This window comes from Arvicola amphibius, chromosome 5 (assembly GCF_903992535.2).
Source record: "Arvicola amphibius chromosome 5, mArvAmp1.2, whole genome shotgun sequence".
Taxonomy (NCBI): Eukaryota; Metazoa; Chordata; class Mammalia; order Rodentia; family Cricetidae; genus Arvicola; species Arvicola amphibius.
The window spans coordinates 53,178,353-53,461,311 of record NC_052051.1 but is presented as its reverse complement, the minus strand read 5'-3'; the positions used below and the strand labels follow the sequence as shown (position 1 = coordinate 53,461,311).

The 282,959-nt window shown below is 46.1% G+C and overlaps 11 protein-coding genes, 3 non-coding genes and 1 pseudogene across 20 annotated transcripts in view; 7 read left to right on the top strand and 8 right to left on the bottom strand.

Annotated features, from left to right (window-relative positions):
- Spg11 (SPG11 vesicle trafficking associated, spatacsin) overlaps nt 1-3,894 on the bottom strand; it is a 68,199-nt gene extending 64,305 nt beyond the window's left edge. Inside the window, exon 1 of the mRNA XM_038330727.1 lies at nt 3,600-3,894. Within this exon, the coding sequence (XP_038186655.1) occupies nt 3,600-3,847 (248 nt within the window). The 5' untranslated portion in view covers nt 3,848-3,894. The remainder of the gene's footprint in view (nt 1-3,599) is intronic.
- A 1,385-nt stretch (nt 3,895-5,279) lies between these two features.
- Nucleotides 5,280-23,019, bottom strand: Patl2 (PAT1 homolog 2). 6 transcript variants are annotated; one of them, XM_038331922.1, is made up of 18 exons: nt 16,862-23,019; nt 16,568-16,747; nt 15,135-15,337; nt 14,711-14,852; nt 13,841-14,052; nt 12,593-12,673; nt 11,748-11,857; nt 11,209-11,283; nt 10,841-10,982; nt 10,357-10,477; nt 10,171-10,268; nt 9,932-9,985; nt 9,699-9,832; nt 9,413-9,572; nt 8,806-8,946; nt 7,248-7,342; nt 6,643-6,792; nt 5,280-5,623 (listed from the first exon to the last, which is right to left on the bottom strand). In XM_038331922.1, exons 3-18 carry the CDS (start codon nt 15,171-15,173, stop codon nt 5,605-5,607), a joined length of 1,773 nt encoding a protein of 590 aa, XP_038187850.1. In that variant the 5' UTR covers nt 15,174-15,337; nt 16,568-16,747; nt 16,862-23,019; the 3' UTR covers nt 5,280-5,604. The 6 variants fall into 6 exon arrangements, with proteins under 6 accessions (XP_038187850.1, XP_038187851.1, XP_041911118.1 ...); XM_038331923.1 differs by having other exon boundaries at nt 16,568-16,714; nt 22,290-23,019; XM_042055184.1 differs by having other exon boundaries at nt 16,568-23,019.
- A 12,393-nt stretch (nt 23,020-35,412) lies between these two features.
- Nucleotides 35,413-41,665, top strand: B2m (beta-2-microglobulin). The gene is made up of 4 exons (XM_038331256.2): nt 35,413-35,567; nt 38,244-38,522; nt 39,001-39,029; nt 40,188-41,665. The coding sequence occupies exons 1-3, from the start codon at nt 35,501-35,503 to the stop codon at nt 39,012-39,014; spliced, it is 360 nt and encodes a 119-aa protein (XP_038187184.1). The 5' UTR covers nt 35,413-35,500; the 3' UTR covers nt 39,015-39,029; nt 40,188-41,665.
- A 24,546-nt stretch (nt 41,666-66,211) lies between these two features.
- Trim69 (tripartite motif containing 69) lies at nt 66,212-75,701 on the top strand. The gene is made up of 6 exons (XM_038331869.1): nt 66,212-66,685; nt 68,306-68,401; nt 70,820-71,053; nt 71,849-71,871; nt 71,954-72,078; nt 75,163-75,701. The coding sequence occupies exons 1-6, from the start codon at nt 66,257-66,259 to the stop codon at nt 75,699-75,701; spliced, it is 1,446 nt and encodes a 481-aa protein (XP_038187797.1). The 5' UTR covers nt 66,212-66,256.
- A 5,514-nt stretch (nt 75,702-81,215) lies between these two features.
- Terb2 (telomere repeat binding bouquet formation protein 2) lies at nt 81,216-94,590 on the top strand. The gene is made up of 7 exons (XM_038329227.1): nt 81,216-81,279; nt 81,399-81,480; nt 82,586-82,725; nt 86,096-86,157; nt 91,197-91,270; nt 91,740-91,828; nt 94,445-94,590. Exons 1-7 carry the CDS (start codon nt 81,216-81,218, stop codon nt 94,588-94,590), a joined length of 657 nt encoding a protein of 218 aa, XP_038185155.1.
- Nucleotides 94,591-119,042: 24,452 nt separating this feature from the next.
- LOC119815996 lies at nt 119,043-119,171 on the bottom strand (annotated as a pseudogene).
- A 12,252-nt stretch (nt 119,172-131,423) lies between these two features.
- Sord (sorbitol dehydrogenase) lies at nt 131,424-164,286 on the top strand. The gene is made up of 9 exons (XM_038332222.1): nt 131,424-131,577; nt 141,979-142,012; nt 146,856-147,020; nt 151,711-151,870; nt 156,171-156,289; nt 158,292-158,357; nt 159,155-159,330; nt 162,220-162,341; nt 163,140-164,286. The coding sequence occupies exons 1-9, from the start codon at nt 131,512-131,514 to the stop codon at nt 163,303-163,305; spliced, it is 1,074 nt and encodes a 357-aa protein (XP_038188150.1). The 5' UTR covers nt 131,424-131,511; the 3' UTR covers nt 163,306-164,286.
- Nucleotides 164,287-177,742: 13,456 nt separating this feature from the next.
- On the bottom strand, nt 177,743-194,299 carry Duox2 (dual oxidase 2). Its single transcript, XM_038331135.2, has 30 exons — nt 194,097-194,299; nt 193,784-193,985; nt 193,457-193,623; nt 193,069-193,129; nt 192,859-192,955; nt 192,372-192,462; nt 191,839-191,941; nt 191,152-191,315; nt 190,438-190,613; nt 190,113-190,231; nt 189,647-189,784; nt 189,298-189,411; nt 188,921-189,123; nt 188,450-188,635; nt 187,392-187,617; nt 187,216-187,309; nt 185,682-185,869; nt 185,118-185,187; nt 184,685-184,765; nt 183,865-184,043; nt 183,472-183,702; nt 183,300-183,399; nt 182,679-182,728; nt 182,414-182,541; nt 182,014-182,167; nt 180,241-180,473; nt 179,910-180,068; nt 179,458-179,613; nt 179,231-179,359; nt 177,743-178,996 (listed from the first exon to the last, which is right to left on the bottom strand). The coding sequence occupies exons 2-30, from the start codon at nt 193,836-193,838 to the stop codon at nt 178,874-178,876; spliced, it is 3,975 nt and encodes a 1,324-aa protein (XP_038187063.1). The 5' UTR covers nt 193,839-193,985; nt 194,097-194,299; the 3' UTR covers nt 177,743-178,873.
- A 1,978-nt stretch (nt 194,300-196,277) lies between these two features.
- Duoxa2 (dual oxidase maturation factor 2) lies at nt 196,278-199,688 on the top strand. Its single transcript, XM_038331127.1, has 7 exons — nt 196,278-196,343; nt 196,620-196,795; nt 197,677-197,734; nt 198,124-198,258; nt 198,503-198,716; nt 198,944-199,158; nt 199,495-199,688. Exons 2-7 carry the CDS (start codon nt 196,649-196,651, stop codon nt 199,686-199,688), a joined length of 963 nt encoding a protein of 320 aa, XP_038187055.1. The 5' UTR covers nt 196,278-196,343; nt 196,620-196,648.
- Nucleotides 199,689-200,976: 1,288 nt separating this feature from the next.
- On the bottom strand, nt 200,977-204,070 carry Duoxa1 (dual oxidase maturation factor 1). Its single transcript, XM_038331126.1, has 6 exons — nt 203,924-204,070; nt 203,555-203,612; nt 202,826-202,960; nt 202,357-202,570; nt 201,883-202,100; nt 200,977-201,230 (listed from the first exon to the last, which is right to left on the bottom strand). Exons 1-6 carry the CDS (start codon nt 204,068-204,070, stop codon nt 200,977-200,979), a joined length of 1,026 nt encoding a protein of 341 aa, XP_038187054.1.
- Nucleotides 204,071-212,250: 8,180 nt separating this feature from the next.
- On the top strand, nt 212,251-244,158 carry Duox1 (dual oxidase 1). The gene is made up of 33 exons (XM_038330641.1): nt 212,251-212,308; nt 214,433-214,516; nt 214,910-215,074; nt 215,905-216,092; nt 216,254-216,455; nt 216,603-216,769; nt 217,157-217,217; nt 217,324-217,420; nt 219,106-219,193; nt 219,906-220,008; nt 220,272-220,444; nt 222,089-222,264; nt 222,515-222,633; nt 223,288-223,425; nt 224,091-224,204; nt 224,901-225,100; nt 225,666-225,851; nt 229,611-229,836; nt 230,001-230,094; nt 230,353-230,528; nt 232,719-232,788; nt 233,173-233,298; nt 234,182-234,360; nt 234,458-234,688; nt 235,203-235,302; nt 235,495-235,544; nt 236,867-236,994; nt 240,870-241,023; nt 241,394-241,626; nt 241,838-241,996; nt 243,081-243,236; nt 243,341-243,469; nt 244,036-244,158. The coding sequence occupies exons 1-33, from the start codon at nt 212,251-212,253 to the stop codon at nt 244,156-244,158; spliced, it is 4,653 nt and encodes a 1,550-aa protein (XP_038186569.1).
- Nucleotides 244,159-245,631: 1,473 nt separating this feature from the next.
- Nucleotides 245,632-266,241, bottom strand: Shf (Src homology 2 domain containing F). 2 transcript variants are annotated; one of them, XM_038331692.1, is made up of 7 exons: nt 265,747-266,241; nt 257,313-257,454; nt 254,532-254,738; nt 252,868-253,008; nt 251,427-251,598; nt 251,179-251,298; nt 245,632-246,248 (listed from the first exon to the last, which is right to left on the bottom strand). In XM_038331692.1, exons 1-7 carry the CDS (start codon nt 266,239-266,241, stop codon nt 246,062-246,064), a joined length of 1,464 nt encoding a protein of 487 aa, XP_038187620.1. In that variant the 3' UTR covers nt 245,632-246,061. The 2 variants fall into 2 exon arrangements, with proteins under 2 accessions (XP_038187620.1, XP_038187619.1); XM_038331691.1 differs by lacking the exon at nt 252,868-253,008.
- A 10,396-nt stretch (nt 266,242-276,637) lies between these two features.
- On the bottom strand, nt 276,638-276,709 carry Trnah-gug. The gene has a single exon. It is a non-coding gene; the product is annotated as a tRNA-His (tRNA).
- Nucleotides 276,710-278,120: 1,411 nt separating this feature from the next.
- Trnah-gug lies at nt 278,121-278,192 on the bottom strand. The gene has a single exon. It is a non-coding gene; the product is annotated as a tRNA-His (tRNA).
- A 532-nt stretch (nt 278,193-278,724) lies between these two features.
- Nucleotides 278,725-278,796, top strand: Trnah-gug. Its single transcript has one exon. It is a non-coding gene; the product is annotated as a tRNA-His (tRNA).
- Nucleotides 278,797-282,959: the final 4,163 nt, after the last annotated feature.

Below are 282,959 nucleotides of genomic sequence, written 5' to 3'. Positions count from 1 at the left end.
TCTACGCCCACAATCCCACTGACTGCAATGGCAGGGATCAAAGGGCAGAACAAGAGAGTTTAGCTCACTCAACAGCACCAGTTCTGCAACCCAACCTAGGAGAATGGAAACTGCTTTAGGGTCTCTTCCTTCTCTCCACTTTTCCCTACTTTGCCCCTCTACACTGTCTAAGAGTAGGAGATGACATGACTTAGAGCAGGAAACTGCTTCCTCATCCCTTCAGCTTTCATTCATTCATTCATTCATTCATTCATTCGGTTTTTTGAGACAGGGTTTCTTTGTAGCTTTGGAGCCTGTCTTGGAAATCACTCTGTAGACCAAGTTGGCCTCGAACTCACAAAGATCTGCTTGCTTCTGCCTCCCGAGTGCTGGGATTATCCTTCAGCTTTTAAAAAAAGCCTTACTAAATCCATTTGTTCTTTCACCTTGAGCATCAACTGATATTTTTAAACAGATTGTCATCATGAAGAATAAATACCAACAATCAATCTTTTTTTTTGACACAGGGACTTTCTATGTAACCCTGGCTGTCTTGGTACTTGCTCTGTAGACCAGGCTAGCCTCAAATTCACAGAAATCTGCCTGCTTCTGCCTTCTGAGTGTTGGGATTAAAGGTGTGTGCCACCAAGCCCAGCTCTAAATTTATTACTTATAAATATATTACTTATCACAGTTAATAAAATGGGCTTATAGAGCTGGAGAGATGGCTCAGTGATTAAGAGCTCACAACTATCAGTAACTCCAATTCCAGGGAATCTGATGCCCTCCTGTGGTCTCTGCAGGCACCACCAGGCATGTGGCACACATACATGCATGAAGGCAAACACTAGACGCATAAAATAAATAAATATTTCAAAAGGGCTTTGGCTGAGTTGAATTGTTTCAGATTTTAAAGAGTGATTCTTTACATATAGTCTTTGACTACTCTGGAATGTTATGGTACAGAACAACCCTGTCCAATAGAACCTTGTGATATGGAAATGTTCTTTTCTATTTCAGTGCTGCCCAAGACAGCCACAACCAGTAGGCAGATATGGCTACAAAGCACTGCAACTGTGGGCACTGCAACCAAGGAACTGGATTTCAACGTTCATTTTAACAGCCACACATGGCTGACGACAATTATACTACATAGCACAGTCACCAGCGTAGGCTAACAAGGATGAGAAAGACCAACTGTAGTAAACTGCATTTAAAATAAACATAAGGGTTGTAGGTGGCTAAGGGGTTAAAGAGCCGGCTCCACAAGCTTGAGAATGGCAGTCTGGGTACTCAGAACCCACATAAAAGCCAGTCAGGCATGGCAGCCTGGCCACCTGTTAATACCAGCACTCAGAAGGAAGAAGCAAGGGATCCTCGGGACAAGCTAGCGGCTCAGATCAGTCTGATACGGTGAGCTCCTCTGTTCAGACACAGACTCTGCCTCCGGAAGTGAGGTGGAAGGCCAGCAATGGCTCAGCAGGGAGAGGCACCTGCACGCAAATCTGGCAACCTCAGCTGGATCCCTGAAATCCATGTGAAGGTAGACGCAGGGAACCAACTCCACAGAGCTGTTTTCTGACCTCCCCAATTTGTGCGGCGCCACGGGTTCACGAGCATGTGTGCACGCACACCCAAAAACTTATAATAAGATTTAAAAAACATTGTGGAAAGCAATCTACGAAGATATCCAATGTCAGCATCAGGCTTCCACGTATACATATGCACACATTTGCACACATGTACAAAAAAAATACAGAAAGGACCCAAGCCAGGCATAGCAACAGAAGGCTGAGGAAGGAGGGTCTCTGGAGCCCAGGAACTGGACAGCCTAAGTGACATAGCAAGACTCTATCACTAATACACATGAGCCAGATGTGGTGGCTCAACAATAATCACATTCTTCAGTGGCTGAGACAGGAAGACCAAGACTTTGAGGCCAGCCTGGGCTACAGAGAAAGACCCCCTCTCAAAAGCAGTCAATAGGCCCACTATGAAAACAATGCAGTTTGAGATGAGGCACCACTCTGAAAGTTTCGACTTCTTTAAAAGCTTTGTTTTCTACAGTAGTAAGTTTTATATTAAATGGGGTGGCTATTAGGTCCTTAGTAGAAAGACTTGCACTTCAATCCCAGCACTCGGGAGATAGAGGCAGTCAGCTCTCTGTGAGTTGGAGACCAGCCTGGTCTACAGTGTGAGTTCCAAGACAGCCAGGGTTACAAAGTGAAACACTCTTGAATCATCCCCTCTTCTCCCCCAAAAGGAAAAGACCGACAGTTCACATTTCTGCCTTTTAAATAACAGGAATTATTTCTTTATTACGAACACCTAATTTCTGTTTACACTGAAAATTTGGGAAATAACCTAAATATCAACCCTGGAAAAGGTTAAACAAAGTAAACTATTTAAAGGCACTGCACTATCCCAAAGGGAGAGCACTGTGAGACCTTATCAGACAAGGCTTCATTCAAGGGGCACGGGTAAAATACTTGCTGATTTACCAAACTTGCCTTGTGTGTACAGAGCTGTTACAGAAGTTGGAGGTTCTAAAGCAAGATACCTCTTGGCTCTACAGTCTCACACAGACTGGTCCTAGAATACTTCCCACTATTAAAAAGGTCAGTGTATAGTCGGGGCATACCTAAACGTTATGATGCCGACTGTCCACCCTGGATAGGATTTATGAAAATGGAAAGTAGTACATTATTGTAACTGTTTATCTTCTCGGTCTATGGGAGCCTTGTGCCTAAGAAACAGCAGGCATGCAGGTATGGAGACGGAGGCTGTAATCTCCCCACTAGAAAGGGTAAAGCAGGATTGTGACTTGCAAACCAGCTACTTGGAGACTGTGATCAAATCCGTTAAAAGTGGGACTGGGATAGTTCAGTGACCCCAGGGCACTTACGTGCACTGAGTGGGGCAATGTTTGCAAAAAAATATTTCCGTAACAAAAATAGATATTTAAAATGACTTAGAAATAAGCCGGATCACCTGGCACTTTTGTTTGTTTGTTTGTTTTTCAAGACAGTTTTTCTGTAGCTTTGGAGCCTGTCCCGGAACTCGCGCTATAGATCAGGCTGGCCTCGAACTCACAGAAATCCTCCTGTCTCTGCCTCCCAAGTGCTGGGATTGAACACGTGCGCCACCACCGCCCATCTCATCTGGCATCTTTTAACAAGGTCAGGTGTGGTAGTTTAGGCAGAGGCACGTGGATCTCTGTAGGTTCGGGCCCAGCCTAGTCTATGTACCAAGTTTTAGTGCTGCCTGGGCTACGTAATGAAGAGGAGGGGAAGGGGGAGAAAGACAGGCTTAGTACTCCTTTCTGTAACAATCTGTTTTAAGTTAAAGAAACAGCTCCTGGACTGGGACCCATCCAGGGTTATCCTCTGTGCCCTTCCAGAGAGTGAGTTAGGGAGATGCAACAAGGTGAGCATTTCGCCCCGGGATGGGAAAGGTTCCGAGAGGAATGGGGCTCACAGTTTTGGGGTGATTCCCCCGCTGTCACCCCTCTCCCACCAACCCCGCGCCGCGAGGAGCACGCAGGGTTCCTGCTCAGGAGCGCCGGAGCAGCTCAAGGTCCAGACGCCTCCCGCACTGCACAGCTGTCCCGCAGCACTTACTGCCCAAAGGGGCCTTGGAGGCAGCAGCTGCTTCCACCCCTGCTGCCCGGCGCCAGGGAGAGCACTCGGAGACTGCCCGCAGCCGTCAGGCTCCCCAGGGCCTCCTGCTCTCGGTGCAGCTGCGCCCGCGCTCCCAGCTGCGCCGTCTCCTCGGCAGGGAGCTGCACCAGCAGCACAGGTAGAACCCGCTCCATGGCCCCGGCACAGCCGGGGGAGGCAGCGCTTCCAGGCCCCGGTTCAGCGGCCATCCCTGCCCGAGCGCTCCTTCCGGGAGAGACGCCCGCCCGCGTGCGTCACGGGCATGCGCGGTGTTCTGTGCCTTGTGACTGTCACCTGAACTGCAAGGCGGTCCTACGCCTGTAGTCTTCTTAGCTGGGGGATGGGGGCGGACCTAAGCAGACTCCCTAAGCAGACTCCGTGAAACCACACCTGTGCTCCTCTCAGCTCAAGTCAATAAACGCCAACGCCTGTCAGTTGCTTCTGCTGTGCTTGTTACCAAAGCTTTCTGAGACTGATGCCTGCTCATTAAAACCCAGTCGCTGGCCCCTCGTCACTTTTTGTGCAATTGTTTGGAACAACAGTCATGCGGTTTTCTTGGTAGCAAGGACTCTAATAGACTAGAATTAAAGAACCCTTTCCCCTTAAAAGCAACAAAACAAAACAAAAAAACAGGGGCACAAAACAGAGCCCACCCTTCTCCCCCAGGCTTCAAGAAATCTGCTTCAAGAAATGCAAAGCTGCCATTCCCATTAGATGCCCCGGAGCCCAGAGTTTGCAAAAGCAAACCACCTAATTTATCTCCCACCAGGCAGTTTTGAAGAACATTTTTGTTTTTTTACCCAAAAAGCATTCGCCAGCCTCTGCCTACAAAAATTGCTTTTCAGATCCCACATAGTGAGTTTTTCTGTACCCCTGGATACGTAGCTCCACGGTTTGGGGTTGCCGACCTCTCAGACCAATAGACCTCCTTTGGAGGACAGTCTATTCTTTATGGTCCTCCACTGAGTTTTCTATTCCTTACAAGCATGAAGGTTAGCGTGAATATTGGAGTCAAATGATATCCTTTGAAACAGATGGATTGAGTACAGAGTGAAGCGGCTCACTCAGGACAATCCAGTATAGAAAAGAAAAGGGGAGAGCACTGAGACGTGTTGGAAAGGCGTTTAGGAGAAACTGAACAGTACCTTGCCAAGTTTTTTATTTGATAAAGGCTCCCTGGTGGCCTTGGACCCCTGAGGCTCCTTCCCTGTCCGTCTAGCTACTCAGGAATTCAGGGGTATGTCTCCATGCTTAGCCTTGGTAACGCGGCCACTTCCACAGTCTGAGGATTGACTCAACAGCAACCTGTTAAAGCACTGTCCTAGCCAATCCAATCTAAAGCCTCCTCCACTCCAGTCGCTCTTGAATCATCCTGTTTCCCAACAGAATTTACGACTGATTGATATTTTCTGTCAATTCTTGTCCAGCCTCTAAGTACATCTGAAAGTAGCAGAGACTTGTGCACCATTGTTATCCTCCTACCTGGAACCCAGCCTGGTGCATGAAAGGTTCTCCAGTGTTCCTTGATGAATGCAGGACTTCATTTGACAAAATGCAACCAAGCCAAAGAAGATGCTTACATCCAAATTTCTTAGCCTTAGCTCAACTGTTTGGTTTACATAAAGTCCGGCACACTGAAGCAACGTTCCAAATTACATTTTTATTACATATAACAAGGCCTTGCCCCTTATATTGACACACTCACAAAAATGGTCTTCATTGTAATTCTAAACTTACAAACAAGTTTCAACATATCATTTGATGTTTCTTTAATTATACCTAAAGTCATGCCTTAATTTTAGGCAAGTCACTTAGCTTTTAAGAAGGGCTATGACAATATGGCAGGGTCCTCCAACATAAGAAAGTATAGGAAATGACTTGGACTGTATCACTGTAGGAAGGTGATGTGATGTAGTTTTATTTCTGAGATTTCAGCTTCTCACACGTAAGTTCAAGAACTAATAAATCAGTAGATACAGGCAAGCCTAAAAAGAGAACGAGAGTTAACTGCAAACAATTCCATATTTACAAATATTTATGGTTTAACTCATGCTTGGCTCATTCTAACAGCTAGTAAAATTCCAAGGACAGATTATCTCTGTGTTATTCCTGATATTCTGAAATAATCTTTCAACTATTTTTTGAATGAATTATTCAACTTTTCAAATTACTGCTCTGAAACAGTACTTACAAATGACCAAACATTGGGAATAAACCAAAGGTTTGACTAAACAGTACAAAGGACCCTAATGAGTCTAGACCAGTTACTCCACAAATACATGAGGGTCTAGATTGACTTTTTAATGTTTTGCTACGTTTATATGTTTGTTCACACGCACACAAGACACACCGTCTCACACACTCACACCCACCCATACTTACACCCACCCACTGGAACCCACCCACTCACACCACCCCTCTCCCCACACTCACACACTCTCTCACACACACACACACACTCTCACATGAACACACTCTCACACTCACCCTCACACACACACCCACACACGCTCACACACTCACCCACACACACTCACCACACACACTCACCCACACACACTCACCCACACACACTCACCCACACACACCACACACACTCACCCACACACACTCACCCACACGCTCACCCTCACACACACACTCACACGCGTGCACTCACACACACACTCACACGTGTGCACTCACACACACACTCACACACACTCACACACACTAACACTCCACAGTGAACATTTGCAGGTCACAGGACAACTTTTAGGAGTCACTGCCTCCTTCCATGTGTGTCTACCTGCTCAGCCATCTCACTGGGGTCTCATATCTCACTACATAGCCCTGGCTGGCCTAAAGCTCACCTCTGACCCGAAGTGCTGGGATCAAAGGCATGTGTTACTATGCCCGGCCCATAGAACTCTGTCTAAAGCACATTACCATCCATGCTCACAGCTTCTCCGAGATTGGATCCACAGGCCCGGACGAGGCTGTGACTGTTTCTGTAAGCACTTACTCCATTCTGGCTTCCAGCTGCTGCACGAGCTGTTTGTCCATGTGATGGCAGAAGAGGGGAAGCAGGTTCCTGGGGAAGGCTAGGGGCTCTGCCAGGGATGCCGTGGGCAACTGAGATATCTCCCATGCAACTAGAATCACCAAGTCTGTCCTGAGGGAAGGAAAAGAGCTGCTGTACTGATGCAGGAAACCGCTGTCCACCAGCAGCCACTGGTCCCATCCCACACAGCAATTGAGAGGTGACATGCGTACATTTGGTACATACCTGGTAATGCGTATCTGACCTTAATAACTCTAAGGAATTAAAAGCACTACTCCCAGACAGAGAAACAGACTAAGAAGTGAAATGTTTCAAAGTTACATTGCAATAGACAGGTTTGTTTGACTCTAAAATGTATCTTTCTTAATTACTATGACCTTGTTTCCCATGGGAAACCAACATTGTAGGATACTCTGTGGGGCCAGGAGAAGATACAGTTCTGGGATGTCTTTTCTGCCCAACTTCCTCCCTTGTCCTCTAATATGCTATGCAGGATCTCTTTGGTCAGGCTCGCCCTGCACACCCAGTGATGTTGGAACGTATTGACGAGGCCTTTGCCCTCTTACCAGGCTGCACGGTCACTGCTGGATTGGAGGGAAGAATCCAGGGACACCAGCTGCTCTCCATGACTCAGCAGGGCATAAAGCAGAGATATCCCAAACTGTGAGTGATAGAATAGACAGTCTGAGACAAAAGGGGGTCACCTAGGCATTTTGGGCTTCTCTGGTTTTGCCGGCTTCCTCCTGAAGGACAGGCTTGCGTGTGCAGATGGAGACAAATGCCGCAGGAGTGGTCAGATTTACAGCTAAGAAAGAACTCACTGCCCTGAACTTTCCACAAGCCTTTGAGAGCTGACTAAATGGGGGGGGGGGGGGAAGTCAGTCAGTAGATGAGGAATGATTCCGGTAGTCTGTGGCCACACTTTCGGAAGTACCACCTTCAGCAGAGAGCCACAGAGGAGACTGCACAAGAGAATTCACTAGATACGGACACAGTCTGTCAAGTCTAAAGTGGCAATACTTACAGACTTGCTGTTGTGGACTGGGGGTGGAGTTCAATGCTATGGGAAGTGCCTAATTTGTCACTTATTTGGATGCTCAGGACAAAGAAAAGACTTTTTGTCTCTTCTTTAGAAAAAAATCCTAATGTTATAATGGGATGTCTCCATTTTTTTTTTCTAAAGGGTACACAATAGAAAGTTTTGAGACTTCTGGTGTGGAAGCGGTTGCCACCAGCAGTCACAAAGATGTGGCCACATCCTCTCCCCTCTCCCCACCACACAGAGATCAGTCCAAGCTAGCCTTGAACTCACCGTAAAGACAAAGGTGACCCTGAAACCCTGATACCCTCATTTCTATTTTCCTTTTCAAGTAAGCACTACCAGCCTCGCTTTGTGTGGTGCTAGAAACTGAAACCAGAACTTTGTGCACACCCCACAAACACTCCACCAACGGAGCCACATCCCCCCCCCCCACCCAGTCAAGATGTGTACTTTTCTTTTCTAAATGCCAGGAGGTAAGAAGTCCTGTACCACATGTCATTCCCATCCGTGGCATTCGCCACAAGTCTCACCACATTCTGAGGAGGAACGGTGGGGAAAGGAAGAGAACAGAGAGATGAAATGGGGGGAGCAGCCACCCCCACCACCACACACAGCTCCTTGTTATTCCTGGGAGTGGGACCGAGGACCTGGTACTTAATAAGCTATGTCCAGATGATCCTGTGCTCCCTGGAAGGTTTTGAGACAGGTTTAGGGTGTCCTAACCCTCGCTGTGATGCTTAAGCTGATCTTGGAACTCATAGTCCTTCTGCCTCAGCCTCCTGCATACTAGGAGTAGATCATGTCTAGTTCTCACTGGACACTGAGAAGTGCTACTGAGGATAAGATTTGTGTAGAGATGAGACTATCCTCTTTACAATTTCTAGTAGGCCATTGAGAAGTCATCTATGGGAGGACTGTCATGGTGGCACATGGCAACATAAAGGTCATGAGTTCAAGGTTATCCTCGGCTTGCTGGAGAGTTCTAGGCTAGCCTAAGCTATATGAGACCCTGTCTCAAAAAAAAAAAAATCAAATCAAACAAAAAGCCATCTATGGAAAGAACAGTGTCCCGGATATATTACCTGATTCTGAAGCACCACAGAGACTGGCCGCTCTGAGGTGCCGGGGGGCAGCAACATTAGACCTTGAAGTCCACGGAGGAGCTGATGAAAGCTCAAATAACGGATGTATTTTCCCAGAGGCTTGAATAGAATGTGTAGAGCCTACAAGAAAATCATTAAGCATCTCTCCCAACTCTACCACAGCTTCATCCCCTCATCTTTACCTCCAGTTCCTTCCCTGGCTGACGGGCTGTACACAGCTTCGTGGTCCAGGTCCTTGCCAGGCCTACCACTGCTCATGACTCTCTATTCCTAATGGAGTCCTAGAACACTGACTTATTTTACAGTGGCTTTCTATAGGACACAGACGAGACTTGCCCCTCCTCAGAGGACCCTTATCTCCTCTCACGCGCATTCACACCTGCACGGCCGCTCACCTACTTTCTTCGCTCATCATACCTGACGATGATCTGCTGTCGCTATGGTCGTTCATTCTGTAACTTCCTTATTTGAGGGGTGGGTAGCACACTACTCTTGCTGGCATCTCTATGAAGGGAGGGGAAATAGGGGAGGGAAAAGACCCCAAACCCATCGAGACCACCCTCTTTGCCACTCATTGCCATGGTACCTGGTCAGCCATGTCCCTCAGGATCAGGAAAGGCAGGTGGTAGGTGATGTACAGGAGAAGGCTAACGGCTTGATTGTGGGGCAAGAAGGGGAGCAGCCGAGCCACCAGAATTTTCCCTTTCCTCACAGACAGCACCTGCAGAAGGCTATCTGCTGTCTCTCTACAGGGGAGAGAGAAGAGTGTTTTGAGACCTGTGCCCGGGGAAGAAGGCTTCATGCCAGCAGCAAGCCCCCACAGCTGCTGAGCCTCTTCTTCTGAGGCTAAGGTGGGACTCTCTCATACTCACTCCAGGTTGTCCTGCCCCTGGGTCTTTAAGGCCTGAAAGAGCTTCTCCACCTGGTTGCTCTGTTCCCCCGAGTGGTAGAGCTGTGGAAACCCATCATTCTGGCCCTCCTCTATCTCTAGCAACTGAAGGAACATCTGGGAATTCGACAGTGGTGGGGATGGGGGAGGGGTGGTTAATAGCCCATCCTTACAATTTTAGTCAATAGCATCCGTCTTTCAGTGAGCTTATCTCACCTTCTCAATCAGGGAGAGCACTCGGAGCCTCTGACTGCTTGCTGCTCCCGTATCCTAGGCACAAGGGGTTCCTGGCCATCAGTCATACATCAGTGCGGCTGGAAAAGGCTAGACACAAAGTCTGCCTGTGCTGCTTCCTCACCCGTATGTCGTAATGTAAGAGTGTTTAAACCCCAAATGCGAATGCATTCTAGACAACAGGGGCAGGGAAAGTTCTGGGAAAAATCACACTGTCCTACCTGCTCTTGAGTTCTGTGAGATACGGCATCAATAGCTCGGCGAGGGCTAAAACATGTTGATACAGCTACCTGGCCCAGGGAACCCTCAATTCGTACCACTGCATAAGAGAGCCGGGAGAAGCATGCTTCTCTATAGGAGCACCCATGCACCCAGATACCCAGCCCAAGCCAGCAGTCTGGCCATACCTGACTCATAAACTTCTGCCTTCTGGGTGTGAGGTGTGACCAGCTTGAGAGACTCAGCCCTGTTCCTCTGCCGAAGCAGCTCTTTGTCTGCCTGTGTCTTCTCCAGCTTCTGATAGTACTCCTGAGGGTCCAGGGAGCAGGCAAAGAGTGTGAGTGTTGATAAGGCATCCTGAAGGCTCATGAAAGCGCTCAGACATGAACAGGCCCACATTTCCAGGGTAGAAACGGGAACCTCTCGAAAGGATGGAGAGACCAGCCTTGGGTATTTAGAAAAAGAGTCAATAACTCCATTTGACGACCAAAGTGTAGGAGATGAGGAGGGAAGGGGCTTGGGACACTAACTTTAGGAAGACGGGTTCTTTCGTGGAGTGACTGTGCCGGCACCTAACCAGATGTGGCCCCTCTGAGTTGGAGTGACGGTCACAAGGAGTCCTAGCTCATCTGGCCAAGGTCTAAAGGTGGGACGAGGGCGTCCAGAGCTCACCTGGTAGTAATAGTCATCCAAGCGAGGGTTCTCACTCTGCAGCTGAACCATCTGCACCTTTATCACCCAGTCCTTCTCTTTTCGGGTCATGAGGTTAGCATAGGTGTCTGGCTTCAGAGACCAAGGCTTCTTGGCTAGGAGACTTCAAGCCAGCAGAAACATCCCTTTAGGCAAGCCCTGCCACTGTGACTTCCCAAGGAGATGTGAGCAGGCAGTGGAGTGTTCTTGGAAGGACTGGAAAAGGTGCAGTGTAGGGCAACGGTGATGGAGTACCATTATGCAGTGGGGGGAAGACGGCTAGTCACAAGGAAATACCAGGTATAGTGCAGACTGCTTCCCCTCAGCCCCGCTTCTCATCTAGGTGTTACCTCACGGTTTGACTCCTCTGCTGCAGTAGGATCCTTTGGTGCTGAGGGTGGAGCTGCGTCAGATGACTGGGAAGGCTTAAAAGGAAATCAGCTGAGTGGAAAACTTCTGCCCTGCACCCCAACTGTCCGTGCATTCACCGGGTAAGCTCCAGTGAACAGCTAAGGCAGCCCTGTGCATCTACATACCTCCCCCCACAAAAAGCAGAAAACAACGCAATCCTCATGTCCCCATCCCAAGAAATGGTTCTCTGCAATCTGACTGCCGACAATCTAGGCACAATAGGCAACCTTTTGGCATGGTTGTTAGCAAGTCCTAATCTGTCGGGGTTGCCCACCTCTCTTCTTTAATTCCCTTGGGGCTCTGCTTCTTCAGCTGTGAGGAAGCAGAGACTGGACTATGCTTCCAACTTTTGTTAGTGTATCTAAGTGTTTTTCTGTGGCAACTGATAGAAGGTAACGGAGGTGGCCCTTGGTCACCATGTCTTATAACCTATAGGAGGAACTCAGCCTGTCCCCATTGCGCAGCCTGTCCCTGGTACCTGAGTTTAGGGGGGCACAGGGTCAGTGGGTTGTAGGACAGAAGAGGATCCGGTGAAGGCTGGTGAGGTCCCATGTGGTGGGCTGGAAAGCTGGCTCTTGAGAATGCAGGCTGGAAAGGAATTTGCCATAGATAGTCCAGGGCACAAGGGGGATACTCCACTGAGAGAGGAGTGAACGGTGCCCCTGCTCAGGTCGTTTCCCTCTGCCTTCTCACCTGCCTTTTCCCCTCAGTGATTTCGCCCAGGGTTTTGCAAAACCCTCAAGGCAGCTGTGGAGACCGTGCTTCCTTCCTTTGACAGTTTGCCACCTCCTAGGAGATGCCTTTTCCGTCTTTGAGGATGGGGGAGGAGGATGTGCTTTTGTGTTGTCTTCAGCTACCGAGGGCAGGCTCCTCAGCCTTTTTTTCTGCCTCATTCAAGCCCTCAGCAGAGCTCAGTTACCTTATAGCTCTCCCTATGGGGTTTCCCAGTCTTCTGTTCTCACACTACAAAGTACTTCGTGGGCAGCTGGTGTCTTTCCTGCCCCTAAGTTCAGTACTTGATCGTCTGCTGAGATATTTTATAATGTCGGAGTAGGAATCTATAGCGTGTCCCGTTTAGTCTGAGTGACAGTTGTTCCCGTAGCACTTAAGGCTGTCCTGCACCACCTGTCAGTTACCAAGCTCTTCTGCCTGGTGTGGCTGTCCACCCCATACCAATGCCTCACTTTGGGCGCGTCATCTCCAGGGCAAGGAGAAGGGTAGACTGAACATAACGAAGCAAGGGACATTCAACACTTCCAGGAATGGAAATGTTCTGGGTCACTCAGTCACCTCCTCACAGGATGGAGACTAGACTCGACTCACCTGGCACAGAAAACGCAAGGAGGCTTGTGACATCCCCAGGGTACCAAGGGCCTCGGCTCCAGAGGAACCGTGCAGGCCTCTCTGGAACAGAAAGGAAGAAATGCCAGATTTGAATGGACTCCCACACTGTCTTCTGCTTTTTGTTTTCATGGGAACAAGGCTGGGGTAGCAAAGTCAGTTATTTCAACAGCCGGGAGAGTAACAACCTGGCTTTTCCCTTCATCCTCAAGGCCAAATGGGCCAGGCTCCTTCTTCCTCCTGAGAAGATGGCTAACATTTTAGGGGTATGCTGCAGGAGGGCCAAGTCACCTGGCTTATACTGGAAGTCCTTGTTTTTCTCCACTGGTTGTGTGAATGTAAGGGATCACATACTAGGCATGGCCTGTCAAGACACAAGGCTAAAACAAAAGGGACACACCAATAGTCAGGTTGCTATCTATGGGAGACACAGGACCCTGCGGGGTTTTGCGTCCACATGAACTTGGAGGCACACATGCGTGTGTGAGACTGTGTGGTGTGGAGGGCAGAGAACCTCAGATGTTGATCTACAGGCTCCTTCTACCTTTTTCTTGAAACAGGGTCTCTCATTGGCCTGGAACTTGGCCACATAGGCTGGGCGAGCTGAGCAAGCTGGCCTTAGCTCCTAAGGTCCCTCTTGTCCCCACCTCCCATCTTGCACTGGTTAGGATTACAGGGACACACTGCTGTATAAAGGGTTTTACATGTGTTCCAAGGATCTGAACTCAGGTTCTCACATTTGCAAGGCAGGGACTGTACCAATTGAGTGGCCTCCTGCCCCAGACTTGTGGATTTTGCTTGTTTGATTTTAGGGCACATTTGTGTGTGTGTGTGTGTGTGTGTGTGTGTGTGTGTGTGTGTGTGTGTGTGTGTGTATGTACATGCACGCACGCCTGGTCTGTCTGTCTGTGCCTGGGTCTCTTTATGCAATCCAGACTGAGGACAAGTCATGATCCTTCTGTTTCTACCTCAGGAGTCTCAGTGCTAGGATTGCAGGTGTGGTATGCACCACTGCACCTGGCTTTGGACCTGATTTAAGGTAAAGGACAGCTGCAGAAGCATCAATGGGAGACAGGAGGAAAGAGAAGGAGAAAGCCCCAGCTCAGCGTCATACCTGAAATAAACCATGGTAAATAAATGGGTCTTAAAGCAGCAGAGGTGACAAGAGGATTGTTGAGTGACAGTCTGTGAAGGAACGTGGAAGTTTGGGACCGCTCTCTCTAGCCCTACCTGCCGTGGTACTTGGGTATTTTGGATGACACTCAGTATAGCTGGATCCCCGAGATCATTCCTTTCCTCCTCCACATATGGGGCCTGATCTGAACACACATCTTCCTCTTCATTCTCCTCTTCCACTTTCTCCAGGTGGAAGGCAGATACTGAGCCTTCTTCAGGAGCCAGGGGAACAAAGAACTTGCTTGGCCTCTGGTGTAAATGCAGGCCTGGGGAGGAAGATAGAGACAACTCTGCTCTAGACAAGCTGATGCTAACCAGAAGCTCCATTCAAAAGCCATCTCTAGAATCATTTTTCTTTTCTTTTCCTTTCCTTTCTTTTTTTTTTCCCCAGGGTTTCTCAGTGTATTCTTGACTATCCTGGAACTTGCTCTGTAGACCAGGCTGGCCTCAAACTCACAGAGATCCACCTGCCTCTCCCACTGGACTCTAGAACCATTTTTAAACACCATGCTGTTTTAGCTCCACCCCAGGACACTCCCAAATGAGCCCCCATTAGCATGAGCAGCACTATGCAGACACCAAACCCCTTCACTTCCCGGGGATCACTTCAATGGTGTGAATGGATACCACAGGCCTCTTTCTCCACCCATTCTTCCTAATCTAACAAGCCCTTCTGTTGCCTCTTTAAATGAGCTCATCTCAGCTGTCTTCATTCAGTGCCATTTAACCGTGTAAGCTCCCTACCTTAAACCGCACACGTACGGCACAGTCATACAGTACTGTTAGATCATTGCTGATAGTTTTTCCACATCAGCAAGGAAAACAAAAGCCCAGACAAATCTATCTCAGTAGCTAGCTAGCCACAGAAGAGCTTTCTTTCAGTCACTGTACTGCGCCCGGTTTCTTAACTAGGCTCATGTGTACCTCTTGCCTGTGGACTTCTGGACATTTTCTGTAGACACTCGGCCCACGTGGTAATACCTTCAAGACATTTCATCTCGGCAGCCTGGTGGGATTCCTTGCCAGTCGTGTCCCTCACTGATAGAGAAGCCTCTAGAAGGGAAACCTGGGACGGAGAAGAGACCCAGAGACCCTCTCTTCCTCGATAAGGATGGGCTGGCCCCTAAAACATCCATGGTCTCCTTTCAGGACGGTGGGCAGAGAATTATTGACCCAAGGCTTCAAGAAGTCAGAGTCTGATAAGTCAGATAAGCATATAAGCTCCCACCCCTCCCACCCGACCAGCTCAGCCCCAAGGAGGGACAGAAGTTAGAGATCTGGCTAGGTCCTGGAAGACGACAACCAACCACCGTCTGTGTACAGTGACATCCTGTTGCTTGACACCCACCACGTGACTGCTGCTGTCCTTCCCACGTAGGTTAGCCATGGCAGCCAGGCCCTGCTTGTTTCTTCTAGCTTTTGAAGACTCTGCCTCCTGCTCACCTGTTAAAGGGCCAGCATGCTTCACGGCTGAGGTGGTGTAGAAGTATGAGAACGCTAATAAGAAAATTCTTAGTCAGGTGTGGTAGCACAGGGCCAGTGGTCCTCACTCTTGAGAGATGGAGACAGGAGGGTTAGGAGTTTAAGGGAAGTGTTAGCCACCTAGGAAACTTTAAGCCAGACTAGACTTCACAAGACTGACCCAAACAACAACCAAATAAGAACAAACAAACAAGAAAACTCTTAACTGATTATAGGGCCCACACCTGTAATCCCAGCACTTGGGAGGCTTAGATTTAAGTTCAACCAGGGCTACATAGTAAATTCCAAGTTGGTTTTGTCTCAAAAGATAAAAAAAAAAACCAAAAACAAAAAACAAAAAAAAACAACAATAAAAGCAAAACAAACAAAATCCCTCTTGACTGGGTTGGAGAAATAAACTGTATATTTAACTGTCTAAGACTCTGAGTACAGTTGGATGGGGCTGGCTGCAATTTTGTGGGCAAATGCTTAAAAAGGTGTCCTTTAAGGAAGGTTTAGGAATTTTGTAAAGAACTTTGCTTCCATTTAGATACCTAAGTTTTACTCCAGGCTAACTAGGGAGGAAAGTTCTGGATGCATCTTGAGGAGGTTGCCGCTGGGAAGAGCATCCAAGGCTCCTCCAAGTCCACCTGAGGGTGCTTGAGCCTCACTGGGTTACAGCAACCAGCTCACTCACCCAGCTGCCAATGGTGCATGGCCCTTAAGGATGAGAACGCCTTTGCACAAGACAACACGGACATACATCGTCTTGGCTAGTTTAACAGAAAGAGCTGGGACTGTGGTATGTAGGTATGCGTTTTACTGTAGGTAAAACACAATTATATTTCCATATCATTTGCTGTTACATATGTGTTGTATGGACCATGGCTTTGTACATGCTAGCCAGGCGCCCAGCCACCTGAGCTCCATGCCCAGCACTTGGGAGGCCGAGGCAGGAAGATTGTCTCCAGTTTGCAGCCAGCTGAGGCTTTAGAGTTGGTTCAGGCCTGGGCTGCATAGTGAGACCCTGTCTCAAAGCAAACAAATGGAGGATGGAGGAGGAGAGGGGGAGGAGGGGGAAGACGTGGAAGGAGGGGAAGAGGGGGAGGGAAAGAGGAGGAGGGGAAACTAACTGTACCAAAAGACTCTGAAAGGACCGCAACCTGATGTTTTTCTCCGAGAATGCCTAACAACTGTCCAACCTAAAAATAGACTAGTGCAGGCCTTGATTGATCCCTGTAGGTAAGGCTTAGTTTTTAAGGACACGGGTAGTGACCTGTATTTTGCCTTGCCTTTGCCTCAACCTCCTTAAATACTCACATCATTGACTCTGACATGGAATCCCCATTGCAATGTTACTCCCAGATAATTCGTGGTCTCTGGAGCATTTGTTATTTAGGTTGCAGCTGCCACCCGGCTGTGTCGTCCTCCAGCCATGCCTCCCTCCATGTGGTCCCCAGAACATGGCTAAGAACATAATGATAACACCTCATCATGAAGCTTTAAGAAAAACATAAATTTCACCTCAAAAAGTGAAACAATACTGAAGATATTTATGCCAAAGTAAATTCCAGATAAGGCAAAGAATTTGAGTAAATGAATCCTTAAACATACCAAAAAATGGGAGACTGGAAAGACACTCTGTGAGTAAATGTGCTGCTGCCAAGCCTGATGGCCTGAGTTCAATCCCCGGGGTCCCACGTGGTAAAACTTGATTCCTGCAAGTTTCCCCCCATCTCTTCACACATACACCAGGGCGTGAGCATGAACACACGCGTGTGCATATACATACAACAGAAACAAATAAATGTTTAAACATTCTTTTTAAAATTCCACAAGGAGCTGGAGGTGTAGCCTGGTTGTTAGAACACTTGTCTAGCTTGAACACGGCCTGGGTTACAGAAGTCTCCAATCCAGGCATAGTGGTACACACCTCTAACCCCAGCACTTGGAAGGAGGAGGCAAGAGGATTGAGAATTCAAGGTCACTATAACTATGTAGAGAGTTGAAGACCAGTTTGGGCTACATAAGACAGTGTCAAACAAAAACCACGCAAACAACCCCTCTCCCCCAAATCTCAAAGTTCTTACCGTTTCTCTCCATATATGCTTCCGGTTACATTATGAGAAAGGTGACTATATAAATAAGAAAAGATACTTTGCTTTTCAAACATGTATTAAATACCCAGTCAAGTAATTCTCTAGTGATTTATAGCTCAACACATTAAAATTTTCATTGTGTGTGTGTGTGTGTGCGCGCGCGCGCGTTTGTGCATGCACTGTTCACATGTGTTCAGATGAATGTGCTCATGGGGAGGACAAAGGAAGATGTTGGGTGTCTTCTGTCACTCTGTCTTTTTTGAGACAAGCTCTCTCATTGAGCCTGGGGCTAGCCATTTCTGCTAGGCTGGTGGGCCATTGAGCTCATGTGAACTTCCTGTATCGACCTCCAACACTGGAGTTATAGGCACATGCAGCCACAGCCAAATTTTATTTGGAGTTGAACTCAGGTGCCCCTGTGTTCCCACACAATGCTCTTACCCACAGAGCCGGAGCTGTTTCTTCAGCCCCCACACTTTCTATTATCAATATTTAACTGCTCCATTTGTAAAAGTTCTGGGCAAGTGAATCTTTGGTTTTATGAGACAAGGTCTTGCTATGGAACTGACTTTGACCTGTAATTCCCTATGTAGCCCAGTCTGGTCTTAATCTCAGGATCCTCAGGTCTCAGCCTTCCAAATATTGAATTGTAGGTGTGCACCACCACCACCTTGGCTTGGAAGTTCGGCTTTCTGCAGCCGTGTGATAGAAATCTAGAAACCCATTTTGCTCTACCTACAAGCTGGTAACTAATCTCCAGTGAGGTTGTGGGGATCTGGCTGGTGGGAGTAATTGTCCTAGAGCACCATGGCAGAACAATACTAGTCACGGGAACAGGCCGGTTCACACTGCTCATCCTGCCAGGGGATCTCAAGCTAGAAGAGATGGGTTTGCCCAAGTTGACAGAGAACTCTCAGTCCACAGTGACTACTGTACTCAGAGCTAAAACCATAGACCATAATTCCTTCCTCAGCCTCTGCCCCTTAAAGCCTTTCTCCAAGTGTTTAATTCTAAAGAGAAACTGAATGATTAAAGTAATCTATTTATTAATTTTTAAATGTTAAGGTTTGAACCCAGGGTCTTGTGCATGTTAGACAAGTGTTCTACTACTGACCTACCCCCAACTTCATCTCTGTGACTTTTTCCTTTGGTGTGTGTACAGGTTGCAGAGGGATGGGGTGGGTACACACCCAAGTACGCATGTGTAGAGGACAGAGACTCATGTCAGGTGTCTTCCTCTATCATTCTACACCTCATTTTTGGTGACAGTCCCTCATAGAACCTGCAGCTCTCTATGTTGGCTAGCCTGCCTAGAGAGCAGGCATCCTGGATATGACTCACAGATGTTCTATGTCTGTAACCCTCCCAGCCCCGGGGTTATTGACATGCACTACAGTGTCAAGCATTGATGTAGGTGCTAGGGATCTGAACTCACTTTACCAGCTGAGCCGTCTCCCCAGCTCCCACCCTAGTTATATCTAATTCTAACAACTAGATGTATTCAGAATACTAGCCAGAGCTCACGATACCTGTTACCATAGAAGTCAAGGAGCAAAGACCGGAGAGGATTGTGCAAGTTGCTCTTTGCAGTCAGCAGCTTGAGAAGGCATCAGGTTAACATCCTAAAAACTGTTGTGGTGGTTTGAATGAGGTATTATAGTTAAGTCTTAGGCATTTCAATACTTGATGTCTGGAATACTTGATGTCTGGTTGGTGGCTAGGAGGTGTGGCCTCGCTAGAGGGAATATTTAGAGACATGAAGCCTTTGTTCTCACAGGTGTGTGCTAGACAGTGTTTCTCAACTCATAGGTTGAGACCTATGGTGGAGGGGGGTAAAGGGGTGGGGGTGATAGGGGTGGAGGTCAAGGTCAAATGACCCTTTTATAGGGGTTTCCTAGGACCATCCTGCATATCAGATATTTACATTATTATTCATAACAATAGCAAAAATAGAGTTATGAAGTAATAATGAAAGCAATGGTTGGGAGTCACCACAACATGAGGAACTGTATTAAAGGGTGGAAGGATAAGAACCTCTGCTCTAGGAGAGCCTGGAATGTTAAACACACAGGGCTGTTCCTTCAAGGGAAGGAATGCAAAAGCTGTTCTGCCAGAAGACTGGAGCAGACATGCTTATTACTCAAGTGCTTTTGCTTTATCTGTGGGGCTAGAGGTTTTCCAGCACTGGACCCTCTCTCTCCCAGGCCCTCACACATAAATTTGTTTTTCCTAGAAAATCTTCATGGACTTTACAGAGAGTTTGGATGATTTCGCGCATGATCTGTTTCTCAAGGAGATTAATGTATGCTTTGTTGTGCATGCTGCATTGAGTTAATTATCACAAGAACAGTTTTCACTAAACTGTGCTGTACTTCACTGTGCTTAAAATAAGCAATTCGAGGGCTGGAGAGATGGCTCAGAGGTTAAGAGCACTGACTGCTCTTCCAGAGGTCCTGAGTTCAATTCCCAGCAACCACATGGTGGCTCACAGCCATCTATAATGAGATCTGGTACCCTCTTCTGGCATGCAAGCATACATGGAAAGAATGTTGTATACATAATAAATAAATAAATCTTTTAAAAAAAATAAGCAATTCGAGGTCAGACTTCCAAAGCGGTAGCACGAATAATAAAAATCCATAAACAGATATTGGGTTCAACCTAAAGATCAGAAAAGCAAAGCAGCCAGCCCCTGGCTCTTCCTTCTACATCAGACGGAAAATGGGTGAGATCCGGTCTCCACGAATCCTGAAGACTCCACATCCACTCAGTTCCTGTCTCTACCCCCTTATATTCCTCTCTCCGCCCGAGTGTGGGGCACGGGTGTGTTTTTAATAGCAGCATAAACATAATGGCCTGTTCAGCTCACCAGAACATGCCTCAAGGGACTGTCCCCAGGAACTGAGGCTGCACCACCGTTCTGACAGAGCTCCCTGAAATAAACCAAACAGTACAGAAAGGGAGGCCATAGAGACCATAACCCAGGGATGGGAATGGAACAGGAAGGGCTTTTAAACCAGAGGTCAGGGGAGTCTTATCCCTGGAACCAAACTAAAAGTGCAAAGGTTTAGCTGTTCAGAAGGAAGCTGTGTCAAGTGTCAGGGAGTAGAGGAAGGAAAAGTCCTCTAGCGAAATTGTTTGCTAACTTTGCCTCTGCCTCCGGAGTGCTAGGATTAAGGGAGTGGCCCCACCCCACCCCCATTTATAACTCCAGAGGCCCCAAGTCCAGGCGCTGATCAGGACTCCATGCTAACTCAGTGACTTACTGGGGAGTCCCAGAGCCCTCCCAGTAGAGTCTCCAGAATATGCAGACTGGGGCTCATGATACCTATTATCACCGAGGCAGATCAGCAGAGGCCAGACTTGAATCTTCAAATCAGGCTCTGTTGAGAATCAGTAATCCGAGAAGGCAGTAGGCTAACAAAACCTTAAAAACTGCCTGTCTCCCATCTCCAGGCAGCAGAATCCACAGGGAGGAGGTGGGTGGGGGCACAGAGCTTGGTGTTGCCCCTGTTTGGGTGGCTAATCACATTTCTGAGACTTGGGATGCCTCTCTTGTTGTCATTCCTTCAAGCCCCTTCTCTCATTCTGGGGATGTTTGGGCCTGGGAACTTGAAAGGCCAAGTTTAGTTTGTTTCTACCTGTATTGAGGGCATCTGGTGGCGAGTGTGTGTGTGTGTGTGTGTATAACTCAGAACAAACAATTCATTAACAGTGTGTGTGTGTTAAGATACAGAGAACAAGTATGTCTTTATAATACAGAATATGAATCTACCTGTTCCACCCGGTCCCTTATCATTACAAATATTCTTTAAATAAATTCTTTTTGTGCTATATCAATTGGGAGGCAGAGGCAAGTAGGTCTCTGTGAACTTGAGGTCAGCCTGGTCTACATAGCAAGTGCTAGGCCAGCCAGGGCTACATAGTGACACCCTGCCTCAAAAACAAATAAACAAAACATTCAGCCAAATGTGGCATCCACACTTGTAACCCAGCACTTAGAACTTAAGGGCCAGAAGATCAATTCAAAGCCAGTCTGGGCTACATGACACCCTATGTCAAATTTGTGTGTGCGTGCACACACACACACACACAGACACACAGACACACACACACACACACACACACACACACACACACACACACACACACACACCAGTGTCCATTTTCAGTAGCCAGGGGTTTTGGCTAATAGTACCATAGATAGGAAATTCGCAAACAGAAATGCAAAGAGCATACATAAGCTGCCCAACAATCACCTTTTGTTGTGGAATAATCTTTTCATACACTGTGAAGAAGTGTTACTCTGATTGGTTTAGTAAAAAGCTGAATGGCCAGTAGCTAGGCAGGATTTCCAGGCACAGAGGACACTGGGAAGAAGAAAGGTGGAGATACAAGGAGACAGGAAGCAGGATGTACAGTATGTAGATGAGATATAATATGTAGGTGAGGTAAATGAGCCTGGGACAGCACATAGATTAATAGAAATGGGTTAATTTAAGTTATAAGAGCTAGCTAAAAACGAGTCTAAGCTATTGACTGAGCTTTCATAATTAATACAAATCTCTGCATCACTTTTTCTGAACTGGTGGCCCAAAGAAAAGCCCAACTACAAATGACACCCCACATGGGGTTCCAAATTAAGCATTTATCTAATTACTATTTATCAATAAAAACTCGGGAGTCAGCTACTGGGATAAGAACCTAAATGATCAGAGAAGCAGTGGAGAAGCCACCAGTGACCTCCTCTCTCTCTCTCTCTCTCTCTCTCTCTCTCTCTCTCATTATTTGAACCAAAAGGGCCAAGACCCCTCTCTACACCCTGCCCTATCTGTCCTCAGTCCTCCAAAACCTCTATGGCTAATTTTGGTCAGCTAGTAGCTACCTCCAAACAAATAATTGTTAATGCTCTGGACTCTGAATCCAGAGAACTGAGTTTGTACCTTGGCAGGACCTATTTCTTGAGGAAGAGCCCTGGTCAGTCTGTCCTCACCAACTCAGACCTTGAAACCCAATATAAACAGGCTGTCCGTGCGTGCTTGCTAGGAAGGTTTCGCTTTCGTTTCAGTAGCTAGCTCTGCCCTCTGAATCAAAACAAACTTTTACTGGCCATATTTGGAGTGTCAGAATGAGATCAAAATATCACACAACAATCTTTAAAGATTTAAAGTAAGGCCATTTTTCAGTGGCAATAACCGTCAAGGGAAGGTATAGGGAGCTAAGTAGATCTCTTGGTTTAAGGTGGGAAGTATAACTTGCTACAAAGTCTCTGGAAGACAGCTTCATGACACATAGGATGGGCTATAGTAAGGAAAAACTGGAAATACCCCAATGAAGGATTAGGTTTAAAAAAGCATGGTCTAAACTGGGTGTGGTATAGAAACTGATAATCCCAGCATTCAGGAGGCTCAAACAGAAAGACATCTGAGCATTCATGACCTTCTATAGTGAGAACCCATCTGTTAAAAAAGTATGATGTATGTATATAAGAAAGTATTATGAAAGTATAAAGACACAGTACATATCTATACTGTCAGAGAAACAGTATCCATGACATATGGTTACTTAAAAGCCAGTTTGCATAGAAATATATGCAGAAGGATTAGACTTTCGTTAACATGAGATCCATACACATATCTTTGTGTGAGCAAAGTCCAGGCATAAGCACACCAGTGTAATGCTCATGGATATCTTGGATAGACTAACATGTGATCTTATTATTTCTATACTGTCTGAAATTTTCTTATGTCTGTGTAGTTTATAATTAGAAAAAGGGGGGCTGGGTTTGTGGCTCAGTGGTAGAGCTAGCATACCTGACCCCCGAGTCTGACTCACAACACCCCCAAACAAAGAAGAAAAGTCTTAAGGACCAAGGACAGAGGGGAGGAGGTTGGGGGGGGGAGATGGGGAAACTAAACAAATAACAAACTCCGTCTTTAATCCCAGCACTTGGGAGGCAGAGGGAGGCACATTAAGTTTCAAGCCAATCAGGGCTATATAGTAAGGCCTCACTCTGCGACATAGAAATATCTAGGTCTCTATTTACATAAACATGGTTTCTATGGTTTGATAATTAGTTCCAGAAAGGCTACATCGATAAACCCTGCCTGGGTGTGGGGGGAGCAAGCCTGTCTCTGCTGGCACTGTATCACAGTCCAAAGGGCAAAGTTCGGATTCTTTCCCTTTGTGCCAAGGTCCTCTGTTGACTGCTCCCTGGAGAGTGAGTTGCTGTTCTGATATCATGATCTATCTGCAGGTCTATAAACCACAGTTCACAGAGCTCCCCTGTGCTTAGCAGGTAGCAGAAACCAGTACAGAACTGCTGAGCAACCGAATGTTTTTTGTGGGCATTGATGTGTTAGGTGGACAAGCTGGGGCAGATTGTGGAAGTTATTTGGTACAGGCTAAGAAGAAAAAAAAAGGCAAAACTGTGGACACCTCTGTCCTGTTCTAGAAGTCCCCTCTTGTAATTCTCAACCCCCTGTAACACTGTAAACCTCAAGTGGAGCCCAGGTGGTCTGGCCCATCTGGAATGTGGCATCTCTGGAATAACGTATGTAAGACACATGTCCAGGACTGGTGCCTCTCGTGCTGTGCTGAGCCCTCATTCCCAGGGCTGACCCAGCTCAGATGAAGGTGGTGAGGGAACCGGATGGTGCAAGGCTCTAACAAAAATTCCAACTCCCCTCAGTCATAAAGCCATAAAGCAGGGAACACCCAATATGAGCGTACCCCAAATGCCCTGTGAAGCCAGAACTGCTTGGCCAAAGGCAAACTAGACTTTGGAAGGGCAAACATTTATGTGGAGCTAAGTTTTTGGTAACCAGGTCCATAGCTGTATGCTTCTGGGAAAGAGGGCTGGACTGGTTTTCTGTTGCTGCTGCGATGAGTTTCTAAAAACTCACTCCCTCAAATCACTTTGTCGTCTTGTACTTCTGGATTCAAAGTCTAGCACACGTCTCCTGGAGCTAAAGCAAAGGTAGTGATGGGGCCGCAATGATCTCTGGAGACGCTAGACCCTAGAGTGTAGTGTTCTGTCTCTACAGGCTGCCTTCATTTCTTGATTCACAACCTCTTCCTTTGTCTTAACATCGCTTATTGACTGCCCCTGACTGAGCTTCTGTAACAGTATTGCCCGAATAACCATAGTCAAAAAAAATAGTTCCCCGACTAAAACAATTTAGAGTTGTTTATTTTATGTCTATGAGTGTTTTGCCTACATGTATGTATGCATACCAGGTGTGTGTCTGATGCCTGCAGAGGTCAGAAGAGGGCATCAGATCCCCTGGAACTGCTGTGTGGGTGCTGGGAATTGAGCCTGGGTCCTTTGGAAGAGCAGCTGATGCTCTTAACCACTGAGTCATCTCTCGCTGGGATCCACGCAGTTAAAATAGATTTGCTCAAAATTTCGCTAGCAATCCAATCCCAAGGTTCTCAACCTTAATTATATCAGCAACATACCTTAAAGATAACAAATTTGCAGAAAAGAAAAGAGGGTGGCTTCTGGAAATGGGGGAACATTATTCAGTCTGACAAGGTATGATGTGGAGAAAACTCTGAAATTATTGTTTATTAGGATTCAATTCTCTATATAAATGATATAGAGGTGAGCCAATGCTCCTTAAGGGTATTAGGCTGTTAAAATTACATGGTGGCCCATACTCTTAACCCCAGCACTTGGGGGGCAGAGACAGGTAGATCTCTATGAGTTTGAGGCCAGCCTGGTCTACAGGGTGATTACAGGGACAACCAAGGCTACATAGTGAGACATTGTCTTAAGAAACAAAAATAAAACAAAACCCCCACAAACCACTACCACCAACCCTCACAAAATAAAAGTGCTAATAAGCTATTTTTATTGTTTTTGCTGATGTGTATATGTGTATTTGTGTACTTTTTTTTGGCCAGAGTCTCACTATGTAGCCCTGGCCTGCATAAGAACTCATTGTGTAGATCAGGTTGACCTTGAGCTCACAAAGATCTGCCTGCCTCTGCCTCCATTGTGCTAGGATGGATTAATGGCAAGGAAGTAGTTCTTTGCTGTAAGCACTCTGATGTGTAATTTTTCTATAAAAAATTAAGATGTTGCCTGGTATATTAGGGTTCTCCAGAGGAACAGAATTTATAGAATGAATACACACACACACACACACACACACACACACACACACACACACACACATGTTAGAATGGCCTACGGACTGTGGTCCAGTTTGTTCAATAATGGCTGTTTACCAAAGGAAGATCCAAGAATCCAGTAGTTGTTCAGTCTACAAGGTGGGATGTAGCAGCTTGTCTTCAGTACACACCAGAATTCCGGAGAAGTAGTAGGCTCTAATGTTGGTAAAGGAATGGACTTGTTAGAGAGAACAAGCAGGTAGAGAGAGGGAGCTTGTGTCTTCCCTAACCTTATACAGGCTGCTGTAGGCAGAAGCCATTTGTTCGTTCCTGACTTCCCAAACCAGAAATTATCACACAGAAACTATATTATTTGGAATACTGTTTGGCCAATAACTTAAGTGTATTTCTGGCTTACTCTTATATCTTAAATTTACCCATTTCTATTATTTTATATTTTACCAGGAGGCTCATGGCCTACCAGCAAAGTCCTGGCACATCTGTCTCTGGCAGCTGCTTATGGCTTCTCCTTTACCCCACCTTATTTCTTCCAGCATTCAGTTCAGTCTTCCATGCCTAGCTCTATTCTGCCTTATCACAGGCCCAAAACAGCTTCTTTATTAACCAATGGTAATCACAGCATACAGAGGGGAATCCCACATCACCTCCGCTTTTCTGTCTAAATAAAAAGGAAGGTTTTAACTTTAACATAGTAAAATTACATATAACAAAACAGTTATCAAGCAAGAATTACAGTTAAAATATTTATATCTACTTTATCTTTTATCATAACTAAAGAAAACTATAACTATCTATTCTTCAACCATCAAAGACTCCAAAATGATATATTACCTAAGCAAACAGGAAGTACATTGTAAGCAACTTTCAAAACTTTAGAATTGACAAAGACATCTCACTGCCTAGAAAGTCACCCAAAATTCTTCTGTAATGTTGCAGGCACCCATCTTCAGCCTACAGGCTCATAGTATCCAGCAGACTTTCTTATGAAGCAGGAAATTTCAAAGACAGTTCCACCTATATTGGCAGTTTGTCAGTCACTTTCTTCTGTCTCCTGAAGAATGTCTGGCAGACTCGTTCATGAAGCAGGAACCCTGAACAGACTGTCTCACCTTCCTTAGGCAACTTCAGCAGTCATTTTTCTGTGGGTCCTGTAAGTCTAGGCAAGAAGTTCAAGCAAGAGCAGTTTCTTGCCCAAATGGCTAGCAAACTCCATGAGGAGCCTTTTTGATGCCCATCTTCCTCTTGGAGTAGATTGGTGCTGCCAGGATCAGATGTGTCTTATGTCATGAAAAGTCTTAAGTTTTAAAAATATTTTAAATGCCATATTCTGTAGGTCTTTGGGAGGTTTGAATATTATCTATCTAACTGAAATACATCTCTATATATCTAGAAAACCTAACTAACATGACTACAAGCTTGACTATTATAGATGACTATCTATTAACTATATTTCTTAATTGTACTTCACATTTCTAAATGAGCTGCACAAACAAAATACCTTAATCAAGAGTAGAACTATACATATAACGAAATTGACCTCAAATTTGTATCAATAAACCAAGATTCATACCAATGCAAAGCATTTATCTCTATAGCATATCCCCCTTTACATGTAAAGAAATATTTATAAAAATATTTGGGAATTTGGGTATAGTTCTCTTCAAACTGCTTTTCTGCTTTTTGTTGGGCAAAGTAATTTTTTGCGGGTGTTCACAGTGACCTTTCAGGGGTCCATCAAACCTCATTAGTCTGAAGGCAACCCACAGGTTCTCATCCTTTGTGGAAACAAAAGAACCTCTTTTCCAAAGTAACAAATCTTTAGACCCAAATTTTGAAGTCAATATACCTTTATGTTGGTTTGTCTTAGCAGGCCCCAGAATCAAATATCTCTCTGCAGTCAAAAAATTCAATAATATAGAAATAAAATAGAAATAAAGAAAACACAATAATATACATAATCCAGACTCTCTTTGCATATTCCATCTTTATGTAACTTATTTTCCTTTACTCCTTTTAATCTATGACTGTCTGTACTCTATTTAAAGACTTTGTTTTATTTTTTAAAAACCATTTTCTTCCTTTTATCTCTCTCCCAAGACTACATAAATTTATCCAACACTGTGACCCATTTAGAGGTCTTTTTTATCTGAATCTGTCTTTATTGTGTATTTGTAACTATTTTCTGATCAGGACCACTTCTTAAAATGCAAAGCAGCCTCATTAGGACTAAGGCTACTTTGCCTTTTGGTTCCACCCAATCCAACATGGCAAAGGCATGCTCACCACCTCTGTGAACTGTGCACACAGCCCCAATTCCAGGTATGCACCAGTTCTATGTTGCACCTTTAAGTAGTTTGTAACATGTTCACAAACCCCATTTAAATGTTTGGTCCTGAAAGAGCTAGACTTCATGCTGGCAGCATGGCCCAGGAAAGCTGCCATTCAAAAAACCACATGGCTTTTTTTTTCTGCCACTGAATCAGGATGAACTCTCTTAAAAAAAAAATCATGCCTCTTCTTGCTTCTAACAAACAGAGCCCACCCGAGAAAATGCTGCTACCAAAATGCCATGTTTAACTCTGTTCTTTTGTGTCTAGAATTCCTTTCCAAGCCCTGTCAGGTTTTATGTGGATTTAGCTAGCACACGTTGGAGCACCAGTGGGCGAAGGCCACTTGTTCATTCCTGCCTGCTCAGAACCGAAATTATCACATGAAATTATCACACAAAAACTGTATTATTTGCAATATTGTTTGGGCAATAGCTTAGGCATATTTCTGGCTTACTCTTCTATCTTAAATTAACCCATTTCTATTATTTTATATTTTATCAGGAGGTTCGTGGCCTACCAGCAAGCTTCCAACATATCTATCTCTGGCGGCAGCTCCATGGCTTCTCCTTGACTCCGCCTTCTTCCTTCCAGCATTCAGTTCAGTTTTCCCTGCCTAGCTCTGTTCTTCCCTGCTATAGGCCCAAAGCAGTTTCTTTATTAATCAATAGTAATCACAGCACACAGAGGGGAATCCCACATCAGGTTGCCAGCAGAAGGTGTGGCCCAGATTAAAGGTGTTTCTTTCCACCTCAAAAGATCCAGATTAAACCAGGCAGCGGTGGAACAACATCACCTTTATCCCAGAACTCGGGAGTGAGGGCAGGTAGATCTTTGAGTTTGAGGCCAACCTGGTCTACAGAGTCAGTTCCAGGACATTCAGGACTACACAGAAAAAGAAAATCCAGATTAAAAGTGAGTTTTCCCACTTCAAATGATTTAAATAAAGAAAAATCCCTCAGAGGTGAGTGAACCCACCCATTTGAGTTTTAGCTAATTCCAGAGATAGTCAAGTTGACAACCAAGATAGCCACCACAGCTGAAAGTTGTCATACCTCTTTCCTTTATACGTGACGTCTTGGGGCAGAAAGCTGTCCATCAAGTAGCTCGCTCACCTTCTCTCCCAGTTGGCTAACTGCCCTCAAGGTAGCCCAGCTGTTTTGGATACTTTAGAATTGTTCTGAGAACATTAAAGGGAACCCCTCTAATGACCACACCAGTCAAAGTCTGTTTAGAAGGCTTTGCTCCAGTCCTGGATGCTTCTGATAATCTATGCCAGAAAGAAGCAAGCCAGGTGATAGAAACTTTAGGAAGCTATAGGTAACATTAGCTTTTCTCATTTCAGACTGGAGTCTTAGGCAACTCAGTAAGAAGACAATGACTGGTGCAGTATGAGACCTGTGACTTCTCTCTATGTCCCTGTATGAGGGCTGTGATTGGTGGAACTGAAGACTGAGCTATGATTGGTATAAACACTATCCTTCGTTTGTAGCCACACCCCTCCTGGATATATAATTAGGCAGTTCAGTTCACTTTTTGAGGCGGCCAGGAGACATTCTCTTGTGCTGTTCCCTGGAGTTATATTATTAGGCTTAATATACAGCTTCTTCTGAATTATCTCTTTTTACTTTTGTGGGCAGAGCCAGTTGAGCTGGAAATATTGTCTTAATTAGGTTTTATATTGCTGTGATAAAGACCATGACCAAAAACAACTTGGGGAGGAAGGGGTAATTTCATCTCATACTCCCAGGTAACAGTGCATCACTGAGCAGAGTCAAGGCAGAAACTGAAGCAGAATGCATGGAGGCATGCTGCTTACCTGCTTCCTCTTTATGGTTAGCTCAACCTGCTTTCTTATATAAAAACCTGCCTTTGTGGCACCACCTCCCTGTCCCTAGGCTGCCCAACCACATCAATCATTAATCAAGAAAAAGACTTACAGACTTGCAGATAATTTGGTGTCTCATTTTCTCAATTGAGGTTCCTCTTCCCAAATAACTCCAGCTTGTGTCAAGATGACAAGAAACTAACCCAGCCAGAACCTGGAAACAACCTAAATGCCCCTCAACCAAAGAATAGATATGGAAAATGTGGTGCATTTACACAATGGAGTACTACACAGCAGAAAAAATAATGACATCTTGAAATTTGCAGGCAAATGGATGGATCTAGAAAACATCATATTGAGTGAGGTAACCCAGACCCAGAAAGACAATTATCACTCATAAGTGGTTTTTAAACATAAAGCAAAAGAGACCAGCCTATAGCCTACAAATCACAATCCCAGAGAACCTAGACAACAATGAGGACCCTAAGAGAGACATACATATAATGTATGTCTCTAATCTACATGGGAAGTAGGAAAAGAAAAGATCTCCTGAGTAAATTGGGAGAATGGGGACCATGGGAGCATATTGAAGGGGAGGAGAGAGGAAGGGAGGGGAGCAGAGAAAAATGTAGAGCTCAATAAAATCAACTAAAAAAAAAAAAAAAAGAAACCAGCCCAGACAACTATGAAGAGGAGACAGTGGTTGTGGTGGTGCAGATACAGTGAGGAGGTAGCTAAGAGTTCCTGAGAGCAACAGGCAGAGATGACAAAGGATGGAGGAAGCACACATGTGCTAGTTTGAATGTGTTTGGCCCCCATAAGCTCATAGAGAGTGGCACTATTAGGAATAAGTTGGAGGATATGTTGTCTTGTTGGAGCAGGCTGGATGATACGCACCTTTAATCTGGCCCACACCTTCTGGAGGAAATATGTCTGCTGTGGAGCAATCTTTGTACTGTAAATATTATTATTCACTTTGGTTAACAAAGAGCCGACTGGCCTATAGATGGGCAGGAGAGATTGGGCGGGAGAGACAGATTGGGAAGAAGAAGCGCAGAGTCACAGAGTCACCAAGCAGACACAGAAGAAGCAGGACATGTAAAAAATGAGCTCACAAGCCATAAGCCATGTGGTAGAATTTAGATAAGAAATTAGGTTAATTTAAGTTGTAAGAGCTAGTTAGTAATAAGCCTGAGCTATCAGATGAGCTTTTATAATTTATTTACATTTCTGTGTAAGTTATTTGGGAGCTGTTGAGTGGGAAAGAAAAGTCTGTCCACATGTGTCACTGTGGGGGCGGGCTTTGAGGTTTCATGTACTCAGGATACTGCCTAGTAACTCAATTGACTTGTTGTTTGCAAGATGTAAGGACACTTGGCTATTTCCCCAGGGCCATGCCTGCCAGCATACTCCCATGCTCTCCACCATGAGGGATTGAACCTCTGAACTGTAAGCAAGCCACTACAATTAAATGTTTCCTTGATAAGAGTTGCCATGGTCATAGTGTCTCTTCACAGCAGTGAAAACCCCAACTCAGATAACACAGAAGGTGAAAAGTTGAGATGCTGAAGATGAGGGATTGGGAGTCATGGTCATCAGAAGAGTTCTAGGCTGAAGATCCCCATATCAAAAGGTTTAGGAACGTTAACACTGGCTGCTGGTGGCTTCTGGGGCCTGCTGGGGACTGATTGACTGACTGACTGACTGACTGACTGACTGACTGATTGACTCACTGACCGCTGCTGTTGCAAACCAAGGGTTTCTTTAGGTGCTGAGTACATGAGCCTTAAGTTCCATCATGACACCCAGAGCTCTCAGCCTCAGATGTATGACTCCAGGCTCTAGAAATAAATCTCTAGTTCTCAGAGCTTGGAGGAGTATGTCTCTGACCCTGGCCAGCCCACTAGCCTTTGATAATGGAAATGACATTCCCTGCCTTTGCCTGAACAGAACAACATGGAAACTACCTACATTTTGTTAATGTGAAAACAAGCAAATTTAATGGACATACATGAAATTATCCCAATTTTGTAGAACTTCTCCCTGTATATGTGCTATCCCTGTTTCAATTTTCTTGTGTATAAATAAAAATGTCCACCTTCAAAACAGTTGTATGGTTTGGGTTAGCAGTTTCGCATTCGTAGTGTATGTATGAGTCATCTGGGATGCTGTTAAAGGGGGATTTTGCTACAGTTTGTCTGAGATGGACCCAAGAGCCAGCGTGTCTAAGTGTTCCTAGATGTTGTTGGTGCTGATGTTAGGTCATGTTTTGACTAGCAAGGGACTGAGGACAGTGTTGGAAAGATCTCAGCAAAACGCCCTATTGTTTCTAGTGGACCTGCTGTGTAGACAGACCTGTCTCAGAAAACTGCTGAGAGCGGTCCCCTCACATGAACTTAACCCATTCCTGTCTCTCACTTTGATATCTTACTTTTCTTTCTTTCCAAGCACTTTGTTTTTTTTTTTAAATCTAGCAATAAATATCTGTGCTTATCAGAGTTTGTCTTTCTTTTAAGCAGTTATTTATTTATTTATTTATTTATTTATTTATTTATTGTGTGTGTGTGTGTGTGTGTGTACACCTGTGCCTACAAAGGCCAGAGTGGGGTGTCAGATCTCAGATCTCTTGGACTTGAAGTTAACAGTGTTTGTGAGTTGCCCAGAGTGGGTGCTGGGTTGTAAATCTCATGCCCTGAAAGAGCAGTAAGTACTCTTAACCACTGGGCCATCTCCCCAGTGGCAGGGTTTACCTTTTGTAACCATAAGTAATATACCGTAAGTATATTGAAGTACATGGTGACTAGTGATTTAAGAGCACATCTGTAAAACCCCATCGAACTCTGAATAACAGTTTTCACCGTCAACACTTCCTCCTACTTCTGAGGCCCCCTCTGTACCCTGGGAACCACTCACCTGCTTTCTGTCACTACAGACTACTGTATCTTTGTAAGTTAAATAAGCAGACTCATGCAGAGTACATCCTTCTGTCTGGCTTCTTCCAGAATTATTATTTAATCCATGCTCTTGTATCGTTAGTTGATTTCTTGTCTGTTCTTGGTAGTATTCCATCGACAGAGCTACTTCACAAATTTTGTATCTGTTGGTGGTTATCTGGATTATTTCTGGTTTACAGCTTTACTTATTTACTTATTTATTTATTTTAGTTTTTCAAGACAAGGCTTCTCTGTGTAGCCCTGGCTGTCCTGGAACTCACTCTGTGGACCAGGCTGACCTTGAACTCACAGAGATCCGCCTGCCTCTGCCTTGGGGTGCTGAGATTAAGGGTGTGCACCAGCACCACCCAGTTGGTTTACAAGTTTTTTTTTCAAACAAAGCTGCTGTGAACATTCATGTACAAGTCATTGTGTAACATATGCTTTTGTTTTCTCCTTGGAAAACACCTGAGTACAGAGACTAGATCTAATGGTTCATTATATTTAATTAAAAACTTTTAAAGACTTACTTTACTTTGTTTGTATGGACATTTTATCTGCATGCGTGTATGTGTCCCGTGTACATGCCCCTTGGATCCTCTGAAACTGGGGTTACAGAGCACTGTTAGTTACCATATGGGTGCTAAGAACTGAGCCCCAATCTTCTGCAAGAGCAACAATTGCTGTTAGCCACTGACCCATCTCTCTAGCCCCAAAATGTTTTGCTTTAAATAAAATGGTTATATTGTTTTCTAAAATACTTACGGCATTTACATTGCTACCAGGAGTGCATAAAAATTCTAGTTCTTCTGAAAGAATTCTTGCCAATATTTACTATCTTGAAGTATTGATTGCAAAAATCTTTTAGGCAATCATGTAGCAAGAAAAAAAAAAGCCACCAGTTAATTAGTCTCCTGGGAGATTATACTATTAAATTGTCATGTTTATGGGTTCCCAAAGTCGGTCCTCTTAGACACACAGGGTTCTTGTCTTTTCTTTTCTATTTATTTGTTGACTGAGTGTGTGAGTGTGTAGATGTGTGTGTGTGTGTGTGTGTGTGTGTGTGTAGAGGTCGGAGGACAGCTTGCAGAACTGATTCTCTCCCAGGTGGGTCCCAGGGATTGAACTTGGTTGTCAGGCTTGATGGCAACCTCACCAGCACTCACCGTTTGAACGATAGTTTTCCTTTCCTTTCAGTCTTACCGTCGAGACGTGTCATAAATGGGAGTCTGAGAAAACACAGAAGTCCCCGCGTGCAGAAAACTGAAAATACTTCTTGATCCTCTGACTCTTCTTTGTTTGAGATAAGACCTTATAGTCCAGACTGGTCTCGAACTTCTGGTCTAAGCAATACTTCTCTCAGCTTTTCCAGGACCTGGGACTGGAATGTGTGCACCTCTCTCAGCTTCCCTCCTAAGACTTCTTTCTTTCTACTTTTAAAGTGGGTTTATGTGTGAGTAGAAAAGACTCCATCTTCAATGAACTTAAATATAGTAATTTTCTGTGATATAGTAAACTAGGAACAAAACAAAACAAAAAAAGCCCTGTAGTTTTCTAGCTTCCTAAAGCATCTTCTAGTAAATTAATTCAACACTAATGTGTTTAGTATAATTTAACATTAATAGTTCATGTCTTAAATGTACTAATAAGTTTTTTTAAAACTAGATGAAGAAAAGTATCTTAAATTATGCTTCTATGCATAACAATTATTCTTATATTTCAGACTTACAGAATGGGATGGCAAAATAACATTAATAGCTATGATCCTTAAACATTACTGGATAAAAAATACTATGTGTTGGGTCCGCACTGTAGGAGTGGGTATCTGTTTATTACCTCATTAAGGTCCATAGAGAATATTCTGTTTTCTCTAGTTTAGACACGGGCTCCACACTAGAGATTGTTAATGGTTTTAAAAACATGTCAAAGAAATCCAGAAATTATGCGCTCCTTGGGGAAGCCCAGCCCAAAGTCGCTACGGTAAATCCCAGAGACCCTATGCTCCACTTCCGCTTCCTACTGTTCGCTCACTAAAGCTGCTTCAACTTGGCTGCTTGTGGCGGCAGTGTCTCCAGCACCCAGGCGGTCACTGCTTGTCTCTGTCATGCGCGCTTCTGGCCAGGAGTTTAACTTCCTTGATGGGTCCATAGCTGATGTAATAAACATTCTGAATAAAATTGCCTTTGTCTTCCAAGCGGATAAAACAGGACCCCCAAGGAACGCCTCAGTTTTATCGCCCCCATCCGGAAAAAGAATTTATTCGTGGACTCAGGTCACTTCTTTTCCCACTCAGTTTACCACACGGTTCTAGGGCGGTACTAAGAGAACGGAAACTCAGAGCTCTAAGCCGTTGTCTTTCCCTCAAACCTACAAACAGAACTGAAATTTACCTAAATTTAGCAAAGGTACCCGAGGACGTGCTTCCAAAACTCTCAAAGGAGAAACCAGGGAGAAGCAAGCGAGATTCTCCGAGCGGCCCTTAGGGCAGGAGGGTCTTTGGCAGGGAATCCTGAAACCTCATTTGAATTCCAAGGTTTGATTGAGTTCTGCCAGCTAATGCTCTTAAGAGTCTGGCTTTACTTTTCAAGAACGAAAACTTCAGGTCCTAAGCGCTTCTCTGACTGGGATACTGTTGGCATTAGAACGAATGGAGCTGGATCAGCCAGAAATCCCTACACCAAGCTCAGAAGCACACCCCGATCGCAGGGTGCGAAGGGTCCAGCCCCGGCTATTCCAAGCATCATGGGACTTTATAAGAACATGAAACTGAAAATGGGAAAGTCCCTCTTTAACCTAGTTCAGCGTCACCAGCTAGGAGACTGGTGACGGCCTCCGGATCTGGGTCTCGATTGGCTGCGGTTGTGGGGACTATAAGAGTGTGCGCCTAGCACCGGGCGGCACCCATTCGCTCCAGACCAGCGCGCAGAATGGCTCGCTCCGTGGTCGTGGTCTTTCTGATACTTGGCTCCCTAGCCTGCTTGGATGCCATCCAGCGTGAGTGCCTCTTTCTCCTCTCCTGGAGTTAATTTTAATTTCTCCTTAGTTCTCTGTCCCAACGGAATTAGCTAGGGTTGGGTCTCTCGGGGAAGGGGTGGGAGTCCCGCCGCCCCCTTGTTGCTGCTTTGAGGCAGCCGTGTGGGTGCGGCCAGTTTGCGACTGGGTGGACGAACAGTCAGCGCTGGAGGTAGGAAAACTTTCCTGCTCTTTACTTGCCGGAACTCTCAGACTTCCTGAGCTCAGGGAGAGGGTGGGCCTGCTCCGAAGGTGTGGAATAGAAAGCCTTGAACGCCTGGAAGCCGGGACTGGGACCCCGGGAACCCGGGAATTCAGACCGCAGCCGCCCAGCTGCTTTTGCTCTTTAGGGCGCCTGGGATCCAGCTGAGCCAAAGTGCTAGAGAGATGGGCGTGGGTCCCAGCTCTACTGTTTCCAAAGCTTTCTGACCGTTAACTTACCTTGTCTCATTAATGTTTTTAAAATAATCATATAGGCTGCTAGGTATGACAGTTTATTGTTGCTGAGAACGGTGCGTGGTTTATAACTTTGAAACTGCGCCTACCATGTAAACGTTATGGTTCCTTGTTTGGGGAACCGGAGGCATCGAGATTTTAAGTAATTTATTCACACAAGGGATTAATGGCAGTCGGGATTAGGAAGTGAGGTTGATTTATGCCATCTGGGGTAAAAGTAGACCTTTTGGTTGTAACCCCCATTTGTTCCTAGAAGTGCCCCTGGCCTTCCTGGGTCATAGTCCACTAACCATGCTGGGCTGCCTTGGGCCTTTGGTCCTTCACAAAGGCGTTCCTTTTTGGCACACTGCCTGGTTCTTTCCAAGATACATAGAACATCTACTTTCAGTTTTGAAAACGGAAAGTTTATCAAAGTCAGGGAGGTTGTGAACGCTGGGGTAAAGATAATTCAGTATAGTTACCAAAGCTCTTGAGGATAAACAAATTACGAAGTCATAGAGGTAGAAAAGTGGCAGAGCCCAAATTCAAACCTGGCCCAACACTTGCCTTAGTTGTCCAAGAAGAGATCGTTGTTTCCTAGAGGTTTCCAGGCAGGATGAACCTGGCCTCTGACCTCTGTGGCATTTGTTATTCTTGTTACTAAAACCTCAAATGCAAGGAGCTTTCCTGCTTATCTTCACTCTAACTACAGGAAAATTACTCAAAGCTTCACTGAAACCTTAACTCTAGTTCTTGACAGGGCTTCTAGATACATTCAGCTGACCGCAGTTCCCAGAGGCTCCTCCTTCTTCCTGCTGCCTTCTCTATGTGGACAAACAGCTGCCCTTTAGAGACCACGTACTCTGAATATATGTGTATTTGAAAGTATATTATAAGGCAGGTGTAGTGACTCATGCCGGTAGTCCTGGGGCGGCTGAGACAAGAGCTTGAGGCCAGTCTGGAGACAGAGTAAGATTTTTTTTCTCAGAAAGATAGCTAGAGAACTAGCCGGGGGAACACAAGAGTCAGTGAAATGGCTCAGCAGCTAGAGACACTTGCCACCAAGCCTGAGTTTGATCTCAGATTCCAGTTAGCGGGTGGAAAGAACTGACTCTTAGATCCAGACAAGAGCCATGGCGCTCATACACGCACAGTCACACACACGCACGCACACACACACACACACACACACACACACAAATAACAATTAGAACGAGTTTATAGTATTTTCTTTCCATGGCCCATACTGTCATGTCTAGTTAGGGCAGCCATCTGAAAGCGCTGACCAGAAATGCGTGTTCTACTCCTGTGTCCATTGCTCCACTCAGTTCTAATGGAGTGTGTGTGTGTGTGTGTGTGTGTACACACACACATATGTAGATTTATATGTAGATATTTAAATATCGTTCGTTTTTTAGTTGATGAAATCAGAGCTTTGTTTTGTTTTAACTCTAGGCTGGAACAGAGAGATTATATCTTGGCCGGATTGGCCCCTGGACTGACTCACATAGGAACCTAAGGAGGGAGGAGATAATCCTAACCCTGGGCCTGAGGGGCAGTGCTCAGCTTTCAGCTCTGTAGCAGACAATACAGGTCAGGAAGTCTAGGGAGGGGCAATAAGCAAAAAGGAAGGCGATAAAAATGAGAAAGTGAGGGCTGGAGAGATGGCTCAGAGGTTAAGAGCATTGCCTTCCCTTCCAAAGGTCCTGAGTTCAATTCCCAGCAACCACATGGTGGCTCACAACCATCTGTAATGAGGTCTGGTGCCCTCTTCTGGCCTGCAGGCATACACGCAGACAGATTATTGTATACATAATAAATAAATATTTTTATAAAAAGGAGAAAGTGAGAGGGGCTGACACAGCAGACGAGGACGTAGGTGCGGAGGTTTGGATCCAGCAGAGGGTGTGCAGGATGAGGTATGGAATTTTAGAAAGCGCGTGCGCCATGGGATTTATTAAGGGAAGGGATGAGCGCAGTTCTTGAGAGCCTCCAATAGAAGCTTCTTAAAACTCCAGCAGTGTACCAGCCATGTGGGGAAAACCAAAGGCCTGTACAGGATTTCCACTCAAAATGTGGGTAGCCTTTAGGGGAAGCAGAAGATCACCTGCCAGAGCAGAAACGGAACCAAATGTAGCACGGGGCACAGCATAGCCTGAGATGCAGTTGGTCCCAAGGGGAGAGGCTCAGCAGGTGTCATCTGTCCTTCCCTGCGATCCTTAGGTCCCCCACAAGTGCAAGTGTACACACGGCACCCAGTAGAGAACGGGAAACAAAACTACCTGAACTGCTACGTGTCACAGTTTCACCCACCCCAAATTGAAATTGAGCTGCTGAAGAACGGGGAGAAGATGGACAAGGTTGAGCTGTCGGATCTGTCCTTCAACAAGGACTGGTCTTTCTATCTCCTGGCTCACGCTGAGTTCGTACCCAATTCAAAAGACAAATATGCCTGCAGAGTTAGACACACCACTCTGAAGGAACCCAAGGTCATCAACTGGGGTGAGTCTTCACGCTCTTCCTTAGTTTCTGGAAGCTTGGTCTGTGTTGAGTCACGGCCTAAAACAGCTTTGCTATTTCAAAAATTTGCATACTGAGATCGTTGGGGAATACCTCTAAAGCGCTGATCAGTGGAGCACTGCTGGGGTGGGGGCAGAAGCAGCACCCACTGTCAACTTCTCCCTGTGGCTTCCTCCAGTTTTCCTGGCAGTCTGGTGCACACAAAGTGCCAAAGAGCATATTGGGGAGGCACAGGCCTTGGCCTGCAATCCTGGCCCTGGTGCATCTACAATTCTGGGCTGCTCCAGTACCTTGGCTAGGTGTGGACTGAAGACAGGGGTGGATCTCTGGGTAGTCGTCAACAAGCCCTCAAGGCTAGCAACAATCTATTATTTTACCAGTCTTATTGTAATACTTTTGGATGTCTGTTAGTACTTAGCAGTATAAAAGTAAATTTTTTTCCCATTTTCTCTTTTCATAGATCCAGACATGTAATCAAGCATCATGGAGGTATGTTTCTTGGCCTTAAGAAATGGGCCTTTGGGAGGGAGGAGGTTGGGGGTATAGCACGTGCCTAGCATGCATAAGGCCTTGAGTTCTATTCCCAGCACCGCAGGAAGAGACAGGTTTGCTTTGCTCTGCTAGGAGCTGCTTGTAGGCAGCTCTGAGAACTGCCACTGTATGAAAGACGTTAATCAGGGTAGCTTGTCAGTAGCCACAGAAAAATCCTTTGGGGTTACATTACTTTATCCTGAGGGTTGGCACCAAGGAGGCATGTAACTGCAGGCTTGGCTCTGCCACCATCGCTAACCTTCTGAAGGGAGAAGAGAGACTGTTAGTGTGTGGTCAGGAGAGACCCACCAGTAGTTAGCTACACCATCTCAAGGGTTTGGTTGTTCTTTGTCTTCTCCTTGGCATTTCTGATGCCTGGGACAATGAACCACTTGCTTTCTTTATGTGGCAGAGGCCTGCTTTTCGGCCAAAAGAGCTGGGAGACTGAGTTCTGCGGATACATCACCCCTCAGCCTTCTGTCCTGTCTCACTGGGTGGGCATTAGGTTTACCTTCTAGAGGATTCCAGACCACTCTAGGAAAGACATGAACAGAGAATGTTGTAACTTCACGTAAAGGCACAATAGCGGTATCAGAAGTAGCACAAGAGAGGGGAAATCAGGCGACTGTATTTGATACAGTCTAGTGATAGAAAATAAATCACACTGTCGAGGGACCTTGAGGGCCAAAATCTCATTCAAATCTTGTATTATTTTATTTCTAGGAAAGGGGGATTGATTTGAGAGAGATAGTATTAGAGGTTGGATAACTGACCAGACAATCACCAAAGGGTGGAGCCAGGAACCACTTCCTTTAAGAAGGTGGTTGCACTCAGAACCTAGACTCATTTGGTGGTGAGATCTGTAATGCAAATAAAGTACATGCTCTACTAACTTCCTCCTTCCCTTCCCTTCCCTTCCCTTCCCTTCCCTTCCCTTCCCTTCCCTTCCTTCCCTTTCCTTCCCTTCTTCCCTTCCCTTTCCTTCTTCCCTTCCCTTTCCTTCTTCCCTTCCCTTCCCTTCTTCCCTTCCCTTCCCTCCTTTACCTTCCCTTCCCTTCCCTTGCCTTCCCTTCCCTTCCCTTCCCTTCCCTTCTTCCCTTCCCTTTTTCTTTTCAGATCTGAAGATGCTTCATTTGGACCAGTTTAATTCTAATGTATTTCTCAGTTTTTAATATGCTGTACAATGTATGCACACAGTGGGAATAATAATGACACATTATCTTTATAACTTACTTTGAACTCTGCATGTTTTCCAAAAAATTGAAAACTAACATCTTAGATATCTGAAATATAAAGCATCAATGAGTATTTTCATCAGAAATAAACCATTTTGATAATTTTAAAGAAAAATATCTGCTAGTAAATATATTTAAAAACAATAGTTGATCATATATCAAACCTTTTGTACATCTTATTAGTTGGATACAATTATTCATCCTTGGTCTATCACAACATAAATCAGTTTTTAAAAATCTAAGAAATCTGAGATGTTTTCCTTTTGATAAACACACAGACCTGACTGAAGTCTGCCGTTGTGTTTAGCCATCCTCTCCCGCAACCCCATGGGTTACTTCCTCTTTGTTATTTTTACTTCAAAATAAAGGAGAAAAAAAAAAAACTTTTGCTAGACATTGTTAGAGTATTAAGTGGAGTGGTTTCTAGGTAGCCTTAAATGTCTGCTGTGTGTATGTGGCGTTTATCACCTGGAGAGCCAGCGAGTGTCTGAAGAGGCCTCACAGAAGCAGCCTGAACTAGGGTCTAGAGGAACATAGCTAAGAAAAGACTCCAAAGCAAAGCAATAGGAGAGGTTGGTGACAGGGACTAGGAAGAAACTGAGGGGAGTAGGGATTTCAGAAGTGCTGCTCTCACAGGGAGCTCTAGAGCGAAAACCACACCTTAAAGTTTGTCTTGGCAATGTGGACTAGCCTTTGCTGGTTCTACAGGGCTATGTGATAGGACAAAAGCCCAGATGTGTTGGTGTGCAGGTACTGGCATGCAGAAACCGAAGACTGGCTCCTACTGCCGGATGTAGGCGTGGCATCAGCGGCTGCTGGTTTCCTGTGAAACTCTGTTGGCCCTTCAGCACAGTCTGAAAGTCGCACTTCCTTCACTTAGACATCACAAGACTTCAGTGGCAGCCTGGGAACTCAGCTGAAGGAAAGGAGATTGGGCTAGCACTTCCAAAGTTCAGTTTCTAAGGGCTAATGCTAAAGTGAGGCTAATCAATTTAGAACTACGTTTGAATCCTAATACAAAAGTTACTATGAAATTCTGAGACAGTTTAGCTGTATCCCCCCCCCCCCCCCCGCCCCAAAAGTCCCTTTGTGGCTGGCCCTTTAAGAGGTGGGGTCTAGTGGGAGGTCCTGTGGTGCTCCCAGAGGGCGGAGATCTTTCTGAGCTCTGAAAAGGCTGTTAGAAGGCAGCAAACCTGGCCCCCTCTGTCCCTTTGGCTGGTCTGACGTGTAATCACTTGCTCACTCCCATTTTTCCCATTGCTGTTGGTATGAAGGAGGAGGAACCTTTGGCATAGAGTCTGTACTAATCGTTTAATTTTGAAATTTCAAAACTGTAAGTTAAATAAATCTTATCAAATAGCTTGTGTCAAGTATTTTGTTATAACAATTAATTACTAGTCACCATAACCCAAAAGTGGAGTAATTATTAATAGTAAACTTATTCATTTGTTCATTCAATTGTTATTATTTCAAATTTAGAATTATTCATTTATTTTTATGAATATGATACATGTACATATATGTATATTGAAGTGTACATACATACACTTCATGCATGCTTAGTGCCCAGGAAGTTCAGAAGAGGGTGTTAGATCCCCTGGAACTAGAGTTATAGATGAATGTGAGCCACCATGTGGGTGCTAGGGACTAAACCCTGGGTCCTCTGGAAGAAGAGCCAGTACTCTTAACTGCTAAGCCTTTCAATTAATTTTTTTGTATGAATATGTTTGTGTGTGCATGCGTATATGTGTGTGTGTATGGATGCAGAGGCCAGAGGTGCTTCTTGTTGGATGTCTTCCTCAATTGCTATTATTTGCCACCTTATATTTTGAGACAGAGTCTCTGTGAACCTCAAATTTGGAGATTTAGCTGGCCAGCAGGCCTTAGGGACTGTGGTGGTTTGAAAGAAAATGGCCCCCATAGACTCATAGGAACTGGCACTATTAGGTGTGGCCTGGTTGGAGTTAGTGTGGTGTTGTTGGAGGAAGTATGTCTTCATCTCTTCCTGCTGCCTACAGATCCAGATGTACAATTCTTAGGTACTCTCCAACATCAACTATGCCTGCATGCTGCCATGCTCCTGCCATGATGATAATGGACTAAATCTTTTAACAGTAAGCCAGTACCAATGACATGTTTTCCTTCCTAAGAGTTGCCGTGGTCATGGGGTCTCTTCAAAGCAATAGAAATCATAACTAACACAGGGATCCTCAGTGTCCACCTCCCCAGCGCTGGGATGATAGGCAATATCACCACTCCCAGCTTTTACATGAGTACTGAGGGTTGCAGCCAGGCCTTAAGGCCTGAAGACTGAGGCATCTTCCACACCCCCACCAATGGCTTTTATGGGAGGTAAATGGGCCCAGAAGACAACAGTCTGGGACAGAGCTCCTCGGAGTACTAGGGATAGTGTTGGGTCCTCAGTCTCCTGTTTAATCTTGCTTGGTTACTCAAGTTTCAGTAGAACTGAAGATGGTTGTGTTACTGCTGAGCTTAAGCAGGGTAGGAGAGCTTCATGGGAAGCTCTTCCTTCACTTAGACATCACAAGACTTCAGTGGCAGCCTGGGAACTCAGCTGAAGGAAAGGAGATTGGGCTAGCACTTCCAAAGGCTGCTTCTAGCAGCCAAGAGCTCAAGAAGAACCTGGGAGAGGGACCTGGGACAAAGAACTCCAGCCTCCACCAAGAGACCTTACAAAGAAACATGATCATGGCTGTGTGTGTGTGTGTGTGTGTGTGTGTGAGGCTTCTCTGGCACACCACTTTGCCATATTGTTTGAGCCCCAGCTCTGATGCTATTGGCTCTGTGGTGCTTTTCTGAAATGGTGACAATTTAGGTAAAATTACCAAAACAAACAAAAATCCTAAACTATGCCTTTTGAGTTACCTTGTACTTATTCAGTTGTATTTGCCAGACATAGCAAGTGGTCAACACAATTTCAAGAAATAAAACAATTTAAAACATTTTTACATACAGGGAAACCCTGTCTCGAAAAACAAAAAAAAAAAAAAAAAAAAAAACCCCAAAAAAATTTTTACATGTGATTGTAAACCCAGATTATAAAGACTTGTGTGTCTGTAGGCTGTGACCTCTGACCCTCAGTTTCTGGACACTACAAGTAATGCCATCATCGGAGTGTCCAGAAGGTGTCCTATTAATTTCCCGAAGCCTCACTGGGGGACTGATTAGACAGTGGGAATGCTGATGTAATCTCTGTGGGCAGATGGGAAAGGAGAACAAGCACCCTTCCCTTTTCCTACAAAGGGCTTTGGTGAAAGAGGAAACTAGCGGGAAGTGGGTGGGGATGTCCCTTTTCTAACCAACCCGCACTTTTTGCCTGCAGTCTGGTGATGTGGCAACCCGCTCTGAGTGAGCAGTTCACAAAGCTTTTGGAGGCAGGGGCAGCAGGGATGGGGAGGAGAAGCAAGAGTGGAATTCTAGATGGAATTTACACCTTATCAACCTGCATTGTGACCTTTGCTCTGCAACCTGGGGTGTGACAGCCTTCTCCCTGGTTGTCTCCTTCTACACAGCCTAGCACGGTCCTGCCCCACCAGTGTAACACACTCAGCACACACCCCAGTTCTCCCGCCCAATAGCTACCCTGGCAGGAATTCTTGAGGTGAAAAGGACAAAGCACGTAGGTTCCAGATCGGCTGCTGGATGCTTACGTAGAGACGAGGTGATGGGCTTTGCTCTCAAGGGCTGCCCAGCCTCACTGGAAGGCCTCTCTTTTCCTGGCTGGAGAGGTAAAATGTAATCATGGCCTGTGATCATATGAGGCAGAGTGGAGAGGAGAGCCTACCAGAGTCACGTGTCTCAGTAGTGTTGCCTGGGTGACTAGGTTGGTACTTGTGATGGAGTGCCAGGCACTGCTCCCACCCCTCAGCTCCACTAATTTCCTTCTGAGGCTTCCAATTGTGAATTTCTCTTAAAAATATTTAAACTGGGAGCCCGCAACCTCAGCAAGAGCAGGTATGAGGGAGCGACCTCTGTGGGAGCAGGCCTGAGTCAGTGACCTCCGCAGGACCAGGCCCAGGCCAGCAACCTCTGTGGGAACAGGCCCAAGCAAACAACCTCCACAAGACCAGGCCCAACGACCTCAGGGAATGCCGAGTGACCTTCCGGGGTAACTGGACCACTTGACTCTGACTCTACCACGAGGGGCAAACATCTGAACCTTGGATCCATTGGCACCTGGAAGATTGATCACCAGAGACACAGTCCCAAATACACTAATTGGAGGAAAAGATGAGTAGACAAGGTAAGAATACACTCAACACCACAAAGAGCAACATGGCACCAATAAAAACAGTGGCTCTACAACACCAAGAATTGAACACCCCAATACAGATGAAGCAGAAGAAAATGATCCAAAAATAACTTTAGGAGAATGTTTGAGGCCCTTAAAGAGGAAACGAAAATTCTCTCAAAGAAATGGAGGAAACTACAAACAAAAAATTGGAAGAAATCAACAAATCCCTTAAAGAACGCCCCCCCCCCCAAAGCAATCAAAAGGTAAAAGAAACGATTCAAGACTTGAAAACCGAAAAAGAAACAATATAGAAAACACAAACAGAGGAAATTCTGGAAACAATCAGGAACCACAAAGGCAAGCATAAACAGCAGAATATAAGAGATGGAAGAGAGACTCTCAAGCGTTGAAGATACCATAGAGGAAATAGACACATCAGTCAAAGAAAATGTTAAGTGTAACAAAAGCATAACACAAAATATCCAGGAAAGGGGGCTGGAGAGATGGCTCAGTGGTTAAGAGCACTAGCTGTTCTTCCAGAGGTCCTGAGTTCAATTCCCAGCAACCACATGGTGACTCACAACCATCTGCCCTCTTCTGGCCTACAGGCATACATGCAGATAGATCACTGTATACATAATAAACATTTAAAAAATATCCAGGAAATATGGGACACCATGAAAAGACCAAACCTAAGAATAATAAGAATAGAAGAAGGAGAAAAACACAGAAAATATATTCAACAAAATAACAGAAGAAAACGTTCCCAACCTAAGGAAAGATATGCATATGAAGAGACAAGAAGCTTACAAAATACCTAATAGACTGGACCAAAAAAAAGTCCCCTCATCACATAATAATAAAAACACTAAACATACAGAGTATAAAAAGAATTTTTAGAGCTGCAAAGGAAAAAGGCCAAGTAACATGTAAAGGCAGACCTATCAGAATTACACCTGACTTCTCAATGGAAACAATGAAAGCCAGAAGGTCCTGGTCAAATGTTATGCAGACATTAAGAGACCATGGATGCCAGCCCAGAGTACTACTTTCAATCACCATAGATGGAAAAAAAAATATTCTATGACAAAACCAGATTTAGCCAATACCTAGCCACAAACCCAGCCCTACACAAAGTACTAGAAGGAAAACTCTAACTCAAGGAAGTCAGCTACATCCACAAAAACACAGACAACAGATGATCTCACAGCAGCAAATTCCAAAGAGGGGACAAACACACACAATAACATCACTAACAATGAAAGCTAAAATAACAGGAACTAGCAATCACCTATCATTAACACCCCTTAATATAAATAGACTCAACTCACCTATAAAAAAACATAGGCTAACAGATTGGATACGAAGACAGAATCCATCCTTCTGCTCTATACAAGAAACACACCCCAAAGGAAAAAAGGAAAAAAAGAAACACACCTCAACCTCAAAGACAAACATCACCTAAGAGTAAAGCATTGGAAAAAACTTGTTTTCCCAATCAAATGGACCTAAGAAACAAGCTGTGCAGCTATCCTAATATCTAACAAAATAGACTTCAAACTAAGGTCAATCAAAAGAGACAAAGAAGGACCTTTTATATTTGTTACAGGAAAAATACATCAAGAGGAAATCTTAATACCGAATATCTATGCCCCAAATACAAGGGCACCCTCATATGTAAAAGAAACACTACTAAAGCTTAAATCACACATTAAACCCCACACACTAATAGTGGAAAACTTCAAAACTCCACTCTCACCACTGGATGGTCCGCCAGACAGAAACTTAACAGAGAAATAAGGGAAGTAACAGATGTTATGACTCAAATGGACTTAACAGACCTTTATAGAATATTCCATCCAAAAGTAAAAGAATATATCTTCTTCTCAGCACCTCATGGAACCTTTTCAAGAATTGACCACATGCTAGGTAACAAAACAAATCTCAACACATACAAAAAATTGGAATAACCCCATGTATCTTATCAGATCACCATTAAAATTAGAATTCAACAGCAACATTAATTTCAGAAAGCCACAAACACATGGAAATTAAACAATGCTCACTTGAATCATCAATGGGTCAAGGAAGAAATTAAGAAACTAAAGACTTCCTAAAATTCAATGAAAATGACCACACAACATACCCAAATTTATGGGACACAATGAAAGCAGTGTTAAGAGGCAAGTTCATAGCACTAAATGCCTACATAAAAAAAAAAAATCCCACACTAGTGAGTTAACAGAACACCTGAAAACTCTAGAACAAAAAGAAGCAAACTCACCAAGGAGAACTAGATGGCAGGAAATAATTAAATTGAGAGCTGAAATCAACAAAATAGAAACAAAGAAAACAATACAAAGAATCAATGAGACAAGGAGTTGGTTCTTCGAGAAAATCAACAAAGTAAACAAACCTTTATCCAAACTAACCAAAAGGCAGAGAGAATATCCAAATTAACAAAATTAGAAATGAAAAGGGGACATAATAACAAATACAGAGGAAATCCAGAAAATCATCAGGTTGTATTTTGAAATTCTGTACTCCACAAAATTGGAAAGCTTAAAGGAGATGGACAATTTTCTGGATAAATATGACTTAGCAAAATTAAATCAAGCCAGATAAACAACTTAAATAATGGCTAAACAAATAGAAACAGTTATCAAAAGTCTCCCAACCAAAAAAAAAAAAAAAAAAAAAGCCCAGGACCAGATGGTTTCAGCACAGAATTCTACAAGACTTTCAAAGAACTAATTCTAATACCTCTCAAGTTGTTCCACACAATAGAAAAGAAGAAACATTGCCAAATTCTTTTTTTACAAGGCTACAATTATCCTGATACCCAAACCATACAAAGATATTACGAAGAAAGAATTACAGATCAATCTCACTCATGAACATTGACGTAAAAACACTCAAATATGTTGACAGAGGTTTCTGTACTGCCCAGATCCCACAGTTGTTAAGCCCCAAAGAAACACACAGGGGTCTACATTAATTATAAACTGGTTGGCCTATTAGCTCAGGCTTCTTATTAACTCATTCTATATCTTACAGTAACCCATAATTCTTGTCTGTGTTAGACATGTGTCTTGGTACCTTTATTGGTGAGGCATATTCATCTTGCTTGCTCTGTGTCTGGCTTCCTCTGTTTTGACTGCAGAAAATGGTCTGTCAGTTACTCTAGGCCTTAGCCAAAGTTGGTTGCTCCAACATTGCAAATGAGACTTTAGGTGATTGCCCAGATAGTCAATTGTCTCTGTCATTTGTTGCACATTTGGGAAGTTGCTTGATTGTATTTCCTGCTTATTCAAGTAATATTATTTCCCTTCTCGGGTCTTTGATGGGGTTGAAGACTAGATAGTTGTAATTACTTTCCTCTTATGACTTGGCAAAGTTATTTATAATACAAGACTTAAACTCCTTAGGATAGGATAATTATTGAAACATTTATCACATGTCTCTTGCTTGATATTGTTTATGCTGGTTGTAATTCTAATTTATATACCTGATATTTGTTCTTATTATATATAATTTTGTATTAGTTTTAGAACTCTCTTATTTGAACAAAAGGGAGAGGTGCTGTAGGAAATCCTACAGCCAGTAGCCTTTAAGTTACCTGCCCACTTGGGCATGGCCTCTTATTCTATAAAGACTCATGTGGCAGATAAAGAGTAAAGATAGTTTCAGATAAAAAAGCCTCTACACAGTTTACAGTGTGTATAAAAATATATGTAAGCTTGGGAGAGAAAAGAAAAAGGATAAATTCCTTAACATAAAAAGAAAGAAAGTAGTTGAATGTGGTGGTACACACCTTTAATCCCAACACTTGGGAGGCAGAGGCAGGCAGATCTCTGTGAGTTCAAGGACAACCTGGTCTACAAAGTGAGTGCCAGGACAGTCAAAGATACAAAGAGAAATCTAGTCTCAAAAAGCCAAAAATTAAAAATAAAAATAAAAGAAATAGAGTTTAAAATAAAGCCACGTAAAGATGGAAAATACACAGAGAGCCTGGATAGTGTATATCATTGTGTTGTCTTTGGAGTGTATGGCTGCTGAGGAAGGAACAAGGGCTGCTAAGAGACATTTGATTATAAATGTTGCTGAATTAATCCAACATATGTATTTTGAAAATGCCTTGACTTCAAAATTTAAGTCAACTTGGAGAAGAGGTTTTACTTTTGTTTCCACAGGAAATAAGAGGCTAAGAAAAGTCAGGTTTGATCAAGGAAGAGAGATCTCCAATAGGAGCAGATGGCCCAGATGTCTGAGTTCTACATCCGGAACAGTTTCAAGACTGCTAGTTGAGATGATCAAGCCTCACAGAATTTTCCAATCCAAACTTGACTGTAATTCTAAATTTTCTTTAGGTCCCTGTAAGATTATCAGCACCCCCAATCAGTAGGATGTAGCTTGGAAAACTATGCCCACATTCCCCCCAAAATGGATTATATAGATGCTTTTCTTTGTTTAGAGTGTTGGTTACAAGTTGTATGGATAATGATCAGGAAGAAAGCTAACCAAATCTGAGGTTTGATTCAGAGTTCTTGTTTTGAAAAGAAAGGAGTGTAGTGATGAGCAAGCAGGCCTGCTTTTCGTCCTGCCTGGCTCCCGCATGGCTAGCTTAAAACCTGAAATAACAACACACAAACTGTATTCATTTAAACACTGCCTGGCCCATTAGTTTCAGCCTCTTATTAGCTAATTCTCACATATCTTGCTTTAACCCATATCTAATAATCTATGTAGCACCACGAGGTGGTGGCTTACCGGGAAGATTCTAGCATACATCCATCTTGGGTCGGAGCTTCATCGCATCTGACCCAGAGAGGAGAGGCATGGCAATTGCCCGAGGCATCTGCCTCACTCCCTTCTTCCCAGCATTCTGTTCTGTCTACTCCACCCACCTAAATCCTGCCCTATCAAAAAGCCAAGGCAGTTTCTTTATTAACCAACGAGAGTCCTCCATCAAAGGAGGAAGTTCTGTGGGACAATGTTTTTACCCTGTAAGTATTTGTTTCTTGTATTTGTTTAATAAAATACTGATTGGCCAGTAGCTAGGCAGGAAATATAGGTGGGACAACCAGGCAGGAAGTAGAGGCTGGGCAATGAGAACAGGAGAATTCTGGGAAGAGGAAAAAGTCAGTCTGCAGTTGACACAGAGGAAGCCAGACACAGAGCAAGCAAGATAAGAATGCTTCACCCATAAAGGTTTCAAGCGTAAGCTCTCTCTTCCTGCTGCTGGATTCAGTTCCTGTTCCCTGTTCGTGCAGAGGACTGTGATCTGTGCATCTACCCCTAAATAAATAACCCTCTATTATACTCAATTATGAGCTAGTGTGGGATTTCTTTTAGCATCTATCTTCAAAATTATTGGCAAACTGAATCCAAGAACACATCAGAAAAATCATCCACCATGACCAAGTAGGATTCATCTCAAAGATACTGGAATGGTTCAACATATGAAAATCCATTAATGTAATCCACCATATAAACAAATTGAAAAATAAAAACCACATGATCATCTCATTAGATGCTGAAAAAGGCTTTGACAAAATACAACATCCCTTCATGGTAAAGCTCTTGGAGAAAGCAGGGATAAAAGGAACATACCTACACATAATAAAGGCAATATACAGCAAGCTAACGGCCAACATCAAACTAAATGGAGAGAAGCTCAAAGTGATTCCACTGGAATCAGGAACAAGACAAGGCTGTCCACTTTCTCCATTATCTATTCAATATAATACTCGAAGTTCTAGCTAGAGCAATAAGACAACAAAAGAAGATCAAGAGGATACAAATTGAAAATGAAGAAGTCAGACTCTCACTATTTGCTGATGATATTATAGTTTACATAAGGGACCCCAAAAATTCTACCAAGGAACTTCTACAACTCATAAACACCTTCAGTAATGCAGCAGGATACAAGATTAACTAAAAAAAATCAGTAGCCCTCCTTTACACAGATCATAAATGGACTGAGGAAAAAAATCAGAGAAACATCATCTTTCACAATAGCCACAAATAACATAAAATATCTTGGAGTAACTCTAACCAAACAACTGGAAGGCCTGTATGACAAGAACTTTAAATCTTTGAAGAAAGAAACTGAAGAAGACACCAGAAAATGGAAAGATCTCCCATGCTTTTGGTTAGGTAAAAAATGGCAATTTTGCCAAAAGCAATCTACAGATTCGATGCAATGCCCATCAAAATCCCAGAAAAAATATTCACAAACCTCAAAAAACCCAACATTCAACTTCATATGGAAAAGCAAAAAACCCAGGATAGTCAAAACAATTCTGTACAATCAAGGAACTTCTAGAGGCATCACAATCCTTGACTTCAAACTCTGCTACAGAGCTACAGTACTGAAAACAGCCTGGATTGGAATAAAAGCAGACAGGAGGACCAGTGGAACTGAACAAAGACCCAGATATCAATCCACATACCTATGAACACTTGATTTTTTTACAATGAAGAAAAAAATTATAAAATGGAAAAAAGAAAGCATATTCAACAAATAGTGCTGGCATAACTGGATATCAACATGTAGAAAAATACAAATAGATCCATATCTATTGCCATGCACAAAACTCAAGTCCAAATGGATCAAATACCTAAACATAAAGCCAACCACACTGAACCTCATAGAAGAGAAAGTGAAAAGTACACTTGGACGCATTGACAAAGGAGACCACTTCCTAAATATAACCCTAGTAGCACAGAAACTGGGAGAAACAATTAATTAATGGAACCTCCTGAAACTGAAAAGCTTCTGTAAAGTAAAGGACACGGTCAAAGACAAAACAGCAGCCTACAGAATGGGAAAAATCTCCACTAACCCCACATCGGACAGAGGGCTGATCTCCAAAATTCACAAAGAACTCAATAAACTTGTCATCAAAAAAACAAATAATCCAATAAAAAATAGGGTACAGACCTAAACAGAAAACTCTCAACAGAGGAACCTAAAATGGCTGAAAGACATTTAAGGAGATGCTCAACATCCTTAGCCATTAGAGAAATGCAAATCAAAACAACTCTGATAGTCTATCTTACACCTGTCAGAATGGCCAAGATCAAAAATACTGATGAAAATTTATGTTGGAGAGGATGTGGGTGAAGGGAAAACCCCTGCATTGCTGGTGGGAGTGCAAACTGGTACAGCTGCTATGGAAATCAGTATGTCGACTTCTCAAAAAATTAGGAAACAACCTATCTCAAGACCCAGTAATACTACTTTTGGATATATATCCAAAGGATGCTCAGTCATACCATAAAAATAAGGACATCTTGAAATTTGCGGGCAAATGGAAAACATTATATTGAGTGAGGTAACCCAGACCCAGAATAACAATTACCACATGTACTCACTCATAAGTGGTTTTTAAACATAAAGCAAAGAAAACCAGCCTACAAATCACAATCCCAGAGAACCTAGACAACAATGAGGACCCTAAGAGAGACAGGGATCTCATCTGCATGGGAAGTAGAAAAAGACAAGATCTCCTGAGTAAATTGGGAGCATGGGGATTATGGGAGAGAGTAAAAAAAGATGGGGGAGGAAGGGAGGGTATCAGAGAAAAAATATATAGCTCAATAAAAACAATAATAAAAAAAGAAAAATACTCAAACTGATGTGTTTGGAGAAAAAAATCAACCATCATCAGTATTGTTGTATTTACATACGCTTGGTACTTAGGACAGATAAACTGTCTGGCTGGATCTTCCACGTCATTGTATGACAACCACACTGTTAGATCTAAGGCTGTTCTAACAGTTATTTTTAAATGAACACATTGTACCCCCTCTCTTTTGAGACAGAAAATCACTATGTAGCTCTGTTGGCCTACAACTCGCTCTGTAGACCTAGATATGTTGTCCTGAATCTCACAGAGATCTGCATGCTGGTATTAAAGGTGTGTGTCCCCATACCCAGAAATACTCTCTTTTGTTAGAGTGTAACTGTCCCCTACTTAGGGGATTGTCCCCTCCACTCTCACTGCAGTCCACCTATGTGACTCTCAAGTGCCTTCCCATGAAAACTGGACAAATAATCAGGTCATGTGTGACTTACTGGAATCTTGATGAGTTAACTCACTACTCCAGGCTGAAGCTGTTCACAGGTAAAGCCAGACCCATACTCCCCAGAGTCCTGTCAGTCACCCGTCTAAGGCCATGCCGAGGACTAGCATCTTTCTTTGCATGCAGAACTCTCAGGGTTGTCTGGAATTCATTCATGGGGCTGCCAGAGTATATACATTATTGTATTTATTTGTGTTGAAATTTAATCCCTGTTGTAAAGCATAAGAGGGTGAAAACTATCTAGATATGGTGTTCAGAAGTTAATTACAGAAGGCCTTTCAGTAATTAAGAGGCTCGTGTGGTGTGGGAGGTCCTTTTGTCTATGTGTTTGTTTTATTGGTTAATGAATAAAGAAACTGGCTTGGTCTGATAGGGTGGAATAGAGTTAGATGGGAAGAACTAAACTGAATGCTGGGAGGAAGAAGGTGGAGTCAGAGAAGCCATGGAGCCGCTGGAGTCAGATGTGCTGAAACTTTGCTGGTAGGCCAGACCTCGTGGTGATGCACAGATTAAAAGAGATGGATTAAATTAACATGCAAGAGTTAGCCAATAAGAAGCTAGAGCTAGCTGGATGGTAGTGACATACACCTTTAATCCCAGCACTTGGGAGGCAGAGGCAGGAGGATCTCTGAGAGTTCGAGGCCAGCCTGGTCTACAAGAGCTAGTTCCAGAACAGGAACCAAAGCTACAGAGAAACCCTGTCTCAAAACAAAACAAAACAAAACAAACAACAACAACAACAAAGAAGCTAGAGCTAATGGGCCAAACAGTGATTTAAACAATACAGTTTCTGTGTGATTATTTCAGGGCTAAGCATCTGGTAACAAACTAGTGGCCTCCTTACTACACTCGTACCTTTAGTCTCAGCACTCGAGAGGCAGAGACAGTCAGATCTTTGTAAGTTTAAGGCCAGCCTGGTTTACAGAGGGAGTTCTGTAACAGCCATGGCTACAGAAAAATCCTGTCTCCAAAAAAAAAAAAATACTAGATATGATTAATTTCTAGTGGCTTTATAAGAGGGAGATTACACATATACACAACAGAAAATTAGTCAATAGCATTTTTTTTCTCACAGCAATTTTCAGATGGTCACCTGGGAACATTTGAGCCATAAGGATAGTCCCCAAGACATGGTGGAACAAGTAGACAAAAGGAACTTGAGAGACTGGCAACTTTATCAGTTTAATATTGTAAAATTAAGCATCAAATTTGTTTCTGTCTAGGGCACAGGAAACTTTATTTTTGTTAATGGATCAGGCAGGATGCAGTCAGCATTTCCTGCTTATAGTGGAGTGGAAGTCAGTTCTTTGTGACTACTTCTACCCGAGGACGAAGTACATGGTATACAGGCAAATACCATGACCAGTGGCTTGTGAAGCCAGCCTGCTAAGTACGATAGTAGTTTTACATTCTCTGAACTCTGACATGCCAGGTCAGGGAGGAACTACTTTACCTTGGCGGCACAGGCTGTTTGTGTTCTAACAATTGGGTCAGCTAACCAACTTCGCATGGTGCTATGAACAAACACCAGACAGGCCGGCTCTCAGACCTTGGGAAGCACATTCCTCCACAGCTTTCCTCTTCCACAGAGAATCAGATAGCTCTCACAAAGCAACCTGTATCTCAGGACGGGAGAGGAGTGACTTCGGCCACGCTCTTTCTTTTTCTCTAATGTGCAGGGGAGCACTCTTTTTTCCTTACAGTATGCATCTCCACATGGAGGCTCAGCTGTACCAGCAAGGCAGTGCCCATACCTGCACGTCTGTGTCCCATTGCATTCTGGCTGTTTTTTGTTTCTTTGAGACAGGGTCTCAATATGCCACTCAGGCTGACCACAGATTCTCTATGTATCCCTGGCTGGCCTTGAGTTAGTGGTGATTCTTCTGCTTCAGCCTTCTGAGTTTTGGGACACAGCATCTGTTATCAATGTGCTCTTTAGGATGTTGCCTGTGTCCTAGACCTTGGTTGTTTGGCTTGGTACAGGATGTGCAAGATGAATATGACATGCCCAGAAATGTTCAACCTTTTGATATTGCAACATGCCATTTGTTGCCTACAAATGTGTTGGGTCACATTCATACTTTTCTTGGGACACGGTGACCTGTGGGCTGCAATTAATCACTTAACCCCTGCTATTAAAATGTTTATACTAGAATAGTCAGAGTCTTATTAAGCAAGCTTTCAATGGCACTAGCATCCTAATGTCTCTAAGCCAGCAGTGCTCTCTCAGAGATCACAGGCAGCGGCAGCAGTGCGCACGGTCCTGGAATTTTTTCTCGAGACTTGCTCCAGCTCTCCTGGCAGCCTAACACATACTAAGTACCAAGGAGCACGTCAGAGAGGCCTTGGTCTGCATGCAATCCCTGCACTTCTGTATTACAACCCTGAACTGCTCCAGGGCTCTGGCGAGGCTTAGCTCCAAGGCTCCCAGGCTCCCAGGAAGGTAGTGGTCTCACTGGGCAGCAGGGTTTTGGTGGGGGCAGTTTATTTTGTGTATGAACATGTACGTGGAGGGAGCATGCATGTGTGGGTCAGAGGATATCCTTGGGTGTTGGTCCGTGCCTTCCACCTAGGTTGAGACAGGTTCTCTTTTCTGTAGGTTAGCTAGCCTGCAAGCTTCTGGGATCCTCCTGGCTCCACTTCCTGTCTTATAGTAGGAACACGGTGATTACAAATGAGCTGCTGCACTTGGCTCTAAGTGGGTTCTTGGGATTCCAAGTCAGGTCCTTAACCTTGTAGGGCAAGCACTCTTCATACAGAGCCACCTCCCTAGACATTTAAAACAAACAAACAATGTCTCATGTATCATATAGCTGAGGTTGGCTTTAACTCACTATGATCCTCCTGCCTCCATCTCCCAAGGATTGGGTATAGGCATGAGCCCCCAAGCCCAGTTTTTCACCGGATAGTTCTAAAAAGAGGTGTCCAATGCTGGGAGCAGCCGCCTCACTGCTAACAGTTTTGAATATTTATTAGTACATAGTTCTGTGGGTTTTAAAAAAGGATTTCTGAGACAAGGACTCACTCTGAATTCCAGGCTAGCCATGAACTGGTTGCTTTCCCTGCTTGTCACTCAAGTGCTGGTTTTACAGGTTACACGACCATGCCTAGCAGCCCACAGCATTTTCTGCCACAGAGCATAGGTTTTAAAGGTTAGCCTTGTGCATCTCCCCCGCATCTTTAGTTTCAGTGCCCCAGGACCATGCAGGTAGATTTCTGATTGGAGCAAACGTGGGGTTTTACTGTCCAGTGACACGAGACCCTCATGCTACAGAAGATGTCAATCAGGCAGTGTTTGAGAGATCATCCCTCCCCTCTTAGTTTGCAGCAGATGAAAAGTTCCCGTGGTTTACACTCCTTTCTTCTGAGGCACATAAAAGACACAAGGCCCCCGGTGTGGCTCTACCGGTCTCACTGATCCTCTACAGGGAAGACAGAGAAACTGCCAGTGTGGTGTCTCCATGCCCCTTGGCTCCCATGACAGGAGAGTGCTTTTTGTGAAAGAACCACTCTCTTCTTTTTCTGAACAAGCCAGAAGAGCAGCGTTGTTCAGCCATCCAATTGGAAAGAAGGCTGGGTTAGGGCCGTAATTAGGGTGCTTGTACAAGGTACTGACCTAATCATAGCACCAAATATAAAAACCAAACATACATGCAGGGCATTTAATCCCAGAACTTGGGAGGCAGAGGTAGGCAGATCTCCGTGAGTTCGAGGCCAATCTGGTCTACATAGTGAATTCCAAGGCAGTCAATGCTATGTAGAGAGGCCCTGCTTCTAAAACCAAAAACCAAAACCAAACCAACTAAACAACCAAACCACCTCCTCCCAAATATAATAAAACCAAACAAGCAAACAGAAAGGAGGCGGGGTTGGGGGGGAGGAGGCCATCCACAGGTGCCCCTCATTCGTTCACTCTCTCAGCCAGCGTTTATTACATACTGATAGTGTGGTAGGCCTGGGGGCCTAAGAAGATAGTCCTTCCTCTCAAGAAGCTCACAGTTTCTTGTAAGCAAGTAGGTTTTATGAAAGAAACAACAGAGTATAATCAGAGCTATGATGGAAACAGCTGTAAGGTGCGGCTACATAAAGAGCTACCTCTCTTTGACTTCTCAGTAACTCTCTTGGCAAAGAGCGCCCCCTAGCAGAAGGGACAGCCTGTGCAAAGCCAGAGGAGCAAGGCATATGGGCAGTTATGCAGACAGGCACTACCCACTGCAGACAATATATTGGGTTGGAATTACTATACACAAAACAGCAAACCTGCTGGCTCTGAGATAGTTCTTTACATGCCCTGGATGAGCATGGTCTAGTACAAATCTCTAAGCTAAAAGCACTAGAGCAAGCTGTGTGAAAGCATCTTCCCTGCCTCCGTAGGGCCCAACCTCAGGCCCTGCTACTCGCTCAGATCTGCTTCAATAGATGGCAAGAAGGTGAGAGGAAAGAGTTACCCGCTGAAGGTCCAGTGGCCTTGAGATGGCGGGCCCAGAGGGGTGAAGGTTGTTTCTAAAGTCGGGTGTATAGCTGCTGCTGCTGTTTGAGCTCTTTCTTCTAGAGCAGCCTCATTCAGAAGTGAGATCTGTAAGCCTGAAGATGACATTACCAGGGCTGGAGAGATGGCTCAGCTTTCAAGAGCATGTACTTTGCTTACAGAGGACAGAGTCTGATTGCAGCACCCACATCAGGTGGTTTTTACAACTACCTGTAACTCCAGCCCCAGGGAATTTGATCCCTCTTCTGGTCTTTGTGGGCATCTCCACACATGTGGCACACACATGCACAGGCACACACAAGATTAAATATTTAAAAATTAGATTACCACCTGAAATTTAAAAGAACCCTACTCCAAATAAACTAAAATGAAAGGGGTTGGCAGGCCATTCCAATCCAAGTTTCTTGAAAGTGACTATGACCAAGGCAACTGACAAACTGTCACGGAACCTGCCAGACCTCTCTTTGCCTTGCCTCTCTTCTCCAGCTCCTGGACTCTCCTTCCTCCTCTCATGGGCCCTGAGTCTGTCCCTAGCAAACTAACAAGCCCAGGACTACTGGTCTGCAGCCATCCTGGGCCCACTGAGCAAAGCCAAGTTGCCTGTCTCTGCCCCCTGGTGGCCTGATAATCAAGCTCCATGGAGGTAAGTTTCCAACAACCTTGCAGGCCTTCTGGATAGTGTGGAAAACAAGATCATAGGAATGGGGTACGGACTGTGGATCAAGAAAGGAAATCAAGGGCCGGGCGATGGTGGCGCACGCCTTTAATCCCAGCACTCGGGAGGCAGAGGCAGGCAGATCTCTGTGAGTTCTGTGAGTTGAGCCTGGTCTACAAGAGCTAGTTCCAGGACAGGCTCTAAAGCTGCAGAGAAACCCTGTCTCGAAAAACCAAAAAAAAAAAAAAAAGAAAAGAAAATCAAGGTAATATTTAATGTGTAGCTTTAACCTTCTATGCTCTCTCTAGGCCTTTGACAAAACAGAAATAAGAGAGGAGGGTAAGAAAGTAAGAAAGTCCACCATAACTTTTGAATAATAAAAATAAACATTATACAAAAGTTTACTCTTTATTAATAGCTTTATCTTTACATGAAAATTATTAATTATAGTTTTTCATACTATCACATTTGGTGTGTTAAGTTAAAATAGAGAAGTTAATATTTTTAAAATTAGATTTGTGTATTTTGTGTATATGTTTGGGCGTGCATGCAATAGCAAGTGTGGAGGTCAGAGGACAATTTGCAGGAATCCGTCCACTCCTTCCTCCATATGAGTCCCAGGGATTGAACTTGGGTCGTCAAGCTTGCAGGTAAGCATCTTTACCTGCTGAGCCATTTCCCCAGCCCAGATAAAGGTTTTAAATAGATTTCCTTGTTCTAAGACACCTTAAAACTAAAGGAAGTCAGACTTCTAAACTTTAGTGTTGTCAGAGAGACTAAAGAAAATGATAATTTACCAGAAGAGGGGAACCCCACTAAAGCTCATCAAGAAATCCCAACACATGAACCCTCCTCTCCTTGCTGACTTATCATTTCCTCCAAATTTTTACTTATGAAACTTACTGTTTGGTGTTCTGACTTGGTAGGTTTGAGTTTTGAGTTGAGATCTCTTTATGCAGCTTGGTCTGGAACTCAAGATCCTCCTGCTTCCACCTCGCAAATGTTGGAATTCCAGGCCCGTCCCACAACAGCACGGGGTTGAATTTGTGGCACGCAGTTCTTTGCTATGATGATCAGGCTCTAACCCCCTCTACTGTACGACTTTGAGGTCTGCTCATACTCTTCTTTGTCCTTGGCCACTGAAGCAAACTGAGCAGCAAATATTTTGTTTACATTTTCTGGAGGAGAACAACCAACTGCCATTGCCTTTTCATACTATACTCTGATCCCTTTAAAGTCAAAGTCAGGAAGACAATAACAAAATAGAAGATTGTGTGGTGGTGAACTTCCTGTTACTTCCACTATTCAGGCAGAGGCTGGAAATAGTGAAGGACATGACACCTTTGAGAAGCCAGCAAGTTTTGAGTCTTCCCTCCTCCTGTGGACAAACTCAGAAAGCAGTGTTTTTTAGTTTAGTCAGAGATGGCTCTGCCACATTGCTTGTTTCTAGATGAGTTGTGTTGTTTTTTTATTTCCAAGGTCAATTTTCTCTTTAAAACAGGGTTTCATATAGCCCTAGACTGGCTGAAGACTCGCTAGTAACTAAGGCTGCTGGTCCTCCTTTTTGGTCTCCCAAGTGCTGGGGTTACAGGTGTGTTCTATTGTGTTCAGTTTTTAAGGTCAATCCTTTGGGGGTGGATCTGAGTCAGGACGGGATTGGTGGTGTCTCAGTCAGGGTTACTATTGCTGTAATGAAACCCATGACCAAAAGAAGCTCGGGGAGGAAAGGGTTTATTTTGCTTACATGTCTGCATCACAGCTCATCACTGAAGGAAGTCAGGGCAGGAACCCAAGCAGAACAGGAACCTGGAACAGGAGCTGATGAGGTCATGGAGAAGTGCTGTTTGCTGGCTTGGTACTCATGGCTTGGCCAGCTTGCTTTCTTATAGAAAAAGGACCACCAGTTCATAAGTGGCATTACACACAATGGGCTGGACCCTCCCACCTCAATAACTATTTAAAAAGATGCCTCATGGGCTTGCCTACAGCCCAGTCTTATGGAGGATTTTTCTCAATTGGGTTCCTTCCTCTCAGATGACTCTAGCTTGTGTCAAACTGACATAAAATTAGACATCATCTTTGTAGCCCATGGTGCTTGAAACACAGGGCTATCTTCTTGCCTCAGTATTCCAAGGCAAGCCACCATGCCAGCTTAGTGTTGGTTTTCAAGGGCGGTCCTGAATTCTGAAGTACAGATTTGGGATTCACCTGTGTAGAGGCTGTACGTGAAGCCATGGACATAGTCATTTGTTAAGAGTATAGAACCAGAAGAAAGATGGAGAAGATCATAAGAATAGGAAGAAGAGGAGAAACTAGTCATAGCAGAAGAACCAGGGTGGCAGTGCGTGGAGGGCCAAAGGACAGAGTGAGCTCAGGAGACGAGGACAAAGCGTACGGTGAGAGCAGAGTCAGTCACCTCCAGCATGTTTGCTAGCCAAACCCCCCCACACAGCAAGGAACAGGTCAGGCCCAAGAATCCAGGAAGAACCAAAGGACAGCGAAGTGCTTAATGGAACGCCGCCGCTTTCTTCATTCGTTTCTCTCTAAATTGTTTCTCAAATTGTGTGTGTGTGTGTGTGTGTGTGTGTGTGTATGGTGGACAGAAGATGTGATCCTTTGGAGTTGAAATTACAGGGACTTGTGAGTTCTAGGATCTGAATTCTGGTCCTCTAATACAGCAGTAGTAAGTGCTCTTAGCCACAGAGCCATCTTTCCAGCCCTTTTCTCTGTAATGTCTTCTTATCTTTATCAATGAAATGATTTTACCTGCATCTCTCCATCTATTCTGATTTTTGTTTAAAATTTATCCACCCCTTCCCTCTCTCTGACAGGTCTCTCTGGCTGTCTTGGAATTTGCTATATGGACCAGGCTGGCCTTGAACTCAGCCTCCCAAGTGCTGGGACTAAAGGTGTGCTCCACCGTGCCTGGACAGATCCTGTTTCTTTATTTAATAATTTTCTGTGTTCCACATGGTATCTCGCAGTGGTCTTGTTGTTCCTATTGTTTGTTTTCAGATTAGAATTCATGAGAGGCTCTGGTTTGCACAGATCATCTTTTGCATTAGGTAACAATTGGGGTTGCTGGACAGACTATGAAATGGTCCAGATGCCCAGCTGTGGTCTGGGAAAGGAAGTAGAAGTCACATGGTATATATAGACCTGACCTTCAGCATGGACTGTGAGAATGGCAGTTATTTTAATAATACATTCAGTAGATGCTGAAGAGAAATCTTAGTTTAAAAAATCAGGTGTACAGAGAATAACACATAAGATTGTTTATAACATTGTTAAATATTAATTTTGAGTCTCCCTTCCTATGGGCTGCAAAGGAACTCAATTTATATTCTTTAAGAAATGGCATCCACACAGATTATGGGTGACGTTTCATTACTCATCTTGTCAAGATGGTGTGTTACATTGAAATCCATCCCTTCCCATGTGTACACACATACATATTGTTCCCTAAACATACAGAAATGTTGGAAAAATATGACAGTTTTCGAATGGTGAAATAATAAAAACTGATTCTCCCTTCTAAAGAACCCCTCATTCTTTGTAGAGCCAGAACTGTAGAGAGGGAACCGGGTGTGCTGGCATGCCTGTAATCCCTGTACTTGGAAGGGGAAAGGCAGGAAGATTTTGAGTATGAGGGAGGTCAGGCCATATACTGAGACCCTGTCCCAATCAAAAAACTCAAGGAGAATGAAAAACACAGGAAAAACAAACAAAAAACCCCAAAAGCAAAAAACCAGAAAACCTCTTTACAAAGAAGCTAGAGACATTAAGAAGCTTTGGGTACCAGACTACAGAATACAGTAAGAGCCAAACAGAGCATGTGAGAGACTAGGGATGCAAACCCTAGAGAGAGTGACATCGTTTTCCAAAGGAAGTGCTTCATCCTACTAGCCAACACCCACAGCAATGAGAAGACAAGCTGAAGCCAGAGCTCTCCTAGCTGCCCTTGTCACAGAGATTTAAGATGGAAGAGGCAGAGTCCATGTGATGGTAAGGGGGCACGGAGGAGATGGAAAGGACAGCGAGGCTCTCCAACGTCTGTCAGGAACTGTTTAGGAAAGAAAACTGTTATCAGCCACCAGGAGGCAGAGGTAGTAGGCTTGCCACTAACACACAGATAAAGTGGAGGACAGGGCAGAGCTGGCGCCGTGGGCTTATGAACAGCATCAACCCACCCACAGGGGGAGACTGAAACATCTTTGGTGGCTCTTTATCAATAATAGCATGTCTTGTATGGCATATAATATAACATTCTGCAAAGCGGAATACTGTTCGGTATAAAAATTTAGGGTCTAAAATCAAATATCTTTCATTAAAAAACTAAGATAACATTTAACACAAAATCAACTATTTAAAAATGTACCCTCCAGTAGCATTTAGTCCATTTACAATGCTGCATAACAGCTACCTCTATTTCCGAATGTTTTTGTCTTCCTTAAAGGAATCTCTTTTCCATTAAGCACTCGCTCCCCACTTTTCTTCCCCCCCATATGTCCTAGTCCTAGCACTCATCTTTCTGGCTCTTAGGGATTTACCTACGTTGAATATTTTATATTAACAAAATCATAAAAAGTGATCTTTCTGTGGACTTTATTTGTCCTGTGGTTATTTTGTAGTGTTGGCAATTTAAGCCAGTTTCTTACTAATTCTAGACAAGTACTCAAACCACTAAGCAACACTTTTCCAGCATAATGATATAGTGTGTGTGCATGTGATATATGCATGTAATACATGTGTATGTGAGTGTACATATAAGCATGTATGTGGAGGCCAGTGAGGGAAGTTTTATATCTTCCTCCATTGTTCTCTTCAGACGGGGTCTCCCACTGCTTTCTGGCTAGGCTGGTAGCCAGCAAGTCCCAGAGATATCCCTGTCTCCACCCTTGCCAACATTGAGGTTACAGGAATACATGGCATACCTGCTTTTTTATATTGGTGTAGGAAATCTGAACCCAGGTCTGTATATTTATGCAGCAAGAACTCTAACTGAGCTGTCTTTAAAGTTCATAGGTTTTTGTTTTTGTTTTTGTTTTTTTCTGAGACATGATCTCACAATATAGCTCTATATTGCTGTCTTGGAACTTACTATACAGACCAGGTTGGCCTAACTCACAGAGATCTAACTCCTGGGTGTTGGGATTAAAGGCACGTGCCACCATGCATAGCTCTATGCTCAACTTTTTGAAGCACACAGATGACTGTATTATTTTATATTCTCATTAACAATGTCCTTTAGAAAATGTGTATGGGTGCTTAGCTTTCATGTCTGAACACCTCAGGTGTGACTGGTGCCCCTGGAACCAGAAGAAGGTATCTGGAACTAGAGTTTTAGATGGTTGTAAACGGCCGTGTGGGTGCTGAGGATGAAACCCAAGTCCTCTGGAGAAGCAGCAAGTGCTCTTTATCTCGGTGACCTCTCTCCAGCCTACAACAATGTACCTTTTAAAATTATATCAATCCTAGTGTGAAATTATATCTCATTGTGAGATATGAGAGTAATGAACTCAAAATTCTCATGTGAATTTTCATAATGGCTAAAAGTATTGAACATCTCATGTGTTTGTTGACCACCTCTCTGCTTTCTTTGATGCCCATTCAAGTTCTCTATTAAAAAATGGTTGCTAAGCCAGGCGGTGGTGGCGCACGCCTTTAATCCCAGCACTCGGGAGGCAGAGGCAGGCGGATCTCTGTGAGTTCGAGACCAGCCTGGTCTATAAGAGCTAGTTCCAGGACAGGCTCCAAAGCTACAGAGAAACCCTGTCTCGAAAAACAAAAAAAAAAAAACAAACAAAAAAAAAAAAACCAAAAAACAAAAAAAAAAAAATGGTTGCTAATCTTTTTTATTTGTGTTGTAAGAGTTCTTTTATTCTGGATTCTAGACACAAGAACTAGGTTTTGTAAGTAATTTCTTCCTTTATGTAATTTGTCTTTTACTTTGTGAAAGGAGGACTAAGATAGTTTGCTTTCTTATTTATCTACTTTTAGTATCAGGAAAATGCTAACTTCATATAAAGGGTCAAAGAAGTACCACCCCATTTTCTGGGAGAATTTGAGATGGATTAATATTAATCTGTTAACTGATAAAATTAACAAGTGAAGTCATCTGGTCCTGGGTTTTACTTTGTTGAGATTTTAATTATTTTAAAAAATTTATCATGGATTTATCTATTTACTTGTTACAGGGATATTCAGTTTTTCTATTTCTTCTTGAGTCAGTTTTAATAGCTGGTGTGTTTCTAGGACCATTCCTATTTCATCTAGGTTACACATTTGTTGTCATACAATTGTGCATAATAGTCTAAGATTTTTATTTATGTGAGGCCTGTAATCAAATCTTAGTGATTTGATTCTTGTTTTTAAATATTAATTTAGCTAATCAATTTTGTAGCTTCTCCACCAACTAAAAGCCCTACTTTTATTTTAGGCCCCAGCTAGACCATGGGTGATGCTCCCACCCTAATATCCTAAATGTGAGATTGTAGATGTGCACCCTCAAGCTTAGCAAAGCTAACAAGCTGCACTTTCAATCTAACTGAGTCTGTTGTTCTCTGTTTCACTCACCTCCACTCTATGTTTCCTGCTGCTAGCTTTGGGTTTAGTTTGTTCTTTCTCCCCACCTGTTCTTTAAGGGAAATTTAGGCAATTTATTGTGAATTCATTTATGTATTTACTTACTGACTTACTCTTGGGGGTGCTGAGGGATCAAATCCAGGGTCCGGGGCATGCTGAGCACATGCTCAACTATTGATTGACTTATGTTCCCAGCCCATTTATGAGATCCTAGACATGATCCCTTCATGTTGCATAGGCTGAACTCAAATTCCCAGACTCAAGCAATCCTTCTGTCTCAGATTCCCAAGTAACTGGAAATATAGGTACATGTCAGGGCACTAACCTCTTTCCTAACATTTTAAGTTTTGTTGTTGATGTTGCTAATCCTAGGAACTGAGTCAAAGGCCTTTATGCACTAAGCAAGCATTCTAGTCCTTCCTAAGTGCCACCCCATTTTAGTTTTTCAATGTTAGTGTTTACAACTATACATTTCCCAGATAGTGCTGCTTTTTATTATACATTCTATTTATTCATTCATCTCAAAATATTACAAAATATTACTTTGCATTTTTATTCATTCATCTCAAAATATTCTCTAACTTTCTTTGACCCACCTGTTAATTAAGAGCAGACTATTTAATTTTCACATACTTGTGAATTTTCCATTTTGCTTATTATTGATTTCTAGTTCCTTTCTGTAGTATCTGAAAAAATACTTTGCCTTAGTCACTGTTCTATTGCTGTGGGGAAATGCCATTACCATAGCAATTCTTATAAAGGAAAGCATTTAATTGGCTCTTGTTTACATTCTGAGGTTTAGTCCATTATCATGTTGGGAAGCATGGCAGTACATAGGCAGACATGGTGATAGAGAGGTAGCTGAGAGTTCTACATCAGGATATGCAGACAGCAGGTGGGGGGAGGGGTGCTCAGCTTAGCTTGGGCCTTTAAAACCTCAAAGCCAACCCCATGTGACACACTTCCTCCAAAGAGGTTACACCTCCTAATCCCTATCATGTAGTCCACTTCCTAATGACCAAGCATTCAAATCTATGAGCCTAAAGTGGCCAATCTTATTCAAACCATCACACGATTCATATGACTTTAATCCTTTGAAATGTATTAAGATTTGTCTTGTGACTTAACATGGTTTTAGAGAATGTTCCATGTACATATGAAAATATTATTGTATTTTCATTCCATGTACATATAAAAATAATGTGTATTCTGACGTCAGTGGGATCATAACTGTGTGCTCAGGATGCCCCAGACACTTCATTTCTAGGTATGCGTGATCCATAGAAAATAAAAATATAATCAATGAAACAGAAACGAAATAAAAATTTCAAACCATAATTGGAGATTGGTAAAGAGAGTAATATACAACAAAATATGTATCTTTATCTTTGAAAGAGTAATTTCTTCTCCTGCTTTGGGGCTGCATTAAAGCTTGAAATAGTGCCACAAACTATGATGTTAGAAGACATTAAATTCACTGTATTGTTTTATTTTTAATTTATTTTTATTTATTTATTTTAAATTATGTGTATGTGGGTCCAAATGAGTGTCGTTCCTGTGAAGGCCAGAAAAGGTGTTGGGTTTCCAGAAACTGGAGTTATAGCCATTTTTAGTGGGTGCTGGGAACTGAACTTGGGTCCTCTGCAACAGCAGTATGTGCCCTTAACTGCCGAGTCATCTCTTCAGCTTCCATTGCATTATTTTCAGAGAAGAGATTATGATGCTTCAGGTGAATCAATTCTCAGCTCCTTTAGGAATGGAGTTCTACATCCATGTGTATTGAAACGGGCAATAAGAGAGCCTTAATTAAGCTATTCTTTCCCAAAGGTATCCTCCAGGCCCTCCTCCAACTTCGATCCCGGCAACTATGTTGAAATGACCGACACAACCATCCACACACCCTCAAAAGTGGTGATACAGGATATTACGATGGAGCTACACTGCCCACTGTGTAATGACTGGTTTCGTGATCCACTGATGCTGAGCTGTGGCCACAACTTCTGCCAAGTCTGTATTCAAAACTTCTGGAAGCTGCATGCAAAGGAAACGTTCTGTCCTGACTGTAAGATGCTATGCCAGTACAGCAACTGCACGTTCAACCTCGTGCTGGAGAAGCTGGTGGAGAAGATGAAGAAGTCCCCACTGCTCAAGGGCCATCCGCAGTGCCAAGAGCACGGAGAGAACCTCAAGCTGTTCAGTAAGCCCGAAGGGAAAATGATCTGCTTTCAATGCAAGGATGCGCGGTTGTCTATGGGGCAGTCTAAGGATTTCCTGCAGATCTCCGATGCTGTCCGTTTCTTTACGGTGTGTGAGACCTGGGCCACGAGCAATCCCTTAGGAAAACTCTTTTGGAGGGCTGCCTCTCTCTTCTGACCTCATCCCTTTATTCAAATAATGAGAAAATGTAGAGCCCTCAGAAATACAACATGCCCTGGAAAGTTCTTTCCCTAGAGATGCTCCATGTAGGAAAGGCATTATGGGGGAGCTATGGCTGACTCCTTCAGTCACACACTGGGTAAAGCTTGAACAGAAAAGAGTGTTCCTGCTATAAACGTTTCAAACTTTGATGAAGTTTCAGATGAGTATGGCAATAGAAATAGTATATGATAATTATTAGTGAAGTTTTGTCACATTTGTAATTTCTAAGTGTTTAAAATTTCTGAGAGGGTCAAGGGAGATTCAATGAAGGAAAGGTATGAGACTAGAACTGGAGAATCGTTTGGGTTTGGATGGGCAGAAGGAAGAAGGAAATGCTCCAGTGGGAACAGCGTAGGTAAAGGTGTCCAGATGCAGTTACGGTAGCCTCCTCAAATCCCTATATCCAGATAATAAGATGTCAAACTTAACTGTTTCTGTTGCTTATTACACTCAAAAATTTTGTTTTGGTGGTGCTGGGGATTGAGCCCAGGGCATAGTGTAAGCAAAACAAGTATTATGCTATTGAGCTGATCCTCAGCCTTAGTCACAATTCTCAAGAGGCAGGAATTACGGCACAGTGGAAGCATAACATGTCTTTGTTACAAAAGTTTACTTGAGTGAACACAAACTTTTTAGAAAAAAATGAGAGAGAACTCCGGAGAGTGGGAGAACTCCAAAGAAGGAACACCTCAGAGCTTATTTATTTCCTGGCACACTATGTTTTTGTAGATGTTTTTCCCACCCCCCCCCCCACAGAGAGAGAGAGAGAGAGAGACAGAGAGAGAGAGAGAGACAGAGAGAGAGAGACAGAGAGAGAGAGAGACAGAGACAGAGAGACAGAGAGAGAGAGAGAGAGAAATTTGAAGGAGTTGGTTCTTTTTCCATGATGTGTTTCTGGAGACTGAACTTGGGTTGACAAGTTGAGCAATGAGTGCCTTTACCCAGAGCCATCTCACCCATCCCAGCAATGAGCTGAGTTTAATAGTTTCTTATGTTAAAATTTCTATGTTCAAACAAATACTGGTGTGCCTTGTACACTCTGGCAGAATCTCTTCTGGAGCCAGGACTGGACTCCCCACCTTGCCTAGCCTGTCCTGTTCCACATCTGCCTCCTTGTGCTATTGGCACAGCTCTTTTCCTGTCCCACAGATGTCTCTTTGTGCTATAGGCATGTGTGTACATGCATGTGAAGGCCAGAGGAAAATTTTAGGATGTACCTCAAGGAGTTGTCTGCCTTGTTTTTTGAGGCAGGGTTTCTCACAAAGACCTGGGATTGCAGATTAGGCTAGGCTGGCTAGTCCCAGCCAGCAAGTTGCAGGGAATTTGTCTGTCTCCAGCTTCCCAGCACTGGACTTAAGTGTGTGCCACCATGCCCAGCTGTTTACTCAGGCCCCCATGTTTGTGTGGCAGGCACTTTACTAACTGAGCCATCATCTCCCCAGCACTTGCGCTTTGTTTTCTTTATTTCCCAAATTGCTGTGGGTTGATTCTATTTGGTATTTCTAGGATGAGCTTGCTACCTATCAGAGCCAACTTCAGAACACCCTCAAGGAGCTTCAGTCTCTCAGAACTATGCAGAAAGATGCTATTGCTGCTTACAAGGTGAGGGGCAAGGGAAAGGGTTTATGAAGCAGAGCTGGAATTTCCCCTTCCTGTAACTCCAGCTATATCAATATACTAAAAGGCACCTGGGTTACAGAGTTAGTGTTAGTTCATTCACTCAGGGTAGGAAGAAACATATGGTGGGAAAAGTTCCCAATATTTCATCAATTGAACAGATTAGCTTTTGTCCTAACATGCTGTCTTTTGACGGTTAAGTCACTAGCTGAACAATGCGGTATTGAGATCTGCTTGTTCTGTTCTTTCACCTATGGCAAAATAAAGACTTTATCAGTAAAACCTACCAAAGATGGCTATGTCCAAAGAAATACTTTTATTTCCTTTGAGTTTATAACCTGGTACCTCTGAACCATGGATTCTCAGATTACATCTGCCCCCATCTGATATATCTTCCTTAACTGCTCCCAAACTATGTGAAGCTGTTGCCTATACATGTCTATCCACTTTAGACTTCACAGGAGTGCTAAACAATAGTAAAGAGTCAGCAAATCGGTATCTAGGTTGGGAGCTAAATTATGTGGCAATAATCTCCACAGAAACTACAGCCAATTATAATCAGAAACTACAACCAATATTCATTCAACAAATATTTATTGAATGGGTCAAGGCATTAGAATCCCACACTAGAATCTTAGTTTGGGAGACAGGTATTAAATAATGCCAGCAATACCAAGAAATAACAATAGTGGCTAGTACAATATGATACGAAAACAGAGTAACAAAGAGAGAGCTATGTGGACACTCTAATTTAGGTGGAGGAGGACGATGCTCCGAAGAAGTCACGAGCTGGAAATGCACTCAGTTGTTGCCTAGCATGCATGAGGAAAATGAGTTAGAGAGACAATGATAAGACCATATGGTTAAAAAACTGTTGCAGGCTAGTATGCCAAGAACAATGGCACTTGACTGTGTATATATAGAGATAAACAAGAGCACATGGTGTAGGGAGGTGATTATATAGATGTGGTGATTGATTAGATAGGAGTGAATAGCGAATCTGGAGCCTAAAAGCTGGAGGAAAGCTGTCAGCATTAGATTTAAAGGTATTTAAAGTTGCCGGGGGGGGGGGGGGTATTTCCTAGAAAGCATAGAATGAGCTTAGGATAGAATACTAATCTTAATATTTAAAATGTGATTAGAGGAAGTGGAACTAATTAGACCAGGAAATCATGAGAAAGGTGAAAGGGAAACTGGAAACACATGGGTGAGAAGAACAGTTAAGACTATTTTAAGAGTGAGATAATAGTTGTCCAAGGAATCTAAGCTACATAAGACAGGCCATGAAGATAGAAGTTTATTAATAGAAACAGAGGGGTGGTCAATGATTACCAACTTATTTTGTTGTTTTCTTGAGATAGGGTCTCTTCATGTAGCCCTGAAACTCACTATGTAGACCAGGCTAGCCTCAAACTAATAGCGATCTGCTTGCCTCTGTCCCCCTGTCCCCTCCACTAAGCTCTGGGAATAGGGCCTTGAATCACCATGCCCAGGTTGGATACAAACTTTCATTGAGATTCAACAGCGCCCCAGTAGGGAACAAGTGAACTTGGAGCAAAAAGTCATTTTGGAGATGATACATTTTCTGCAAATGATAAAATTCTATGTGTGGTTGAGAATAAGAGGAAAAAGTTCTAAGTCATTAGAAATAAAGACACTGAGGAACTAGCTAAGAAGCCAGGATATACAGAGTTCACCAGGGAGGAAGTTGTGGATGGACACGGATACACACACACACACACACACACACACACACACACACACACACACCTTGCATGCACAAACTTCAAGTGTAGCGATTACCAATTTTAGCACTTTATGCATTGTTCATAACCTGTTTTTTTTTATGTTGTCCTGGCAGCAAGAGTAGATTTGGTTTTGAAAGGACAGGTTCCCCAGGTTCCTTATGGCCCTAGTTTAACAGCATCATTTGGTAGATACTGTTTTGCCAGTCTAGAAAGGTATTGTTGGTATTAATTTTAGAATGTTTAGCTGGGTGGTGGTGGTATATGCCTTTAATCCCAGCATTCTGGAGGCAGAGGTAAGTAGTGAATTCCAGGACAGTTAAGGCTACACAGAGAAATCTTGTTTCAAAACCACCCTCTCCTCAAAAACATCTTTTTAGAATGTTTGAATGACTCCACAACATTACTTAACAGAACACTGGTTATTATCCAAGCATTGAGAAAAAAAAGAAAACAAAACCTTTCCTCTTACACCACTAAACTAGTTGGGAAAGAAGGATTAAGCCTCCCATAGGGCTCTGCTTGGCAGGACTCAATGTTGATGCTAAGTAATCACTTGTATGGAATTTTCCAAGGTGCGTTGTGTAGTGTGAGCCCCTGTCTCTAAGTGCTAGCTAGTCTCAGTAGTAATCGTGGTGATGATTATGGAGGTTTCCAGGACAACAAGATACAACTGCAACAACAACTTTCCCTGGAGTTTCTGAAACTGCATCAGTTCCTGCACACCAAAGAGAAGGACATTCTAAACGAACTCCGGAACGAGGGGAAAGTCTTGACCGAGGAGATGGAGATGAATCTGAACCAGCTTCAGGAACAGTGTCTTCTCGCCAGAGACATGCTGGCGAACATTCAGACACGGATTGAACAGCAGAATCCCTTCGACTTCCTCAAAGTGAGATTCCACACCAATTTCATTATGGGTACACTTGGAGGAAAGAGGGCCTGGGGTTGAGGGGCAAGGAAAGCAATGCCTAACTAAGCTCAATTTATCTGAACCCAACCCAACCATGGCAGCGCTTTAAGATCCTCTGGTAGAAACATAGGCTGCTTTTGTCCTGAGTTCAGTGGGAAGCTGTGCTTTCATATCTCTAAAAAACATGATTACATCAATAATGCTATATGGATCAATATTTTTATTTTCCCATAAAAATCTTGAAGCTTTCTTTCTTTTTTCTTTTTTTTTTTTAAATGTCTCTGATAGCCTTTGTTGAGTTTTGGGCTTACAGAAATCATAATCTGAAATATTTAAAAATCTTTTTGTCAAACTTTGCTACCCGAAGTCTCACCTCTAAAGCAACACTGGTGATCACTTCAGTGATCACTTAGTTACCCTTGGCACTGGGATTACTTCTGATCTTATCTTGTGGGAGGATTTGGAAGTGTTCACTTTTAAAAAAGCTGACCTTAACTATGAACTTACTGGCACCTTTACTGTTTCCTATGAGAGTTGAACTACAGAAATCAGGAGGTTAGCAAGTGAGAGGTCAGTTTATCCCAGGTTAGATTGGGGTGTTGATTGGAAAAAGCCCATGGAGGATGCAAATTGTTGTTGAAGATGGGCTGAGGACCACCTGCACAGAAAGCCAGTATTGACGATTAAACCCGGATGGTGACCAGAACAACCAGACAGACTTCTAGAGATGATAAACAGGCATCTGACTGCTCTCTCTCTCCTTTTCTCTCTTAGGACATCACAAAGCTCATAGATAGGTAAGTGCTCCTCCATGGCGCTCTGTCCCTTTCCTTCTGTCCCTGAGGATGTCTAAAAATAAACTCTTTGTGTCCCTTACAGTGTGGAGAAAGGAATGAGGGCACTCACACCCAGTCAGCTTATCTCCAAAAAGCTGAGCCCAGGCCGCTTCAAAGGTCCCATCCAGTATACAACCTGGAAGGAAATGCAGTCCATTCTTAGTCCAGGTATAGTGGGAAGTAGCTACTCATTCCTATGACCCCTAATCTACATTTCATCTGTGGGGCCTCTGCTGTGGCCCCCGTTAGTTCTTTTGTTTGAGACAGGATGGAGATGGACTTGGGTGGAAGTTTTAGACTTACTTATGTATTTTATGTATACAAGTGCTCTGTCTGCATGTCTGCCTCCATGCCAGAGAGGGCATCAGATCTCATTACAGATGGTTGTGAGCCACCATGTGGTTGCTGGGAATTGAACTCAGGACCTCTGGAAGAGCAACCAGTGCTCTTAACCACCGAGCCATCTCTCCAGCTGTTGGGGTGGAGTTTAGTCAAAAAGATCTTTTCTTTTTCTTTTGCTGCTATGATCTAAGAATATGTATCTTTGAACTAACAATACATAAGAGTCTGATATTATAATTACTCCTCAGCCTATGATTTTGTTTGATCTAGAATGTGTAGAAATGGGCACAAATTCATCCTATTTTGTCACATCAGCTACACGAATCTCTGGAGTGTCTGCTCTGAAGGCATTTTCCATACACACTCCTTGTATATATTTAGAGTCCTTACAGGTCTTTCAGGGCTTGCCAGTCACAGCATAGAACACAGCATTATAAGAGAGTGTTAGAGATCATCAATGCTTCAGAAAATTTCTAATTTCAGTAGATATGACTATTGAGCACATTTTTGTATTCTTGCAAATATCAAAGGACTGAACAGGGCAAAGTAACACAAGTGTTATTTCAAGCAAAAGAAGCAACATCCTAGATATGTATAGAAATAAAATTTTCGATAGCTTTTGCAAAATTCATATAGATATTATTGTTTGTTATTAACCTAGTTAAAATCATAAATATATCCCTGTCACATTTTGCAGATGACTAACACCGAAAGAAAATGACTTCACTGAAGTATAATTAATAGAGCAGAATCTGCCAATTTTACCTAAATATACTCGGTGTGCAAGCTGATGGGTTTTAACAAACATACATATCTCTGTTATTAAAATATAGATGGATGGGGGCTGGAGAGATGGTTTAGTGGATAAAGTGCTTGCTGAACAAACACCAGGACCTGAGTTTGAATCCGCAGTACCTATGTAAAAAGTGGGGCAAACCACTGTACCCCAGCACTGGGGATGGAGCTGGAGAAAAATGTAGATCTTTAGGAGGCTTGCTGGGCAGCCAGTCTAGTTAAAGGATGAGTTCCAGATTTCAGTGAGAATCCTGTCTCAAAAAATAAGACAGAACATGATTGAGGAGGCACCCAAAGTGGACCTCTGAGCTCCACACACAAAAGTTCGTGCATGGGCATACCTGTGTACACAAACACATGTGTGCACACACACAGACATGTCTTTTTGCAGTCAGCTCTTTTTGTATAGCTCTAGCCCTCAGTGCTTGCTGGCCTGCTTTATTTCACTTTGGATGTCTTTTCATCTCGAGATTTAATGTAAATCGCATGTTACAGCACTGTTGTACTCACTGCAGCACTTCCTCTGATTCGCCTATGTAGATGCACATAGCAATAATTTGTTTAAGGGACACATCATAATATGCTTATCTATTCTTCCACTGATGAACATTTGGGTAGATTATACCTTAGGGCTGTTAAGAATAAAGTTGTGTGAATCTGTTTACAAATCTTTAAGACGGAGACCTAGTGGTGAGGTTGAAGCTTTGCACTTAATTTTATAAGAAACTGTTAACCCCTTTTCTCCCTCAACTGGAGGAATCAGTTTACATTTCCGCCTGCAATGGATGAAGATACTATTTTCCCTACATTTTTGACAAAACTTGATATTGCCAATCTTTCTAATTTTAACTATTTAACCTTAAATATAGTAACATTTCATCATTGTTTTAATGTACACATCCCTAATGTCTAATCCTGTTGAACATCTCTCCATGTGGTTCTCTGCCATTCCTATGTCTTGTTGGTGAGATATATTCAATCTTTTGACCACACTTTTGTTGGATTGTTTTGTCCTTTATCACCCATGTTTGTTAAAAAAGGGATTTAAAGAAACAAAACAAAACAAAACAAAAGTGTATCTACGTATGAGTTTGTTCTCTTTAGTGGGGCTGTCTGTCAACATAGGACAGAAAAAGGTTGGATTCCCTGGTGTTGGAGATACAGGCCTCACTGGGAAAAAAAAAAAATATATATATATATAGTATATTATGATTACCATGTTGTGCTATAAAACTCTGAAATTAACATCTATGTTACTGTATTTGGGTTTCTGTTATTCAACATCGTTCTACCCCATCCCTCCTATCCTTCCTGGCCTCCAGTGATCACTAGTCTATTTCTATGAGGCAAATTTTCTTAGTTTTTACATATTTTAAAAGTATCTTCATCTGTCACAGAATTTTATTACTGTAGAATATGATATAAATTAAGTACTTACAAATATGAAATTAAAGATTGTTTATGAAGTACAGGCCTGGTTTTGTAATTACCAGATTCAAATGACAAAACTACGTTGTTAGATTGTCATACAAATTTCTAAATGTGGCTTTCATTGTGTGTGTTATCTTGTCCCAGGCTGGTAACCACACAGTTTGTGGACTCCACTCTGAAGAGCAGTGGCACACACCACTCTAGAGCTACAATGTCTCTCTGCCTGTTAGCCAAACACAATCTCCACCAGGTACCTCAGTCTTCCCGAGTTCTAACAGACAATCTCTCCTACACAAGCACCAGCTGCATTCCATCTCCCTTCCAGTCTCTGCTTGCCCAGAGTGGACATCTCCTGTTACATCTCGGTTGAGACATGCTCCTCAGGGACGTCTCCTAGGACAGCCTCACCTAATTTTACCCCTTGGCATTAGTCAAGATTCACGTTATTTGCATTGTTTCCTTCAGTAGAACATAAATTGATTCAGAGCAAAGTCTGACTTTATCCCTAATATAAAAAGGTCTATACATAGAAACATGGATACCATGCAATAGAAAGTATATGGGAAACTTTCTGACTAAGGGTTTCTGCATATTGGAACAAAAACAAAATATCTATGTTAGTATTATTTCTTACTATGGAAAATGGCATTCACCTCCTTTCCTGCTATCTCATTCTCTTACTAGGCCTGTCTCAAATAACTCTGGATCCTAAAACAGCTCATCCAAATCTGGTGCTATCCAAAAGCCGGACCAGTGTGTGTCACGGTGATGTGAAGCAGGTAATGCCTGATGACCCAGAGAGGTTTGACTCCAGTGTGGCTGTACTGGGCTCAAAAGGCTTCACCTCTGGAAAGTGGTACTGGGAAGTGGAAGTAGGAAAGAAGCCAAAATGGACAGTTGGAGTCGTCAAAGAGTCCATCATTCGGAAAGGGAGTTGCCCTCTGACTCCTGAGCAAGGATTCTGGCTTTTAAGACTAAGGAACCAAACTGATCTAAAGGCTCTGGATTTGCCTTCTTGTAGTCTGAAACTGGGTGAGCTCAACAGGGTGGGCATATACTTGGATTATGAGGGAGGGCAGGTGTCCTTCTATAACGCCACGACCATGATCCATCTTTACACCTTCAGTTGTCTTTTCATGGAGAAACTTTTCCCCTACTTCTGCCCCTGCCTTAATGATGGTGGAGAGAATAAAGAACCATTGCATATCGTACATCCACAGTAATTAGTCATACTATCGTATAAATTCAGAGCATTATTAAAGTATTGAAATAGTTTACCAATTTCACTGGATTCTTTTTCCGATTTATGGGGAACTCTGGAATAATGAAAGCAGGATTCACAAACTGACTTGAATTTCAGTTTCCTACATGGATTTTGCTGAAGCCTTTCAAGATAATATTCTACTTCTCTGGGTGTTCCAAGACACAAGAGCTTCCCTGAGTATGATCCTCATGTTTTGTTTCTGCAGCAAACTGCACCTTGGTTTTGCAATGCTTGGAAACCCTTTACAAATGCGCTGCCAGCGTGAGTCTAAGAGGATGCACATCTGCACTTTTCTTCCTGTTTAACTGTCTTTTTTTCAGTGCTGGGGTTTGATTATAAAAATCCAGATTGCTGGGCGGTGGTGATGCACGCCTTTAATCCCAGCACTCAGGAGGCAGAGGCAGGTGGATCTCTGTGAGTTCAAGGCCAGCCTGGTCTACAGAGTGAGTTCCAGGACAGGCTCCAAAACTACACTGAGATACCCTAACTCGAAAAACAAAACAAAACAAAACCAAAAACAAACAAACAAACAAAAAAATCATCTCATTTCTTTTCCAAAACATGCTGCTGTAAATTTGAAAATTTGCTCCAGAGACTTAAAGTAGAAAACGGCTTGAATTAGCTTATAACTAATCTTTCCTGCATTCTCTCAACATACTTTTTAGTCAAGCAAATATTTGGTTCTTTTTCCTCTTTTCAGTTTTTTTTTCCTGCTTTATTAGAGTTACCTGTTTCTCCTATAGTAAAACATTATTTTGAGTGAGGTGACCCAGACACAGAAAGACAATTATCACATGTACTCACTCATAGGTGGTTTTTAAACATAAAGCAAAGAAAGCCAGCCTACAAACCACAATCCCAGAGAACCTAGACAACAATGCGGACACTAAGAGAGACTTACATAGGTATTATCTACATGGGAAGTATAAAAAGACAAGATTTCCTGAGTAAATTGGGAGCATGGGGACTTTGGGGGAGGGCTGAAGAGGGGAGGGGAGAGGCAGGGAGAGGAGCAGAGAAAAATGTGGAGCTCAATAAAAATCAATAAAAAAAAGAGAAATTCCCAAAGAATAAAAAAAAAGCACACCCCTATTTCCATCTGCTTTGTTCTTTTTCACCAGTCCCGACTGTATTTAATTAACAGCATTTTCACCAGTCCCGACTGTATTTAATTAACAGCATTTTCACCCTGCTCCTTTCAACATGTTCATTCTCTAGCTTCTTCCTTCTTTCTACGGTTAGAGTTCTTTTTGTTTGTTTATTTTTTTATTTTTCAAGACAGGGTTTCTCTGTAGCTTTGAGGCCTGTCCTGGAACTAGTTCTTGTGACCAGACTGGCCTTGAACTCACAGGGATCTGCCTGCCTCTGCCTCCCGAGTGCTGGGATTAAAATAGGCATGAGCCACCACTGCACAGCTAGTTTAGAGTTCTTAAGACCCACATTATTCTTGATGAAATGGTCCTAGTTCCCCTCTTTGGAATTTCCAACCTAAAGTTGCTTTCATTGTACAACATGTATATGTTTATAACAGATGAGTTTGGTAACTAACATGACATGATTAAAAGGCTACATTTAAAACTTACTATTTTTCTAAACAAAATATTTTGTTTTTTAAATTTATGTGTATACATATATATCTGAGTGTGTGCCTCATGGATACAGGAGCCTGTGGAGTACCAAAGAAGATGTTTCATCCTTGGAGCTAGAGTCTTAGGTGGTTGTGAGCTGCCTGATGTGGGTGCTGTAACCCAAATTAGGTCCTCTGAAAGAGCAGTACATGCTCTTAATGACTGAGCCATTTGTCCAGCCCCTTACTATGCCTTTCAATGACTTCACTTCAACCAGGATGCGGTGAGGACTCATTTGAGCCCGGAACTTTGCTTGGTGTTATCATTGTCTCCCCTCTCCTCCCCTATCAAATAATATACTTTAATTATTTCTAAAACTACACAATAATTAAAGCAAGTGGTAGATATGTAGAGGCTTTCTGAAAACAATAATAAAAATACTAATTAACTAATAACTTAGCTTTAAAACCCAAACAGTAATGAAACATTGGTGGCTCCGTGCGCCTCTCCCATTCCTCAGGTACTCATTACTCTGTTTTGTATTAGAACATGAGAGATGGGGCTGGAGAGATGGCTCAGCAGATAAGAGCACTTACTACTCTTGCAGAAGCTCCAGGTTCGGTTCCCAGCACCCACAGGGCTGCTTATCAACACCCGTGATTTCAGTTTCAGGGAATTTGATGCTTTCTTCTGACTTCCTCAGGTTCTTGCACCCATGTGGCATGCATGCATACTCAGGCACACACACATACCCATAGCGAATAAATAATGTTTTACATAAAAATTCCTTAAAAATATAAACTATAGCTGGTTTTTCTATACATGAATTATTTTATTTTTTCTATATTAAATATTTGTATATTACTAAAATATATATTTTAATTTTATAGCTTCTTTTGAACTTGAAAATAAATGGCATGTTGTTTTATATGTGTTCCTGGGTTTTTTGAAAACTCAAAATTATGAGCTATCAGTATTCCTTCTCTTATACATGGTTTCATGTACCACAGTTACAGTTACCTATAGCCAACCATGATCTGAAAATATCAATGGGAAATTCCAGACATAAATGATTCATTAATTTAAAATCGTGGCGCTGAGAGCTGGAGGTGCAACTCAGTGGTAGAGACTTCTTATCATATTTGATGGTTTGGGTTGAATCCTCAGGACTGCATAAACAGACAAACAAACAAAACATGCAGCTCTAAGTAGTAGGACAGACTCTTATGCCTTCCTACTCTTCCCTCTTGGGATCAAGAGAGCAGCGCATTCACAATGTACATACCAACTGCCTTACGGTAGTTAAGAGAAAATACACTAATTTTGTTCAATATATTTTTATAATTGTTCTGTTTCATTTCTGTCAATCTCTTACCATGCCATTTACAAATTAAAATTTGTCATAGCTATATGTATGTGTAGTGGTGGAAAGTATAGTATATATAGGGTCTAGCATTAGTAGCTTCCGGCAACCACGTGGAATGTGGAGAGACATCCTCTGTGCTTAAGGACTATTGTATTTCATTGTGTGAGAATGCGGTATAACTGAGGGTCACGAGGGGGTAAAGACAGTCGCCGCCAAGTCTGACGACCTGAGTTCAATCCTTAGGACCCGTGTGGTAGAAGGAAAGAACAGACTCCCTCAAGTTGGCCTCTGACCTCCACATCCAAACCATGTCACACCCCCCAAAAAACCCACAAATTTAAAATTTAAAGGAGAGAGTAATTTAAATACCCAGCATACAGTGATTGTTTCCTTTTCCCTTTGTGTTATTGTTCTTAGCAATTAAGCTGCCATACACACTCTATGTGTACTGCTGCATGTGTACATGGAGCAAGTTTCCCCAGGTGGACGGCTGTAAAGGCTGGGTGACGTAACTTTAAGTGAGACTGGATTCTTACCAAAGAGCTAGTACAGCTTTATGTTCTCACTAGCAGCAGCAGCAGGAATCCCTACGACTCTTGTCTTCGCCAATCCACTTTTTATTAATAAGGTCAGAATGTAATGGTATCTCACTGTGGTTTTAATTTGCGTTTCCCTAACAACTATGTGATTAAGCAAATTTTTATGTGTTTATTGGTCATTTGTGTGTCTTTTAAGGTCTATTTGGAAGTTTGCTGAATTTTCTAATTGGGCCAGTTCTCTCTTATTGTTTTATAGGGTTACTTATATATTCAGGATACTAATCCTTTGTTGATTATTTGCACTGCAGGTACCTTCCCCATTTTGTGACTTGTGTGTATTCACCCTAATTATGGTGACTTGGATGAAGAGAATTTTAATGGGATCAAATTTATGCAATTTTTTGGTCATGGTTAACACTATGTCTCAATTTAAAAAAAAATCCTTTGCCTGGGGCCAAAAATATTATCTCGTGTTCTATGTATCTTGAGGTTTTACCTTGTATATTTAAGAGCTCAATGGTTCAAATAAACAGAAAATAACAAGTATGAGTTTACATGAGTCTAGTTAAAAGTAGTGCAGTACAAGGCCTGCACACAAATAAAATTTAAGACATATGAGAATTGATAGATTCATAAGATTTTTACATGGTTTTCCTATTGACAGAGCATTAGACAATATGAGTAATTTGACCCAACAAACATATATACAGAACACTATAGTCTAGAACATCTAAGAGCATTGTTTTTAAAGATACAACCTCACTGATTATATAGTTTCATTATAGAAGAAAATGCTAACACACTTCAAAATATTTGATCAAAAAGACCAGTATTTCATTTTAATGCAGCTAAGCCATAAGTAAATCTTCACATGTGGGGGCTGAAGCATAGGATCACAAGTCTGAGACTAGCCTGTAAATCATATGGAGACTCATCCAAAAAAAAAACCAAAACAAAAAATAAAATAACCCACTTTAAAAAATGTTCTACTGAAATCTGAGACTAATTTGAACACAGCAATAAATAAGAAATGACATCTCAAAAAATCCTGTGGCAATCGGTTTAAGAGGAATGTCATAGTCTGGCCCTGTAGGCTTAGAATTTTGTGTCTGGGTGTGTTCTGTGCTGACTCTGGGTCCCTTTCACTGAGTTCTATCCTCAAGAATATGTAAAGTAGACAAGGTGACAAAGGCCTGTGATCACAACCCTCTGAAGGTGTAGGCTGGAGAACCAGAAGATCAAGACCAGCTTAGGTTGTAAGAGACTGTCTGAAAACAACAAAAAATATGATACAGGGGAGTGGCAAGATGTCTCTGCTGATAGGAAGCCCTTGCCACCAAGAGTGACCATCTGAGTTCAAACCCTGGAACCCACACAATGGAAGAACTGACTCATGAAAGATGTCCTGAGACACACACACACAGACACACACAAACACAGACATAGAGATAGACACACAGATACATACACACAGACACACACAGACAAACTCACACACACAGACACACACAGACTCACACACAAACACAGACACAGAGATACATACACAGACAGACAGACACACAGAGATACACACACAAACAGACTCACACAACACAGACACAGAGATAGACACAACAGATACATACACAGAGAGACACACACACGACACACATAGACACACAAAAACAGACACACAGAAACACAGACAGACATACAGACAGACACACTGACACAGACAGACAGACAGACACACACACACACACACACACACACACACACACACACACACACACACACACACACACCTCAGTATTTAAAACCCACCGGGTCCAGGGAACTTCGTCCTCCGTGGCTAGTCTCTCAGTTACGGTAGTTCCCGTCTCTTTGCCCGCTTCCTGCGACCTTTCCCGCCCTTTCCTTTTGGGAACCAATCATCACGCTTGGTTTCGGACCAATCAGCGGTCTCGGCTCTAGCCCCACCCCCCCCCACCTCGGGAGCCCCGGAGGCAGGCGGCGCCATGTTCCAGGGGCAGCGTGGTTGGTTCTGCCGCAGCGTCAGTCAGGACTTGAGGCAGCTCTGGGGTAGGAAGATGGGCAGGGCAGGGCGTGGGCGCCAGTGGGTCCCCGGAAGCCCTCCTCCCCCATCCGGGTTTTGGGGCGCTTGCCCTGCTTGGCGCTCACACGTGCTCTTGCCTCCACAGTGGACGAAGGCGGGGCAGTCAGCGATGCCCAGGCCGCCGACTTCCTGTTCAGCTGTGATGCCTCGCATCCAGACACGCTGAGGTACCCAGGGCCACGCGCGAGAGCCTTTCCTAGAGCCGCGCAGGGGAGTAGCAGTCCAGTTACCAGCACTGGGGAACAGCAAGTTTGCAGCCCTCCTTTCCTTCCTTCCGCCCTGGCTTTCTGCCTGTCCCTCTGGTCTCTAACGGAAATCCTGGTTTTGAGTGTCCTGCTGTTACCTGGAAACTTGTAGGCCCCTACTCCATGCTTGTCAACCAGATATCGCCTCAACACCGGAGTAGATCCTGAATTCTTCAAGTCGAAAATCTGCCCACCATTTTTAGTTTTTTTTTTGGGGGGGGGGGGAGTCTATTTTCTCTATAGCCCAGGCTAGCCTTGAAACTCATGCTCTTCCTGTTTGGGCATTCTAAGTGCCGGGATTTCCGTTACCAGGAATGAATTGGCGCCTAACACCATGGAACAGGCTCTAGTAACCGGAACCGGACTTCCTCCTCATTGCCGCTTTTACAGGCACTGGAATTACCCCTTGTCAGGACTGTCACGGGAGCTTCCTAAGAGAGTACTCTGCTGTCACGTGCTCTGCCATCTCCTCTCATAATTGCTGTCGAGTGCTTACAGGAGACCGGCTCCTCACTCCACTGCCTGTGGATTTAGATGAACTAAAACCTCTTTAATTTTCCATGCCTTTTGTAGTCTAGTCAACCTTAAGTGTTGTTATTGCTCCTTCATATACGTCAGTTTTTCTAATGTCTTTCTTTCTTCACTCCCTCAGGCCTAGAAAAGATGTCTTCTGCATGGAAAGGCTTCTCGAATGGCATGGCCACTCTACCACAGTATTAACTGATTTCTTATAATAGCAGTGACTATGAGTAAAACTCATTGGGCTGCTGGCTCTCAGTCCACTGTTGATGGCTAACTATTGTTTTAGGTGGTCTTTTGTAAATTCTAAAGCTGAGATTTAGTTACACTTAGGTCCCCAAACTAAGTAATGAACCTGGAATTTATTCATTCTTGCCAGGAAACAAAGACCATCATCATAAATGTATTCTCTAATGTTAGCAGGATCCTAGCAGTCATTTGGTTTTCTTTTGAAAGGGGGAATGCATTCCTGTCTATGTGATAACCTAGAAGATCTCCTTTCTTCTAGAATATATCACAGCACCGAGTACATAGAAGATAACGCTACGGTTTTCCATGCCTACTATCTCTCTGCGGTAGCTAATACTGAAAGGAAAAACTCAGTGGCCTTAGGCCATTTTGTTCTTCCTCCTGCGTGTCTGCAAAAAGGTTAGCAAAGATCATAAACCCATCCGTTTGCCAAACCCAGCCAATCCCTATTAAGATAACCAAATTTAATTTTACCAATCTCTGTTCTCAATTGGAATTCAGTGGTGAATAGAGTAGAGTCAGGTATTACCCCCAAAGTCAAGTGCTCACCAGCTAGGATCCAATACTTAATTTGCTTTTGTGGTGTTTGTTTTGAAGCAGGATCTTACTGTGTAGTCCTGGTTGGCCTAGAACTCACTAGATAAACCAGGCAGTCCTCAGACTCACACAGATCCACCTGTCCCTGCCCTCCCAGTGCTGGGACTAAAGTTGTGCACCATCATGCCCAGCAGTTTTGTGATCTAACATCCATTGACTTCTTCCAAGTGATTCTGAGGATAAATGAGGTAATAGGTTAAAGTACATGACATGTGGTGAGTATTTAATAAATGATTGCGAGTGTTGAATCTCTTCATTCTAATTTTTTTCTTGAATTTTTTTTTTTCGAGACAGGGTTTCTCTGCAGCTTTTTTAGAGCCTGTCCTGGAACTAGCTCTTGTAGACCAGGCTGGCCTCGAACTCACAGAGATCCGCCTGCCTCTGCCTCCCGAGTGCTGGGATTAAAGGCGTGAGCCACCACCTCCCGGCTTTTCTTGAATATTTTTATAATAGTAAATTCATTTTATTATTACTCTGCTTTCACATTGTCTCAAAAACCATATGATGTGAGAAGGAAAAGTGAGTGAGCTGCCTTTGAGATTGGTGCTTTCAGTTTCCCTGCTTGGAGCATGTTCTTAGCCTGTCTGTCCAAAGCTTAACTCAGGTTCTCTGCCTAACCTCACACATCTCATTTTTGTAGGTCTTTCGTTAATTACCCACTTCTTGTTTAAATTTCTTTATTTTTTTGTATGTGGGTGTTTTGCCAACATATCTCAGTGCACCACAGTGGTGCCTGGTACCTGAGCTGGCCAGAAGAGGGCATCAGATCCCCAGGAATTGGAGTTAAACAGTCGTGCACCTCCATGTGGGTCCTAGGAACCAGGGTTCTCTGGAAGGACATACGGTGTTGCTGACCTGAGCCATCTCTCCATCCCCTAGTCAGTCAGTTCTGGTGAAAATTTTGTTTATCTCATAGTTCTGTGTCCATTTCTAGAAAGACAGACTGAAGCTGTTTACAGATTTCCAGTGAGGAAAATATTAAAAACAAAGCAGAACAAACCAAAAACTTAGTTATTTTCCTAGAAGAATCCTTAGACACTGCAAAGATAGTGTTCAGCACAACGTAGTTATAACACTAAATTAAGTCTAAGTGGTTATGCAAATAAACTAACGGTTTATGGCAAAATGGATTTGTTAAAATAACTTTATCTCTGTCTCTCTTGCCCTTCCTCCCTTCCTATCTCTCTTTTTTGTTCTTGAGAGTGGCTCTGTTATGTCACTCTGACTAAACTGGTACTAATTTTGTAACCCAGGCTAGTTTCAAATTCATGGCCATCCTCCTGCTTATATCTTTTTAATATGACTACTAAACCTTTTAAGCTCATAGTTCACAGTGGCCAAGATTATAGATATGTACCATCATGCCCAGCAACTTTTCAAAAATTCTGAGACAAGTTTTTGCTATGTAGCCCTGCCTGGCTTCATCTTTAAAAACCACATGTGCCAAAAACCTACTTTCAAGAAGCTTGTATTATAGAATGAGTATCCAATTTATTAACTTATTTTAAATTATAACTTCTGTTTTACCTTTGAGTTTAGCCTCTTCTACTAACATATATTTAAATCTTTAAAAAATGTTTGAAATGAAAACATACCTCTTTAAAAAGGTATACTACTGTCTTAGTCACTTTTCCATACTGTGATAGAACACCACGGCCAAGGCAGCTTATCGAAGGAAGCGTTTATTTGAAGCTCACAGTTCCAAAGGGCAAGGAGTCCATGGCCGTCATAGCGGGGAGCTCACATCTGGATCCACAAACAGGAATTAGAGACCACCGGGCATTGTACAGTCCCGTGAAGCCTCAGATCCATTGCCAGTAACATGCTTTTCCAATGAAGATCCTTCCTAAACAGCTTCACCAGTAACATACTTTCTCCAATGAGGATTCAAACAGTTCCACCATCTGGGGACCAAACATTCAAACAGAAGTCTGTGGGGGCCATTCTCATTCAAACTAGGATATTGTACGTACCCAGTTAGAGCAGTAGATATATGCGTAAGATGCCACTGTGAACTATGAGTTTAAAAGGTTTAGTAGTCATATTAAAAAGATATAGGCAAAATTAATCTTAAAGTATTTTTTATTTAACCTAATATTGAAAGGATTATCATTTCAATAATCAACATGAAATTTTAAAAATATTTTATATTCTTTCTGATACCAAATATTAAACATCCAGTGCTGATTTTACACTTACACCATACCTCAGTATGACTCAGCATACATTTACCATTGCTACCATATTGGTCAGCAAAAGTCTAGTGTAATTAGACCCTTTTTGTCTTCTAGTGGGTTGTTGTAAAGAATTTTGAGATTATTAAAATGATAAAAAGTCACCAGATATACTTAATTTTATAGAATTCCTATTTTACTAGACATTGTTTATCTACTTTTTAGAAAAATAAATTTATTCTTGAGAACCTCAACTCTACACACTTAACAACTTTAGGCATTTTATTGTGACAATTGTCTTATTTTTTAATATTTGGCATAATAGAGACACATATCTAATGAAGTGATATATGCTAGTAGAAAAAGTAAGGGCAGGGAAATGACTCAGTGAGTAAGAGAATTTACCCAGCATAAGAACCTGAATTTGAATTCTTAGCATCCATATGTATAGACATGGTCATGAGTGCCTTTAACACCAGCTGTCGGGGGATGGGAACAGAGAGATCCCGGGAGCTTGTTGGCCAGCCAGTCTAGCTGAACCAGTGAGCTTCTAGTTCAGTGAAAGACCCTGTCTGAAGGCAGTAAGGCAGAGGAAAGTACTCAGTGCTGTCCTCTGGCCTCTGCATGTTATATACAGGTTATATACAGGTCTCCTCCTCCTCTTTATGCTTTTATTATCAGTTTTTTTTTTTGTTTTTTTGAGACAGGGTTTCTCTGTAGCTTTGGAGCCTGCCCTGGCACTAGCTCTATGTAGACCAGGCTGGCCTTGAACTCAGAGATATCTGCCTGCCTCTGCCTCCCAAGTGCTGGGATTAAAGGCATGCGCAGCCACCACCTGACTCCTAGGCTTTTCAGCAGGAATCTGATTATTTTGATTCAAGTAGAATAAAAAAAAAGAGGTTATTCAAGTAGAATAAACATAATCTACAAGTTTCAAATGTTATGCAAAACCCAGAAATTACTTTAAAAAATATTGGATTTGTTTTTCCTCACTACAGAAATACGAAGAAAAATTGGTAGTTTTATTTGGGAACAAGCTGAAAATTTTCCAATACAAAAGGTAAGAGGGAATTGAAATACTTGGTTGGGATGTACAGTTTGAAAAATTTGAAGGCAGTATAATTTGTGGCATATGCATCAATGATCTAGATTAAGAAAATTTGAGAGTATGCTTTTATTGAATATTATCTGGTTTCACATAGTTTTTACATAATACAACAGTAAAACTAAAGTATTTTTGTATAAGTGAAACCATTCTTATAAGAAACTCAGGTGCAGGCTTAGCATCCAAGAAACCCTGGATTCAGTCCTCAGCCAGCATAAAAACCAGACAGGGTGGCATATGTTTGCAATGCTAACGTTTGGGAGGTAGGGACAGGAGGATCAGAAGTTTAAGAAAACCTGTCAATGGAAAAAAAATAAAAGAAAACCTGTCAAAAAGTAAACCTGTCAAAAAATAAAATAGAAAAAGAACAGAAAGTTGAGGGTTGGGTTAGAACACTGTAGTAAACTGCCTCCTTAGCATAGGAGGCCTTCACTTCAGTTTCTAGTACTGGAAAAATAAATAAGCTTTGGTTTCTTTAGTCAGGAGTATAGAGTAACAATAGGTACATGGTATTTGCTGGTGGAGATTGTGGTGAATTCTTGTGCAGTATCACTTGTTTGTTTTGAGGACTGTTCCTTAATAAATATATGCAATACTACTTTTTAGTTTTTGCCGTTCTACTCAAATTTGTCTGTTTTTTACTTCAAAATTTTTATGCAGTAGCCAAATATAAATAATTTCAGCATGAAAAGAAGACAATAATAGATAATCACACATTATATAAAAAGGCATCAGTTAGTTCATAGTGATAATCCAAAAGCAGAAAGAAAAAAAAGACAGGAAGATAAGAAAGAAGAAAAAAAGTGGTATAAGTAAAACTTTTCATTATAGCAATAGCAACTAATAAAGAAGAAAGGATGATAAAGTAGAAAATTCTTCCTTGGGCTGGCAAGATGACTCCCTTAGTCAAAGAGCTTGCTGCATAAGCCTGATGGCCTGGGCAGGTTCCATGTGGAAGGAGAGAACCGGCCCCAGTAGGTTGTCCTCAGAGCACCATGTGCATGCTGTGTCTTATCGGGTGCCTTGTCCCCAACACGCACATACACAATAAAAATATGTATTCTGGCCGGGCGGTGGTGGCGCACGCCTTTAATCCCAGCACTCGGGAGGCAGAGGCAGGCGGATCTCTGTGAGTTCGAGGCCAGCCTGGTCTACAAGAGCTAGGTCCAGGACAGGCTCTAAAAAAGCTGCAGAGAAACCCTGTCTTGAAAAACCAAAAAAAAAAAAGAAGAAAAATATGTATTCTGTAACCTCCAATATAATAATTGATTTAGACAAGAGCCATTAATTTATGCTAAAACTATGATCCCAAATTATTACCCACAGATTGTACTAATTACAGACAAGCATTATCTGCAAATGGACATACTAGAAGATACCACTTTAGCCAAATGATCAAACTGATATCACTAATACTGGAATAACCTCTCATTTGGCTTAGTCTGTTGTGATATAGTAAGTACACAGTATTGTCTGTGCTGAATTCTTATTCAGAAGCTTCCCAAGATGCAATTATGAGTTATTCACATGAATCCAGGAAATAAATATTAATGTGTGTAGCACCACGAGGTGGTGGCTTACCAGAAAGATTCTAACCTACGTCCATCTTGGGCCGGAGCTTCATGGCAACTGCCTCACTGCCTTCTACCCAGCATCCTGTTCTGTCTTCCCTGCCTACCTATGTTCTGACCTATCATGCCAAGCAGTTTTCTTTATTAATTAACCAGTGAAACAACAGATAGATAGAAGACCTACCTACATCATTTCCCCTTTTTCTGTTTAAACAAAAAAGAAAGGCTTTCACTTTAACATAGTAAAATTACATATAACAAAACAGTTATCAAGTAAGAATTACAGTTAACATATCTATTTTATCTTTTATCATAACTAAGGAAAACTATAACTATTTATTCTTCAACTCCATCAAAGACTCCAGAAGGATATAATATTACCTAAGCAAACAAGAAATAAGCAAGTTCCAAACTCTAGAAATGACAAAGACATCTCGCTGCCTGGACAGTCACCCAAAGATCCTCTGTACCATTGGGGCATCCATCTTCGGCCTACAGGACCATAGTATCCAGCAGACATTTCCATGAAGCAGGAAATTTCAAAGACAGTTCAGTCACTATCTGCTGTGTCCTGTAGAATGTCTCGCAGACTCTTTCATGAATCAGGAACCCCGAAAGACCATCTCACCTTTAGGCAAGTTCAGCAGTCATCTTCTCTGAGGGTTCTCTGTGTCCAGTTTATGCAACAGTCCAGGCAAGAGCAGTTTCTTGCCCAAATGTCTAACCAACTCCATAAGGAGCCTCTTCGATGCCCATCTTCCTCTTGAAGTAGATTGGTGCTGCCAGGAGCAGACGTATCTCATTGTCATGAAAAGTCCTAAGTTTTTAAAACATTAAATGCCATATTCTGTAGTCTTTGAAAGATATGAAGAGTCCCTATCTGAAATATATCTATGCACATCTAGAAAATCTAACTAACATGACTACAAGCTTGATTATTATTGATAATTATCCATTAATAACCTATATTTCCTAATTATACATTACGTTTTTAAATGAACTACACAATCAAAATACCTTAATCAATATTAGAAATACATATACATATAACAAATTGACCTTAAAATCCATACCAATGCAAATTATTCATATCGATATCTTGCCTCAAGTCAGTCAACTGACCTGACCTCTATAATGACTCACAATAAAAGCAAGAAAACTTTCTAAATTGAGACACAACAAACAAATGTGGTGATCAGATCCTATATATAGATTATTTTTAATATAAAAGAAACATTTCTTTAATATAAAAAGCATGGTGGCACTGGTCTTTAATCCTGGCACTTGGAGGCAGAGGCAAGCAGAGGTCTGTGAGTTTCAGGCCAGCCAGGGCTTTATTAGTGAGACCCTGTCTAAAAAAGGCATTTTGAGAGCAACTGGAAAAACTGATTCATGGAATATTAAATAATAATGTTAAATAATAAAAATGTTAAATTTTCTTAAGTATGCCAGGGGCATAAAGATAAAAATACATTTTTGAGAAAATTCTTGCTAGATCTTAAGGAATAGGAATGTTATGTTTCAGCCAGGCAGTAGTGGCGCACGCCTTTAATTCCAGCACTTGAGAGGCAGAGGCAGGCAGATGTCTGTGAGTTCAAGGCCCTCCTGGTTTACAAGAGCTAGTGCCAGGACAGATTCCAAAGCGACACAGAGAAACTCCCTACCCTCCAAAAAGAAATGTTGTTTTCAAATGATATCACAAAACTGAAAAAGAGCACACTCAAGGTAGCAAAAATATCTCTTTAAGTGCAAGGTATATAGTATTTCTGTATTATTTTTAAAAACTTAGCAGGATATTATTTTTTAGACTGAGAAAAATAGAGAAAAAATCTATATTTCCACAGCCAAATAATTTATAGATTTCGTATTCCTTTTATTAATTAAAATATTTATTTACTTCTTTGTGTGGCACAGGCCACAATACACATGTGGAAGTCAGAGGACAACTTAGAGAAGCTGATCCTGTCCCTTTACCCTGTGGGCTCAGGAAATCAAACTCAGGTTATCAGAATTTTCAGCACACACTCTTGATTGCTGAGCCATCTCATTGGCCCCACTAATTTGTTTTTATTTCTCAGAGTGTCATCATTTGGAAATCATAGTCTCTTCAGGATCTTTGGTTTGGAAATGATAAATTCTGAAAATATCTAATCTCTGATTTGTCAATGTTTCTACACAAGTAATCATGATTTTTAAAAATTATTTGTCAAATTATTCAGTATACCAGTACTATGGGACTTTAAAGGAACTTAAAGATCATTTAGTTTTATAAATAAAAATGCTGACATAAACAGAAGATTTAAAAAAATTGTTTTAGTACATGTAATCACATATTAGCATGATGAAACCAAGTTTGCTTAGCCTCAACCTAATCTAATGTCATTTCTGTTAAAAAGTTAGTATAGGGCTGGAGGGCTGGCTCAGGTGAGGAGCACTTCCTGCTCTTCCAAAGGACCAGCATTCGGTTCACCAGTGAACCCCAGTACCTGCACCAGGTGCCTCACTACTGCCTGTAACTCTAGCTCCAGGGGCTCTGAGGAGCTCTGCTGGCCTCTGTGGGCACTTGCCTGCATGTGACGTACATTTACACAGACACACAGACAGAATAAGAATATTAATATAACACACTTTTATTGATTATTGGCTAGACATTATTTGATAAAGGATCTTGTCAATCCTTCAAAGTACTTATCAGTGTTGAATATCAGCTATTTATAATACTATAATCTATATGTAGAAAGTTATGTTATCAAATAAAAATAACAAGGATAAATCTGGAAAGTAATTTGGAACATTATTATTGCTTAGGAAAGATTTATGATCTAAATACAGAATTTCTAACGATATTCTGTTAAATACATTAGGTATAAACATCTGAGTCATTTCTACAAATGTTTTGGAAAAGCTTAATATACTTTTAGTTTTGTTACAACTTCAGAAGTGGACATATCTCCATCACGATCTCTTTAAAGAGGGAGCAAATTGTTCAGCTTTTTCTTTTTTGATATGTAAGAAGGAGAATCCTGAAGTCAAGAATTTTAAGAAAGTCTTAAGTCTGTAATGTTTGATTTCTTCCTTCCTTCCTCTCTCCCTCCCTCCCTCCCTCTCTCCCTTCCTTCCTTCCTTCCTTCCGTCCTTCCTTCTTTCCTGTATTCTTCCTCTTCCCTCAATCCAAGTTCAATTACCTGCTGTAGCTATAGCTAGCATTTAAAATCCTGGTTTTCCTTTTTTATGCTCTTCTAAAGGCATGATTATATGAATATATATACAAAATTTCGTAAGCTTCCCTGCCAGCTTACAGTGACTTAACTAAAAGAATAAATTTAAATAGCCTTTGATTATGTTTTAATTTAATTTAAAAATTAATGATTAGATAATTAGTATGCTAAATTTTAAAAATGTGATTTATTTTGCTATTTACAGCATGGCAGAATAACATCAAATAAAAAAGAAAGCAGTGAGCCAACAACAAAACACAAAAAAGGACTGTCTGAAAGGTATTGAGTTAATATGCTTTATTGCCGTTCAAATTGAATGTAGAAATCTTTGAGCTTGATTGTGTATTTGTTTTAGTTTCACAATTCCTCTGAGACATCATCACCATTCTCATTTTAGAGAAAGAGATCTAAGATTAAAAAGATTAATTTGTCCAAAGTCATATGAACTTTTATTAAAAAGAGTAAAAGTGAGGCTTAAGAGATAGTTCAGTGGGTAAGAGCACTTGTTGCTCTTACAGAGTATCTGGGCTTAATTCCAGCACCCACATGGTTGCTCACGACCATCAGCTGCTCTGGTTCCAGGGGATCCAACACTCTCTTCTGACCTCTGAGAGCACCAAGTAAAAGTAAAACCTGATTAAAGAAGTGTTAAATTACTATAAACATGGTCTGGAATGAATCTTCATTTGTAATATAAATTAAAAATTCAAACATAAATGTGACTTTCTGTATGTTCCATTTTTTATAGTGCGGAGAGTCATTTTATAAGCACTCCAGTTGTAGAAAAGCAGGTGTACTTCCCTCTTCAGAGTTATCCAGTGAACAACATGGTAACAGGTAAACTGAGGTGAAAATTAGAGCAACCCAGCTAGGGAAGAAACGAGGGAGAAGAAAGCTGTTACCAAGCAGAGCCTTTTCTTTTACCATGGTGATAGGAGGGTGCCGTTCATCTTCTAAAACATTAACTTGCAGAATGGACCAAACATGGGCTTCGTATTTTCTGTGCCAAGACAGGTGTCCCTAGAAGGGAGGGATGCTTGGTCTTGCTTGCGTGAGACAGTTGCAGTTTATTTCTGACATTCAGGGATTAGCTCTTTTGTTTTTGTTTTTGTAGTCTGGAGGTTGAACTCAGGGCCTTTTACACGACAAGGATCAGGCTTTACTGTGGAGCCAGAGGCAGCTGAGCTTTCTATGGACTAACTTGCCACATAACATGAAACCTCCCCTTTCCTCTGAGACCTATAAGAAGTGACCTCCATTTTGCCTTGGAGGATTGAGCTCTGCTCAAAGCCCCCACCATTCTACTGTCTGTCTGTATCTTTATAGTGTTAACAATTCTTCTAATGAAAGGTTTCACATTGAAGCCTGTCTTGGAACTTGCTCTGTAGACCAGGCTAGCCTTGAACTCACAGAGATCTGCCTGCCTTTACCTCCCAAGTGCTGGGATTAAAGGCGTGCGCGACTTAATTTTGTATTTCTTTCCCAATGTGTTTAGAAATCTTGCATAGTGTATGTGTAAGGAGGTCCCTGCAAGTATACAGGCAGGGGAGCAACTGCACAGAGATAAAAATGAAAACCCTATGCAGATTGACTTCATCAACGTGAATCAGACTTAGGGAAGTCTAATACCAGGCACTTTATTTTAGGCATATTTAAACACAATAGAATTTGAAAAAGAGTCTCCAGGCAACAGTAATTCCCATGATTCCAATTCCAGGTGCACAATAAAGATTAATGTATGATTACATAGCAACTCTTTTACAAAGTACCTGTGACCTTGAGGGTGTGTTCTATAGCTAATGTGGTCTCTGACTGATAGCATAGAGGTCAGCAGTACAAGAAATACATGTGACATCTCCCCTAAGGGAGGAAAGAGTCTGGGATAATCGGTCTGGGAAATTAGGGTGAGGTCTGTCTCTTCAGATAGCAAAGAGGTCACCAGGTTGTTAGCAACTTCCACTTTTAGCTTTCTGGGTGGAATGCAGGGTATTCAGTTTTATCTCCTCTATTGAGGAGACACCTTGTGTGATGAACCGCCCTGCTTCTCTTAGCACTTCTCTGTGAGTGCAAGACCTTGGTGCCATCTACACACACGTGCAGTAAGCGTTTAGCAGCCTCACATGGTGTCTGTGCAATAAGCATTTTCTCCACTGGTTACGCAAGTGCTCATTTATCAGGCAGAGGTCATGAATACACATGGGATGGAGCTAAGGAAATAGATATCCAACGACTTAAATAGATTAATGATACTAATTTTCTATGACTGGACTTATAATTTTCAACTATGAATTGACTTTATTACTAAAACCATCAAGCTATATGTATAAACTCTATTGTTTTTTATGGTACTTTTAAATTCAGTCATACTTTGGATCTTCTAGAATTTTTAGAATGTTTGCTTTTAGTATTAGTATAAACCACAAACATTTGTATTACATGTAAAATACAATCATTCAAATGATAAATAATTGTTATCAAGTTACTGCTTAAGATCTTTGAATATTAAGATCTTAATATCTCTGCAGTTAGGCAAGGTCTCTTTTTTGGCATTCATATCTATTTCAGATTATTAATTACATCAACATTACAGCCATATCTTGTATTGATTGACAGCAGGACTGACTTTGCTATTAATTTTTCACTAGAGAACTTTATCCCAGTCTTACAGTGCTTGGAAATGTCTGCTCTGTAGAGCAGATGCGCTGTCTGTGCTGTTGCGTAGCTGGAGAGGCAATTTTCAGTGGTTACAACCTAGGCCAGTTATTCCCAGTCATTCTAGTTTCCATACTTTAATGTTCCAGCCCCAGTATAGACATTCACTCTCAGTTATCGAAGTTGCTTATCAAGTATCTATGCTTTTCAGAAGTGGAAGGAAAAGTTAAGTGTGTTGGTTTACACCAATAGTGTGAGAATTTAGGAGTTGAAGCAGAGGATTGCTGAAAGCTCAAGACCAGCCTCGTCTACAAGTGCGTTCCAGTCTAACCTAGGTTGAAGTGAACCCCGTCTCAGACAAACAAAACTAGGACAGTGAGAAGGGGAGATGGGCAGAAGAGAGGAGACAAATATGAGCAAAGTACAATAATGTGTTTTAGTGAAAAGGTCATAATAAAACCCATTATTTTGTAAACTAAGGCGTAAAAAGAAACCAGTGTTAAGGGCTGGGGCTATAGCTTAGCTGTAGAGAGCTTGCCTGGCATGTACAGAGCTCTGGGTTTGGTCTCCAGTCCTACGTAACGGAGTGCGGTGCATGGGTCTTCAGTCTCGGTCCTGGGTTGGGGGAGCAGGAAGAGCAGATGCCTAAGGGCATCCTTTGAGAATCTTCCCACCAGCTTTATTTTTCTTTTTAGTTCTTTAAAAATATTCTATAAAAATTTTAACTAATAAATCAAAGACACTGAAAATAAAATAGCATGGTAGAATTTCAAATGTATCTATTTCTTCTTATTTTTATAGGTTATATATCAATTGATGCCTTGGAGAAATTCCTTGGAGAATTACATGACTTCATTCCAGGAAGCTCTGGATATTTGGCATATCATGTTCAAAATGAAATTAATATGTCTGCTATAAAAAACAAATTAAGGAGGAAACTAAGTTAAATTGTACTTACATTTATTTTTATATTATGACATGCTTATAATTTAAATGAGAATGGAAAAAGAATTATTTTCTTTCTCAACATATGTCCTGAGAAAACTCAGTATCATTTTGGTTCTCCCTTTTGACATCATCACAAATTGCAAGTGCATAATTATTATGGAATTATTGTCATCCAAACATATCCTTGAAGATCTCTGTCAAATGCACTTTTGATTTTGACTTTAGTATTGCATCGTATTTTTTCTAGGTTCAGTTCTGAAATGCTAACCTTTATGATTCTGGTCATTATTTTGACTTAAAAAGTTAGGATGCTATACTTGAACTGTAAACGTTTGTTTCTGAACATAGTGAGTCAGGTGCCTCATAGTCCCCATAGTAAAACATGAGCCTAATACTGAGCCTTATAAGGAAATGAAAACTTGAGAGGGTATCCGGCCAGAGTGACTAATGAGGCTCAGCTCAAGCTGGAATGTGACTTTCCTGATTTTCTGGACTCGTATTTGTACTGTTTTCTTATATGTTTATGCTGAAACCTCTGTGTTAATATTCTATACCCTTTTTGAGACAAGGTCTCATTGTGTTACTCAGGCTGGCCTCTAACTTCTGGGCCTTAGTAATACTCCTGCCTCAGCATTATAAATAAGCCGAAACTGTAGGTGTGTGCCACTGGACTTGGCTTTTCTGCCTTCTAAATGAATCTAGAGTTGTGGCAATCTCAAGAAGGCAGTTTTGCTGGGCTTGATGGTGCTAACCTGTAATCCCAGGTGCTTGGGTGGCTGGAGCAGGAGGAGAGGAAGCTCAAGCCAGCCTGGGCAACTTAGAAAGACCCTGTCTCAAAATGTTAGGAAAGGCCAGTTACAAAGCTTGGTGGTACAACACTTGCCATGCTTGTACAGGTCCTGGGTTCAATTCCAGTACCACATGAACACAGAGACACTTCTTACACAGAGTTTGGTGGTTTACTACTTTATGAAGACATAAATGGGATTATTTTTGAAGATATCTTGTTAAATCTGTTTGTCCTTCTGGAACATATAGCAGCTATAGAATTATCTTAAAAAATGTATCCTTTTTCTTTTTCTTTTTGTGCATATTATTTGGATGTGTGTGAGCCTTAGTTCTACGCTTTCTTTACAACTCAAATTTAATAACATAAAATTCTAACTCAGCCTCAACATTTGAGAATTGTATTTTTGTCTGTTTGGTAGTTTTTCCTTATTTGTTTTTGTGTCTTTAGTTAAGCCCTTCTAAACTTGTAAATGAAAAAAAAACTATTATCTTTTCCTGAAACATTAAATATTACCTCTTCCTGAACACTTTATCTTAGTCACATTCTATGATTAGGTTTTGCATAGAATCTAACACTATCTGTAGACTGAAAATTAATTATTAAGAGTGTTACGTAAGTTTACACTAAGTTGTTTACATTGGATTATTGTAAGAGTATTCAGTGTTTCTCCAACATGTACACAGTAAATAAAAATCTTCAACATTTGTTTCTCAAACAAGATTATTATGTTTTAGATAGTTAATGCAAATATAATAATATGTCCTTGGAATGCTTCCAGGAACAATAAAATCAGTTGACACCATAAGTTTTGCAGGACTTGGAAATATGAAGAAATAAAATGACACATGTTATAGTTTCTTTTTATGTTGCTGGGATAAAATACTCCCAGGTGATTCTAGATCCTGTCAGGTTGACAGGTAACACTCACAGCTCTGTCCCCTGTCAGTGAGACACTCAAACATCACCTTTAAGCCATACCCTCCATTCCTTGTCCACACATTCTCATGACCATGTTTAAGCATAAAATGTATACAGGCCAACTTTAAAGTCCCCATAGTTTTCAACAATTCCAGTACTTTAAAATTCTATCTCTTAGCTGTAGGTTTGTATAAAATAAAAGAAGTTATATACTTCCATCAGACAGCAACACAAAGTAAGCATTTCTGTTCCTAAAGGGAGGAACGATCAGACCATGATTTTTACCAGACAAAATTAATCCCCAGAGACCAAGGGCCAAAGCTGGTAGATGGGAAAGATGAGGAGCACCAAGGCTACTCGCTTCTCCAGTTCTGATCAGGCATGTATCTGCTTCCCTCCTGAGAAGACCAGAGGTCCCTTCTAACAGCTCACCTACAGCAGCTCCCCTCTCCAAATGGCCAGATGGGAATTCCAGACCAGAGTTGTATCCCAAAACACTGATATAGCAGCCAGGTTTGTTAGTACTGGAGCCACCACCATAGATGGTGTGGTGAGCGCAGGGATCTGCACTGAAATGGTATTTGGCAGAATTTGGCAGCTTTATATTGGTTATGCCAGGAACCCATCTATGAAGCAGCAACTTTTCTATGCCATCTGGGTTTTGCCCTGCCAGGAGCTGTGTGGCTCTTCTGTTGGATGGTCGCTCTCCTCATCCTCTTTACCATGTGAAATTCCATGGGGTCACCCAGCTGTCCCTTCTGCTTCAACTCTGCCAGTCCTGGTGCTGAAATGAACTAGTGTAACCAATGTAGCAACCAACATGGAGGTTCTTAAAAAAAAATTGAAAAAAGAACTATGACCCAGCTGTACAACTCTTGGGTTTTAGCTGAAGGACTTTAAGTCAATATACCATAGAAGTACTTGTACTTCAGGTCTTTCTGTTGCCATTTGTTTTGCTAACAGTTTGTTTTTATTAAGCTAAAGGAACAAGTGTGTGTGTGTGTGTGTGTGTGTGTGTGTGTGTATGTGTGTGTGTGTGTGTCTAGTCTATGCAGGTACCATCACAGTCCAGAAGAGGGTATCGGAAATCCAGGAGCTGAAGTTACAGTCAGGTTTGAGCCTCCTGACATAGGTGCTCAGATTTGAGCTTATGCCACCTCTCAAGCTTCACACATTTGTTGAAAGAGGTTTCCTGTCCTGCCTGATCGATCCCAAAGAAATACACAGAGGTCTACATTAATCATAAACTGTTTGGCCTATTAGCTCAGGCTTCTTATTAACGCTTATAACTTATTGTTATAAGTTGCCCATAATTCTTGTCTGTGTTAGCCGTGTGGCTTGGTACCTCTTTCCTCTGTGTCTGGGTTCCTCTGTGTCGACTGCAGACTCACTCTTTCTCTTCCCAGAATTCTGTTCTTCTTGCCTCGCCTATACTTCCTGTTTGGCTCCAGGCCAATCAGCATTTTATTAAGCAAATACAAGAAACATCTTTACAGGGTAAAACTATTGTCCCACAGCACACATTCATGTTTATTGTTGCACTAACAAGTAGGATCATCCTATATGCTCATTACCTGTCAAAAAGATAAAATGCGGTACATATTCAGACATAAATAAAAAGGAAACTATGACATTTTCAGGAAATGGATACAACTAGGGATCATTAAAGTGAAATAAACCAGACTCAAATACTGCATGTTTTCTCTCATATGCATATGAATTTTTATGTGTGTGTGTGTATTCATAAAAGTAGTGGACTATAAGGGAAAGAAAAGATCTTAGAGATGGAGGAGCAATGAGATAGCTAGCTAGCTAGATATTGTAGTGGAATACATGTGGAAAACAGGAAGGGTAACAAGCTGGGGGGTGGTAGGGACCAGCAAAGGGACCAGATGGGGTGAGAGAAAGTAGTTGGAGAGATTAATAAGAATATATATGGATGAAAATTCCATAATGAAACTCAATACTTTATATGTTAGCTTAGATATATAAGTAAACAATAAATATTGACAATAAAAGAATATGAAACAAATTATAGACCTAGGGATTTGGGGTGTAGCCCCAGTGGTAGAATGCTTGCCTAGCCAGTGAGAGGCCCTCAGTCTTCAACAGGATTTGGGGTGTGGTGACTAAAAGGAGAGTAGTCAAAGAATCACCGTGAAAGATTTAAAAAACCTCTCAGTAATTTATGAAAGCAAACCAAGTAATCAAGAATATAGACTTAAATATACAAGCTAAGGAATTTGACTTACTTGACATAACAGAACATTAATAATTACAGTTGATAATTATTTTTAAATATGCATGGGACATTTATAAGGTAAATCTTTTCAAATTTAAACTGTGTGTGTATGTATTTGTGTGTGTGTGTCTAGAAGAGGGTGCCAGACCATCTGGAGCTGGGATTACAGGCGGTTGCGACACCTGAGATGGGTGCTGAGAGCTGAGTTTGGGTCCTCTGCAAGAGCGGAGCTGCACCTTAACCACTGAGCTGCTTCTCCAGCCCCGCCAGGAACATTTCCATAAATCTGCATAATCATTCTGCATAATCATTGAGGCATCACAAATTACCCTTGGTCTGAGATTAAGTTCAGTCAAGGGTTTAAGAAGAGGGCTAATCTAGCATGCAGTAAACCACAGGCTTCATCAACTGGGCATGGTGACACACACCTATAATCCCAGCATTCTGGAAGTGAAGGCAAGCAAACCAGGGGAGATCAGGTATTCAAGGTCAAACTACAGAACAAGTTTGAGGCCCTTCTGGGCTACCTGAGACCATGTTTCAAGGTCATCAAGGCTAGCCTTGGATACGTGAGACTTTTCAAGCCAACAACAATAAACAAAAATCGCTGTTAAGATGTGGAGCTTAAAATAGCAATCTATTACTGGTTTTTTTTTTTTTTAAAGCTTCTTTGGCTTGCCTAGACTCAGATGATTTTTACTTAGTGTCTCTTACGTAGCTTTGGTCAGAAGGAGTCAATACTGGAGTCATCCTAAGGCATACTTGGATTAGATTTAAGATGGCTTCTTTAGTCACCTGCCTTGGCACTGTGGCACTCCTTGGCTGTTTTCTTCTCTGAAGATCTGTCACCTCCAGAATCCTTTCACCTATGTTGAATCTTTCAAGCCTTTAGTTCCAGGGCAGTCACGCTTCTTCCATGGTGGCCATTTTCCCAGCAGGATGAGAGAACTACCAGGCCAGCCGTTTTCTCTTGGTCAGTGACAGGGCCCATTTCCTCTTGTTCTGTAAAGTGCAAGATCACATCGCAGAGGGGCATGTGGCTGGGGAAACAGGACCATCTTTGGGATATATAATGTACTATAATTGGTACATTGCATCAGAAACCAACACATTTCAAAGAATTTAAGTTGTTCAAATTATGTTCTGACCCCAAGGCAATTAAGTCATAAACCAATAAAGAAAATAGTAACTGGAAAGCCTGCTGTGCCGACTGGTTTTATGTCAACTTGACATAAGCTCTAGTCATTCTAGAGGAGGGAGCCTCAACTGAGAAAATTCTTCCACAAGATGGGGCTGCAGGCAAGTTCATCGGGCATTTGCTTACTTTGTGATTGATGTGGGAGGACCCAGCCATTGTGGATGGTGGCTTCTTCCCTGGGCTGGTGGTCTGAGTGGATGGGGGTGAGGTAGGGGGACAGGTGGAGGGAATGGGAGGAGGGGAGGGAGCAGGACCTGGGATTGGTATGTAAAATGAAAAAAGATTGTTTTCTTTTTAAAAAAAAATAAGTGAGAAAAGATAAAAAACAGAAAGAAAGAAAGAAAGAAAGAAAGAAAGAAAGAAAGAAAGAAAGAAAGAAAGGTTGAGAAGCCATGAGAAACAAGCCAGTAAGCAGCACTCCTCCATGGCCTATGCACCAGTTCCTCCCTGATCTGAGTCCCTGCCTCGGTTTCCCTCAATGGACTGTGTGTAATGCTGGATATGTAAACCAAATAAACCCTTCCCTTTGCAAGCTGCTTTACAGCATGCAATCATGGTCTTTACAGCAATAGTAACCCCAGCTAAGACGCCTGCATGTTTGAGTATTAAGGATTGTACTTCCAGGGACTGGAGAGATGGCTCAGGGGTTAAGAATGCTGGCTGTTCTTCCAGAGAACCTGTGTTTGACTACCAGCGTTCACAAGAAGGCTTATGGTTGTTTGTAACTTCTGTTCCAGGGGATCTGACACCTTCTTCTGGTGTCCTAGGCACCAGGCACAAATGTGGTGCACAGACTATATGAGCAGATGGTAGTTGGACTTTTTCTATCCTGCCAGCCAGCTACCAGATAACCACACAGAGATGCTTTTTAATTATGGAAGCTTGACTACAGCTTAGGCTTGTTTCTAACTTTACTTTTTGCCTCGTTCGTGGCTTTATTACCTTTATTCTCTACTGCCCATGCTGCTTCCTCCGAGTCCTGGTGTCTTCCTTGTAACTGTGTCTTTCTTTGTGTCCGGCTGCTGCACCTATACTTCCTGCCTAGCTAGTGGCTATTTTGCTTTTTATTGAACCAATAAGAATTGGCCTTGGCCAAGATACATCTTCAGAGCATACAATAAGATTATTCCACAGCAACAGACAAAACACCCATATGCATACAACTAAAATAAAAAGAAATATGTTTTAAAGAACATGTATACTTAAAACATGTGGAAAATTAGAAACTGTCTTAACTAAATGGCAATAAATACAGAAATTATAACCTGTAGCTAAAGCCAGGCTAGGAAATATTATGATCCTAAATACATGGTGTAGATATGAATAAAAGCTGAAAATCAATTCATGTACATGAATAGAATGAACATCCAAACCCCAATAAATGAAACAAAGTCATGTGCACACACAATATTGCTTTGGACAATTCAATACATACATTATTATGATATATGCAAGCCATAGCCTAGATTGAATGGAAATAGAAGAAAAAAATCAATTTTATGACTAGCCTTTAGCAATTTAATATTTCTTATCAAAGCTTGTGATAGTCTTAAATATTAAAATTAAAAACAAACATAGTTGAGTACGGTGGTCTTGTCTGTGATTCCCATCACTCAGGAGATGAGGCTGTTGGAGAGGGGGCCACTTGTTCCTCTGGCCACCCGGCTAGCTTAGCCCACAGAAACTGTATTAATTAAAACAGTTCTTGGCCTATTAGCTCTCACTTCTTATTGGCTAACTCTTACATCTTAATTTAACCCATCTCCATTAATCTGTATATCACCACGAGGTCATGGCCTACCAGCAAAGTTTCAGCGTGTCTCTCTCCAGCGGCAGATCATGGCGTCTCCTGACTCCACCCTTCTTTCTCCCAGCATTCAGTCCAGTCCTCCTGCCTACCTAAGTTCTGCTCTATCAACAGACCAAGGTAGTTTCTTTATTCATTAATAGTAATCACAGCACACAGAGGGGACCCCCACATCACGAGGTGTGGGGGGACTGTAACTCAAGTTCTGTGGGGGTCTCTGCAACCACCATGGCCAACAGAGTAAAGATCCATGGGAGGCAAGAAGATGGTTTGGTTCAGCATGACTCAGTAGCTGGTGTTGGTTCAAACTTTGGGATCTGACCCCAAGTAGTTTATTTTGGGCTTTTTGCTTTGGTGTTGTTGTTATTGTTGTTTATTTTTTGTTTTGTTTTTCAAGACAGGGTTTCTGTGTAGATCAGACTTGCCTGGAACTCAAGAGATCTGCCTGCTTCTGCCTTGTGAGGGCTGGGATTAAAAGCATGCATTACCACTGCCCAGCTATTTTAGGCATATTGAAGCACAGCACAGTTTGAAGGCGAAATATTTCCTGGTGATGATTCATTTAATTATGTGTGAACAATAAAGCTTAAGACGTGACTATGTCCTATATTGAAACTCTTTGTAAAGTACGTGTGACACCTTCCATAAAGATGGGTTCTATAGATTAACAACACATGATAAGGGTCTGGGAGAGGATCCAGTGGAGTCTGGGCCACACAGATAACACAAAGGTCACCAGGCTGTTAACTACTGGTCAGTCTCCCCCATGAAAAGACAACCCTTTGTGTTTAGCATTCCTGGCTCCCCTGTGTTTTTCTGTGAGCACAGGGACTTTGTGACTCCCAGGAAGCCCAGATCAGCCTTCAGAGAGTCACCATCAGGACAGTAGGATCACATAGCATGACTGTCTTTTTTTCTTTTGGTTTTTCGAAACAGGGTTTCTCTGTAGCTTTGCAGCCTATCCTGGAACTAGCTCTTGTAGACCAGGCTGGCCTTGAACTCACAGAGACAAGACTGTCTTGAAAAAGAAAATATTAGGCTAACAAAAACCCAAGTCAAAGACATAAATAGTGTAAATTTTAATGATTGCTTGCATTTAAGATATGAAAAAAGAAAATAATTAACCTAAAAATGTAAAATAATAAAAACTGAAGAAAGTAATTCAATGAAATAAAGTGAAAAATAATTTTAAAAATTATCAAAGGTAGTTATTTGAAAGTCTGAACAAATACAAGTTAGAACATGTGCTATCAAAAATTAGAATTTTAATAGATGTGTTTATAAACAACAAAGAGTAATATTAACCCTCAGTATAGGGCTTTTATTGCTTTTATTGATTTTTCATATATGTCACTATCTTTTGTTCTCATTCTTTTCCCTCCCCCACTATTCTTCCCCATTTTTCCTGATTCCAAACTTCTTTTCCAAAAATTTTTTGCCATTTAAAAAACTAAAATATAATTACATCACTTCCTCTTCCCTCTCCTCTCTCCAATTGATTCCCTATCCCATTATTACTCACTCCCAAATTCATGGCCACCTTCTCTTTAATTATTGTTATAAATGAATAAATATATAAATGTAACCTGCTGAGTCTGTCTAGTTGCTTGTGTGTATACAGTTACAGGGCTGAGCACTTGGAACTGGATAAGCAAGTAGGGGCCATCTCCCTGGGCAAGACAAGGTCCCCCTCTCCCAGCAGTCTGTAGATCTTTGGCAAGGGTAGGGTCTCTCGATAGAATGTTATGCTTTCCACATTAACATGTCCTTTGGTCTTGCCATTGTCCAGGTCTTATTTAGGCAACCATGTTGTTGAGGTAACATGGATGTAGCTTCCCAGTCTTTTCCAAGAGATGCAATCTCACTACAGACTCCCTTGGTCCTCTGATGCTACCTTTCTGCCCCCTCTTCCACTATGTTCCATAAGTTTGGTTTTTATTAATTAATTATATTTTTTTTTAAAAAAATCTTCCCATTTTACATACTAATCTTAGTTCCCACTCCTTCCCCTCCTCCTGCTCCCTCTACCTTCCTCTCACTCCCCCCCCCCCCCATTCACGCCTCGGAGAGGGTAAGGCTTCCCATAGGAATCAACAAAGTCTAGCAGGACCAAGGCCCCTATATCTGTGCTGAGCAAGGTATCCCTCCAAGAGAAAGGCTCCAAAACGCCAGTTTGAGCAGTAGGGATAAATCCTGGTCCCACTGTCAGTGGCCCCACAGACTGCCCCAGCCATACAACTGTCACCCACATTCAGAGAGTCTAGTTTGGTCCTATGCTGGTTCCTTCCTTGTCCAGCTGGAGTTGGTAGCTCCCATCAGCCAGGTAAACTGTTTCAGTGGTGTCTCCATCATGGTCTTTACCCCTTTGCTCATATTCTCACTCCTCCCTCCCTTCGACTGGATTCTGGGAGCTCAGTCCAGTGCTAGCTGTGGATCTCTGCATTTGCTTCCATCAGTTACTGGATGAAGGTTCTATGGTAACATCTGAGATACTCATCAATTTGACTACAGGGCAAGGCCAGTTCAGGTACCCTCTCCACTATTGCTTAGGGTCTTAGCTGGGAACATCCTTGTGAATTCCTAGGAGTTTCCCTAGTGCCAGGTTTCTTGCTAGCACCATAATAGCTCCCTCAATTAAGATATGTCTTTCCTAGCTGTGGGGCTTGTGTTGTAGACACATTAATGGGGACTGGGCATCACATGATCAGCTCTCAGCATTTTGACCATCTGTGGCTTTCTGTAATGGCCTCCAAAGAAACTTTTCATGATGGTGGTGGCTCCTATATAGGGAGGATGTAATTTCTCCCTGCCACCTCAGAGGCTCACAGATAAAAGATCAGTTTGAGTCTCAGCAGAGACTTTGGACTTGAACTTTTGAGCAATGCTGAAGTTCTGAGGCTTTGAGGAGGGAATTGGCACATTTTGTATTATATATAAGATAGTCATAGGAAATTAGGCAGAATTATGACATTGCTATTGTCATTATTTGGATATTATGTAGGGTATAAGGAGAAACAATTGGATATCAAGTTGAAGCCTTACAAACAGTTCTTCAAATTTTATGGTTTAAAACGATACAGATGTGTCATTTTGAAGTTCTAGAAGTCAGAAATCTCCAAGTAGTTTCATGGAGCAAAATCTAAGTGCATAGAAGGCTGAGATTCCCTCAGAGGCTCCTAGGGGAACCTGCCCTGCTCCCTGTATACAGGATTACTCTTTGTGGAATTCTCCTTCATCTCAGATGCCAAGGCAGCATAGCATCTTGTTCCCATCTTCAGATTGGGAACAGAACAGTTTCTATCTGTGGTAAAATCTACTTTTCTGTTCTAAGGGCTCTTATGATTACGTTAGAATCTACCCAGATAATCCAGGATGATTCCCCCATTTCAAGAACTGCGATCAAGCCTGGAAAAGCCCTTTCTCCAAATAAGAGAGCATTCACAGGTTCCAGAGATTAATGCCTGGGATATTGTGGGTGCCGCCCTCCCCTGTACAATTGTTTTCCAGTACAGGAGGTCTGTTGGGAACCTTTCCTTGTGTTTGTTCTGTACACACTGAAAATGAAATCGGTGGTGTTGATTTAACTGCCAAGGCTGGAGAGAATGAAGATAATTAAGTGCAAAGAACAGCAGCTACCTGGATAAAGTATACGCCCTTGTTTTGCCCTCTCCTATATGGTGAGAAGGTCAGGTGAGATGGAGGTTTAGTTTTATCTTCTAAAGGGCAGCTACTAGTTTGCGATAGGTAGAAAGGAAACCAACCACTCTCTAGGAAACATCCTCTCATTTTCTTCTCTTTTGAAATGTTTAATGAATATTCTTTTGTTCATGCCACATAACCTAGTCACTCTGGTGCAAGAAGGCTATTGGTTATTAAATTCAGAATACCATAGGCATGGATATCACTCAATAGCACAGCATAAAATTAGAATTTTTTTTTCGAGACAGGGTTTTTCTGTGTAGCTTTGGAGCCTGTCCTGGAACTCGCTCTTGTAGACCAGGCTGGCCTCAAACTCACAGAGATCCGCCTGCCTCTGCCTCCCGAGTGCTGGGATTAAAGGAGTGTGCCACCACCGCACGGTAAAACTGAGTGCTAGCGGAGAGAGGGTAGAGTACGGGAAAAGGAAGGTGATGGACGTGTAACAATGGGCCTGCGCTCCTGTGAGATGATCAAATGTGGTGAAGGAGAAGAAAGGAGGGTCATAGCACTGGCCAGGAAGGAATGAGTTTGTCTAAATCACAAGAGGAAGAATAGGAGTTCTTTATATTATCTCATAATGGACCTGCTTTCCTCCAGCAGCGGTGAGTATTGATAATTGATAAGTCTGAGTAATCAGCTTGCCTTGTCATTAATGACCCCTGTAACAGTCACCAAGTGATACTTTCTTTCTCTTCTTCATTCCCATGTAACCTGACTAGATTGGCATGAGAGAAAAAGGTAGATGCCATGGGCATCCCCTTCAGCGTCAGCAGAACAGGAAGGAAGTAGAGCGGCCAACATACCAGTCCCAGGTTTAGAGATTCCCACCAGTGCAGTGCTAAGTGGGCTGAGCTGATGTGCACGCTGCTTTGTTAGTCTCCCCTCTTCCTGTAAACAATAAATAAAACTGTCACCAGAAGATTGCCCAGTATTAGTCACGGTAGTAATCTCATCCAGACTTGTAATCTCACCATCTCAGGAGATTGAGGCAGGAGAATTGAGAATTTGTGGCCAGCCTGGGTTATATAGCAAGATGCTCCTCCAAAAATGGCAGGAGATTAGGGGTATAGCATGCTCGCCTCCCATGTGGGAAAGCCTGGGTACAATCTTTAGCATAGTGGGATTTTCTACTAAGCATGGAATCTTAGGGTGGGATGGGGTTGCTAGACGTTTCCAGGGGCTGGTGTTACTCTGCTTTAGTAGTAGCCTGATGCCTTCATTCGTGCCTTCTAAGGAGTTACCACCCACCAGCCCCCACTGTAAGAAGAGCTGACCCCTCCTGAGCTTAATTAAGGATGGTTTTAGAGATTGTTTCCTTTCTACTAGTGCATTCTTTCTTCTCAGGCTTTAATGCAACAGGTGAGGTTTAATCTTAGCCAAGTCCAGCGTGGTTTTCTTGTGGCTCCCCTCCTACAGATTCAATCCCTTTGGCCTTGCGTTAGTCAGGAGAGGGGTATGGCGAGATGACAGTCACTCACCCATGGCTGGAAAGTAAATGTAAAGAGGGAGAGCAGAGTCCCTAGGGTCCTTCAGTAGCTCACCTCTACCAGTCTCAAGGCCTCCGCTTGGTCCCGCATTCCAGTGGTTCCAATCCCAGGATCGAGTCACGGAGACAAGGACCCTTGGGGCACACTCAAGATCCAAACCATAACAGCTGTGTCATTTCTACTGACGTCTGACTTCATTCCTGTCATTTTAAGTTCTGAGGATACTGTGAAGTGACTTCTGAAGACATTTCCTGAATAAACACCATTTCATTAATTACTCAAATGAATATTACACAGTGGCTAGTGATATTTTTATTTTAAAAACGCAGGGAAAACTGCCAGGAAGAGGTTTGGTGACTTGTCCAAGGTCACAGAACTAGTGGATCTTAAGACATTTCATTCTGTTACTGGTGATTGACAGCTGGGCGGATATGCTCAGATTCTTTACTTTTTATCCAAGGAACTGAGGTAAGGGCTCAGATTGCAAAAGTATCAAGGTAACAGTCAGAAGCAAAGTACAGGTACAACATCAAGATGACAGACAGCGTGTGGGTAAAGGAACCTAAGGACCCTGGTTAGTATTTAGGTCTTCCTTTGATAAGTTTTAAGAGAAGGGGAAAGGAAAGTTAAACATTAATGATGGTCAGTATCCTTTGTCCTTTAGATAAAAGCCATGACTTTGCAGCCTGTGTACCACTACCTTGTGTATTATGGAAAGGGCCTATACAACGGCACCCGAGTAACAATAGTATCACTTGTGAGTGACATACTCTTCATATCTGTATTAACGCTAGTGTGTTACTGGATGTCACTTCTGAAAGCTTATATATTCTTAGAGCAAGGGCAGCAGTTTGGATGCTGGTGAGGTTGTCAAGGCCATGGCGAGACTCAGCTGTGATGATCCTAGACCAGAAACTTGCTGAAAGACTATTAAGAAGAACTTGTAGAAGGTTTGGATTGGTTGTTGCTGTGGTTACGGGAATCATTGCATGGACAGCCACTGTGGTGGCAGCTGGACTAGCCCTTCATAAGGAAATCCAGACTGCTGAATTTATTCAAGACTGTCATAAAAATTCTGCAGAACTTTGGACTAAGTGAAATAGACTAGATGTGAGGTAGTTAATGAAACAGCTGATTTGAGACAAACTGTGGTCCTAATGGGAGATCAGTTAGAGACACTGAGAGAGCAAATTAAATTGAAATGTGATTGGATGTCACATCTTATTGTAGCACACCTTTAAGGTTTAATGAATGCAATTATGATTGGGAAAGGGTTAAAATGCCTTTTGGGGGTCACCTTGGGGGTCACCCTAATTCTTTTTTTTCCTCACAGCACTGCACTTTATTATTTCATGGGATCTTTTTTTTGTTTGTTTGTTTTTGTTTTTTTTTTGTTTTTGTTTTTGTTTTTTCAAGACAGGGTTCCTCTGTAGCTTTGGAGCCTGTCCTGGAACTAGCTCTTGTAGACCAGGCTGGTCTCGAACTCACAGAGATCCGCCTGCCTCTGCCTCCCGAGTGCTGGGATTAAAGGCGTGCACCACCGCCGCCCGGCAGGATCTTTTTTTTTTTTTTTGACATTTTTTTTTTTTATTAAAAATTTCCATCTCCTCCCCTCCTCCTTCCCTCTTCAGACACACCTGGAGGTCTTGTATTATTGAATACTGCAAACAGTACATAGTAAGGACTAAAGGTTGCAAGGGTATAATGATTTTCTTCAGATAACACTTAGAAAAAAACCAAAGGGGCTTTTGACATGAGGATTTTGCTGTATCCCAAACACAACCTTTGTGTGCAGGCAAATAAATATGCTTCACAACAGAGGTTTGGAGTTTAATACTCAGAAACTGTTCCTCTTTGCTGCCAGAGAGCCTAAATTGTATTCTCCTGCTTTGAATAGATTGTGCAACACAGAACACCTGACAGTGATTGACCCATATGGGTGGTGTAATCACTGGGCTGGTGGTCTTAGGTTATAGGCAGAGGCTACTTGTACCTTCTCGGCCGCCCAGACCTGAAATAATTACACAGAGACTATATTAATTGCAATACTGTTTGGCCAATAGCTTAAGTGTATTGTTAACTAGCTTTTATATCTTAAATTAACCCATTTTCATTATTTTATATTTTACCATGAGGTTCATGGTTTACCGGTAAGTTTCCTGGGTGTCTGTCTCCTTTGGGCAGCTATATGGCATCTCTTTGACTCTGCCTTCTTTGTCCCAGCATTCAGTTTAGTTTTCCCTGCTTAGGTCTATTCTGCCCTGCTGCAGGCTCAGAACAGCTTCTTTATTAACCAATGGTAACAAAACATATTTACAACATACAGAGGGGAATCCCACATCACTAGGTTCTATAACCTAGTGGATTAAGCAAGCCATGAGGAGTAAGCCAGTAAGCAACACCCCTCTGTGGCCTCTGCATCAGTTCCTGTCTTCAGGTTCCTGCTGTTTGAGTTCCTGTCCTGACTTCCTTCGACAGTGAACAGTGATGTGGACATGCGAGCCAAATAAACCCTTTCCTCCTCAAGCTGCTTTTGGTCATGGTGTTTCATGACAGCAACAGTCACTCTAACTAGGACAGCAATTTGTCACTATTTTTTTTCTTTTATCAAAATAATGGTAGTAGGCTCGCAATAGGGCTTTTGGACTCATAGCCAGGTTTAGAGTAACAGGCATGGCTTTCCTCTCATGGAGCAGGCCTCAGATCCAACAGGAAAATGGTTGGCTATCACCACAACATTCAGGCCACCAGTGTACCAGTGGGCATGTCGTAAGAGGTCATGTAGTAGGTCAGTATTGCAGGATGAAGGATTCAGTGCTGGGTAAGACCACTGGTGACTTTTCTCCCTCAGCGGCCTGCATAGTACCATTTGGGCACTCTGACAGCTAGCCAGTCTAGAGACATTTCCACATGATTGGTTTTCCTGTGCCCTTCAGACACAGTGTATGCTGTCTACCACAGCAGATGTCACCATCTAGTTCTGGTGGGTAACCAAGAACAATGGAACCTGGGTTTTAATGATCTCTGGGGCCTCTCTAACCAGCAACCATAGGCACTGGTACATTTGTTTAATAACCCGTGGCTTGGAGGAATAGCATTATCTACCCACACAAGGTACCTCTATTCAAACTCCTCATTATTATTATTATTATTATTATTATTATTATTATTATTATTTTAGTTAGCTTAATGTAGCCAGAGACTGCTCGTTTGTTTCTAGGCTGCCCAGACCTAAATAATCATACAGAAAGTAAATAAACTATATTAATTACAACACTGCTTGGCCAGTGACTCAGGAGTATTTCTAAATAGCTCTTACATCTCAGATTAACCCATTTCTATTCATCTGTGTATTACCACAAGGCTATAGCTTACAGGTAAGTCCAGCATCTGCCTCCTTCAGCAACAGCATGGCATCTCCTTGACTCTGCCTACTCCCTCTCTATATCTCTGTTCGGATTTCCCACCTGGTTTTACTCTGCTAAGTCATTGGCTAAAACAGATTTATTAATCAACCAATGAAAACACCACATATATAGAAGGACATTCCACATCACCTCCCCTTTTCTGTTTAAATAAAAAAGGAAGGTTTTAACTTTAACATAGTAAAATTACGTATACAAAACAGTTATGAAGCAAGAATTACAGTTAAAATATTTCTTTTTTAGTCTAAGGTTTTTATTTTTTATCATAACTAAAGAAAAATAAAACTATAACTATCTGTCTTAAACTCCCTCAAAGATCCTGGAAGGATATAATATTACCTAACTAAATAGAAAGTGCCTTGAAAGCAACTTCCAAAACTCAAGAACTGACAGAGACATCTTGCTGCCAGACATTCTTCAGGACACAGAAGAAAGTGACTGACAAACTGCCAGTAGAGACAGAACAGTCTTTCAAATTCCCCGCTTCATGGAAAAGTGTATGGGCCTGATATTATGGGCCTGTAGGCTGAAGATGGATGCCCCAAGTTTACAGAAGAACTTTGGGTGACTGTCCAGGCAGCAAGATGTCTTAACCACAGAGCTGTCTCTTCAGCACCCTTTTGAGCCTTTTGAGCAACATCTACCCTGATTCCATAGTGGGCAGACTTTACACTACAACAGCAGATGTGAGTTCATTGTCCCTCCCCCTCCCGTGTCCCCCCCTTCCCCCTCCTTATCTTCAGTTACCATCTGTTTTCTTGATGATAGCTAATCTTATCAGGGTGACAGATCCTTGCAAGTTTCACTTTGCATTTTACTGGTGGCCAATGACGAAGGACACCTTCAAAAATGTTTACTAGCCATCTGCATTACTTCTCTGAGAACTCTCTGCTTAGTTCTATAACCCACTTTTAAAAATTGGGTTCTTCATTTTCTTTATGTTTAGTTTCTTGAGCTCTTTTTGTGTACAGGATACCAATGTTGTTCTTTTAAAAATGCTATGGAGTCCCAGGTGGCAGCTGTAGGCAGGCAGAAATGCTGTAGGTCCCAAATGGTGGTAGCGGGCCATGCGGCAGCAGACAGTGGGCCCTGCAAGCAGCCAGTCCCAGGCAGAGATGGCTGCCGGTTCCCGAGCAGTGGCTGGTCCCAGGCAGAGAGACACATGGCGGGTGGGCAGAAGACAGAGACATGGATAGACATGACTTACAGAGTGAGGTTGAAGATTTATTCAGGGGGTTATGAAGGGGGAAGGGGAAAGGTGGGGGGGAGAGAGAGGGGGGAGAAGCAGAGTGGGGAGAGAGGCAGAAGCAAAGCTGCCTCTCCGAGAGGAGGATGGAAAAGAGAGCGAGCTCAGGCCAGAAGCTGAAGATCAGCCTGCCTCAGTGGATGGATGGGGAGGGAGTAGGCATGGCTTGTCTCTTAAAGGGACCAGGGACCAAAACCATAACAATCAATCTTTTGTTGGATGCATAGTTGGCAAAGAGTTTTTCCTGTTCTGTAGGCTGCCTCTTCACTAGACCGCCGTATCCTGTGCTTTACAGAAGGTTTTTAGTTTCATGAGGTCCTATTTGTCAATTACTGGTCTTATTGAATGATCAGAGTCCTTGATTATTTTTCTTCAGAAAATCCTTACCTACACCTCTATTTTACAGTGTACTCACTACTTTTTCTTCTGGCAGTTTCAGAGTTTCAGGTCTTGTTTGAAGTTCTCAATCCATTTGGTTGATTTTTATGCAGGTTAACAGATAAGGATTTAATTTTGTTCTCCATGTGGACACCTAATTTTTCAGCATCATTTGCTGAAGATACTGTCTTTTCTCTCATGATTCATTTTGGCAGTTTTTCTTTTTATCAATAATAGGGTGGCTGTCACCGTACGTGGAATACATAGGGTCTACATGCCTGTTTTTGTGTTACTACTGTGCCCTGTATTAGTGCCTCATGGCTCTGTAGTATATTTGAAATTGGGTCCTCTTCCTGCTCGGCACTGCATTGGCTATCTGGGGTCTCCTGTGCTTCCATATGAAATTTAAAATATTTTCTTATTTCTGTGAAGAACAGTATGGCTATTGTGTTCGGGACTGAATTAAATCATGTTGATTCAGCTTTTGGTAGGATGGCCATTATCACAAGATTAATTCAAACCATAAGCATGGTAATTTTTCCCATTTCTAGTGTGTATTTCAATTTCTTTTCTCGGTGTTTTACAGTTTTCATTTCACAAGCCTTTCAGTTCCTTGGTTGGGTTTATTCCTGTTTTGTTTATTGTTTTGTTAAGAATGGAATTCTTTCCATGGTTTCTCTCTCTGTATATTAGCCACTGCTCTCCATGTTTGCCATTGGTATTTAGGGAGGCTATTAGTAGCTGTATGTTTGCCATTGGTATATGGGAAGGTCACTATTTTTATATGCTAATTTTGAATTTTTTCACTTTGCTGAACAGTGTTTAGCAGATCTAACAGTTTTCTAGGGGAGTTTTTAGGTCTACGGCCGTACCACCCTGAATGTGCCCGCTCTTGCCTAGGGGAGTTTTTAGAATGTCTTATGTGTAGAATCATATCATCTTTGACTAAAGATACATTGAATTCTCCCTTTCCAAGTTGTATATTTTTACTTGCCCCCACTCCCAGTTTTTTGAGACAGAGTTTCTCTGTGGAACTTGCTCTGTAGATCAGGCTGGCTTTGAACTCACAGAGATCTGCTTACTTCTGTCTCCTGAGTGTTGAGATTCAAAGTGTGCACCACTACTGCCCAGTTATTTGTTTCTCTTGTCTTATTGCACTAGCTAAGACTTTAGGTACTATAATGAATAAGAGTGGAAAATGGGCATTTTGTATTGCTCCTGATTTTAGTGGAAACCTTATGAGTGTTTCCCTATTTAATATAATGCTGGCTCTAGGTTTGTCGTATATAGCTGTTATTAGATTAGTAATGTTCCTTCTAGCCGGGCAGTGGTGGCACACACCTTTAATCCCAGCACTTGGGAGGCAGAGGCAGGTGGATCTCTGTGAGTTTGAGGCCAGCCTGGTCTACAAGAACTAGTTCCAGGACAGGCTCCAAAGCTACAGAGAAATCCTGTCTTGAAAAACAAAACAAAAAAAGTTCCTTATAATCCAAGTTTCCTCAGAACGTCTGTCATTAATGGATATTAGATTTCGGCAAAAGTCTTTTGTATCTATTGAGATGACCATGTAAATTTTTGTGGGGGCAGGGTTTGAGACAGGGTTTCTCTGTAGCTTTAGAGCCTGTCCTGGAACTCTGTAGACCAGCTGTAGACCAGCTTTGTATACCAGGGTGGTCTTGAACTCATAGAGATCCACCTGCCTCTGCCACCCAAGTGCTGGGATTAAAGGCGTGTGCCACCACTGCCGGGCAATCATGTGAATTTTGTTCTTGAGTCCATTTGTATAATTTATAACGTTTATTATTTACAACTATTGAATTATCCCTGTAACTCTGGGAAAAGGCTAGCTTGATCATGGGCAGTGACCCTTTTGATGTGTTCTTAAACTTGGTTTGTATTTTCTTGAGAACTTTGCACCTCTACTCATCAGGGAGTCTGGTCTATAATTTTCTTTTTTTGTTGCATTTTCCCAGGTTTGGGCAGCAGGATAATATTTGCTTAATGAAAAAGTCTAGTAATGTTCCTTCCTTTTCCATTTTAGGTAGTAATTTAAGAAGTGTTGGTGTAAGCCAGCCATAGTGGCACATGTGTGTAATTCCAGCACGCAGGAGGCAGAGGCAGGTAGACCTCTGTGTTTGAGGTCAGCCTGGTCAATACAGTGAGTTCCAAGACAGCCAGAACTACATAGTGAGACACTGTCTTGAAAAAAAACCAAGAAGTGTTGGTGTTAGTTACCTTTGAAGGTCTCATAAATGTCATCAGTGAATCTATCTGGGCCAGACCTTTTTTTTTTTGGTAGAAAAATTTATGTTATTTCAATCTTGCTGTTTATTATAGAGCTGGTTGAATTATGTAGCTCATCTTGGTTTAATTTTGGTTGGTTGTATGCGTTTAGAAACTCCTCCATTTCTTTTGGTTTTCCCCATTTAGTGGAATATATATTTTAAAAATAGGACCTAATACTTTTTCTTTTTAATTTTAAACATTATTATTATTTTGTTATTATTATTATCATTATTTCTGCATGTGTGTGTGGAAGAGGGAAGAAAGGAAGATTTTTGTGGAGTCAATTTATTCTTTCCATCTTTCTGTGGCTGCCTGAGATTAAATTCTAGTCGTCAGGGTAGTGCCCGAGCACTTTTACCCGTTGTGCCGTCTCACTAGCTCGAGCTAATGATTTTCTGAATTTTATTGGTATGTGTTATAATGACTGCCTTTTCATCTATTTTGGTTGGTTTGACTGAGGGCTTGTCAGTTTTATTTTTTCAGCTTTATTATAAACCTGCTGTTATCCTGATAGGCCTGCATCTATTGTGACTTGGTACTTCTTTCTCTCTGATCACAATATACTTTCTTTGCTCTGTATATTCAGTGTTTTAATTCTAATATGAGACACGGAGATTATATTCTGGTCTTATTTGTTTGGTGTCCTAAATCCCTGTTGTATCTGAATTGCCACCTTGCTTTAACTCTTGGAGGCGGTTTTTTTTTTTTTTTTAAATTATGATTCTTTTAAAAAACAGTTTTTGTTCATATAGAATGAGATTTTTGTCCTACTCTGTGTAATGGATTAAGTAAAAACACTGCAGGTTCCCGAGGGACTGTAGCGGGCAGCGGGCCATGAGACCAAGCTGCAGGTCCCCGAGCAGGGGCAGGCAGTGGGCAGAGGGTCCCAAGAGCAGCCAGTCCCAGGCAGGATGACACAGTTCCTTCCCCAAGTGGCTGCAGTGGGCCACGAGTGGCAGCTAGTCCCATGAGGAGAGACAGACAGATGGGCATGCCACGAGACCACGCTGGTCCGGGCAGGGAGCCACGCGGCAGTCAAGAGACAGAGACATGGATAGGCAGAGTGAGGTTGGATATTTATTTAGTAGGCTATGGAGGGGAGAAGAGCAGAGAGGACAGAGAAGGGGGCAGGGGAGAAGTGGGGAGAATGGAGCCAGGCAGAAGCTGCCTCTTTGAGGGAGAGATGAGAGACAGAAAAGAGAAGGGACTCATGTTAGAAGCTGAAGATCAGCTTGCCTTGGGGGAAAGGGGTGGGGCTGCAGGGGACATGGCTTCTCTCTTAAAGGGACAGAGCATTACACTCTGTCCATAATCCATACATTTGGTCTTTCCACAGAGTCGTGTCTCTCAGAATTCCTGCTCATACCTTCTGATTATTTTGTCCTTGCTGGAAAATGCCAATCCTGCATCTTGTTTTCAAGCTGAGATTCTGTCCTCTCCTTGACCCACGCCATCACTGAGATATTCCACCATATTTCTATTTGACCTGTGCTTCTCATTTCTAGCATTTCAGACTGGCTCTTCCTCAGTTTTTCTGTCTGATAAACTCCTTTTCCATAACTTGCATTGCCTTCCTTATTCCGTTCAACAATTTGTGTTCTCGAGCAGAAGTCTGTTTTTCTTCTTGTCAGGGTAATTGTTTTGAATTCTCTGTCTAGGATTTCATCTAACTCACTCTCCCTGGGGCTATTGCTGCAGGAGGGATAATGTTGCCTTGAGTTTCAGGTTTCTTATGTTACTGCATTGAGATTTATCCATCAAGGGTTGTTTTATTGCTTGGACTTTTCAAAATCAACTGTGTTGTTTCACTTTAAGTACTGGCAATATTCAAACTTGAATGTCATAGAATGGAGGTGTGTAATTCAGAAAATAATTTCTGAGTCCCAGAGCTCAGGATGCCTGCTTAAAACTCTATATTGTTCCCTCAGTAGAATATTAACTGGAGGAGCCTTCATTGTTCCTGGATATTACCACCATGCAAACTCCGTACTAGCCAGTTAAGAACAGTGGCTCCTTTGATGGTAATAACAGTTAGAAGATAAACAACCAAGGACAATATAGAAGATTCTTGGATAGTAAATAAGATTAGGGGAGAAGGAAGTAGGGAGAAAAGGGGATAAGTATTAGATTACCCCTGAAAAGAAAAAAAATGAGGTTAGTATATTAACTGGGAGGGGTGAGCGGGATACTGTTAGAGACCACAGATGTTCAAGATCGGTAAAGCTATGTAAGGTTATATTTAAGAAGTAGAAAGAGCTCATTGGCCTAGCACTCAGAGGTAAAGTCAGGAGAACCAGGAAATCAATGGTGTTCTTGACTACAGGTGAGTTCAAGAGCAGACTGGGATACAAAATAACCCTGTCTCAGAAGGAAGAGGAAGAGGGAGAGAGAAGGAAGAAAGAGAAAGAAGAGGGAGATAAGGATGAGAAAAAAATTTAAAAGACTAAGAAGTGTGGAAGCCCGAAAATATGAGCCTATTTCCACATTGACCAAAGGTCAGAGAATTGGAACTTACCTCTAGTTCCTTTAAGGTTATTGTGTTTCTACCTCAAACAAAGCTCCCACCTAGGTGTAGATCAGAGAGTTCTGCTCTCTCAAAGTTATTGTCAACAGGTGTGGTTTGCCACCACAGGCCGTTAATCCAAGCACTTAGGGACAGAGGCAGGCGGATCTTTGTGAATTCCACCTCAAACAAAGCTCCCACCTAGATGTAGATCAGAGAGTTCTGCTCTCTCAGAGTTATTGTCAACGCACGCCTTTAATCCCAGCACTCAGGAGCAGAGGTAGACAGATCTCTGTGAGTTTGAGGCCAGCCTGGTCTACAAGAGCTAGTTCCAGGAGAGGCTCCAAAGCTACAGAGAAACCCTGTCTAGAAAAGCAAAACAAAACAGGTGTGGATAATATCTAGACCTTGTATTTCAGGAAGAGAGAAGTAGTTATGTTTTTACCTCAAAAGTCTAAAGACCCAACTAAGTTCGAGTTTCCCTGAAGGAGATAACTTTGTTTCCACCCAGGGAGTGGTTTGCCTACAGAATGTTTTGGTCTAGGGTGTGAGCATGATTTGTTTTGTTCTAGCAACTGAATGCTTAACTGTGGAAGTAGCCCATAACCTTCAATTGGTCTGTTTATTTTCTCAGATTATGTTAATGTAGTTTTTTTTTGTCTTACTCTTACCTTTTTGGGTCAGGGGTATCTTAAGCAGTTGGAAATTAAACGTGGTCAAATTTTAGTTCTCACTGGAATTCCCTCCCGATACCATTCTATGTTTCTCCGTTTTATTATTTGCATTCGCGTCTTCTTATTCTTTACTCTGTTTCTAAATCCCCATTGCTGCTACCGTGGCGAGAGGTACTTTTGTCCAGTCTGGTCCCGGGCAGAGAAGGGAGCATATGAGGTGTGCTGAGAAACAGAGTAGAGTGCTTGTCGCAGACTGGGTGGAGAAACACACAAAACCCCTAAAATCTAACAGCAGTAGAGACGAACAGAAGCAAAACCACCATGGGATACATATGTGAGAATAAGAGCTAAATAATAGAAAATAAAGGCACGTCTGCGCGGAGTTGAGAGGTGAAGTTCTTAGGTCCCTCTGGCTCTAGCAGGTTGCACTTGGTGCTAGGAAAGGGAGGATCAAGTGGAATGAGGCTGCCATTGGTCTTGGCAGCCTCTGTGTTCTGGGGCGTTCTGGAGCATGGCGGAAGATTCCTGGGCTCTCCCACGCTCTCTTCTGACCCTGAAGCTCAAGTGTGTGTGAGAAACAGTGCTTGCCTGGCCATGATACTGTCCCCAGCAGGCGCTTTGCCGGCGTCTTCATGGTGGACTTGTAGCTGGGCCGTGATTTTCAGCTCTCTCCCTTCTTTCCTACAGAGATTTCATGATTCTGATACTTTTATTGTATACAGCAGAGGGTTGGATTTTGCTTAATTATTCTTCTTCATATTTATTTTAAGGTATGGTTACAGGAAAGTGGCAAACACAGTGTCTAAGTCACTGATGTGATGTTCCATCAAGTCTGGAAGCTAACATTCACGTCTGTGTAATTACTGTAAGTCAACCTCAGTCTCCTTGGTAGTTCTTTTTTTTTTTAAGGGTTTATTTATTTATTATCTATACAGTGTTCTTCCTGCATGTATGCCTACAGGCCAGAAGAGGGCACCAGACCTCATTACAGATGGTTGTGCGCCACCATGTGATTGCTGTGAATTGAACTCAGGACCTTTGGAAGAGCAGCCAGTGCTCTTAACCGCTGAGCCATCTCTCCAGGCCCCTGGTAGCAGCTGTTCTAACTGAAAGAAATGTTCCGTTCATAGGCAGCACCTGGTCTGGTTGTAATGTTTCTCTAGTTTCTGCCATTCTGAGACAGCGCCACCCTAGGATTTCTTTGACTTACATAGTACTGACAGATTTAGATTGTGGAACATAATTGGGCGATGCTCTTCAATATGGGTGTGTCTAGTTACTCGTGCTTGCCTTCATTTGTGCGCTGGGGGCCTGGACACCTGTGGCGATTCTCTTTGGGTCTCATCACAATGAGCACTAAGGTGCCAGGTGTCAGGTGTCCTCATGACAAGTGTGGTGGCTTGAATGAAATGTCCCTCACAGTCTTGGATGTTTGGAGAAACTTAGTAGGACTGACCTTGTTGGGAAAACTACATCACTACTTTGAAACTTCAAAGCCTGGGGCCATCATTCCCAGGGCTTTGTCTGTTTGGTGTTTCATTCAGTATGTGGGGCCTTCGCTTCCTGCCTCCATGCCGTAACTCTGCCACCATGGACTCCAATTCCCTGGGACTGTAAGCCCAAATAAACCTTTTCTCCTACCAGTTGCCTTGTAAGTTGGTCGTGGTGTTTTATCAGAGCATTACAAAGGAAACTAGGACAGCTAGTCTGTCTTTTTCTCTGTGTAAATATTACATAGTTTCTGGGGAGGTGCTTATAGATTAAATTATTACTTATTCCTTATCAAACTCTCTATTTAAATAGTTTTTATCTGTATGGACTTGTACCCTCTCATTTTATCCAACAGGTTATGATTTGTTACTGTCATCATTAAACTGATGAGAACAGATCCTACACTTGATCTTAGCCAATAGACTAAAAAAGCAATTCTCATTATTTAACATATTGTTTACAAGCATACTTTTAACTTTGTTGTTCTTCCTTCCCTAGAAATAAAACCAGGGCCTTGCTCAAGCTGGAAAAGTGCTCTACCATTGAACATTACACCCTCAGTTTCACTACCAACATTTGTTTGTTTTGAGATGTACATTTGTCTGTAGCCCTGAATGTCCCGGAACTCACTAAGTAGACCAGTCCGACCTTGAATTCACAGAGATCCACCTGCCTCTGCCTCTGGAGTGCTGAGATTAAAGGTGTACTATTCTTTACTATTTCTTTCCAAGATTTGGAGGGAGAGGGAGAGGAGGGGTTGTGTTCTGGCTCTTATTAAAATGGATGCTTATTTTTTTGTATTTCTGATGCCTGGAAAGTTTGATATCCAGGTGCCTGCAGAATTGGTGTCTGGTGAGGGCCAGTTCTTCCTATTCAGAATTTTCCTCTGAGTCCTTGCATGGTGCAAGGAGAAATAACCTCCTTGGTGCCTTGACCAGCATAGTTTGTTCTGAAACCCTAACTAGGGCCACGAAGAAAGGACAGACACACATACAGAAAAGTTGGGGTCAGGTTATGTGCACACACTGATGGAGTCACACCTTCATATGTTACTATTACTGTAGAGTCTCTGTAGTCCGGCAGCTTCGTAGGTTCCTGTGTTACTGTGGAGTCTCCGTAGACCAGAAACCTCAGGTTGCTGTCAACACAGACACTGCCATGCTAGCTTTTGTAGACCAGTCAACCATTCTTTTTTTTTTTCCAGCTTTTCAAGACAGGGTTTCTCTGAAGCTTTGGAGCCTGTCCTGGAACTAGTTCTTATAGACCAGGCTGGCCTTGAACTCACAGAGATCCACCTGCCTCTGCCTCCCGAGTGCTGGGATTAAAGGTGTGTGCCACCACTGCCTGGCTTTTGTCAACCATTCTTAAACACCGGTTCTTGACACTTTTTTTTTTTTTTTTGGTTTTTCGAGTCAGGGTTTCTCTGTAGCTTTGGAGCCTGTCCTGGAACTAGCTCTGGTAGACCAGGCTGGTCTCGAACTCACAGAGATCCGCCTGCCTCTGCCTCCCGAATGCTGGGATTAAAGGCGTGTGCCACCACCGCCCGGCTAACACCGGTTCTTGGATAGGCTTTGCCTTTCCTAACCTGACCCAGAGAAGGGTTTGCCATTTTCCTGACTCTGGTTCCTTGGTCCTTGACAAGGCTGACTCATGTCAGAGAGTTAACATTTACTCAGAACTTCACTCCCTCCCTACATGTTGGGCTTCTTGTAATCATCACCTAAAGGTTCTGCTTCCTAAAACTGTCACTCTGTGAGGCAGATCTCAGTGTAGGAGTCAGATGAGGGTAGCAAACATTCGGACTGTAGCATGTTTATTTTGGTATCTACTCCCTATGGTAATGAGTTTGCTTGGATTCCTTTAGTTTTATCCTGCATTACTCAGGGATAATCCTGTCCCTCCCCCATACCTCCTCTCCATAAGCTAGCTGTCTTAGTTAGGGTTTGTTTCTATTGCTGTGAAGAGACACCATGAACATGGCAACTCTATAAAGCAAAACATTTAATTGGGTGACTTACAACCAGTTTCAGAGGTTTAGTCCATTTATCAACATGGGGAAATATGGTGGTGTGTAGGTAGAGTAGACATGGTGCTGGAGGAGCAGAGAGTTCTCCATCTTCATGGGTAGGCAACAGGAAGTGATCTGAGACTCTGGGTGTATCTTGAGCATAGGAGACCTCAAAGCCCACCCCCAAAGTGACACACTCCCTCCAACAAGGCCACACCTACTCAATAAAGCCACACTTCCTAACAGTGCCACTCCTAATGAACTTATGGGGCCAATTACATTCAAACTACCACATTACCCCTCTCTCCATAGTGAGTAATCAATCTCACTGCCATTACCTTAACTGTATTTGCTTACTAGTTCCCATATGTGCCAACCTTCTCTGTGGCTAGCTCCCCTTTCCATCCCACCCACACTCCCACATGTGCCTCACCCTTGCTATCATCCAGTCCCGTTTGCTGACCTGCCTCTGGGCCCCTTCAGTTTTGTGGCCTGACCTGTGGCGTGTTCTGTGACAAGGTCCGTGTGCTTATCTGCATTTCTTTGGTAGTAAATTTGTCTTTCTCTTCTTTCCTTTCTCCCTGTAGCATATTTATACACCTTCTGTTCTCTTCCTTTATTAATTTATAGACAAAGTAAGTTGTTTCTGAATTGTATAGTTACAGAAACAAAGAAGATAGAAAATTTTAAGCTAACTGAACTTTCCTCTATTCCCTGTTTTTAATAATCTCTCCCTCTCTCTCTCCCTCTCTCTCTCTCTCCCTCTCCCTCCCTCTCCCTCTCCCCCTCCCTCCTTCCCTCCCTCTCTCTCTCTCTCTCTCTCTCTCTCTCTCTCTCTCTCTCCTTTCTCTCTCTTTCAGCATCACTATGTGCCCTGGCTTGCCCAAGATTTGCTATATAGATCAAACCTACCTCTGCTGCCCAGAGCACCACCATGCCTAGAATATGAACAGATAGATGAGTGGAAGAACTTTTATCTTCAGTGTCATGAACCACAAAGAACAACTTGCTGTAGGGCCATTTATAACACAGCCACAAGCGGCTCCCTGTGAAGGTCTGAATGATAGCTCCCCCTCTGTAAAGTCTTATTCATTAAACCCCTAGCGTGTACCGACATATATGTATTTATTGCATGTTTGCGGGTGGTTAATGATCCATCCCCATGTGACTCCTGTTCCCATCTTTCCACCAAAGTTTTCCACAAAATCACAAACTGCCTCCTTCCACCTGTCATCCATCAGACGATAATAGAATATCTGGCAATTAACTTCAAAGAAAAGACTTACTTTGACAAAGGGTCATGGAGGTTCTAGGTCAAAGTCAGGTGTTATTACAGTGTGCTGGAGGTGTCGGGAGAAGTACCTCTTGCCTGGGTAGCAGTGTGGGGATTTAGAAAATATTAGTAAAGAATATGAAGATGAGAATGAAAATAATAAAACAGAAAAACATATTGGGAGGGAATTGCAGTGAGTACTGAAATTCACCCACATTTAATTTCCAACTGCTTAAAATACCCCTGACTCAAAAAGGTAGGAGTAAGAAAAAAAAACTACATTAACATGATACAAGGAAATGAACAGACCAATTGAAGGTTGTGGGCTACATCCATAATTAAATATTCTGTTGCTAGAACAAAACAAATCATGCTCATACCCTAGACCAAATTATTCTCTAGGCAAACCACTCCCTGGGTGGAATCCAAAGTTATCTCCATAAAGGAACTGGACCCTTAGTTGGAGCCTTAGACTTTGTTTGCATAGGAACAAACTACTTCCCTCTTCCTGAAGTTGGAGGTCTGGCTATTAGCCACACCTATTGAGAGAGCAGAACTCTGATCACCATCTAGGTGGGACCTTTGAGGTAGAAACACAATAACCTTGAAGAAATAACTAAGTTTCAACTCTCTGACCTTTGGTCAACAGGGAAATAGGCTCACATTTTCAGGCTTCCACGTGGAGGCTGGTGATCTTGTAGACCGATTACTGCTTAGTTTCTGTAGATTGTTGTGTATATTCCCCTTTGCTCTTTTACACAACAGGAATTTTGCACTTCAAACCTATTCCCTAGAAGATTATCTGAAGACTCTATATCCTTGCTTCTTTTTAAAATTTTTTTATTTTGCTTTTTTTAAACTGATTATTGAGCTCTACATTTTTCTCTGCTCCCCTCCTTGCCTCTCCCCTCCCTGCTTCAGTCCTCCTCTAAGGTTCCCATGCTCCCAATTTACTCAGGACATCTTGCCTTTTTCTACTTTCTACTTCTCATGTAGATTATATCTATGTAAGTCTCTCTTAGTGTCTGCATTGTTGTCTAAGTTCTCTGGGATTGTGGTTTGTAGGCTGGCTTTCTTTGCTTTATGTTTAAAAACCACCTATGAGTGAGTACATGTGATAATTGTCTTTCTGTGTCTGGGTTACCTCACTCAAAAAAATGTTTTCAAGCTCCATCCATTTTCCTGCAAAATTCAAGCTGTCGTTATTTTTTCTGCTGTGTAGTACTCCATTGTGTAACTATACCACATTTTTCTAATCCATTCTTCCATCAAGGGGTATTTAGGTTGTTTCCAGGTTCTGGCTATAACAAACAAAACAACTATGAACATAGTTGAGCACATGTCCTTGTGGCATAATTGAGCATCCTTTGGATATATACCCCAAAGTAGTATTACTGGGTCATGAGGAAGGTTGTTTCCTAATTTTCTGAGAAATCGCCACACTGACATCCAAAGGGGTTGTACCAGCTTGCTTTCCCACCAGCAATGCAGAAGTGTTCCATTTCCCTCCACAACCTCTCCAGCATAAGTTATCATCAGTGTTTTTGATCTTGGCCATTCTTATAGTTGTAAGATGGAATCTCAGAGTTGTTTTAATTTGTATTTCTCTGATGACTAAGGATGTTGAACATTTCCTTAAGTGTCTTTCAGCCATTTTAGATTCCTCTGTTGAGAGTTCTCTGTTTAGGTCTGTACTCCATTTTTTTTTGTTGGATTATGTGATCTTTTGGTGTCCAATTTCTTGAGTTCTTTGTATGTTTTGGAGATCAGACCTCTGTCTGGTGTGGGGTTAGTGAAGATCTTTTCCCATTCTGTAGGCTGTCGTTTTGTCTTGTTTACCGTGTCTTTTGCTTTACAGAAGCTTTTCAGTTTCAGGAGGTCCCATTTATTGTTTCTCTCAGTGTCTGTGCTGCTGGGGTTATATTTAGGAAGTGGTTTCCTGTGCCAATGAGTTCAAGTGTACTTCCCACTTTCTCTTCTAAAAGGTTCAGTGTGGCTGGCTTAATGTTGAGGTCTTTGATCCATTTGGACTTGAGTTTTGTGCATGGTGAGAGATATGGGTCTATTTTCATTTTTCTACATGTTGATATCCAGTTATGCCAGGACCACTTATTAAATATGCTTTCTTTTTTTCCATTTGATATTTTTTTGCTTCTTTATCAAATATCAGGTGTTCAAAGATGTGTGGATTGATATCCAGGTCTTCTATTCAGTTCCATTAGTCCTCATGTCTGTTCTTATGCCAATAACATATCCTTGCTTTCTTACCATCCAATTCTATACTCATAATTGTAGTAGGAGCTGCAGGCCACTTCCCACCACCGGGCTAGCTTTACCTGAAATAATTACATGGAAACTGTATTCATTTAAACACTGCTTGGCCCATTAGTTTTAGCCTCTTATTGGCTAATTCTCACATCTTGACTAACCCATATTTAGTAATCTGTGTAGCACTACCAGGTGGCGGCTTACTAGGAGAGATCTTAACCTGCGTCTGACTCAGAGAGGAGAAGCATGGCGACTGCCTGAAGCGTCTGCCTGACTCTGCTTTTTTTCTCCCACAATTCTGTTCTGTCACTCCGCCTACCTATGTTCTGACCTAACAGGCCAAGCAGTTTTCTTTATTAATTAACCAATGAAACAACAGATATACAGATAACCCTCCTCCATCACATAATGTACAGGCCAACATAACCTATAACACAATCTCTTGCCTAATGTATCTTTTGTGTACCAACAAATTAAAAAACAAAACAAAACTTTAAAAATCACGGTTCTGCCATAGCCTCATCATGTGATTCTGAAGCTAGAATCCATGAGATGTCCAAAGCTCCATCAATGAACACACATGGAAATAACTTTTTCTGAAAATACCTCATGCTTCTTGAAATTTAACTTTTGCCCAACCTTGGAACAAAATTAATTATATGCCTTGAGATAATTTAAAAACTACATACCCAATCTGTTTCTCTTGTACATATTCAGTCTATTTAAGTTTGACTTGGCTTTAATCCCAGCACTAAGGAGGCAGAGGCAGGCAGATCTCTGTAAGTTCGAGGCCAGCTTGGTCTACAAGAGCTAGTTCCAGGACAGGCTCCAAAACTACAGACAAACCCTATCTCGGAAAAAAAAAAAGCCAAAAATTGACTTGCATCTAAGAAAACAATGTAACCAATGCTCACTCACAGAGTTGGGGAGTACTCACTACTATGCCTTGGACTTCTCAGGTAATCAGACTTTTTAAGCTAAGATAAACAAAAAACTTTATTATACTATTGCTTTTCCAAGTCCCTGACCCAGAATAGTGTGTGTGTGTGTGTGTGTGTGTGGTGTGTCTTGTAGAAATCATTTATTGAAAGCAGACAATAGGTTGAAAGCAACCTTAAACAAAACAACTATCCACAGTAAATAAATTCTGCAAGCCACAGGTGAATGTTGTACTGGATCAGTAGGTTTCATAAATTCTTTCCCCGTAAAACACTGGTCGGATTTTGAGTTAGACAAGAGACTCCTTATTCCTTTCCTGTACCATGCTGTTTGATAGACACAGAGCAAAGCCCTTTGTTAGGGACAGGCAACGGAGACAGAAGGCCCAGGAAGAGAAGTGGAGATTTCAAAACTGAGCTGTCTCTTGGTCCAAAACACTTCAAGAGCAAGACCTTTTTTGGATGTTGCACTGATGCATCACAGACATGTTGGTGTCGCACACTGACCTGGATCAGAGGAGAAAGTGTGCTCTACTTTGACCACAGGTGTCTCTTTCCTTTGTTGGATTGGAGCATTGAGCTGAGAAGAAGGGCTTGGTCTCAACTCCCCAGCTGGAGACAAGTCAGGACTTGGCCCCTTCACTGCAGACCCAGAACAGCTCAGCAGCCATAGCTGAGTCGGCACCTCACCCGATGGGGTGTTTCATGCCTGGAGCACTGGCACTCAAAGGGGTGCCTTTAAGTTCCCTTCACTGGGTGTCCAGGACCTTGGTGGCCATTCTAGCTTGGGGTCTGGATTATTAGGGCTGTTGTGGAGTATTCACCAGAGGAGAATGTTTGGACATGGGTTTAAACCAGTAGAAAGTCTTTACTTGCCAGCCAGTGACTACACTAGGTACTAGGGATTCCAGGGTAGCACTGAACCTTACTCAGGATGAGCTTTTAAGCTCTGAGTTGACATACTTCAGTTAACAAGAATAGTTAGCCAGAAGCAAACATACAGAAGCCAAAATACGTTTAGAGACTTTCCCACAACTATGGACTTTGATGGATTAGGTCTTTGTTTTCATTTTTGGCAGATGGTACTGTCTGTGTGCCAAGTTTTACAGCCTGGCTAGCACTTCCATCATGGAGTCAGTTGTGCTAAGGTCTAGGGGCCTATTAGGGTCTGGGGCGCTGTTATAGGATTCTCCAATTCATGAAGCCAGGTGAGGTAGGATCTTTTGGCATTCAAAACAGCTGGACCTGGGCCAGAGGGGCAGGGATTGCTCCTGGAGGCTCAGCATCTCGCTCTGGGTCTCCTTAGTTACCCAGGCTCTCCAGCACTTCCTCTTGCTTATCTTTGACTAAAATGAGCTAGTTCAGAAAGACTCCTTTAAATAAAGTTTTGTTTTATACGGTGCCATAGTTCAATTCATTTTTTGTGTGTTTTTAAAAATAATTTTTATTTTATGTGCATTGGCATTTTGCCTACATGTATGTCTGTGTGAGGGTGTCAGATCTTGTAGTTACAGACCGTTGTGAGCTGCCATGTGGTTGCTGGGAATTGAACCTGGGTCCTCTGGAAGGGCAGTCAGTGCTCTTAACTACTGAGCCATCTCTCCAGCCTCATTGTGTGTGTTTTTATAAACTGTACAACTTCTTGAATTTCAAAGCTTTGAAGCGCCATACCCTGAAGCGCCATCTTGGTTTTTCTCTGTTGCTCTTTACTTTTTTTTTTAAACTAAAACTACATAAAATCTTGTGCACTCAGTACATTTCTAAATCTAAAGATGAAGTTGAAAAGTTTCTTAAGAATCCTTATCTAGCTGGGCACTTTGACTCATATTTGTATTTCCAGCACTTGGGATATGAAAGCTGAAGGATCAGGACTTCCAGGCAAGCCTGGGCTATGTGAGATCTGTCTTCAAAAATAAAAACAGCTCATGTGGTGGTACATGGATGGATCTCTGTGAGTTTGAGGCCAGCTTGGTCTACATAGTACATCTGAGACCAGCCAGGACCACTGTCTCAAAAACAAACACATAATAATAACGAATCCTTATCAACTCAGCCTTTCTATTTTTCCTCTCAGAAGTTCTGCCACAGAAGATCTTGTCCCTTGACCCTTTGTTCTGAACAGTTTGGGGAATGACCCATGTACTTTCTGTTTTGAATGATCAAGCTTAACAAGCAGATAGCAAAAGTAAAAGAATAAAGAACAAGTTTTAGATAGAAAGCAAAATATCAAGTCAGGCGATCACGACATCCAGGAGTGACCACTGGAGTGGCCTTTAAGAGGACAGACAAAGTAACATCAATCAGGGCTCACAACACCCAGCAGAAACTGCCTGGAGAAAGTTGAGGCAGCCAGCATCCAGCTGGAGTTCCTGATTGAGCTTTCTCACGGTTGAACTTTGGACTTCCTGTGCCCACTGAAGGTTTTCTTTTTCTTTCTCTCTTCTCTTCTCTTCTCTTCTCTTCTCTTCTCTTCTCTTCTCTTCTCTTCTCTTCTCTTCTCTTCTCTTCTCTTCTCTTCTCTTCTCCTCCCTCCCTCCCTCCCTCCCTCCCTCCCTCCCTCCCTCCCTCCCTCCCTCCCTCCCTTCCTTTCTTTTTAATAAAACAGGATTATCAATAGTAGTCTGTTGGAAATGGTTTACTTCTGTCTTTTTTCTGATGTTATTTGCAGTTCTCTCCCTTTTCTGTTACAGTGTTAGGGGCACTGGCCTCTCCCCAGATAAAGGGTCTTGGAGAACACTTGACAAAGATATACCTGGGTCTAAAGTAGAGGGGGGCCAACTCTGCTTCCAGAGTCAGATTCTTAGTGAGTTCAAGCAGCTCATGACGATACATCACACCTCTTTGTTGCTAGGCAACATCAGGCGTGAAGGAAGTGACGAGAGGAAAGAAACAACTCCAGACATTGCCCTTGTGTCTCCACTCGGACTGTTCTGTTTTCATCATTTGAGGTGAAGGAGTTCTACTTGATGTGTCCCTCTTTTCATAAGCTAGTCTGTCATTTCTGCTTCAGCTTCACCCACTGGGATGACGTCCTTGGGAAACTGAGGAAACTCCAAACAGGATTTTAGTCTACAGAGTGTGTGAAGGCAGATGCTAAGGTCTGCAAGCTAAGCAGAATGAGGTCTGCTTAGCTGCAAGAGAGTCTGGAAGAGCCAGCCAAGCACAGCTAAACCACACGGAAGGTGTCTCAAAGCAAGAGCCCAACTCACTGAGTAAGCTGTTCTGTGCAAAAATCTACCCCATTAGTGGCCTTGGTGCAGATGCCACCTCTCTCACAGCAGCCTTTGGTCTCCTTTAGTCAGAGCACCATGCCTTTCCTTACGTCACAGAGATAGTTGAAGTTGACTTAGAAATTGGGAAATAATCTGTAACAACTAAGGCCACATTGGAAGATTCGGGAATGGATGATAAAGGAGTTAATGACCAAGTTTCTCTAGCGATGTTTTATACAGTGGTATTCAGTAGTGTGCCACCCACTAGGGGGCATGTACCTCCTCCTGAGGATGATGAGAACAAAGAAAATGGACGGCTGACATTTTAGTTTAGGATCAAATTTGGGAGCATTCTTCAAGCTTACTCTAGCTGAAAACTTGATGCCAAAGGTTCGCTTGGTGCAACACACTGGACTGGTGCCAAATCGTCTCGAGAACTCCCAAAAGCTGCAGACCCGTTAATATGAGAAATGATTTCACTGCAGAGGAGTCATTCATATGAGAAGACTCCACTGACCGCACACTGAGGAGGAGGGGTGTGAAGGGAAGAGGCGTGTCCTGACACTGCGGCATTGTGGGATTGCTCTAACACCAGCTGTCGCTTATGTAACTGTTAACAATAGACAGATGGGAGATGAGCCCCTCAGCAGCCCACTGGATTAGCAGGACTTGTTGGGACGTAACTGGAAGACAGACTCCACACCTATGACTTCATTTCTTCTGGTGTGAGAGAAAGCCCCCCCCCTTTTTAAATTGATTTTTATTGAGCTCTACATTTTTCTCTGCTCCCCTCCCTGTCTCTCCCCTCCCCCTTTCAACCCTCCCCTAACATCCCCATGCTCCCAATTTACTCAAGAGATCTTGTCTTTTTCTACTTCCCATGTAGATTAGATCTATGTATGTCTCTCTTAGTGTCCGTATTGTTGTCTAAATTCTCTGGGACTGTGGTTTGTAGGCTGGCTTTCTTTGCTTTATGTTTAAAAACTACCTATGAGTGAGTACATGTGATAATTGTATTTCTGTGTCTGGGTTAGGAAAAGTCCCTCTGTTATTAACTATGAATAAAATTAGAAAGTGGCATTTGGGGCTTTTCCTCCTCCTGAGAAAATGATTTCTGCCTAATTTATTGACCCTCTGACTAACTGCTTTTAAAACTTGACTTTGTAAATCAAACAACTGGTAAATTTTTCTGAAGCAGAATTCACATAATATTTTTATTCATGAATTGAAAAAAAAGCACCTTTAGTTAATGTTCCAATGAAGGTGCTGAGCTGCAGGCCAGGTCTCCCCGGGTCGAGCAGCATGGCTGCCATTGATTAGCAGTGTGTAGCAAGGACCTGAGGACTTATTTGAAAATTTTTTTTGGAATCTTCTGAGCTTTGAATCTCAGCTAGATACTCAGTTTTTGGGGGGAGAAATGTAATTAGAAATTTGTTAGCTTTTCAATTAAAATTTACATTTAAAAATCCACTCTGGGGTGGCTCAGTAGGTAAGAGCACTTGTTGCTCTCGCAGAGGACTTGGGTTTAATTTCCAGCAGCCACATGGCAGCTCACAACCATCAGTGACTCCAGATCCAGGGTATCCAGTGCCCTCTTATGGCCTCTGGGGATACCATGTACCCCCAGCATGCACATACATACAAACAGGCAAAAAAAAACAAAAAAAAAACAAAAAAAAACAAACCCTCATACACTTAAAATCATAAATAATTTTTTTTTTTTTTTTTTTTTGGTTTTTCGAGACAGGGTTTCCCTGTAGTTTCTAGCGCCTGTCCTGGAACTAGCTCTTGTAGACCAGGCTGGCCTCGAACTCACAGAGATCCGCCTGCCTCTGCCTCCCGAGTGCTGGGATTAAAGGCGTGCGCCACCACCGCCCGGCATAAATAATTTTTAAAAGTTAAATAAACCCATCCTGTTGCTTTATTAAGTCTTGAACCAACGTCTACCTGCTCCACCTCTCTTGGGTTCCCCTTTCTAACATTACTTGGCATTCATCTTCATCACAGGAGCTTATCACTTTGTTTTAAGGTGCTGTGCTGTGCTAAACATCTCACTACGTTCTAGTCAAGAAATAAAACCTTGGCCTCAGTGGGTCCCCTAGTGCAGCCAGGGAATGGATGCTCGGAAAGAATTTAAAGCTGTGCTCCATGGTCACGTGGAGACGTCAGAGCTGGGAGCTCTGATGAGAATCTCCTGGAGATTACAGGGTCAGTAGTAGGGATGATGAGGGAATGAAACCCCCAGTATCATCAGGCAGTGGTGGCGCAAGCCTTTAAACCCAATACTTGGGAGGCAGAGGCAGGCGGATCTCTGTGAGTTCGAGGCTTGCGTAGTCTACAGAGCGAGTTCCAGCACAGCCAAGGATACACAGAGAGAGCCTGTCTAGAAAAACAAAAACAAGAAAGAAACCCCCAGCATGGACATCTAAAGAAAAGGACAGCAAGTTCCATTGCTAGAGGGGAAGGAAACCTGTTTGTCCTGATTTGGGAGGTACTAAAGGCGGGATCTGAGCTGAAATCCTCCTGCCAATGGAAAGCGAGAAAACTTTTAAAGAGAAAGGCTAGCAAATTCCGCCCTGCAGCATCTTTATGCTGATGCATTCCTTCTTTCATTTCTGCTGGTGACAAGCCTTTTGCTGGATGATTGGGAAACCAAAGTGGCTGCAGCGCAGAGTGAGTTTCTCAGAGCGCATTCGGCGTCCCTCCTGCAGTGAGTTGCTCTGTTCTAGTTAATAATGCAAAACAGCCGGGCTCCACCTCAGACCTAAACTTGCTCTTGAGGATCTCTGTGCTTAGCCTTAGGCAAGGAATCCCAGGCTTCTGAAGCCCCGGACCCGCTGTGGCCACTTTCCTTTCCCGGGGCTGCTGGGTCTGCGCGAAGCCCCGTCCCTCCTAGACCCCGCCCCTCCAAGACCCCACCCCCAGGCTGTCAAGCGCGAGCAGGCCCCGCCTCAGGGCCGCGCGTCGCCTGGTCCAGGGCCCGCCCCTGCCCCTTACTCCGGACCCCTGGCGGTGGGCCGACTAGAAGCACCTGCGCCTCACCGGGTCCAGCCGACACCTCCGAGCAAGAAAGCGACATGGCAGCTCCAGCTAAGGCCGAGAACCTGTCCCTGGTGGTGCACGGACCTGGGGACCTTCGCCTGGTAAAAAGGGAAAGCGGGGGGTGGGAACCCAGGCCGCCACCCGCCCCGCCCTGCCTCACCCCGCTGCCTGCAGCGGCAGTCACCACTCCCAAGTTCCTGTCACTCACAGGGCCGGTTGTTGGCCCGTACCTAGCTCCCCTGGCTGCCCCGGTTTACCCAGATCTTTGCTGGTTACCGGGAGGTGGGGGTGGGGTAGCAGTTAGCGGGCCGTTATTTATCTCTAGGGAGAGTTTCTGGTCGCGTGCTCCCGGAAGTTAGCCCCGTGCCTGGCACGTGGCCTGTGCCCTGGACCGTTGAAAACAAACCAAGCCTTGGTCTCCTTTGCTAGCTGCAAATTCACGCTCTTGCTATTGCTCTTCAGAGGGAGACTGGGGCAGGATTCGAATCTACTCAGATCTTCTCCGGGTAGACAGTGCAGAGAGGAAAAGGGTGGCAAGATGGCACTTAAAAGCGGTGAAATTCTCTTTAATCCCGATAATATCCCCTTGCAGAATTATTTTTCTTTATCACGAGGCGACCCAGCATTCAGTAAATGCTCGCAATGCACTTTAACTGGTGATACAGCCTATCGCTGTCTCCCTTGATCCACATCTGTAGCGCTTCCCCAGAACATTCTGTGTACCTGTCTCTGGCTTTAAACTTGGTTCTGCCCCCCTGCACCAGAGTCCAAACATCTGCTGAATCATCTCTGGTCATGCCAAAGTTCCTTTGACAAAGTCCATATCAGCGGGACATGCAGTATTTGGTTTGGGTACCAGCCATCTCTGCTACTCCCCAGCATCTCTGCCTCCTTCCTCCCTCAAAGAACATGTCCCAGGAGAGACTCATTCGGATGAACAGTTCTTGTCTGTTTAAGAATCTGTCGACGCTGGGCGATGGTGGCGCACGCCTTTAAACCCAGCACGCGGGAGGCAGAGGCAGGCGGATCTCTGTGAGTTCGAGACCAGCCTGGTCTACAAGAGCTAGTTCCAGGACAGGCTCCAAAGCCACAGAGAAACCCTGTCTCGAAAAAAAAAAAAAAAAAAAAAGAATCTGTCCTCGGTGGTTTCTACAGAGTGCAAACAGACTTGAGTTTTGAGTTTGGAAGCATTTTCAAATGTTCAAGAAGTTCCTTAACTCCTCTACCTGTAGACCTAGCCTTTGGTGGATTCCAAACCAAGAACCCTTGCCTGGAGGTGACACTCCAGTTGATGGGAAAAGTGCCATCCCCCAAGATGGTAGTCTTGGTTAGTTAACAGATCCAAACAAAAACTCAGATTCAAACTCCCTTTCGTGTGCAGTTCCCAATCACTTTAGAACATCCACCCAACCTCCTGAGTTAAAAAATTATTTAAAAAATTATGATTATTACAGTCCATAGCAGATGTGGGATAGAAAAGTGATGTGTCTCTACATAGCTTACAGAGTGAGTCTGAACATGCTCCTCCATACCACTATTGTTTATTAAGTGAGAATATGCCTGCTGTGGAACTAGGCATTGGTCTGAGGGCCCAGAGAGAACACAGTCCCTGCCCCCGAGCATCCCAAAAGAGTGAGATGAAAGAAATCCTTAAAGCACCGTCCTGTACAAAGGACTGTTCTACCCTGATTTCTCTTTAAGGGATACTGCGGTGTCTCCACTTGCCTGTAAGAAGTAAAGTCATAAGAGCTCCTAGTGGGGAGTATGCTGTTGCTGGGGCCCCTGTAGTCCAGCTCAAGCCTCCTGGGCTCTTCTTCCCAGGCATGACCCTCTCCCAGCCACCTCCATTTTCTTAGAGCAGATTGGTTCAGGAGGAAAAGTTTGGGTGGCAGTACCAGCACTGAACCATAACCAAGATGTCTGAGTGTAGCAGTAGTGATTAAGCGGTAGTGGCTTTTGAAAGCCATAGCAGCTTGGCTATGGATTATAGGATGGGATGGGGGAAGACATGACTCTGTTCCCTTTTGATATGACACCACACAGATTTTAGGCCTTTCCATTGGGGTTGGGTGGTCAATGGAGACCTACCTTCTGTTTGGGTAGATTAGGGGCAGGGTCTACTGATAAAAATCCTTGCCTCAGGAGCTCACATGAAAGGAATTGTTTAGAGAAACACCCATTCTGAAAATCCAAGGCAGGAATCCAAGTGAAGGAGAGCTCAGGCTTTCCCAGTGTTGCCTTCATGCCTGCCACCACTAAGGCCAGAAACTGGCCAAGGTCCAGGGCATGGCTCTGGACAAACAGGACCTGAGCCACTGCTGAGACAAGCAGGAAGGAAACCTAACACCCAGTCTCGCCTCTGCCTACCTAGAAGACGGCTTCCTTTTCTTCCTTACAACAGTAACCAAAGTTCTCACGCTCAAAGTCAACACAGCAAGGAGGGAGCATTTGTAATTGGGGTGACAGAGTGAGAGAGGGAATGTGGTTTGTGTTGTGTGTGCACACACACACTTATTAGAATAGACTAGTAGATGTGAGTGTACACATTAGGGCAGTGCTGGATGTGCATATGGATACATATATCTTAGGACAGACTGGTAGCTTTCCTTCATAATGAGGGGAAAAACCAGATTTCTCTATTTTATTTTTATTTTATATTTTGTTTTTGTTTTTGGAGGCAGGGTTTCTCTTTGTGTTCCCAGCTGGCCTGGAACTCTCTTTGTAGACCAGGCTGGCCTCAAACTTAGAGATCTGCCTGCCTGTGCCGCCTAAGTGCTGAGAACAAAGCTGTGCACCACCAATGCCTGGCTTCATTATTTCCCTATTTTAAATGAGAAAATTGGGACTTTAGGAAGCAAAAAGAAGAAAGAATTGAGTCAGCTGATGTACAAGAAAGCCACCCCACTCGTCAGCAAGTAGTGTCAATTCACGGGGGTCTTCTTGAAAAAGAAATAGTAAACTCAAAGCCAGGGGGCTGGAGGAGGGGTTAGTCTTAGCTCCACTGTTAGTTATGTGGCTTAACAATGTTTTTTTTTTCCTTCCTGCTATAATTGTCTTGAAGAGGGGCACCAGGCCTATAGTCCCAGAGACTGAGGCAGGAAGACTTACTGAGAGTTCAAGGCCTGAGTGAGCTCCAAAGTAAGTTCAAGCCAGTGGTAGAGTCGAGGTTAAATTCTTAACACAGAGGAGGGGGAAGGTTTTAGTGTTCATTTGGATTGTGTGTGCTTCAGTGGTGCTGTGCTTACACAGGGCCAGCATAGAGTCCCATGTGTCGTTCCTGCTATGTGCCAACTGTGGGGTTAGGCAGGAGGCCAAAGCCTTTAAACCATCTTAGCATGAAGAGATGAATAAAGGCTAAAACTGGCAAATGTATGGGCAATTTTGGAAAAATTAGAATGTGGGCCAGGCAGAACTCTGTATTCAGCTGCAGTGGTTCAGCTACTTTCTGTCCCTTTGGCCTATCTTGTAGAATCTAAATCTTGCTTTTCTTAAGGGATTTATTTATTATGTATACAATGTTCTGCCTGCATGTATGCCTGCAGGCCAGAAGAGGGCATCGGATCTCATTATAGATAGTTGTGATCCACCATGTGGTTGCTGGGAATTGAACTCAGGACCTTTGGAAGAGCAGCCAGTGCTCTTAACCTCTGAGCCATCTCTCAAGCCCCAATCTTACTTTTCTTTATGGGGAATGGATTACTGGTTGGTGAAATTGGAATAGGAGACAGCTGACTTCTCTGCACTAAAGTTTTGTTTGGTGTTGGGGGCAAGTGGGTGGATTGTGAGTTTTTGCATTAAAAATATTTTATGCTGTAGAGTTTGCTAGAATACTAAGGGAAATTAGCAAAAGGAATCAAGATATTACTAGATTACTCCAGTCCAGCCGTGTGCTAAGACCTTCAGTTTGGTGCCTCACAAACTCTGAGATGAAAAAAACGATTTGATTTTTCATTTCCTGCTGACCACAGTGAGACCTTGTCCCCAAACCCAAAACCCTACTATTGGATAGATCCATCTGGGTGTTTCCAGATACATCAATTCCAGCACATCCAAACACAAGTCGCCTAAGGGTCCCACAGGAATTAGGATGCTCCCCTTCCCATCTCATGTGGGATCATGAGGAAGAAGAAGGAGAAATGGCCCCTGTGAGGATGTGTTGGGTATGGCTGGAGGAGAGGTGGAGGCAGGGCATGAGGGGTAGGGGACTTTTCAGGGCTAATGGGGAGCCTAAACAGGTTTGTATTTCAGAAAGATTGTTATCAGCAGGACAGAGGCTGGGCAGAACAAGGAGAGCCTGGGCAGAGGACCAGCTCAGTGGACTATGGGAGCGCTTCCAACCCTTTATTTTGACGGCCTAACAAAAGCCTCTCGTCCAATTGGAAAATCTTTGGCTTTCCCTCCCACTCTTAGGACACAGGACAAATACATGGGGATAAGGGAAAACAAAGCAAGAGAAGTGACAATAGTGTCTCTTGTTCACCTTACGTGTTCAGCACAGGCCTCGGGGTCACAGGAAGTCTGCATGTGGGAGCAAGTGGCAAAGACATCTGCTCAGAATCTGGACACAGGCCACCTCTACCTCCCATACCCTGCCTGTCCTTTTAAGGCATGGGGATGGCTTCATCTTCACATAACAAGAATCAAACCTAAATCAGGGCTAGAGTCCTTCTTTAGCTCTTCTAAATCCCAGCCTTTTTTGGTTTTTCGAGACAGGGTTTCTCTGCAGCTTTTTTAGAGCCTGTCCTGGAGCTAGCTCTTGTAGACCAGGCTGGTCTCGAACTCACAGAGATCCGCCTGTCTCTGCCTCCCGAGTGCTGGGATTAAAGGCGTGCGCCACCACTGCCCGGCTAAATCCCAGCCTTTTAAAGGGCAAATTTCTCTAAAAGTTGACATGAAAAGAATGGAGTCCGATATTCCCCTCCAATAGTTTGGAGTACTTTGCCCTTTCCCAAAAGACAAGGCTGTCCAGAGCTGGTTCAACTGTTAGGGGACAGAACTTGGGGTTGTTTCTTTTGTAATAAGAGCAAACATATTTGCTGTGGGGCGGCACTCCCTTTGATGACTATCCTCATGATACAGAAGGGGAGAATCAAGAGGTTGTGTAATGTGCCCCAGGTACACAGCGGGTTGAGAAGAGCCAACTTTGCACACGGGAAGGCTATTCCAGAGTCTGACTTCTGCCCAAGGCTGGCTGGAGGAGGGAAAACTTACCCTCCCTGATTTCTCCTTGGCTTGAAGCCCTTCCTACCGCCTAGGCCAATGGTCCTCAGTATGTAGATTGTGACCCCTTTGAGGTTAAAGAGCCCTTTCACAAGGGTCACATATCAGATATCCTGCATGTCAGATATTTTCATTACAATTCATAACAGTAGCAAAATTACAGTTCTGAAGTAACAATGAAAATAATTTTATGGTCAGGGGTTACCACAACATGAGGAACATGTTAAAGGGTCACAGCATTAGGAAGGATGAGAACCACTGACCTGGGCAGAAAGGATGGAGGGTGTGAATTCAAATATACCAATGGAAAGAGAGCTGACGGCATTCAAGACATATCACACACACTAACACACTATTTGGGATGCCAGAGACAGCTGAGATGACCCATCCTACCAGGGACATCTTCCTGGGGACTCGGGGCTACTGTAAGTGTCCTGCAGAGAGAAGGACAGCTGTCTGTGTGATTTAGATAGATGGTTTCTGACTGGAAAAGTTCCAGCATGCCAGCAGAACTAAAGAAGGCTTCAAAGCTCCTCTCTGCACCTTTGTGACTCATTGACAAGATATTCAGCTTAGGAAACTTGAATGTCTGAAATGAGAAAGTAGTCACTGGAAATAAAGTGGAAATCTAGAATCTCGGAGGAACTAAGCGTGCGTGCGTGCGTGCGTGCGTGTGTGTGTGTATGTGTGAACAGCTGAGCTATAGCTCTCAAAAACCTTTAGAGAGAAGTAGATGAAGAAAAGTTTAGTACCAGGGAAATCTAAGATGGAAAAGGAGATTAGGTAACATGGTTACAGCTGGTCACACACCACCTTTTTAATGTTCAGTGGCCATGCTGTGGTAGCAATGATACTTGGCATAATATTTACAAACTTAAGGCTTATTTATTTATTTTGAGACAAAGTCTTGCTGTGCCTAGTTTAGGCAATCTTAAAGTTCTAGATCCTTCTGCCTCAGCTTCCTCAAAAGGAGTTACAGGTATTTGTAAACAGCCTAACACGGGTGCTAGGACTTGAACTCTGGTCCTCTGCAAGATCAACAAGCACTTTCAACTGCTGAGCCATCTATCTCTCCGGCTCCCAATGGTTGATCTTAATATGATCTTGTGTCCAGTGGCATATCCCCTGTGGAGAGGGGGAGGCAGGTGCTGAGCCTGAGTTGAAAGGATGGGTGGGAGAAGTCATCAAGAGGAGGGGGCTCTTTAGGACTGTAGCTCAGTTGGTAGACTGTTTGTCTTATATGCACAGAGCCTCGGGTTCCTTCCTCAGCATCATAGGAATATGGTGTGGTGGCACTCAGCTGTATTCCCAGGATTTGGAAGGAGAAACTGAATGTAAGGGTCACCCTCAGGTACATAGCTAGAAAGTGAAAAGGGGGATGGTGTGAAGAATGGAGAATGGGTCTCTCTTCTGCAGCCAGACAGTAAACAGACTACTAGCACAGCACCCTCTAGTGTCCTGAACAATCACTGCATCTTTGCATGTGGAATAGGGGTAAGGTTTTTTTGTTTTGGTTTGGTTTGGTTTTTGGTTTTTCGAGACAGGGTTTCACTGTAGCTTTAGAGCCTGTCCTGGAACTAGCTCTTGTAGACCAGGCTGGCCTCAAACTCACAGAGATCCGCCTGCTTCTGCCTCCGGAGTGCTGGGATTAAAGGTGTGCGCCACCACTGCCCGACAGGGGTAAGGTTTAGTAGTGGTTAGAGCAGTAGATAAATCTCTAGTGGCTCATGGCTTACATGGTGTACCAGCTGTTCCTCTGAGCTTCCATCTCCCATTTCCCCACCCAGGTCTGGTGTTCAGGCTTACCCTAGCTGGAAGCAAGAATAGGAAGAATGTGGAATTGGGTATCCGTGTTGGGGGATTTGTCTGCTGTTGCCATTGGTAGGGATGTGGGCAAGGGTCCAAGTTAGAAACAAAATCAGTAATCATTAAATTCCACTGAAATTGAAGCTTAAATTTTCACTGGATGTAAGAATAAGAAACACAAATTTACTCAACAATGTAGGATGTTAGTTAATTTTAAACATGAGAGTGGTGACTCCTTTGAGAGAGATTTTGGTGACACCTATCCTAAGGTGGTGATTATAGACTTTCCCCACTCAAAATTACTGAGAAGAAAAAACTAACATTAGAAAACCAACCACTCTCCCCCAGAAAAACCAAATGTTCCTTAAGTACTTTAACCATTTCCCCCTCACACGAGGCTCTTTTTGTGTTGGCCAGTTGATGCCTCACTCCTGGGCTCACGTAGTGGTCATCCACCCTTAGCCTCTGCAGCCCCTGGCAGGTTGCTAACTACCCCAAGTCTTCATCCTCAACCCATGGGGATGGCTTCGGGCTGTGCAGCACCTGGGCTATCCTTTGAGGCCTGTACAGCACTTAGCACAGGTACCTGGTGGGCAGTATAGTTGTGCCTGCTGATCAGCGTCAGCACGTGGACTGAGCTTTCTTTCTCTGGAGGAGCTTAGTTAGCACTGAATCTTCTCCACAGGAGAGCCTGCTGCTCTGAAGTGAATGAAAGCAGTTAGAGCTGGCTGGGTGGTGGTGGCGGCGCACACCTTTAATCCTAGCACTCGGGAGGCAGAGGCAGGTAGATCTCTGTGAGTCTGAGGCCAGCCTGTTCTATAAGAGCTAGTTCCAGGACAGGCTCCAAAGCTACAGAGAAACCTTGTCTCAAAAAACCAAAAATAGAGAAAGAAAGAAAAAGAAAGAAAGAGCTTACTGGAGACACTCTTTGGGGAAGGCTACCACCGGGGTTTGGGGCTAGGCTGTACCTGGTGCTGAAGAAATAGGAACATGGTAGTATTGAGCAGCATTTAGTTCTAGAGGTGAATTGGTGCTGTGAGGCTGCCTAAAGCAAGGGACTTGAGCTAGGCCTGGGGCACAAGCCTAAATCCTAGCAGGACACTGGGACTAGAGAATCATGAGTTTGAGTCTAGCCTGGGGTACATTCCAGTGCCTGGAAACAGAAAGACATTGTTTCATAAAATTCAAAAAAGGCAGCTCAGGAAACTTTTGGAGGTTGAAAGGTCTTCTTGCCTTCTTCCTTCCTTCTTTTTTGTTTTTGTTTGTTTGTTTGTTTTAGACAGGGTTTCTCTGTAGCTTTGCAGCCTGTCCTGGAACTAGCTCTTGTAGACCAGGCTGGCCTCAAACTCACAGAGATCCACCTGCCTCTGCCTCCTGAGTGCTGGGATTAAAGGCATGTGCCACCACCTCCCAGCCCTTCCTTTCTTCTTTTAAAAAAATATTCATTTATTTGTGTGTGTATGACTTGTGACTGGTGTGTGGAAGTCAGAGGATAACTCATGGGAGTTGGTTCTTGCCTTCTACCACGTGGGTTCCAGGGATCAAACTGAGATTGTCAGGCTTGTCCAAAAGGACCCTCACCTGCTGAGCCATCTCACTGGACAAGGAGGTGGAGAGCTGTAAGTACAGCCCCCAATAAAATACTCTACATGATATTGAGTGAGATAACCCAGACCAGAAAGACAAATATAATATGTACTCACTCACAAGTGGCATTTAGACATAAATCAAAGAAAAACCAGCCTTCAGGCCATAACCCCAGAGAACCTAGACAACATAGAGAACTCTAAGAGAGACACACATGGATCTGCATAGGAAGGAGAAAAGGACAAGATCTCCTGAGTAAATTGGGAGCATGGGGGTCATGGAGTGAGTAGAAGAGGGAGGAAGAGAAGGGTGCAGAGAAAAATGTATAGCTCAATAAAAAAAGAATGCTCTGCATAGGGCCCACTGTCAGTCACGTCACATGATTGACAACTCTTTCTGTTGCCTAAAGAAGAAAGATCACTCGACCTTGGGACCCAGTAGGTACAATAGAAACTGGTATAGGCGTTGGATACAGCTGGGGCTGAGCCCTGGTTAACCACCGCATGGCAATAGGATCTTGACTAAGTTATGTCGTCTGTCAACTCTGGGCTTGGTAAGACAAAGCTGAAAGAATGATCTCATCCACAGCAGGCACTGTAAATGTTTCATTTGCCTCTTCCCTTGCTTCTTGTCTACCCACAAAAAATTTATAAATTGAACACTTGGGTCTGGCCACTCAGTGTCCTTCTTACTTGTCAACCCTGACTTTACCCTGGCCAGTTAACCATGGAGAAAAGTTCTATTTTTTTTTTTTTTTTGGTTTTTCGAGACAGGGTTTCTCTGCAGCTTTAGAGCCTGTCCTGGAGCTAGCTCTTGTAGACCAGGCTGGTCTCGAACTCACAGAGATCCGCCTGCCTCTGCCTCCCGAGTGCTGGGATTAAAGGCGTGCGCCACCACCGCCCGGCTAAAAGTTCTATTTTTTGTGATTCCTTTTTATTTTTGTTTTATGTGCATCAGTGTTTTGCCTGCATGTGTGTTTGATCCCTTGGAACTGGAGTTATTGACAGTTGTGAACTGCCATGTGAATGCTGGGAATTCTAGGGTATTCTAGAAGAGCAGCCCCTGCTCTTAATTTCTGACCCATCTCTCCAGCCCCTCAAATTCTATTCTAATACTAGCTATAAATATCAGGATACCTCGGGTTGCTTTTTGCACTAAAACGCAGAGCCTTTGTGTTCCCTTGGGCTCCTAAAACTCCAAACGGGAAGTTTTAGAAGAGAGAACTGGGCAACCTATCTGCCTGTACTGAAATAAGAGAAAGGAGTGGTATCGTAGACAGCCTCCCACCTGCCTAGAGGTTCAGTCCTTGCAAAGACCTGCTTACACCCTCCCCCTTTCCCGGTAGGAATGCCAGACCAAACATCTGTGTCTGATACCATGATTTCCAGGATGAAAAGATCCAATGTGGAATGCAAATCTGGAGGCCACAGCAGTTCAGACACCTTTCTGCATGGGGGCACAGCTAGCACATGTTTTTCTTAGTCCTGGGCAAGTAGCACCAAAGGGGGTGGTGTATTGATTGAGTGCCTAGAGTAGCTTCCTTCAGTATTTGACGTTCTGATCTAGAATCAGGCTTTGATTTTGGGGCAGTTGGTAGTTTTCCAGGAAGGGAACCTAGCTTCAGAACTTTGTTTCACTCTGTGGCATGTCACTATTACATATGTGACTTTCTATTGCATTTGGAATATATTGTGGCTCTGTTTTGAGCAGCATGGTGAAGCCTGCCATCTGCCATGCCCCTTCAGTGCTCACAGATAGTAGAGTATGGTTTGTACTTGTGTTCTAAGGAATAATTAAATGAAACTCCAGGCTAATATTTTAAAAGCAGAAAAATGTTTATGGGGGTAAGTTATGTATACTAAACAACTTTTCTGTTTTATTTATTCCAGGAGAACTACCCAATCCCTGAGCCAGGCCCAAATGGTACGTCCATGGGAAACTGACCTGACATGGTACTTGCTGGTACTGGCCTCAGAGGCGTGTGCATTGACCTCTGCCCCCCTTTCCTACTGGTCAACATGTTTACTTCTTTTCCATTGGCCACAGTGGTTTATCTTGGCTACTATATGAAATATAAGAATCAGTGATAGAAGAGAAAAATTAAGATACCAGACTGCTGAGCTGCACTAGATTTTTAATGTGAAGCATGTGAACCAAAGGCAGAACCAACCCTTTCTACCTAACAGCCAAGTATCCTGTCTACCAGATTAGATGCCAAGTCATATTCTGGTTCTAGAAATCTACAGAGCTAAATCTTGTAGTTAGCAAAGGCACACTGTGTTAGCACACCCAAGAGGGCCAGCCCAGAACTATCTGCCTATCCAGCAGGGGTGGGAGGGGCTGCGGGAAGTCCGTCCCTTCCTTTAATCAACCAAGTACAGAAAGTGACTGAGCATGTAGGGGCAGGGCTCTGAACACCTTTGCTCCACTTTTTGGCCTCTCAGTGAGTGAGCCCACTGGGCTGAGCTGTCATGCAAGTTTCCTGGTGGTATCTAGACCTGGGGAGGTCATGCCAACTGTTGGTTATTGGATATCGTTTCCATCCCAGAATCCAGTTCATAGTCTGTAGGATTCCAGGGTGAGGCTAGGGACAATGGACAGGATCTTACATCCCTCAGATCTTTTTGCTCTTCTTGATGACTTGGGATGTCCTCTCTACCCTGCCTCACTTCAGCCCAGAAGCATAGATTCTGAGTGAACATCAGTTAAAGCCAGCTTTCTTGGTAACTCCTGAACTTCGCTACTCAAAGGTCAGCTGCATTATTGACTTAGAGTGATAAGATATAAATAACACCCATTTCTATCAGTGTTTAGCAAGCAATGCAAATTTAAGGCTTAAACATTGTCACGAAGATATCATGTTCAGAAAAGTGGAGGAGGTGCCCCACTGTACCCTGACAAGATAGCTTTGGTTGAGGGGTGGCTAAGTAAGGACTTGCTTGGACTGTGAAGGACCCTCTCCCACCCAGCCTACTGACATTGTTTTGTCTTTTGCTTTAGTTGAATTGGAAGAGAAAGTTTGTCAGAAAGTGAGTGTTCCAATAAGTTAGATCTCAATTCTTGCTGCAAACAGTGGACTTCTATAGGGAAAGCTCAGAGTTTTTCTGATTTCAGTAGTTTTTTCTATCTTTGATCTCAGAATTCAGTCTGCCATTCCTAACTGCTTAACCAAAGACAAGGGCAAAGACAACCCTTCAGAGCCACACCTAGGAGTTTTGCTGTGGTTTGTGGCAAGGACAATAGCTAAAATGTCTGAGTGCACAGAAGAACTTTTGGGCCTCTTTGTCTGTTGATGATGGAGTTTTTCCCACGGTGGTGTTCATGATGTGGTTATCTCCGTCAGACAGAGCCCAGAATCTTTTGGTACCTACTTGAGCTGAGAGGCCCAGACATCATTTTTTCCTTTTTTTTTTAAAAATTGATTTTATTGAGCTATACATTTTTCTCTGTTCCCCTCCCCTCAACCCTCTCCCATGGTCCCCATGCTCCCAATTTACTTAGGAGATCTTGTCTTTTCCTACTTCCCATGTTAGATTAGATCCACTTATCTTAGGGATAAGTTGTTGGCTAGGATTTTTTGGGATTGTGATTTTTAGTCTGGTTTTCTTTGCTTTATATCTAAAAGCCACTTATGAGTGAGTACATATGATATTTGTCTTTCTGGGTCTGGGTTACCTCACTCAATATGATGTTTTCTAGATCCATCCATTTGCCTGCAAATTTCAAGATGCCGTTATTTTTTTCTGCTGTGTAGTACTCCATTGCTTGATTGAGGAGCCTTTTGGTTGTTTCCAGGTTCTGGCTATGACAAACAATGCTGCTGTGAACATAGTTGAGTACATGTCCTTGTAGCATGATTGAGCATCCTTTGGGCATATTCCCCAAAGTGGTATTACTGGGTCTTGAGGAAGGTTGTTTCCTACTTTTCTGAGAAATCGCCACACTGACATCCAAAGGGGCTGTACCAGCTTGCACTCCCACCAGCAATGCAGGAGTGTTCCCTTTCCCCACAACCTTTCCAGCATAAGTTGTCATCAGTGTTTTTGATCTTGGCCATCCTTACAGGTGTAAGATGGAATCTTAGAGTTGTTTTAATTTGCATTTCTCTGATGGCTAAGGATGTTGAGCATTTCCTTAAGTGTCTTTCAGCCATTTTAGATTCCTCTGTTAAGAGTTCTCTGTTTAGGTCTGTACTCCGTTTTTTTTTTTTTTTGGATTATTTGTTCTTTTTTAAAAATTATTTTTATTTATTTTAGTTACATGTATGTGAGGGTATGTGCACATGGATGCAGGTGCTCATAGAGGTCAGAGGTGTGAGGTTCCCCTGGAGCTGGGGTCGCAGGCAGTTGTAAGCTACCTGATGTGGGTGCTGGGAACTGAACTCATATCCTAAGGAAGAGCAGTTATGTGCTCTGAACCACTGAGCCATCTCTCCAGCCCTATTTGTTCTTTTGACGGTCAGTTTCTTGAGTTCTTTGTTTAATTTGGAGATCAGACCTCTGTCTGATGTGGGGTTGGTGAAGGTTTTTTCCCATTCTGTAAGCTGCCGTTTTGCTTATTGACCATGTCCTTTACTTTATAGAAGCTTTTCAGTTTCAGGAGGTCCCTTTTATTAATTATTTCTCTTACTGTCTGTGCTGCTAGGGTTATATTTAGGAAGTGGCTTCCTGTACCAATGTGTTCAAGTGTACTTCTCACTTTCTTTTCTATCAGGTTCAGTGTGGCTGGCTTTATGTTGAGGTCTTTGATCCATTTGGACTTGAATTTTGTGCGTGGTGATAGATATGGATATATTTTCATTTTTCTACATGTTGGTACCCAGTTATGCCAGCACCACTTGTTAAATATGCTTTCTTTTTTCCATTTTATATTTTTTGCTTTTTTGTCAAAAATCAGGTGTTCATAGGTAGGTATGTGGATTAATATCTGGGTCTTCGATTCAGTTCCATTGGTCCTCCTGTCTGTTTTTATGCCAATACCAAGCTCTTTTCAGTACTGTAGCTCTGTAGCAAAGTTTGAAGTCAGGAATTGTGATGCCTCCAGAAGTTCTTTTATTGTACAGGACTCTTTTGGCTATCCTGAGTTTTTTGCTTTTCCATTTTTTTCCGTTTTTTGCTCTTTCGAGGTCTTTGAAGAATTTTGCTAGGATTTTGATGGAAATTGCATTGAATCTGTAGATTGCTTTTGGTAAGATTGCCATTTTTACTATGTTAATTCTACCTACCCAAGAACATGGGAGATCTTTCCACTTTTTGGTTTCTTCTTCAATTTCTTTCTTCAAAGATTTAAAGTTCTTGTCATACAAATCTTTCACTTGTTTGGTTAGAGTTACCCCGAGATATTTTATGTTGTTTGTGGCTGTTGTGAAGAGTGCTGTTTCTCTGATTTTTTTTTTCTCAGCCCATTTATCATCTATATAAAGGAGGGCTACTGATTTTTTTTGAGTTAATCTTGTATCCTGCTGCATTACTGAAGGTGTTTGTGAGTTGTAGAAGTTCCTTGGTAGAATTTTTGGGGTTACTTATGTAAACTATCATATCATCAGCAAATAGTGAGAGTTGAACTTCTTTTCCAATTTGTATTCCCTTGATCTCCTTTTGTTGTCTTATTGCTCTAGCTAGGACCTCAAAAACTATATTGAGTAGATATGGAGAGAGTGGTCAACCTTGTCTTGTTCCAGGCATCATTTTAAACTTGGACACTTGACAACAGTAGTCCTACCAAACCTCACTTGATTCAGTCCTCAAAGGGGAAGTGTGATGTGAACTTACAGGAGAGTTAAGTAAAGCTAAACCTTTTTAGAAAACAGGGAACAGGAGGGACTTTAACATGGCAGTTTATCATACAGTGGCCAGCGGAGAGATTTTCAGGACGCTAAGAGTGGGCTCAGCACAGTGTTTGGAAACAGTTATCTCGAACAAACCAGTTGTTCTTTTAAATGGTTGATACAGTGCTTCCTCCTCATGATATCTTGTTACAGCAGGATTGGTCAGGGTTCTCCAAACAGAACAAATAAGATATGTCTGTATGAGCAGATACATGAGGTGGCGGGGAGAAGAGGGCAGTTTATTTTATGTTAAGCAACTGGCTCCTGTGGTTGGATGGCCTGGAGAACTCTAGGGCAGGGCAGCAGACTCAGGAAGAGCTTCCTGGGTTAGAGTCTCAGAAAATCCCAGTCTTGGCCAGGTGGTGGTGGTGCATGCCTTTAATCCCAGCACTCAGGAGGCAGAGACAGACAGATCTCTGTGAGTTCGAGGCCAGCCTGGTCTACAAGAGCTAGTTCCAGAACAGGATCCAAGGCTACAGAGAAACCCTGTCTCGAAAAATCAAAAAGAGAAAAAAGAAAATCCCATCTTTGTGCACAAAGCCTTTACTTGATTGGATGGGGCCTACCTACTTTTATGGAAGATACTCTGCTTCACTCAGTCTATTGGTTTAAATGCTAATTGTACCATAAAACCCCTCACAACAAGCTACCCTGTGAGCAACATCTGCATGGATATTTGACTAAGCAGCTGGGTCCACTGGACTAGCCAAGTAAACTTGTAAACTTACTCATCACGCTCAGTTCCTTTGCTCGGTCAAGCTGTTCTGCTCTCCTCTGCTTGGGCTTTCTCCTTAGCTTGTTTTCCTTTGTAATCTCAATTTGTGCCTGATGCTGAGAACCCAGCTCTCTCCCCAGTCCAGAGGGAAATTACTAGAGCTCCTGAGAGGAGAAGGCTCGCTTTTTCCCTCACATGCTTTCTCTCCTTGACTCTCTAACTAGAGGTGATCCTGAAGATGCACTCTGTGGGGATCTGCGGGTCAGATGTCCACTACTGGCAGCATGGCCGGATTGGAGATTTTGTTGTGAAGAAGCCGATGGTACTCGGGCATGAAGCTGCTGGAACAGTCACAAAAGTCGGAGAGATGGTGAAACACCTCAAACCAGGTCAGTGGAAGCATCGGTGTGTGCTTTCCCTGGACCAGGCCCTCTGCTAGGCACAGAGATGCAGCAGTGGTCAAGAGCCTTGGCTCCCTACCTCACAGTGGGTGGAACACAGGCTTGGGACAGAAAGCAGATTCTTAGTCAGAATGTGAGGTAGAGAATGCAGGGGTTGTCAACATGTCATGTCTAGACCCCTGTCTCCTTTAAAAAAGAGATGGAGCATGTAAAATAAATCAGAAAATGGGTTGAGAAAATGTTCATATCATATAAGCCACAAACTGCTTCTGAATACTAGGAATAAAAACCTCTTTTATTTTACTTTTAATTAATTATTCATTTACTTTTGAGATAGTGCCTCACTCTGTAGCCCAGGCTGGCCTAGACCTCACTTTGTAATCCAAGTTGGCCAAGAATACTTTATATCCCAGGCTAGCCTCTATCTCAAGGCGATCCTTTTGTCCTAGCCTCCAGAGTACTATTATTAACAGCATGAGCATGTCTGGTTTGCATCATTTCCAGACGTGAGTATTTCCTGTAGGAATACTCTTTAATCACTGAGTATTCAAAGGAAGTCTGATGCTATTGTGAGAGAATGTGTGCTCTGCATTTTGGAATGCACAGTACACAATTGACTTACCTATGATAGATCTATTCCAGCCCCACATCGTAGATCAGCCTGTCTCAAACTGTGAGTCATGCTCACTTTGGAAGTTGCATATCAAATATCCTGCATATCAGATATTTACATTACAATTCATAACAGTCACAAATTACACAAATTGAAATAGCAACAAAATAACTTTATGGTTGGGGTCACCACAACATGAAGAACTGTATTAAAGAGTTACAGCATTATGAAGGTTGAGAACCACTGCCCTAGAATCTTTGACTTAGAAAGATCTTGAATTTCTTTTCAGATAGAAACTCTTCTTGCCCACTTGGCTTCCATCTTGCTGTGTAGCCAAGGACATTCCTGCTTCTAGTCACTTAATGTTTATGTCAGAGTTACAGTTTAGCTTTAACAAGGCTAAGCATCACACCCAACCTTTAAGCTAGTCAACTAATTTGTCTTTCATTCTAAATATTCTTTTTTAATAGGATTTTTATTCTCTAACAGTTTCATGGCATATAAACAGTGTATCCCTCCCACTTTTGCCCCAGAATCCAGGAGTTCCCAGATTGCCCACACTTGAGTCTTTGCCTTAAAACAAACAAACAAACAGACAACAAACAAACAGACGCTCCCAGTTAGTACTGCCTGCTGGAGTGTTGACTGTCTTGTAGGTTTGATCTTACTGTATCATAGCTACAGTCAGTTCCTGAGTACAAACAGCCATGCCAGGTCCAGAAGATCGCACTTCACAGCTCTTCCCCTGTACTCTGGCTCTTACATCCCTTTAACTACCTCTTCCTAAATGACCCCTGTCTTGGTGTGTGGGGTTGAAGTAGGTGTCCTACGTAACGATGAGCAGTCAAGAGTCATTTGTTCTCATCACTTTGACCAGTTATGAGTGTCTGCATTAACTGCTGACCACTGCAGAGAGAAGCCTTCCTGGCCAAGGTTGAGGGCAACACTAATCTAGGTGTAAAAATGTAACTATTGAAAAGGTAGCTTGACAACGCATCCATGTAGCATGACAACAGTGTTAAGTTTCTCCCTAGGGCCTATAACATAGCCTTTCATTTTTATTAGATGGCTAGGAAAGCAACAGACTAGTAAAACCTGGGTTTGGTTGTTCGAGAGTGCTGAGCTGCAGCAGACTACATTGTCCCCCAGCACAGTGAGTTAAGTCTGTATTGGCTTGGCACAGGTAATGAGACCATTGCATGGCCTGGAGATGACTGCAGGTTAATTGGAGGAGGCCGGGGTTTGGCAAGAGAAGCAGCTTAGTCTCTGAGACCAGACATAGAGAGGGATTAGTAAGCTTAGCAGTTAAACATGTGTCTCATTTAGGAATCTTAAGGCCTTCATTTGTTGTTAATGCAAGTTGAAAAAGCCCGTGGTGATACAGGCTTATCCCAAAGTGGAAGGCTTTTGTCTTCCAGCAGCCGACCAATGACTGATCCCTGCATGTGGGACCAGTTCTCTAAATTCTAGCAAGTGCTTATAGTCAATGTCTCCTATGGGTTCAAACTTGGGTCAGGTACTTTGAGAAATGGAAAAAAAATAGTGAGTCCTGGATTCATAGATCTAGTTAGGGAGACCAGGCATTAGAACTGTCAACACCACCAACAACTGGATAAAGAAGTAATATAGTCAGAGGTCAAAGAAAGGACACTGACTGTGAGCAAGGGTGGTTAAAGACATTTCATAATATTATCTTGGAGCTGGATATATGACAAGAATAATTATAAAAGGAAGAAGAAAGCTTGTATGTATTGGTTTGCTGGTCATTAAACACCAGCACATGTAATTATTTATTACCACAAGGTACACATTATTAGCTTTATTAATAGATGCAGACAGCGGAATGCGGTTCTTGCCCAGGGTCACACACTGGCTAGTCTCAGAGCTGTCTGGAATGTCACCCTGTTCGATCTGGCTCAAGAGTGAATGTTTGAACCAATGAGCTGCCTGTCATCTGAGATTTGAGAATGTTTTGTTTTGAGTTAGTGAAGAGGGTCAGACCAGTAAAATGACACAGGCCAAGTAATGTGTCTGGGTTCTCAGACACCTATTCTCAGGCCAGATATCTCCCACTGGGGAGTTGTAGGGATGGTAAAGATTGTACAAATGTGAATTATATAATGTGGTGATATCTAGAAGGTTAAATGGGATAATGTTAAACTCATCTTGAATGTCAAATTGAGAATATTACCCTTCATGATGGTACTGTTCTGGGGCAGTAGGAGGAATGCAGGGTGAGAACAGCTCAGGAGGACTCAGGCAGGCTGAGAGGGACATCTTGAAAGCCACTGGGTTTCTGTGGGTCCTTTGTGTTTTTAGAATATAAAGCTTTTCATAATTTTTTTTCAATTTTAAAAAATTTATGTGTATAGGTATTTTGTCTACTTGTCTATCTGTGCACCATGTCACATCTGGTGCCTGTGAAGCCAGAAGAGGGCATCAGATACCCTGGAGGTACAGTTGGCTGTGAACCACCATGTGGGTGCTGGGAATTAAACTCGGGTCCTCTAGAAGAGCAGTCAGTGCTTTTAAAACACTGAACTGTCTCTCCAGCCCCCACCCCACTGTGGCAAATATATATATAAAGTGGACAACCTACTGATCTTAAGGTATGCTCAATTTAAATGAAGAGTCAAGATATCCATAAAAAGGATCTAGAAAATGAGAAACAAACAGTTCAAGAATAGGTTAGCCATCTGTGCCATACTCATAGGATGGAATGCCATTTAGCCACAAAAAAGGAATAAACAATTGATACATAACAAGTATCAACCTACAAAAACACTTACTGAAAAAGCCAGATGCAAAGAATACATCCCATGTGGTCCCCGTTTTTAATGGTGTATAAGGAGCGGTGCTAATCCATAGAACAGACTCAAAACATCAGATGTCGTGGCTGGAGTGGGAGCTGACTAGAAATGGACACAGGGGTGAAGTTTCTGAGGCAGCGGCACTGTCTGTGTCCTGATGGGAATTTTCCCTCACATAGGAAAAAATGTCTGTCAAATGTATTTGCTACTCTACTTAAGACTTGTGTGGCTCATGATACCTACATTTTCACTTAAACAAAGAAGTTATTAGGTTCTAGTGAATGACTGGCAGGCTGAAGAGTACTGGACACTTTTAGTCTATTTACAAGTTCACTAGAAAAGATGGATGGGGGCTGGGGCAGTGGCTCAGCAGTTCAGAGCTCTGGCTGCTCCTCCAAAGAACCCAGGGTCAATTCCCACCACCCATACACAGCTCACAAATGTCTGGAGCTCCAGTCTTAGGGGATCCAGCACCTCCTGTGGCCTCTGAGCACCATGCATACATCGACTGACTCTTAGTTACCATTTAAACCAGAGTAAGCAGACACCAGGTCATTACAGCTCTCCTTTTTCTCCATTGAAAAAACTTTCTCCATACAATATATTCTGATCACAGTTTTTGCTCCCCCAGTCCTGCTATGATAGTACTTCTATTTGCCTCTTATTTTCACTAGTGAGGGAAAAACTTGTTTGCCCCCTCTGCGTAGCAGAAACCCTTTTTGTAAATTGAGATAGGAGAACCTGCCGAGTTTGCCTTTAGAGACAGGGCTGGTTCTGTGTTTCCCAGAGGAGCAAGGGCAGGTTGGCTTAGTATGAAACAGGCTAAATCTCTAGGTGGAGAAATGGGCTGGCCCTCTGCTCTCAGTGTGAATCTTTGCTGGGTCCCCTTCAGAAGCACGGAGAGAGCTGGTGTGGTGGCTCACTCCTGTAATCTCAGCACTCAGAAAGCTGAGGAAGAAAGATTGCTGAGAGTTGAAGTCAGTCTGGTTTACAGAGTAAGACAGAAGATCTCAGTGAGATAGGGTAGGGAGAGGAGAAGAGAGAAAGCACCCACAGGCTGGGCTTGCCTGAGGCTCCCAGAGAGGATGCTCTTGAGCCTGGCTTCTCGCATGTGGTGTCAGCCAGTGAGCCGGTATGCCTTCGCAGCGTTTCTGCCCCTGCTCTTGTTCTCAAAGGTTGGAAAGCAGAACCAGACCCAGCACAAGTGAGGCTCCTCTTCTGCTCTTAGATGTGGCACTGTCTTTGTCCTTTCCAGGTGATCGGGTTGCCATCGAGCCTGGTGTTCCCCGAGAAACAGATGAATTCTGCAAGATTGGCCGATACAATCTGACCCCATCCATCTTCTTCTGTGCCACACCCCCAGACGATGGGAACCTCTGTCGGTTCTACAAGCACAGTGCTGATTTCTGCTACAAGTTAGTACCTAACACATCACTATACCCGAGAGAGAGAGAGGGGGGGGGAGGGAGGGAGGCAGGGAAGGAGGGAGGCAGGGAGGGAGGCAGGGAGGGAGGGCTGTCTGGCCTTGAGCTCAAAGAAATGTAGATCAGAATAACTAACTTCAAACTCAGAGAATGCCCACTTCATGTACCTCCACGCCCAGCTCAGCATTAATTTTAAATGCAAGGCATTAAAGGCAGGCCTTCCCTTCTTGGTGGCACTGAGGGAATGTAGCCTGCCTGGGGCTCAGTCTGACTCACAGTGGCCTTCCAGTGCCTCTTCCCATTACCTGGAACAGTAATAGAAACTCATGGCCAAGATCACTCACCCCTTGCAGCCATTCTGGAGAGAACTTGCCATAACTCAGCCTTCCCTTCAGTTTCCACTGCAGCCACAGAGAGAAAAGTTATGGCTCAGTGTGTTGTCCTGCGCCTCTAATCCCAGCACTCTGGAGGCAGGGGCAGGCCAGCCAGAGTTATGTATCCAGAGCTTGTGAGGTGGGAGACTAACAACCACCACCAATTGCCGCGCCTTCCAGGGTTTTACTGAGGAACCTGAGTGTGGTCCTGGGGCATGAGTCCGAGCATGCTAGATCCTTTTGCTCCTTATGACCCTGTTTCTGTTAACCAGCAGAAGACTAAATTAGGCAATGCATGGAAAGTCATTATTACTCCATACATGTGCTTGTTTATAATAGGTGCTTTACATGCCTAATGCATGATGAATGACAATAGGATGAATAACATTGTTCCAGTTTTATGCCAGACTTAAGTGAAGCAGAAGAAAGCTAATGAACTCAGGCGCAGAACACATCCAGGGTATAAACTGCCCTTCCCTTGCCTGGAACAGTCTTGAGCTGAGAAGCTACATCTGAGAGACACATCCCGCATACTGTACCATGGAGCCTTAGGCTGCTGGTGTGCACCAATCCAAGTGTTTTCCTTCCATCCAGCATACTGGCAGCTCTCAGTCAGTATGGGGGCTTGTGTGATGGAGGCTAAATGTGCCAATGGCAGGAATGGTCTGACAGATCTAATTGAGATGTTTTTTGTTTTGTTTTTTTCAATTTTTGTTTTGGTTTCTTCTTCTTCCTCCTCGTCTTCCTTTTCCTCCTCATTCTTCTTCAACAAGATCTCACTATGTAGTCCAGACTGGCCTATAATTCACTATGTAGTCTAGGCCAACATCAAACTCATAGCAATCCTTGTGCTTCTGCTGCCCAAGTTGTTGAGGTTGCAGACAGGCACCCCCCACCCCCAAGCTGGCTATAGCTGATATGTTCCAGTACTTCCTGCAAACTTAGAGACCTTGTGTGTTGCTGCTGCCTGTTGTATGAGCCCCATTTCTCAGGGGGCGGGGATGAGAAGACGTGGAGGCAACAATACATTCTCCAAGAGATTCCAGTACAGAAGCTCTTTATTGTAAAAAGGTGTTTTTTTTTTTTTTATGATGTTAGGGAAATTAAGCTGCTGCAAAAATTTTTTGAAACTGGCGGTCACTGCTGGTGTGTTGTGATTGGCTAGGAGTGCGCATCATTTGTTACCATGCTTTTGGTCCATTGACAGGTTGTTTTGTCCAGTTTTTCTCATTCATTGTGAGTTTGCATGCACTTGCTTGTGCTTGTGCTATTGCCCTGCCTCACTTGTGGTAAGGATTGAGGCCAACCCCCAAGACTGCCCTAGAGGAGAGCAGACTATACAGACTGTATGTGTCAGCAGGGGGATCCTGAATCAGCCATCTTTTTCTGGGTCCATTGCCAAGTCAAGCCTTAAACAGCCTTTCATGAAGGGAGAGGAACACTGGTAAAGCTCAAAACAGCAGTCTCTGCCATTTGCTTACCATATGACCTTGACCAAGGTCTTTAGGATTTGAAATCCTCAAAATCCTTGCCAGTAAAATTGAAATCATGATAGTATCTCCCTCATCAGAACAGTCAATGTATTCAATGAGAAGAGTATATCAAGTGTTTCACATGGCACATGGTAGGTGCTTAGTGATGACGCTAATTCCAGGTTCAGGCCAGAGAAGGGAGGCTTGGCTGAGATGGGCATGGGTGGTTTGTGGTGGTGAGTGATATGCTGGTTATTGGTGATCATGGCAGGTCTGAGGAATCCCTAGGGGCCGTGTAGCTTCTGCCGTTCCTTCAAGGCTTCCTTCTGCCTCTTCCCGCTGTGGCTTTGCCCTAGCCTCCCTCTTTGATTCTGTTTCTGAGGATTCCTATGCTACTACAGTGTCTGCATTTCCTACCCCATGTCTTCTGGTGTTAACTTTCTCCTTGGATTTTTGACCATCCTTTATCTTTTTTGTTTGTTTGTTTTTCAAGACAGGGTTTCTGTGTAGCTTTGGAGCCTGTCCTGGAGCTAGCACTTGTAGACCAGGCTGGTCTCGAACTCACAGAGATCTGCCTGCCTCTGCCTCCTGAGTGCTGGGACTAAAGGCGTGCGCCAGCGCTGCCCAGCTTCATCCTTTACCCTTTTATCTGTTCCCTGAACCCTGTTGTAAAAACCACCAAGTTGCCTGTTCCCTGGTTTCTTAAATTACAAAAGGCCCAGGTAAATAAGCCCTAGTGCTCTGCTCCCTTCCCTGAACAGTGGTAGAAGGACTGCTCTCTGCTCCTTCCCTGGACAGGGGTAGAAGGACTGCCTGCTCTTAGACCCCTGCTCTTCTGTGTGCATGGCTGAGCCTTGCTCTCAGCCTGCTGCAGGTATGAGGAGGCAGCACCTGTCTGACAGGTGCTCCCGTCTCACTCCACCCTCCCCTCTTTTCTTTTTACTGTTCTTATTCTACAGAAAGGCAAAGATAGGAGAGAGGAGCACTCAGCTGTAGAATCATTTCTAGCTCTGTAGGAGAATGTGAGGGGCAGGGTGTTGTATCTGAGAGGGTGTGTGTGCAAAGGGGTTGCTTCTTGGCAGTTTAGAAATCTTCCTTGTTTCATTTTTCCTCTTAGACAAAATGTTCCCCTAGGGTGAGCAGAGTGTGACTCAGACTGTGGGGCATGGGGTGAGGGAAGCAGAGGCCTTGCGTTTATTCCGTAAGGAACTAGAACAATGGCAAAAGGCTGGTAGGCTCAACACACGTCTAGCTGCCACATTAATTTCTCTGGGGAACTTACAGGTTTCCACATCTGTATGTGTTGCTGGGAACTGAGTAAACATTGGATAGCAAGGAACCAGCAGAAATAAAGTAGCACCAGAGCTACTTGTGCCAAGAGGTACCTGATGTGGGGCAGATGAAGGCAAATCAGGGCGCCTTGGCTTGCGTCTTGCTGGGAATCAGCCTTGCAATCTTGTCACTGAGGAATAAAGGTGAAAATAAGCCTGCCCTGCCTGCTTGACAGGGTTAGATGGAATAATGGGTGAGAAAGCATTCTAGTCTGCCAGGCCTCCCTCCGATACTCACTGCCACCAGTGGGATTGTGGGTGTGGTGGAGATGCCCGTGGGTTCAGAAGAGAAAACCAAGAACCTAGTGGCTTAGGTGACACATTGTTAACTCAGCTTTTTGGAACAGTCCCTGTTCCCATCTCAACCAGTCATGGAGCAGCCTGGCAGCTGCTGTCACCAGGTGTGGTTCTGGAGTAGATGATGGGAGATGATGGCAGAGCGGCGCTCACAGTGAAGCCACCGCCTGGCAAAGCGGTAGGGGCTGCCAGAGGGAAACCAGACACGCCAGGAGTCAAGAGGCTGAAAGTGAGGGTGCTGGCTATGCTAGCCATTTGCTAAGTGAGCTTTCATTGGTTAATGACAACCACGCCACGCCTTCGCTTGGGAGGCATGTTAGAAAAACACATAGTGTGGGCCAGTGCTTATGTGCAGGAACAGAGTTCAATAACCAGCACGAAGGAAAAACATCAGCAGAAACCGTGACATATCCACTGAAATCTGTAGTGATTTTGCCAAAGAAAATTACTTTCCTGGGGCAGAATGGCAGGACTTTTGGAAGCAAACATTTCTGGCTTCTACTTCAAACCCTTGAATCCTCACTTTGAACTTCTGAGATAAGGCATTTAACTCTTGCAGCCTAATTTCTTTCTCAATAGACTGGGGGTAATAAACTACTGCTGAACCATTCTAACAGTGTTGTGAGCTTAGCGCATTGCTAAACACATAGTCAGTGCAAATGTTAACTGTTGTTGTGGTGGCTTAGGCAAATACAGTGTAATACCAGTGGTAGGATTATAGTAGTAATACTGTACTATGGTAGTGTAGTGTTAATAGCATTGTCAGTACCCTAATAAAGTAAGAGACCCTAATTGTGTATGTTGGATTACTTCCCAGGCTTCCTGACAATGTCACCTTTGAGGAAGGGGCCCTGATTGAGCCTCTCTCTGTGGGGATCTATGCCTGCCGTCGAGGTTCAGTTTCTCTGGGGAAAAAGGTCCTTGTGTGTGGAGCTGGTAAGAAATAGGGCCCCTGACTGTGGGTTCACTGTCTGGGGGTGCGGAATCCCTCCCCCATTTCACTCCTTCTCCAGGTGATTCTAGACCCTTTCTGGGTAGGAGGGGATTACAGTGCCTCCTTCAATGAGCGGCCCTTGGCTAAATAAATGAAACATTGAAGGTGGATGTAAAGGCACACATCTGTATCTCAGCATCAGGAGACTGAGGCAGGAGAATTTCTGTGTATTTCAGGCCAATCTTGGTAACACAGTGAGACCCTTTCTCAAAAAGCCCAAACAAACAGATAAATAAATAAAATATCTACAAGTATGGTAGTAACTAACATTAGATTTTATAGGGTATATAACCATTTATCCATTTAAATAATAAAAAATCTTACAGTAATTTTTGAACCCTCAATAAAACTGAGGAAATATTTGGTAGTAAAGTGAAGAGTAACTTGTAACTTGTAAGTCACACTAGAGAAAGGATAGCCTTGCTTCCTAGGCAAAGGAAGTAGGTAGGCCCTGTTCACAGAAGGAAGGAGCCCAGTCACTGAGTTTTCTCCCATTTCCTGCTTCTGGCCACTTGAAACAAACCCCAAAGGCTTAGACCTGAGTTTTTAAATGCCTGTAACCCAGACAACACACACGCATGCACGCACACACGTACACATACTCACAGGAAGTCACTCAAAGTTCAAAGTTCATTACTTATAGCCTGAGAGAACCACTGTTACTATTTTGGTGCAGAATTAGTTAGCTTTAGTTTTATTGTTTGTTTTGCTTTTGTCTGAGGTCTTTCTGGGTAGCCAGATTGGCTTTCAACTCAAGGTGCTCCTGCTTCTGCTGCCTAAATGCTGGAATTACAGGTATATTCACCATCCCTGGGTAGGTTTTGTGTGTGACTTAAAAATATGACTTTTAAAAATAGAGCCTTGCTTTGTAACTCAGGATAGTCTTGAACTTAAAATCCTGCCTCAGTCTCCTGGGTGCCAGATTACAGGCTTTATGCCAGAGTCGTCGTTTGCTCCCTTAAAAACAAAACGAGAAACCCAGGCTGTGGAGATGGCTCAGCTGGTGAAGCACCCACCACCAAATCTGATGACCTAAGCTCAATTCTCGGGATCCACGTGAAAAAGGAGAGAACTGAATTCTGCAAATTGTCTTCGGACCTCCACACATGTGCCATGATACATGAACTTGCTTGCACACATGTACACATGCACACATATAGTGAATAAATGCAATACGAAAATCAAGATTTTGTAAACATTTTTGTGTCAATCAATAGCTGCAGAGTTGTAGCCTAATTTTCAAAGCTGTGTCGTTAACCACTCCTGCAGTGCATATAACCAGCCACTCACTTTGGGTACTTTAGGTATCATTTTCCAGTGTTTGGCTTTCTGGAGAAAAAAAACACAAAGTTGCTTTCAAGGGGATGCATACAAAAAGCAAACTCAAAGTATTCCTTATTGTCCCATTCTGTGGGACTTTTATAGTAAAACCACAGTTCCATTTAGCAAGCAAATACCTTGAGAGTGGGTGGGTCAACCAAGATGCCCACCTCACAGAAGACAGGTACTCGGGGTGTCAAGGAAGAATGTGACTTTCCCTGGGGAGGGGTGGAATGTTCTCTGAAGTCGGGTCAGGAAAACATCCAGATCTTCTGATACCTCATTTCAGGTTCTTTGAGATTCTCTCCAGCACTGCCTCAGAGAAAGGGAACCAGCTCTAGCTCTGAACTATGAGGGATCAGACAAAACTTGCTGCTAGGAACGTAGTTCATGAAAAGAACAATCCTTCATCCATTTGTTCACATCTACATCATGAACAGCTTTAACATCTCATTGTGTGCCAGGCACTTGGATAAACACTAGCAACACACATGCATTTACACACACACACACACACACACACACACACACACATCCCATCCCATAGTCCTTGTCCAGGGCCCAGGCAGGGGGAAAGCTGATGTTTCATAACATGCAATCTTCTCCATTCTCTGCCGTGTCTAGGGCCAGTTGGGATAGTCACTTTGCTTGTGGCCAAAGCAATGGGAGCTGCTCAAGTGTTGGTGACTGGTAAGAGGGGTCTCTTTCAAACTTGGCGCTCTCATTTCCTTGCCCCCAATCCCACCTCTTAGAGGATATACCACCTCAGAACTCCACACTGGAGAGCAAACCTTTGTGTGAACCTTTAGAGGACAAACCACCACACTTCCTGAAGTGCTGGTGTCTGAAGAGCTTCTACCTCCTGTCTCCTGGGTTGTTCAGGAATGACTAACTCAGGGTTCAGGAGAAGTCTCCCCCGCTCTGCGCCCCGCCCCCCCCCCCCCCAAGACAGGGTTTCTCTATGTAGTCCTGGCTGTTCTGGAACTCACTCTGTAAACCAGGCTGACCTCAGACTCGCAGAGGTCTTCCTACCTCTGCCTGCAGAGTTCTGGAATTAAAGGTGTGCATCACCACTGCCTGGTAGGAGAAGTCTCTCTTGTGACAGGAGAAGGTAGCTGCTGTAGAGAGGAGAATGTGTTCCTTATGTGTGGGCTTCATACTACCCGTGAATGCTAAGAGGAGGCTTCAGCTTTCGGTCTGTCTGTCTGAATTTAGAAAGCAAAGATTGTGTGTGTGTGTGTGTGTGTGTGTGTGTGTGTAAGTGTAATTATGTGCGTACCCATGTAGAACTGTGTAGAGGTCTTTTGCAGAAGGAAAGGGTGTCTATGCATGAGCACATAGTGGGCAGCGTGTAAGGGTGTGGGGTCTGTTGAGCTCAGCAGCTCACCCCTTGCACTGCAGATTGCTGCATCAGATCTTGTACCTCCATTCTCTTCCTAGTCAGTTCTCTGGCTTCTGCATTTGAAGTAACTTCTGTTTTCCTTTAGACCTATCTTCCTCTCGGTTGGCCAAAGCCAAGGAAGTTGGAGCTGATTTCACCCTCCAGGTTACCAAAGAGTCTCCTCTGGACATTGCCCATAAAGTGGAAAGCATGCTAGGGAGCAAACCGGAAGTCACTATTGAATGCACAGGAGCGGAGTCCTCCATCCAGACGGGCATCTATGTGAGTGAGCTGAGGGCAGCTTGCTGCTGTGCAGCTGGGGGACAGAGGTGGTACAGAATAGTAAAGAGAGCAGTAGTGAGGAGATCTACCATCCAGCTCCATTGGGCTGCTGTGTGACCCCCAGTCAGCTAACCCCTCTACATTTTGTTCTCTTGCCTTTTGTATGAACTTGCTTTGAGCCTTCATTGAGTCCTAATGAGGTTCAGTTGTAAAAAACGGACACACGATGCCCTTTCAGGATGGGGCTACCTTTAGCATTGCTCCAGTACCTGTGAAGCCTGCTTTCAACAAAACCATTAGCAGGACAAACAGAGAACCATGCCTTAGTAGAGTAGGAAGTTCCTGTATTGTTTTATTGAGGAAAATTAGTCTTTGAGTCATTGATACAAAACAACAGCTAGTGATTCAGCTAGTCACCAAGGTGAGGTGAGTTTTCAAGGCTAAAAATGGTAAGTGGGGTGCTATCTTCCAGAAGAAGGAGGAGCAGATAAGCTGCCCATACCTGATTCACCCCCAAGGTTCCACCCCTCCAGCAACTTCTGGGAAACAGAGAAGGAGCTGGGATGGGGGAGGGTGTGGCATTGACAGAGCAAAGTACAAGGAAAAGAAGAAAAACAAGCCCTTCTGTATGCCAGTCCTCTGCTGGGCGTTTTGTAGCACGATGCCTCTGCACCTTAGGTCTGAATCCAGTTAACACGTTACAGTGAGACTCCGGGAACCTCTTCCAAGTCCCCATGTTTGAGTCAGGATCAAGAGTCAATCCCAGCTCTGCTGAGCCCACTGGATTGGAAGGACTGAACAAACAGCTGTGCTAGGGAGGGCCTGAGGTGGGAGGAGCTCCTGCCTCTGCCTCCTACACTGCTTCCCACAGGGCCATGGGCTTCTCTTTTCCTTCTGAGTCATAGCTAGCTCATGCCCAGGGCACTTTGCAGCACGTGAGACAAGAAGGCTAACATTTCTAGCTATGGTACGCCCTCCAATCTGGAATTCTTGCAGAGCTGTGTGTTTCCTCCTGTCAAGATGCTTAGTGGCACAGAGGGCAAGGAGGTGGCAGGAAGGATAAGCAAGTGTCACTCGGTCCTGTCCTGAGTTTCTGTTAGAATCAACCAGTCTTCTGTTCCACTCTCATAGCCAGTGGTCTCCATGTGGGGAAAGGCAAATTGAACCCAAAACTATGCAAGATGATGAGTCTGTGAGTGGTACCTCCTGGGTGCCAGGCTTTGTGTTAGACACATTGCAGGTGACGAGAGAGAAGGTATGTCTACTATCTTCAGGTGACACCACACCACAGAGGGGCAGTGAAACTTGATGGGTGTTAATGTTCTTCCTCTCTGCCCTGATATTTGGGAACAGATGTCACCTCCAGTAGTTGGTAGCGTAGGCCAGTTGCCAGACTACCTGGGATGGTGTAGATGTGGATGTGACCTGAGGAACTTCCCAGGCATGAGGTGATGTCTCTCTGACATGGAGCCATCATGTGTAACATGGACTTCAGGAGGTATGGTCATACTGCCAATAAGCATAGCAGGCAATAGCACCAAATATGGGCACAGCAGAGCATCACCTTCCTGTCGGGGAGGTGACTGGATGCTGTCTGTGTGATGTGGTAGATGCCCTTGGGTAGAACGGATGTCATCTCATGGTATATTGACCATACCCAGAGTAGTCAAGTAATCTGAGCATTCCTTGGCCTGTGGGTGCATAATGCTGGCCCCTGCTACTTGGAATAGCCAGCAAGTTCCTCTTCATTGTCAGAGAGGGCAACTCCCAATGGGGAAAGCATTTCTCTGGAAAAGCTGTTAATCAAGAGTTTACTGTGACTCAACCCACAGCTTTGACCTCTTGCCCATCTCCAGTGGAGACAGTGATGCTTTTTCCATTACACGTCTATTCCTGGGTTGTTTATAAGCAATTCTGCACTTCAGTGAAAGCATAAAGCAGCCAAAAATTGCACACACAATGATACCAAGCCCTGTGATTGTTAGCCACGAGGTGCTAGCTGAAAGGCCAAGTCGGCTGCTCAGAGGTTTTAACAGCAGGAGTGGCCTCACAGTGCTGCAGCCTGGAGTACCACCTCTCCTCTGCGTACTGCAGGTCTCTCTCCATGACATTTCCTACCCCTCCCCTCGGGGGGCTGGCTGTGTGCCTTCCTGTAGCTCTGTTTTGTATCTCTCAGAATGGTCAGGTGTAAGTGTCGCTGCCATGTCTGGCTATCACTGAAATTTTGCAGGACTAATTGCTCATTTTCCTGCTGATGCCACAGGCCAGCACTGTACTTACACAGCATCACATGGAAATTGCCAGGAGATAGTCTCCCTCCTCTGACATGCTTCAAGAAGGGAGTGGCTCACTGGAGTCTAATTTCATGACATTAGCAGAGCGCTGGATTTCCAAACAAATATTTAGAAAAGACAAATCCACTGTGCTCAATGCCTTTGAGGTATAGAACAAATGACTCCTGCCTGCCTTTGTGGGTGAAGTTGTTTTTAAAGCACAGGATTCACAGCCTGTTTGTGTGACAGCTGCAGTTTTCTCACTACTGATGAGTTCAGAGGGTGGTTTCTTATTTTCATTTTGATATTTTTGAGATGTGGGATCTCATTATGTAACTCTGACTGACTTGGCCCTCACTCTGTGGCCACACTGGCCTTGGACGGTCAGCAATCCTCTTGCATTAGCCTCCTTGGTGCTGGGTTTGCAGTGTATGCCACCATGCCCAGCCGATACTGACTGCTTCTGGTGTCTCCATTAGTCACCCTTATACTTCTGCATACCCTCCCACTCTGTTGGGTTTGGGTGGCATGTTGAAGAGTTTGGTAGTGTAGCAAGAATCACGTTCTCTGGACTTCCTGTATATTCCCGAGTTCTCTTGTTTTATTTCTTCCCTAGGCCACTCACTCTGGTGGGACCTTGGTGATTGTGGGAATGGGCTCTGAGATGGTCAATTTACCCCTAATGCATGCAGCCGTGCGGGAAGTGGATATCAAGGGCGTGTTTCGGTACTGCAACACGTGAGTATGCTGAGGGTGAGCCAAGGTGACCAGCAGCCAGCATGGTCAAGGTAGGTCCCATGCAGCCTCTGAGACCAGGAGTCTCTGCGTGTTTATTTATGAGAGGCACTCCCTGACCACACTGCCAGCACCCGATATGATAGGGCCGCTAAGAGAAAACAGGTACTTCTTCCTCAGAGGGAGGAGCAGACAGGGAGAGGGTTTGGGTCTGCCACTCATCACCTAAGCCCTCCTGCCTCCCTACTACAGCCAGACTTCCCTTCCTCTCCTTTAAAGAGAATAAGGGGTCTCTTTGGGGGTAGAGCTGCTTTCCACCCACCCTATCCATATCATACTGCTCCCCACTGTGTGCAGCAAGGATGCTCTGACTGGAGCAGAGCGGTGCCTCATACGCCCAGCTTATCCTTCCATGTCCTCAGCAGAGCGCCCACTTTGCATTTACCTTTGCCAAGCTGGGCTGCTCATCTGTGCGAATGGGTTATCTCGGCCTGTTCCTGGCCCCTCCCTGACGTTTACTGCCTTTTCACACTGGCCTCTATGGCATCACTCGGTCCTTGTTGGCAAAGAACCTCTAGGTTTCATGGCATAAACTGCAGAACAAGGGGTTGGAGGCTTGGCTATGGCAACTGAAAGTCTCTACCTGCAGATGACAAGCCACAGGCCTTCTGTCACTATGGAGCTGACCTTGTACAAGGAATGTGCTAGAAATAAATGTGACTGAGCAGTTTCTGGGATTAGTAGTTTGGGGGACCTGACTTTTCCCCTGAAGGTTAATAAAATGTTTATGATCTTTTACAGGTGGCCAATGGCGATTTCCATGCTTGCATCGAAGACGCTGAATGTAAAGCCTTTAGTTACCCATAGATTTCCTCTGGAGAAGGCTGTAGAAGCCTTTGAAACATCCAAAAAGGGAGTGGGGCTGAAAGTTATGATCAAGTGTGACCCCAATGATCAGAACCCCTAAAATGAATTCATTGGTGCCCTCAACCCACCCTCAGAATCTAAGGGCTAAATGGCTAGGAAGCTGGGGTGCTTGATTCAGAACTAATTATTGAATGGTAGAAATAATTAACTCATAATAAACAGAGAGCCTAGGGGAGTCAGTGTGCCTTAAAGACAGAAGTAGGGATACTTCGGGAACTTGTAGGCTGGGGGTGGAGCTGACTTAGGAAGAATGGATTTTAAGATGGAAGTGGCTCCATAGCTGATCTTCAGTCTCAATGAATGATTGTCATCTGTTGAGTTCAGAGAATGGTGTTTGTCAAGCCAAGTGTCATTTGGTTTGATGATAAAAGGAGAATAAGAAAAGGAACTTGCCTTCTGGATAAAAACTAATCAAAAGAATGAAACAAATTCCATATGAGCTGCACTGGCTTACATTCCCCAAATGTGGAAATGCCAAGGGCACTCACGTCTGCCCAAGGACCACCTCTTCCTCAACGCCTGAGAATTCTGTCATTACATTTGTAAAGTGGAGGACCACCTTCCAACACTGCTCATTCATAGCAAGGAGCAGTGCCAGTTGCTAGGCAACCAGGAACCGTCTGCCTGGAGATTTTAAATTCTGTCCAATTAGTACAGAGGCTTGGGTTCCTTACTGGTGGGGATTAGAATTCCCTCCCAGGTGATTATTACCCCTATTCCACTCAGTTTGGGCTTTCTAAAAATGTTCCCCTTCTCATAACTGTGTAAGGCTGGTGGTAGCTGGTGGGCACCACAGAACTTTTCATCCTAGGCCTTTTCTATTTGGGTCTAATCACACCCTTTGTGATCTTAAACTAATTCAGAATGAGTACACAGAAACTGTTGTAACTTGGGCTGCGGACTTTATCCCACCTCTTTGGCTGTGGTAGAGAACGGCTGAAAATCTTCTAGAGAAGATCATGGCTGGTGCCTGAGCTTCCTCAGACTGCTTTGCAAAATAAATTCTGTCTCTGGTGTCGGACTCCTGCTGTGGTTGATGCCTGTTTAAGGAGTAGACTTATGCTGCCCAGCTCACACAAGGAAGAATCGCAGAGCTTTAGCAGGGGACATTTTCCATACGAAATACAATCTCACAGACTGCTAGAAACGGAAGTAGCAAATGTATGAGTATCTTGCAGGTAGAGAAAGTAATTCAGGCAAAGTAGCACAACCCTTTTTTTCTCTTGCTCCTGCAGGAGGCAGGTTCACAGAATTCTGTCCACACTCTCGGCAGCCTTGCATTCCTGCTGGCTTGCTCTTCCTTCTCTCCATCCTATTTAGTTAGCACCAGACTGATCGCTTGCCCTCTCTGAAGACTCTTTCCAGCATGGGGATGCCCAGAGTTCCTCTAGTAGGAATGAGACAAGCCCCTCACTTGGGAAGACTTTTGAGAAGTCTCAGGCAGGCACAGGTTTCTCTGTTAAATTTACAAATAACTACTTTTCTTCTGGTTGTGTCCCAATGAAAGGGGACCACGGAAAGGATTTGGGAGCCACAGGAAGCACAGACAGCAAGGTTGAGCCATGAAGAACAAAGATGTGTCACTTTGCCTAAAACTGCTTGCAGTAGATCGGCTAAGCTGGTCTTAACACTTCCGTTTTCTGGCTTCAATTGGGCTTTATGATGCCTGTAAAACTCTGAAGAGTGGGTGGGCTGATCCCAAACGCAGTTCAGAGATGACTTGGTGCTCACCTGTAGTTCCAGTGCTTGCGCTGAGGGAGGATCATGTCTAAGGCTAGCCTAGTTTACGTAGTGAGAGCATGTTTGAAATAAAAGCAAAACCCTAAGATAGCAGCTCAGAGGATCATCCTATGTTCGTGTCCAGCCCTCAGCTTCCAAGCTGTGGCTTCTCACACATCCCAGGAGCAGAGAGGCTGGGGTGGGCTGTTCAGTGAGCCACAAGCATGGTGAAGGATCACCAAGTTGCCTGGGGTCTCCCTCTACATCTTTATCCAGCTGCGTCTTAGAAGGGGCTACAGGAAGATGGGAATTCATTCCCTCCATCCCCACAAGGTACTCCGTGTTTGTTGACCGTCTCAGTGAATCAGTCCCGGAACCAAGATGATGAATTTCCCTAAAGCTCCCCAACATTGAAGTCCTGGTGGCCTCTGTGTGCTCTCACCAGGTTGGGCATACATTCGGTCAACATGGAGGACCCCACCCAGTTGGCACTCCCAGTACTGGAGTAGGGTGGAGTTTAGAGTAGAGAGCTGAGAAGAGGACCCTGCAGGTGACCTTGAGGAGCAGGAAGGCAGCCTGTAGGACCCCCCACCCACCCAGGGAGGCTGGTATGTTGGCTCCAGCAAGTCCATCTTGCTGCTCTCCTTTGGCCACAGCAGACACTTCTAGACTTTCCGGGCTCTCATGCAGCACAGTCTTGCCTCCTGTTTTGCATAAAGGAGGCAATGTGGGGTAGTGAAGCCAGAGGTCAAGCATGGGGAAAACATACAGGATGTGTTGACTGTTTGCCTTTTCCTCAGAACTGCCTCTGTTTTCATGATGTCAGCTTAGGCTCAAAGTTCAGAAACCGAGACAGGGAAGCAATGCTCAGGCAGCCAGCCAGGACAGAAGCTGTACCCCACTAGAGATGGGGAGGCCCAGTCAAAGCCTATACCGCTGATGACAGACAGTTCTGACCTCTCCACATGCCGGAAAGGGAGGAAGAGGGTGGGAAAGGGCTGTAGTGCAGCAGCTTTGTAAGAACGCAACCGACAGGCGTGCTTTCCAGACATAGGTGCTGCTAGTGTGCTGTTGCCCAGCCCCCTTCCCTCCCCTCCCCCACCCCTGCCCTCACAGCCTCTGCCCCTCACGCTCAGCTTTAAAAGCCCTAGCTGAGCCAGACACTGAGTTCTTTTCCTGGGTGGCACCTGATAGTGGGCAAGGATGTAGTAGGTTTTACCACCATGGGATTTCTTAGTGAAATCCTCCAACCAGAAGAATGGCTTGCTTCTTGGACCCATGCAGCCCCTGAGAGGTGGTGTGTCCTAGAGGATTCATTATAGGGCCGAGAGGGCCAGCCACTAGCTCACTACGACACCAAGCCACTTCCATTTCCAGCCAGCCTCTGCTGGAGGAATCCTTTGCTATCTGAAGGGTCCTTCCGGACAATCTTGAGGTCCCCTCATGTACTGACACATCGTTTCCTGGGGGAAAAGACCCCACGGGAAGTATCTCTCAGGATTAGCTGTAATGGGCTTTTTCCAGTTTTAGTTCAAGTCTTGGGTTAAGGGGTGGCTTGAGGGAGAGAGAATGACCCAGGTTGGTCGGGGGAGGGCCTTCATGTGGAAACACCTGCATTATGGATTTCACCTTGTTCTGTGTTATAACATGAAGGCCGGCTTGTTGGGGTTTATGTCCTGCCCAGTTCCCCACAGCCGGCAAGCCCCAAAGAAAATCACACAGAGATCTCCATAAGTTATAAAACTGATTGGCCCATTAGCTCAGGCTACTTATTAGCTCTTGTAGCTTATATTAACCCATTATTATTATCTATGTTAGCCACATGGCTGGGTACCTTTCTCAGCCAGGCAGATCATATCCTGCTTCTTTGGTGGTCCTGGCAGGAATGCAGAGGGAGCTTCCTGCTTCCCAGAATACTGTTCTCATAGCCCTGCCTCTACTTCCTGTCTGGTTGACCCCACCTATACTTCCTGCCTGGCCAATCAGCGTTTATTTAAAACATGATTGACAGAATACAGACAATTCTCTCCCACCACTGTGTCTTGGTCTTCCAGTACTTTACATAAAGCTGAAGGCCGAGGCACAACCTAGAAAGGGTAAGGATACATCAATCCACTCATTGTGAGGGGGAAACTATGGGAAGAAGATGGCCCTTTGGGAGTAGTGGATCCAGTACTACTGAGGCATGGCAGAAGCACACCTCCTGTGGATCAGCCAACACTTCTGTGGATGATACTGAAACCCCGTGGGTCCCGCCTAATCATACAAACTCATGCTTACTGGATCCACAAGCAACCGATCCGCATGTGACTCTTGGTACCCAGGGCCTCACTTGTGGACTTCTTCACAGTTGTGGGAAAAATCACCCTCCACACAGGTTTCTGAGACACCATCTCTATCCCTGGAGCTCATGGTTTGACTTAGGCCGGCTACCTAGCGAACCCCAGAGATTAGCCTTGTCTTCATCTCCCCAGCTTTGAGATCACAGAGCCTCACTGCTCTGCTAGGCTTTTAACATGTATGTTAGATATGGAGCTAGTCATGCCCTCATGCTCACACCACACACATTTTATCAACTGAGCTGTCTCCACAGCCTGTAGGTTTACACGCTGATATTGAGACTAGAAAAATCTTTGGGGCTTCAGGTTATAAACAATGTGAGAGGACTTTGGGGCCTTAGGAAACCCCCAGAGTCTGCTGAAGGTGGGGTCATAGAGTCACTGGCTAACTGACTTCAGATCATCTGGGAAAATGGAGGCTTGGTCCTCCTCCACTCAGAGTGTGAACCTGTCACCATGTCTCCAGGCCTGAGTTTCCACAATGGTAATAGCAGTCACCCCTTCCAGTGTAGGACAACAGCCCCTACAGGGGGCATGGGATTATAGGGAAAGTGTCTCAGTCACCATGGAGCAGTGAACCACCATCAGTGAACCTGCACCAAAAGCTTTCCCACATCCATGCCCTCAGTGGTCACTGGGAGAAAGGAAGGGCCCTACATATCAAATGTCCCTTGGCTGTTCTGGCCTCTCTTTAGTAGGTATAACTCTGTGTGTTGTGGAATTAACTGGATTAAGCATTAGGATGCTGACCTTGGATTGTTGAAAGACGTGACAATTTAAGACTTTTAAAGAAATTTCTGAGTAATTCAGAGAGGATGGCCGTGTTGTTCTTTATTTTCTCCCACCATGTGTATACTGAACGCTGTGCTTATCTGGCCTAACAGTATGCATTTCAAGTGCTATCTAGTCCCATGGACACCAAAGTGAAACACGTCCCTTGTCATACACTACGTGGCATAGGACAGGGCTACTAGGAGGCAGAGGCAGGCGGATCTCTGTGAGTTCGAGACCAGCCTGGTCTACAAGAGCTAGTTCCAGGACAGGCTCCAAAGCCACAGAGAAACCCTGTCTCGAAAAACCAAAAAAAAAAAAAAAAAAAAAAAAAAAAAAAAAAAAAAAAGACATCAAGAGTTATTGATTCTTGTAGGACCAGCAAGACATCTCAGTGGGTAGAGATACCTTCCACCAAGCCTTATGACCTGAATTCAACTCCTAGGAATCATATGGTAGAGGGAGAGGGCTTACTCTTACAGGTTGTCCTCTGATCTCCATCACACACACACACACACACACACACACACACACACACGCACGCACGCACGCACGCATGCACGCACGCACGCACGTATGTGCGCACACAAAAGATAAGAAAAATGATTTACTGATTCTCAGGAACTTAATGGGGTAACTATTATCAGCAAACCAAGAGGTCAACATATGAACGAGGAAAAAACCGAAGACGAGGAACTGTTAATCCAGGGCAGAGTGAAGGCAGTGACTCAGCGGCTGCAGAGCTGGGAGGCAGCGGAACTTTCAGCACAACACAGAGACCAGCAGGTTCCAGCCAGAGCTCCCCTGGATCCATACTGCGTTGGCTTCCCGGTGCTACACTCCCACATGCTGCTACCCTCAGATAAACTAGGACCCAAGGAAACCTTCGCTCCTCCAGTTGCTGTCTTCTCTCTCTGTGGCTCCAGAGGGAATGATGCTCCCAAGGGGGAGACAGGCATTGCTGGGAGGTTAGCTGGAAAAGTCTCTGCTGCCTTGCGTATGCATGGCCGTGGGTTGGGTGAGAGCTGAGGAAAAGCAGCCATGCACTCGACAGAGGCCGTAGAGGACGAGACTGGTAGACACTTGAATGACTTAGGCTCCACAAAGCAATAAACAGGTGGGGTCATATTAGGCTGCATCATTGTCTTATGACCCCCAGTAGCCCATTTGACTTCTCTCACCCTCGGGTTCTTTAAGAAGGAAAGTAATACCTACCTCGGGTCATGGGGTCAGATGAAGTCATTTTGAAGTTCTTAGTATGTCACCGTGATTGTGTTTACTGAGTGTCCGCGTCCTGTCCTCGTCTCACCGAGTTTTAGTTTCTTGCCTGTTAAAGAGCAGGGTGGATGATCCCTTGTATTGAAAAGCTGGGTGAGTAATCCCCCAAGATTTTTCCAGCTTTGAGCCCCTGACTCTGCCAAGACGCCTGAAGTTGTATGAGAACTCCCCAAGGTGACAGGAAAGGCCTAGGTTAGACCCAGCATTCTCAAACTGGAGATGTGGCTTTGTGATTAAGAGTGTTGTCTGCTCTTCCTAATAAGAGGTAGTTCTGACTCTTAGTCTCCTGAGCTGACTCCGGAATGGCTGGACTTCCTTAAGGGGACAGCCTAAGTGTCTAGTGACTTACTGTGATGAGGAGAAAGGAAGCTCCAAAGACCAGTAGGGTCAGGGGCAGAGACCTCTGTCCCATAGCAAGAGGAGGCCCCACCTGGACTAGAGTCATTAACTCCGGAGTCCCATGAAAGACACTGTAGTCCAATGAAGAAGAGGATCTCCTGAGGACAGTGGGTGGAACCAGCTAAATCCTTCAGCCTCTTGTTTTAAGGGGAATTGTGGGTACCTCAGACAATGCTGGACCAGAGGCAGAGAATGCTCTCTTAGCAGGCTACAGATGTCTCGTGCCAGGCACTGTGCTAGTCTGTAGGGATGACTTCACAGCATAGAATGAGATCTGGCCACGGCTTCTAGAAGTGCCTATCCAGAGAGGACCAGCCCCATAGGCCTCCTGGGTCTAGGGGCTTCTTTGGGTGGTAGATGAACGGAACTGGGAAAGAGGGGCCGAGGAAGTTCCTGGGCTCCTCTCTCTTCCAAAATCCATTCTTGAAGTCCTGACACATTAATTTCAGATGAGCCATTTAAGTGGCATTCTCTTGACCATTTGCAATGGGAATCACAGAAGCTTCTCTCAGTGGCCATTTGTCAACAGAATACTAAGCTACTGCAGGAAAGAAGGGAGTTGTATCTTCCATGGGCCAGACACTTCTAAGGGTGATAGATGGGAACCTATGTCTGCCATGGGCCAGACACTTCTAAGGGATAGACGTGAACTCATGTCTGCCGTGGGCCAGACACTTCTAAGGGATAGATGTGAACTCATGACTGCCGTGGGCCAGACACTTCTAAGGGATAGACATGAACTCATGTCTGCCGTGGGCCAGACACTTCTAAGAGATAGATGTTATCTCATGTAACTCATATTCTAACCAGATTAGTACAGTTACCCCATTTGATGGCTGAGAAAAACGAGACACAAAGCAATTAATTAATTAGCCAGAAAATAGTGGCGTGTGCCTGTAAATCCCAGCATTTGGGAGGTAAATGCTGGTGAATCATGAATTTGAACCTGGTCTCTGGTGCAAGGCTGCATCCTGGGGTTTCTTGCATGCTAGACAAACACTCTACCCAAGAACCCAATGGCTTTTGTCTGATGTTTTCTGATCCTGTCTTCACTAGGAGGATGATGCAACCAGGGACAGGATGAGCCCACGTGTGAGGCACCAGCCCTGGAACCTCTCCTCCACCCTCCACTTCCTTTTTTTAAAATTATATTTATTTAATGTGTATGTGTGTTGAAGAATCAAAGTTCCTCTATTTTGTCCTCCGCTTCCATCTTGTGTCTTGTGTAAGCTATTTCCCGTAAAACATTCCAGTCCTCAGAAATGGCTAGGGGCAAAAGTGACAGGGTAGCCCTCTGGAAAGCGCAGACAACCACAGAAAGTCCCACCCGAAGGTCAGTCGATAAGAAAACTTGACAAGCGACAGGTGAGATTCGAAAATAAAATTGGTGAAAAGTCCCTAGACATGAGCCGATCAGGATTGAATCCGTCACTCCACACTCTGCTAATGTAACCTTTTTGGGTTTTGCCTTTAAATAATGCTCTCTAGAAGGGTGGAGGGATCTCCTCTTGCCACTGCTGTGTCAGTTGCTTTGACGAGGTCCCTACTGGCTTGTAATTGTGCACTCAATAAACCGCCCTTTTGTGTTTCGGTGAGTCGGTCTTCACAGACTGGGCATAACGTGTGTGTGTGTGTGTGTGTGTGTGTGTGTGTGTGTGAGAGAGAGAGAGAGAGAGAGAGAGAGAGAGAGAGAGAGAGAGAGAGAGAGCGCACATGGAGTATGTGGAGGTCAAAGGACAACTGGTGAGCTTACATTTTCTTTGCATCATGTGAGTCCTGAGGACTCAGGTCATCAGGCTAGGCAGCAAGTACTCCCACCAACTGAGCCATCTTGTGTTCCTGATCACCCTCCACTTCCTAGTTCCCTTGAATGCCTTTGTCACATGCTTTGTTAATTCTCATCTTCACTACCTGTGAATTCTCCAGAGAGCTTGGCTTTCTTTGTCCTTTTAAATTCACTTAGAGAATAATATTACCTTAGTTTGCAGTTCATAGAACTGTTTTTTTGTTCTGTTTTCCAGACTGGGTCTTGTTGTGTAGCTCATGCTGGCCTCGAAGTCTCAAACCTCCTGCCTCAGCCTCCTAAGGGCTGTAATCTATCTCTGTATCTCTGCTTTGGGTGGGGGGGTGAGGTGGGCATGGGGAGGGCTGGAGAGATGGTTTTAGCGTTTTAAAGCACTGGCTACTTTTGCAGGGGACCCGTATGATGAGTCATGGCCACCTGTAACTCTAGTCCCAGGGGCTCCAACGCCTCTGTGGGCACCAGGCACACATGTGGTACACAGTACTCACAAGCAAAATGCCCACAAATGTACAACAATAAAATATTTTTCTAAAGTCTTAACAGACCTAAAAGAGACAGTCCACTATTATTATTTCTGTTTTTGTCTGGTAGGTCACTAACCCTGGGGACTCTCGTATTCCAGGCAAACCTTCTACAAAGAGGTGTAATCCTGCCAACGACTCTTAATGTCGATTAACAACTGTGCTCTTTTTCTAATCTTGATATAGAGACATGTTCATTGAAGAGTTCATCCAACAGCCTCACTCACTCTTGGCTGAAGTGTTATGGAACCTTTTTCTTCCTCTTCAGGAGTGTTCTCTCGGTGTTGCTCTGACACCGAGGTCATGTCCTAAGCAAGCCCTTCAGAGCCACTGTTCCTCACAAGTCCCACAGCCATGGACACAATGTCCAAAGACATTTTATTCCGGATTCTTTTTTTTTTTTTGGAGACAGGGTTTCTCTGTGGCTTTTGGAGCCTGTCCTGGAACTAGCTCTTGTAGACCAGGCTGGCCTCGAACTCAGAGATCCACCTTATTCCGGATTCTAGAGCCCGTGTAACCTCCCAGCCACATGGCATTTTCAATCACATCTTTGAATTCGTAGTTGGCAAGTAGATCGGCAGGGAAAGGCCACATGGGATCGATCGTACGTTTGCTGAGCCCTACAAATGTTATGTTGTCTTACCCTTACTCTCATCGAGTGGGGGCTCCAAACAGTAACGGAGCCCAGTAAATTAGCTAGCGGGATTTGAGCTGGAGGATGGTGTCCCCATTTTCTCACCACAGTGAAATTATATCTTGGAGATATACATATATATACATATATATACACACATATATACATATATACATATACATATGTATATATGTATATATGGAGATATACATATATATACATATATATATACACACACTTATATGTATATATATATATAATTTCTGTTTCAGCACATATATATAATACCAATTTTTAATGATAATACATTATTACAACACACATTGAATGGGTGTAGAGAACACAACACCCACTGCAGTACTGTCCTTTGTATACATATACTGTGCATCAATATGTTTATACGTGAGTCTCCTGGCACTAGGTGTTTCGATTTCCTTTGCATTTTGCTAATGTAGCATCGGTGAATTTCCGTGCACATGGACCTTTTTATTATTTAAGTGCAAATATTTCTGTAGGATTCTTAGAAATCGGCGCCTATGCTGATAACTGACACCATTATCATCATCACACGGCCCTACCCCACGAGAGTGTAGGGTGTGCTGTCCTTTTCTCTCTCAAGATAAAGCTAGCAAACTTTTTCTTCCTTCTCATTTTAATCATTTTTCCTTTTAAAAACTGCAATCATCATGGTGTGTGTGTGTGTGTGTGTGTGTGTGTGTGTGGTGTGTGTGCATGCGTGTGTGCAGGTCTGTGAAGGTCAGAGGACAACTTCTCAGAACCAGTTTTTGCCTCCCGCCTTGTTGCGCCAGGCTCTCTTTTCACTACGTGGCGTGCTTCTGGCCAACTTCAGGGCTTCCGTCTTCCCGGGCTTCCATCTTACCACGTGTGTGCTGGGATTTCAGGCACCCCAGGACAGCATCAGACCTTTTCTCTGCATCACAGGGGTTGAACTCAGGTTGCCAGGCTTGCTTGGCAGGCGGTTTTACTCACTGCGTCATCTTGCCAGCCCGCCTTTCCCTTTTGGTAGTGGAACATGGACTTTTAAGATTTCATTCAGGCACAGTCTAAACATGGTAACTATTCTGGGATATTTTCAGATATAAACATTCATCTAGATTTTGGGTTTTTTTTTTCCCAGTGAGAAGTTCTTACTAGAGGAATTAGTAGAAAAGAAGGCTCAAACATTTTAAGAGTTTGAGATGTTTTGCCAGATTTTCTGAATATGGAAAGTTGCCTAATGAGTTCTACAGATAAAGGATGAATAATATTCCACTTGATTAAACAGTTTGCTTAACTTCTCACTTGCTAACCATCCACCCCCTGCCTGACAGAGCTGCTGAGGGGGTCAAATGATAGTGCATAATCAGGAAGCTGGCCTTGGGCTGCCTTAGAGGGGCTCCTTGGCACCTTTCGCTGTCAGCTGCACCCAGTAATGAATATCCAGTTCCCCAGAAAACTCAGCCCTAACAGCCTCCTGCCCCATCCAACGCCTCTTTAGCTCGGTTCCCCAAAGCCAGGCCTTTCTGAAGGTATCCTGAACCTAGGTAGGTTGGAAAGTGAGGGCTGGGAATGTCTTGGGTTTGGAATCTAGTATGATCTGTGTGCGCAGCAGTTGTTCAAAAAATGACCATCAGAATAACTAGAGAGAAAATAATTTAAAAAAATCTGCATTCTTCCCTTCCCATTCCCTTAGAGCAGTGGTTCTCAGCCTTCCCAATGCTGCAACCCTTTATTAAAGAGCCTCATATTGTGGCAATCCCAACCATAAAATTATTTTCTTTGTTGCACCGTAACTGTAATTTTTCTACTGCTATGGATCGTAATGTAAATATCTGTGTTTTCCAATGGTCTTGGGTGACCCTTATGAAAAGGTCGTTTGACCCCCAAAGGGATTGCGACCCACAGGTTGAAAACTGTGGCCTTATAGGCCGGGGACGGAATGGACTCTGAGATATCAAGCCCGATTTCAAATGTTGATTTTGTCTGTTCGCAGCTCGATGCCGGTGGGTGTGGGACACTCGGAGTCTCATTGGCTTTCTTGATTAAATGGGGATAGCAGTGCCTCTTCCAGTGCAGTATTGTGAGGAACAGAAGGGGTGAATTATGTTAGAAATTATAGGATCGCACACAGTAAACTCCCTGAAGATCATGTATCCTTAGCTAAGAGCCTGAGAGAGCTAAATAAAGTTTCTGTTCATTTGAGACGATGGGTGGAGGGAAAGTTTAGGTATGAAAAGACCCTCGGCTTAATTATTTTTGTCTTGCTTTGTCTTGCTTTTATATTTTATTTGTTTTATTATATGTGTGGTAAGAGGCTCATGCTGCATTGGGCACCTGTAAGTCAAAGGAAACTTGGTAGAGTCGTTTTTCTCCTGCCGGCTGCGTTTCGGGGATTGAGCTCACGCCATCAGGCTTGGTGGCGGGTGCCTTTACGCGCTGAGCCATTTCACTGGCCCGCCATTTTTTCTCTTCTTTTACTAATGAGAAGTTTGAGGCTCAGAGAACTCAGGTGGTCCTCCCAAGATCACACAGTAATTCTGTTAACAGACGTGGAGACGAAGCCCAGGCCGCCTGGTTGCAGTGCTGTTGCGATGACTCTGGAACCCCAGAGTTAGCCCCTCATTCTCAGAGGAGAGAAGGAGGCCTTTGTGCTACTGTTTGCTTGAGGTCACTATCCAGAACAAAAGGGGATTCTGAATAAGTTAGCTGGGAAACTCACCAATGCGTCATTGCGTCCTGTGCTCAGCACCTCACCTTCCCTTTCACGTCAGACCACAGGTGAGTGACTTCTTAGTAATGGTGGAGGGAGGACCTCAGGGGCAAGGGAGACCTCCTTCCCGTCACAGTACCAGACCCTGGGGAAACACAGACCACGCAGCAACTGATAAGGGAAGTCAGATAGTTGATTAGTAGGGTGAGGAGGAACCAATAGGAACTGATAAGGAGGTCCGATAGGCATGGTCTGAGGACAAGTCATTTAACAGCACTGAGGCCTCCACACCCTATTCCTTGTACTACAGAGCTCTGCTCCTGAACCTTGACCTTAATTACTAATAGTGGTGGGAATTAAAATCACATTAGACGTGTGGCCTGAAATGAAGTCTTTGATTTTGCTAGGCTAAAGTGAGAGTTAAGGGCACTGTCTGCCTATGCGTGCTGGGTTCCAATCATTGCGTCTTGGGTAATTAGGAGCTCATCTAAGCCTTTCCGTATTTCAGTTTCTGTAGATCAAACTGGGAGTAACATTAACAGCTGTTTTGTAGTTCATCCCGAGGACCAAGTGAGCTGGAAACACAGCAAGGATTGTGTGCATGGGTTGTTAGAATCTTAGGATCGTCTTTGGGCTTCGCTCATCCATCTTACTGAAAGGCGCCCTCCCTTCCAGTCCCCCACTGTGATTCTACTGTCTTCAAAGCCTTTGTGAGCTGAAATCCTCTCCCCCCCCTAAATTGCTTACTGCTTGATTGTTTCCACTGGCATGTAAACGCCCCGGAACTGGGCCTGATTCTGAGACCCAACAGGGCCAGCACCTTAAATTGGATTATGTCATTGGCTCTTGCTAAATCCTATGGAGAAAATACATCGCCCCGTTTTGTGGAGGAGCAAGCCGAGGCACCAGAGTTCTCTGTTTTTACTCACAGTCACCTAGATACGACTCAAGAGCTGTCCATTATAAACATCAAGCTGGGCAGGATGCTCTCCCTCAAAAGCTGGTACCCAGAGCTAGGAAGGATGTTACATTTTGTCAACTTTCTCCTCTTTCAGCTGGACTTAAAGCTTGAGGACACGTGTCCAAGATGGGCCGAATAGTCAAGTCATATAAATGTCTGCCTACAGCCAACATCTAGAGCCTGGCTGAGGTGTGGAGCCAGGAAGACCAGGTGCTATTCACGGTTGCTCAGGGTCATGATAGCATGTCCTTCTGCCCAGCTGGACACGCACTTCGCATTGCCTTGGAGTCAGAGCAACAAGTAGCTGGGGATGCCTCCTTAAGATCACAGGCTCTTCATGAGAATGTCACTTCCCCTGGCATGGAGAGGAGGAGAGGGAGAGAAATAGGGGACAGAATGTTAGGGATAACCCTGATGGCTGTGTTAATGCCATTTTGCAATCTAGTAAGGATGAGTGGGTTAGGATCAAATAGAAAAATATTGGGGGGGGTGTCAGGGAGAGGTGGTGGCACATGCTTTTCCTCCCAGGACTTGGGAGGCAGAGGAAAGCAGACCTTTGCGTTTGAGACCAGCATGGTCTACATAATGAGTTCCAGGATAGGAAGGGCCACACAGAGAAACCCCGTTTTGAAAAACAAATAATAAAATAAGAAAGAAAAAATTTTTTTAAAGAAAGAGCAGGAAGGTGCTAATGGGTCAGATCTGAGAATAAAGCTAAGGCTGATATCAAAGAGCCTGGATGTCAGCTCTTAGTTCAGGACTGGGGACTGTGTGACTTGGTGAGGACCAGGAGAGCTGGAGGCCAGGGCATACACAGTGCTGTCCTTAAATATGTTCACTGTTTATTTATTATATTTTTAAAAACACACTTAGTGAAACTTTAAAAATTGAACAGACAGACTAAAATTTAGCACACTATACTATGGTTGTAAAATATATTCTCACACACTTTTCTCATCTATATAATTTGTCTGGGACAATTTGCTGTCTCACCTCCTAATATCCTCACAAGCAGCTGTATAAATATAGGAACAGGCTCAAAGAGGTTGAGGGTTGTCCTTTATAGTCTCTACAGATAAAATTGGCACCAGAGTCCCAGGTCTCCTGGACTCCGGCTTGGTATGTCCCACTTTGTCAGAGATGGCCTCACTATAGAGATTCTTGGCTTCTGAATAAACCCACCAAGGAAGGAACCTGGTTCAGATCCTGGAGCTGGTCTGAAACTCTCCTTGCTACAAATTCTTCCAGCTAGAGAATACCATGGCCCAGCAATTTCACTTCCAGATAAATTCCAGACCCAGAAAAATGAGTGCATTACATCCATCAAAAGACAGGCATACGAATGTTTATAGCAGCTTTATTCAATCATCCAAAGCCAGAAACAACCCCACTGCCTTCCAGCAGACCAGGTAACAGACTAGAATCCAGCTCTACAATGGAAGGAAGGCTGCATAGCAATACAGGGGAACAAACTGCCAGCAGACACAATGGCAGGAATGAATCACAGTGCACCATGATGTGAGAAAGAGGCCAGGATTAAAGCTGAATTTTGTGTGGCCCAAACTGCAGTGACAGAAATCACATTTGGGGTTGCTTCTAGATGAGGGGCACGTACCAGGGAAATTTCTGGGTGACAGGAATGTTGAAATGTTTTCTGACTTGACCTGGGTGGTAGTTACTTTAAGATTCATACATGCTCTGCAACTATACCTCGACTGTACATGTGTTAAAACTCAGCTTTTTAGTAAACAGCCATGTGAAGGAGGGGAGCGGTGACGTCTGTGTACTGTGGTCAGGTGACCTGATCTCTCTAGGATAAGAGGCTTCCAGGACCCAAACTGGGCAAACTCTCTGGGAAATAGGAGCTGAGGGGTCTGGGGTGAGTTGTTGAGAGACCGTTGTTCTCTTAATCCTGGAGCCCAAGGACTGCTCCCAGACTCACAAAGGATCCACTGTAGGGTCAGGGCAGCAGACACTACTGGCTGACATTAGGAACTCGGGGCTGGTGGCCTTATGGCTTGAGGCCCTCTCAGAGCAGGAAGGTGTGGGGCTGAAGCTGGGGGAGGGGGTGGCCCAGAGCCTGAGTTGAGCTAGGTGGGCTCTGCAGGCTTTCAGTCTCTGAGAGGAACCTCGAGGGGACACTCAAATGATTCCCCCGAGGAAAGCCAACCACTATATATACCAATTCTGTGAAGGCAAAGCAGAGAAACAGAAGCCTATAGGAGGTGACACATGGTGTACCCTTCCCCTCCACAATTGTCGGAAACAGGAACTGTCCCCTCATCCCTTTGCATCCCATAACCTATTACAGCATGCTCTGGATATTAGAGAGGCCTTGTCTATCTGCCCAGAGCAGGAGGTAGACGGGGCAATGAGGCAGCGTCTGGGTGGTGTCCAGTTCCCTCCCTGTGGTCTCAATTGACAGCTGTACTGAAGCTCACAGAGGGACTGGGCGGGAGCCAAGGATCAGGCTCAGAAGTTCTCATAATGGTGCACAAAATGGGCCTGGTCCCGACTGTTGATAAGCTGGCAAGCCTTCTCCACATTCTTGGTCATCCCTGGAGGGCCACAGCTGAAGACTCCGATCTTACGAACCTGTCCATGGAGAGACGTGTGCCCCGGAGCCTTGAACTGCCCGCTGCCCAGGGAAGTCAGCTTGTCCAGCCTGACTTCTACCCTGGACCCTGGGAATGAGGCTAGAGCTGGGGGTGCTTAGGATAAATCTGTGCTCAGGGTGGGACTTCTCTGCTCAGGATGGAGCTGCAGGGGTCTTGAGGGCCAAGATGAGAGAATTAAATAGGGTCCTAGGGTGGGAGGGGATGGACTCACCTCTGGATGAACTTCCTGCAGAGAGTTGAAGAAGAGTTCAAAGGGAGGGCGGCCAAAGTGGGTGACAGAGCGCAGGCCCGTGAACAGACTCCGGTTCAGCACCTTCTGGAAGTGCCGCTCACAGATGTACTGGGGGAGGAAGTGGGCACAGAGGATCATAGCCAGGCATGGCCAAGACCAGCTCTTGGCCCTGATAGTGTCCCACCTGCCCTGCCTGGTTGGCCTACCAGCATGGTGGTCCTGAGGTCAAACTTCTCAGCCAGCTGGGTGATATAGATGTGCACAGACACAAGGTCCTGGTGGTCATTCTCCTCCACCTCCCGGATGATGTCAGCCAGCCACTCAAACTGCCGCTGAGTCCTTGTCACCCAAATGAAGTAGATCTGAGGACACACACTGGGGCTCAGGGCCAGCTCAGATCTGGCCCCCTACAATCTGAGATGTCAGGATGTCTCAGATATCCCATAGAGTGATGCTCTGGTCTTGGCCTCCAGAGAACCAGAGACCAGCAGAGTTCTTTCTGGCTATGTTCCTATCCACCCTCCAGATTTGGCATCTGGACCACTGGATGTAATGGTCCCCACAGGCCCCATGGTTGAAAGCCCGGAGTGTTCTGCTATGATATCAGGACTCCATCAGGCTATACACTCCCCATGAAGACTGGAGGAAGGAGACTTACCTTCTTACAGAGCATCTGACTGCCCAAGGATGATTTGAAGACCAGGTCTTTAAGGATGGAAGCAAATGGGGTGACTCCAATGCCCCCTCCTACCAGCACTGACACCTCAAACTTATGCCACTCCTGGTGACCCTCTCCAAATGGTCCATCGAGGTACAGCTGTCGAGAGAAGGGGAGGTGAGCCTGGCCTTGCCCCAACTCTGAGGCCAGAAATGGGGAAGACTATGAGAGGTAGGACAGAGCACCCCAACCCCTCTTAGACTAGCATTGTCACGATTGGAGCACCCAGTGTCAGGACAGAGGGGAAAGGGACATTCCCAGGGATAGGCACCTTTGGGTATCTGGCATAAATATCACCCACTGGGGGTGAGTAGATCTCCCTGAGACGAGTAGTCCAGGGTCCCACAGCCCTGATGTGCAGGCTGAGTGTGTCCTCATGGGGTGCAGAGGTCAGCGTGAAGGGGTGGTACTCATTGGTCCCCAGGCCCAGGCAGGCAATCCGAACCCACTGCCCTGACTTGTACTCAAAAGCCTGGGGTCGCTGGAATTGCAGGTAGGTCACTCCTAGGGGTCATAGGTAGAAAAGAGCCTAGATTAGAAACTGTACCTGAAGACTGGCAGATGCCTTTTTTTTTTCTACACTGCTGAGGCCCAGAGGGTCTCACAGTCACATAGTCTAGGCAGATGGATTTCTGGTACTGAGGATAGTTGAGTCTCCTCTGCTTCCTGGGTAACATAAGAGTTGGGCTTCTCTGACCCAATCCAGTATCTCTCCTTTCTCCTTCATCATCCCACAGAGGATGAAGGCTCATAGTACTGCCAGAAAAACAGCCTACAGAGTAAGCCTTCAGATCCCAGAGGCTTACCAAACCTCCCCTACTCAAGGGTGACTTCCATGATGCACATGTCAAAGCAACACATTTTGTTAGCAAATCTTTGTTGGATACTGTTGGTTGCCCACACAGCTGGATCTCAGGCTTACTGATATTTGTTGAAAACGGAGAATTAAAAGTTTTGGAGCATACAAAAGGCTACTTTAACTTTACCTTTAAGTAATCGTAAGTAAAATAAGGTTGAAATGAAATTGAGTTCTTTGCGATGTGAATCTTGGAACTTAGATAACCTTATGGTCCCTAACACCTCCCACCTCCCTCCATAGTGATTCACATCAGCCAGTCCAGACATAGCAGCAATCTGGCTATCAGGGCTATTGGCCTTTCTCTGCTGTGGTAGCTCCTGGCCCTGTATTGAGCCGGGTTAGTTCAGTTAGTAGAGCATGGGACTCTTAATCTCAGGGTTATGGGTTTGAGCCCCACATTGGGCACCAAATATTGCATCAATAATACAAACCCAGAGATAGATATTGGGGTTCAACCTAAAGATCAGAAAAGCAAAGCAGGCAAGCCACTATAGAGCTCTTACCTCTATGAAATATCCAGGCTGAAAGAGAATAAATTCCTGTCTCATCCTGCCTTATATTCCTCTCTAGTGCTGGGATTAAAGGTGTGTGCTGTCTTGCCTGTATGACTGACTCTTGTGACTGTTTTGTGTTCTGATCTTCAGACAAGCTTTATTTATTAAAATACAAATGAAATATCACTGCCCTCTACTCTCCTGGAAGTCTTCCTCATCCCTAACTTGTCTGTGTGTTTTACCTGCATCTTTCCCATCATTGCTTCTCACTGTCTGCAAGTCATTGTCTCTTTTAAAGATTTATTTTGTTTTTAATTAGGTGAATATATGCTTGTCTATGCGTGGGTATATGCACATGTGAATGCAGATTCCTGTGAAGGACAAAAGATGGCATTGTATTCCTTGGAGCTGGTTATGAGCTGCCTGACACGGGTGCTGGGAACTGAACTCAGGTCCTTTGAAAGAGCAGAAAGTGCTCTTAACTGCTGAGCTATCTCCTTAGCCCCTTGTCTGCAAGTCTCGTGAGGAACTAAGCATAGCTGCTCTTGGGATGCTATTTCTATCAGAAAGATCTTAGGGACTCGGGGGTCCTCAGGAGGATGTCAGAGGTGGGGTTCAAGAAACCAGAAAAGATCCCACCATGTCTGAGGAGCCAACTGATTCTCCATGCCAGCATTGGACCAGTCCTTACCTGAAGGCAGCAGCTCAGCCTTCACCACGTTGATCTCCACCTTCTTCCTACTCAGGCTCACCAGCTTGTCCCCTCCATAAATAATTGCTGGGACCAGGAAGTAGATGTGGAAACTGGGCAGCTGGATAAGTGCATAGCTGCCATGGATGATAAGCTGGAAACATGGCTAGTTAGTATAGTACCACCCAGCCAGGTGCCCCCTTCCTCCTCCCTGTCAGACATGGCCCACCCAAGGTCTGGGTCTGGTTTTGTAGATGGGCTGGCATAGACCCCAGTGTGGGGTCTCAGATCTCAGGATCATAGTCCTTGGGTCTAATTCTCCCTGCTCCCCACTTTACCCTCTGTTTCCATCCCAAACGTCCCCCTCCAAGGTCCAACCCTGCCCATCAAAGGTCCTCACCAGGGCATAGAGCACAACATAGAGGTGGTGGGTCAGCCAGAAGCCCCGGAAACTGTGGCGTCGGAAGTGGTGGGAGGCGAAGACGTACATGATGGCCAGGACCAGGAGCAGGAGTACGCCTGTCATACCTGAGAGCAAGAGGACGGAGTCCGTGGGTATCTGTGAGCTTCAGCCTGAGCTGAAACACAACAGGACACCGCACTACACCCGTCCCACCCAACTTCAGAAGGAGTGCTCAGATCCCACATCCCGCCACACGTCCTACCTGGAACTGTCTCAAAGAACCACCAGTAGTACTTTGGCGGAAACTTGGACCTGTGGGGCAAAGGCATAGTGAACCTCTGACTGGGGCGGAAGGGACGTCACCACTACACCCCAGCCTGATGCTACCCCTGACAGCTGGTTACTGTGTCTCCAGCAGGATGGCTAAGGGATCCTTCCAAAGAGCCTTGTGTCCACCGTCACTGTTCTACTCTCTGCAGCCACCGCAACGTTTCCTGCCATTCTATCTTACGTTCTCGTCCTGAAGTCAGCCCTCGCCTCCTGGAGTACCTGTCCATTATTCTGTGAGAGGAGGGAGGGCGAGACCAACTACAGAGCCAAGTGTTGAACAACTGCACACATCTGTACGGCCCCCTTCTCTGGCACTCGAATTATACCCAGCACACGGTGTATAAGTGTTTGTCCAGTGAGTGGATAGCAAACTGAGACAGTAAACTGTGTGTCAGATGTATATGGGATAGAGACTCCGATATCATTTCCTAAGGTCCTATCCTGGCCAATCACAGACAACTGGAGAGAAAGTGGTCACCTTTTAGCTCCCCATGAGGGACAGCACCCTCCGGCCCACCCAGAAGACCCTAGGGACGCCTTCCCATGAACTGACCCGTCATTCACAAAGACGTTAGGGAAAACGCAGGTCAGCAGGCTGAGGGGACTGACTGAAAATATGTACACGTTGACCGCATGGCCAGCACTGTGCAAAACTGGAAGAGAGAGACATCACGTCAGAGCCATTAACTGGGTCCAACTCTACTCCCATCCCAGGAGCCACATACCAGCCAGGACAACTGCGGCCATAGCAATCCAGCGATGGAAGTCCACAGCGGCATCGAAGGGAATGTAGCGGTTGAGGAAGGTCTCCCGCAAGAAGGTGATGAGGTTGCGACACATGGTGAGGAGGATGTAGGAAAACATGAAGGAGATGCTGGCCGCTGAGCCCCGGGACAGGATGATGCCCACATAGGTGGTCTCTTCAATATCCGTGGGTGGCGAAGCAAAGCCATAGTCTAGGGCCAGAGTTGAGGCAGATCAGCATGACACACAAGACAGCATCCCGAGTCTAAGTCCGAGTGCCCTGGCTCCACCATCCAGACACTGAGGACTGGTGAGGGCAGCCAGAGGGCCCTTCACTCGCGCCCTGCCCACTGCCCGCAGCCTGGCACTCTCACAGTAGGCACGGTCTGCAAACAGGCCCACGCAGATGGCTGAGAAGATCACGACACACACGATATGGCGCCGGTAGTTCTCCACAAACCGCTTGAACTGCTGTAGCTTCTGGGCTAGGAAGCCCCGCTGCAGCTTCTCTGGCACGGCCTCTGTGTACAGCCGGGGAGAGGGCCCCACTGACCTGTAGCGGTGAAAGACAACATATTGGGAAGGAAGGGGCTCCTTGGCACCCCCTCAGTGCCACCAACCAACGGAGATCTGGGAACCATGAAGAATGGGTCCTCACAGTGAAAGGAACACAAGCAGACCCTACTCCCACGACCCTTTGTCTCTGTTGTTGCTTGTCCCAGACACCCCCTTCTGACTCCTCACACTCTACCTCCTCCTCCTTCCTGTCTCTTTCTCTGTGTTCTACACCCCTTCCTTTGTTTTCTGTGCTGGCCTACATCTGTACAGCGGAAGCCAGGAGATCCCGTGTGCCCTGCTGGTGGTGCTTTGAGTCTCTTGCCTGAAGGTGAGTTTAGAGGCTGAGAGAAGATGAAGTCATGTAACACTCCGACCCTCCAGTGGGTGGCCCTGAGGGAAGGTCAGGGAGCCACTTCCTCACCAGTGCCTGTCTCTCATACTACAGGACAGTGGGGCCCCCTCTCTGACTGTACAACCTGCAGAAGATCCAATGGGTTTCCAGACCCAGATGCCACAGCAGGTCAGGTGTTCCTTGGAGAACACCTGATACCATATCACGTCGAAGGGAAGGGGGTTTGAGGAGGTGTGTCAGGGAAAGGCATCTTTCTAAGCATCAGGGACCTAGGAAATACTCACTTTTTGCCCAGCCTCTTCTTTAGGCCGGTGCTTCCCAGCTCCGGGGCATTTAAGGGGAGCACCAGTTCCCGGGGGCAGGAGCTAAAAGAAAATGGAATCTGTTTTCTTTTCATCATTGCAGACAGTCAGGATAAGAACTGCCATGTTGAAGTTGGGATGGAGTCCAGAGAAGGACCCTGAGACCAGGGAGGGACCAAGGAGGATAAGCAGCTGCAAGTTGCTCATCTGTCCTTAGGACACCTCAGCCCTAGAGAGGCAGAGGGGAGAGCCAAGCTCTTAAGCAACACGGGCTGTAGAAAAGCAGCTGGAGTCTGAGCTGACACCGACCTTGTGGTAAGAGGTCAAATATTTGATCAGTGACTGATTAGCTAGCTCTGTTTCTTTTGTTTCTCTACATGGATCTAGCCGAGGAGACCACCCCGAGCGTACGCACCGGTTCCCAGGAGTCCGGGTGATGAATGAGACTCTATAGCCGCTGCGTTGTTTAAAGGCGTCCCCAGTGCCTGGAAAGGAGAACAGGACCCCCAGTTGGCGTCTCCAGAAGGACAGAGGGTGGGATGGGAGACTGTCCTCTCCTCCTGGACCCTGAGAGGCTGCCTCAGCCTTGGGTGGTGACTTAATGAAGTCCAGATCTCTGACTTCAGCCTATTTTCCTCCCTGTACGCACTGAGCACTCCCTATCCAGAGGGCAGCCAGGCTGGTAACTGTGTAAGGAGAAAGGGGTTGTCCTCTGGACAGAGAGGACTCTGCACGTCCTTTGGGAAAAGAAAACAAGCCCCCCCCCCGGCCAGATACACCCTAGGCCAATGCCCATGGCTTGCCCTTTGGCGTCATGAGCCACTGTGTGCAATATACAACTTGTCTCTGAGTGTCCATATTTAGCTCAGTGCGAAGCACCGAGGGCTCAGAGGAAAGGCCTGGGCTGTGTCCATCGGGAACTCTGTTCTGAGCACTCATTGTCTTCCTGGTTCTGAATATTCCTTCCACGCTGACACACCTCTAGCTCCACCTTTGACACAGAGCTGTGTGAGTCGGAGATCATTGTCGTGGTCCCTCAGCATGAAGTGGAAGTCCTCCCAGGTCAGCTCCTCCTTGTCCTGGAAGCCCGACTCCCGGAACATGGACTCCACCACCTCAGTCAGCTGGGCCTTGGACAGGCAGTTGTTGGAGATCTCGATGAAGGACCTGAGGAGGATAGAAATAGAGTTGACCATCATGCAGCAAGGTCAGGATGGGGTTCCCTCACACTAGCTATCTGGGAAATGGTGCTGGGAGGTGCCTGTTCAGCCTGAAGGTGACACTAAGTTAGATGAGGTGATGAACCCAGACTCAAGGACCTTGACAGTGTAGGAAAAACATCCCCAGCCCAGAGGAATGAAATGACTACAAATGGGAAAGACTAACGCTGCAGAGACTAAGACATCTGATGCCCCTCTCTTCTGGGAAAGCCCACACCGGTCACTCCCAGGGGATCCCCCTTTCCCTATCCAGAGAGGACACTAGAGTGTGGGAGGAGCATTGCTGCAATGGCAGCTGCCTCCTTACACCGATACCCTAGAGCATGTGGAGTACCCCCTCGTTCTATCTTATTATAGGATTGTAGGGTTAGAGGATGGGAAAATGGGAGCTGCTGTGGCTGATGGGCACTCCTCCTGGGTTTTCTAGAACATTGCCAGGACTGAACCTGCCGTGACATGGTGGGAAGTACAGGCTGTAGTCATTTTTTGCTCTTTTGGAAGTCTATGCTGGGGACTGGAGAGATGGCTCAGGAGTTAAGAGCGCTAGATATTCCAGCAATTTCTGCTTCCAGCATCCGCATGGCAGCTCACAACTGTCTGTATTTCTAGTTCCAGGGGAATCTGACACCCTCACATAGACACACATGCAGACAAAATACCGATATACAAAAGATAAAGATAAATAACACCGAAGGAGGAGGAGGAGGAAGTAGTGGTAATTGCCTATGTCGGGCTGGGATTGTCAGCAAAGGTAACATCAGAAGCAATGGGAAGGCAGGCAGGAAGAGGCACTTTAGAAGAAAATGGGCTGCTGGGCTCAATATTTACTCACACTAATTTCATTGTCTTTTTCGGTGAACTATGTGCCAAATGTCTACACACTAATCTCAACTCAGAGAAAGCAGATTCAAGAAAAAATAAAAAGTTGGGCAATGGTGGCACACACCTTTAATCTCCTCACTCGGGAGGCAGAGGCAGGTGAATCTCTGAGTCTGAGGCCAGCCGGGTCTACAGAGTGAGCTCCAGGACAGTTGGGGCTACACAGAGAAACCCTGTCTTGGAAACAGAAAAGGAGGAGGGGAGAGATGCCTGTGGTGCTCAAGGGGGCTTGTTACTAAGGGCCTGTCCTTGGGAACGAGAAATTGAGGATGCTCACAGTTGCTCTTTATTGACATTGAGAATCCAGGATGCAGTGTGTACCGCTCAGCCACCTTGCCTGCCTGCCTCTGACCCAAATTGCGTTACTGTCTAAAACATCAAGATGTTTCAGGATTGGAAAGGCCCAGCCTGTACCGCATCATGGTGAAGAACTCATCCTTGGAGAGGAAGCCGTTTGAATCCAGGTCATACATGGTAAACATAAGGCGGGACTTATCCTCTGGGGAACCTAAGAGAGAAAGGGGATACAGGCCACCTCCTTGCTAACAAATTCATGGGTCCTCAGATGCTCTGCTGGTCCCTACCCCTACCTTTCATGAAGACTACCAGGATGTCCAGGAACTCCCGGAAGGAGAGGTAGCCATTGCCATCCTTGTCAGCCAGAGAAAACATGGCCTCCACAAACAGATCCTGGGGCTTGAGACCCAGAGACTCGGCAAACTCAGCCCTGCTCAGTTCACAGGTCAGGGCCTCGCGTACTTGCTGGGATGAGTCCAGAGGTAGGGTCCCTGCATCTGCCTGGTTGATATCCAGCACCTGTACTCGGGCAGTCACAGAGAGGGAGAGAAGGAGGTAAGGCCTGGGACAGAAGCAGTTCAATGACTTCCTATCTCCTTCACATGCAGGTCACGAAACCCAGCTCCTGATGCTCAGACATGCTGATTTGGGCCTCTGCTCTCCTATAGTAGGGGTCAATGGACTCTCTTAGGCTTTCTTTTTCCCTCTGGACCCAAGCATCATCCATCATACTGAGAAGAGAGAAATAGTGAAAGTAAGGGGCAGGGAGCAAAGTCGAAAGAGAAAGAACCTGTGCTGGAGGCAGGAGATAGGGGCTATAACACGGCCAGCAGTCAAGGACTGAGCCCATATGCTCGCCTAAGTCAGACAGCGCTGCTGCGTGCCTGGAATCTGAACCCTGTCACTGTGCAGAGAATGTAAAACTAACATTGCTGCCATTCATCATCACCCGCGAGGTACTCAGGCTAAGTACTGCCTACAGAACGGCATTTCTCAAACTTGAGTCTACATCAGCATCACCTGGAAAGACTTGTTAAAATGGAGCTTCCTGGGGCTCATTCCCAGAGCTCCTCATTCAATCTGTTTGAGGAGGAGCCTGAGAACCAGCCTTGATAACAAATTTCCAAGTGAGTTGATGCTACCGGTTCAGGGGTACTGTTTGAGAATCCACCATGTAGATCACCTCACAGGCTCCACTGTTGATTAGATAAGGAAGTGGGCATACAGAGACAAGAACACGTGGCTTGTCTTAGAATCTAACCAAGACTGTCGCCAGCCTGCAGGGTAAAATCTTAGTTCCCAACCAGCTCAGGTTGGCTCCATCCCCTGTGCCAGGTATAAGTCATGGCACCTGAGCAAAAAGTTGTCTGAAGAAGATCTCCAAGATGCCTGCCCGCTGCTGCTTGGTCACAGCCTTCCTAAATAGCTCCTTCTCGTCCGTCTCAGTCATGCGGAGACCTGGAGCCCAGCTGATACAGAGGTCTTGCAGCTGCTGCACAAACACACCCCGCTCCTCTTCCGAGTTAAACAGCAGCACCTGTGTTGGAGAAAGGGCTGCCGTCACGGTCCATGTCCCACTCCAAAGGACCTCAGGTCGAGGGAGGAAGAGGAGTCTCTTCCCTGACCATCCAGGCTGTGGTCAGGGAATGGCCTCAGGGGTGGGGGTGTCAGTCAGTCTGGGAGCTCCTGAAAGGAGGGAGTCTCCTCCAGTTTCAGTCTTCACAGGCAAGCTCTGAAGCTGGGACACAGAGTGGAGGTGCCTCACTTATGGGAGGGGATGTGCATGCGAACAGCCCGCAAAGGGAGGCAGGACTAGCAGTACCAGGTCATACTCCTTGGGGATCTTGAGCAGCAGGGTGCGGCGTCCGCGGTTGCTGGACAGAATGAGGTTGACCTGCTGCGGGGGCCGCAGCTGGATGGTGTGGAGCACGGTGAGACGTTTGTCAAGGACCTGCAGACTCCTGTCTGGGGACAGCTGGATGGTGACAGGATAGCTCCTCTCCTTGGGGCCTGGCCACTCCATCGCTGAGGAAAGGACAGCTGTGCGTGGCCACTCAGCAGAGATCTTTGAGCCCACGTCATTCCCCGACCTGAGCATGTGTTTCTACGGAGCCTGACTTCCATCCCGCTCTATAACTTGGTTCTTACTCTCAGGTCCCAGATCCCCTTTCCCCCTTCCGTTCCCCAGGCTCATCTCACCTGGCAATCCACCCCTGGCTGTTTCTTTCTTCAGACTCTCTTTGTCTTTCTTTTGTAGCTTCTTGCGCTCTTGGTCTCGGAGATGAGCCACCACCCCAGCGATACCCAGACTCACTGAAGGGGACCAGGAGAGATCAGTGAGAGGGAGGGAGGGAGAACTTTTTGCTCATGGCCTCAGAAGTGGAGGGCCTTCAGCTGCTGCTCCTTAGCTATCCAAGGCTCCCTGAGCCTGGCTTGAGCTATACAAAGGAGCTAGCCCTGCAAGCCAGCAAGTGGGGGGGTGGTGCTGGGCCAGTCTGTGAAGGGGGGGAGGCCAGAAAAGGAGAGACGGGGGAGGTAAAGTGCTTACCTAATGGTAAGCAGCAGAGAATCACGATGACGATGCCATAAGTGGCACCACTGCCCTCGAAGTAATCGATCACAGTAAGGGGCACACACTGGGGCAAGCCTTCCGTTGTCAGCTGCTGAGGCTGTGGGCAGGGGGCACCTGAGGGACAAGTCACGGCAGACCTCAGAGCCCAAGACTCCCACTCCTTAAGCAAGCCTCTTCCCCTGTCTTAGAAAGGGCCAAATATCCTCTCCCATTCCCAGGTCCACCTCTCTGGAACTCGCTCCCCTCAAAAGACCCCTTTCATAACTAATTTCTCAGCATCTGCCTCAGCTCGATTGCTCGGTCTACCCCTCATGCCAGCGTAGATGGCAGTGTAGGGAGCAGCTTACTGCAGGCCTTCCAGCCCAACGCAGAAGGCGCATGGTTCCCTGGACTGCACCAGGTGACTCTGCCCCACACCATGTCTGTTCGCCCAGCTACTCACCTTCCTCCCAGAAGAAAACGTTGGGCTGCAAGGCACTGGGGTCCACATTGGTGACAGCTACCAGTACATCCCGCAAGGTGGTGTTTCTGATTTCCGCAATCTCCTCCTCAGAGAACAGTCTACATGGGGGAAAGGCCATTGCTGGGATGGGAAGGGGCTTTCAGTCGTCCAAGGACTCACGTGAAGAAAGGGACTGGAGTGGATAGAAGGATGGGGTAGGCCCCTGGATCAAGACCTCTAGGGGCTGTCTAGGGTCAGGCAGAGAGAGAGGGTCTGGAGCTCCAGGCCAAAGTGAGGTCTGAGGCAGGGCCCAGGCAGGCCTTACCCATTCCTAGTGTTCTCGAACCAGTAGCGGTCACCATCCCGTAGCCTCACAAACTGGTCCAGAATGATGCTGCTGAACAGAGGTCCGGGGCCCCCGTGGCTCTCCAGGAGCCCACCCAGGAGCAGCTCCAGCTGGGACAGGTCCTGGTTGTACAGAGCAGCTGTGGCCTCCAGCACCTGGAGCATCATGGGGGTAACAAACCTGTGTGTGGACTCACCAACAATGCCATCATCGGTAAAACTGTAACACTGAAAGTAACTACCTTATAATATTCTAATGGAGAGTAAGTGAGTTCACCTGTGTAGAGGACTGGGAACAGTAAGGCCATAGAAAGTTTTGGCTGCCATTATCTTGTGCATGTATGTGTGGTGGGGGATATGTTTTTGCACATGAATATGTGTGTGTGCATGTAGATGCCAGAGGTTGACACTGAGTGTCTTCCTCAATCGCTGTCCACATTATTCTTTGTGACAGGGTCTCTCCCTAAACCTAGACAGATATCGCTGCTTTGGCTGGGTTGGTTAGCTGGTAAGGTCTAGGGTCCTCCTATCTCTGCCTCCCCAGAGCTGGGATCACAGAAACATTCCAGCTTTATATACAGGAGATCCAAATCCTCACACTTGTTAACATGTTAATAACATGTAACGAGCATGTTATCAACTGAGCTATCTCCCTACCCCCAGGTGCCATTATTGTTGTGTTGATGTTACGGACCTGCGGTTCTACTTGCGGGTTGAGAGCGCTCCAGTTCTTTGGTGGCTCTAGTCCCAAGGCCAGCAGAGCCTGGCTATAGCTGGGCAGCCCCATATCTCGGCCACGTTGGATACTGCTAGCCACATAGTCCGTGCGAGAGAATCTGTCTGGGCCAGGCCAGTAATCTGAAAAGAGACCAGACTTTGAGTCAGTCATCCCAACCCTTGGTTGCCTTGCATCCTTATATTTAGCTGTTGAGAATTCTCCCCAGATTCAGTCCCTGACACTCTTCTACGTGACACCAGTGGCCTTGTTTGCTGTGGAGCCAATGTCACCATGTGCGATTGGGGCAACTTTTCTTAAAAGGTATTCTAAGACTCAAGATAAGTCTTGATACCAACCAGAAATCCCCTTCTCTGGACCTCCCAACCGTAAAACAGGGCTGGATAAGAACCCTTAGGACCTAAGTAGACACCAGAGAGGATGCTCATGTGTGGTCTGCTCCCATGCCCACCACATTCAGGCATGGTCACCTTAAAATAAAAGCAACACAAAACTATAAATTAAGTGGGGTGGGACACTCAAATTTCAATTTATTCTGACATCTGTTCCAAGTCTGTGTATTTGTGTGTATCTGTGTGTCTGCCTGTTGACTCACCCAGAAGGATCCTTAGTATCCCACTGTGACGCCCCACCCTCTGAGCTCACCTCTCAGGTCTTCAACCACTATCCTGTCCTCCATCTCTGAAATCTGGGAGGCCATTCCCAGCAGCAGCTGGTCCACCTCCTCGGCACTCTTCAGATTGGGGTTCTGGAAGTGAACAATCCACGCAAGATTTTGACCCTGGACCACAGCCCAAAGGCCCCAGGACAAAGGCCCCCTCTGGCTCTCTAGCTCTCCCCATTCCCCCCTTTCTTCCCCCCTTTTTCTTTCTCCCACTCCCCTTTCCTTCCCCCTCCCTATCTTGATAGACTGCCGAGGCCTTGAACACCTGGGTTCCAGCCATAGTCCTGCCTCAGTTTCCCAGGCAGCTTGGAGAGCAGGCACATCGCCTCCCCCACCCTCACTCCCCATGCTCAGGCATTTCCAGACTCTCTTGGACAATTCTCCCCAGATAATTTTCTCTCCCTTTTGCTCCCTACCTGGAGCACCACCACTCAAGAACCCAAATTGTTACTTTTCCAAGGGCTTATGATAAGTGACCGTGACCCCTACTCTCTGCCCTTGACCCCATGCTGACCTCCCGAATCCAGTAGCTGTTGCAGACCCTGAGAGCTGGAGAACTGCCAGAACCTTCCTTCGAGAATTTCCGGAAATGACAGCTGGAGTTTCTGAAACGGAATTTTAAAAATACAATAAAGGAATTGGGGGCAGACACTAAGGTGGTGAATGAGGTGGAGCAATTATGGGGGCTGACTGAGAGTGAAGGATGACCCATAAACTTCCTAGAACATCCAAAGGATTTGAAGAGAGAGTGATCTCTATGACCTATGGGTGGTAGGAGGTGCGGAGATGCCCTACACTCAGAAACCAATGTTCTGCCATTAGGAGAGCGGAAGGATTTCCTTTGGAGCCCAAACCTCCCACTCCTGGATCCAGTTTCAGACCTCTCCCCCCAGTTCTGCTTCTCTTCTGATGAAACTGTGGAGGGGCGTGCAAGCTCCAAGCCCGCTCATGGAATACCTACTTCCAACCTTGGGCAGCTCCACCAACAGCCCCTCCCTTACCTCATGTAGACCCCGGGGGGCACCATGGTGGAGAAGAACTGCTCAGAGGCCACCACAAACTCCGGGGAGATGCTGGGGTCCGTGAAAGGGTGATACCCTGCAGAAAGACAGGTGCCTTACCTCCCTCCCTGGCATCACAAATCTACCCTTCTTTCTTCTCTGAGTCTTCAGCTTAGGTGCCTCCCCCCACACACAACTCCTCTCCCTTACCTGAATACTCTGGAGGGTTTTTCTGCAGGAAGCTGGGCAACCATTGGTATAGAGCAATGTTCTGAGGGTTAGCAAGAGGAAAAGAGAGGATGGAATGAGCCCATGAGGAAGGAAGACTTAGGTGCAGAGATGAGACCCAGACAAGGCCAGTTGTGGGGGATGGGGGACCAAGGCAACTAAATTATAATCACAAGTAAAATCGTCCATATAAACATCTGCAGGAGCTTTTCATATTTTCCTAAACATTAGCCCCTATGCGAACAAGGGTCTCATGGAGAGGGGCATCATGGGAAGGGGCGTTGTCCAAGGCTGGGGAAGCTTTCCTAGCAGAGCTGGATCTCCCTGGATCCTGCACGCAGGTGGCCACGGGTCAGGTGGCACCACTCACCTGGTAGGTAGCAATGACCCTCTTGCGCGCATGCTGGAACAGCTCCTCATCCCCCCAGTGTGGGTGCTCCCGCGCCAGCCTCCTGGCCCACAGGTTGTGGTAGCGAAACCACAGCAGGCCCAGCGCCTGCAGGAAAGGCTCCCTGTTCCCGCGCTGGGCCCCAAAGGCTGCATCCATGTGGAGACGGTGGCGGTGGAAGAAGGAGATGGGAAGCATCATGAGCAAGGGGAGCCCAGACCTACAGGCAGACCCCTCCAGCCCAGTCCCCAACCCCATCAGCCTGATGCCTCCAGCCCTGCTCCTTCTGCCAGGATCCCTCAGTCTCACCATACATTCCCTGCGACCCTCCCTGCCCCGTGGCGGGGTCCGGTGCCATCCACATGAGCAGTTGGTCCTGGGGCTCCCGCGGGAATGCAGGATCGGCCCCCGATGCCAGCTGTCCTCCTGAGAAGCTCCTCAGCGTGTCACTCCACGAGTGAGAGGAGCCATAGATGGCACTGCCATCCAGCCAGCCGGTCACCTGGTTGGTCTGTGGGGACACATCAGTGAGGTGTGTGGGGATCAAGTGCCTGAGGGCGGGGAAAGAGCCTCACCCTGCCCAGCTTTCCCAGCCAGACCCCAGGTCTCCAGCGGGTCTAACCTCAGTCTCCCTTCCCGCCTGCCTGCCTTCCTGTCTGGCTGCCTGGCTCACCAAGTCCCGGGGGTTGCTGGGGCTCTGTCCAGTCGTGGGGTCCCAGCGGCTCCTTTGAAAGGGCAATACCACGTCCCCACGCTTGTCGGGGTCGAACACGGGGTCCCCACGCGGGATGTAAATGTTGAGGAACTCTGCGGGGCAGCCTGGAGTTTCCACACTCACCAGGTCGGAGAGCACATGATAGCCTGGGTCAAGAGGGCAACGTGATCAACCAATCATCAGGCTCTCTTCGGGCCAGGAAGACCTCTAGTAATTCTCAGGGCATAGAAGGCAGAGGTCAGAGCACAAGCGACAAACGCGGTGTGTTAGGCTATCCCTCGGGAGCCTAGATCTTCTAATATGCAAACAGAACGTAGCATTCTCTCGTGAACATGCCAACGTTGTTGCCAAAATCAAAAATAATATGATTAACAGCTTCCCTTCACCTCTGCGTGGCAGTTATTAGAGTCTTGAGGAGAGCAAACGACCAGGGCATCCAGTTCCTTAGAGTTCTAATGGGGACCCAATGGCACTTGTTGGTTTGGAGTAAGGTGTAAGAAAAAGATCCCCGCATCACACCCAAGTACTCAAAGATGACAGCAGAAGCGCTTCTTAGAAAGTATTCTTTTCCTGCGAGTTGCAGTGGGACTCCCCGGGTCCTTCCCTGGGCACTGAATGAGCTCCAGATCCGCCCTGGTTTCTTCCTACACTCACCAAAGAAGACCCCTAGCACTGTGCGGTTGTGGATGGACGCCAGCCCGGCTCTGCCTTGAGTGACAGCATCGCTTAGTCGCCTAGGGTTGGGCAGCAGCGGCTCCTCCAGAGCCTGATAAACGCCGTCAGCGTAATTAGCAGGTACGAGGCGCTGCAGGCGCGATCCTGCAGGAGGCAGAGAGACCTGAGCTGGATCATGGTTCCAGGTGCCCAAGATGCCTCAGACCCGACCTTTCACAGTTCCCAAACCCGGCCCGGGAGAAAGAATCTCTCTCTCTCTCTCTCTCTCTCTCTCTCTCTCTCTCTCTCTCTCTCTCTCTCTCTCTCTCTCTCTCTCTCTCTCTCTCTCTCTTCCCCTCCATCTCCTGGCCCTAGGAATGCACAACTCCCTTGCTGCCACACTCCAACTGCAGGCCGGCACTGCTGCGACCTTGCCCTCCGTGCAGAACCCAGGATTTACCAGTAGCACCGCGCTGGTGGTACTTCAGATTGTTAAACCAGCCGTCAAAGCGCTGCACTTCCCAGGGCAGTGAGGGTGCGTCCTGGCTACCTGTGGGAGCAGAGAGCCTTCCACTTAGCACTAACCTCTCAGAGACCCCTCCGTGACAGGATGGATTTCGCACCCTTCCCCAGCTGGCCAAGTCCTCCCAACCAACTCTATTTCCACTCCTTCCAGGGAGCCGGAGGACTCAGGACAACTCTTCATCTCACAAATCCGATCCGAGATGGAGATGGACCAGCCAGCCCTTCCAGCTTCCAGGGCCAACTGCACTTCTCCCTTTCCACCTTCATGGGACTTTGGGTGACCCCTCTCAGCTAGAGGTCCCTTCTACTTACCTGCTGGACCCAGGGGTCCAGTCAGCAGAGCACCCAGGAGCACTAGTGTCTTGGGGCTTGCTGGAAGCATGCTGTCCCTGCAGCCTGGAGGTGGGAGGTAGTACACACTCCTACAGCTGGTGCTGGAAGAGGACCGCAGAAGCATTACTCAGGTCCGACATCTTCATGACGCTCTTTCTGGGACAACCTGGGAGATTATTGAGATTGCCCCGCCCCCTCCCCAGCCCTAACAGAGTGCTGATTTCAATTGCAGGACCACCCGGGGCAGGAGTCCTTTAGAGTGTCTCCAGCAGCATTGTTTCAGTCCCCCGGGGCTTTGCTCTAAAACCTGGTACTCTCATTCCAATTTCCCACATACTGCTTCTCCGGGATGAGGCAGGAGAGTGGGAGAGGCTAATGAACAGAGACAGGGTCCCGCACTTAACCCCATTCTCATCTGCAGTGAATGCCTGCGGAAAAAGGAGAGGGCTAGGAGGACCCAACCTTTGGTGGAAGGCTCTGGTCCGCTTCAATTGTCTTCTGTGTGCTTGGAGGCTTTCTTTCTTCGCTCTCCTTCCCGCACTCCACTTTCGCAGCTCCGAGAATCTTCACGCTTCCTGGATGTACTTTCAACCTTCACTCTGGATCCCGTCCCGCAGGTGTGAGCTCACAGCAAGGCGGCAGGTGAGAGAGTGTGTGGACCAGAGGTTTGGCCTCCAGTTAAGAAGGGTTGCCGTTATTTGCATGTCCCCGCCCCTCGCTTCCTTGATCTCAGCTGGACGGGACCCTGCCACCTAATTGGGACACCTCCCCTGCTTGCTGCCCACGATCCTATAAAAGGGGGTCTGCCTGTCTTTGCAAACGCGGCGCGAACCTGCCAAGTCAGGATAAGCTTCGGGATCCCGTCTCTGTGCTGCTTTGGAGAGCCGCGGGTCTCAGACTTTCTTTCACTCACACCAGTTCGCAGCAGTTCTCGAACTTCTCTCAGAATGACTGCGTGGGACGGGGTGATGCCCTTTTATCCCCAACCCAGGCACCCCGCGGGCTTTAGCATCCCGCTGATCATTGTCATCCTGGTATTCTTGTGCTTAGCGGTCAGCTTCCTGCTCATCTTGCCTGGGATCCGTGGCCACTCGGTAAGGGGGTACTGAAAGTTCTTCTTAGGGAGGTTCTAGAAGCTCATGTCGTGGGGTGAGAGAGCTATATGGAGAGCATTTCTCGGAGATTCAGGGCAGACAAGAATAAGGAAGATTCTTCATGAAAAGTTAAGTTGAGGATCATCAGCAGGAACAAACTTTAGAAATCTGGTTCTGCAAAGGGCTCTTCACAAGGAGAGGGACAGTTCCTGGTTCAGGGCTTGGGGGAAAAGACTCCAAGTACCTTATTTTGGAGGCTGCTGCAGAAAGTGAGAACCAGCCCAGTAGTCGAGGCTTCAGGTACTGCCAGGACCTCCCACCTCTCTCTGAACCTTCTGACCAAGAGAATGGGCACAGGCAATTTAGAATGCTGTGTTTTCCTTACCGTTAGACTCAGAGGGTTCTACAGGGTGTTCAAACTTGTAGCAAGTTTGGCAATTCCCTTAAATGCTCCCAGCCCCCATATCCTAAACTGTCTTTTTTCCCCCCAAGTCTGAGAAGACCTCTAGTCTTTCTGTGTTGATCTTTTTGCCGGTTTGGGAGAACTGGCTCATCTAGAAATAGCCACTGTTCCTCTCCTTTTGTTGGCCACCAGGTCCTGGGGCCTCCCTCTTCTGGGAGAGGTGACCCTTGTCTGCCTGGCACTTCTGAACTCACTGAGCCTCCCCCAAGCAGTGACTGAACTAGAAGTAATGAACAGGCGCCAGACAGCTGGGGGTAAAAGGGGGGTCAGAGATTGCCAGGCAAGGTGGACCTGGAAATAGGACAGGGAAAATGGTCAGAAGTGCAAGCAAGGCTGGGATGGAGTGGGGTCAAGGTAGGTCTTGAGGACGGACTGGGCAGCACTCAGTCTTGATCTGTGCGCCTGTCTCTTCCCACAGCGCTGGTTCTGGTTGGTGAGAGTTCTTCTTAGTCTGTTCATCGGTGCAGAAATTGTGGGTGAGTGCATGGGGAAAGGAGTTGGAGTAGGGAAAGAGTGGCAGACGGCACCGAGAAATGGGGAGCCAGCTTGGTTTCCTGGGCGCTCTTCCATTCTGCACCTATTTCTGGCAACCCTGGCTGTTCTTTTGCTGTGGATTTTTTGTTTTGAGACTGCCTCTCACTATGTAGTCTAGGCTGACCTTGATGAAAGCTTACTTGCCCTGGTACCCCGCTATCCCCCCACCCCCGGCCGCCTCCACCATTGCTCTTGGCTAATGCCCACTTTCCTGCCCTTGCCTTGCTATTACACCAGGTCCTAAGCCTTCATCTTTCTGTCCCGCCTCCCTTCACGGCTTCCCACTGTCAGTCAGCCATCCCTGCCAGTCAGTGTGTGCATCTCTCCACAGCTGTGCACTTCAGCGGAGACTGGTTCGTGGGGGGAGTGTGGACCAATACATCCTACAAAGCCTTCAGTACAGCCCGTGTTCAAGTCCACGTCGGTCTGCATGTGGGACTGGCGGGCGTCAATATTACACTCAGAGGTGAGGAGGCTGGGGCCAAGTGAGTTCTTGGGGCTGGAAGATCCCATGGAGCTGAGTGCCAAGAGTTGTTAGAGGATCTTCCACATCCTTCCGGCTCAGAAAGCCTCTGATTGACGTGGATCTGGGTTTTCCCCCAACTACTACCTAATCTTTCTCTTTCCTGACAATTGCCCCACCCTTATCTCCCTAACTGAACGTGTTCAGTTTCCGGGTCCCTGGCCTTGACCCCACGGCTTCCCCGCAGGAACACCAGTGCAGCAGTTGAATGAGACCATTGACTACAATGAGCGTTTCACTTGGCGTCTGGACGAAGACTACACCAAGGAGTACGTTAATGCCCTGGAGAAGGGACTGCCGGACCCAGTGCTATACCTGGCAGAGAAGTTTACACCTAACAGCCCCTGCGGGCTGTACCACCAGTATCACCTGGCAGGACACTATGCTGCAGCAACGCTGTGGTGAGCGTGTGGTGGGTGGGGAGTGGGCAGGGTGCGTGCGACCCGGAGAGCACGGCCTCGGTCTAGCCTCGTGGGCAGGATCGTCTGGCGATCTGCAAAACCCAAGAGAATCCCAGCCACGGCGAGAGCAGAGCGCAGGAGCCGGCTCTCTCCAGGGTTCCTCTGCGCCTCCTGCAGGCCTGGCCAGGGAACCCGGCTCACTGGCGCGTTGCCTCGGTCCCTCACAGGGTGGCGTTCTGCTTCTGGATCATCGCCAACGCGCTGCTGTCCATGCCCGTTCCGCTCTACGGCGGCCTGGCCTTGCTCAGCACCAGCGCCTTCACGCTCTTTGGCGTCTTCGCCTTCGCCTCGATCTCTAGCGTGCCACTCTGCCCCTTCCGCCTGGGTTCCGCCGCCCTCACGCCTCACTACGGCGCCTCCTTTTGGGTCACGCTGGCCACCGGTGAGTACAAAGGGGTGCTCACCTGGTGGTGGCCCGGATATGTAAAGGATGTGCCCTATCCAGCGTATAGAATGAGTTATTTCATTTCTCTTCTCTCGATAGCGGGCAGAAGGTGGGGGAGACACTGTTACTCTCATTTTACGATGAGTGGAACTAGTTTGGGAGGGTTCAGTATCTTGTCCCAGTTAGGGTGAGTGAGAACTTGTGCATCGTGTAAAACACGGAAGAGTTCTTTCTGAGGATCGTGTGTGTAGGAAATTCCAAGGATTGGCTCCTGATGATGGTGAGGAGCGTTTACATCCCTGACTCCCTCTGTCTTTCCGTCCTCCGGTGCAGGCATCCTGAGCCTCCTCCTCGGAGCGGTGGTGGTGATCCTCCACTACACTTGGCCCAGCGCTCTTCGCTCCTTTCTGGATCAAAGTGGCAAAGACTGTAGCAGTCAGGCGAAAGGGAAATCGCCTCTCATCTTGGACAACCCGCAACACAAGCAGTTCGAGAACCCAGACTTAAATATTACCACTGTCCTGTGAAGAGAACTAACTCCGGATTCCTACCTCCTTGGGATCCCGCAGACCTGAAGACAGTGTTAAGGGCGCGCCCGGGAGCTCAGCTGAGTCTAGGGGACTGCACGACCACGCAGGAGGACGAGGGGGCGCCCTGGACGTGCCCTTTGCTCTAGGGAATGATTTCTTGAAGAGCTGTAAATAAACTTTTGTTTTGTTTTGTTTTGTTTTTTTCAAAATTCCCCCGCCCATCCGTTTCCTTGATGTCTCTTGGCCTTTGGAGTCACAAAATCTTGAGAGCTTTGCTAGGCTAGTGATAATGTAGTGTTGTTTATTCAGAAGCTGAGAAACCAGAGAAACACAGAAGGGATCTGGGAGAGGTGCGCCCTCTAGTGAAGCCCGAGAGGAACTGACAGGCACCGGAATCCGGGAGCTGCCCCACAGGGAGGTTACAATGCTCAAATCTCTCTCTACTGGCCAAACTGAATCTACTGGGAAAAATTAAGATTTTGGCATCGATTCAGTAATTCTTCCCACTTGACTTCTTTTGTGTTTGTACCTGAGAGCTAAAAGAAAAATTAACACGGCATAAAAATATAAATCCTGGGAGTCTGGAGAGATGGTTCAGTGGTAGAGGGTACTGGGGTTGGAGTACTAATACTCACGTGGTGACCATCAATTGCCTGTATCTCCAGCTCCAGGGGATCTCTGCAATGCTCTCTCCTAGCCTCTTCAGGCACTGCATGCAAGTGGTGCACACGCAGGCAAAATACTCATACACATTATATACATCATGGGATTTTTTTTTCAAAGGTTCTTCCCAAGTTCTAGAATCTTACACAGCATATGTGGGAGCTAAAGCTCAAAGAGAATGTGGCACACAACTGGTTAGTGTTAGATCTGGAACAAGATGTTTTGTCTCCTTCCAGTGTAGTCCCAGAGGTCACATAAGCTGTGAGAGCAATCAAAAAAGAAAGGAGAGGGGCCCAGGCCCTCAAAACAAAGTGATGGGTGCTGAGGGACCACGTGATGCCCAAAATGTTGGTTATGAGAGGGAGGTTGACCTTGAAGAGGCAAAGCATCCAAGAAGGTGGTGTTTGCATAGAGACTCATCCCTGCTGTCTTGAAAAACAGCAGTGTATAGGCACAGCTGACATCTCTTCAGAACCTTGGGACTTTTGCTCTATTTTTCAAATTGGAGTTGGGCGTCTGACACAACCCAAGACCACCTCCTGGGCTGTTCTGGTGGTTTGTGGAGTCTCCGGTGAGGTCTGGAGCCCGTCTGGAAAGTCAGGTGGTCACCAGCAGAGGAGCATCACAGGGCACAGTCAGACGGTTTGATGCATTCTTCCTTGAAACACGTTTCAGAGGAAGCTTCTGACATGGGAATGTCCTGGGTCTCAGGACTCTCAGCCATGGACCTGTAACGGGGGCTCAGGAGTCCCCCTTCCTCAGAACCCCACTCCAGCACTGAGTCCTCTGCACTCTGGTTGAAGAAAGCCTTCAGTCTGTGAGGTTGCATCCTGTGGGCCACTGCCATGGCTAGGCCAAGCAGAATACACAGCAGCCCTGAGGATGAAGGGGACACGTGTCTTGCCTTAGTTCTGGTAGGTCCTTCCAAGAACAGCTCCTCCGAACATCGGAAAAACTCTATAAGGGAGGTCTGGGTCCCTGCCTCAGGGTAACTGGAATTCATAGAGCTCACTGAATGTCCTCGGGTCTGTATCGCTGGTATGGGTCTACTGTCCTGAACTTTCATACTCTAAACTGAGACAGAGAGAGAAGTAGACAGACTGAGACTAGGAACGGATGGGGACAAAAGATGGAGGCATGAGGATACACGGGTGGGTAGACACAGCACGGCAGGAGAGTGACGCTGTGAGCCAGGTTGATTTAGGGCATTTGGGGGTCGTGTGAGCTGGGGACATGCAAGGGATCTAGGAAAAGATGAGAACTGTGGTTAGGGATGCAGGAGGGCACACACAACCGGAAGATTTGGAGAGCGTGAGTAAAGAGAGTTAAGGGATAATGGACATGACCGAGATGACACAGGGAAGTGAGCGTGGATGAGGAGAGAAAAAAGCAGGAGATGAGGCAGTTAAGAAGGATGGGGGCTTCAAAACAGGCACAGATTTCTTGACCTCTAGAAGTGGATCCACTCCACCCACATGATAGTCCCTCCCCTCCGTTCTCAGCCCTTCCCTTTAGGGGAGGCTCTCACCTGTGGCCAGTGTGATCCAGAAAGCAGGCCCATGGTGAGTGTGCAGCACAGAGGTGCCCAAGCGCAGCGGACAGGGTGATAGGAACGATGTGGCCATAGAGAAGAAGAAAAGTGCCACCAGCTGGAAGAAGCCAGTAGCCAGCAGCATGTGGCCACCATAACTCAGCACCGGCATAGACAGCATCACATTGGCCAGCAGCCAGCAGAGGAATGCCACCCTGGGGAGCCAAGATGCAGTGAGGACTGGCCCAGGCACCTCTCTCTGCTGGAGAGGATGGGACGGTCCAGGTAGAGGCTGTCCCAAGGGGCACTCTTGCCTGTGGCTTCCCAACCAAGAACTAAGGTTATTGCCAGTCCCCCCCGCCCCCCGCCACTCAGGATACCCCCTTGAGTGGAAATGAGATGGCTAGAAAAAAAAAATCTATTCCTGAGTTTAGGCCAGTAGGGGCTGTCCCATCCCTTATCCACGCTCACCACAGCATGGCTGAGGCATAGTGTCCTGCCAGGCGGTACTGGTTGTACAGCCCACATGGGCTTTGAGGGGTGAACTTCTCAGCCAGGTAGAGCACCGGGTCTGGAAGCCCCCTCTCCAGCGCCTTTGTGTACTCCTCTGCGTAGCTCCCTCCCAGGCGCCACAGGAACTCCTCATTGTAGTTGATGGTTTCATTCAGCTGCTGCACTGGGGTCCCTGAGCAACAGGGTAGCTGTGCTTAGCAGGAAACCGAGAACTGGGCTGGACCATTCACCTGGGTAGGGGTTCATCCACACGGGGCAAAGGGCCAAGAGCGGACAGAGGAGACAGTTGTGAACTTCCCTCCCCCCTCAGCTCCTACCCTTCCAAGCTCCAGTGCTGGGCACACATGGTAGATTCTATACACACGAGATGCATCTCAAAGACACCAAGCAGAGCCTTCCTCCCTTCTCCCCAAGTTAGAGCCCTCACCTGTGAGTGTGATGTTGACTCCTCCGAGCCCGATCTGCAGTCCCACGTCCACGCTGACCCACTTGGGACTGAACGCTTTGTATGTCGTGTTGGTGTTGATTTGGCCCACAGACCACTCGGAACTGAAATTCACAGCTGGGGTTGGGGAGTTGCGACTCAGGAAGGTCTGGGCCTTGCTGGGTTAGTCAGAAGGAAAGCTACAGGGGTTCCATGCCTGAACTTGTTGTAATTGTATATCCATTCACTAGCCCAGGCCTGGCTCATACTAAGTCTGCCAACCACTATTGTGGGATGAAGAAAAGGGTCAGAATCTAAAATTTTCCATGCTCACATTCTGCTTATCCTCCCAGTACCACTATGGGCAGCCGTTCACGCAACTGATAAGGGAACATTAACATAGACCACCATGGACAAACACAAACAACCTCAATAAAAATGGTCTGTGTTTCCCATTCCCCGATTCCCTGAAACCCAGCAAACAACTCTCCCAGAGTCCTCCTGCCTACATTCATTAGGACGCAAATGAAAACAGTAGGAAGATGGTTTCCTTGGCCCACACCTTGCAGGGCAAGGGTAAGAATAAGAGGCTAAAACCATGGTGACATGTGAATCTGGAAGGCACCCTGAATCCATGACCACTAGGGAGCCACAGAAAGAAGAGAGGCAGTCCACAAAGGAAACGACACAAGACAGAGGCCGCTGCTCAAGTCTGTGGCATTTGGCACTCACCCAGGATCACAGCCCCGATGAATAAACTGGTCACCACCCGCAGCATCCAGAACAGCCTCTGAGTCAGAAGGGATGGGCTTAGTAAGCCTAGCCTTCCTTCCCTGCACACCCTTCCTCCTACGATGGGGAGGGGCGGGGCTTCTACCGCTGAGCCCATTTGGCCAATTAAGATCAGAGTGTCTGGCACAAAACCATTCCCAATCTATTGGTTCAGCGAGTGGGAAACTCTGCACGGGGGATGGCGAAGAGGCGTTCTCAGCACTGGTCTTCCTCCCCCGAGTCTACCTCTAGACAGAGTCTGGACTTCTCCCTCTTGAAGCTCAAGTCCTCCCCAGGGCTGGAGTCTACAGGGCTGGGTTTGTTTCTTACCGTCTTCCCACGAATGCCAGGGAGGATGATGATAAAGGTGACCAGTGCAGTCAGGAAGATGGTGATTATAACAGCCAAAGCTGTGTCCATTGGGAAGGTAGGCTTGGCGCCAGTATAGAAGGGCAGGGTGTATCCAAGGGCAGCCATTTTGTTGGGGGGCATGCAGAGGTTGACGCTGCAACAATAGGCATTTGCTGAGGAGTGTCCTCTGTGTGCCCAACACTAACTATGGGGCCAGGGGTGCTTCAAAGAATAAGCTGACCCATGTCTGCCGTCTCTGAAGCCCGTTTGTGTGTGCGCTCTGATCTTCAGCACCTTTACCGATATTCACTGCCTTTTAGCCATCCATCGCCCCATCTTTTGACTGTGACAGATTTATAGTCTTGACAATCGGTCTCTGCTGCCCGTGGTCCCTTCCTAACCACTCAGCCCTCTAAATAAGTGCCATCATCACCTTTGGGCCTTTTCTATTTCTTCTGAGAATATCTAAAGGGAAAAAAAAAAAACACCTCTCTTTTATTCTCCCCAGACTCTAGTACAGGCAGATCACAAAACATAAAAAGAACTGCATTTACTATCAAACAAAGCCATAAGGGTAGGAGATGGAGCAGATTGCTTAGGGAAAGATTGCCTTTCTTCTTCAGTCTCCAAAGGAACAAAGACCAAGAAGCTGCTAAGTGTACAGTCTGAGTTTATCACTAGAGCTTAAGCATCCTAGCTCCTGGGACTGGTGAGTCCAGAACAGCCTGACTAGGCATTGCAGGAATCCCTGCTCACTGTCAGGCACAGTGCTGGGACCAGAGGTCTTACTATTCCACACATCACCAACATAGGCCCCTTCCGTTCATCACACCCCCCCCCCCCACGTGGTTCTTCAACTCAAATACTGGCTTTGGTCTTCTCTGCTTTGTTGCCTGATTGATCTTAGAGCTTGTTTGACTCTTGTTTGTCCCTTTATACACAGGGCATTAATAAAATGATACCTGGTCATTTCATCAGCTTTTAGACAGAATTCATTGCAAGACACACTGTTATCTCACGATCATGGAGAAGAAAAAGTACTTCATTTAAACCTTAACAGCCATTGTAATAAGATGCACCCCAGCTTCAGAGATATCAAGAGCAGGGGTGAAGAGAGAACCTTAGAGCCAATGTCCCTGGTCTGCTCATTCCCCCCAAGTGTGATCTGCACCAGGGACCTACATTACCAGGAGGACCCATAATTTAATCTGAGCAGGGAGATTGCTAAGTGGGAAGGTAAAGAAAGCAGTTTGGGAGTCAAAGGGTTTGCATTCTGCCTCTGTCTTTAGCAACTTCATCTCTATACAGTTTCATTGGAGAAAAAACCCAGAAATAATAAAGTTTCCTTCAGAGGGTTATTATGGGGATGGAATGAGGCTGGACATGGACAAATTGCAAAGAACGCTCTCAGAAATAAACAGGGAATTCTCTGCTGTTCTGTCTTCATTCTGTGTTCTTTGCTTCTTAGCTTCACCACCGTCAAAGATGCCTGAACAAGCTATCATACCCCCGGAGACTTTCCTGAAATTATCCAGCGGCTGCCTTCACTACTGCTCTGTTGATTTTAGTCTCATCCTCTCTTGCCTGGTGCAAGAAAAACGTTTTCTAATAAGCAAATGTAATCATTTCACTTCTTTGCACTGGGTAGAATCTACTTTTCTCACCCCCACATAGAAAGCGCTTCATGAGCAGCGCCCCTTCCTCCCCTCCCCATGGCTGACATGCTTCTGAGCATTCTTGCCTTTGTGTGTGCTGTTCCAGCCTTGGCGAATGCCTTTCCTCACATCAAACCTCAGCTCATTCTGCCTTCTCTGTGGAGTTCCCTCTAATGCCATTGGACCAACGGGAGGGTTTCCCACTCTCCCATTCCCGGTGTTTTGAGTGTATCTCATGGTCCCAATAATGACTGCACGCCATCACCCTGAACATTTGTCTCTGCTTTAGACAGAGTCTCCCTGAGGGCAGAGATTTAATCTTCCCATCTTTGTATCATCTTCATAGAGCACATTCTAATCAAACTCTGGATCAAATTAATGAATATGAATGAGTTCTTCCCGTGGGCATCTCCTTCTGAGTCTTTGCACAAGAGGGAGCTCTGTCCCCCTCATTACCCACAATGTCCTCTCACTCACGTTCCCTGAGTGCCACCCACTCAAAGCTGCACCAGAAGGGATCTGGTGAACCTGATCTACATTTAGTAATCTCAAAAAAAAAACTGTCTAGAAATCCTCTTCCAATAGCTAGAGTCTCTAAGAATAGTAAACACAAAACCACAAATATTTGTATTTAGTTGAACATGAAACATACATTGTAAGCTCAGCTGAGAAATGTATAGATAAGAGGCTGGAAAGATGGCTCAGAGGTTAGTTAAGAGCACTTGCTGCTCTTTGCAGAGGACTTGTATTCAATTCCCAACCACCACATGGCAGCTCACAACTGTCTGTTAACTTCAGGTCCAGGGGATCTGATGCCCTCTTCTGGCCTCTGCAGGTGACAGTCACAGGTGACAGTCATGTACATGGTGTACTGCCATCTATACCTGCAAAACACTCGTGCACATAATTTTTAAAAATAAAATAGATCCTTTTAAAATAAAACAAATAACAGTAACATTTTATTTTTAAATGTTTGTGTTTATTAATTCATGCATACGTATGTGTATGTGTGTGTGTGTGTGTATGAGTGCGTGCGTGTGTGTGTGTGTGTGTGTGTACTTCCCACGGCAGGCATTTAGAAATGAGAGGACATCTTTGTGGAGTTGATTGTATCCTCCCATCTTTATGTGAGTTCTGAAGCTTTAACTCAGGTTGGCAGGCATACCCAGCAAGTGCCTTTACTGGATGAGCTGTCTTGCTGGCCTAGTGACATTGTGAAGCATATGTTTTTTTTGTTGTAGTGAATTTTTATTTATGTACCAAAACTGAAGCCATTTCTAAGAAAGTCTATATAGGAAGAAGGGCTGGCTATACAACGTAGAAGGCCTTAGGTCTTAGTTAGGATAGCCAGGCATGGTGGCACACTCCTTTAATTTGGGAGGCAAGCCTGATCTACACAGTGAGTTCAAGGCAATCCAAGGTTATATGATAATAATGATGTTGATGATGGGAAGAAGTAGAGGAAAGGGGGAAGAGGAGAAAAAGAAGACATGAATTAAGATAAAGCTAGATTGTTCATAGAAAGAAGTCATATTAGAACCAGTGACGCGGATCAGTGGGGGAGGGTGCTTGCTGCCAAGCCTGGAAATCTGAGTTTGATCCCTAGAAGCCACAATGGTGGAAGGAGAGAACTCATTTCTGAAAGTTGTCTTCTGGTGTCCCCATTCATGCCATAGGATGCATGCACACACACACAGAGACCCCCACACACAAATGTGAGAAGTGAAAAAGAACCCGTATTAACTAACGTAATGCATCTTGGTCGGGATCGCATACACTTAGTATTTCTGTGCTTATTTTAATGAGAGGTTATGAAAGTTTCGTGAGCATGGCTCATCTCTATTAACATGATGCGTCAAAGAAACACTAACAAAAGGCTTTTTATCTCAGGTACAGAAGGACATTGTTAACATTTCCGATTCTCCAAAGTATGTATTAAGGATGACTAGAGCAAATGATAGCTGGTGACGACATTTGCCTTGCTTGGTCCCTTCCATTAATCATGTACTTTCATGGCGTGGAGATTCCTTACTCTGCACTGCCTGATGTAGTAAAGTTGAATTTTTATGACTGGTCCTAATTTGGCTTCATTATTATGCTAACAGGGTTCCTGCATGAAGAGATTGATTTTTTTTTTTTTTGAAAGGCTGCAGGACTCTGCTTTTTTTCCACAAAGCCTGTGTTTCTCTTGGGACCATCTTTCTCTCCCAGGCTTGACAAATGAAGTCTGGCAGCAGAATTGGCTCTAATCTAGCAAAATCTCACATCAATGTTAACTTTACCCGCTGGTCTCTCAGCTCACTGCTATGACATACAGTCTATACTGACACACATAAGACTGTCAAATACAGACTTACATAACCACAGACAGAAAGACAGAAGACGGGTGCACCCAGACTCTGTCATGCTCACTAACTAGACACCTATAGTTCTTCACAGGGATCCCTGAGATGACTTGGTGCTTTCTCACTGAGAAGGCCCAATTCCTTCTCTTTGGGGTTCTGTTTTCTCATATGGCCTGGGGGGGGCACCTGTAAGTACTAAAGGCTTCCCCATGTTCAGTAGTATTTCTGATGTAGTCATCAGTCCTTTCCTATATCAAGATGAAGTGGATTTCCAGATTTCCAGTGTTTCTATGATGGGTGGGTTGAGATAAAGTTAACAGTCTTGAAGAAAACCCAGCCTAGTAATGCCCAGTTTCATCACTCAAAGTCAACAGGTTTGGTAGGTGATATGGAACTTCTCTTGAAACTTGACAAGATTTTCTTCCTAAAGCCTTCCTCTGCCTCCCCCCCACCCCCACCCCCTGCAGAGTAAGGACTGCTAGCGCCCTATGAAGGCAACTTCATGTCTAATCTTCATGTCTAATCTTCGTGTCTAAGCACTCTGATGGGTGATGAGTGGCTACAGAATGTGATGGTGTATTTCTCTGGCTGAAGTAAAACCCATGAGAAATTTAGCTTGGCTGGCTAAAGGGAGTCATTTTCAGGAATGCCTAGTCCTCCTTCGTAAGGAAGGTAGAGGAGAGAGAGAGGGAGAGGGAGAGAGAGAGAGAGAGAGAGAGAGAGAGAGAGAGAGAGAGAGAGAGAGAGAGAGAGAGAGAGAGAGAGAGAGATTCCCCAGTGATGGATGGTTATGGACTCAGGGATGGGGAACTGAGCAATCCGACCTACCCAAACTCCAGTTAAGAGAAATAAAGAAATCATGTGACTTTATAGCCTTAAGAAGTTTGCCTTGTCTTAATTTCTTAAGACTTTCTCCTTCACCCCCCCACCCCCGAATTGATTGGTCTGTGTAGACTCAAGAAGTACGCCCCTAGGGGTCGGTGCTGGAGCAGCACTTCAAGGTCTGATCGCCTGGAAACCGCACAGACCCCCCGCACCCACACGCGATCCGTGGTTCCCTACCTTCCTCTCTTTCAGATACTGTACGTGGCACCCGCGCTCGTCTCCTCCGTTGGGAACGCACTCGCAATGCTCCTGGTCGTGGGGATAGGACCGGAATCAGGTCCAGACGTTGACGACGTTGACGTCTGGTCACCAAAACTATTCACTTCGTCCCATCAAGGTCCCGTCCAACCTCCCATTCTTCTAACTCAAATGCGGACCAGGTTATGACCCCCATAAGCCCGGCCTGGTGTTTTTGCCGCCTTCCATTGAAAGTCATTTTCAACTTTCTCGTCCCTGGCACCCCGCCCTCGGACACCGGACGGACCCGAGTTCTAGGACAGTGCTCAGGCGCCTGGGCCCTGTGCAGCCACACCCCGCCCACCGAGACCTCCTAGTCCCTACCCACGCCAGCGCCCCTGGAAGCTGCAACGCAAACCCGGCGACCAGGCTCGCAGGACGGTGAAACCTGGGAGGTTCTCACGAGGAACCCTGGTTACCCAGACTTACAGGTTTTGGGGACAGATGGATGTCTTGCTTTGGAGCCAGGTCTGATCTGGAAGTAGGTATTGGATGATTATCTTTGTTTTAGAACCCTGACACCGACTGTGTGGCGAGGATATGGGGACAGCCCGCCTGCCCCACACCCTCTCGGGTCTCCCACCCCTCTCCTCAGCCCCCTCCAACTTGTTAAGGGAGACTTGCCCTTCCCGCCTCCCACACGGCCACACTGACTGAACCCTTGTCACCGCAGGAGCCCTGCACCCCACATGGTCTCACCTTTCACGCTCGGGTCCCCTAGGAGCACCTCGGCGGGTCCCGCGCCAGCCTCTATCCCGCCCAACTGTGCCCCGCCCCAGCGCCAGGACGCGCTACCCGTTCTTCAGCCCCGAGCCCCGCCCGCCCCGGCTCAGAGTTGGAGAGGCAGCCAGAACCGAGCGGGCTACCGCGAACCCGGAGCCAGGCCGGAGCCAATCACAGTCCCAGACTGGGGGACGAGAGGCTAAGGTCAGATTCAAGAACGTTTCTCCTGACCCGCGGGAATGGGTGCTCCAAGGGAGGGGGCTCCAAGGGCGGGGATAGAGGGGAAAGGAACACCGATCGGTGGCCCTCCTCTCCGCAGAACGGGAATCGGAGCCTCGTGTACCTCCAATCCTTCCCCGAGGCTGAAAGGGATCTCGCTAAGGCTTGAGCTCAGCACGCTGAGGTTTTGAAAAAACAGGGTCATCTGGTCCTGAGCATGTTGTATGACCTAGTTTGTTTGGGCCTAAAGGGTTTCTTGGCGCCATCACGTCATGCCAAGGAGGGACTTCGGGGTCTTTAGTATACAGGCGTTACTTCCTGCTCTTCATCTTTTAGGTTGGAATAGGTCTTAACTCATCTTTCCCTCACTCCCACCCCGGGGCCAATAGAATCACCATTCTAAGACTGTGGTCTGGAAACACAGCCATGTGGACAAGAACGAGGCAGGCTGGTACTCTCCCTGATTCTGCCACTGCCCGGAGCGTCATTGCCCTGGAGTTGTGCCTCCATTTCCAAATTGGGAAGTTACCACGCCCAAGTGTCTTGTGTAAATCGCGGAGGATTACCTACCCACAGAGAGGTTTTCAGCATGGCCACTCTTCCTTTCTAGCTTGTCCCCACAGTCTGGCCTGAACACCCACAGGCTGTTAGAGCTTGACTGCTGTATCTACCACATTAGAAAGAGAAAGAGGTCGGACTATTTGGATTAGGGAAACAACCATAGACAGTCACTCCTCCACATCCAGTTCAAGGCTTCAACTATCCAGAGCCCAGCTCTTCGAACGTTACCCAAGGCCATACCCTGAAGAATCTCTAGGATAGAGGGGATGCTGAGCTGGGGGATGAGGCAGGAGCTAGGGGTCCCCCCCCCTTGTTTAGTAGGAGATGGAGAGGGGACAAGACCACTCGCAGGCTTCTCTCCTTTGACTGGAGAGCCTGGTCAGGAGTTCTGGCTGAAGATGGGGCCTTCCCTGAGCACAGGACTTTTACCCTCCCCTCCCTCTCCAATCTTCAGGTTGTCCTTAGGACATCTTCAGTGAAATTTCACCAGAGGAGTCCTGGCTTGAGTCTCCTGCTGCCTCTGTTTCCCTGTTGGCCAGCGGAGGGAAAGCCGGCCTGAAACACCAAGCAATGATGTGGCACTTCCCTTGAGTCTGCTCACAGGAGCCATGCTCCAGCCTCTGTGGCACTTGCACTGCAGCGGGCCGCCCGGTCTTTTGGTTTGAAGTCACCTTCATCACCACATCGGATGCTGGCTGCCTTGCAGGGAGACAAGCAGCTCAGGCACATTCCTAGCCAGGACGGTGCAACCAGATGAATGTTTTAACATTCAGATCCCACAGAGGATGAGCAGCAGACCTGAGACCTCAGCTGGGTTTCTCTGCTCCCTCCTCCCAAGTTAGGCGCGGGCACTGGAGCAGACTGTGCAAGGGTTTTCAACTACTCAGAAACTAAAGGCCACAGGAGCAAGGTTGGCTTTGCTTTGTTTATCACGTCGTCTCCAGAGCCTAGGCCAGTTCTGTGCACAGTGTGTGCTCATTAGTCAGTTGTTGAATGAATGAGAGGCTTCAGAGAGAGTGAGGCGCTTGCTTTTTGCTGAACACGCCTCCTGGGCCCAACTCCCCGGCCTGGATTCTTTTATTATTATTATTATTATTATTATTATTGATTTTATTGAGCTCTACATTTTTCTCTGCTCCCCTCCCTGCCTTTACCCTCCCCTTCTACCCTCTCCCATGGTTCCCATGCTCCCAATTTACTCAGGAGAGCTTGTCTTTTTCTACTTCCCATGTAGATTAGATCCATGTATGTCTCTCTTAGAGTCCTCATTGTTGTCTATGTTCTCTGGGATTGTGATTTGTAGGCTGGTTTACTTTGTTTTATGTTTAACAACCACTTATGAGTGAGTACATATGGTAATTGTCTTTCTTGGTCTGGGTTACCACACTCAGTATGATTTTTTCTAGCTCCATTCATTTGTCTGCAAATTTCAAGATGTGATTATTTTTTTTCTGCTGTGTAGTACTCCATTGTGTAAATGTACCACATTTTCCCAATCCTTTCTTCGCTCGAGGGGCATTTAGGTTGTTTCCAGGTTCTGCTCGGCCTGGATTCTTAGAGGCCTTGCAGAAGCCTTATCCTGACTCTCACAAAGGGCTTGAGCTCATTCTTCTATCCTCTGTTTTTCCAGGTCTCTATTTTGAAGAATTCTAACACTTAATCCCTCACTACCATTTTCACCATGGGATCCCCCCTAGCTCTGGCCTGGATCCTCCTGGTTGGGACATCGTCCTGTTTGGGTGAGTACAGACTGGGGAAGAAGTGTGCATATGAGCAGAGAACCTCTGTCCTCTGTCTTCTACAGAGATGTGTGCTATCGTTTCTACAACCTTAATCTCAAGAAGATATAATACACTATACATGCCAGGCTCTTGTTTCTAGCTCTTGAATAAATGGGGAGATGATAGAATAAAAATGATTTCTTCTAGTATGAGGCTCTTTCTCTCTCCACTGTCTTCTATCCTTTTAGATAAGGTAAGTTCTCCTGACTTGGCATAGGAAAGATTGAGTAGATGTGTAAGATAATAAAGCATCTTAGGGTAAAATTGAATTCAAGGCTGAAGAGGAGTCACCAGTGTTTTTAAAATAAAATGCTCTTAGGCAGGGAATATAATTCAGTGGTAGAGATTTTGCCCAGCATATATAAGGTCCTGGGTTTCATCCACAGTGCTGGAAAAAAGTGCAAAATAAAATAATAGCATCAGAACACAATACAGCCCACAGCAATTCCAGCTTTGGAAGTCTGAGAACTTTAGAATTAGTGGCTGTTCCCTATGATCCAGAGCTCTGAAGCGGGAACTGGACCCACAATGGTGGATGGTAGGTGTGGTGGCACCTGGCAGCTACCCAGCACTTTGGAGATAGAGGCACCAGGATTGAGACAAGCAAGCAAGAGCGAACTTCAAAGGTGTTTTGCATCTAAGGGTGATACATGAAGATGAACCTTGTGAAGCAGCACCTCCTGGCGGGCAGTGGCAAGACAGTGATATGGACCCTACATTCTCCCTTGCTAAAACTGTTCACGTTTGAGTTCTTTCCCATACTCTCCATTCTTTGTGACTTCATTTTCTCTCCCAGCTATTGCCGCTTACCCCTAAGATATACTCTCCCGGAGAGACTCCTTCCTTGGCCTACCACCATTTCATCTTATTCTAGGGGTCTTGTGTGAGTCACTGTCCTGCTGTCCTAGGTCTTTAGCCAGGTTAATATTAGAACTTTAGTTGTTTTCCTTCCTGACCACCCCTCCTGTGAGTGTGCCTGTGCATGCAGCACCCACAGCCTGGAGATCTTATGCTTGGTCTAAGGACAATCAGAGGTATTGATCATTGTTAGAGCCCTTTCTTCTGTTCTCTCGGGCGAGCAGAGAAGTCTTCTAACTTTTCTTGGAGATAGGTAGGGTTTGGCTAGTCACCCGACCTACGGACCAAGAAGATTCTAGACCCTCCATTTTTGTCCTGCTTCCTCAGTTCCCCCCCCACCCCATCAGACAAATGCTCCCTCCTGGACTGTAGGTTATTACAGTAGCATTATAAACAGGAATTAGGGCTGGAATGGAGACTCAGCAGTTAAGAACATTGGCTGCTCTTCCGAGGACCTGGATTCAGCTTCCAACATGGCAGCTCACAACTGTCCATAATGCTAATTCGAGGGGTCAGTTGCCCTCTCCTGGCCTCTGTGGTCATCAGGCACGTGTGTAGTATGCAGACATTCATGCAGGCAAAACACCCAGACACATAAAATAAATAAATTAAAAGAAGAAGAAAAGGAAGAGGAGGGATGAAATGAGGGACAAGATGTTCCAAAGGAGGATGGGGCAAGGTCATTCACAGGATCAGTCCTTGGTCTCACCCAAGAAACTGGGAAAAAGACCAGAATAGCAGTAACACACCCTGCCTAGGGGCTCTGCTCAGTGAGAAAGAGCCAAGTCCCTCTTCACACTGCTCCTGCCCAGTGACGGGTCACAGAATGACTTGTCCTTCCCAGTTACAGGGTGTGGCTGGCTCTTGTTCCCTACTGGATCTGAGGGTTAGGGATGATTTTTATCCTGCTGTGTGTCCCAAGGACTTGCAATAGGAGGAGTCCAAGCTTGTGTGTCCCCTTCCCATTGCTTTGTGCTGCTCCGCCTCTTCTCTGAGGCCATTGTTAGCAGGCACTGCATGGTCGTGCACCGTTTTCCACTTTTGGAGTCAAGTCTTCCTGGCTTAAAGAGTAGACAGCACTTTGCCCTGGTTTCTCCCTCTGGGCGGTACTTCCTCCTCCTGGTCTTTCAAGAATCAGAATCACAGGCCCTGTTCCCTCGTGGCCTGCTTGGTCCCCTCTGCCTGCACCTGCCCAGTGGCCTCTTTCCCTTTATTTTCACACAGGAGCTCAGAACTCTATTTCTTGGGAGGTACAGCGATTTGATGGATGGTATAACAACCTCATGGAGCACAGATGGGGCAGCAAAGGTAGGTGAGGGCAAAGTTAGTCCAGGCATCAAGGTGGTACCCTCCAGTGGAGACTGAGAGTTGGCAAGTATCACAAAAGGCTATCACAACTGTCATCAGAGGCTGCCAATGAAAAGGCTTCAGGATTCAAGGTATGGAGGGAAGCCTGAGCATAGAGGTCAAGAATGCTCCCTAGAGTGGAGAGATGGCTCAGTGATTAAGAGTACTAATTGCTACTCTTACAGAAGACCTGGGTTCAGTTCCCAGCACCTATATCCAGCATCTCATAATCCCCTGTAACTCCAGGCCTAGGGGTTCTGCTTCTACGGGTACTTGCACTCACAGACAGACAGACAGACGGGCAGACAGACACATGCACCAAATCCATCCTTGTCTTTACCTCTCCTGGGCCAGGCTCTCGGCTGCAGCGCCTTGTTCCAGCCAGCTATGCCGACGGTGTGTACCAGCCCTTGAGAGAACCCTACCTGCCTAACCCCCGAGACCTTAGCAACACGGCCACGAGAGGTCCTGCGGGGCAGCCCTCGCTGCGGAACCGCACAGTCCTGGGCGTCTTCTTCGGTGAGAACATCAGCCTCCGGAGGAGTAGAGCCAGTGGGCGTCAGCTGAACACCTCAGTGCCTAAGGAACGGGGGGGGGGGGGGAAGGGATGAGGAAAGGTGCAATGGAGGATCAAAGGTGGCGTGAGAGATGGAAGAGGAAGCCATGAAATAGGGTAGAGGCAAAAGCAGAAGAAGGGAGGGCCCACGCTGAAGTGAAGCCTGGCAGGGCGTGAATCTTCCTTGCGCTGGAAGAGGACATGGAGGAGAGCAGAGGGGCATCTCTCCGTTTGGGGTGAGGGCTGGTGTCCACACTGTGATAGACTGTCCCTGGGACCCTGCTGCTCCAGTGGCTGCTGCTAGAGCAGGCTGAGAGAAGGGTTCTGACCTCAGCAGAGAGGGCTACATGGGGGTGTTGGGGTGTCACAAGCTCAGTAACAGGGGGTTAATAGCTGGTCCTGCAGCAATGGTGGCTTCTGCTGACCATGTTGGGTGCCCTTGCTGGCTCCCATGTGACTTCCTGCTTGGCTGCAGGCCTTCTGGGAGGCTCCGAGCGCTGCGTGTTGGAGCTGGTGCTGACAACCCTGCCTGCTGAGGCATCATCACCGAACACCTCCCAGTTACCAAGGAGAAGGGCAAACTGACAATGACAACATCTTAGAGCAGGTGTAGGCACAGGCAGGCCAGGAGAAAGAGTTGGGAGGGGATGTCGAGGTCAGGGCTTGGACTTGCCCATAATAGGAGATGACTATCCTGAAGCTTCGAGAAGCGGGTAAGGCCTCCACACCTGAGACAGGAAAGAGCATGGCCTTTGGCTAGCCCGGCAATCCCTCCTGCATTATGTATGGGCAGGCTACCATGTGCTCTCGGACCTGGTGAGTGTGGAAACGCCAGGCTGCCCCGCAGAGTTCCTCAACATTTACATCCCGCGTGGGGACCCCGTGTTCGACCCCGACAAGCGTGGGGACGTAGTGTTGCCCTTTCAAAGAAGCCGCTGGGACCACAAGACTGGACAGAGCCCCAGCAACCCCCGGGACTTGGTGAGGCCGGTGGCCAGGCAGGGGGGCAGGCAGGCGGGAAGGGAGACTGAGGTTAGACCTGCTGGAGACCTGGGGTCTGGCTGGGAAAGCTGGGCAGGATGAGGCTCTTTCCCGCCCTCAGGCACCTGACCCCCACACACCTCACTGATGTGTCCCCACAGACCAACCAGGTGACCGGCTGGCTGGATGGCAGTGCCATCTATGGCTCCTCTCACTCGTGGAGTGACACGCTGAGGAGCTTCTCAGGAGGACAGCTGGCATCGGGGGCCGATCCTGCATTCCCTCGGAAATCCCAGGACCCTCTGCTCATGTGGATGGCACCGGACCCCGCCACGGAGCAGGGCAGGCCGCAGGAGATGTATGGTGAGACTGAGGGATCCTGGCAGGAGCAGGGTTGGAGGCATCAGGCTGATGGGGTTGGGGACTGGGCTGGAAGGGTCTGGGCTCCCCTGGCTCATGCTACCTCCCATTGCCTTCCTCCAACTCCTTCTGTCTCCACATTGAATGCAGCCTTTGGGGCCCAGCGCGGGAACAGGGAGCCCTTCCTGCAGGCGCTGGGCCTGCTGTGGTTTCGCTACCACAACCTTTGTGCCAGGAGGCTGGCGCGGGAGCACCCACAGTGGGGGGATGAGGAGCTGTTCCAGCATGCGCGCAAGAGGGTCATTGCTACCTACCAGGTGAGTGGTGCCACCTGACCCGTGGCCACCTGCGTGCAGGATCCAGGGAGATCCAGCTCTGCTAGGAAAGCTTCCCCAGCCTTTGACAACGCCCCTTCCCATGATGCCCCTTTCCAAAATGGTCCACCTTCCTTGAGATTCGGAAAAACTACTGTACATGATAGAGAGGCAAAACTCTGTTTATGCCAGATATTTTTGGGTTTGATCATTACTTAACATTTTCTTCTCAGTAAATATTTGAAGAACCTGGTTCTTGGTGCTCTTGTTTTTACATCTTTTCTCCCATCATTGGTTTTGCTGAGTCCTCTTGTCTACTCATAAGCTTTCCTGGGCTTAGTACCCTGCCTGGCCCAGCCCTACACATTTTTTATACCTCTTTACCCTCAGAACATTGCGATGTATGAGTGGCTGCCCAGCTTCCTGAAGCAAACTCCCCCAAATTATGCAGGTGAGGCGATGGGGAGGAGGGCTGAGCGACTGCTAAGTATCATTTGAAGAAAGGGTGGTAGCGAGTATTTAAAGTCTTAATGTGTCCAATTCTCCTCCTACCTCAGGATACCATCCATTTCTGGACCCCAGCATCTCCCCGGAGTTTGTGGTGGCCTCTGAGCAGTTCTTCTCCACCATGGTGCCACCCGGGGTCTACATGAGGTAAGGGATGGGGCTCACATATTTGTGTCTTGGAGCAGGACAGGGTTCTATCAGTTTGAAGCAGCTAGTTTCTAGAGAGAATGGTGAGAATGGAGAAAGGAGATTTGAACAGACCGTTGTGCAGGGTGTGGACTGTCTGTAGCCCACAACCATGTGTTTTGTTTGTATGTGTTTGGTTGCTGGTTTTGTCAGACAGGACTGTGTAGCCCTGGCTGGCCTGGAACTTGCCAAGATCATCCTGCCTCTGCCTCCTAGGCTGGATTACAGAAGTATACACTTGATTGATCAAAAGAGAGAAGCTTACATCCTTTAGAAATGCATACATATAATTGGTTGCAGTGGCTCGGGTCTCTAAAGTAGTCTCTCCTGCTTGGGAGGCTGATATGGGAGAGTTGCTTGAGCTCAGAAGGCTAGTGTAGGCAAAATGGTAAAACTTCATCTTTAGAAGGAGAGAGAGAGAGAGAGAGAGAGAGAGAGAGAGAGAGAGAGAGAGAGAGAGAGAGAGGTGGTGCATCCTTATAGTCTCTTTTCCCAGCACTCGAGATGAAGTCGAGAGGAACAGGGGTTCAAGGTTGTCCTCTACTATACAGAGAATTCAAGGCCAGCCTGGGTTACTCAAGACTGTCTCTAAAAAACAATACACACATACATATAAATAAAACTATGTATAGATGATGTGTACATAATGCAAGTACATACATGTAGTGTGCATATAGTCAGCCCTTACAATGTTAGGGTCCCTATCTACTCAATCAACCTCAGATTTTAGGTATCTGGAAAAGTTCCTTCTGTACTGAAAATGTAGACATTTTAGGGCCATTCTTCCTGACAGGATAAAATCTAATGACTATTTAGACAACATTTATGTTATATTAAGTATTATAAAAATGTAGGGACTGGGGAAATATCTCAATTGGTAAAAGTACTTGCCACTCAAGCACAAGGCCCATAGTTCAAGAGTTCAATCACTACCAACCTGTAAACAAACAGATGTGGTGGTTCAAGCTTGTGATTCCCATGCTGAGCGGGCAGAGACAGGTCGACCCTTTGAGACGGCTGGTTTGCCAGCCCAGCTTAACTGTCAGGTCCCAGGTCCCAGTGAGTGACCCTCAAAAGAACAAGGTGAACAGCTTCCAAGGACTGACACCCAGGGACTTTGGACTCCACACACATGTGTACAAACATACATGCACACTCACACATGCACCTACATCCAAACATAAAATGAATATGTCTGTGCAAAACATACATACAAAGATTCAGAGATTGCTTAAACTGTATGGGTTGATGTACATAGATTATAGGCAAATATTATGCTGTTTTACATAAAGGATGTATGCATCAGTGTATTTGATATTTTTGAGGGCCCTAGAACTAACATTCAGGCCTACCAAAGGACTCCTAACTGTGTGTGCATGGCTGCTATCTCTGTGTGTGTTCTTATCCACATGGAAAGGGTGTGGATAAAATATATTTATGGCCAAACTTTCAGACATTTGGTCAGATGGGAGATAGGGCCTTCCAAAAGTCAGATAGTTCAGTAACTAAGGTCAGATGCCTTGATTACACAGCAAATAGGAAAGGCTATGGCCTGGGACCTCTGGCTGAAGTCTTGGAGACCAAAGCTGATGTCTGACATTAGGACCCTGTGGTTTCAGTAACCACTCTTGCTCTTTGCATTTTAGGGATGCCAGCTGCCACTTCCAGAGGATTGCCAATAACGCAAGTTTCTCCAGAGCCCTCCGGGTCTGTAACAGCTACTGGAGTCGAGAGGTTAGAGTTGGAGACATATATTGGATTAATATATGTATGTGCTGTGCGTGTGTGTTGTATGTGCATGTGTCTGAGTATGTGAAGAAGGTAGACAATGGGACTGCAGTGGCAGCTTGGATGGGCTAGAGTCAAGGGGACAGCTTGGGTACCTGGTCAAAATCAGTCCCCTATCCTCACCTAGATATGAGAGACAGGAGGGGAGGGGACACTATGTGCTCAGTGTGGTTCCACATTCACTGCTCCTCCTAGGTATCTCCTCTCCCTTGACAGCTCTGGGTCCCTGGAGGCTTTGGGGCACCCAGCAATGTTATCCCTCCTAGGCAATTGCTTGAGCATGGAGTATATATACCACTAGTCCCGGGCTCTCCTCTAGTAAAAGGAGAACAGCAAGTTCAGACAGGTCCTGTGACTCCACCATGATCATACAACTAGCTAATGAGAGAGCAAAACTGAGCGTCTAGTGACCTTGCCCATCGTATTGTCAAATCTAGGGCAGAATAAAAGTTTAAAGATCCTCTGTGCTCCAAGACATCGGCTTTGTGTGGGAATATCATTTTCCCTAAGTGAAGAATTGACCCAAAGTTGAGAAATGCCCACCAGGAGCAAAGGACATGACTGAGTAGGCTCAAGGATGTGGCAGTGTGGCGGAGGGCACCGGGCTGCCCAACCTCTGGCTCCATTATCCATGTCCCTCTTTTCCCAACTCCTTAAGCACCCGAACCTACGAAGTGCTAAAGATGTGGATGCATTGCTGCTGGGCATGGTTTCCCAGATTGCCGAGAGAGAGGACCATGTAGTGGTTGAGGATGTGCGAGGTGAGCCCAAGGCTGTCTCTGCAGGCTGTGAACCTCTAACCCCTGGGAAGATATCCAGCAGGACCTGCAGAGCCAGGAAGGGGGGAGTTCTCAGGGCTGAGGGCTGTATGTCATCCTTTGCTGGGAAAATTTCTGATCCACTGACCGTGACTCCATTCCTTCTCTATGGCTCAAATGTTCTTGGCATTGGTTGGAGTGGTCTGGGCTGGAGGCTGCATTGATTGTCCTTGACCTCCTCCAATGCTTTAGCCTTCCTTTTTCAGATTTCTGGCCAGGTCCACTGAAGTTCTCCCGTACAGACTACGTGGCTAGCTGCCTGCAGCGGGGTCGGGATCTAGGCCTGCCTTCTTACACCAAAGCCAGAGCAGCACTGGGTCTGCCTCCCATTTCCCACTGGCAAGACATCAACCCTTCACTCTCCAGGAGCAATGGCACTGTGAGGAAGGGTTAGGGCCCAGAGGGTTGAGTGGGAGGGCCTGGGTACACCATCCCCAAACAGGGAAGATGGATAGTAAAACATGATCACCAGAGACAGACACTTGACAGGGGACAAAACTCATGAAAGTCACTTTTCCCAATCTTGTACACCAAGTTAAGAGATTCCAAGTCTAGCAGGATTAGACTTTTGACTTTGAAAGCCATGGTTTAGCAAATATGTATTGACTGTCTATTGCATGCAATGCGTTTACTTGGTAGATATTGATTTTGTTCCTCTTGACAGCCCTAGAGTGGTATTGCAGGCCCTTGACTTGGAACAAACTATGTTCCTATGTATTGATATTACCACTGCCTTCACCCTAAGTTAGCTTTTACACTCTGAGCTATCACCTGTGGGCAAACGGCATTGCCTGCTCATCGATAGACCAACTTTGATTGCCCTACAGTTTTGGCATAGTCGTCTTGGCTATAGAGGTGTTTCCACAATTGTGTGCCTACTGCACTGTGCTTTGCCCTTACTGTAGAGTTACTGGAAAGAATCAAAAGGCTTATTATAGGAAAGTGCTATGTGCAGCATGGTGTCTCTTGCCTATAATTATAGGATTTGGAAGACAAAGGTAGGAGGTTCAGGAGTTCAAGGCCAGCAAGTTCCAGGCTGGCCAAAGCTACAGGAGACCCTGTCTCAAGAAATACTCTCTTCACCTCTCCCCAAAAGTAATATGTACAGTGGTCTCACAAACATTTTTTTATCATGATAGGAATCGTGAGACAAATCAATTTAACAAGTCATTGGCTTCAGCTTGGTGTCATTGGAATGAGTCTGGTCAGGTACTTAGAACACCGGTAAAGAATAGGAGCCACTAGAATGGCTTGGTTGGTCAAGGCACTTGCTGTCGAGACTAACAACCCAAGTTTTATTCCCTAGGATCCTCATGGTAGAAGGAGAAAGCCAGTTCCCGAAAGCTGTCCTCTGGGGTCCACATGCGCATCATCATGCACTCATACACAGCTTACACACAAAAATTAAACGCAATAGAAAATAAAATGAAGTTAAAAACAGGGTAGAAAGCTCTGGCACTGGGTGAGGTGACACAAACCTACACCCCAGCATAAGGGAGGCAGACGCAAGAATATCTCGGTTCCAGGCGAGCCTGGCAAACACAATGAGACTCTGTTTCAAAACAAATAGCGTGCATGGTAATCCCTCTGCCTCAGTCTCTCGGTGCTGGTATTACAAGGTGTGAGCCACTGGGACCACAGATTGCTAGGGATTTAGTTTTTTAAAGTTTTTTCTAACTCTAAGGATAAAAGCCTTTTATAGTATCATTCAGCCATTCAGCCTCTCGCACATGGATTTTTCTCAGGTCTATACCTTCTCAAGAAACTATGTAGACAACCTGCTGATGCTTTTATTCAACGTTCACAGAACAGGGTGTTGAATATGTGGAAAGATTCCTGTAAACGATCTAACTTATGTAAAGCACTCAGAGCAAAGTCTGGGGTGTAATAGTGTAAAGGTGTATCTCTAGGAATGAGATATTGTTCAGGTCATTTATTATTATTATCCCTGCGGCTAATCCCTGGGAGCTGTCTCTTTGCCCAAGGCTGGTTGCTGGGTCCTCTCAATCATCCTGTGTTCCAGGTGCTGGAGGCCACAGCTGCCCTCTACAATCAGGATCTGTCTCGGCTGGAGCTGCTCCCGGGAGGACTTCTGGAGAGCCATGGGGACCCTGGGCCTCTTTTCAGCACCATTGTCCTTGACCAGTTTGTCAGACTTCGGGATGGTGATCGCTATTGGTTTGAGAACAGCAGAAATGGGTAATGCTTGCCAGGGCCACGTCTCAGATTTACTGAGGCCTGGACCACAGCCCTCGGCTTGACCCTACAACAGGCCTCAATTCCAGTCCCTCTGCATCTCTCGAGTGAGGATTTGTCTCTGGCAGCTCCCTAGGCTGGCAGATTCTCACAAACAGCTGTGAACCAGAGACGATTTGCCCATGGGATACCAGAGCGTGGGGTCCTAAGTCTCTCCCTAACCATGATAGCTCTCCACCTCTCCTATGCCCAGACTGTTCTCTAAGGAAGAAATTGCAGAGATCAGAAACACTTCCCTCAGGGACATTCTAGTGGCTGTCACCAATGTGGACCCCAGAGCCCTGCAGCCTAATGTCTTCTTTTGGCTTGCAGGTAAGAGACCTAGAGAAGGCTAGAGGAGTGGGTTCAGAGTCTTGTCCTTCCTCAACTGTAGGCTTGGTTTGATGAGGCCGGATGAACACTCCAAGTGTGGTGTGACTGAGGGTTCTGCCCTGTGAAGTTTGGTTTGGGGTACCAGGGCTGCCCACATACAGCTGCCCCTTGCACAAGACCAGGAGGTGATAAACTGGGCAAGGACCAACTCTCTCAAAGACCCGGGAAGGAGGGGGGCTGTAAGTGGCATTAGGAGGTCAAATGAAGGCGAGGTTATTATCCTCCATAGCAGTAGTGAAGGAATCTCTGTCTCTGTCTCTGTCTCTGTCTGTCTCTCTGTGTCTGTCTTCTGTCTGCCTGTCTCTCTCTCTCTCTTTCTCTCTCTCTCTCTCTCTCTCTCTCTCTCTCTCTCTCTCTCTCTCTCTCTCTCTCTCTGTGTGTGTGTGTGTGTGTGTGTGTTTTGAAGTTCATACTGGGACCTGCTTGCTACCCACATAGGCAAATGCCGTGGTCTTGCTACAACGACAGGGATAAACAGCCCGTTCCTCTCCAGTTCCCAGAGTACCCGATTTTCTTCTGTTATCACCCTCCTCAGTGGGCTTGTGCCAGATTGTGGCCCCGTAATCAATATTCTGACCTCCTGTGCCTCCCCAGGAGACCCCTGTCCACAGCCAAGTCAGCTCAGCACCAAGGGCCTGCCAGCTTGTGTCCCCCTCTTCATTCGGGACTATTTCAAGGGCAGTGGATTTGGCTTCGGACTCACCATTGGGACCCTCTGCTGCTTCCCCTTAGGTAAGAGAGTGGTGGGTAGGCAATATGGGGCTACTGAAAGGTACATTTTAGGAGGAGAGTTGGGCTGGTTTTATGTATGACAGCAAGCAGTACAGAGTAGCTGTCCCTCTGGGTGGTGAGAAAAATGCAAGCAGAAGAAAAGGTGTCTTGCTGCAGATAAGTGAGCTCCAAAAGACTTGCCTCCTTGATCTCCTGAGATGCCCCCAGGCCTAGCTTGGTCAAGAGTCTGTAAGAGCCCAGGTCCACACCTGTTGGTGCCTAGGGAGCTGTCAGAGACAAATCCTCACTTGAGAAGCAGAGTTGGGGCAGACACGGTTTCTGAAACAGGAACATAAGGCTCTGTGTTGGTGGCCCAGCAGCCTGGTATGGTATGTCTAGCTTGTGGTTTGAGGAATCCAAGTGTGGACTTAGTCCCTGGCTAAGAAGGGATCTGAGTAATGGAACCGTTGGTGACAAGACAGATATTTTAGACACTATCCAGAGCTCCCTGTGGGATGCAAAGTCGTTCCTTCCATGGGGCCTCCACAGTTAGAAAGCTGTGCAGCAGGAGCGTCAGAAGGGAGGACTAGCGGGCACTCGTCCTAAGGAAAGGAGGTGAGAAGGGAGCGACTCCTATCTCCTTCCACCCTCACTTCCTGGGATACCCTCCCCCATTCTCATGCCAGTCAGCCTGCTCAGTGCCTGGATTGTTGCCCGGCTTCGGATGAGGAATTTCAAGAGGCTCCAGAGACAGGACCGCCAGAGCATCATGTCTGAGAAGCTTGTAGGGGGAGTAGAAGGTAGGCCTGGGGGTAGCTGGGGTTGTGATGGGAAGGATACAGCTTAGGGCTCTGGTTCCTATCCCCATCCCAGAAGCCTGTGCAAAAGGATTCTCAATTATAGGGCTGTCGGGAAAGCATGGGCAGGTGGAGGAGAGGCACAGTAGGCATTGGCCCTGCAGTTTTCCAAGTTTCAAAGCTCCTCCCAATGATCCTAAAGAAATGGAATGTGATAGAGTAGTGGAAGAGTCATGAGATCCTGCCTTCATTTCAAAGGGTTATGAATCACAAGTCCCGGATGGTTTTGCGGCATCGTACTCTGGAATCGCAGGCAACGGGAGTAATTAATGAAGGTCTGAAGTCAAGCAAGGATTGGAATCTTGATTCCACCACTGCAGACTGGCTGTTGGACCTTAAGCAGATTTTGGTTTAAATCTCTAAACCGGTTTATTCTTCTCTGTAAAATGGGGATTCTAGCGGTGCGGTGCCTGTATCTTAGGTTGTGAAGAAATGCAATAACGAATGCAAAGCAAACACTCAGGAAACAGCGGTCCTTCTCATGGATTAGAGGAACAGCAGAACTGTTGAGAAGAGAATGACCCTTGGGGCTTAGGAAGGGGCTGAGTTGTTGCTGAGACCCTGTACTGGCCCTCTCTCTCTCTCTCTCCCAATGCCTTCTACACCCTAGCTGACCCAGCCCCATCTCTTGCTTTTCAGCCTCGGAGTGGCAGGGCCGCAAGGAGCCCTGCAGGCCGGTGCTCGTACACTTGCAGCCTGGACAGATCCGAGTAGTAGATGGCAGGCTCACCGTGCTCCGCACCATCCAGCTGCGGCCCCCGCAGCAGGTCAACCTCATTCTGTCCAGCAACCGCGGGCGCCGCGCCCTGATGCTCAAGATCCCCAAGGAGTATGACCTGGTATGGCCCTGCAGGCCCCCATCACAGATGAGGTAGTTATGTGGAAGGGACGGAACGCTGAGCCAAGAGGTAGGGTTTCTGGTTGCTAGTCCCCAGATGTTGCGCCTGATAAAGAGATGAACTTGAACGTGTCTGTCTTGTTCTAGACCATGCTGGCTGATAGTTTCCTCATACTCTGGCAGCCACTGGAGACTTCCTTCTCTATGAAGGATGTTCTTATATGTCCTAGGTAGTTAGGAGTTCCTAGAAGAAGCTGGGTCCTCTTCCCTATTTCCTCATTTCAGTTTAGGGGATTTCCAGGCACGTGGAGGGGTGTTAAACAGGAGGCTGATTGTGGGTCCTGACTACCCCACTCACGGTCCACTCCACCCTCTGCTCCCCTCCCCACCTCCGGCTTTTCTCCAGTATGGAGTAAACGCTCACCTGAGCTCATGTCCTCTTCTGTAAATGGAAAGACAGTATCTCTTTTGCAAAGCCACACCAATGACCCCTAGGGTGACCCAAGCGAAACATGTTTCTTTGAGAGGCTCTGACATGTTTGCTTCTGCTCCTGCTGCCTTTGCAGGTGCTGCTACTAAACACGGAGGAAGAACGACAGGCACTGGTAGAAAACATCAGGGGGGCCCTGAAGGAGAGTGAGCTGAGCTTCCAGGAGTGGGAGCAGCGGGAGCAGGAGCTGATGAGGGCGGCAGTGACCAGGGAACAGCGGAGTCACCTCCTGGAGACTTTTTTCAGGCACCTTTTCTCCCAGGTGTGTACGTGGGATCAGATATGGTTATGCGTGTGTGTGTGTGTGTGGCTTGAGGCCATGGGGGGTGATCATTCAAAACTCAAGGTTTGAATTCTTTTTTTTCTTTTTTTTTTTTTTTTTTTTTTTTTTTTTTTTTTTTTTTTTTGGTTTTTTTTCGAGACAGGGTTTCTCTGTGGCTTTGGAGCCTGTCCTGGAACTAGCTCTTGTAGACCAGGCTGGTCTCGAACTCACAGAGATCCGCCTGCCTCTGCCTCCCGAGTGCTGGGATTAAAGGCGTGCGCCACCACCGCCCGGCAAGGTTTGAATTCTTAACTAAGTGTCATGATTTAGATCAAGTCACCAGACTTTTATGTTACTAGAGTCCCAGGCTAGAAACCAGATCTGGAAGAGAGGAGATAGGAGCATGTCCCAAATAATTAGGTTCATTCAGCTGCTTGCCTCACAAACCAAAGTGAAGGAGTCTTCAACATAGTCATGTTGGGAAGACAGAGCTGGAACATCGCAACGCTGTCTTTGGGAGTATTGACCTGCACTTCCAGATTATAGACAGAAAGGGCAGAAGAGGGAGCCCAGAGGCAGGCATAGCCAGTTAGCCCTAGTCACACCATGGTCTGGTAGATTAGCATAGCTAGTCATTTCTAGTCACACCATGATCTGAGGCATGCATGGCCAGTCAGCCCTATCACACCGGGGTCTGAGGCATGCATGGCCAGCCAGCCCTAGTCACACCATGGTCTTAGGCATGCTTGGCCAGTCATCCCTAGTCACACCATGGTCTTAGGCATGCTTGGCCAGTCAGCACTAGTCACACCATGGTCTTAGGCATGCTTGGCCAGTCATCCCTAGTCACACCATGGTCTTAGGCATGCTTGGCCAGTCAGCCCTATCACACCATGGTCATAGCCATGCTTGGCCAGTCAGCACTAGTCACACTGTGGTCTGGCAGATTAGTGTTTCAGTTTCAGTTCTACAAATTGACCCCAGAGAATGTGTCAGTGAGAGGAACATTCTAGTTCCTACAAGATGATGTTGCTTTGCTTCGTGGGCAGCCTCAGCTCCCATCATGGAGTACCTGCTTCTGTTTAGGGAGCATCTTATCATGGGATGATCTGCCTGCAGGCTCTGCTGTCCTGAAGGGAAGGTGACTGCAGGTTTATGGCAGTTACTACAGCGTTCAGCTCCTTTTGGGGGGTCTGGAACAGGGTGTAAAATCTGGTAGCAAGTAATCCTAGCACTCGGGAGGCAGAGGCAGGCGGATCTCTGTGAGTTCGAGACCAGCCTGGTCTACAAGAGCTAGTTCCAGGACAGGCTCCAAAGCTACAGAGAAACCCTGTCTCGAAAAACCAAAAAAAAAAAAAAAAAAAAAGAAAAAAAGTAAATTTAGGGTTGATCACCCTGATATCCTCAGGAGGTTTTATGGTGTGGGTTTGTGTGTGTGTGTGTGGTTTTTCGAAACAGGATTTCTCTGTAGTTTTGGAATCTGTCCTGGAACTAGCTCTTGTGGACTAGGCTGACTTCAAACTCACAGAGATCTGCCTGCCTCTGCCTCCCGAGTGCTGGATTAAAGGTGTGTACCACCACAGCCTGGCACTATTTTTGCTTTTTTTTTTTTAAAAAGGTTTATTTTAATTAAGTCCATGGGGGCGTGGCAGCACGAATGAGCATGGCTGTTCACAGGGCAGAGGCACCACATCCCTCAGGAACTCGAATGGCAGGTAAATGGTTGTGACCTCCTGAGAAGTCTAATGTTGGTGCTGGGAACTGAACTCGCATTCCCTCGGAAAGCAGTATGCTCTTAACTACCGAGCCTTCTCTCCAGCCCAAACAGGAAACGGAAGCCCAAAGGAGAGACACAAAATAAAGGCACAGGTGCCAAGATTTATTCTGCTTTAAGGAGTCTGTAGGACCACGTAAAGAGCTGGCACTCTTTTGAAAAACCGCTTTCTGAGTTCTTTTCACACTTCCTGTGGAGATGTCCCTACCCATCTCAGTCCTGTCTCCTGGGAGACAGCGTACAGGAATGAAGCAAAGCAAGCCAGCTCTGTGCCCCACTGAGAGCCAGAGTTCTTTCATTCTTCAGGGAGTGCACCATGGATTTACCATATGGACTTCTGAGAACTACTGGGAAGATGTGGGGAAATTAGATAGGAGCGAAAAGTCCCAAGACCGATGTCCACATCTGGTACAAACTTAAAGATAACCTGGATAGAACGCTGGAGTGGAAATAGGAGGTTTAATGTAGACAGCATCGTGATATACACCTAGAGAAACAGGAGGATTGGGAGTTCAAATCCAGCCTGGACTACTGTCTCAGAACCAATGGTGTCTGTGGACACAGTTCACTGATAAAGTGCTTTCTGGGATGTGTAAAACCTTGGGCTCTGTCACCAGCATGGGGCTCAGGGTAGGCATAAATACAGCATGCGACCCAAGAAAGTTAATCGTTCTATTGGGCCAGTGATGTTGTTCTCACAAAAGATTGGTAAGGGATGAAGACTGTAAAGATGATCCAGGGAACATGTGATCTAATACGTTAGTGAAAAGCTGGCAATCTGGCGTAAGATCGTGGTGGAGGTTAAGATTGGCAAGGACACAAAGAAAAGGTTTGGCCCAGGAGAAGGGAGTGGGTAGATAGGACCCAGCAGAGGAGCCCTGGAGAAGGCAGAAAATTAATGTCTGGGAAGGAGTAAGCTGCCTAGCCGGGAGAGAGTCACATGGGAGAATATCACTTAATGGGCATGCGTACATGGACTCTGGGCCAGGATTAATTCTCCAACTGTTGAGTGTGCATAAGAACCAGGGAGCCCTAAGCTGCTGGGTTGTGGCTCCTGCTAGGGCACCAGTGGGATCCAGGCACCTGCACTGAGTCCAGATGTCATCAGGATGAAGGGAAGACCTTGTTCTGGAAGCTTAGCCGACTGTTAGGTCTCCCCCTAGCTGCCTTGTACTCTCAAGCCATGCCCGACCCAGACGTTCCTGTTGATCTGTCACCCGTAACCTATGAGATAAATAGAGCAGGTGAGGAAACGAAGCCCAGACAACTGGAGGGAACTGCCCCAGGGCACGCAGCACCCGGCTGGCAGGGTTGGGACATGAACCCAGGTCTCTTACCTCTAGCCCCAGGCTCTTTCCACTAAAGCACCTTGTTTGAAGCTGTAGTGTTTGCCTCATGAAAACACAGCCAGGCTTGGACTGAGCAGCTGTTGACAGGCAGGAAAAACAGGTATTATGGCCTTGGCCTACCTGCTTCCCTCACCGGCTGTTCTCTTGCTAGGGCAGTCCCTGGGTAAGATGGACATGGCCCACAATAAGAATTCTCCTCTGCCAACCCCTCTAGATGGAAGACAGACGTAAAGGATAAACATAGTGTCAGGAACCCCAAAGGGAGGAGGACTTCATCTTGGCTTGGGAGGATCTGGGGGAGGATACTGTTGGCAAGCAAGGCCTGCCTTCGATTGTGCCTACTTTCTGTCTGACTCTTCTAACCCCTGTGTCTCTGATCATAGAGGTTAGATCACAACATTGTGCTGAGGTCACAGCATTTCTGGAACCTATTGGTTCTAACTCCAAACGCACAGGTCAGGGCAAATGTGCATACTTGGTTCAGCTAAGTCAAAGGGCCAAGCCTCTGTAGCATAGCTGTGACTCTCAGACCTGGACTGCTTGTGGGAGTGTATGCTGGACAGATGCCTCAGAGAGTGGCCCCACCAACCTGCAAGTGAAGGATGCCCCCCAACTCCTGTGTCTGCCTACATGCAGGTGCTGGACATCAATCAGGCAGATGCAGGGACTCTGCCTCTGGACTCCTCAGTGAAGGTGCGCGAGGCCCTGACCTGTGAGCTGAGCAGGGCTGAGTTTGCCGAGTCTCTGGGCCTCAAGCCTCAGGACATGTTTGTGGAGTCCATGTTTTCTCTGGCTGATAAGGACGGCAATGGCTACCTCTCTTTCCGGGAGTTCCTGGACATCCTGGTGGTCTTCATGAAAGGTGAGAAAGGAGAAAATAATGTTCAAACGGGTGGGACAGTGGCGCTGCAGTGTGGCTGGACGATAGGAAACAGAGAGTCCCGAGTCCACGGCAGATGCCTGGGAGTCTAGTAAGGGGTTCTGAAGGTTGGGTAGGGCTCTCCTCATAAACCCTTCTTCTTTCAGGCTCCCCCGAGGAGAAGTCTCGCCTTATGTTCCGAATGTACGACTTTGATGGGAATGGCCTCATTTCGAAGGATGAGTTCATTAGGATGCTAAGGTTGGTCCTCTCGAACAGCAAGAAGAGTTAAGTCAGGACAGGGACTTCCAGAAAGAGGAGGGTCCATCAAAGGAATGGTTATAAAGGAGAAGCAGGGGGTCTCTTCCTTATCTTTGTAACCAGAGCCTTCCAGAACTACTAGGGAACTTGGGATTCAGCAAGCTGGGTCCCTGATTTAGCCTCCCTCTGCCCGAAGACCTGGTGGGATGGTCAGCGAACTTTTGTATCTGGGCTTGGTGTGCCTGCCCCCAACCCTAGGTCCTTCATAGAGATCTCCAACAATTGCCTGTCCAAGGCCCAGCTGACTGAGGTGGTGGAGTCCATGTTCCGGGAGTCGGGCTTCCAGGACAAGGAGGAGTTGACCTGGGAGGACTTCCACTTCATGCTGCGTGACCACGACAGTGATCTCCGATTCACACAGCTCTGTGTCAAAGGTGGGGCTGCCTGGCTGGCAGGCTGGCTGACGTAGCTGTCAGGAGGCGTAAGGCCTACATACTTTTAGGAGTCCACAGAAATACTTTATATGAGAACCAGAAGAGAAAAAAAATCAGTATAATAATGAATGCATAATATAACCAGTCTGGATGATGCTCATGTGATTATCAAATAACATTGCTAATTTATTTTTATTTGTACGGAGAAAAGGGCCCAGGAAGATAGAAGCGCCCTGGGCCCATGAATGTAGCCTGGCTGCTGCTGTGGGGTGAGAGGTGGGCGGGAGACTTTTTTTTTTTGTTTGAGACAGAGTCTTGCTCTGTGCGTGACTGGATGGCCTGGAACTTGCTATGCACACCAGACTGGCTTTGAACTTCTGGTAATCCTCCTGCCTCTACCTCCCAAGTGCTGGGAAAACAGATGTATGCTACTACACTCAATTTCGGTAAGAGATGTTGACGGGAGCCCTGCTTCTGCTGGATCCTTGCCAAAGCCACCTCACCTCTGCACCTCTAAGCTTGGTGCCCAGAGCAAGGAGGAAACAGTGTCTCTTTGTTCCCGCTCTATTGAGGCCAGGGTACATTCTCAGTGACTAGGTTGTATGGGTGGGGTGTATCTGGTATTTTATCCCCTAACTCCCGCCCTATCTCCTGGCTAAATGCTCAGTAAACGTTTGCTGAGTAGGTCAAGGTCCAACGACACTGTCTGCTCCCTACCTCCTGCCCTACCTGCGTCTAACTCAAGTGGGTGGGGGTCAGAGTCGTCAGAGTGAGGGATGGGACAGATGGCAAGTCAGGGGTCTGTGCGTGGCCTGCTCTGAGCTGTCACAACGTCTTCGTAGCTTGAAATTCTCCTTGGAACATGTTGAGACCAAACCCAGACCTTCCCGGGATTCTGAGAACAGTGGGGGCTAGCAGCGTTGCTGAGAGATGGAAGCGAGTTGGGCAAGATGCGGATAAACTTCTGCACAAGGCCTCCTCTGGCCTGAGGGCAAGGGGAGCTGGTGAAAGGAAAGCTGAGTCTGTAGCTTTTTCTTCTTTTCCTAGGAAGCCAAGCAATGGGTACTTGGGCCTGAGGGCAGAGGCGAGCCAGGTGACACAGTCCTGGGGATGCCGGGGCCTGGTGTGACTGTGCAGGGGACTGAGTGAACAATGTGTGGCGTCTTGTTTTCCTTTTGTTCGTCGCTGCGTGCTGCTCTTTCCTTCTGAGCTTATTTGAAAAGGTTTGACACGACAGGAAAGGACACACGGGTTTTACATGCAGTCCTTCTCTTCCACCAAGACGAGGTCTTTCTGGATGACTACCTCGCCACATTTGCTGTTTGCCGAAGGACTGGAGAGTCCACATATTGGCACTTGGTGTTAGGCACTTGAATTTGGGGCTGGAGAGATGGCCCAGGGGTGAAGAACACCTGCTGCTCTTGTAGAGGACCACGTTTAGTTCCCAGCACCCACATGGCAGCTCACAACCACTTGGAACCAAGTTGCAAGGGATTGGGTGTCCTCTTCCGGCCTCCTTGGGCATCAGGCATACATGTGATGCACAGCGATCTACGGATACAAACACTCACAAATTTAAAATAACTCTTTAAACACTTGGGTTTCATGTGGCTAAGTTCACCATGAGCCAAGACATCTTCAGGGTTGGTTTAGAATTTAGAAGCACCCCTGGAGGCTCCAGGTCTCCTGTAAGAACTTGGATTTGCCAGGCAGTGCACGCCTTTAATCCCAGTACTCAAGAGGCAGAGGCAGGTGAATCTCTGTGAGTTCTAGGCCAGCCTGGACTACAAAGAGAGCTCCAGGACAGCCAGGGCTGTTACACAGAGAAACCCTGTCTCAACCCCCACCCCCTCCAGAAAGAACTCGGATATGCTGCTCAGCCTTGCTTTGTTCTCAGTGTGCAGCCCTGATGGGAACAATGAGATAAAGTTTCCAGTATTGTATTATGAACATTTCCAACCCAGAAGGACCTTTGAGTAACTTTCCTTATAGCTACACTGATCAATAGATAGGTGATTCCAGTTCTCACTGGACTGGGCCAAGAACTGAGGCTGGGGTCCCCAGAGACAGGATCTCCTCTGGATGGAGACTTTCTACAGGTTTGAACTTAGGAAAGAGTTCCTGTGCTTGAGCTAGGCTCAGCTGGACTCTGGGCTCTGAGCTGTCCCCTCACCAAGCTCTGTGTCACAGGGGTGGAAGTGCCTGAAGTCATTAAGAACCTCTGCCGTCGAGCCTCCTACATCAGCCAGGAGAAGATCTGGTGAGCTTCCGTCTGGGTATATAGGGTAGCTGTCATTTTGTCCCTAGGATGGCTGAGGTTGGGCACTGCCCCCATCCCATGTAGCACCTTCATGCAAACAGAAAAAGGGCCCACTTCCTCCAAGCGGGTACATCCTGCTTGGAGATGAGGAGAGAGACTGCTGAGTTTAGGCAGAGCTCACTCACTGCCGGGGCCAAGTGTCCTCGGAGAGGACACAGTTACATGTGGCGACCTCCACTGGAACTCACTCCCTGTCCACCTTGCTGGGGGGACTCCTGATGTCCTGTGTGGAGGGTTTTGATCTTTTCTTGACAAAGTTGGTTTGGAGGCAGAGCAGGGCAGCAAGAGGTTGGTTGGCAGACACCTTCTGCTTTTCCTTCCTAGTCCTTCGCCCAGAATGAATGCCCACTGTGCCCGCAACAACATCAAGACTGAGGCATCACCACAGAGACTACAGTGCCCCATGGACACAGACCCTCCTCAGGAGATCCGACGGAGATTTGGCAAGAAGTATGGCTGCTTTGCCCCTAAAGTCCATGCCCCTTCAACCACCCATTACATGGTGCTGAGTACTACACTCTATAGGCAGATAAATACTCTCTGCCCCAGAATGCCTTGAATCGGTGCACCCGTCACTACAGTTCCCTACGGATGAATGTTAGAGTGGTAGGAAGGGCAAGGAACTTCAGGACTCAGGGACATTTTCTCACCTCTGTCTGGGAAGTCGGGGGGGGCCTTCACAGAGAACCTGCCCTAGTTAGGTTTTTGTTGCTGAGATAAAACCATGACCAAAAGCAACTTGGGGAGAAAGGGGCTTATTTGGCTTACAGATTACAATCTATCATAGAGAGAGGCCACGGCAGGAACTCAAGGCAGGAGCTTGCAGCAAAAACCAGAGGAGTGCTGGCTTCTGGCTTGCTTCCTCTAGCTGTTCAGCTACCTTTCTTATATAGCCTAGGCTCACCTGCTCAGGGATGGCACCACCCACAGTGGACTGGCCCTACCTACATCAGTTAACAAAAAATGCCCCAAACATGCCAATCTGATGAAGGTAATTCCTCATTGGAGGTTCCTTATTCCCAGGGATGCCAAGTTAACCACTAAAGCTAACTGTGACAGGCCCCTTGAGCCTTCCATAGGCTAACTGTGAGTGCCTGGTAGGAGCAACAGACAGGGAGGGGAAGGGGCTGTCTGTGTGAATGGACCCTGGTGTAGAGGCAGTGTATGCCCCAGAGATAAAATAATCTCTTGGAGATCCACCCCCACTTAGACTTAGCCTACTAAGGGTCTGAACCTGTCCTCCAGGATGCTCTTCAGAAACATCTTTTGGGGTAGCAGGTTTCCACTGGTATTGAGTCTCACAGGCCAAAGGTTTAGGCTTCTTGTCTCCCAGGGTAACTTCGTTCCAGCCCTTGCTGTTCACGGAGGCACACCGAGAGAAGTTTCAACACAGCCGCCGCCACCAAACGCTGCAGCAGTTCAAGCGCTTCGTTGAGAACTATCGGCGCCACATAGGCTGTGTGGCAGTGTTCTACGCCATCACTGGGGCGCTCTTTCTGGAGAGGGCCTACTGTGAGTGACACCGCAGGTCAGGGGTGGGTGGTGGTGGTGACGGGCTGCGGCAAGTGACGATAGCGTCGCCTCCAACCACACTCCTGTCCCTTCACAGACTATGCTTTTGCGGCACACCACAGCGGCATCACCGATACCACGCGTGTGGGCATCATCCTGTCCCGGGGCACTGCGGCCAGCATCTCCTTCATGTTCTCCTACATCCTCCTCACCATGTGTCGCAACCACATCACCTTCTTGCGGGAGACCTTCCTCAACCGCTACATCCCCTTCGATGCCGCTGTGGACTTCCATCGCCTAATTGCCTCCACAGCCATCGTCCTCACAGGCAGGGGCTGCTGCTCTGGGACTGTCTTGGTCCCTGCTGCCCTTGCTAGCTTCCCCTCCTCTGGTGCTCCTCCGTCCCCACTGGCACTTAACTTTAATGTGGCTCTTGGGTGGCATTTCCATAAGGATGGAGTTAGCTGGGCTGTGGGATGAAATTAAGTTCAGGAGCCCACCCTGCCCTGAAAGGCTTTTCCTATACTTCCAACCCCTCAGCTTTAACTGACAATTTACCAAGACTCCAGCACAAAGGGTAGAAATGCTTGCTTTCCTAGTTCCTATGCTTTAAAACAGATCCGTGAAAGAAACCAAAGAAATGAGCTTCTAATGGCATAATTTCAGACTCGTGTGGTTGTGTTCGTGGGTGGAATGGGGGAGGACCAGGAGGCTGACTACCAGTCAGCAGCCCAGACCACGAGGGTGCTGTTTTATTCTTCCATGTCTGTTTGGCGCTCGGATGTGTTGAGCATCCTCGCTTGGCTATCCCTGGGCTCATTACCCTGTTTGGTCTTCCCTAGTCTTACACAGTGCTGGCCATGCGGTCAATGTGTACCTGTTTTCTGTCAGCCCGCTCAGCGTCCTCTCCTGCCTCTTCCCTGGCCTCTTCCATGATGATGGGTAAGTGTGTGTGTGTCAGGAACGAATTTCCTGAAGGTAGAGGATAAATTTTCTTGGCCCAGAGAACAGGGTCACCTTCTGGGATGGATGGACAATGACCAACCTGAAGGGTATTTGTGCTGTTCCTCTGGGAACTCTCGGAGAGGGCCTGGAGAACTCATCTCGCGACTCCCTGCTGTGCCTTCCACACAGGTCCGAGTTCCCCCAGAAGTATTACTGGTGGTTCTTCCAGACTGTGCCAGGTGAGAACTCTTCCCCTCTCTCAGTGTCTAGGCTTGACTCCAAATTCCAGGCTATGGGTTCCGTCTGTCCCTGAATAGCCAAACTCACTCAATTCTTCTTTTTGTTTTTTGTTTTGTTTTGTTTTGTTTTTCGAGACAGGGTTTCCCTGTAGTTTCTAGAGTCTGTTCTGGAACTAGCTCTTGTAGACCAGGCTGGCCTCGAACTCAGAGACCCGCCTGCCTCTGCCTCCCGAGTGCTGGGGTTAAAGGCGTGCGCCACCACCACCTGGCTTCATTCAATTCTTATGATGAGCCAGGCTCTGCCCTCTGGCCCAGAGGACACTTCTAGGCAGTAAGAAGCTTTGGTGGTTGCATCACAGCCCCCTCAACCTTGGGCTAGATCCCCTCTAGGAGGGGCTTATTGGACCTTATTCTGGACTGGTTCTCAGAGGGTTGGGAGTAGGCCCCTCTTCATAATACTTATACTTACCATGACCGTTGCTTGGAGAAATGCGGTGCCCCAGCTCTATGGGAGAAGGACCAGGCTTTTTTAAAATCAGTTCAGGCAGAAGCCCCCACCCACACCATAAAAAGCCTTGACAAAGGTTGGGGAATATTCCTAGCTTACTGCAATCACCCAACTCAGAGCTAATAGCTGTGAATCTATTAAGATTGATCCTAAACCTATTTATATTTTCAGTCTGTTCCCTCCTTGGGGTAATGTGTTTTTCATTTTCACCCCTTCTGTGAAATACAGCAGGTTTTTTAAAATCCTACTGCTTTGAACTTCAGAGGGTGCTTGCTGACTTCCGCACCCTGGGATTTGGTGGATAAGGCTGTATTTATGCTCTTTTCTCTGCTCACGACTTTTACAGGCTGTGGTTCAATCCCTCCTTAACCTTTGCGTTCCCACACATCAGGGCTCTAATCTTCCTAATTACCGTCTTTCTCCTCCTTGATCACCGAGGTATTCTGTGTTTCCACACCCCATCCTGGCTTTAGCCCTCTCTGTACCCCTGGCATGGGATCCTCCAGGAAAGCTGGGGCTTTCTACCAACTCCAGGTAGATGAGGGACTCTGTCAATTTGCTGTTTGGTATGGTCCCAGGCACAAAGTGGTCCAGAGTTCACGTCCTAACAACCAAGAATAGTGGTGCAGTTTTGACTCCATGGTGATGGGGCCTGATATTTCCAGTGTCTCATCTAGAGATTTCTGTGCATTCATTCATTCATTCATTCAGCACACGTTTGAGAAGCCTGCACTATGCCAGGCCCTGCAACGGCCAGGAGGATCAGTGTTGAGACAGTGTTGTTCTTTAGTCTCCTGCCCTTTTCTCTTCCCAGGCCTCACTGGAGTCCTGCTGCTCCTGGTCCTGGCCATCATGTACGTCTTCGCCTCCCACCACTTCCGCCGACGCAGCTTCCGGGGCTTCTGGCTGACCCACCACCTCTACATTTTTCTCTATGTCCTGGTGAGAGTTTTTGGCTGTGAGCCAGGCCAGTGGGGTGCAGACAAGACATTCCTAGGGAGGCACTGAGGGCTCGACGTTGATTTTCCATCCCCATAGTGATTTCACATATTCATTTCTCCATATCCCTCTATGAAGATGGAAATTATAGTGTGGGGCTCTCAGTAGGCTGAACCCATTACGCGCCTCTCGGAAGGTCCCTCCCTGCCGTGGGTTTTTTTGGTAGCGGCCCTGCCAGGTTCACCCACATTCCTCACAGACTCCCCCACACCATTTCTCTCCAGTCTTTCTCTGCCTTTGCGTGGCTGGTTTTTTGGTTCCTGGGTGGACTGCTTGCACCTTAAGGAAGAATTATTCTTTTAGAGAAACTTCAGTGGGTTCTACTTTTGCTCTGATCTCATCAGAGAACACATTAGCTGTATCACCCAACCAAACACCTATGAAGTTAATAGGGTTGCTCGAAACACCAGCCGGACTGCTGAGAAGATGGGCTTTGAGCCTCCACCGTGTTAGGTTTTGGTGGGACAAGTGGTCCAAGAGGACACTGAGATGGGATCACTGGAGAAAAGGAGCTTATTAGGAGTTGTTGACACCATGGGCAGACAACAGAGATGTAGTAACATGGTCTAGGCCCCAGCACCAGAGACAGACAGAATGGCTGGGTCTCTGAAGACTGTCAGGGCCTAGGTGGCAGAGGAAGGAATCTCTTATGCCTTTTGAGGATGGGGGAGGTTCACAGCAAGAGCCTGCAGCCAGGAGGAGGCTGGGAAGGGAGTGGAGAACCGGATATTGCACCCTTTGATGTAGACTCACACGAGATGTCATGACACTAGCCATGACTCAGACAACACCCGTTAGTGCCTGAGAGCAGACCCAAGCAAAGGCTTGATTCTGACATTACCGTTCTTACACGCCTATCCTATTTCCTTCTCGAGCTGGGACCCATGGTTTCTTTCCTCCCCTCTCTTCTCCTGTTCCTGCCACCCTCCACTGTGTTGTCAACAGCTGATTGACCTGACTTCCTGAGCTGACTCTGACCTGGGTCCCTGCCTCAGGTACACAGTATGTCCCCAAAGGGCCCCCTAAGTTGACTGAGAAGTTAAACCAAGTCCCGAGGCCCTTACTTTTCCCACGAGTTGTTTGATGGCTTGGCTGCTGGCATTCAGAGAGCCCAAAGCCCCCATGACTAGCATTTTTATCTCCTAGCATAACAGTACACAGGGGTCTCTTTTGTTCTGCGATGAAGAATGTACCATTGTCTGGGTGTGGTTGGATCCTGGTATCCCACCTCCCTCCTCCCAGATGCAGCTCTGTCCTCACTGTTAGCTGGGAAGATTACTGCTGTGGCTTAGCGCTTCCTGATTTTGAAATAACTATCTGCCTTGGCTTAGGATAGTTTCTAGAACTGCTGATGTTTGCTTCCATATAATCTCTCCCTCCTTTGAGAGCTCGGGTTAACTAATTTCCTCCTTCCCTCCCTCCCTCCCTACTCAATGATGGGTGGAGTCCTAGCCTGATGCCTACTGCTTTTGCTAGGAATATGTTCCTTGGTGATAAAATGAGTAGGGAGACCCAGCAGAGTGGTTAGCTTGATTCCCTAAGTTCAAGACTGCTTTCTGATTTATTGCTGGATTATAGACATCGCTGGCTTGCTGCGCAGCCCCAGCCTGGCAGATTGAGAGCATTTTACCTGGTTAGCAACTTCCTCCCACTTATCCCCGGGGATGGAGGGAGCAGACTCTGAGAAAGAATGTCCATGCTGACAAACTCAGCCTAGACTGAACTTCTCCACCACTTGTGGGGAAAGGTTAAAAAATGTGGAACCCTTGACTGGAGAAGGAATTCCTGAACAAGAGACCTGAATTCACTGAAATAGATAGCAACCAAGGGCCTCTTTTGTCCTAGTTCTGTGGGAAGTCCAACAGAGGTGGCGATTCCTGCCCTTAGGAAGTTAGGATTTGCTGCAGAGACCAGTGCCACATTCACACCAAACAGAAGGGTTCGCTGAGCAGAGTGTCCCAACAGTAAGCCACAGGAAGTCACAGAGGAGAGTTTCACTTATGCTGACCTGGCTAGGGGCAACTTTGAGGGGAAAATGGGACTTCAGCCACAGCTTTAGAAGAGAGAAACTAAACATCGACAAGGCTGAGCGGACGCTGAAGAGCAATCCAGGCGGCAGGACCTAGGTAGAAGGGCATGCGTATTAGATACAAGGGCGAGAGGAGGGACAGGATATGCAGGGGACAGAGGAGACAGGCCTGGGTAGTGGCAGGGCATGCATGCTGGTGACATGTGGGGGTGGCTGATGAGGCAGAGTGGTTATGGCTTATCAGAGAGGCCATGCTACATGGCAGAGCGCAGAGAGAAAAGAGCAGTGGGTGAGGAAAGCAGGCTTGGACCACACCCATGATTGGGGCGGCAGATGGACTGGGGCCAGTGCAGGAGCTGGAAAATGAGTGGCAAGGGAGGCTGAGGCAGAACCAGCAGAACACTGTTACCGAGGTAACAGGGAACCAGGGAGGTGGGAAGGGAGGCGGCAGAGAGGGAGCTGGCATGGCTTACAGAAGACCTTGTAGTAGGGCCTGGTAGCAGGTGCCTGTAGGTGAAGTAGGAGGATTACAAGTTCAGAGTCTACCTGGTCCACAGAGTGAATTTAAGGCTAGCCTGATCAAATCCCTAAGGCTACCTCAAAGTAAAAAGTAAGAAAAAGCTGGCTGTAGGTCTGTTGTAAAAACACTATCTAGTGCGTGTGGGTCTCTAGGTTTAATCCCAGAGAATAAAAAAAAAGAAAGTGAGGGGAAGAAAGTCCTGGGGCAGGGTTATAAGCTGCCAAGGTATCTCATGGAAAAGACTAGTTAGGTGTTCTTAGCCACCAACAGGTGGAATAAACAGGGCAATCCCTTCCTCGACAATTACCGAGTGCCAAATGTGTACCCAGCAGGCATCATGCAGATCCAAGACAATGCTAGCACAGGCTCCACCTCCTCAGACCACTCAGAAAATAATACACATGTGGATGAACAAAGGCTGACCGTGGATGAGGGAAGATTAAGAAAAGAGATATGCTCTGATGTGATGGAGGTGTCATTTCTTCTGAGACGTGGAAAAGGGGGTGGAGTAGCCATGGGGAGATCTAGGGACAAGGAAGCCCAGGCTTGCCCTACCCCTGTAAGTGCAAAGATTCGGAACCCAAAAGGACCAGGGAGAAAGAACCAGCTAGTAGGATTCTAGAGGCCAGAGTGCTGCAAGGCTGGAGAGTTCAATGGGAAGTTCACTAAAGCTTTTTAGACAGAGAACATGATAAGGAAAGCCACGTTGGCCAGGTGTGTTGATGCAAACTTGTAAATTCTGTACTAAGAAGGCTGAGGCAGGAAGCTCGTCACAAATTCAAGGCCAGCCTGGTACATCTGAGATCTGAGATATTCTCATTCTCTCTCTCTCTCTCTCTCTCTCTCTCTCTCTCTCTCTCTCTCTCTCTCTCTCTCTCTCCATCTCTCTCTCCATCTCTCTCCTCTCTCTCTCCACCTCTCTCCTCTCTCTCTCTCTCCATCTCTCTCTCTCTCTCTCTCTCTCTCTCTCTCTCTCGCTCGCTCACTCACACACACACACACACACACACACACACACACACACACACACAGAATCCAGAATCCAGGTGGGGGGGTCACCTTGGCTATGTATGGAATGGTAGTATTCCTTTGGTGTGCTTTGGAGGATGGAGGTGGGAGTGATTATCTCAGAACCTAGAAGGAATGGATTCATGGGAGGTAGGGAATGGATACACCAGTGGGTTAGGTCATGGGGTCCAAGGTCAAAGCTGGTTCCACAGTCTGTTGTGTGTACCACTTGGACTGAGCCTTATTCTTCATCCTGTGCAGCTCATCATCCACGGCAGCTTTGCTCTGATCCAGGTGCCCCGATTCCACATCTTCTTCCTGGCTCCGGCAATTATCTATGTGGGGGACAAGCTGGTGAGCTTGAGTCGGAAGAAGGTGGAGATCAGCGTGGTGAAGGCCGAGCTGCTGCCTTCAGGTACAAGCCTGAAGATTGTGGGAACCCACTTGGTTATTAAAGCAACCGACAGGGTACAGGCAGTACCTGGACTGCTCCAGTCTACTGTCCTGGCCCAGGAGAAGTGGAAGGGACCTGGGGTTCTTGGGAGAAGTAATCTGATGAGAAATGTTCTTAGCTTGAGGTGTGGGCCCCTCTTAAGACAGAGAATAGAGAATCCCAGGCCAGCCTTCCCCTTGCCCTGTTCACCCCCAGCTCCTCTGCAAGGCAAGATTCTAGTGGGGGAATGTCTACCTTGCCATCAGAGCTGAGGCTATTGTTAGAGGAACTTTCTGGAGACCATACTGTTGCTGGGTTCTGGGCAACAGTCTCTTGTGCCATTCCTTCCCAGGAGTGACCCATCTGCGGTTCCAGAGGCCCCAGGGCTTTGAGTATAAGTCAGGGCAGTGGGTGAGGATTGCCTGCCTGGCTCTGGGGACCACTGAGTACCATCCATTCACACTGACCTCGGCACCCCACGAGGACACACTCAGCCTGCACATCCGGGCAGCTGGACCCTGGACCACCCGCCTCAGGGAGATCTACTCACCTCCGACCGCTGACACCTGTGCCAGATACCCAAAAGTGCTCAGATTATCTACACACCTCTGTAGCCCCCTCCCCCCGCATCACCAGGCTCCCTACTGTACCGCCTCCTCCCAGAGAGCAGCACAGACCCAACCCCACCCTGTATTCTTCCTGATGTCTTGTAACTCCCTTTCCCTGCCCAACATGTCCATTTCAGGCTTCAGAACAATGGCTAAGCTGAATTTTAACACCACTGTCCTTCCCACAGCTGTACCTCGATGGGCCATTTGGAGAGGGTCACCAGGAGTGGCATAAATTTGAGGTGTCGGTGCTAGTGGGAGCTGGAATTGGGGTCACCCCCTTTGCCTCCATCCTCAAAGACCTGGTTTTCAAGTCATCAGTCAGCTGCCAAGTGTTCTGTAAGAAGGTGAGAGCCAGCCCACGGTTCCCCCAGTACTGCCCCTATCTCCTGCCTCTGTTCATGTCTCTACCTTCTGGGGAGGACAAGTTGGTCTGAAACCCGGAGAAGGATGGTGTGTTGGAAAGATGCCAGGTTGTCCTGACAGGCGGAATTGGTATACTGATGTCTATAGGACTCCACCCAGTTTCTAAGAGCTCCTTCATCACTCAGCCGTGGGGTGCTCCGCACAGGAACTGCTTGTGGGAGTCCCTCCAGGAAGGGCTGAAGGGAGGCAAAACAAAACAAGCAACCAACGAAACCGCATTCCCTCATCCAGAAGAGGCCAGCCCTCAGAGCGCTGGCTGGGAGAGGGAAGGGCACCTTTGGGGTGGGGCACAAGTAAAACTGGCTCAGGTCCCAAGGTTGAGGGGAGGTGCCAAGGTAGGACTTGCGGATGGGTTGGCTCTAGTCACACAGCCAAGCCTTCAGGCCCCCTCCACACAGGCCCTTTTTCTGTAGTTCGGACCCAATGGCAGGCCTCTGCTTGTCTCTCTGGGCCTGGCAGGTGAATCAGGTGCGCTGGAATGCAACAGGCAGAGGCCCAGCCTACAGGCTGTCAGCACTCAGAGGGTGACAGCTCCTTCCTTACCTGCTCCTTCACCTGCAGCACCTGGCTTTTCCTCTTGATAGATGCCTTTCATCACATTTCAGGCAGCTGGGGATCCCCAAGGTGGCTGCTCCATGGAATGCCCTTCAGCTCAAAGTTCTGCCTCTAGGCAGCTGCTCAGCACTGGCCAGTCTCCTGCTCTAGCATCTCCCACTGAAGGAAGTGCTGGGTTTGGCTTGAGGAAGTTGCTTCTGACCCCAAAGCCCCTCAGCTCAGTTGTGGAAGGTTTTTTAGTCTGGCACCAGGTTGCCTCTCACTTCCACCTCTTTGTCCAGGGGTAATCTACCCCTGGCCTCAGAGCCTGGTCCTACTTCCCAAACATCCTATTTCCCAGATGGTCTGGGAACAGTCACAAGCTGGCTTAGGTCAGAATTCCGTGTGGAGATCCCTGACGAGTAGGGAAGCCAAGCTGAGCTGGCTCTGAGCCCCAGTGTGTGTCCTCAGATCTACTTCATTTGGGTGACAAGGACTCAGCGGCAGTTTGAGTGGCTGGCTGACATCATCCGGGAGGTGGAGGAGAATGACCACCAGGACCTTGTGTCTGTGCACATCTATATCACCCAGCTGGCTGAGAAGTTTGACCTCAGGACCACCATGCTGGTAGGCCAGGCCAACCAGGCAGGGCAGGTGGGACACTCTCAGGGCCAAGAGCTGGTCCTGGCCATGCCTGGCTATGATCCTCTGTGTCCCTCTTCCTCCCCCAGTACATCTGTGAGCGGCACTTCCAGAAGGTGCTGAATCGGAGTCTGTTCACGGGCCTGCGCTCTGTCACCCACTTTGGCCGCCCTCCCTTTGAGCCTTTCTTCAACTCTCTGCAGGAAGTCCACCCCCAGGCAAGTCTCCTCCACATCCCAGTTCTTGTCCCCTTCATCATCTGGGGTGAGAACGAAGCTCCCCAACCTGCTCTATCAGGGAAAGATGTGGTCACCACCGAGAACCTATCACTTAGCAGACTGGTAGGTTACAGACTAGAAAAGCATAGGTGGAGTCACCCTAAGGTGCTAAGAAAGGAGGAAGCCCTAAATTTATCCACCACACAGAAGAGCTCAACAACAGAAACATCCCTCACTCAGGACTGCCCTGGCCCTGGGTGGAGCTAATTTTCACCAGGAACAGTGAGTAGGCTGGCCACAGACCTCATAAGCAACAAGCTGCCCCTGGATTTGAACACTGGTGGTTAAGTGGCCTTTTTCACAGTGACCTAGCACTTACAAAGTTGAGCTAGACGTACAGTGAGCTAGCCCTCACCATGCATGGTACAAAAGAAACCTTCAGTAGGAACACTGGATGGCTTTTTAATAGGACCAAAGCCTGCACCTTAAACATAAACCTTGCTGACCAATACTGACCCAGCTCTGCCAGTAAATATGTCTGCCTTTGGTTCTTTCTCCTGCAATAGGTCCGAAAGATTGGAGTATTCAGCTGTGGTCCCCCTGGCATGACCAAGAATGTGGAGAAGGCCTGTCAGCTCATCAACAAGCAGGACCGGACTCATTTCTCTCACCATTATGAGAACTTCTAGGCCTCCTGCCCAGCAACTCTGCCCACTACCGCCCAGCAGAGCAGGGGCTTTGGCCTGTGCCTTAACCCCCAGTACTCATTTCTTCTGGTTGCCTCAGGCTTGGCTCTCTTCCCGCCTGCCAGTTTGGTCCAGGTAGCCATGCTCAGACATCATGTGTGGGCGCAGAGATCTCTAGGGCCAGGAAGTGTCTGAGCTTGGAGAAGCGCGCCGTTTAAGAACCAAAGGTTCAGAGGGAGGGGGGCATTCTGGTTGAGACAAAATGTGGATTCTTCCAGGGGAAAATGAAAATTCAATAGACAAGCTGTCACGTTAACTGTAACTGTGTAACTATGATCCTGAGGAGTGGTGGTACGGATGCTGGCATCTTTGACCTTTTTGATCTGTGACCTTCCTGAATTCCCGGTTCCCCGCTTTCAAAACAGCTGGGAGATGTTTTAGAGTGGGCAGGGGCAGCTTATCAAAACCCTCAGGACCAGCCTAACTGCGTAATGTAGCCAGACCCTTCCTTGCCCCAACCTGCCAGGAGCAGTGCCCCTTAGCCCTACCTCCCTACTGCAGGAGTCTCTTTTGCAAATAAACTGCCTTTCCACCTTCGGGGGTTTCTTTTTTCCTGCCTCAGTTCAGGGTGAGGCACCCAGTAGGCTTGCCAGGCTGGTCCAGACATCTCGCCAGTATTTACAGAGAAAACCCAGCTAAGCTGATTACCCCAATAGAGATCCCTTCTCTCCTCTCGGATACCCTTCCTCACTCCGACCAGTGTTAAGCTGCTGAAGGATGATCAGGAAGGGCATAGAAGGGTTGCTGGAGCGCCACAGTAGGCCTGGCTTCCTTCAGGACATCAGCTATTCTTGGTCTGCCTAGAGACGTGGTCTTCCAGGCAGCATGAGGAGATGGACGTCTCCTAATCCCTCTAGGCCTGTTTCTAATGGTGGGTTGCTCTTTCTGTCACTCAAAGACAGGACAACTCCCCGAGAGAATTTCTGAAAAGCTGAACCCTTCTCCAAAGGGTTCGGTCTATTCCCTTGTATCTCAGATCACACATCCTCCTTTGGGAGGCAACATCCACTGAGTTAGAAACTCCCAAGCGATTCACAGCACACCACGGCGCCGCGGGACTCGGAAAGGGGCCTCAGATAGTCGGGACCACAACCAGGGTGTTCGGCCCCCACAGAGCAAGCAGCAGGGCGGCCGCGGGCCTACGGCGTCGGCGGGTGTCCCTGAGGCCCGGCCACCAGAGGGAGCCGAGCGAACGCCGCGGGCCCGAGGGGAACGCGCCTTCCGCCTGCGCGCGCCTTCCGCGTGGCAGCCGCCCTCCCTCTTTGTCTCCCCGCCTCCCGCCTCCCGGATAGCCGGCTGCTGGCGGGAAGCTGGGCTCGCTGAGGAGCAATGGCGGGGGCGACGCGGCCTGGACGCCCCGTGCCCGGCGGGAGACGTTTTGATGTTTGCTCAAAGGAAGGAGCAGAGGCTTCGACAGTGCTTTCCGCAGGCGACCGGCAGCGGCTCCGGCGCGGGTTTATAAACAGTCTGCGCTCGCTCCCGCCCCTCCCGTTAGCCCCTGGGCGGCGCCGGCGGCGGCCGTGCCTGGCCGAGCCTCTGGCCCGGAGCCCGGGAGGGCCCTCTGGGGACCGGGGCTAAGGGATGGAGAGAGGGGAGGGGGCAGAGGATGGTGGCGCGGGAGCCTCCTTCCTCCTCAGGCTTTCCTCTGTTCCCAGCCCCACACAACCCCTTTACTCCAAGGCCCCAGATTCCTTCCCCTTTATAATAAATTAAGGAATCTTCAGCGCCTACTAGGTCGTAGGACAAGGGGAAGCCAGGTTTGTGACATCATGTCCTTGGTAAGAACCACAGCCCTCGGGCAGGTGACAAAGGCTGGCTCCACTATCATAGTGCCCTGGTCTCACATCTACAGAGTCCGGATGGCCACAGGGTAGAGCAGGGACATGTGTTCCGCCCCCTTTATGGGCAGCTTGCGGCTGGCGTAGTGGTGCACGATTTCAGGGACGCTGCTGAAGGGTGGGCTATTCTGGCCCAACACGTACTTGTGTTCCTTGGTCCGGGACAGCTTCATGTGCATGAAGCCCTGACTGCTCCTGGAAAGAGGAAGAGATCCTAGTGACCAGGAGTTCTTCCCAGACCCGTACTTCCACCTCCTCCCACCCCCAGCAAATGTGGTTCCAAAGCGAGCTTCGAGTGGGAGGTGAATACGGATGGGGTGGAGGGTGGGGGCTGAGTAGGTAGCTCACACCAGCTTTGTGGTGAGAGTACTGGGTGTGCCAAGGATGTGTGTGTGGTGAGTGTACAGGGTGTGTGCCCGTGAGGACTGCGGTGACCAGCACCCTCCAGTTCAGTGATCTCAGTCCATCAGCCTGTGGCCAATTGGGGCCAGCTCAACCTTACCATGGTTGGTTTTAAAGACAGGCGCAGGTAAGTGAGGTTAGCCTCAAATTTGCTAAATAATCAAAGGGACCTCAAACCTCTGATCCTCCTGTCTCCACTTCTTGATTACAGGTGTGTGCCAGTTTATAGGGTGTTGAGGACTGAGCCCAGGGCTTTGTCTGTGCTAGGCAAGCACTCTACCAGCTGAAGTGCAGGCCCAGCCTCACCCTCGGCTTACTTGAGCTACATGGCAGCACCTGTGAGGGATACCCCTGGCAGGAGGGAGAGGATGCAGGTGGGGCAGTCAAGCCAGTATTAGTCAGAGCTAAGTGTAGGGAGGAACTACACTAATGGGGAAGACCCCCCCCCCCAATCTGAGAGTTTTCAACTGCCTCCTTGGGGCACCCCTTCTCTACTTGCATCTCAGTTCAGCCAGCCAGCCCTGTAGGCCTAGAGTGACATTAGCAGAAGGCTCTGTTACCCAGAGAGAGGCAGGCTAGAGAGAGAGAGATCACAGAGCCGGAGGAGGGTTCCGGGCGGGGGTGAGAGGAGAGGCAAGCCCCTCACCCTGGAGTCTGATTGAAGCACAAATGATATCAGCTGTAAAGGCGGCTGACGCAGAAGTAACATTGCTTTCAAATGTAGAAATGTTACGTTAAAGCAGTCATGAGTGGGTAGGTCCTAAGGCCTGACTGTATAAGCCCTTGGGGAAGGCCTCATTCCTTTTCCTATGGTTTGATTAAAAATTGTAGGGAAAAAAAACCCCAAATTTCCCCAAACCCTGTTTACAGCAAAGATATTCCACCTTCCTATATTCCTGTGGGTTAAACTTTTACCTTAGTGATAGTAATCCTATCAGGAGCTCACCAAGATAAGACAGTAACTTCAGACCCAACCCAAACCCTACATACGATTATAGTAAAAAAAAAAAAAAACAAGACAAAGCAAAAGAATATGAGCTGCACCCTCTCCAACACGAGTATATTCTATTTTTCTTCTGAGCATGTCTTTTGTTCCTCATGCTTAAATCATATACTGAAATAACTTTAACGAAAATCCCCCAACTTTACTTCATAAATTGGCTAGTACTGAAATTCTTTTGGTATCAAAGTCGTCAATCCTGGCTTGGCCTGAGTTAAGAGCCCCAGAACTCTTGCGGAATCCAAGCTGTTGAGGATGACAGTGAAACACTGGATCTCTTTTACCTGTACCCCAAAATACTGCCTCTCCACCTCCCCAACAACCCAGAAAATCAGTATTAGCGAGCCCTCTGCCTTCCAGACAGGGACCCACTGAGCAAAGTTCCATTCAGATCTCAAATGCCACCCTCCTGCCCCACATTAGAAAGTATTGGGGTGAGGCACTCAGCTAAACAATTGTCCAGACTGCTGCAGGCCTGGTTTGCCAAGCCCTGGGTCTGTAACTTACCCACAGGCACGGGGTAAGGGATGTTTGGGAGAGCACTGAAGCCTAATTTGCCTTCTCTTAGCCTGAGCCCAGAGGAGCAAGAAGAGAGCTTAGAGGCCTTTGTGTGGGAAACAAGACCAGTGAGGAGCCTGTTATGGGATATTTATACACTGTTGTCATAACTGGTGCATTAGAAAGCTGAACAGCCAATAGCTAGGCAGGAGAGACAGGCAGGGAGAGAATGCTGGGAAGAAGAAGGGGGAGTTGCCAGCTCGACATGGAAGAAGCAGGATGGGCAGTGCAGAGTAAAGGTAACCGAGCCACATACAAGAGTGTAGACTAAGGGCTGGAGAGAGAGCTCAGCGGTTGAAAGTACTGGCTATTCTTCCAGAGGACCTGGGTTCAATTCCCAACATCCAGCCACATGGCTGCTCACAACAGGTGTCCAGGGATCTGACAGCTCCATACCAGTGCACATAAAACAAAGTTTTTTAAAAAGAATGTAGATTCAAAGATATGGGTTAATTTAAGTTCGAAGAGCCAGTTAGGAACAAGCCTAAATTAAGACCAGGTTTTCATAATAAGTCTCTGTGTTGTTTTTTGTGAGTTGGTGCCCCCCCCCCAAAAGTCCATCTACAGGCTGCCTCCGTTCTAACATCCATATACCAGAGGTGGGGTTGGCATATCTCATCATTTGCCTCATCTGCCAGTCACACACACACACACGAACCTTTGACCAGACCTATTATACTGGAAAACAAGAAATTGAATTGGGAAGAAAACTGAAGAGAGAAAAGGGGGAAAACGGGCCTAAGTCCACTCCTCTTTGGGTCTGGTTCCTGAAGTCTGACTTAGGAATCTGTTTGGGTGTGTATCAGGATGTGGGGCCATCTGTAGGTCTGAGATACCGTCTGGTGTGCACAGAGACCACACAGGCCCTGAGGGAAAGAGCCAAGGGTATGAGGCCAGCATAGATCTGTGAGCAATGGGGAGGTAGGGCAGTAAGCTGCAGCTCCCATGTGTTGTAGGAAGCAGTGTGGGCCCTGTCTTCTCTCACCCTTCCCACAATCTACTTGGGAGAACTACGTTTCTCAGATTGCACAGGGTATTTTCCCAAAGAACAGACTGGCTAAGAAAGGTACCGTGGCCTCCGCCAGCATTACCAACCTCTGGAGGAGGGGCTGTCTGTGTTCTCCAACCTCCAGGGACTAGTCCGAGGGTCCATTAAGACACAGCAAGGTCTGGGCCAGACCCTCAGGGGGTTGGGTGGGACCAGCTGGGCCACAGGGCTCAGGGCTGGCAAGGCTTTTTGAGGAAGCTGTTTAATTACCAGTGAAAGCCCTTCCATTAGGGAGTGAAGAGAAACCATAATTGTATTTCAGAGAAGCCATTTATATGCAAACGAGACCTTGGCAGACAGCCTGTGGGGCCAGATCAGCCAGAGCAGGCGTCCAGGCCTGCCTTTTTATTCCCTAGACTAAGGCAGTCCCTCACCCTAGCTGCCCAGTTCCACTGCAAAGACCCAAATCTTGACAGTGTCTCCCATTGAGCTGGAGAGTACCAGATTTCAGGCACGGGGAACCTAGTGATGGGTGGAACCCCTGTCACTGAACAGCACGGTTCCTGAGGTCAGACTAAGCTAGGTCGTGGTTTTTTTTTTTTTTTTGTGTGTGTGTGTGTGTGTGTGTGTGTGTGTCTTTTGAAAGTTTCTAGGCTGGCCTGGAAATCCTGGGTGCACGAAATCGTGCCTCAGCTTCCTGAGTAACTGAGACTAGTTACTATCCACATGCCCAGCTTGGAGACTTAATTATTAGATGGTGACCTTGAGCAAGTAACAAAGCTCCTTGAATCTATTTCATCTGTATAAAAAGAGATTTATCAGCAGAGTGGTAGTTGATTTGGCCATGGTATATATGCTAGGTGGTACGTGCCAAGAATTTCAATTATAATCTTAATAACAGTGTTCCACCTAAAGTTGCTGTAAATCAGACTTTTGACAAATGAATTTTTCCAACATCCTCTTTGGATTTTATAGCTTGTGGACTCCTGAATATGAGAGCTAGAAGAACCCATGAAATTAGCTCATTCAGCAAGGGGAAGAGTCTGAGGCCCAGAGAAGTTCCACGGATTTGTCTATGGTTGCACAGCCAGCTTTATCAAAGCCCAGGGTAGAACTGAGACTGCTTTCTTCTCTTTGATACTTTTCTTTTTTCTTTTTCTTTTTTTTTTTTTTTTTTTTTTTTTTTTTTTTTTTTTTTTTTTTTTTTTTTTTTTTTTTTTCGAGACAGGGTTTCTCTGCAGCTTTTTTAGAGCCTGTCCTGGAACTAGCTCTTGTAGACCAGGCTGGCCTCGAACTCACAGAGATCCGCCTGCCTCTGCCTCCCAAGTGCTGGGATTAAAGGCGTGCGCCACCACCACCCGGCTCTTTGATACTTTTCTGATCCCTTTCAGTGAACACGAATAATCTTAAAGGTGTGCATTTGTTCGAGGTGTAGCTGTATCTGCATCGAATGCACTGGACACTGTGGTGTGCGGTTCTGAAGATACTCCTGCCGTGCTGGGGAAGGTGAGTGGGACACCTCATGCCAGCTGGCCGCCTCATGTGGATGGCAGGCTATCCTGGGCAGAACGCCTGGCTGCCAAGAGCTGGCCATCCTGCTACTAGAGAGCCTGGGAGTCTGAGTCCGGGCTGATGGAAAAGGAGGACCCTACCTCTGTCACCTCTTCCTCGCCCCTCACACACAGAGTTCCTCAGTCAGTGGAATGGCTTTGCACCTAGGTCTGCCCTCCTCCCAAGACCTAGCGCCCCCACCTCACCCTGCCGACTACTTTAGGTAAAGCTCCTATACCTGTCAGTGCTTCTACATACTAGGGTTTAACAATGATGACAATAATGACTTATTAGGCACTTAGTTTAAGAACATGCTAGGTGCTAAGTAAGATACTAAGTCAAATGCTATTAAATCCTTCCCAATAAAATGGATCTTATTCAATCTTATCAAAGAAACAGAGGCCTTGAGAGGTTGAACAGCTAGTGACAGAAAGCTTCAAGTGCTTTTTCCTTGAAGTACAGGGGGTAAGGAGTCTCCGACATTTCAGGTTCCCCAGTGCGTGGGGTGGAGCGAGCAGATGTTCAAAAGACATGTGGTTCTTCCCAGCCTGGATGGACCAGAAGAGACTGAATCCTCTTCTGGGGGCAGGCTAGTGGGCCCTCTACCCATGGCCACCCTTACTTACTTGAGGGAGAGAGAGAAGTCATTTTTGCTGGTCTCACTGTTGCGCACCAGGTAGCTGGCCTCTTTGCACAGCCGAAGAAGGTTCTCGGCGTCCGTGCGGCTGATGGCCCCGTGGTACCAGCTGAGGATGAGAGAGGGGAAGGGGGGCATCTCTGCTGGGTCCCTCGCCGTCCAGGCCCACCCATTCTGGGTGTCCCTTGCAGGAGGGGAGGAATAGGGAGGGAGTCCCCAGTGGACACAGACACTCACACCTGGTTTTCCAGAGGCAGTGCTGGATCTGTCCACTCCCCCAGAGGGCTGCTGGGCTCCACGCCTAGGGACTTGGCTGACTTGGGGTTCCCAGCAGAAAGCCGGGGAGGTAGCCGCCCCTTCTCCTCCCGGCCAGGCGACAGGCAGTTCTTCTCCGATCCTTCAAACTGGGCTGTAAGGAACATACTGACCATGGACTCAGAGGTCCCCAGAGGCAGAGCCCTCTCAAGTCTTATTTCTTTCAAGTCCCCACAAGGGTCAAAGGCATATTCTGGGAGGGCACGCTCACTGGCCTGTCTGCCTGACTCCAGACACAGAATCCTGGGCCACTATGGGGGTGGGGGTGGGTGTAGCAGTCGCTAAGCCATGGCAGGGCTCTTGGGGCCCCCCAGTCCACACTGGCAGGCGAGGGAGGACAAAACATGAGAAACCACTTAAGCTTTCTCCATCCGCCGACCGCCTTCTCCTCTTCCACCCCCCCCCCCAGGGTGGCTTTAGTGTTGATAATATTGTTTCTTTCTCCTTCTCAGAGTTCATTACCGTTCCCCAAATCGCCTTGCCAAGCCATTCTGTAGAAATGACTTATTGATCCGAGAACAATTATCTGATTCCCCTTGGTGCCATCCTGACAGGCTAATCCTGTCCAAAGCCGCCAGGCTGCCGGCCCCTCTCCACCCAAGGTTGCTGCCCATTGCTTTTCCTCCCCCCTCCGTAGAAGCACAGGGTCTAGCATCTCCAGAGTAGGCAGCCTGAGAATCAGCTCAAGGGGATCCCCAAGTGGGTCCCATGTCCACAGGTACACATACACAGGTGACTCTCTCTAGCCTGCATTTACAAACTATCTACAAAGTCTCATGCACAGTGTGCAACATAGGCTGATGCCTGGACACACACACCACCACCCCACACACCCTGGGCAAAGCTGGATGTAGAAGTTGATGCCCCCCCCCACCGAGGCTCTCTCTCCCTCTAGCTCTTGAATGAATGACTGACTACCTTATTTCCCTCCAGTCACCAGAGGCGAGCATCTCCGTTGCCAGCACTTCCCCACACCTCATGAACACCTGCCTTAGCAGGCAAAGCTCCACCCGAAGAGAACTTAAATTATAAAAACAATGGTTTCTTCTGTATTTACACAGAGTTCCACACTCTATAGCACAGGCTGGCCTGGAACTATGGAGGCTCAGCATGGCCTCAAACTCAAGGCAGTCCTCCTGTCTCTGCCTCCTTATAGCTGACAATAGTGGATTTTGTGGCACGGTGCAGAACCTACTAGGAAAGTGCCTTTGTTGAAAGACCATGCATACAGCTCTAGGGAGAGAGGGATGGGCACTTCTGTTCTCTCTCCAGGAATAGGGGAACTCTTCCAACCCACACCCACAGACAGGGTCTAAAGGATAAAGGGCCTATCACCCTGGCCACAAGTCCCCAAAGGACCCACCGCTGCTGTCCTCCAGGCTGGGCTCTGGGAGGGGTGAAGCTGGACCGGAGATGTCCCTGTCCCCGTCAGGCAGGGAGGGGCTGCTGTCCAGCTGTCCCACAGGCGGAGGCCAAGGTAGGTCTTTGATGACCTTTATGTCAACTGGAGCCAGCAGCAGAAGGGAGAAGAGAAAGAGACAGTGACAGAGACAGAGAGAGGCAGACGTTGAGACACCAAAATGCAGAGGTAAGATACACACAGCCCAGAAAGGAGGAGGGCAGAGGCAGAGGCAATGCCGGAGGCAGAACAGGACTCTGAGGGCCTGGCAGGGCCAGTACTAGACCAGCCTTGCCTGGTAAGGAAAAGGTGGGGATCTTGAGTGGCAAACAGGAAGGCACAGGATCTTGCTCCATCGGCCCTAATCTTCCACCCCTCACTAGCTGCCAGTTCCAGGGACCAAGAAGACTGGGAGAGTGGAAACATGGGCACAGGAGCTGCCCACACTTCCCAGGACCACACCCAGTTCCCCGACACCCCTTGCCTCCTTTTCTCTCCTAACCCCCAGCCTGGGAACTGGCAGACCCCAAGACAGGGGCAAAGCCGCGGGGGGAGGAGGGGCACAAAGCCTCGGGGTATCTGGAATACTCAGACTTGGGGCAGATGATTTTTTTTGAAACCTAGTTCTCCTCTTCCCAGTCCTGAGAAGAGTGATGTCACCAGCGGCTGAAGGACCACTAACGAGGCTTCCTAATGATGAACATAGATTTTCCCATTAAGCAATCCAAACAGTATTGATTCTCCAAGGAGACCTCTGGAGATAAATGGCCCATCCTTGATGGGTGTGTGCTTTACAGGAAGCAAAGCAGAAACCTGTGGTTTCCCAGTCTGGCTGCCAGGGCTGGGAGGGGAGGGCAGAGCCGAGGGCTGGATGCAGGATGAGCTGTCTCTGTGTGAGAGGGTGTGTGTGTGTGTGTGTGTGTGTGTGTGTGCATGCGTGTGTGTATGTGTGCGTGCGTGTGTGTGTGTGCAGGGGCATGGAAGCAGGAATGAAATTTAATGGCATCTAAGCCCTCAAGATTCAGGCTGTCTCCCAATTCCAGGCCCTTGCTCCACCCATCTCAGACTGCCAATATGCACGTTTCCATGGTGGACTTGGGCCTGGGACATTGGTGTGGTTGGGGCAGGAGAAACCTGATCTTCATTTAGCAACCTCACAGCCTCCATCTGTAGCCCAGAATCGCCCTTGGAGCCAGACACCCTTGCCATGGCAGGGCCTACCACTGAAGACAACAGCCCCAGAATCCATGTTACGTACACATCTATTTTCATCATTTGAAGTGTTAAATACCCTTTTTGTCAAATATATTTAATACATGCCACAAGTTTCATAATTCTGTATTAGAATTTATTTTTATCCAAACCCCCAAAGGTAGTTATAGCTCAAGCCTCTCGGCCTCGAAGAGGCGAGATGTAGGAAAACTCCTTCTCTCTCTTCTATACCCATGCCCTGCACACAGCGCTGTATCCACACTGCCCAAGTCCCAACCCCACACACAGAACTCAATCACCCTGCTCTAGAACTCCACTCCTAGAACTTGCTTGGCTCCCAGAGTCCACTCCTTCCATTCCGAGCCTGGGAAGTGCTCAGAGGCCCCAGCAGAGCTTCCCTCACCAGCAAGACTCACCAGCGAAGGCTTTGGAAATCCGTTCCTTCTTCCACTCCCAGGGCTGGTCGTACTCTTCTGGAGGCCTCTCATCATCCTCAGGCAGGCGGGATTCCCTGGGCCAGGGAGTCCCCTCAGCTTCTGGGCTGCCCCCCTCATCCTCTGGTTCATAGGGTGTGTCATAGAGAGGTAGGGGCTGGGCTGCAGTCTCCTTAGAACCCCGGATTTCTGCCAGGGCAAAAAGGAGAGACGTGTAGTGAGTAAGCTCAACCCTATCTCAGGCGGTATTTGTTCAGAGCCGATGTGCTGGCGCTTGGGGAACTCAGCCGTCACAAATCCTGGTCCCGCACCCTTGAAACATTTCCAGGGCTCTCAAAGCATGAGACCCAGGGGAGGAAGTGGCAGGTAAAAGATAGAAGGATCCCAGGATGGCCAGCCAGAACTGGGAAGCTGAAGTGGGCATGTGAAGGAAACTGAGGCATAGTCTTCCTCTAGTCTATCTCTTCCTTAGTGCCCAGCTGTTTACTTATTCATTAATTTCCACTTCTAACTGAAATAATCGCAATCAGGAAATCCTCTCTTACTCATATACCTCGGGCCTCTCCTCCTCTTCAAAGTTTCTCCTTCGACAGGTGGGTGCCATCCACTGGTTTCTCTCCCTCCCGCCACTCGCCACTCTTTTCTCCTGGGTCCTCTCTTGTCTCTGTCCCCAAGAGAGGTCTCGTGTCTCCCTACCCTGACTTCTGAACTGTTTGCCCAGACTTACTGCACTACTGTGTCTGGAGTTCCGGTCCTCTTGGAACAGCTGCTAACAATGCCTGGTTCTGACAACAGCTCCCTTCAGACTCCCTACCTTCTCCAGAGCTTAGGAAATCTTTTTGGGATCACTGACCCAAATCTGATGATGATGATGATGATGATAATAATGATAATAATAAAAAGCCCCAGAGCTAACTTGTCACAAAAATGTGTATTTTAGGACTGGGATTGAATCTCAGTGGTAGAACACTTGCTTAGCACGCATGAGGCCTAGGTTCAATGCCCAGTGTCATCTCCTTCCCCCAGCCCCCACTGCTCTGAAAGAAAAATGCACACTTAAGCACTTTCATTTCCACATATAATTCCAGGACACTTGTGGCATGGCTCAGGCCATCTTCTCTCAGACCTAAACAGGGTAACACTTTTACTTTTTCCACTTCCGGTCACTGCGATGTTCTGTTGGGCCTGACCCTACTGCATTCTTTGCTTTTTTTTTTTTTAAGCACGTGTATGTGTCTGTCTGGATGCAGGTTTGTGCAAATGAGAGAAGGTGGTCACAAAGAGGTGTTGTGTCCCCTGGAGCTGGAGTCACAGGCTGTTGTGAGTCACCAGATAACGGGTGCTGAGAACTGAACCCAGGTCCTCTGCAAGAGCAGTCTGTGCACTTAACCACTGCACCATCTCTCCGGCTGAAATCTCATCTGCTCACAACTTTCAACCTCACCTCTCCATATCTAGACTTTTACTAGGACAAACCTCCACTTTTCAGGCTTGGGTTTCCAGGGTTCACTAAAATAAGCATCCTGGGGTGACACTTTGTTCCTTCACCTATCGCTAACAAGGAGGAGGGCAGCGCAGCTCATCTGATTGGTCAGCTCTGCCTTCTTGCAGACACAGTAATCCCAGTCCTTTTCCGTCCATGCAGTGAGAAGCATGTCCCTGTGCAGAGGCCACAACTACCCTGTGCCACCAAGCCTAAGTGGGCAAGTTGACTCTCTTGAAAAGTACAAGAAACCCATTGTGTTAATATCACTAAATTATGTTCTTTGGTCAACTTTATCAGTAATAAGGCTGACATCTTAATCTCCATTAGCCCTTATATTAACCTTAATTCTTAATTATTTCTTCCAAGGAGAGGAAGAAAGAATTTTTAGTTACTGGCTCCTCAGAACCCAAACAACTGGGCAGGGCATGGTGGTGCATGCCTGTAATCGCAGCACTTGGGAGGTGAGGATAGAAGGGTTGCAGTAAATCCATGGCCAGCCTGGGCTACGTAAGAAGTTCCAGGCCAGCTTGGACTACGTAGTGACACCATGTCTCGTAAGAACAACCCAAACCACACAACATCAGGAAGCAACAAACCCAACCACTTCTGAAAGAGCTTGCTAATTCAACTTTACAATAGGCTCTCCTAGTCCATTCTGTATCCACGGCCTTGGAACTGCCCTTAAATGCCATGGTAATCCTGCTTCTTTCTTTTGCCACAAGTCCAAGCTCGTCGCTTCAACCTCTGCATTCTTCTCCGTCTCCCAAACCAGCACTTCTCTTGGCCCGCCCTCGTCCTCTGGTCACCCCGTCCCTGACTCTTTCCCGGGGTCATCCCTTGGCCTCTGTTCCCCAAGGGCGGGTCTGACTCAATTCTTTCTTCTCTGAGATACTTGCTCCACACCATGACACCTAATGCATGGACATTTTCAACTGCCGTTAGTGTTTCTCTTTGATAATGTTGGTTCAGAGGCATCACACTTCCAAAGGCCGCTGACTGACTCCTTTGGGGAGGTCTGACTTGATCTATACCATCACCCTGCTCCTCCTCTCTCCAGCGCTTCTACTGGACCTTTGCTTTCAAGGCTTTTTCTATGGCCTTGGGTGTCACATTGTATACCTTCTCTTCCAAAATGACTGTCCTGAAGGGCCTGGCCACATTCCCGAGGACCTGGCACAGGGTTTCTCCCTATTTTCTGGGGACCACAGGACCAGTCCTTACATTTGTATTGGAGAGTCAAGGCCTCGGGGAGCATCTCCCTCATCCCCAGTACTTACCAGCCATCATCTTTTGGGCTTCATAAGGTTCCATGTAGCCATCATTTTCAGGAACCTTCTCTGGAGCAACTGAAGTTCCTCCTGAGCCTTCGGCAGTGTCCTGAACATCAAACGGGTCTGCGTAGTCTTCTAGGATTGCCAACTATGGGAGTTGGCAAAGAAAAGGAGGCTCAGACAAGGGCAGGCCGCTCCGCTCCCCAGGTAGAGACGGGGCTTCTTTCTTTCCTGCGAATTTTCTGCCTCGTGGTCATCTCCTAGGCTAAACAGCGAGCAGGCAGTGACTGAATCTTAGGAGTTTATCTTAGGGTCCAAGCTGGACAAGAGTCTATACACACAGTGGCTCAACAGAGAGGACTCAAAAGCATTGGTTGCTAATGTGTCGCTGGAACAACTGGTTGCAAAAAGAGCGGGAAGGGCAGAGCAGCGAGGCAGCAGATTAGTGCAGTGCAGTCTGCCACTCTTCAGATGCTCAATGGAGAAACAGTCAGTGACCTTGAAGAAAATAAAGCAGACGGTGCAGCACACACCTGCCTGTAATCCCAGCACTCAGAAGGCAGAGGCCGGTGGAACTTTGGGAGTTCGAAGCCACCCTGGCCTACATAGTGAATACCAAGCCAGCCAGAGTTATTTGATAAGACCCTGTCTCAAACAAAATGAAACAAGAACAGAAAGCAGAGACATCACTCAGCCATCGTTCTGTTGTTTGATCCGTATCATGTCCTTGTCTAACATTCTCTCTGAAGAAACTGGAGAACAGGTAGTTAGGGAACACACCCCAAACCATCCTGCTTAATGGAAAAATCAATTTGGAACTCTTGCTGTTTGTGCACAGGGCTATCAACCTATAGCCAGTGGTCTTCTCAGGCTCCTGGGAGAGAACTGCCTGGGGGCACCCGGGGACACTACCAAACCCGAGTTCCCAGAGACCAGGCTACAGAAAGCCAGTCTTAGCTTCCCATTTCCCCAGCTGCCCATCGCTGTCACGTACAGTGGTTGGCCAGCACCCTTCTCCCAGTGCAAGCGGATGAACCTGAGACACTCAGGGCAGGATAGGGCTGAGGACGATGGAGTTTCTCTCCAAACTGGGCAGGAGAAGGTAGGACTCACCAAGCCAGACCCTGGAGCACTGCGCCACTCACTGGGTTACAGGCGGGTGACATCAGAGGCGGCACAGGAAGAGGCCACTCCTGCATTTCACAAACTGAAGCCTGGACTTCAGACCTGAGCTGTGAGAGCCGCTGAGCCAGGTGGGCACCCTGCCCTCGGTGAAAGGACCTGGGAATGGGGACCCCCGGAAGGAGGAGATGGAAGAACCAACCCTACCTCATGATCCTTCTGGCTGTTCCTCTGACCCCATCTGGCCCACCTACAGGCTTCTGAGGTTGTCCCAATGGCTGCCTCTTTCTTATTCTTGGGTCTTTCCTACTACCTTGTTTCAGTCTGGCCCTCAATTCCAACACTTCCTTTCCTGCCTGCTTGGAATAGGTCACACCAACCCGTCAGTACTCCAAGCCATCTGCTAGCCTAGAACTCCTACTTTTTTTGTCTCTAGCTCCAATAAGCAACCAAGAGATCCTAGAAAAATCTTCCTATTGTATCACCACCATCCTCCTTTCTCCAGGAAACAGAGCAATCTATTCGAACCCACCACATGACCCCCGGCGTTTTTCTCCCAGGCCAGTGGCACCGACAGGATTACCCACTGCTCACTGCTGGCGACTCTGCCAGTCAGCCTAGGGCATCAGCACCTGTGTGACAGCTGCTCAACAAATGTCTGCGTCACCAGACACATTCTCCTTAAACCTTACAATACGCAGACCTCCAGTGTTCTGAGGAAAACGTTCAAGGTTCCACGTTCGTCTTTGGAGCGCAGCTCTGAAAGCATTATTGCCATTTTATCCAATGGTTTCCTCCCTGCCTGGAACACCTTCCTATTCTGGCCAATCCTTACTCACTTTTCTCCCCTCAGAAGGCTCTTCCATGCTTCTCCAGGCCTGTAAGGTACCTCCTTCCCGGGTTTGATCACTTTGTGTGCCAAATGCTTGTTTTTACTGGGTATCTTCAGACAGACTGGGCACTTCCAGGGGGCAGGACCCACATTTGCAACTGAATACCCCAGGAACCGAAAGCTCTCAGGAAATGATGTTAAATCCATCTGATAAGATGAGAGGGAAGGATGGAAGCATTCTTCTCTGATTGATTTAGAAGAGAGAGGGAGAAAACATGAACCTAGGTAAAGTATGGTCAGAATGGAGGACCTAGACTCTCTAAAATGGGTCCTAACAAGCTTCGCTGTGAGGTCAAGCCCTCCACACCCTTCCCGGGGCCCCACTTCAGAGCCCTTCCAGGCCTCCCCTCTGCAAGCCCGGTTAGAATTACACACAGTTGCTTCTCCCTGGAGTCCTGACCCCTCCCAGGCTGGTGTGTGCCTCCCCAGCGCCAGCTGACAGTGCCTGTGGGCAAGCAGGTGGCAGCTCAATGGCTCCTCTGTTCCACTCCTGGCTCCACACCCTGCTCCGGGAAGCCCCGACCCCCACCCTGGGCTGGAGCATCCACAGGGCTACCCACGAAGCCCAGAACAGGAATGGCAGCAGAGTCACCAGCTGGGAAGGCTTGCAGGACTGGTATCCACTCTGGGCACAGAAAATTCCAGTCATAGCCCAGGCCTGCTTGACCACTGCCTCTGTGTCTACAGGGGGATAAACTGCTTACAGAAAAGCTGTCCCTGCGGACCATGTGTGGCCTATGATGGTTTGCTGTTCGTGGCCCCTGAACCCCTCTGATATGCCCACTGTTCTGCCCAACTATCCATCCCAGGCCCCAGCACACAGTAGACACTGAATCCATATTTACTAGAGAGCCTTCATAGGGTTCTATCCTAGAAGTGACACCAATATGCCACCCCACCCCAATCGCTCTGATCTTTAAGTGGCCTGCGTGACTAGTGGCAGGGGTAAGATCAGGCACACTGGACAGTCTACTTCTGAATAGGGATCAAAGCCTCTGGCTCAAGGGCAGATGGGAGGAACTGCCAGGTGGGGCGTTGGAAAGGTGCCTGACACAGAAGGTGATACTGAAGCACACAGCCTCTGTCCTAGCCGGCATGCCACTGAAATGCGGAACCATTTCCCAGCGAGGAGGTAAAGCAGGTGCTACTCAAAGGGCCCCGTGTCACTCCCTGCTCTGCTGCCATCCGGTAGGCTGTCCCTAGGACCCTGCCACTCTCAGCTGGGCAGAGGCCCTCCCAGAGCAGCTGTGAACTTTTCCATCTCCTTCCTGCCCACACCTCTCCCAAGGTAGCTAACAGGCCTACCATCTGCTGCCATCTCCCATTCCACAGTTGGATTTCCCCATGGGTTCCGGGGGTTGCAGAACAGGTACTCTGGGAACTTCAGAGTTCCCAAACTCTCAATTCTTATTTCTTCCATGGCTTCAAACTTACATTTAGTGCCTCTTTCACAGGCATTTCCATATTTTAGGTTTATATTTTAGTTTAGGGGCTGGGGACATAGCTCAATGACAAGAGCCATTTGCTTAGCATTATGCACCCCCCCCCCCCAGTTCAAACTTTTGCAATGGAGAAAAAAAGAATCACTTGCCTGTTTTAGTATCTCCCTAATGTATTTACACCACTGAACACCTATGAGCTGATCAGTGTGGTTAACAGTACACTACTTATTTCTCTGAGGTCAAACAGCTGTCCCTGCTGCCCCCACTTACTCTGATACCTTCTCCTATTTATTATACACGCCTGGGAAATGCCAGCATAAAGCACAGGGGTCATTTCCCCCTTTCTAAAAAAAATAAAAGCACTGTCATACTTACAAAACACGCAAGCACCACAAACATGTGGCTGACACCACCAACCCTGTAAGGCCCGGGGTATGTCATGACTCTGTTCACTTCAAGACAGTCCCACCAGTGCTAGACCCTAGTCCCCGGGAAACAGTGACTTCAGCCCTGAACTACATCATCCCATCTCTAAGAGTCTCACGTTGCTAGTTAGCAAACGCGGCAGGAATACCACCTCTCTGCTGGGTACCTGTGGCAGGTGCTCAGGGCCCAGGCATGGGGCTCGGTCCAGAGTCCTGCTGTGCTGTAAACTTCAAGGCTACGTCTTGCTGGCTGAGAAGCCCTGCAAGTGGGACTCAACATCCCTGTACTTCGGCTCCCTACGTACAACCCAGGGAAAGATTCTCTCCTATAAGGTTGCTATAACTACTGACTGGTCCAGAACAAGTTAGCTGCTGGAAAATGGCACCAGGCACAAGCCACATGCTCAGCAAATGCCAGTTACTGTATTAAGGACAAAGAGATCAATTTGGGGGGTCCCCCGGAGCTCATACTCATAAACACAAAGTTCTAGGAAAGCGAAGCCCCTGGAGGTGTGCTGGAGTCACCCACAAGCCCAGAGCATGCAGGAGTCAGGCTCCATCTTTGCTCTTACACAATGTCACGCTGGCTCTGGAATGAGGACAGGTAGAATATGCAGGAGGCACCCTCATAGGACTCGGCCCCGGTCAGGACTGGCTTAGCTTAGGCAGCTTTCTTTCCCCATCCACAAGCAACTGCTCAGCTGTTGCCAGCTCTCAGAAGGCAGGGTGCAAGGGCTGAGATGCTGACCACGTCACTCCCTGGCCACGCCATCCCCTAGACATCTGGTGCCACAGGCCAACCCCACACGGTCCATCAGCAGCCACATTCTCCAGCCATCCTTGCCGCACCAGTGATAACACAGACAAGCAGCCCAGGGTTGGTCTAACTGGGCCCCAGAAGTCCCTCCCCTGGACTCCTCCCTCCGCCACGACTTTCCCCCTTTATCTCCAACACAGAACAAGCACGAGATAAGGTGACCTTACTCCCACACTCTGTGAGGGAATGGGAAGGCAAGCTTATGGGGAAAAAACAAAAGAGAAAAACCTCAAAAGAAAAAACAACAACAAGGAACAGGTGTCCTCAGCACCCAGGCCAGTGTCACATAAGGACACACACACTATACTTGAACACTGGCTAAGAGTGGTCCTACGCTAACATCAGGATGGGAGTGCCCTGATGGAATACAGATACCTCCGGACTCACTTTACTCTTCCTGCTTGTCCTCTCCTCCCTAGAAGAGGCCTGGATGACCCCAGCCTATGTACATCCGTGACATACATTCGTTATTAAAAGTCCTCAGTACTGGGGCTAGTAAACTGGCCCAGGGAGTAAAGGTTCCTGCCACCAAACCTAACTCAGTTTGATCCCTGTGACCCACATGGTAGAAAGAGAGAACACACTCCCAGAAATCCTTCTGACATTCCCATGTGTGTCTGTACATGAGCACACATGCAATATACATAAATGTTTGTATTTTTAAAAAGGTTCTCAGTATAGGGCTACAGATACAGTGCAGTAAAACCTGGGTTTGGTTCTCAGCATCCACATCTGGTCACTCACAACCTCCTGTACCTACAGTTTCCCAGGGATCTGATGCCCTCTTCTGGCCTCCAAGGGCCCTGCATTCACATACACAAAGCCATAGACAAATACATATGAACATATATACATATTTTTAAAATTGTTAATGAACTCTTTTAAAAAGTTTTCAACACTACTTTGAGGGACTAAAAACTCCTGTAAAAAATCTGAGAGCTATGAGCCTTTCCCCATAAAAGTGAGAAATATTACAAACAATTTCCGGGTACTCAAGAGCCCTAGGGTCTTGCCCATGGATTAGGAATATGAGGCCTGGTTTCAATACGGGGCACCTGTTTCCTTGCCCATGCCAGCTCTCGCCCAATATTGGCATCACAGTGGACACACAGCAGATGTGGTAGACATCCCAGCCTTCATTCAATCATAGCCCCATCCCCTTTCCCCAGTTAGATCACGTTTTTCCTGCTGAAGCTTGGAGAACAGGGAACGAATGGAGAGGAGGCCCAACACGCTGGTCCTTCTGCCAGAGCAAAGCCTGGAGGTGGGACGAGGGCCCAGCACCAGAGGGAGTTCTTCTGGGGGCCATCTGGCCATGCCCTAGCTGCCGGTTGCAGGGTGTCGATCTTGCTGTTCCCACACCTGCCCTGCTAGGCCTGGCCAGATGGTCAGCTCTGTGCCTCTGCCAATTATACCAGTGGGTTTCAGGATGGGCTGGCAGCCAGAGAGCCCTGCATAGGACCTCAGGACCCTGTCCAGATCCCCATTCCCTCCTGCCTCCTCATGCTGTGGGCTCCTTAGCTTCTCAGGCCTAGCATAGAAGCACCTCTACCCACGTCATCCAGTCTCAGGATACAGCCCCTCTCGGCGCATTCTGGCGCCTCTGTCTGCCAGCCAAGGAGGTCTGCAGAGCTGAGAAGAGGAAGGAAGCAACCACACTGTCTGGAAAGAGCAGCTCAGTGGGAGCGAGGGCTGGGGTGGCACTGTGCATGGAGGCCTGGGGTGTCTGATGACTTGGTTTAGGGTAAGAGCTCAGGCACCTTGTTGTACCTAGCCTTTCCCGGGGAAGACTCTGGGATCTCTCAAGGTTTGTTCCTAGATGGTGGGAAGTTGATGGCTCTCTGAATAATGACAAGCTCTAGGTCAGCCCCTGGGACAGCTCAGGTGGCACATCCTTGATCCCTTTATCACACCCACCGAAGAAAGCACAGATTGTGTGGCTCCTGGGAGAGCCTGTTGGATTTCATTCCGGTCTCTGTGGCTGGCTGACAAGAGAATCAGACACCTCTTGTGTGTGTGTGCCCCCTCCCCCAGGTCTGAAGAACCCACAGATCGGAGCTGACCCAACTGAAGCCTGGAAGGCTCTATGGGTCTGTATGTGTGGCTACGGCTACCTCGGAGGTTTCTGGGAGAAAGTGGAAAAATTGTGTCTTGGAAGTTCCTGACACTTAGGCCACCCTGAGAATGGACAGATACCATTTCAGGACATTTTGTCAGACACTTCAGAGACAGAGAAATGAAGAAAAAAAAGCAGACCTATCCTGGAAGAACCCACAGCCTAGTGGGCAGCCTGTTAGGTCATTCTAAGCCACTACAGGGAGGAAAATAGCCAAGGACAGCTTAGGCCATGGGCCAACAGCCAGTGGTCAAAGAGGAGGAGACTAACTGGTCAGTGGGGAGGACAAGGCCTAGCTATTCCCCCCTATTTCATTGCCACACCACCATCACACCATACAGCAGAGCAGGGGTAATTTGGGAAGAGACAGTACAGCCTGGGAGAAGTGCCCTTGACCCTTGCTTTTACAGCTTAGGATGCTGGGTCAGGATGGGAAGCCATGCTCTACGGAAAGAACGCTGGGGGGTGGGGGGGGGTGAGAGTCACACATCTGGGGCTCTTGACACATCTCTCTTATCCAGGAAGCCTCACTGGACAGAACTCTCTTGGCTGGAAACCCTAGTTCTGAAACCTGAGGATTCAGACATTAACTGTTCTCTAATCAGATAAAAATCTTCTCTGCTGAGGAGAGGTGAATAGGCCCCAGAGAGACGAGCTCTCAGACACGTGGAGGACAACAGAGCTGGGGGTGGCTCAGTTATCATCTCCCAATTTCGGGATGGGGAACTACAGACGGCTGTCTATCTTGCAGGACAGGATAAAAGTGGAGTTAAGAAAGAAGGCAGATGTCCTGGGAAACTCTTTTCCCCTGAGTCTGCAGCTCCGAGAGAAGCTCCAGTCTCCCTCAGAATGGACCAAGGGAGAGGGAAACCAAGGGAGATGGCCAAAGGACTTGGCTGCTCAGCCCTCACTGGGCAACAGGTCCTGACCACCAAGTATCCTCATACTGGGGGGAACTGAAGGAGTGTGCCTGCACCCCGGGGGTGAGTTTCTTCGGCAAGAGCTGCACAATGCCCATCTTAACAGCTCAACCCTCTAACCTCATCCGGAAAGCAAAGACCAGCACTTGCTGTCTTCACATAAGAAATCTCACTTTTCAGCTCCTTTCTGGGGCTTCAGACTGCGAGGATGCCTGGACTCCAGGACAGGGTGGGAGGAAGAAGAAAGGGGAGAGAAAGAGGAGGGGAAAGCTTTGGGCCGGTTGTGCCTTGGGGGGGGGGGGGGCGGAAGAGTCAGAGATCAAAGGGCAGAGAAGCTGCTGCTCCGTGGAGGGCACAAAGGCCATAAACCTGCAAAAGGGAGGGGGGGGGGTGCTTCTCAATGTCCGTTAGAAAAAGAGGCTCCAGGATCACAGCGGAGAGGCTGCAAAGCTTAGAGTACCCACGAGGGAGGAGGTCACCAGTCCTGGGGCTCTAACAGGAAACAGGGCAGTTTGGGGCTCAAATTAGTCGGTGGAGAATCTAACAAAGGGGTTAAAATCCGGGCCCCCGTGTCAACCAGAAATACTGACAGCTAAAGGCTGAGCCCCAGCCAAGCTGCCCCAGCCAAGCTACCTTTGTCCCTCTCCAAATCGCCAGACCTCAGACCACCACCCCTCCTGACCACCCACGCCCGCGCGCCACTCACCCTGTCGCTGCTGGCATGGGGTCCGGAGATCCGCTCCTCCGGAGGGGGCGCTGGGGGGCCGGGAGTTTCTACTCGAATGAGGCGGTGCGGGGGTGAGCCGTGGCGCGGGGGCGGAGTGGGGCCAGGGGCGGCGGGGGTGGAAAGGGCGGCAGACACAGACGAGCTCCCGGAGTAGGGGTCCTCAAAGTCGCGGTCACGCTGCAGCCTGTAGGCGGCCAGGATGTCCGGGGGCGGCGCAGGGGGCGCGGCCGGGCAGGGCGCTGGGGGGCGGTAGTCGGGCTCTGGGGGGGCGGGCTTGGTGCCCCCTCCGCCGCCGCCCCCACGAAAGCCAAGGTGTTCCCGCAGCCACTTTGCGACTCCGCCGCTGCCGCCCCCTCCCGGGCCAGCCCCCGCACTCCCAGCCCCGCGGCGAGATCCCCCGGGGCCGCCCCCGGCGCTGCCCTGTGCCCGCGGCCCGGGGCCGGAGCCCGGAGGAGGAGCTCCGCTCAGTAGCATGGGGTCCTCCCAACTGAGCGAGCCGACCGCGGGCGGCGGGGGCGGGGCGAGGGGAGGCGGGGTTGCGCCGGCGGGAGGGGCGGGGCTCGCAGTGACAAGAGGGGCGGGGCCCGCTGCCTAACGGGGACCCGAAGACTAGAGAGAAGTGGATGGGAGACAGCGGGGTGCGGGGGTGCGATTGCCGAGCCGAGGGAGACTCCTCCACGTGTCGCTGCGCGTGCTCCTGAGAGCGCTCACTGGTCCCATCTGCTCTTCTTCTCCCACTTTGCGTCAGACGCGGAAAGACGAGCCCTTAGGCACATCCCACCCATCTTATTCCTCCCCCAAAGCCCAGAGACTCGGAAACAATATCCTCTAAGAGTCTAGGAAGGAACCGTTCTTCAGATGTACCTTTTACTCCCTCGTCTTGGGAGTCCCGCCTACCTCTTCCTATCCCTCAGCTCATACCCAAATCTAGGTTGCTTTTCTATCCAGGCAAACTTCTCACAAATCGCATATAATCAATTCCCCCGGAGACATCCATTGCTCTGGTTTCCACATACACCCCGCCGCTTCACGTGCTAACAGCCCTCGCTTGCACAAACAATTCCCATCCATGATCGCACCTGTCCCCAGCAGGCCCACACAACCCTGATGGTTGCACTGAAGGATTTCTGGTGGAAATCCCTCAAGCTACGCCCTGGGTTTGTCAATCAGGTTAGTGAAAGAATAGAAACAGACACGTCAATAAATCAAGTCGAGAAACAGTTGCAACGTTGTTTATCAGCAGCCTCTTACACTCTCAGGGCTCCAACGCGGCTCTGACGCCCAGGTGCTTGGCGTTTTGTCTTAGAAACGAAGCAGAGTTTTGCAGCCCTACAGGTCCCTCCCGCCCCGCCCCCACCCGGGAAACTATTCTGCTTTATCTCACCTTGGTACAGGCTCTGCCCGCTGCCTCTGTACCTCTCCAACTGCTCATGGTTGTTTTTGAGATAGGGTAGGGTCTCGTATTGTAGCTGACCAGGAATTCCCTATAAAAGCTCAGTCGGGTTTAAAGTAGCGATCCTCTGTTCCATCTCCAGAGAGCCTTGAGTTGATCGGCTAGCACAGCCTTTTGTATGAGCAGAGAAAAGGTGAGTCTCCAAAGAAGAGTGAGTTCAAAGCTGAGGGAAAACGGTGTGATGGGAAAACAGCAAGTCTAATATTCCTATGATTCCAGATTTCAAATATATTACATTTCTGTGTGCAAATTCAAATATATATGAATTCCCATACAGTAACGTGACCCCTAATCTCCCGGGGTGGGGGTGTCTTGTTGCATTGCAGATGATCATTTTTGCAGGTCTAGCTGGGATATTGCCAGGTAATACAAATGCTCTTGGACCCCAGCTACACATTGGATAGTGGGCCCGTAAAAGACACTGAAAACAGTCGCTTCGTGAGGTGTAATACAGAAATAAGAGGTTTACATTCCAGAATGTACAGTCTAAAATATTAATTAACGGTGCAAAGGTGAGCAAAAGAGATGACGGGTATCTGAGGATGTTCTAGCTAATCCATCTGAAGGGGTTGCCACAATCCCCACATGTCAAAGGTTGGAAAAGCCATTGGTCAGGAGTCAACAGCTCTATGACCTAGCCAGTTCTATGGGCAAGACAATGCCCCTGGTCCTATGCTAGATAGGCTAATAATAGTGGCTGGTGTGAGAATTAAGGATGGCGGGTGATGATTAATATGAGGTAGCTTGTTTGTCACTGGCCCTTGAGATGTGGCCCTGGCTAGCCTAGTAGTCACTCTGCAATCGGGCCTGTGGGCGGATTCTTGGCAATCCTGTTGGCTCAAGCTTCCCAAGTGCTGGGGTTACAAGTGTGAGCCACCACACTAACTGTATTTGCTTCAGAAAATGTAAAATGAGGGGAACATGGTGATGCCTGGTGGTTAGAATGAGAAAGGTCTCCTTAGGCTCCTGTTTGGGGGGAAGATTGGGAGGTGTGGCCTTGTTGGAGGAGGTGTGGCCTTGTTGGAGGAGGTGTGGCCTTGTTGGAGGAGGTGTGGCCTTGTTGGAGGAGGTGTGTCACTGAGGGTAGTGGGCTTAGAGGTTTCAAAAGCCCACTACACCTCTGAATATGGGTGACAGTTGTGTGGCTTGGGCAGTTTGTGGGGCCACTGGCAGTGGGATCAGGATTTATTCCTAGTGCATGAACTGGCTTTTTGGAACCCATTCTTTTTGGAGGGATACCTTGCTCAGCCTAGATGCAGAGGGGAGGTCCTTGGTTCTGCCCCAGTGGGATAGGACAGACTATGTTGATTCCCTGTGGGAGGCCTTACCCTCTCTGAGGAGTGGATAGGGGGTGGGGTAGGGAGAAGATGGAGGAGACAGGAGGAGGGGAGGGAGGGGGACTGGGGTTAGTATGTAAAATAAATTGTTTTAATAAATAACAATAATAATAAACAGTATACTACAGGCCCAGCCCCTGCAGCTCCCCCTCTAATTCCCTGCCCCTGGCTTCTGCTTGCTGCTTGCTGATCAGGATGTAAAACTCTCTGCTACTTCTCCAGCAACATGCTTGCCAGCCTGCCCTAAGCCCTCTGCCATAATAATGGGCTAACCTTCTGAAACTGTAAGCAAGTCCTCAATTAAATGCTTTCTTCTGTAAGTTGCCTTAGTGGCAGTGTCTCTGCACAGCAATAGAAAAGTGACTAAGACACACAGTACACACGCACATAATTCCAGTGCCTGGGAGGTTGAAGCCACAGGATCAGGAGTTCAACGACATCATCTTGATAAGGAATTTGTGGTCAGCCTGGGCTGTCTGAAACCCTGTCCCACAGACGAAAACAAACCTGCGACGCTGGGCATGGTGGTACACCACTTTAATCCCAGCACTTGGAAGGCAGAGGCAGGAGTTTGCAGCCAGCCTGGTCTACACATTTGGTTCCAGGGCAGCTGGGGCTCCTACATAACAGAGAGACCCTGTCTCAACAAACAAAAACGAAACCCTGTAAAATATGGTGGGCATGCCTATAATCTAGCACTTGGAGGCTGTAACAGGAGGATTCCCTTGATGAATTCAAGTCCATCCACATTCTGGCTTCTGTGGGCATGTGTACACATGCACATACACATACCCACACACATAAAAATAAATAAATCTTTAAAAAGATATTCTAATATAGGCTTAATAATAAATGTCAAGAGAAAGAGTTCTTGGTAGAAAGATAAGACACACCCAAAAGCATGGGGGTAGGCTTCTCAAAGAAGAGCTGAAGAAGCAAGATATCCCTGTGGATACAGGCTCCTGTAGGCTCCCCAAGACATCCCTGTGGATACAGGCTCCTATAGGCTCCCCAAGACATCCCTGTGGATACAGGCTCCTGTAGGCTCCCCAAGACATCCCTGTGGATACAGGCTCCTATAGGCTCCCCAAGACATCCCTGTGGATACAGGCTCCTGTAGGCTCCCCAAGACATCCCTGTGGATACAGGCTCCTGTAGGGTCCCCAAGACATCCCTGTGGATACACGCTCCTGTAGGCTCCCCAAGAGTCATGCTCATTGTTTTTGGTGGCTTCTGTTTTTTTTTTTTTTTGAATAATCATATATCGAATCTTGGAGGGGTTTGAAGGTACCATATTCAAAGATTTGCTAAGAAACCCAAATGAGACCATAAGGCGGTTCCTCAGGGGTCCCTGATAGGACTATAATTGATAAGGTAAAACTCTAGTTCACAAGGATACATGGATGTAGGATAACTTTACTATGAGCAGAGCTAGCAGTTCTGCTAGGGATTCTCTAGAGACGTTTGGGTAAAAAAATGAGGGCCTACTTAAGGCTTTATACATTCAGAACTTAAACCTGTTATTTCTGTAGCATAAGATATCTATGCACGACACAGAGATTAATACTATGTTGGCAACCTTTACAATAAATCTTGTTGGAATTTTTTTTTTTTTTTGAGACAGGGTTTCTCTGTAGCTTTGGTGCCTGCCCTGGTACTAGCTCTTGTAGACTAGGTTGGCCTGGAACTCACAAAGATCTGCCTGTCTTTGCCTCCCAAGTGCTGGGATTAAAGGCATGTGCCACCACCGCCCAGCTTTGTTGGAATTTTTTAACATTTAAAAAATGTGTGTGTGTGTGCATGTGTGCATGTGTGTGTGTGCGCGCGCGTGTGCGCACGCACATGTGTACGTGCATCTGTGTGTAGGTTAGAGCTGGTTCTCTTCTTCCACAATTCTACCAGGAATTGAACTCAGATCATTAGCCTTAGTGATAGGAATCTTTAGAAGTTTCAACCAGACTCTGGGGCGAGGAAAATCTTCTGTTTTTCCCATGTCATCATTATGTTTCCCTGACTTTCTACACTCCTTCAAGGTTTAGATAGATGAAATAAAAGGAGAAGAGCCTTTCCAATCCAGGAGGGCATCATGAGTCAGGCAAAGGCACAGACGTGTGAACAGCATGATACACATAGTATTCACAGGGGTGAGAGTGAGGGGTAGAAATAAAATTATTTAGAAAGGAGACAGGGTAGAGGTTATATATAGTCAGAGGTAGAGGGATAGATGATGGCATTAGAATTATAGCACAGGGCTGGAGAGTTGACTCAGCAGTTAAGTTGCTTTTATGAGAATCTGAATTCGGTTCTCAAGAAGCACATGGCAGTTCACAACTGCCTGTAACTCCAGTTCCAGGGGATCTGATGCCCTCTTCTGACCTCTAAGGACTCCTGCACACACATGGTGCACATACACTCAGGCACACACAGACATTCGTGTAAAAATAAATATATTTAAAAAATCATTTTCAATCTGGATATGACGGCACACACCTTTAATCCTGGCATTCTGAAATCAGAGGCAGCAGAGTTCTGTGAGTTTGAAGCCAGCCTGAGCAAGTCCCAGATTAGCCAAAGCTACACAGTGAGATCCTATGGGGAAAAAAAGAAAGAAAATAAAAGAAGAAAAAGTAATTTTTCTTTAAGAGGCAGGAGAGATGGTTGTAACTGGAGGTTTCTCTCCTATCCACCAGTTCCAGAATAAACATTTAGAGGCTTAATATTAATTATAAATGTTTGGCTGATGGCTCAGGCTTATTTCTGGCTAGTTCTTATATTTAAATTAATCTACTTTTTTCGTTTCTATTTTACCATGAGGCTTGTGACTTGCTACCTTACAGGTTGCTTTTTACATAATGGTGTCTCCTCAACTCTGCCTTCTTTTTTCTCCTTATTTCTCTGCTTGGATTTCCTGCCTAGCATATTTTGCCTTGCCATTGGCCAATGATAATAAAACATATTCACAGCATACAGAGGGCCACCCCACATCATCTCCCCTTTTCTGTCTAACTGAAAGGAAAGTTTCAACTTTAATATAGTAAAATTGCATAAAACAAAACAGTTATCAAGCAAGAATTATAGTTATAATATTTAGTCTATTTGTATTTGGCAAAATTAAAGAAAATACTCTATTACCCATCCTACCTTTGTGAATCCAAAGTTTCATCTCTAATCTATCTTCTATCACAACTAAGAAAAACAATTATAACTATCTAGTCTTCAACTCCATCAAAGACCCCAGAAGGATATAATATTATCTGAGTAAACAGGAAGTGCATTATAAGCAAATTACAAAATTCTAGAAATGACATCTGGATGCCTAGACAGTCACCCAAAGTTCTTCTGTGATGTTGGAGCATCCATCTTCAGCCTACAGGCCTAGAGTGTCTGGCAGATTTTTCAGTGAAGCAGAAAATCTGAAGGACTGCACTGCCTTTTTTGGCAAAATTCATCAGTCACTTTATTCTGTGTCCTGCAGAATGTCTGACAGACTCCGTCATGAAGCAGGAATCCTGAAGACTGTCCCACCTTGCTTTGAAGTTATTTTTTTGTGGGTCCTGTATGTCCAGTTTATATAGCATATTGTCAAAGAGTCCCAGCCAGAGCAGTTTCTTGCCCAAATGGCTAGCCTTGCCATATTAAAAACAAACTTCAAAAGCATTTTCTTCAATGTCCAACATCCTCTTGAAATAATTGGTGCTGGCAGGAGTAGACATCTCATGTCAGCAAAAGTCTAAGTTCTTAAAACATATAAATGCTATATTCTATAGGTCTTTAAAGTGTTTGAAGATTACTTATCCACCTGAAATATATCTCTGCATATCTAAAAAACCTAACTTAATATGACTGTAAGTTTGACTATTATAGATGACTACTAATATGTATTTCTTAACTACGCATTATATTTTAAATGAGCTGTATAAACATAATGCCTTAAACAAGAGTAGAAATATACATATAGTATAACAAAATTGACCTTAAATTTGTATCAGTAAACCAAAATCCTTACCAATGTAAAGTATTTTGAGATTAACAGTTGTTTTTTGGATTAAAGTATATTTAATAATCTACCCATTTTCATCATTTCTATATCATATCCCCCTTTTAATTTAGAAAGAGATTGACTTTGACCATTAACAATTTATTACCAACACCCTTTAAATGAAAACAAACATTCATAAGCAGTATTTTGGGTATTTGAGCATAGTTTTCTATACAACTGCCTGCTGATTAGGGGGCACTGGTAATCTTATGAGGATCCTGAGAAAATTTAGAATTATGGTTAAATCTTGGCTGTAGTAGTCTGTGAGGCTCCATAGTCTCAGCCAGTCACTTTGAAGGTGTTCTGGATGTTGGATCATCTGGGCCATTGCTCCCATGAGATCTCTCAGAGAGTCTTGGCTTGTTACCTTACATCTTGCTTCTCCAGTGGTTGCTGGTGTCTCTTTGAATTCACCTTCTTTCTCCCTTTTTCTCTGCTTGGATTTCCTACCTATCTATATTCTAACCTTTCCTAGGCCAAGTTAGTATCTTTATTAATCTATGGTAATAAAACATATTCACAGCATAAAGACGGGCATCTCACATCAGATAACTTCAGTTAAAAGCACTGGCTACTCTTCCAAAGAACTTACATTCAGTTTCCAGCACCCACATGGAAGCTTGTAAACCTTTGTAACTCTAGTTCCAGGGGATCTGACACCATCTTCTGGCCTCTACAGGTACCAGGTATGCACATGGGGAACAGACATGTATATGGGTAAGACACCCATTCACAATGAGAAAGATCATTTTTCAGGCTCTGCAGTTAGGAACTTTTGCTGTTCTTCCAGAGGACTAACTGAGTTTAACTCCCCAAACCCATGTCCGGAGGCTCACAACTGTGTGTAACTTCACCTCCAGGGCATCTGACACTGTCTTCTGACCTCCATAGGCAACTACATACACATGACACAGACATGGCATGCATGCACACGTGTGTACACACATAGCAAATAAACAAATAAAACAAATCTGCCAAAAACAAATTTTCTGTGTGAATCTATTGCCACCTGTCTCAGTTAGAGTTTTATTGCTGTGAAGAGACACCATGAACACAGCAACTCTTATAAAGGAAAACATTTAATTGGGGCTGGCTTACAGTTCAGAGGTTTAGTCTATTATTGTCATGGTGAGAAGCATGGTGGCATACAGACAGGTATGGTGCTGGAGAAGGGGTTGATAGTTCTACATCTTGATCCTCAGGTAACAGGAAGTGAACAGTGTATCACACTGGCATAGCTTGAGCATATAAGCCACAAGGTTTGCCTCCACAGTGACATACTTCCTCCAACAAGGCCACACTTCCTAATAGTGCTACTCCCTATAGGCCAAGCATTCAAATACGTAAGTCTCTCTCTCTCTCTCTCTCTCTCTCTCTCTCTCTCTCTCTCTGTCTGTGTGTGTGTGTGTGTGTGTGTGTGTGTGTGGTGTGTGTGTGGTGGGGTGCATACCTATTAAACCACCATACCATCATTATACTGTAATTCCTTTTGATACTCAAATTCTTCCACTTTGGCCAATGAGAGCCTTTTCTTTTTTTTTTTTTTTTCTTTTTTTTTTCTTTTGGTTTTTCGTGACAGGGTTTCTCTGCAGCTTTTAGAGCCTGTCCTGGAACTAGCTCTTGTAGACCAGGCTGGCCTCGAACTCACAGACATCCACCTGCCTCTGCCTCCCGAGTGCTGGGATTAAAGGCGTGCTAGCCACCACCGCCCGTCCAATGAGAGCCTTTTCAAGAGGAGCCTGTATAGTTTTTACTTCATTTCATCAACTTCTCATCAATCTTTTCTCTTTCTCAGATATGTGCTCTGTTATCCATTAAGTCTGGGAGTAGGCTCCATTTGTTCCAGCTTTCAAAAGAATACGTATGGGTGTTTTGCCTGCTTGTACATCTGTGGACCACTTGTATGCCAGAAGGAGGTGTTGAATCCTGATACAGATGATTTATGAACTGTGGTGTGGGTGCTGGGAATTGGACCCGGGTCCCAGTGCTCTCAGCCACGAAACCTCTCCTCCTTATTGTACCAACTTCTCTTTTACCTACATAGTTTTGATCAACTCACTGTTTAAAAAATTAAGTTAGCTTCCAATGTTTAAAATTAGGGGACACTTTACACAAAACTCGAAGTTCCTGGCTTCTCCAAAACACCAGAAAGTCTGGCACACTGGGCTGTATTCTCATCAAGTACAATTGGTGGAGGATTATTAGCTTCGGTGCCTTTGAATAAATTCTCACTGCCAGACACCGTCTAAGGATTTCACTGAAGTGCTAAGCTTTTACCACCAACTTCACGTCTTTTCTTACTGTCATGTCCCCTTGAAGGCTGGGGAAAAATGAAAGGGAGAGAGGAAGGGAGCGACGAGAAAAGGAAGGAGAAAGAACAATGGGTACAAAGGGCTTTATGTTACTGGAAAATGGGAGAGCCCCATTTTCTTTTTGTAGAATCACAAATTATTATCTCTTTAATATGAAAATAATATGATTCTATACTGAAAGAACATATCATAAAGCAGAATCTTGCAGTCATAAAGCAAACCTTGCCATGCATTTATAGACTATAAGCAACGCTCTGAAGCCGGGCACGCTTATGCATATATGTAATCTCAATTACTCTAGAGGCTAGAGGACTGAGTTTGAGGCTAGCCTAGCCAGGGAACATAGCAAGATCGTGGGGGGAGGAAGCAGACAAAACCCCAAAAGCCCTCTGTTCAAATATGTATTTATAGAATTAGATGTGGTAGTCTACACCTGTAATCTCAGTACTTGGAAAGTTGAGGCAGGAGAATCCAGAGTCAACTTTGACAACAATGTGAGTTCAAGGCCAGCCTCAGCTATCTGAGTCTCTGCCCCCCCCCCAAAAAAAAAAACCAACAAAAAATTTGCCTGTGTTTGGAACACAATTATGGTCAAGACTTAATCAGAGCATCTGAATGGTGGTAGATATCTATAATCCGAACCCCTGGAAGACTGAAGCCTGGGGAATCCCAGGGAGCTACTGGAGAGATGGATGGCTCAGTGGTTAAGAGCTCTCTGTTCTTGCAGAGAACCCAGATCCAGTCCCATCACTCCAGTCTCAGGGGTCCACTGCCCTCTTTTGGCCTCCCTGGGTATGTACTATACATGTAGGCAAAATATAAAACATAAAACAAAATGAATATTTTTTAGAAGATCTTTAAAAAGAACCCAAATCCTAAGACAATAAAAGCAACAATAAAAGCTAGAGAAAAACAAGCAACAAACAGACTCCACAAATCCTGCCAACGAAGCTCTTGTATTTCCTAGCTCTAGTGGTCCTGCTTCCGTTGTATCTTAAGAGATGAAACTGGAGGGCTTTCAAGTGGACTGCCAAGACAATTTCCTCTTGTAGTCTCTAAACTCAGGTCTTAGTGGAGAGTCTCTTTCTTCTGTTTCACCACCTAAACTGTCCTCTGCTTGTGCTAGCTGGGAATCAGGGCTGGGAGGTGGGAGACACAAGGAAGACAGACCTGGAGATGGGTGGAGATTCCCTTAGTGTGAGTACCCTTATCCACCTAGGCAGATATCCCCTCGTGTTCTGTTCTCAGATTATAGTTAGAGGTATAGGTATTTGATGTAAGAAGAGGAATCTCTTTCCATACATGAATACATAAGTATTTGTAACATACAGGACTATCATGACAACAGAATGGTGCCGGAAAATGGCAATAACTGGCGGACGAAGTGAAGAATGTGGAAGAACCTTTCGGTTATACTTGGACACATGCAGTCTGTAATTACAAACGAACGATGCAGTTTTTATTTTTTTAAAGAAGAACGGAGAGAGAAAAATCCCACAAGGTCACAGGGGTGCTGTTTCGCTCGTGTTGAATGGCTTAGACACCGCGTTCCAGGAGGAAGGCATTAGAAACAGTTCGATCTGAAGTCGTATTCAGAACGTTAAAGAATTCTTGGAGGCGGCGATTTTTAGAAGGATTCGATACTCAAGGGAGAGAGAGAAGCTGTGGTTCCTGTAAGATGAAGGTTGAAAAAAAAGGCAGACCCCTTGCCGTGCCATTGTTTCCACAATGCCGTGACTCGGATTCGAACCGAGGTTGCTGCGGCCACAACGCAGAGTACTAACCACTATACGATCACGGCGAGCTACCGGGGACCTGTCAGATTTCTCTGAAAAATATTCTCTTGAATACTCATAGGCCATCCCACTTCTTGCGTCACTAAATGACCCACTTATTGGGCGGGACTCTAATCTATGGTCTGAGAACACGCAGGCGCATTGCGCTTTCGCCACTTACTCTGAGATTTTTTGATCCCTCAGCCTTGGGCAAAGAATTCGCCTGTGACAGTGTGGGGGTTGGCAGGAGACCTCTTGAGCGTCCAGGGACCCGAGCTGACTGTCTTGGAGAGGAGGGTCTCCGGTGGCCTGGACACTTGCCAGCGGGCCTGCAGGGGCGTTCCCTATTGGATCTCCCGGCTTCTGATCCTCCCTCTCTCCCAGCAATGACCCATCCCGGAGTGACCTTTGCGGAGTGTGCAAAAGCTCTCGGTACTGGTTTACATTGTAAACGTAGCTCAAGGAAGGTGTATCAACCTCAATCCCGCCCGCCTCTCCCTTCCAGCCTCTCCCACTCCTGAATGGCTAAATCCTCCCTCCTTGATGCTCCCTCTCGGCTTTGCGCCCACCTCTGACCCTTCAGGGCGGCAGCTGGGACTCGGTCCTGTTTTTCTTCTTGTCCATCATCGCTGGCGCCCACACGGCGCCTAGAATGTGACGGCTTTCACAGAGGGCAGTGGCTATTTGCTAAACAGAGAATGTGACCGTAGTTTCTGACGAGTGAGTTCGAAGTGCCCACCTACCCTCTCCTTCAGAGCCGCTAGAGTTTTCGCTAAACACCAACCAAATCCTTTCACTATTTCAAGTCCGAGACTGCAGGGTATTCGCCTGTTTTTCCTGCTCGCGTGGCTTTCAGTGTCTTTTCCCGCCCCCACCGACAGGTGCCCATCCATTCAACAGGTTCTTGAGGAGCATTTGCTGTCGGCCCCGCCAGTCCCGACATAGCTGTAGGGGCGGGCGGGTCAAAGATAACCCAGGGAGAGAACACTTGGGAGAGGAATCACAATGCCTTTTCATGACTGTGTTCAAGTCTTTGAACATTAAATTGCTGCTTGACAGAGTCCCGTCCTACTTAATAAGAGCTGTCTCAAGGTGACGCCCTCTGCGGAGCCTCGTTACTCTGGCGTCTACTCTAGAGCTTTGATGGAAGTTTGTGAAAAGCCAAAATGTATACGAAACTAAGAAAAACCATGAAAAGATACACATATGTACATTACACTTCTGAGGCCGATGTATTCTTTTTACTTTGTGGAGTAAACTCAACCCCGTCCCATCACAAACTGTGACGCTTCTGTGTTCCAGCAGTTCAGTTTGGCCAGAACCGGTATAAGGCTGTTCTTAACTGTTACTGGAGTTTGAGATCCTTTTTCCAGACTAGTAGGTCACTATTAAAACGGAACAAAACGCAGCTCCCTTGCCGTGCCATTGTTTCCACAATGCCGTGACTCGGATTCGAACCGAGGTTGCTGCGGCCACAACGCAGAGTACTAACCACTATACGATCACGGCGAGCTACCGGGAACCTAAGGTCAGGGATCCTTGCTTGATCTCTTCTCTATTGGGCGCCCCTCCCCCTCCTGACGTCACTGGTGTGCTGGCGTTCGTTTCCGCCTATCATCAACCGCGGGACTTGCGAGTGTGCGCAAGCGCTTTGGTTTCCCTGGCTAGGTCGGGGCGCTGGGGGTACTAAATCCCTCCGCCTCGCTGCAGTTTTAACAGCAAGAGACTGAGCCTTTTATTTATTTATTTATTTTTGAGCCAGGGTCTCATTCCATCCAGACTGGACTCGAACTCAGGATTTTCCTGCCTCCACGTCCCGACTTTTAGTTTTCCCAGGCGCCATCACGCTGGACTTTCCAGCCACTTTCTTGTCCGCCTTTTTTGTGTGGTGTGTTCCCAAGACCAAGCAGAAACTCGTAGCTCCTCGTTATGGTCAGCTGGGACCTCTGACATATAATAGCATAGGAATGGCAGGACATTGGTCAATACCGTCTCAAGAACGGCACTAGGAACGCTTTGTGTCGTGGCGTTCCGGTAGCTCGCCGTGATCGTATAGTGGTTAGTACTCTGCGTTGTGGCCGCAGCAACCTCGGTTCGAATCCGAGTCACGGCATTGTGGAAACAATGGCACGGCAAGGGCGCCTTTTTAGTGCGGTGTTGGCCACATTCTTCCTGGTGGCGAGGTCTTGTAACGCCTGATTAATTACCCTTGTCAGTTCTTGGTTAACTGGTGAATCTTCAGACCGAACTAATGTTACATTACAACTTTTGACAGATTAGATACAGTATCATGTTTTTGAATGTATACAGTATCATGGTTTGGGATGTATTTCTTTCCCATTTTGACCCTGCCAATGGTTAAGCCATATATTAGTCCTTTAAAAACCTTACATGACTTAAAACTTCATCACAGGTGACACAGGAATTATAGAAACAAAGAAAAATTAGGGGTTAGAGTAGGAAAACATACCGAACTATTTTTTTGTTGTTGTTCAGATCATGTGATAAATGAAAGCTACCACAGTAGTTGAGGCTCTAGCTCTTGAGGACACTGTTGAGTGCTAAAGATAGCCTCGTGGGTGCCGGTGTTTTCTCCTGGAGCAGCTTCTTCCCAATCTACTTCAGATTAAAACAAAATGCACTATGTTTTTTTTATATATTCTTAAAAGACAAAACAAAAACCCAGCCTCATGAAATTCAGTTCTGTAGTTTGTTAATAGGTCAACTGGAAGTGAAGGAGATGGAGTAGGGCTGTGTCACTGTCAAGAAAGGAATTAGAGAGGAGCTAGAGAAGAATGAATTTCTCCAGCTCCTCCCAGGGGATCTGGGGTGGCAATGCAAGTCGGGAAACATTCCTGGAAAAGATGGGCATTGTAATGGGCTTGTGCACCCTTTTTACCCACAATCCATCAGGAACTACCTTAAAAAAAACTATTTTATGCACAGTGCATAAAATCAAGACTTCATTGCACCCTAAGATCCCCCAAAATAAAACACAAAAACAAGCCAAAAAAATAAAAAACAAAAACAAAAAAATTAAAAAAATAAAAAAAACAAGCCAAAACAACAATAACAAAAAAGCAACCCCCCCTCAAAAAAAAAAAAAAACCTCACACACCATTGTATGCTGTGATTTTTCTGGGTCTCCCAGGAGTTTACTAGATTTGGTGAGTTTAAAACCACATAACAGGACAGCTTTCTCCTTAAGAATGTTCTTGCACAGGACAGAGTAGAGTTGAACCTGAAAACCCATCAGGCTCTGCACTAGAAGCTATGTATCTAGGACATCAGTACCAACAGAAAGTGAACTGTAAGGTCACTAGGGTGGTGGCAGCTGTTCCTATGAGGTGCACCCAGATTGGGGTGGGGGGGAGTGTGGGCATACCTTCCATGGGGAGACATAAACCGTGTCTACCCTCTCTTTCTAACGTTCCAACGACAAACCAAAGGTCCATCAGGAACCAGAAGGACCTAAAGACATCTCAGGGTGTACTTAGCGTGAGTGAGGGGTTACAGGCAGGTGACCATAAAGTGACCACACCAGAAAGTCTTCACCCTGGCTTCTTCCCACCGTCACGTAGATGCAGCTCTCCTTCAATCAGCCTGCCCCAGGATATAAACTGTATTGTTTCTGGAGACCCGAGGTCACGTGTAGTTAGAACAGAATGACATACAGGTGGCCAGGAAGCGAGGCTGGAATCTCAGGGGGAGTCCAGTGACCCTCCCCACCTCTTCTTTCTCTGAGAGAACAGCCTCAGACTTTTGTCTCAATTGTGATGGCGTCTCGCAACCAGGCACAGCTGTTCTGGTCAAGATGGTGGCTCTTTTGCTTGGATACTCAAGGAGGAAGGGACAGTCACTCTGATATTATTTATGGGTGCAGGAACTATTTCATTTTCACTGCCAATTAGGTCAAAGGCAAGAAAGATGTGAAAGACAAAGTCAAATTTTATTCAAAGTGTACAATTTTATTAAGAGTTTAAAACAGAACAGAACAAAACAAAAAAACAAAAGCTTCCCCAGGGCAGGCGACTTGTCAGTTTTAGCAGCTGCCCAGAGGAAGAGAACGGAGGAGAGAAAGAGAAAAGCCATGCCATTTGAATTAAGCCAGCAAGGAGGGGTGCATTAAAGAAACAGTGAGAAAGCCCAAAGCATGGGGATGTGGGAGGGAACACATATAGACTCTGATCAGAAAGAAATAGCTAAAAAAAGAAGAAAAGGACTCAGTAAGGTGGGCAGATCCAGCAGGATCTCATAGCAGCCTGTAAGCAGCCTGTACCGGGGGTGGAAATTCTGGGAAGCTAAATTGTACCATTTTGTTTAAAAGATAGTGATTCCACTCATCCTTCTTAGCATCACTCACTAAGGTGAGTCTTCCTATGGGTGGTCCACTGGCCAGTTAACCTGAACTGGATTAACACTTGTGCTTTGGGTACCTTGGAATGTCAGGTCTACACCCAGGCAAGAGATTTCATCCTGTTGACAGAAGGGCCTAGTTTTTCCCTTAATGAGCTTTCCCGTTTCTGTGTCAACGACCAGCACACATAAAACAATCTAGATAACACAACTTTGAAACATCGGGCACCTGAGGTAGCCCACTGGTCAGCCACCTCTATGACCAGGAATGCGGAAGGAGCTAAATGAATGGCTCATGACCCAAGGTGCAGGAAGAGTCTGGGGTGGAGTGTGGGAGAGTAGGGTACAGGAGGATGCTCTCCTCCGTTTCCCATAGCAGGCCTTCCCGACAGGATTATTGTCATTCTGGACGGGTCAACCCAGCTATCGGAATTTTGTAACATCATCTTTGAAGGCTACTCTGCCAATTTTCCTTGCTCTGACTTCAGGGCCACAGACGAGTCTATGACATGGCTGTCGAGTGGACCTGCCTGCCGCGAAGAGCAAGCACGGCTGTGCCCATGCCTCTGAAATTTTGGCTTGTTCACCTTCCTGTGGTTTTACAGTTTAGATTCCTGGGTATGGCTGGTGTGATTCATTTCCTCTGCTTATCTCAGGGGATGATGTTTCTGGGATGACAAAGCCAAGAGCTAGAGACCCTGAGAGCCCGGCCTGGGATGACTTCACCGTGACCTGGTTGGCACACTCAGTGGCCATCTATCTGCACCCCCCTTCTCTGCTTTCCCTTTTTGAGGGCCAACAAAGAAGCTGGCAGTGCTGAGAGCTCCTCTAGCATGCATCCCAGCTCCAGCCATTTCCAGTAAGATTTCTTCCGGTTTCCAGTCCCCTTACGTCTCCCCCCCCAGCAGACCCAGGTGTCCACCAGGAGGCGCTGCATCCCGGGAGGTTGACTTAAAAGTGGAGGCTGTAAGAGTCTATAAATTTGGGAGAGGTATCTGACTTAATTGAGCTGACCCTCAGGGATTCTCTGGAAATTCCATACCCAAGTTCATCCTTCCCTCCCTCTTTTCCTTCTCCCACCCACCCCCGCCATTCTTCAAACATGTTTGTTCTTAAAATACTGAATATGTCGGGATCTACAAAGCTGTGTGAGATGCTCTTGGTCCAGAGTGGTTGTCACCTGAGATATGCATGTGCCAAGTGACGAGTCCAGACACCTGCATTAACTGGCCACTTGTTTCTAGATCTTTCCATACTTATTAAAAAGAGGGCACGGGGAGTTCCCGTGGGGACCTGAAATCTTTTCCTGAGTCCAGAAGATAACGGAGAGTGGTTTCCAATTCTAGAATTGACCAATTGGAAGGGATTTTCTGTCACGAGTCAGTGAAGTAAATGTTTCAAAATGTCAAGGGGTGGGCACTCTAGCTCAGTGTTTTACCGTGTTCAGGCTTGGGGATAGAGCCTGCTATAGTAGTTATTTTCTATTCTCTTATATAGGGGCAGCAGTCAGTGCAAAGCTTCATAGTTTGTCAGTGTTGAGAAAAGGAGGCCTGAATGCATCGACTGCTTGTTTGTTTCCTAGCCGCCCAGATCTGAAATAATCACCCAGAAACTATATTAATTACAACACTGCTTGGCATATTAGCTTATGCAGATTTCTAGCTAACTCTTACATCTTAAATCAACCCATCTCTATTAATCTGTGCAACATCACAAAGTCATGGCCTTCCAGTAAGTTTCCAGCATCTGTCTCCTTTGGTGGATACATGGTATCTCCCTGACTCTGCCTACTTTCTCCCAGCATTCAGTTTTGTTTTCCCCTCCTAGCTCTATTCTTCCCTATCATAGGCCAAAGCAGCTTCTTTATTCATTAACCAATAAAAGCAACACATATACAGATGGGAATCCCACATCACCTTC

Bases quoted from the DNA above. Each gene is read 5' to 3' on its own strand.
- B2m (XM_038331256.2), top strand. From the start codon at position 35,501: ATGGCTCGCTCCGTGGTCGTGGTCTTTCTGATACTTGGCTCCCTAGCC. The intron at 35,568-38,243 runs GTGAGTGCCTCT...TGCGATCCTTAG, and splicing joins CTGCTTGGATGCCATCCAGC to GTCCCCCACAAGTGCAAGTG.
- Terb2 (XM_038329227.1), top strand. From the start codon at position 81,216: ATGTTCCAGGGGCAGCGTGGTTGGTTCTGCCGCAGCGTCAGTCAGGAC. The intron at 81,280-81,398 runs GTAGGAAGATGG...TTGCCTCCACAG, and splicing joins GGACTTGAGGCAGCTCTGGG to TGGACGAAGGCGGGGCAGTC. The intron at 91,829-94,444 runs GTAAACTGAGGT...TTATTTTTATAG, and splicing joins AGTGAACAACATGGTAACAG to GTTATATATCAATTGATGCC.
- Duox2 (XM_038331135.2), bottom strand. From the start codon at position 193,838: ATGTGGATGGCACCGGACCCCGCCACGGGGCAGGGAGGGTCGCAGGGA. The intron at 193,130-193,456 runs GTGAGTGGTGCC...GCTAACCCTCAG, and splicing joins GGGTCATTGCTACCTACCAG to AACATTGCTCTATACCAATG. The intron at 191,316-191,838 runs GTGAGCTCAGAG...GTCTCTTTTCAG, and splicing joins AGTGGTTGAAGACCTGAGAG to ATTACTGGCCTGGCCCAGAC.
- Shf (XM_038331692.1), bottom strand. From the start codon at position 266,241: ATGCTACTGAGCGGAGCTCCTCCTCCGGGCTCCGGCCCCGGGCCGCGG. The intron at 253,009-254,531 runs GTGAGTCTTGCT...TGCTGGCTCCAG, and splicing joins GATTTCCAAAGCCTTCGCTG to TTGACATAAAGGTCATCAAA. The intron at 251,299-251,426 runs GTGAGTGTCTGT...TCTCATCCTCAG, and splicing joins CTGCCTCTGGAAAACCAGGT to CTGGTACCACGGGGCCATCA.
- Duoxa1 (XM_038331126.1), bottom strand. From the start codon at position 204,070: ATGGCTGCCCTTGGATACACCCTGCCCTTCTATACTGGCGCCAAGCCT. The intron at 203,613-203,923 runs GTAAGAAACAAA...CTTCTGACTCAG, and splicing joins CTGGCATTCGTGGGAAGACG to AGGCTGTTCTGGATGCTGCG. The intron at 202,571-202,825 runs GTGAGGGCTCTA...CCTGTTGCTCAG, and splicing joins AGTCAACATCACACTCACAG to GGACCCCAGTGCAGCAGCTG.
- Patl2 (XM_042055184.1), bottom strand. From the start codon at position 15,173: ATGGCTAACCTACGTGGGAAGGACAGCAGCAGTCACGTG. The intron at 11,858-12,592 runs GTGAGTCGAGTC...ATTCCTTTCCAG, and splicing joins CCTTGCGTTTTCTGTGCCAG to CCTGCATTCTCAAGAGCCAG. The intron at 11,284-11,747 runs GTACCAGGGACA...TTTCCTTTTAAG, and splicing joins CTGTGCCCCCCTAAACTCAG to CCTTCCCAGTCATCTGACGC.
- Trim69 (XM_038331869.1), top strand. From the start codon at position 66,257: ATGACCGACACAACCATCCACACACCCTCAAAAGTGGTGATACAGGAT. The intron at 66,686-68,305 runs GTGTGTGAGACC...TGGTATTTCTAG, and splicing joins ATGCTGTCCGTTTCTTTACG to GATGAGCTTGCTACCTATCA. The intron at 72,079-75,162 runs GTATAGTGGGAA...TTCTCTTACTAG, and splicing joins GCAGTCCATTCTTAGTCCAG to GCCTGTCTCAAATAACTCTG.
- Sord (XM_038332222.1), top strand. From the start codon at position 131,512: ATGGCAGCTCCAGCTAAGGCCGAGAACCTGTCCCTGGTGGTGCACGGA. The intron at 147,021-151,710 runs GTCAGTGGAAGC...TGTCCTTTCCAG, and splicing joins GGTGAAACACCTCAAACCAG to GTGATCGGGTTGCCATCGAG. The intron at 151,871-156,170 runs GTTAGTACCTAA...ATTACTTCCCAG, and splicing joins AGTGCTGATTTCTGCTACAA to GCTTCCTGACAATGTCACCT.
- Duox1 (XM_038330641.1), top strand. From the start codon at position 212,251: ATGGGATCCCCCCTAGCTCTGGCCTGGATCCTCCTGGTTGGGACATCG. The intron at 220,009-220,271 runs GTGAGCCCAAGG...TTCCTTTTTCAG, and splicing joins AGTGGTTGAGGATGTGCGAG to ATTTCTGGCCAGGTCCACTG. The intron at 223,426-224,090 runs GTAAGAGAGTGG...TTCTCATGCCAG, and splicing joins CCTCTGCTGCTTCCCCTTAG to TCAGCCTGCTCAGTGCCTGG.
- Duoxa2 (XM_038331127.1), top strand. From the start codon at position 196,649: ATGACTGCGTGGGACGGGGTGATGCCCTTTTATCCCCAACCCAGGCAC. The intron at 197,735-198,123 runs GTGAGTGCATGG...ATCTCTCCACAG, and splicing joins CATCGGTGCAGAAATTGTGG to CTGTGCACTTCAGCGGAGAC. The intron at 199,159-199,494 runs GTGAGTACAAAG...CCTCCGGTGCAG, and splicing joins TTGGGTCACGCTGGCCACCG to GCATCCTGAGCCTCCTCCTC.